This window comes from Mytilus californianus, unplaced genomic scaffold, assembly GCF_021869535.1.
Source record: "Mytilus californianus isolate M0D057914Y unplaced genomic scaffold, xbMytCali1.0.p SCAF_49, whole genome shotgun sequence".
Taxonomy (NCBI): Eukaryota; Metazoa; Mollusca; class Bivalvia; order Mytilida; family Mytilidae; genus Mytilus; species Mytilus californianus.
The window spans coordinates 903,177-1,179,276 of NW_026262700.1; the positions used below are offsets into that span (position 1 = coordinate 903,177).

Below are 276,100 nucleotides of genomic sequence, written 5' to 3' on the forward strand. Positions count from 1 at the left end.
AGGGACTCTGGTTAAGACAGATAACAAGTTTGGTCAGGTTTCACTGAATCATATTTCAAGGTAAAGTCATTGGTTTGTGGTTTTAAACTTTCAAGACATAAAATCAATGATAAACGTTGGGAAATGAAGATAAACCATCAACAGATATACCAAGAGATGAATAAAAGTAGTTTACACTATGTAATTAATTTTCACACCATCTAACCCACCCTGCTAGATATCATGATTACATTCAAGTATATTGAAATTACGACTGGGTGAGACCCTTAATGATAGTGTAGATTATAAAATCATCCCTAAAGTATATAGAATGTAAACATTCAAAAATACATATTTCAACATGGGAAAGTTCTTATATCTTTACACAGCAAAGGCTAGAGGTGTAAATAAAAAAGACCCTGTATCTCCAAAAGCATTTTAAGCATAACATAATGTGCACAGCAATGTAATCACTGAAGCAAAAAAATTATTCAAGCAAAAAAAAAAAAAAAATTAAAATTGATTAATATCAAAATTAAAATATCAAACAAATCTAATGTACTGTAGATTCATTTATGTTCGTGGATACCAATTTTAGTGGATTGAGGAAAGCTTGTATTTTCATGAATATCTAATTTAGTCGATTTGCCAAAGTCTTCTTTTAAAATTAATAAATCATTTTTAAACATTAAAATTTGTGGTTTATACCCACGAAATCCATGAAAATTGGTACCACACAAATTATAATAAATCTATAATAAAATACATAATAAACAAAGAGGTGTATAACCTGTATAACCTGTCTAACCTGTATAACCTGTATAACCTGTCTAACCTGTATAACCTGTGTAACCTGTGTAACCTGTATAACCTGTCTAACCTGTATAACCTGTCTAACCTGTATTACCTGTATAACCTGTATAACCTAAAATCAAACTTAAACAACGCCAATAACAGCATCCCTTATTAAACAAAAACTTTAACAAATGTTGACGCTACCATCAGCACCAATAATGGCACACCTTAGTCTGGCTATCGAAACCTTCCTTAGGGCTGTTCCAGAAACACATACATGGGCCGGGGGGAAGGCACTTGAAAATCGGGGTAACATCCCATAGAAGCGATATTTGTCCACTCCTACCCACCCATAGAGGTAAAAACCCAAGCTTTATTAGCACCAACAGAAGCAAATAAAATTTATATATATTCTTTAACAGTATTACTATGGTGATACTTTACTTTTTTATATATTTCAGCTGCATGTGACATATTTCATACAGATGATAGCAAGACAGTGCAAGATTTTATGAATGCTTCATTTTATTTATACTTTATAAAACATGTATATTCTGTAGTTTTGCCTATTAATTGCATGTTGCACATATTCATGCATAGACTAGTGCTTTTACCACTTGTGTGTTCATATATCTTTATATAAAAATCGTTTCATATATTACCATTCATTTTGTATGCACTCATATCCTGCTTTCAATGCACAGCTAAATTTTGATTTTTGTGTTTTCCGAGCAAAGTCGAAGAAGGCAAGATTTTTTAGTTCTGCGAGCAAAGTCGAAGAAGGCAAGATTTAGGAATTACATTTCTGGTATACTGAATTGTAAGAGTATTTGCCCATATCAAATTTTCAATAACCACTTTATATCACAGGTCAATGATATTTGGTATGTGAAGAGAAATAGAAGATAGCACAGAAGTTTTATTGATCCACACTGTACAACAATGACTGTATATGAAGTTGGGGTATTGCCATAAACTATTTTGTATCTCGTCTAACCAGTTGAAATTTCTATGTGTATCCATATGATTGCCTTTATAGTTGTGTGAAGTTTCCTGAAATCCATTGGTTTTAGCAGGGATCAATGATTTCAAGAAAACTTCTCTTCTTGTAAACCTAGCACTTTCAGCTCGAAATCTGCTGTATTTAAGCATCACCCAAATTTGCATGAACTCTGTGGCAGGTGGGGAACGAGAGAGTATAAAGTAACCTTGATGTTTATCAATATCAAGAATTCTGCTCATTTGCACACTAGGGGCTATCTTGTTTGAGGGTATGGAAAGTTTGTCCGTTGTTGAAGACTCTCTGACAGTTTCCAAGATGAAGAACAGAAATAAAAGCCCTGTTCCTTGGTAATTTGGAGTTTTTGTCACCTGCACATTCACTCCATAGTCCATATCCTTTCATTTTGAAGTTTTGGAATGGGTCATTCTTGATATAAATATGCAATGACTACATAGTGATTTAACCTGTTCAAATTCAGTTTCAAAAGAACCCATAAAGTTTAAATATGGAGGAGTTGCTTTGATGATAATTCAGACAAACTGAAATCTACAAATGCACAAAACTTTGTGGGTGGTATGAACAGACTGAAAAACTATGTCCTGCAAAATAATTGGTGTGAGAAAAAATGGTAAAAATATATTTATGAACAAGACAATTATCTCACAGACCCTGTGTTCTGTTTAGCACATATGAACGACAGAAACAATCTACTAGGAGATATATAGTGTATATCAAGTTGCATAAGTGTTATAAGTTTCATGAAAATCCAACTTCAGGAGTTAAAACTAAAAAGTGAACCGGTGGTATGAATGACACAGATGAATTTCCTCATAATTGTCAACAAAATATTTTATTCATATATATATAATCGATATTTTGGAGCCAGTCGACCACACGCGTGACATTCCAGGTGGAAGCTGACATCTTTTCTGATGTTAGGGCATCTCGGGACGCGCCCAGTGCTTCACCGCAAAACCCCGAGAATACCGGAAGAATAATATCAAAACAAACACGGGGCAATTTCCGGTAAAAATGGCTCGAACTTCCGGCAACAAAAGCGCGTAACTCAATTAAAAGGTTTATACAATGACAGGGATTTATTTCGGACCATTTCGAGAAAGTAAAAAACAACTTTCAACAGAATTTCCCTTCCATAGAAGCGAATTTCCAAGCCCAGTACCGGACCATAGATGCATTTTCCATCAACCTACAACCAAGTATATATTTTTTTTTAAATGCCGTCCCCGGGTATGTTTTGCTGGTACAGCCCTTACAGGCAAGACAGTTTTCCAATGGCACTGACCATAGACCTAACATCTACATGAATTACTGGTGAAATGCATAAAAAAAATTAAGATGAGATATGATTGTCAATGAGACAACTGTCAACCAGAGATCAAATGTTGTAAATTAAAGCAACATGTTTATAGTTTTATAGTGTAAACATAGTGCATTTCAAGATTCACACATTATACTATCTATATGCAGTTGTGCGGGGGACAAAAAGTTATACACATTAGAAATTTGTATTCCAAAGAAATTGATGGAGGTGGTGCTGCTATTCTTTTGTTTTGGGTATGTTTGAACATCTTATCTTCTATTTTTCCCAAACAAATCTCAATTCTGCTAAATAAAAATGTTTTGGTAATCCTAAAATAAATATGCAGAAATATATGCTGCAAAAATAAAGGTACACAAAGCAGCCGGTTATACTTAAAAATATATAAAATAATTTTCAACAAATATATCAAAAAGATGAAAATGAAAGATATAAAAAAGAGATTGAATTCCCTCAAGTTTTTGTGTATCTCAACCCACTAGTTATAATATTTTAAGTTTCCCATAATTCTTTGTTTCAGATTTTCTGTGACATAGTCACTTCCTGATTAGACTTCTGTTTTCACTGTCTATTGTAGATGTACTAGACATTTCTTTATTGACATTATTTACAGATGCTGTATTAGGGCCTGAGATAACATTCTCTGGTTGTGGTGGAGGATTCTAACAGTTTTCTGTAACACTCTGTCAAATAGATAAAATATTCATAAAGAATAAACATTTAAAATGAAAAAATCAATTTTAGATAAAATTCTATGAACTTTCAAGGACAATGATAAAACTAGTGGCTGATATAGTATGAAATCTATATGAAGAATACCTGATAATGTATACTGTATACTGTGGATTCATTTATTTGCGTTGGTACCAATTTTCGTGGATTGAGGAAAACTTGCTAAAGCCTATAGAAAATTTGTTATTTGTTGAACATTTGAATTCGTGGTTCGCCTGTACCCACTAAACCCACGAAAATTAGTATTCAACAATTAGTGGCTGATTTTGTATGATAGATATAAGAAGATGTAGTATGAGTGCCAATGAGACAACTCTCCATTCTAATCACAATTTGTAAAAGTAAACCATTATAGGTCAAATACGACCTTCAACACGGAGCCTTGGCTCACACCAAACAGCAAGCTATAAAGGGCCCCAAAAATGGATATCTATATGCAGAATACCTGATAATTTATACTGTAAATTCAGAAATTTTTTTATGCACTTATTTATTATTGTGATTGTTGAACAATGGACACAAGTTTTAGGAAAATCTGCATACAAATAAAGCTAATGAAATTTAACTAGAGGCTCTCAAGAGCTTGTGTTGCTCACCTTATTCTACTTTCGTTTTAGAAAATAATGTAAAAATAGATTAAAATCATAACAGATACCCTAATAATGATTGAGGCTAAATTTGGTTTAATATTGGCCCCATAATTTAATCAAAAGCAGAAGACTTTTTGAAAAGTTTACAGAAATTACCAATAAATTCATTGAAATTGTAGAAAATGACTTTATAAGGACAATGACAAATCAGCTACAAAGTAACAACACTTGGTCAGTACCTCATAACAAACATTCATGCCATGTTTTATTTCATTCCATTTAGTGATTCTCTAAAAAGAAGACTTTTGTATGTATTTCACATAGGGTCCTTTGTTAAACTAAGTACCCCGCTGGCAGCCATCTTGGATTATTGATTGGCTACAAAGTAACACAACTTGGCCAGCATCTCATTAGGAACATTCATGCCATGTTTGGTTTCATTCCATTCAGTGGTTCTCTAAAAGAAAACATTTGTATGTATTTCCCATAGGGTCCTATGTTAAACTAAGTTCCCACTGGCAGCCATCTTGGATGATGAATTGGCTTCAAAGTAACAATTCTTGGTCAGAACCTCACAAGGAACATTCATGCCATGTTTGGTTTCATTCCTTTCAGTGGTTCTCTAAAAGAAGACATTTGTATGTATTGTCCATAGGGTCCTCTGTTAAATGAAGTCCCCCGCTGACAGCCATCTTGGATAATGGATCGCCTACAAAGTTACAACACTTGGTCAGTACCTCATAACAAACATTAATGCCATGTTTTATTTCATTCTATTTAGTGGTTCTCTAAAAAGAAGACAGTTGTATGTATTTCCCGTAGGGTCCTATGTTAAACTAAGTCCCTCTCTGGTGGCCATCTTTGATGATGGATTGGCTTCAAAGTAACAGTTCTTGGTCAACACCTCAAAAGGAACATTCATGCCATGTTTGGTTTTATTCCTTTCAGTGGTTCTCTAAAAGAAGACATTTGTATGTATTGTCCCTAGGGTCCTATGTTTAACGAAGTCCCCGCTGGCGGCCATCTTGGACGATTGATCGCCTACAAAGTAACAACAACACTTGGTCAGCACCTCATAAGGAACATTCATGCCATGTTTGATTTCATTCTATTTAGTGGTTCTCTAAAAGAAGACATTTCTATGTATTTCCTATAGGGTCCTATGTTAAACTAAGTCCCCCTCTGGCGGCCATCTTGGATGATGGATCGGCTTCAAAGTAACAACACTTGGTCAGCACCTCATAAGGAACATTTATGCCATGTTTGGTTTCATTCCATTTTGTGGTTCTCTAGAAGAAGTTCAAAATGTAACTAGAGGCTCTCAAGAGCCTGAGTCGCTCACCTGATTCTACTTTGGTTTTGGAAATCATGTTAAAAAAGATTAAAATCATAACCTAAGATACCCTAATAATGAGTGAGGCCAAATTTGGTTTAATATTGGCCCTGTAATTTAATAAAAAAAATCCTGGTGGCCATCTTGAACAGTAAATCAGCAACAAAGTAGCAACACTTCATCAGCACCTCATAAGAAACATTTATGCCATGTTTGGTTTCATTCCATTCAGTGCACCTCTAAAAGAAGCATTTGTATGTATTTCCAATAGGGTCTTATGTTAAAGGAAGTCCCCCCGCTGGCGGCCCTCGTGGATGAAGGATTACCTTCAAAGTAACAACACGTAGTCAGCACCTCATAAGGAACAATCATGCCATGTTTGGTTTCAATCCATTCAGTGGTTCTCTAAAAGAAGACATTTGTATGTATTGTCCATATGGTCCTTTGTTAAACACTGTCCCCAGCTGGTGGCCATCTTGGATGATGGATCGGCTTCAAAGTAACAACACTTGGTCAGCACTTCCTTAGGAACATTAATGCTATGTTTGGTTTCATTTCATTCAGTGGTTCTCTAAAAGAAGACATTCGTATGTATTTCCCATAGGGTCCTTTGTTAAATTAGTCCTCCGCTAGCGGCCATCTTGGATGATGGATTGGCTTCAAAGTAACAACACTTAGTCAGCACCTCATAAGGAACATTCATGCCATGTTTGATTTTATTCCATTGCGTGGTTCTCTAAAAGAAGACATTTGTATGTATTTCCCATAGGGTCCTATGTTAAACTAAGTCCCCCACTTGCGGCCATCTTGGATGATGGATCAGCTTCAAAGTAACAACACTTGGTAAGCACCTCATAAGGAACATTCATGCCATGTTTGGTTACATTCAATTCAGTGGTTCTCTAAAAGAAGACATTTGTATGTATTTCCCATAGGGTCCTATGTTAAACTAAGTCCCCCGCTGGCGGTCATCTTGGATGATGGATCGGCTTCAAAGTTACAACACTTGATCAACACCTCATTAGAAACATTCATGCTTTGTTGGGTTCCATTCCATTCAGTGGTTCTCTAGAAGAAGTTCAAAATGTAAAAAGTTAATGAAGACGGACGACGACGACGATGACGGACGACGGACGCCAAGTGATGAGAAAAGCTCACTTGACCCTTCGGGCCAGGTGATCTAAAAAGTTAACAGCGACGACAACGACAGACGACGGACGCCAAGTGATGAGAAAATTTCATTTGGCCCTTCAGGCCAGGTGAGCTAAAAATAAGATGTACAATTTTTTGTGAAACCAATCATGTTGCAATTTTCGCAATAATAAAAACATCGCAAACATTTCTGAATCTAGATACCATAGGTTCCTTTAAATCATACATATCAATGAGTTATACTTTAGTCAATGTTATATATAAGTGCCATCTTGACTTTGCTCTTTTTTAGTAATCTTCACAATTAAGTACAGCATCTTAATGCTCTAAGTTTCAGAAAATGTTTTTTATGTACAAGCCCAAAAACAGTCTTTCATAAAATTTCTTTAAACTATAAATATGGCTAATGCTGCCTCCTTTCATGAACACTTTACTGGCCTAGCAACCTTTTTACTGGCCTGGGCCTAATTTCCAGTATATATTGCATTAGAAATTCTGAGTTATTCATCTTCTCAATATCCTTTTCCCTCACCTTATTTAAAATTAGTTTGAAAAGTATCATTTCTCTTAAGGCTTACAGTACTCCTTCCTTTCAAAAGGAGAATGTTTGCTGAGTAGAAAGTAATGTTTAATTTTTTTTCAGGAATAAGTTTTAAAACTACTACTGAAATTGTGTAAATTCAAGAACAAAAATAGACAGCTTTTTTGTATGTTCCCACATGAGTTACATACTTGAATTTTAAGGATAATTCTTTTTTGGAAGGATCAAGCAGGAAAACCATCAAAGGAACTAAAAAAACATACAGTTTGGTAATTTGAGCATATCAAAGCTGTCATGTTACTAATCACATTTATTTTTTCCTACTTCAAAAAGAGGGGCGAAAGATACCAAAGGGATATTCAAACTCATAAGTCGAAAATAAACTGACAACGCCATGGCTAAAAAAGAAAAAATACCAACAGACAAACAATAGTACACAAAACACAACATAGAAAACTAAAGACTGAGCAACACGAACCCCACCAAAAACTGGGGGTGATCTCAGGTGCTCCGGAAGGGTAAGCAGATCTTGCTCCACATGTGGCACCAGTCCTGTTGCTCATGTTAGTACAAACCTGGTAATAAGTCTAATTCGGTAGGTCACATTCGGGAAAAGGGGACATAACATCTTTTCATTTCTTTTAATTACATATAACACGTATCTCAATGTAAACCTGCATGAAAAAATATTTTACCACTTTTTTGATTCCATTCCACAATAGTTTAAATTCTCCTCTGATACAGCCAATCACATAAGTTGTTATAAGTGTACAAAGTACAAGGTACAATAAAGCTGGTTGGCCAGTCTGCATCAACTCAAAGGCAACAATGTGATGATCATTCCAATTCCATATGCTGTAAACACATACATACTTTTAAGGTACAATCATGACTATGTAAGTAATGCTTGCAATGAGGCTTTTCTTTAATTGTTCTCTTGTGATTCTTTGAAAACGTCCTAAGGTTTCATGCAAATTAACAGACCACAGGTAACACCACATAGCATTACACATAGGCCTTCTTAGTATTACCTTTCAGGTTTATGTATAGAGAACCAAACATCAAGTGGTAGAAGTCAATATTCTAATAGGTGTGATTTTTTATGGGAATAATTATTGCTTAAGCTAAGAAAAATTATTGGTATCTAATTATGAACAAGAAATTGGTAGCATCAGTGAGGGTAGAAATACCGTTTACCATCAGGTGTCAAATGGTCATTTTCAACTACCGTTATCGTCAAATTGGTTAAAATTTTAGCGCAATACGTCAAAATATCCTTATCGTGATTCATCAGCGGTCTCAAATAATTATCCTTTACCATTTTTTTGGAAATAATTTAACATGATTCGTCAAAATCAGTCGATTTTTGTTATTGTCTAAAGAAAATGTACATTTATCGTCATGCACCAAAAATTACCGTTAACGTCATTTGGCAAGATTTTTACCGTTATTCGTCATGAAGGTACCCCATTACGATCCTCATCAGTCTATTATTGTTTTAAAAGTTGAATTCACACATCAATGGTTTTGGGTAAATCTTGACTCGTCTCAAAAAGTTTGGATATCAGACTGTTATTTGTGCTAGTTATTTACAACCTATGGTTCTTTGACAGTTTTTTTTGCTATACTTTAATATCAATATGCAGTAAATCCTTACTCCAACCAACAAAGCATGGTGAAAATTATGAAAACATTATCCTTTAAAAATGAATATTTACAGAGTTTTTTTCCCTGATTGCAATATTGTAAATTAAGAAATTATTGCGATGTTTTTATTAATGTGAAAAATGAGACAGGATCATGTTTGAAATAATAAAAACTTGCATTCATAATTTTAGAAGTGATTTTCATTTATAAAATTTTTTCAATCACATTAATTAGCTATAGATTACGCTTTTTTGCCACTGGTCAAATTTTCGCAAAAATAAATACATGCATGAATTTCTGAATTACAGTATATAAGCTTTCCACATAGCGGTTAAATTTGTGTATCAACAATAATTTATTCTGCACATTATTATTGTTGATTTCTATAAACTATTGGATTTTTTCTAGCATTTTGTGTGATCGCAAAACAAGTCAAAATAATACTGGCATGAAAATTTTCATGTTTACAATGTTTAAACACAACTTACCTATTACTGTAGCTATGTAGTATATTTTTCTACTATTGACTTTTAAATCTATTCCATGATTATAGCCCACCAATAAACCTGCAATATATCAATAAAGATTGGGTAGATAGCAGTAATAAACAATATATCAACAAAGATTGGGTAGATAAAAATAGCAGCAATACACAATATATCTTTATGTAATACTTAATACATACACATTTGGCTAATCTATTTTCAATGTTTATGCACAGTGGTCTTGATCTTTGACCTAATAATAATAAAGTCAAAAGTTTGGCATTTTCTTTACAAGGGGTATGTTCCAGCAGTAAAGCAATTTCAAGCAAAATTTGGTGAAGGTTGAACATATGGTTCAAAAGATTTCATCCTGAAACCACAATTGTGACCTTATTTCTGCCTATAACTTGCTGTTGTGACCTTAAGTCTGACATAGTGACCTCAAAATCTTTAGCAGTCTTAATCAAACTTATCACAATAAGTTTAATAAAGACATTATTTTTAAAATGCTCAAAAGAATGTTCAAAGACCGAAATGTTGTTGTCAGTATATATCAATACATCTGTTAACCTATATCGGGTTGAAAAAATCTCTATACAAAGTCTGTAACTGTTTGAAAATTGAGTTCATATAGGAACCCTACAACACATACCTAAATTATCTTCTGTTTTCAATTGGAATGATTCAAAATCAATCAAAGTCTTATACATGTATAGGTGCACTTGCATAAGGTAGATTTCTAATCGACACAGTTCATATCTTATTATACCTTACATACATGATAAAATATGCTATTGGGTACACAATATCAAGTGACATGGAATAATTCCTTGTATCATTGATATTATTATACCTAACATATATTATAAACAATTCTATTGGTTAATACATTATCACGTGACATGGAATAATACAGGGTCAGACTTATAATCCGACAGTCCCATAATCCGACAGTCCTGTAGTCCGACAATCTTATAATCCGACAATCCTATAGTCCGACAGCCCTATAATCCGATAGTCCGATAGTCTAGGCGCGGTCACATGTCTCTGAAAAATATGCCAATATAGACATGTAACGTTTGTGAATTGGTATATTTTTCACACAGAAAATTATCAAATCAGTCAGTATGACGTCTTGTACAGGGCCGCACTAATCCCATACGAACCGGAAATGAACGCAGCGGGCTAAATTCAATCGGCAATCCTCGGATAAATCCGCTAATACACTTGTACAAGGGCAATCCCTACCTCAACACAAAGGCAGCCTCCCGTGAGAACATCGGGAAGTCTGTTATTATGGTGGAAGAAGCCGAAGTACTCGTAGAGAACCAAGGGCTGCTCGACGGGAACAGACAAACCGAAGAGTTCTCAGCAGATTTATTTCCAGGTTAAAGTTTGGGCCAACTTTGACCACCGAGGCCCCAAAGTTAAAGGGAGGGTGAAATTTACCCTTCTGATTAATGAAATGTATCGCGCCCAGAGTCAGAATAGAACCGGGACCTTCAACACTGCAGCCATCGGTGTTAACTACTATCTGCTTTGTATACTGTGTGTGCCCATCTTCGTTCCGTTCTTTTTCACATAATTGGTTTCATATCGTGATGATTCTATGACTAGGAATGCTTAAGTCCATATTATAATTTACATAGAAGTGTTATCATTTATCAGCAAAAAGATCAGGTTTTGGCAATTAAACCAGAAAAAGACGAGATAGTACAGCAGTTTATAATGCCATACAAAAGCAGTGATAAGGTGTCATTTTGATGACAGAAAAATAGACGCAATTTATTAAGATTTCACTTCAAATCCAAAACTATGAAACATCTTCTGAAAGTGGTACTGCATCTAGAAAATTTGAGATAATGACATCATTCATATTTCATCAAACCAAATTGCTCAAGAACAAGAAAAGAAAAGAAAATCCGATGTAGTCGTATCATATCTTCGAGGCTAACGCCCCTCAGATATGAGAAGCATACACCTAATACATGTCACATTTCACATTCAACCACATAATACTTTACATGCACACGCATGCATGTAAACAGACATTCTCGTTATCAACTTCGACATGATGAACAGGAATGGAATCTTAGATTAATTTTTCAAACAGTCTAGGATTTAATTTGGATTCCATTACACCGCATTCCACTTTTTCAATTTTAAACACTGCTCGCGTTTCGACAGTATACTAATAAGCTTATATGAAGACGAGATCCACATTCTTTGCAACAACACCGCTTCGTGTCGGACCAACAGACTGTCGGATTAACGGACTGTCGGATTATCGAACCATTTGACTATTGGACCGTCAGAATTTCGGGGTGTCGGATTATAGCTACGCTCCCGAATAATACAGTTAATTTTCATTTAAATGCAAGGAAGGACATATAACCCTAAAATGTTACACCTTGTGATGAATAACCCTATTATATACTTGTGAATAACCTTTTGAGCTTCTTGATTTGTACACTAACTAAATCCCACCGAAATGATGTCAAAGATGTAAGTAAACAAAATGGCCATAGTCGAGTTAGAAGCCCATAGAGTGACCAGGAAACAAGGCTTAGAAATTCATCTATTGCCAAGGATATCTCTCATAAATGGTATTTTTCAGGACCATCAATATTTTACAGAAAGAGTCTACCTTTGTTGTACATACGAGAAATTATAAGACACATTATAATTTTCTAAAGTGAGTGTTTTGACAATCTGTTACTACAGTAAGGTAAGTGTTTCTTCAATGGTTTAAAAGTCTCTTCCACTGTTAGTTTGATAATATTAAACAATTGCGGCCCCTTAGAAAAGATGAATATCCAAAATTGTCAACCCTAAAAAGTTATTTAATTTTGGTTAAGCTCTCAGTGAAATAATCTTTTCAGGTTTACAATTTTGGATATTCACCGTTTCTACAGGCCATAACTTTATAATACTGCAACAGCAAACAAAAATATAAGTGGTCTCTCATCATCAACACATACAAACTTATTCTTAAATGGAGTGAATCAGAAAATGTATTTTTTTTATGCAGAAAAAGGTAAACATATCTTCCCTGCCAGAACTTTGTCCAATGTGAGTCAAAAGTTGTTCAAACCAATATTGGTGCTTGTTAAGATAGTTAGATAGTATGATTACTCTTTGATCCTACCTGGAACTATCACATCTCCGAATTCCAACATGGAGGGCTTATTTAAACAGGAACTATACTAAAAATAATTCAGCTTTGGTACAACAAACACCATAGGTAGCTGAAAAATATATCAATATAAGTCATTGGATACTAATCTTAATTTTGTATGTACTTATCATCAGGTTTTCTGCATACTGAATTGCAAAAAAATATCAGCTGGCAGTCACAATTTGAAGATATTTGGTGAATGACTGCAGTTAACAAGTTTTGTGGATACTTTTGTACTTGTCAGTTACTAATTTTTGTGGCTTTCATCAATAAAGATGTCCCAATAATTTAAGTACTCCAAATGAAACAAATTTAGGCTTGTACGAAGAACTTGTCAAAACCATGATATCTTGCACAATTGAATTTTAAGCATTGCAGAATGCTAAAAGGTAAATAGATCAGAACAGTTTTGACAGACATCTCAACAGAAGATGAACATTTATGACCCATTGACATATATCTATCCATTGGTATATTACCTCCTTGAAATAGCACCCCCATGGATATATTTGACATTCCAAAAAAAGTGACCCATACCAGCAGCAAGTCTGTGTATACCTTTATAAAGGAAGAGAACCCCCCCCCCCCTTTCCCTCAAGGTAACAATATGCACTTAAACATGTTTTTTATTAGATTTATAATAAGAACCGTTCCACAAAAACATACATGGGACTTCCAAATCTCAGCTATGGGTGGGTGTCAACTATATATGTTTTTTTAAACTTAAAATGTAATTGTCATGATTGTATTGTTTTAAATTAGGCCAGTAGTTAGTTATCTTGTTTGAATTGTTTTACATTTGTCATTTTCAGGCATTTTATAGCTTGCTATGCGGTATGGGTTTTGCTCATTGTTGAAGGCCGTACAATGACCTATAGTTGCTAACCTTGTACGTCATTTGGTCTCTGGTGGAGAGTTGTATCTGCAAGCTTTGTTTTTCTTTCAGTTTCTAACGCTCATACAAAAATATTTTATATTTTCAGATAATGCACATTTATCGGCAATTTGTACATTTTCCCTCTAATCTTACTGCCTATTATTTTAAAGATCATGGACAGGACTTGATACTCAAAAATATTAGGCAATGACATCATGTATCAGTGTAGCAACGTTACATGTTCATGTCCATCAGTGTCAATTTATCAATGAAATACACGCGACTTCATTCATACAACCGCACAACTATCACAATGTTTTGTACGCGTATAAAACGTTTTACTAACTATTTTATTTTATTAAATACTCTCAACCAAAGAAACATACAGACATGAAAAAAGGCCGATAAAAAGAATAATGGGCTTGCTTGATATTCTTGATGATAAGTCAGTATCAAAAACAACAAGCATTCTTAGAGTATTGCATGGCAATACATAGTCCCCTACCGGTTAAAAATTCACTGTACTGGAACGAAATGCTAACTTGATCTGTAACTTGTCATGGTGTAAACTTCATATCAAATATCAAATCGATATCTTCATGCATGACGAAAAAAAGTGTAAAACTGGTTATTTGCGTGAATTGTCTAAGTCCAAGGACCATAATTAAACTCTGCACAAAATCATCAGACCAGGACAAAACTCGAACTTGATCTGTAACTTGTCATGGTTAAACTATATACCGAATATCAAATCAATATACTGAAGCATAACAAAAATAAAGTGTGGAAAACTGATTATTTGCGTGAATTTTCTAAGCCCAAGGACCATTACTCTGCACAAAATCATCAGACCGGAACAAAATTAGAACTTGATCTGTAACTTGTCATGGTAAAACTATATACCAAATATCAAATCAATATCTTCATGCACGAAGAAAAGAAGTGAGGAAAACTGATTTGCCGGACTGACGGATGGACAGACAGACAGACAGACAGACAGAGAGCAAACCTATAGTCCCCTTCGACTTAATCGGTAGGGGACTAATAAAAGAACAGAGTTCCAATGTCCACCGCGTTGCACATATTTTATATTTCCAAGGGCATAACTCTTTTAAAAAAGTCGATCGTCCACCATTATAGAACTTGTGAGAGATATTGCTGATATTAACCTATAATATAAGTTTTATAAAAATCAGGTAAGAATCTTACCCGTGAGAGCGCTAACGAGGCCATTCTCCATACATTTAATATTTCCAAGGGGCATAACTCTTTTTAAAAAAGTCGATCGGCCACCATTATAAAACTTGTCCGAGATATTGCTTATATTAACCTATAGTATAAGTTTTATAAAAATCAGGCAAGAATTGTACCCGTAAGAGCGCAAACGAGGCCATTTTCCATAAATTTAATTTTTTCAAGGGGCATAAATCTTTTTAAAAAAGTCGATCGGCCACCATTATAGAACTTGTCCCAGATATTGCTGATACTTACCTATAGTATAAGTTTTATAAAAATCTGGCAAGAATTGTACCTCTGAGAGCGCTAACAAGACTGGATGGACGGACGGACGGACGGACGGACAGACTGACGCCCGGTATTTCAATGTCCCCTGCAACGCGTTATGCAGGGGACAAAAATGCCATTATCTATATATATTGTATATGTATCTTATATGTGTCTGACCTTCTCCTTGGATTTTGAAGCTCCCCCAGTAGCAACTTTAACCATTAAACTTTCACCATTCTGTTTAAAATTTACATAAATTCAATATAAATGTGATTTATCCAGTCAAGAAGTAATATGAAATATCTGTCATCAGATGAACCAAATCTATTTGGTATTCACAATTCATTTATATTAGTTGATTTGCCATAACTTTAAGTACCAATGATTCAATAAGCCATAACTTTAAGTACCAATGATTCAATTAGCCATAACTTTAAGTACCAATGATTCAATAAGCCATAACATTAAGTACCAATGATTCAATAAGCCATAACTTTAAGTACCAATGATTCAATAATCCATAACTTTAAGTACCAATGATTCAATAAGCCATAACTTTAAGTACCAATGATTTAATAAGCCATAACTTTATGTACCAATGATTCAATAAGCCATAACTTCAAGTAAAAATGATTCGATAAGCCATAACTTTAAGTACAAATGATTCGATTAGCCATAACTTTAAGTACAAATGATTCGATAAGCCATAACTTTAAGTACAAATGATTCGATAAGCCATAATTTTAAGTACAAATGATTCGATTAGTCATAACTTTAAGCACCAATGATTCGACAAGCCATAACTTTAAGTACAAATGATTCGATTAGCCATAACTTTAAGTGCAAATGATTGGATAAGCCATAACTTTTAGTACAAATGATTCGATTAGCCATTACTATAAGTACAAATGATTCGATAAGCCATAACGTTTAGTACAAATGATTTGATAAGCCATAACTTTCAGTACAAATGATTCGATAAGCCATAACTTTAAGTACAAATGATTCGATAAGCCATAAATTTAAGCATCAATGATTCATTAATCACTCTTTAAACAGCTTGAACCAATAAAGATAATATAAATGTGGAAGTTTTTAATTATTTACTCATGACAAAATGAATATTAAAGAAAGCAACAAACATTATAAACAAAAGCCAATTTTGATTTTGTTCAATAAAAAAGACTTGCAGAGATAATTTGACTGGAACATCCTTTATTTATTTTACTAAAGAATTTGACCTATCTCACATACAATTCTTTGTAATGTAAAATTATTTTTCTTAAATGGTAAACAAGATCTGAAATCCAGTTTGAATCATATTCCATGTCTGTTACAAATGTATCATACGTCTAAAACTATTTTCATAGAATAACTTATGTATTAAAATTACAGGTCTGAGGTCTGAGTAATGTCACAAGTATATATTGAACATTCTATATATTAATGTTTTATCATGTACATTTTCAAGTAGCAAATTATAATATATGGTCATTGGACAATTCGGATATATTTAACATAATAAATACCCTGTGGAATATGATATTTATCCACTGGAGAAAAACAAGATTCTAGATTCGTTTAGAACTATAATTTGCATTGGACCTTTACCAAATTTTGAAGGGTTAGATTTCACGTTTTACCAGTCCAGAAGTAAGGAAAGCCACCATTTTGAATTCTGAATTTTTTTGGTATGTAATTTCTCAAACAATAAATTAAAAAGTCACATATTGTGCCTCAAAATCTTTTTGGCAATATTTAAACCATTCAGAATCATACGAAAAAGTATGAATACATCTAGTGTTCATGTTTTACATCAGGAGTATATATACCTATGACGTCATATTGTTTAGATGCCAAAGACGATGTAACAGATTAAAGGACTTTTTCATTTATGATATTTGTAAGCCAAAATATTTACTATGCATTGCTAGGTAAACTCAATTTGCGACAGTAAAATCTACGTTTTAAAAAGGTCAAGTTTAAAAAACAGTTCAGTTATCTCCTAATTTTCAAATTCAAAAAGTGTAAGTTTGCATTTAAGTGGATAAATATAATCATTTTCTCAATGTACTTCCCAAATGATGGAATAAATAATAATTCATGCTACTGACCAAACATCGTACCAGTTGATACGGTAGATTCATTAGTATTTTAGGGACACTTATTTTCCAGGAAGTGGTCTTCATAGTTAAACCACAAATTCAAGTATTCATCAAAACACAAATTACCAAATTGAATAGGCTTGTATACAGAATTTCTTATAACCAGAAAATAAGTATTAATGAAAATAAAATGAAATCCAGGAAAATAAAAGAATCCCCAATATTATAACATATGATCAGGTCACCGTAAACCAATTAAGATGGCCTGGGCATTAATTAACCTTTGAGGTTAAGCAAAAAATATGTAAATAAGACGCAAATGGAGGTTTAGAAAATAATGATTTGTCTCATTGGAAATCATACCACATCTATTTTTCATATCCAATCAAAAATTAAAAAAAAATGGTATTTTCATAAAATTAGCTATATGCACACTATATTTAAAATGTCAAGCAGATAGTCCATTTGATATACTTTAAGCCAACAATGCTTTACTTTAAAATATAGCAATTGACTACAGGCAGGTTTGAATCACAGTTAAGAGATAACTGTATTGTATTTGAAGCTTTGCGGACGTCCATCGGTAGTCTTACTGTCCCAAATTGAGTTTACCTTGCGACGCGTAGCGGAGACAGGTAAACGGATATTTGCGACAGTAAAACTACCGATGGACGTCCGCAAAGCACCATATACAATACAGTTATCTCTATTCTAATGCAAAATAAAGAAATCATTCAATTTTAGTCATTATTTTGTTGTAAAATTTTCATTAAACGAAAATTCCGTGAAATGATGTTATCTTCTTTGGTGCCTAAACTAGGTGACGTCATAGGTATGCTTCCGGCGTCAAACGTAAACACCGGGCGTTTTCTGGCTTCTTGTCCGCCTCAAAATGTAATAAAATTTGACAAAAAGAAGATTTCTAGGTGCAAAATGTGAGTTTTTTGCTTATTATTGGAGAAATTACATGTCAATACATTCCAGAATTCAAAATGTCGGCTTCCTTAGTTACAGACAGGGAGACAGAGAATTTTACGCTTATTGTCATCCAATCAAAACCATTGATACAAAATAATTGCATTAGAAATTAAATATGCATGCTAAAAAAAGCCAAATAATTATAATTAAAGATATTGCCATGAAAACTAAAGAAATTCTATAGAAATAAATTAAAATTTAATATCATATGACATAACAAAATAATAAAATATCATTTTAAAGGTATTTATTTTAAAGTTCACTACTTTCATTCTTAAAGATTTTGATATATTTAGAACCAAATATTAATTATTCTATGCTAGTTTCTAAATGGGTTCATTTTTTGCTGATTAAAAAGAACACAACCTTCTCTTATACAAATTTGATGATCTTCCTTTATGTTTGTAAGAAAAATTATTGTTTAAGAACACTAATCCAAAATATGTTTAGAAGGTCCATAAAAAATGAGAATAAAGTCACCAAATTAATATTGTAAGGTCCAACAACTCAAACTAAACCTTGTCTATTGTGTATTCCAAAAAAATGTCTTTAATTTTCAGACATGATTTTGGCATTTAAAAAAAAAATGAAAATTAAAAATTTTAAACACTGACTCACAAAGTGAGTCAATGCACCTCACGAAGCGTGGTGCCCTTACGGCGAGGGGCCGGTTAAGGCCCCCAAGAAGCTCTGGAGTAAAATGGTGCAAAATCCTGAATTCTGGCATCTCCTGGCACTAAATTTGAAAGCTGGAAAACATCATTTAAAGTGCATTGTTTAAATAAATTTCTAATTTATGCAAAAATTTTCAAAGAAAAGTAGAAAATAATATTATATCAATATTTAACATAAGCCAGGAAGTACCTGAATCATCTTTTTTTTCTATATATTTGTTCTGCTCTAGGTTTAAACTTCTCATTTAAAAAATAATAATGAATTGATGGTTACTTATAAAATATCAACATCCATAGTCTCACATACAATGTAGCCATATTTAATTTTTCATACAACACGGGGCAATCCATCAAAGACAAGGCAAAACTTCTTTAAAAAAGTATGTACACTCTCCATTTTTTATAAAAACAGTGTTAACATCATATATACAGATATATTTTCACATATGTACATTAATGTTCATCCTTTCAGCTTTTCTTTGCAATACTTGAGCCTCTTGCAATACGTTGCTGATGAGTTTTTCTTGCTTTCTTGGCTGCTTTAGCACACAGTTCTTTAGCTTTCCTTTTTGTAACCATTGATGTCTTCGTTGTTACATTTAACGTGTTCTTTTGCTCTTCTAGAGCACTTCTTTTCATCTCTAACTCAAGCTTAAACTGCTTGCATGATGATCCCATGTCTTTTATAAGTTTGGGATTTACACCTTGGAGAAAATCTTTCTTGTTGTGAAAAGCAATTGCACTCTTTTCACAGGCTTTAAGACTATACTAACATTTTGAATTGCATTATATGTCTCAATATTGATTCTCCCAGACTTATTGTCAATGATGTCATTCATGACTTTGAAAGAAAATTCAACTTGAGGCCCATGAAAACATGACAGTAAAGACCTCACCATTTAACAGAGACACGGATATCTTTTCCTTATGTCATCCCTATCCCCCCATTGGTCAATTCTGGTTCCATCTTCAAATTCAGGCAGGTCATCTGTTTGATATTTTCGGATTTCCAAATCATATGTGTTAATTTCTTCCTCTGTTAACACATTGGGGGCCAAATTAGGAAGTTTCTGTAAGAATGTTAGAGTGACTGAATGTCCACTAGCATCAGGATGAATGGCTGACACTGCTTTGAGGAAAGTGTTACTCAGAGCAATTTTTTCCTGTAATGTCTTTCCACATGCAGTATAAGCTTCCTCTACCTGAAATGGTAAACATTTTTTATAATTTCACATGATTTCAAAAAAAATATTTCTTCCAGCAACACAATGTCCAAATCATTAATTCTATTTAGTTACTTATGTATTTTAAAAATATGTATTTAAAAAATAAAATTGATAAAAAAATATAACTGATTCAGAAATGTTTCAAATATAACACATATCAGCATTTGATATAACAAATACTTCAAGCACCATAGTTAATCTTTATTATCCAAAAGCAGTCCATATGTGTGCTCATACAAATACATGTCAAAGGAACAGCTTCAAAAATAAAAATATATACCTGTTTTAGGAAAGTTTTCACAACATGGTCTCTAGCGGACAAGCTTTGGATCAGCTTAGTAGCTTTAGCTCCCAAAAACATCCTCTCTGGTTTTAACAAATTCCCTGTAGTCTTTATGTCTAGTTTTTTCAGTTTAAGAGAAGATGTCCCCAAGATGATTACTTCTGGTTTAACATAACAACCAAGAAATTCTTTAAATAATTTCACCTGTAAAGTAAAATTTGGAAATTGACTGCAATCAACATGTGTAAAAATTATGTATCAAATGCACAAAATTACTATAAAAACATACAAAATTCAGAAAACACCATCACAAATTACATTTTAAAATACCTTAAACCAGAAATCCAATGAAAATATTCATTTCTGGTGTAGAATTTGACAATTTATATCATACACATACCTGTTCTTCGTGGAGTTGGTGGATGAGAGGCTCCTTCATCTCAAACAGTAAGACAAAGTTCTTCAACAGAGGAAATACTGACGAGTAAAGTCCCATAACCATTTTTGATAATGTTCTCTCTGTAAAAATCTTATTAATTATTCTGTCTTTCCTGTCTATGCCCTTTTTTGTTAGCTGTTTCTGGGTAAGGTCCTGGAAAAAATATAGTCTGACCTCAAAATACATTTAAAGGGTTTCAAAATACATAAAATTTACAATAGATACACGTATCATTTCATCAAATGAAAATGAAAATAATCTAATTGATAAAATATATTTATTTTGGCCATACATCATTTTGGTCCATTTATAATTGTAGTTTATTGCTAAAATATAAATAATGAAATCAAAATATTAACTCTTCCAACTTTTGATAAAAGAATTCTAAGAAAAGATTGAAAAAACATCTCATAATAATCAAGTTTCGTGACTACCTTGGCATAGAAATGAAAGATTACTCACCAAAAGACTATGGATCAGAAGTTAGGGAAGGATCATGCTGAACTGAAAATAAAATTTTTAAATTAAACAACATGCTCAACTGAAAAAAATACTGTTAAAAACAACACCATGCTGCACTTCTAATCAAAACAATATGCATCACTGAAAATAAAATTGGTAAATCAATCATTACTTTATGCTGCATTTAAATTCAAATTGCTAAATTAAACATCATGCACATAAACAAACAATTTCCATTCTCAATTTTAAGTACTGTTAAAAGTTATCATGCGACTGATGCAGTTTTAATATAATTTGTAGTTAAAAAAAATTTAAAATGCTGAACAATTCAAACAAAAAACTTATGCATTAACTGCAATACCTTTCTTATTTCTGATATTCTTTCTCTAGAAGACTGTGATACTCCTAGCCTGTGGTACACTTCTACAATTGTTGGTAGAAACTTGACTCTTTCTGATTCTGTCAGCAGGGGGAAATAGAACACTGTCAGTGCATCAAAGAGCCGTGAAGTGTCTAAGGTTACATCATATACAGATAGCCAACATCTAACAAATGAGGTGCCTTTTCCGTCCTTATTCTGGTTTTCAAGTCTTGATTTGGACCCACGCATCACATTGCAGGAGTCCATCAAAACAGACATAAGATGTATCCATGGGATACTGTTTTCTTCCATGAGTGTTACCAATTTCAAAAACTTATTTTCTTCAAACCAACAATATCTGATCATGCTAATGAGTTCATCAAGATTTTGAACAAAGGAGTAGGTTTACTAATGGCTAAAATTTGCCCTAACATTTTGATGTTTTTAAATCAGGCCAAAAGACTACAAATTTCACATAGAATTAGTTGTGATAATACTATTTATACAAAAAAAAAACTTTTTTGGCATCTCACATTACAAATTACGCAGTTATGACCCCCAATTATTGCATGGTTTGTGTTGTAACATAAGGTTTGGGGCCAATTTTTCTATGATTTACTTTGATAGCAGGTTGGCAACTTCCCTTAACTATGTGATTCTGTACATTCCTTTTGGTATATATTTAATAATTTTTTATAATCATTTCAGACATATGCATATTTGGACCTATAAATTAGGTAAAAACATGCATGAAATACTTTCAATTAGACATTAAATAATCAATTATTTAAGCAATCGATTATCAAAAACAACTTAACCAATCTATTCTGAAACTGACTCACATTAAAAAAAAGGCTAACATCTTTTCAGAGGTTTGCAAAAGCCAAAATCAGTATTTCTATTCCAAAATTGAAACTAGTGAACTTCAAATAAACCCTTGTTTAAAGTCATTCCCACATGCAGATATAGAAAGCCTTACTCTTCTAGTCACATCAAGAATTTCTTCATCCTATTGAACACAAAAATCAATTTGATTAAAGGTTCCATAATGGACAAGTCCCTCTGTTCTTGTTAAGTTAATGTCTAAAAAAATAGCTTTAAGTTATGGTGTGATTGTGAACTTTTAGATATTGAAATTTTAAGTCTGTGACAAGGCTTGTATATTAACATGATTAAGTAAGAGATATTGTAAAATTTGACATTTAGGAAAAAAACAACTATTGATATGTTTTTGGTGCATTTTTCTTTAATATAATGTCCAAATATGCATATGGTTTTGAACATGTTTATATCGCATTTTTAAGTTCGATCTTTCAAAACAGACAATCCTTTGTCAATAGACTTTTTGAAGTGATAATCTTTTGTTAGAGAGTTTCTGAACATGATAATCCCCCTGCAAATTTGCCCTGACAACCCACTTTGGCAAAAAAATATCAATTATATCATTATAGCTTATTCTTTGCATTTCAAATAAATTTAATACTTTCCAATGATAGTGTTTAAGCTGAATTAATTAGCTTTATCTTAGCTTTGTAAAATAAGGTGTGATAAATACAAAGAAAATATCATACAGGAATAACAGTATCAGTAATATTGAGCAGATTTGTAAAATAATAGAATATACCTTTTATTCTAACTCATGATATTTATAGCACCAAAAACATTGAACAGATCTGATATATACTGTAAATTCAGTAATTATTGTGAGAATTTGTTATTGCCATTAGATGACCAACCTTAATTCGAGATTTACTATTGCCCTTTCGGGAATATAAGTATCAGATATCAGAATATCTGTAATTGTGTAGTTAATGATGGTTGCTGTCAGTCATAACTGCTTTTTCTTTATTGTTGTAGTATAATATATATATATATATAATTTAATTTTGAATGTAACAAATCTTCTGATTTGCTGAAAGTTTTTTGTCTATCAGCTCATAGACATAGTTTTGTCATGTGATTGTGACGTTGTCAATGTTTTTTCATGATTTACTCCTTAAAAATGGAATTTAGAATTAAATAATAAGTAATGACTGTAAAAAATTTTCTGTCTATTCGAAATAACCTAAAAAATGTGGTGCACACTTTTAAATAACCCACCAGCTGCATAAAAAATATTAGTTATTCCCTAAACTTCAGGTTATTGTTGTTCTTTCTTTTGAATTGTTTCAGATTTTGTCTTCCAGGGCGTTTTACTATTTACCAGGTGGTATGGGTTTTTCTCATTGTTGATTGATCTGTAATTGGTATATTTACATTTTGATCTGTATGGATAGTAGTCTGATAGGCAATCATACCACATCTCCTTATTTTAGTTATATCAAAAAGTCTTTGTTTTCTCATAGATTGTTTAAGGGTATTCACGAAGGGCTGAAGAACATTTTTTGAGGAATTCAGGATTGAGCTGTTTAATTCGTGGGAATCCTGGAATAGCCATTTAAGTTATAGGAAATTCAGGAATTCAGGATTTAATATCGTGATGCATAAATGGATGCATTATTTTCACAGGAATTCAGGATTTGGCATTTATTTTCTTGTGAATTCGGGATAAGACCCCCTTCTACCCCATTCATTCAACACTTCTGAAAATAGCACAATTTTCAACACTAATGTCTTTTTGTAATTGATAATGTATAACACATCAAAATAATGCAATGAATGTGTATTAGTTTTTTGTATATAATAAATGAACACCTTGTGTGGAGATGGTATATATTACTTATCCAAAACCAAGTGTTTCATATAAAACTCAGGGTAAAATATAAAGTACGATTTAACAAATTTCAAATGATGAAAATTTTGAAAAAATATAATGGATACCAGGTTTTGTATATATACTCACCTTTAAATTAGGTACTTGAATAGTTTTTAGCATATTGATACAGAAAGCCAAACCTAATATGCCTTGTACTACCCAGGCATAGCTGAAATGAAAAAACCTTAGTGAGCGCGTTCACATACCCCCACGTCCCCACATTGTCATTGGAGAAAATAAAATAAGTGTAAGAAAAAAAAATTGTATCAGAAAAAAAAATTGAATCATAATTTCCTGTCAATATGCACATCAACATAGTATGTCCTTATTATCTACACAGTTTCATAAAATTCTGTTGTGTGGTATGAGAGGAGTTGCGATGACAAAAGGTTGCAGTAGTATATTGGGCAAATAAATTCAAAGGGGCGTAACTCCTGGAAAAAAAACTAAATCGTAATTTCCTGTCGATATGCATATCTACGTAGTATGTCCTTATTATCTGAAAAGGTTTCATGAAATTCTGTTGTGTGTTTGAGAAGAGTTGCGATGACAAAAGGTTGCAGTAGTATATTGGGCAAATAAGTTCAAAGGGGCGTAACTCCTGGAAAAAAAATTGAATCGTAATTTCCTGTCGATATGCACATCTACGTAGTATGTCCTTATTATCTGAAAAGGTTTCATGAAATTCTGTTGTGTGTTTGAGAGGAGTTGCGATGACAAAAGGTTGCAGTAGTATATTGGGCAAATAAGTTCAAAGGGGCGTAACTCCTGGAAAAAAAATTGAATCGTAATTTCCTGTCGATATGCACATCTACGTAGTATGTCCTTATTATCTGGAGTTGCGATGACAAGAAACAGGACTGACGGACTGACGGACTGACTGACGGACAGACGGACAGACGGGTCACAAACATTATACCCTCCGCAACTCGTTGCGTGGGGTATAATAAACTTCAGTACATTAAATTCATACAAAATACAAAGGTACAAAAGTTTCTTATCATCATGCATTATTAAAAATACTATATAAAGTACATTTATTTGTACGTGTTGATAAAAATGTATGTTTTGGTTTGTTTTTTTGTGGTTTCACTTATTACAGAAAAAAATCAAGGTAAAAGCTCTTCCATTATTTCTGAAATTTTTTACAGCAGTGTTCAGAAAGAACTTTGAAAAAAAATAGTTTGGTCAAAGATGGTTTTTCAAAAACTGCATATGGAAACTTAGAAAATTAATGAAATTCAAATAATTCATACATGTAAGCCCCTTAACCAAATATATTTTTTTAATATGAACTTTTTATATGATCGGCTTATATCTATATTGAGGTAAGTCATTTGCAACTAATTTTTACAGTTCGTTTTTATGTTGTGCTGTTACCCCACTATTCCATGTTAGGGAAGTTGAGCTCTCTAAAACATGTTTAACCCCACCACATTCTTTATGGGCCTGTCCCAAGTCATGAGCCTGTAATTCTGTGGTTGTTGTTGGTTCATGTCTGTCATATTTGTTGTTTTTTTTAATTATATTGTTATAGACAGAGACAGTTAGTTTTCTCATTTGACTTGTTTCACATCATGTCTGGGCATTTTATAACTGACCATATGGTATGAGTTTTTCTCATTGTTCAAGGCCATATGGTGACCTATAGTTGCTTACTTCCATGTCATTTTAACTCTGGTGGATAGTTGTTTCATTCAAAATCATTCCACATCTCCTTATTTTATTTTGTTATTTTTATGTCTTTCTATCTTTGTGTCTTTCTATAGCCCAAATAATGGCGAAGGTTGCACATAAGGCATATAATATCAAATTCTTGACTTCTTGCTGACTCTTACAGCATGGTAACTTTGATATACTACAATATATAAATAAGAAACATATTGTATCTCTTTACTTGAGGCTGTTCAAGATTTTAACACATGGGATCAAGGGGATGGTAGGTACTTTTTTTTAGATCCCAACCACCCATTATATAAATTTTCATTTTACTTACAATTTTTACAAAATTCTAGCCAGAATACAACCACCCAAAATTTATTTATTTGAGTGCCTCCTATAAATCACCCATGCATTTAAATCTGGAACAGCCCCTTAAAAAATCTTGATATTATTGTATCAAACTGTTTTTTTTTTTTTTTTTTGATATGCATTAAAATAAACTTCATAATTTTTGTATTTTTTTGGGGCCCTTTATAGCTTGCTGTTCGGTGTGAGCCAATGCTCCGTGTTGAAGGCAGTACCTTGACCTATAATGGTTTACTTGTATAAATTGTAACTTGGATGGAGAGTTGTCTCATTGGCACTCATACCACATCTTCTTATATCTATTGTATGTGTGACTGTAAAATCTAAGATTTATATATGCAAGTACAAAAATACATTACGGTTATTTCTATTATATAAATGCAATTGCTAAATTGCATCGGTTAGATGAATTCTGAAATAAACAGATGGCACAGAGAATAATATCTGATAAACTGCAGATTTAACCCCTCAAAATATTATACTGTCCAATCAAAATCTATGAAATTAAAGTATGAATTGCATAACAATAATACGTATTTTAAACTATGTAAGTAATTAATCATTAGGCCTATACTTTCTTTGAAACTAGATAATTAGTTTACAAAAGTAGCAAAGATTGTTCCCAATTGCCTTTTTTTTTTGTTATTTGGTTGCTGTCTAATTGACATCTACCTCACATCTCCTTTTAAATATATGTATTGTTAACCTCCAGAAAAATCTTTTTCATTTGAATTTGTGTCCTTGGGTTGTTAAACTCATTTACCTATAACTCAAATATCCTTTTAATTATATACATGTATTACAAGAAGAAACTTTTGGCTCAGACGAATTTTGTGGACATACCTTGTTCTTATAGGAATATATTTCCAGGCTAGCTGTATACAATAATACAATCCCATACTTCCAGCTATACAGAACAAACTAATGATAACAAATACTGAAAAATATATATAATTTATAGAGCAAAGCCAATTGTTCACCTTAGGAAATACTTTTAAGAAATAGAAAAAAATATCTGTCCACAAGACCCCATATCCAGCAGACTCACATAATAACATTTATTTTTTTCAGTGTTCAAACCATAATATCTTGGTCAAAACCCTTCTTTGGAATATATTTTGAAGAGTTCACGTCATATTGAACATTTGTGTACTAAGATTAAAATCAATGTGACCACAACTTCATGATAAACAAATGCTGTTAACAAAAACTTTGATTGGTTTAATGAATCAACCCTTATAATGACTATTCTAACAATATCATCCTTATAAAATAAGAAGATGTGGTATGATTGCAAATTATACAACTCTCTACCAGAGACAAATGACTTTAGAAGTTAACAACTATAGGTCACTGTACAGCCTTCAACAATGATCAAAACCCATACCACATAGTAAGCTATAAAAGCCCCCTAAATAACAAATGTAAAACAATTCAAACCAGAAAATTATCGGTTTCATTTATGTACAAACCAATTAATGAAAGACAGATATGATATATAGCAACACACGACAACCACTCAAGTATAGGCTCCTAACGTTCACATACCCCACGTCCCCACATTGTCATTGGAGAAATAAAATAAGTGTAAGAAAAAAAAATTGTATCAGAAAAAAAAATTGAATCATAATTTCCTGTCGATATGCACATCTACATAGTATGTCCTTATTATCTACACAGTTTCATGAAATTCTGTTGTGTGGTTTGAGAGGAGTTGCGATGATAAAAGGTTGCAGTAGTATATTGGGCAAATAAGTTCAAAGGGGCTTAACTCCTGGAAAAAAATTGAATCCTAATTTCCTGTCGATATGCATATCTACGTAGTATGTCCTTATTATCTGAAAAGGTTTCATGAAATTCTGTTGTGTGGTTTGCGAGGAGTTGCGATGACAAAAGGTTGCAGTTGTATAATGGGCAAATAAGTTCAAAGGGGCGTAACTCCTGGAAAAAAATTGAATCGTTATTTCCTGTCGATATGCAAAACTACATAGTATGTCCTTATTATTTAAAAAGGTTTCGTGAAATTCTGTTGTGTGGTTTGAGAGGAGTTGCGATGACAAGAAACATGACTGACGGACTGACGGACTGACGGACGGACGGACGGACGGACAGACGGACAGACGGGTCAAAAACATTATACCCTCCACAACTCGTTGCGTGGGGTATAATAAACTTCAGTACATTAAATTCATACATAATACAAAGGTACAAAAGTTTCTTATCATCATGCATTATTAAAGATACTATATAAAGTACATTTATTTGTACGTGTTGATAAAAATGTATTTTTTGTTTCGTTTTTTTGTGGTTTCACTTATCACAGAAAAAAATCAAGGTAAAAGATCTTCCATTATTTCTGAAATTTTTTACAGCAGTGTTCAGAAAGAACTTTGAAAAAAAATAGTTTGGTCAAAGATGGTTTTTCAAAAACAAGACCCATACCACATAGTAAGCTATAAAAAGCCCCCTTAAAACCAAATGTAAAACAATTCAAACCAGAAAATTGTCGGCTTCATTTATGTACAAACCAATAAATGAAAAACAAATATGATATATAGCAACACACGACAACCACTCAAGTATAGGCTCCTAACGTGGGACACACATACAGAATGTTGCACGGTTAAACATGCTTGCTGGATCCAAACCATTCCCTTAACCTGGGACAGGTTTGTAACAGTAAAACTTAAGGACAAACTATAAAAATAAGTTGAAAAGGGCTTAACTCATCAGATAGAAACAAAGCACAAAAAAAGCCTTAAAAAAAACACAAAAGACACAGAGCACAGATCTGAAAGTGCTCACAGTTACTGAAAGCTAGTTCAAAGCCAATAACAACTAATAAAAAAGTCAAGTATCTTAGACTAAAATATCAATCTTACCCAGATAGTCATAAAAGAAGTACAGCAGCACTAAGAAAGCACAGACTAGGACAAAGAAGACAATAACAGCTGGTACAGTAATGTCTAGATGTTCTTCGTCGTCTTTTTCATCATCTGTTTCATCATCTGTTTCATCTTTTCCCTGATCAGATGATTGTACATATTTTTTCTCTTTTTTCTTCTTTTCTTTTTCTTCTTGTTTTTACTGCCTATTTATCGATAATAAATGCATTATTAAGTAACTTTATATACATAGCAATCAAGTAAAAAAGTCTGCTTAATTCACCTACAAAAATTATCTTCTTTTTGTATTAGAGTTGTCCTTCTTTGTTATGTATCTATATTGTGTCACTTGTTTGGTCTTTTGGAAAATGTTGCTTGCGCTGTATTTAGACCCCTTTACCAAGAAATTTGTTTTGCATGCACACGTATAAAAATTGCGGTTTTTATCCAACGCAATCATAGGTTAGAACGTTGTTTTCAATTTAGACTTGTTTATATTTTTTCGTTTGGGCTTGTATTATATTTGCCTTCGGGTTTATATGATCCGTTCATCCTATTTCGACTCTTCAAAATTCAAGAGTCTATCCTAAATTGAGGTAAATGATATGGCCTTCCAAATACCGTTTCGATTCCTAACATCACTGAAGAGTTATTAAATGTCGAAATCCTGATATGGTGTACTAATTTTTGCACCTTTTGTTTGCGGTATACCATCTTTTCCGCAAGTTCATTGTTTTCTGTTTGATATAAGTTTAATATTTAAGATCCATTTTGTTACATCTGGTGATCATTGTATTTGGCAATCGCCTATCTCAGTCAGCAGGGTTTAAGAACATCCGTTGTTCGACCTGCTAGTCAAATGCGTTTTGTTAAAATATATTTTGTCACTTTTTTAGTCTTTTGGAAAATGTTGTTTGTGCTGTATTTAGACCCCTTTACCAAGAAATTTGTTTTATATGCACACGTATAAAAATTGCGGTTTTTATCCAACGCAATCATAGGTTTGAACGTTGTTTTCAATTTAGACTTGTTTATATTTTTTCGTTTGGGCTTGCATTATATTTGCCTTCGGGTTTATATGATCCGTTCATCTTATTTCTACTCTTCAAAATTCAATAGTCTATCCTAAATTGAGGTAAATTATATGGCCTTCCAAATACCGTTTTGATTCCTAACATCACTGAAGAGACATTAATTGTCGAAATTCAGATATGGTGTACTAATTTTTGCACCTTTTGTTTGCGGTATATCATCTTTTCCGCAAGTTTATTGTTATCTGTTTGATATTAGATTAATATTTAAGATCCATTTTGTTTCATCTGGTGATCATTGTATTTGGCTATCGCCAATGGCAGTCAGCAGGGTTTAAGAACATCCGTTGTTCGACCTGCTAGTCAAATGCGTATTGTTAAAATATATTTTGTCACTTTTTTGGTCTTTTGGAAAATGTTGTTTGTGCTGTATTTAGACCCCTTTACCAAGAAATTTGTTTTGCATGCACACGTATAAAAATTGCGGTTTTTATCCAACGCAATCATAGGTTTGAACGTTGTTTTCAATTTAGACTTGTTTATATTTTTTCGTTTGGGCTTGCATTATATTTGCCTTCGGGTTTATATGATCCGTTCATCTTATTTCGACTCTTCAAAATTCAATAGTCTATCCTAAATTGAGGTAAATTATATGGCCTTCCAAATACCGTTTCGATTCCTAACATCACTGAAGAGACATTAATTGTCGAAATCCTGATATGGTGTACTAATTTTTGCACCTTTTGTTTGCGGTATACCATCTTTTCCGCAAGTTTATTGTTTTCTGTTTGATATTAGATTAATATTTAAGATCCATTTTGTTACATCTGGTGATCATTGTATTTGGCTATCGCCAATGGCAGTCAGCAGGGTTTAAGAACATCCGTTGTTCGACCTGCTAGTCAAATGCGTATTGTTAAAATATATTTTGTCACTTTTTTGGTCTTTTGGAAAATGTTGTTTGTGCTGTATTTAGACCCCTTTACCAAGAAATTTGTTTTGCATGCACACGTATAAAAATTGCGGTTTTTATCCAACGCAATCATAGGTTAGAACGTTGTTTTCAATTTAGACTTGTTTATATTTTTTCGTTTGGGCTTGTATTATATTTGCCTTCGGGTTTATATGATCCGTTCATCCTATTTCGACTCTTCAAAATTCAAGAGTCTATCCTAAATTGAGGTAAATTATATGGCCTTCCAAATACCGTCTCGATTCCAAACATCCCTGAAGAGACATTAATTGTCGAAATTCGGATATGGTGTACTAATTTTTGCACCTTTTGTTTGCGGTATACCATCTTTTCCGCAAGTTTGTTGTTATCTGTTTGATATTAGATTAATGTTTAAGATCCATTTTGTTACATCTGGTGATCTTGTATTTGGCTATCGCCAATGGCAATCAGCAGGGTTAAAGAACATCCGTTGTTCGACCTGCTAGTCAAATGCGTTTTGTTAAAATATATTTTGTCACTTTTTTGGTCTTTTGGAAAATGTTGTTTGTGCTGTATTTAGACCTCTCTACCAAGAAATTTGTTTTGCATGCACACGTATAAAAATTGCGGTTTTTATCCAATGCAATCATAGGTTTGAACGTTGTTTCAATTTAAACTTGTTTATATATCAGTTGTATATATCTACTATTGTTTGATTGATTGGTTGGTGTTTAACACCACTTTCACACTTTTGTGCCATTTGGTGGCGTTCAGTTTTTATTGGTGGAGGAAGACGGAGTGCCGGGAGAGAATCACTGACCTTATATATCTATGTTATAATTTGATGTATAACTGTAAACTGTATACATGTATTTTGTTGAGAGCTTCAATGAAAATTGAACTAATTCTAATTGAGTAATCCTCTTTAAGTAAAGAATTTATTATTGAATGTATTTGCAAGAGCATATAAGACCTGTTATGGTAATACACAATATATACACAATGTGACAAAAGATTGATAGCAGAGAATAATACAATAATAATATAACTAACCAATAATATCAGATCTAGTTATCCATGCATTCATCAAATAGTTACAGAGCTTAATTGTACGCAATCTGTAATTACTAGCTAGAAGTAGCTTTCAACAAACAAGATAATTTAAAAGTATAAGGCCATGAACAATAATAAAGTGGCAAAAAAATATTTCTAATTGCTCTATATGCAGGACATACCAATACATGTACAAAATGAAATTCGTTCTCAACACATTGCATTTTGCAACATACACATATATACGTACATAGACCCAGTTCTCTTGGTATATCAGAGAAATAACGAACTTCAACATATAGTTTTAATGTACCACTCAGTAGTTTTGTAAGAATGTTATTATTACTATTATGTTTATTAGGAAGTACTATATATATTCTTGTAGATTGAGCTCACTGTTACTTTGTGTTAAGATGGCACTTAAGAAGTTAATACATAATATCAGGTTAACAATGGTTAATCATATATGAATACTATTTTTTTTAATATTATAGGTCATATATATATATATATGTACTTAAAAACAAGTACTGCATCCTACTTTAATAGAAAGAATGCATATGTATGAGATGAAGAAATACAAAATAAAGAATTAAAAAAAGATATATATTTTGAACTTGTTCCCTTTTCTATGTATACATGTGTTTTTTTTTCTTTTTGTTAGTGTTTTTTTTTTTTTGTGAGTCAAGCCATTAGTCATATATAACACATAGCTGAGAGGCTGATAGAGCAGATTGTTACCCCAAGAAAACATTGTCAACCAAGTGAAGTTTTATCATCCTCTCAGATATGTGTTATTTAGTTGATTATACTGAATATTTGATTATTATTATCTTTTAATTTGAAAATTGAAATCAATAAACTATGACGTCTTGTGTATGACTACCATCCATATTTAGCAAAGCTCAGGACTGATCAAGCTTTATTAAAAAAATTTCATTAAAACAAAATATTATGTTCAGCTGCATTCAATCTTTAATACTGAATAAAAATGAAAAGAAAAACATTAAATATTTTTCATACAAGAATTGAAAGCTTTCTTTTGTAATTTTGTTTGGAAGATAAAGCATTGACTGAAGCACAACTTAATAATAATAAGATATGAAGCACAGAATCATGGTAACCAAATTTCAGGGTGCTCTAATTTCTAGTTCCTGCAAAAAAGTGACAAAAAAATGAATATGTGGCTTTGTGCATACGGTCATTATGTGTAAGACTATGTAAGTCGTCCATAAATAGGAAGTTGAGAATTTATTGTTTGGTGTTTTAAGCCACTATCAACATTATCGTGGTGCTTCGTGGCGGTCATTTTTTATTGGGGGAGGAAGATAAAGTGCCCGGAATGAACCACGGACCTTTGGTAGGAAAACTGACAATCCAATTCAATTAAGATTGAAGTCAAGTGTACCTGCGGTGTGAGGGATTCGAACTAACAACCTCAGTGTCGATAGGCTAGTAATCTCATTGGCAATCATACCACATCTCCTTATTTTTATAGTGATACAGTAGTTTGACTACTTAGACCACTCAGCCACCGAGGACCAAGTTGACAATTGAGGAAAGAGGAAATGCATAACATTATAATTAACAATGAAGCCTGAGAACAAATTTCAGGACGGTCAGATTTGTAGTTCCCCCCTAATTTGAAGGCATAGACAAACTGCTGAATACCTGAACCGAAACAAATCACCGGGCCGGATGGTATATAACCAAGAATCATCAAAGAATTACACAGTGAGACAGCACCTCTTCTACAGTGACTGTTTGCAAAATCCTTAGAAACTGGAACTGTTCCAAACAACTGGCGTTCAGTAAATGTATCTCTGGTCTTCAAAAAGGGGGAAAAATATTCTACTGCAAAATTCAGGCCCATCTTCCTGACGTCAAAAATAAAAATAATAAAAATACCGAACTCCAAGGAAAATTAAAAACTGAAAGTCATTTATCAAATGGCAAAATTAAAAGCTCAAACACATCAAACGACTGGAAAACAACTGTCATATTTCAATATGCTGTAAAGTCACACATAACTATATCATCAATTATGACCCATGGTGAAAACAACAATATTCTTTACAATTTACAACATGGCTTCAGGACAGGCAGATCCTGTAAAACTCAACTCATAGAATTCATTGATAATCTAGCTAACAACATGTACGTGGGACAGCATACAGATGTGCTGATAATGGACTCTGCAAAGGCTTTTGATAAGGTAGGTAAACCATAGCTTACTTGTGAACAAATTACATGCTTATGAATATTCCCGTTTGAATGGTTTTACACTAGTCATTTTTGGGGCCCTTTATAGCTTGCTGTTCGGTGTGAGCCAAGGCTCCGTGTTGAAGACCGTACTTTGACCTATAATGGTTTACTTTTATAAATTGCGACTTGGATGGAGAGCTGTCTCATTGGCACTCATACCACATCTTCTTATATCTAATCATGGAAGAACAGAGTCAATACATGAATTAAGAACTGACTGAGTGGAAGAACACAAATTGGTATAAGCGGGGAGAAAACTCTCATTAAATGTCAACGCACCCTTTGTTTTTCTTTGTTGACATGTTTGTTTGTTTTTATAGTGATTAAGATTATAACACACTGATGACTGCTGAACCCCTGTTTTTGACATATTTACCTATTATGTCTGTTTGGTTTGTTCACACATTATTGTCAATATAATGGAATTTTATGCGCTTGTCATACAAGTGAGAGGTTTAGCTAGCTATAAGACCAGGTTTAAGCCACTATTGTTTACATAAGGAAATGTCTGTACCAAGTCAGGAATATGACAGTTGTTTTCCATGCAATCGTTTGGTGTGTTTGAGCTTTTGATTTTGCCATTTGATAAGAAGCTTTCCGTTTTAAATTTTCCTTGGAGTTCGGTATTTTTGTTATTTTACTTTTTCTTCCAAAATGTATGTGTTATGAAATGTCGCAACTGTCAATTTTATAAAAATATGTTGTCGTTATCTTATACGGTTTTTGAAATAAGTTTTAATCAAAGTTTAAAATATGACCTTGACATCATTTTCTTTATGGCGGACCAAAGACCTTCAATCAAAAAACCCTAGGACTCTATAACTCAAGGTTTACCGGTTACAATTACACTTCACTTACATTAAATACAGAAGGGCAAATAAATCTCATATGGAGTCTCGGAAACGCTTTGGTCAAAATTAAACACAACCTTCTAATGATATAACGAGCGATTTTGGACAAATAGATTTGTCGCTTTCTTTTACGGTTGAGAAGGAAAAGTAATAACAAGAAAAACAGTGTTCACGGAGATAACTTACAAAGAAAAATGTTCGGTTAAGCAGTGTCAGTTTCAAAAGCTCATTAACTGTTCGATATCATTGATCAAATACCTAAGCAACATAATTTGAAACACCAATACAGCGCAACAACAAAAATAAGACGAAATTTTTTTTTTAAATTCTATAATCAGAACAAAAGCAAAAGGTCTTTCCTCTGAAAATTAAATTCAAACACGTGTAGGTTTGCAAATTATAGAGTTCACCTTAATTTACTTTTCATGTATAAATTCAAATTGAATTGTTTTGCTTCAATAGAGTCTAGGTGTGCGAAAACTCGGTTAATTGAAACTTTTGTGTCTACACGAAATATCATTTAAACGCCCATTTTGAGTAAATTTACCGTTAATGTTATGTTTAACTATCGGAAAAATTAAGATTTTTTTTCTACCTTCAGACAAAGATGGCCTTTTCTATTTCCAGGTATAGATAGCCTTTTCTATCTTAAAGCATATATTACCTTTTGTACCAGGCGTAGATTGCCTTTGACCCCCTTGCATAAATAACCTTGGAAAGATTTGGCACAACATATCAATGTATTTTAGTTGCTTAACTTCTGTTTTGGCCTTCAAACTGTTTGGAATTGAGCACCACTGGTGTTTGTCTTAAGTAGGAATGCACATCACACTATAAGACTTGTGTCTTTAACGAGTTTTCTTTAGACAACTTTTAATCATTCTAAATAGACGCTAGGAAAATACAAACAAATATCAATTCCTTGACGGTTATTATGTGTAATCAAAAATCACAATAAAAATAGTGTATCATATGTTAATTGTTTTACATACGTTTTATTGACATTATTTTATATTCATTGTATTGTAGAATAAAATGTTCATTATTGATTCGTGTTTCATTGTAAAACATTCACTTTTTTCTCAAGCGATTGTATGAGATGCCCAAGAGAATATACCATCAATCTGATATTTATCTACTCGTCAATCCAAGGATTACAATCTGCGAAACAGTAAAATTGACCAACACCATGTTGATACGGAATGTTTTACATGCTGTAGACAATTGGATTGTGTCCTGCGCTGATTAATTTACCTAGTTGAGAGCTCATACAACTTCAGGGTAGGCAAGTTAGACTAATAAAACATGATGTTTTTTCCAGTCCAAAGAGTTGACTGGGGTATAACCATATGGTAATTCACATACTTCTCTCATTCAACAGTAAAATCAGGAAAAAACGAAACCAATTTTACTGGTGTATAATGTACATTTACCAATAATACTACATTTATTCGCTCTATAAGACTATTTCTTCTTGTTTTTGCGTTTTTATGAAGCATTTATTTAGCAATGTTCAGGTGGTTGAAATTTATTCTAAAATGACGTCCTTCTTTCGCTTTGGAAACTAAGCCATGTTCTAATTACAATAAAACATGGGCTGCACGTAATTGATGTCACAATTTAAACGTCAGTTGTATTTTGAACAACGCCGGAGGTCGAAATGGACAGTTTTGTCTGTGTTGCTCACTGGGAAATTAAATAAAATCATTCTTAAAGTTTACGTACATATATAAATTTTTCAATCCTTCAACTCTTGATTTTCTATAACGTTTTTGGTTTTTTCATCAAATCAAAATAGCTGCCTTTTGAATTTGTATTATAGGTCCGCTTCGAATTACAAAATTTCTAAATATTCCTATCAGAATCGAAATAATTCTATCATGATATGCTAATTTTAACATGGTATTTATTATATTTGTCAATTTCGTACACATCGCTAACGCTCGGTATAAAGATATTGACAAATATAATATCTACCCATGTTAAAATGAGCATATCACAAACAATTATATATTAATTAGATACATATGTTTGATATGTGATTAATCAAGTTGAAGATGTAAGGGAAAGGACAAAATACTTCAGAAACACATTTTTTTCAAAATGTGATGATAAGCATTATCATTGATTTTGTTATCATTAAGACAGTACATGGTTTTATTTGTTTGAAAAAAAAATCCCAAGAAAATCAATATCACATCTGTTTCCATATGAAATATAACGAAAAAATACTTTTTATTAAATTGAAATCAATATAAAAGTGTTAACATGTACTTTTGTAATCTCTAAGTAAATAATTTCATGAATTTTTTATGATTGTTATGACTTTTGTTGAGATAACACATCAGTCGATGAATGAAAAGAATACCTTCAATGAGTCTAAATGGTCCATGAGTTACAAATTGCAAGGTCAATTTGATGTCTTTTCCCAATTTGTTCTTTTTCAAGCGACAGTCCCAATTTTCCGCTTCGTTTGTCTCCGATTCTAGTTCACCCGTTGCAGAACACAATAATTGATTCAATGACTAAATTTGTTCTCACCCTGAAAATGCATAAATAATATGCCACCTATCGTTAAGCAACAATATTCCACCTATCGTTAGGTAACAATATGCCACCTATCGTTAGGCAACAATAGGCCACATATCGTAAGGCAACAATATGCCACTTATCGTTAGGCAATAATGTGCTACTTATCGTTAGGCAACAATGGACCACTTATCGTTGAAAAACAATGTGCTACATATCGTAAGGCAACAATGTGCTACTTATCGTTAGGCAACAATGGACCACTTATCGTTAGGCAACAATGTGCCACATATCGTAAGGCAACACTATGCAAATTACCGTTTGGGCACAATGTGCTACTTAGCGTTAGGCAACAATGTGCTACTTATCGTTAGGCAGCAATGTACCACTTATCGTTAGGCACAGTATGCCACATATCGTAAGGTAACAATATGCCACTTATCGTTAGGCAACAATTTGCTACTTATCGTTTGGCAACAATGGACCACTTATGATCAGGCAACAATGTACCACATATTGTAAGGCAACAATGTGCTACTTATCGTTAGGCAACAATGGACCACTTATCGTTAGGCAACAATGTGCCACTTATCGTAAGGCAACACTGTGCAAATTACCGTTAGACCACAATGTGCTACTTATCGTTTGGCAACAATGATCCACTTATCGTTAGGCAACAATGTACCACATATCGTAAGGCACAATATGCCACTTATTAACAATAATAAATAAATTAACTATTCTGATAAAAGATGTTTTTGTGTACGTTAATGTAGTATAAAAAATTCTCAAAATATGTAAATTGGCTTATTGATATTACTCACAAATTTAATATGTATATACAAATACTGTTTCGATCCCTAACATCACTGAAGATACATTGATTATCGAAATCCGGATATGGTGTACTAATTTTTGCACCTTTTGTTTGCGGTATACCATCTTTTCTGCAAGTTTATTGTTTTCTGTTTGGTATTAAATTCATCCATTTTGTTACATCTTGTGATCCGTTTATTTGGCAATCGCCAATGTCAGTCAGCAGGGTTTAAGAACATCAGTTATTCGACCTGTTAGTCAAATGCGTTTTGTTAAAATATACTTTTTCACTCTTTTGGTCTTTTGGAAAATGTTGTTTGTGCTGTATTGACCCCTCTACCAAGGAATTTGTTTTGCTTGCACACGTATAAAAGTTGCGGTTTTTATCCAACGGAATCATAGGTTTGAACGTTGTTTTCAATTTAGACTTGTATAATTTAGACTTGTTTATATTTTTTCGTTTGGGCTTGTATTATATTTGCCTTTGGGTTTATATGATCCGTTCATCCTATTTTGACTCTTTAAAATTCAAGAGTCTATCCCAAATTGAGGTGAATTGTATGGCTTTCCAAATACCGTTTCGATTCCTAACATCACTGAAGAGACATTAATTGTCGAAATCCGGATATGGTGTACAATAACCTTTGCACCTTCTTTTTGCGGTATACCATCTTTTCCGCAAGTTTATTGTTTTCTGTTTAGGTTTAAATTTATAATTAAGATCCATTTATTACATCGGTGATCCGTTTGTTTGGCTATCGCCAATGGCAGTCAGCAGGGTTTAAGAACATTTGTTGTTCGACCTGTTAGTCAAATAAGTTTTGTTAAAATATACTTTTTCAATTTTTTGGTCTTTTGGAAAATGTTGTTTGTGCTGTATTTAGACCCCTCTTCCAAGAAATTTGTTTTGCATGCACACGTATAAAAATTGCGGTTTTTATCCAACGCAATCATAGGTTTGAACGTTGTTTTTAATTTAGTCTTGTTTATATATATATATAGTTATTCCCACATGTGGCCCATGTATAATTCATTTGGTAAATTGGAGAACCATGATCTTATTTATTTATTTATTTAGTTGTTTACATGCTGTTATACTGAAGAAAATAAATCCTGAAAGAACCTCAAGTAGTGATAAACCCCAGCATCATAAATTATCTCTCAAAGAATTTCCACTATTTTGGCGGGAACTGTTTACTTATGTGCATGTTTGTATAATATCATATTTCAGGGCAAGTGCAACCAACAAATAGGGATGAAGAATGTAATCCTATCCTATTATATTATTTGTTTGTGTCATTAGTGATTAATACTTAAAAAAAGAATTCTTATACATGTATCTTTGAAATAGAATATAAAAATAAGATAAAGACATAATCTTAAGATTAAAATTTTGTTTGGTCTGAATAAAAATAGTATCTACACCACTCCCTTTCACCCAATTAACAATAGACTCATCCATAATCTCATGTATTCTGTATGTGGAGTCAACTGCTTGGTAATTAGTATACAAATCTTTAAAGATAAAAGTATGGCTAGTCCATAAAAAAAAAGAAAAAGGTGTTTCAGAATAGAGTTTTCGGGAAGTGATGAAAAGAAGGCAGAAATTCTGTGGAAAATACTGGAAATTTCGCCATACATGCAAAACAAGAAGTACTTGGTGAATAATAGAGTCCAACATGGTGTGATCTGTAGTGGAATGTACCATCTCATTGTACCAAGTTTGTAGATGGTGCTGGAATCGGCAAAATTAATAAGGAAAAACGAAATAAGTTCTTCAAATCATATGAAAATCACATCCAAACAGAATACAACAAGTCCACAACAAAAGCCTTGCTTGAAGAATCAGCCTCAAATTATGATTACAAATTTGGAGAAAAAGATAGTTTAACTGACGCAAGGTATATATGGCTGGCGTAAAAACGCTAAAGATGTCAGTATTGTTGCGATTGGTGAGAAAACACACAAAGTTTTATCTTGTCAACATGTAACCAAAGCTGACGATGTTGTGTCTCAAAGACATGAACGTATCGGTACTGATAGGTTATATAAATATTTGGATGAAAAGTATGTTGCGGTAGCTGTCCATTACCATGACAGGAATTTATCTATTAACAAATACGTTCGTGAAGAAACTGATGCAATTAATCAAAACGATACATGGCATTGTGTTAAAGCAGTAAAAACAGCTCTGAAAAAAAATTGCATTTGGAACAGGCTTAATCTGAAAGAAAAACGTGGTCCTTTCCACTAAGTGATAAAGTGGAACTTGTCTCAACTCATATTCATTGGGCAATCAGAAATTTTAACAACGATCCAGAGAAATTTAAGTCATCAATTTTGAATGTAGTTGACCATTACAAAAACAGGCATTTATCTTGTGATCCTTCCTCTCGATGTAAATATGATAAAAATTATTAACCACCAAGAATTGTTTTGACTGATCCAGTGGCTGAAAAACTTGGAGTTCTTTTAAATTAAAACATTTTTAAATATTATCAGGATAATCATTATGTTTTAGGAAAAGACACATTTTTTGTTGAAAATTTCAACAACGTTATAAATATTTATCAGGATAAGCGTATTGAGTTTGGTGACGAACAGTACAATGCACGTTCAAACTTGGCAGTTTGTCAATGGAATGAAAATGTTGACAGGGACCTCACTTCTATTTCAAATCCACGAAATCCTAGAACCCCTAGAAGTGTAAGAGGCAAGAAAAATTATAAACAGAAAACATTTAAATTTCGATGAAATATATGGAAAACTTTTGTAAATGTTGTATATTCAAGGAAAAGAACCAGGAGGAATTAATTCTTAAATATTTATAAATATATCATCAAAATTGCACATTTAATGTTTATTTTCTACTTTTACTTTTAATAACTGGATGATTTTAAGTGTTTATTTTACACATATTGTCAGTCTGGATTTAACAAATAGTTCTGCATTAAATGAATGGTTAGTATGAATCTCTTTCCCACTTAATTGATAAGCCATGTGCTCTGCACATAAACAAACTATTTTTAACACAGATTATGATAAAACACTGGCAAGCTCCGCTTCATTTCTATATTGGCTTAATCACTTACCAACTGGTAAAAGTTTTAGGTCAGACCCGGTCTTTATGAAAGGAACGTGCACAAAATTAACAATACGAGTTTGAAAAACTTTTACACAATTGGTTTTTATAGTCTCGTCTACTTGAAAAAATGTGTGTTAATTTATAATCAAAATCAACATGAGGTTCTCGTATGTAGGTAAGCACTTGCAAAAGCCGCACATACGGAAACTGTAATTTCTTAACGTGTTTTGATTGTCTGACACTTAATTAAGTTCAACATTTTATCGACATACCCAACATTATGTATCTAGTGAGAAATATCAAACTGCTTATTTTGAATTCAAGATAAAAAATATTATGGCATGCTGTCAGTTTGTCATATATTTGTCTTGTGCCTAGTTACTTGAGTTTGTCTTGATATTTTTCAGGGTTATCAGTAGAAACCTTCTTTGAAAAGAGCTTTGTCATATTTGAATTTTTATTCGAGAAACGTTAGCATACCTTATCTTTCTCTTTTTTCCAATGTATCTTATTCTAATCGAGATTTAGAACTCTAAGGGACTTTACTATGGGTATTTTCATTGTCCGTAACCCAAAAAGGAAATAACATCAAATACACACTTTTAAACACTACATACATTTCGTGCTTTGAAACGCTTTTCTAGATTTACTTTCAACAGGAACTCCCACACCTAAATATTTGAAAACCAGACATGCAAAAATGCTTAAAATGTAAGAAGCTATCAAACAAAAAAGGACATAAACATATCAGTCACACTGCTCTAAGATAAGTTTTGCCTGAGGGATTAGGAACCTTATCTTTTTAAAACTATCCTAATATATGAACGGCACATTTAAAAAAGTATAAGTCATAAATCAGGTCAGTACCATAGTACTGACTACTGAGCTGATGAAACTTTCGGAACCAACAGTTCTCCAGTAGTTGTATAGACCCAGTATATGAAATAAAATGAAACACTTGATAATGTTTGTTCCTCCGAAGCGTTTTATTTTTGCTTATATTTACGAATATGCATTTTTTTTTTAATTTATTACTCCAATTCTCTACCATAAACTCATTCACAGGGCACTAAAGCCACAAAGAGGTATCTTAAATTATAACTTGTTTTGTAAAAATTTACAAGGCAGATGTAAAAGTTTCTGGTGTCGACCCTCCTTATCAGGATGTACATTTTCATTTATTAATATTTAGCAAATCAAAACGCAATTGATAGATGTACACAAGGAAGATATCTTTCTTAATATTGTTGATCTTAAAAAAACAATATAACTGGGAAAAAAATGAAACTGCAGATGTTGTTGTTTTTATCGGAAAACAATTTTCTTATCAGGAGTTTGACTCTAAATTACAAATATTATACTTAATACAATTTAGTTCTCTATCAAAAATGCCCATGAAGTCCAACTTTCCAACCGTCTTCCTATTAGACCTACTTTACTGAATCTTCATACTTGATTTATTGTTTCTATGTTTTTTTTCATTGAAAGCAAGCAAACAACAATTAAAAAAGCAAAACAAAATGTAAATTACACCTGTAACTAAGGACAGATGGCGTTGGATATTTGTTACTAAGGACACATTACATGGTCATTTGTAACTAAAGACATATGACATGGAACATTTGTAACTAAAGATGCATGACATATGCATGGAACGTGTGTTACTAAGGACACATGACATGGAACATGTTTTGATTATGTCTCCTCTTTTCCTTGCCAATTACTTCGAATAAATACATACTTGTTTTGTACATATGTACAATAAAGATGAAGTACCTCATTTTTTAAGTAACTATGTGAACATGTAAAGTCTGTATTCTTGGAGTTTCAAGGGAAGGTGCTTACAATTTCTTATTTAAATGTATAGAATATAGATTTATACATAGTTCAGTCATGATATATAAATATATTTCACTTATTGCTTTAAGATGTGATCACTTGTTTTACCTCTATATAGATATTTAAAGCTGATCATAATAATACAAAAATAAACAATGGTCTAGAAATAACTACATATAACAATAACATAAACGGTACCAATTTTTCTGCTACATATATATCATCAAACTTTTAATTTGTGAAAGAATAATTTAAATATTCGAATGCATTCAAACTTCTTATTTTGACGAATGCATATTTGTATAAAAATGTAAAAAGCCACTTCTGTTCGAGAACTACATGTTAAACGCTATACAAATTGTTATATTCAAACAAGACAGTGCTGCTTTATTTGTATTCAAATAATGTTTTTATTTAAAAATAGCATCATACATGTAACAATATATCGGTTGCACATTCCAGGGTTTGCCTTGTGTCTTTGAAAAATAACGATATGTATGTTAGTCGTTTTGTCATCTCTGGCTCATCAAACGAATCATAATATATTTAAAAGTTTAATAGTGATTTTGGACAAAGGAATAGGGAAATATTTACCGATCTCCAAACGGTAAAAAAATCTTGCCTTTAAATATTAAAAAATCGTATTGCATTTCTAAAATGATATGTATTTGAATTAATAGAAGAAGAAAAAAACATAGAATTGTAAAACTTCCCATCTTCCCATCTAAAAAAAAATGGAAACATGAGGGATGATCATTAATTTATTATAACATATACCTTTTGTTATTTTGTTAACGTTGAAAAAATGTATGAAAAACAAACAACACAGTAAATTTGATTGCACTGTAAATTCCTTTTGTTTTATGTGTTTGTTAAACGATCTAAATCAAAGCTGACACAATACTGTTCCACTTAAGTGAAGATTGAAGAAAAGTCTAGCTTTTTCTTGTATTAAGTAGCCAATCAGATCAATATGAAAATTTTTTAAATGCTCTCTTTTGGTTGCAGTGATAGAAATTTTGTGAACGTCATATGTTATTTGCACACATATATAAGGGCCTACGTGTAAAGTTTTCTTATAAAATATTCGGATAAAGCAGTTTTCATTTCGATTGAAAATGATGTTTAGATACTATATACTCACACTAGTGTTAGTAGCGTTAATTGTTCAATCAATTCAAAGTAAGTTGTATATTTTTATTTTTGAAGCAAAATTTTGGTATCATCAGACACAATGTATTTAAATTTTTGAGTGGAATGTATTTACGGACATTTTTGTTGAAATAAGACCAATTTCAAATCCTATTTTTTTCAAGTTACAAGATTTTACATCTACAAACATTTTTTTTTTCATACTTTAACAAAAATCTTCTCTAACAAAAAGTTAAATATGTGTTTTGTTTATTGAGTTGTCATTTCTTGTGTGAATAGTGAACCTATTATATTTTTTTACAAATTTGGAACATTCGTTTATCATCATATTAACATTAAATACTTCAACATAAAAACAAAGTATTCAATGTCTACTGATTACAAAAAATAAACAAACATAATCAAGTAATCAATGAATTCAACATAAAAATATTTTAAAAAATTATTGAAATACAGAATAATTGACGAACAAGCATAGTGCATCAGAAATTTTTCAGTGTTATGAGGTCAAGAATCAAATAATTTTCAAAATTTTGGATTACTTATTCTTTTTTATGACTTGTAAAGTAAAGTAATTAAAGTATTCATTGCAAGGACCTATATAATTCACACCGTCTTGATGCAACGTCTTTGACAATTATTGTTTGAGAGGAGTTAAATTTCAGATTTTATTTTAAATGCAAGTGAACAAATATTGCTTTTTATTCTAAAGTTTTTAATTCCATCAATGTAGTAACATGATTAATCTTTAAACTGGTTTACCGATTATCAATATGTACCTTTGAAGGAGACTATTTCATACTTATGCATCAGTGTACATTAAACTTGATAATGTCTTGACAAATATCATATTCATTTCAGGTAAAAAATGCAACAAAAGTAATTCAGACAAACCCAATGAAGGTAAGTTATTACTACCTTTTATCAAATGTTCAGGGTTTTTTGTAGATTTTATTGTAAAGACCTTGTACATCGCTTTGTCGAATAGTTCATTGGTTGTCGTTGTTTCATGTCTATTATATTTGTTTTTCGTAATTTGTTCTGTTATAAATTAAGCCGTTAGTTTTCTCAATCGAATTGTTTCAATGTTTTTCCTGTCGATGCCTTTGATAACCGAATATACGGTATGGATTTTTCTCATTGTTGAAGGCCGTACGGTTGCCTATAATTGCTTACATCCACTTCATTTGAATTTTGATGGATAGTTGGTTCATTGGCATACCAGATCTTCTTATTTTTATATAATAAGGTAATTTATCGCCCTTTTTTAAAATACATTGTCAATTTGTATTATTGCTTAGAAACAATCCTTAATAACAGTCGCTTGGTCAGAGTTTGTAGACTAGATATCTGATTTTGTAATCCTTGAATTGCAGCTAAAACTATTGTAGAACAGAAGAAATAGATACGGAAAAAAACCAGATAAGCTAGTTGATGATTTTTATTTAATTTACATGTATTCAAGATGTAATTATAATTATATTTACATCGACATCTTATTAGATAATAATTGATTACCTCGGAATTTTTAAAAAAATTTTGTTTTTGTTAACCAGAAACATTTGTTTAACAGAGCAAGTGGGATATAAGTCAATGAGACGCCAAATCCACAACACATACACAAACAAAAACATACATGGTGTTCAAACTATCTATACAACGAAAGCATAAATAATACAAAATTCATATAAGTATAACTGATCAGAATTATATTGAGCGTTTTTGTTCCTTTGAATTTCCTTGGTAACTAAAATGTGCTGTCCATTATTTCAGTATTTTTTAATATTGTGTTGCAGTTACATGTAACGATCCAGAGATTAGAGGTTGTGGTAATGCAAGTGTATGTATTGATGTAGGAGGCAATGCTGTAGGCACAGAGGCACATTTGTCCTGCTTGAATGGATACACCCTCTGGGGGAATGATTCCATTGTATGTTTAGACTCGGGGCAGTGGAGTCAAATAAATGCATATTGTAAGAAATTTATTTTATTTTTCTATACATATTTAACAAGTGTTTTGGCATACGACATTAATAGGTTTTATATGAAGCCCTAGAAGGCCACCAATGGGTCTTCAACACAGAGAGAAAATTTCGCAACCAGCTTCAGGTGGCCCCTAAACAAAAATGTGTACAAAAATACAAACTTCGTAACACCACATTTTCTAATGCGTTCAACTCGTTTCAACTACATATTTTCATAGTTTGCTATTATGATATTATTGTATACCACAGTCCCAGATAAGAGGAGAGTTGACGCCCGTAATTCAGTCGTTGTGTGTTGCTATAAATAATTTATTTTCCGTTTTTTATTATTTTGTACTTAAATCAATCGGTTATTTTTCTTATTTGAAATGTTCAGCATTTGTCATTTTTGGGCCATGTATAGTAAGCAATCACATATCAACGACAAATATTTTCCTTTAATTTACATAACTTGATACCCTCTAAAAACCAACGAATTTGATCCACACTTAGTTCGGATTTCCTATCCGAAATCAAGCAGAGATCTCGTGTTTTCATTTATGTGTGTATCACTATTACTCTGATTTTACTTTTTTAAGGTATTCCGGATGGCATCGGAGAGCCAAATATCCAGTCATTTGATGGGTCTTTATACTTATTTAACAATTTTACTAAGAGCAATTTTAGTCAAGCAAAGGTAATCATTGTTATTATATTGAAAGCGATAATTGTTATAAAACGTATCTGTTTCTATGAGTACATTTTACAAAACAAAGAAACATGTGTTACCATCCAATATTTCTCGGCAAAATAAAAGGTAAAGAGATAGTAATAAAATGGCCATTAAACCATAAATTTAAAAACATTTGTTTATCAAGAAATGTTTCAGTGTGAAGAAACGTCACTGGTTTTTTTATTTGCTCTTGGTGCGAAAAGTTTTTAAGTAACATGCTATCTTCAAATCGGGATTGCAAGATACTAATAAAAATGTTGGTTGTGTATTGCTGTCATTCGTGGTATGCTTCCTCAATATCTTGAATGGTTCGTTACTTTATTCATATGAAGCTGGCTTCATACAAATTACATATTTACACGATAATACTGATTAATTTCTGTTCTGAATAAATTATTGAAAGACAATTGTACTATATGTATTGTTTTTGTTTACGTGCTATAATTTATGTACAGTTTAATTAATTTTTGAAGGAATACTGTACCAACATTTGTTCAACACTCATCGAAATAAACAGCCAGGAGGAAGACCAATTCGTTTTAGAGACTATGAATAACTTAGAAATAGGTAAGCATATCTATTATTAGACCATGTTTATCGATAACCGAAAATATTATAACGTGCTTTTCGATTTTATTCAATTAATTATACTGTGGATTCATTTATTTTCGTGGGTACCAATTTTCGTGGATTAAGGAAAATTTGTATGTTCGTGGATATTTAATTTAGTGATTTTGCCCAATCCTGCATACCAGTTTGCAGAAAATTTGTCATTCTTTGAACATTTAATTTCGTGATTTACCTGTACCAACGAAATACACGAAAATTGGTACCCAACGAAAAATAATGAATCCACAGTAAATTAATTCGGTTATGATTTCTGACAGAAATATTGGGTAACACAATACTTTTTTTAGTAACTATATATAAAACCCTTATACCCAGTGAATTGGATCATCATCTTAAAATAAGACATTATGTTTAAGTAAGTTTGCAAATCATGTGTAGTAGTTTATTAATCCACAAATATCTATGTTGCTCAAATTTGTGTATTTTGTATAGCTTTAACCTTTACCTTGAATGTGGAGACCTTACAATAAATAGAGATCGTCCTTTTAATATGTGACCATATATCCAAGTATGGATGCAATGTGTGGTATTGGTTAAGCAGCTGGACTCAACTATGCTTCACCTTTGCAGGCTATTTATTGTACTTTTTACCTTGACCTTTTATGTAGTGACCTCAATATCAATAGGGATCTCCTTTTCTTCATGTGTGACAATGTATCGAAAAAAAAAGGTTAAATCACAAAAATACTGAACTCTGAGGAAAATCCAACATGGAAAGTCCCTAATCAAATGGCAAAATCAAAAGCACAAACGCATCAAACGAATGGACAACAACTGTCATATTCCTGACTTGGTACAGGCATTTTCTTATGTAGAAAATTGTGAATTGAACCTGGTTTTATAGCGCTCAACCTCTCACTTGTACGACAGTCGCATCAAATTCCAATACTGACAACGATGCGAAGTACAGTTGTAATCCGAAGTTTTTGAGGTAGCATCCGGATAAGAACATGTCTGACGGACTTACTAAAGGCCATATACTCTACGTTACTTTGTAGTACGTTTACGAAGTCAACATAATTTATAGCATAACTTAAATTTTCGTTTAATAAAATTAGAAATTGTTCAGACGCTTAGATTCCAAATCCCCCCGCTCAGTTAACTGTAGATGGATTTGGCTATTCTTTTATTGTCCCTTTTGGTCATATAAGCTCTTGACAAGTTTAAGTATTTGTATTACTTCATTCATGGTCTTTTTTTCTCTCTGCTAATATCAATATTACATTTTGATGTCAAAGTACCATATTTGACGCAGGTTATACACCAATACATGTGGTATCAAGTGACATATTTCTATACATCCGGGTAGTTTTTCACAGAGGCCAATTAAGCAAATAATTGATTTATCTTTTAATTTGTCCAACTCAACGTATTTACAATCTACCTAAAATTTCACATCACCCATAAGTTTGTGTGTTCGTGCAAACAACGTGGTATTGATCTAAACACTGCAAATCATTCTGACGTTATCATGTGACTTGCGTGTGTAAAATAAAATCGCAAACTAAAAAATTTGACTCGAAATTAAAGTATTCTAAGAGTGTTACAAATTGTCTATAGCCTTCATGTCCCAATCCTTTTCCTACAAAGATCGTTATAGTTATTAAAAGATTATTCTTCTAGGAAGTCTACTTTACAAGATTTACAATGTAGTACGCCAGAATAGTTCAACATTCTATGAACAGTTAATTTACAGAAATGACCGTATCAATTATATTTCATGTCGTAACCGAATGCTGGCTACAGGGCAGCTTATGATACCTAAGAGAAGTCAACGTAGCCCTGCAAGTGGTAATTCATTTGGTAATCCTGACTTTGCCACTCTTCTTTTTTAAGTGAAGAAACGGGAAATGATTAATTCATACAATATACTTAAAATAACTTGATTGGAAACGTTTGATAAAAAACAAATGAAAATGCGAAGATATCATACCTTATTTTGAAATATCCTACTATTTATTTATTATGAACTGTAATGTGCTAACTATATACCTAGTAAATAAATGATACTTTTATTCAATTTTTCTTTATAAAGATTCTTTGTGGATAGGATTAGAGTCGGTAAATGGTGGGAATTATAGTTGGCCCTCAGGTAATACAACACAGACAAACCAGTATGTGAACTGGGCTTCCGTTGTACCATTGGAGTTTATAAATAATCCCCCAGCAGGAATTTGTGTACAGGCATTCCCGTTTTATGAGTTTTGGTTACTAAACCTTGAAAATGATTGCAAAACAAAATTGGAAGACTTCGTCTGTGAATTGAGGTGAATATTTTACCTTTACTAACTTTATTTGATACTATTATTGCAAATTGTGCATATCAAGCAGATTATATAAACAAATGAATTTGAGAAGTAAATTAGACATTAAGGATGTATTCACGTTAAATTTTAAAGATCTGGAATTTTAAATTGATATCATAAGTCAGAAGAGCAATAGTGACGAAACAAATTAAGCTAAAATATTGAAAGGTTATGGATCTCCTTTTTGATATTTGATTTTGTATAAATGGCGGGAAAAGGCTGTCGTCTCATTGGTAATCATACGACACCTACTTTTTTATATATAATAATAATAATTATCAAATGTTTCGTTTCTATACTTATGATATAAGTAACACAACATTTCTTCTCATAGGTATCAATTTCACAATGTCTTGTTTGGTTAAAATATTTCTAACCTAAGCCTAAGTTAGAAATAATTCCACACTTTTAGACAAAATTTTTGTGTTTTTTTTTCTTTTTTTGGGGGGGGGGGGGGGGGAGGGGTTTAGGGGACGGATTTCATTCATAAAAATATAAAAAGTAAAAAATCAATATTCTGAGATAATTCAATATTAAATTGGTCATTTAATATAGATATAAAAAACGATTAAATTTCTGAACAACAAAGTAAACATGCGAATAAATACACACGACTTCAGGTTTGACAAATTCTGCTGCATTTTTCGTTGCTGGGAATAAGTGTGTTTTGTTCAGGTCAAAAAGGAAAAATTAAAAAAAAAAATCATGCTGACAAAATTTCTAATGGCTGTAAAAATATAAAAATTTTGACAGATTTCATTAACTATCAAAGTTATGAAAAATAATTATATAATCCCCATAAACGATTTTCTGTATTCCAGGATCAACTGATGGCAAGAATGAAGCGGAAAACAGTGTAGTGCATGCGCTAGTTGTAAAAAAAATATAATAAAATCAATTATGTTATTGTTTTGCTGATACATCTACATTCATGGATATCAAGTTACAGGACATGCCCTAAATATTTATGGCCAGCTTCTAAAGCATGCATTAAAGATGGCAAATTCGTTAATCCATCAACATGACGCAGATCGTGCTATATAATTGTCCTGTATATTAGGTACATAATAACAATATGAATAAAGAGTTGATGTAAATTCAAAGTAAAACATCATACAATTATTAACTTTTAATGAGGTTGATACACATGATACATGAGGTTGACAAAACCTTTTCTCATCATTTTTTTTTCAGACACCGATGACGTTCTACAAAGTCTGTGGAGCATCTGCAAGCTCTTGAATAACGTATGATTTGAGAAATGTATACTCCTTACGCGGATTAAGGTGTTATATTCATGCTAAGATGAGAAAAAAATTATTATTACAAAATTGAAATCGCTTCGTATGTCATTGACTCTATTTCAGAGATGACCGTTTGAGCTTAATTCGATGTATAAAGTGCAATAACAAACATATCGAACTCCAAGAAAAATTTAAAACGGAAAGTACCTATCATATTGCAAAACTAAAAGCTAAAACACATCAAACGAATAGAGAACAACTGTAATAATATTCCTGACTTGGTACAGGCATTTCCTTTTGAAGAAATTGCCGATTAAACCCGGGTTTTTTGCCAGCTTAACCTCTGACGTGTATGACAGTCGCATAAAATTCCATTGTATTGACAACAATGTGTTAACAAACCAAACAGCAATAATAGGTCAACATGTCTTATACGTAAAAGAAGATGTGGTATGATTGCCTATGAGACAATTCGCTTCAAGAGACCAAATCACACAGAAATTAACATTTTTAGGTCACAATAAGGCCTTCAACTATGAGCTCATACCACATAGTCAGCTATAAAAGACATCGAAATAACAAATGTAGAGCAATTCAAACGAGAAAAAACGAACGGCCTAATATTTGTAAAAAAAATAATGAACGAAAGACAAATATGTTACACAGCAACAAACGACAACCACTGGATTATAGGCTCCATACTTGGGACAGCCACATACATAATGTGGCGGGGTTGAACTAGTTAGATGGCGCAAAACCCTCTCATTAATCTGGGACAGTGGTGCAGCAGCACACAATAAGAACACAATAGACAATCAATAAACGAAAAACAAATATGATAAAGTGTAACAAACAATAACCACTCAATTACAGGCTTCTGACTTTGGACATGCATATATATAGAATGTGGCGGGGTTAAATTTATATGTCTGAAAATGAAGCAGAAGATGCTATATCTTTGATCGACAAATTAAACACAGACAAATGATCTCAATCAGCCATTCCATAGCATTTTGAACTATTTTTAGTTTCAATATGTTTTCCTTATTACTCTTATTCATTTTACATCTGTCATGTCTGTACGATCTCATTTAAGTGATTTCATAGAGATGTTAATCCAGCAGAAGTATAAAGAACATCTGTTAAAACTAAAGATTATAATTCGATAAATTTGTTGACCAAAAATGATGTGTCTCTGTTTTGTCGATTAAATAAACCACAGACATAGCTTCCTCTATCTCTTATTTAGACATATACCTCGAATAAGACTCTAATAGGCATCTCTGAACCTAAGTCTATGAGAAACGAAACGATTTCAATTCTGCAATTCTTAATGTGTCTCACCATTGCAGCAATGTTAAAACTTCACCAGCTTATGGATATATAAAAATCCAGCGTATGGATATACGAAAATAAGAAGTTGTGGTAGTATTGCAAATGAGAAAACTCTCCACAAGAGACCAAATGAGACCAAAACCCCGAAAAATGATAACTATAGGTCACCTTAGTATACATTACTCACCTCATACGATATTCAAAAACATGCAGCTGCTACACGTCATCGGTGTCTGAGTAAAAATTGATGAACAATGGTTTTCTCAAAGAACCTCTCGTCCTACTATTCTAAAAATTTATCGGAAAATACCAACAATAGATATGTATTCAGTGTCAAATTCACAATTGATACATGATGGTCTGGAGTTTAAGATTTCAGGTGATGACATTGTGTAGCATTCGTTTACTCTACAGTATTACCTTTTTTATCGGTTAACTGTTATGTTCCTTTTTGATTCCTGACGTCACACATCGTTGTCAATATAAAGGAAATTTTATGTGACTGTCATACAAGTGAGAGATTTAGCTAGCTATAAAACCAGGTTTAATCCACCATTTTCTACATAAGAAAATGGCTGTACCAAGGCAGGAATATGACAGTTGTTATCTATTCGTTTGATGTGTTTGAGCTTTTGATTTTGCCATTTGATTAGGGACTGTCAGTTTTGAATTTTCCTCGGAGTTCGGTATTTTTTTATTTTCCTTTTTTTTTGTACTTGTGCATCCAGCTTTGCTTTTTGTGTTTGTTTTTGTTTTTGGTAGCAATACACAGTTATAAGTTTAGTTTCGCATTTTGGTAATGGTGAATTTTGTAAATATAAACGTTTTTGAACAATAAAATTGATTTTTGAATTGATTTTTTGAAGAACAATATATAGTCTTCTAAGTGGGTTTATATGGACATCAAGATTGTTTTAGCATGCTTCGTAGGCCATTTATCTGTTTGACAGTCTGTATTTTCACATCCGTACCGCCCATAGGTCCAAAAATTATTGTAGTGTTTTAACAAAGGTTTGACTCTCGAACCTTTAATTCAATTTTATGGAAAAGTCAGCAGAAATGCATATTATGCTTTTTTTGGACCTCTTGATAGATAAATGTCTATGGTTTCAGGAAAGGTATCACTCTAATGGATTGAAATTTTCCTTTGGACCAAATTTTGGGGACTTTCGTGACATTTTCTCCCCCATTTTGAAATATTTTGTATCAAATAAATGCAGATTATTGCCATGATTACACCAAAAGAGGATTATATTTAATCATTATAACTATTGGAAAGCAAATCTATGGACGATGCTCTTTCCATAAATATTCACATGCATAACACTTTGTAACACAAATATAAAGCCTTATTTGTCAGAAAGGAAGGAAAAGAGGGTGGTTGAAAATTATGAATGTCAATTTTAAGTGTTTTCCTTACTGTGTTTTGCTACCTTTGACGTTACTGATGCGGGTTGATTTAGATGTGCAATTCGATTGCATTGTTACAAAATGGCCGATGTGACCATGAATACTGAGATACACGCTTATTGTATTTGTTGTTATTGATCTTGAACTAGCTGTCCGTTACTGCGATCTGTACTTTGTGTCTTTTTTTTTATAGGAATGTATAAATACACTGCCACGATCGGTCTGTCTTTTTGTATGATATTTTCTGCTTTATGTCGATCTGATGAGTAAAGCCCATTTCAACTGATATTCATAGTTCTTGTTATGTACTGTTCTACCACTGTACCAGATTAGAGAAGAGTTGGCGTCGTCAAACATGATTAACTCCGGCACATTCTATATGTGCCTGTCCTAAAAAATGAAAACAACACGTTGTATAAATGTCATACGCCCGAACGCTTTTCTTGATTTACCTTCATCCGGAACACTCAAAGCCAATATTTGAAAGCCAAGGATTTATAAAAACCGAAACAGTTGAAGAGTTTTATGACCAAAATGAACCTAAAAAACAGCCAAATCCATTTAAGGCTAACTTTGCCTGAGGGAGTTGAAACCTTAGTTTCTTTATAATTTCATTTTTTTAAACGGACAATTTTAGAAAGGATTGTAATAAATCATGTACCGAAGTACTGACTACTGAGATGATGATACCCTGCGGGACTGATTTTCCAACAGCAGAGGTATTGACTCAGCGCTGTATATAAAAAATTCAAAACAACACGTTTTATAAAGGAGTAAGCCAGGAACACTAATAAACGGCCCTGTAAAGGTGTTTTTCTCTGACTTCATTTATTAAAGCAAATTTATGGGTATTAATTGCTAAATGTATGATATTTAAAAGTATAAAATGAAAATTGAATATCTGCTTCATATTTATAAAAGAGGGGCGAAAGAAACCAGTGGGGCATTCAAACTCATAGATCGAAAATAAACTGACAACGCCATGGCTAAAAAAGAAAGAGACAAACAGACAAATAATAGTACACAAGACACAACATAGAAAACTAAAGACTAAGGAACACGAACCTCACCAAAAACTGGAGGTGATCTCGGGTGCTCCAGAACGGTAAGCAGACCTTGTACACATGTTGCACCCGTCGTGTTGCTCATGTTATTACAAACCCAGTAAATAGTCTAATTCGGTAGGTCACATTCATGAAAAGGGGATTGTACTTGCGACATAAGGAACATATCCGATATCATCTGTGAAACGGATATTCCATAACGGTCAACCAACTCGTGATGGCGTCCGTAAAATTTCGGAAGGGATGATTTCAACTTCACCATTTGGAACTCTTGGTTAAATAGCTTCCTTATAAGCAGCAAACCTCTATCAAGGAAATCATCATAAGAAAAACAAGCCCGGGAATATCGCATCAATTGGGAGATATATACGCCGTATGCAGGCGCTGCTGGAATGTTGCTACATTTAAATGAAAAGTTCACAATTGGGAAGCTAAAATCGTCTGTTTTGTCGTAAAGTTTTGTTTTCAACCGACCCTCATTGTCAATCTCTAGATTTAAGCCAAGATATGAGGCAGACTGATCTGTATCTTTTGTATCCTTTATCTCTAGTTGGATAGGATCGATGCGTTCAACATAGTCACCAAATTTTGAATTATTTAGTGAGAGAACATCATCTATATAGCGGAAAGTAAAGTTAAAGGATATTGCTAACTTCTTTTCTTTAAAAGAACACCTTGCTTAGTAAAATAATATAATGTTTTGTAATATAAACGCATTTTTAACCCAAAAAGATGTAAACAAGTTTTTGAAAATTGAAATGGTATGTACTTATTCACCTGAAATCAAAGAGTATGACTCTGATGTTCAGTTTTGTAATTAATCTTTTTCTATATATAATGGTAATTTGAAATTTACATATCTCAGGCTTTTTTTTTTTTTGCATTCATTTGAAATTACCATTGTGGCAAATGAAATAAATGTTTCTCCTCGAAAGCGTGGATTTTGTCTATATTTGGCTTTCCCCGGTGAAAACTATACAAAGCTGACAGTGAACATTGTAATAGGGTGGTTACGATTGTTTTACACGGGTAAACATACATATATACTCTACGCTACTTTGTAGTATGTATATGAACATTTTTATTAAAAACAAAAAATATTTCGTTCATCGGGATACAATTTTTAAATTTTCGTTTGATTAAATTAGAAATTGTTCAGAGACTTAGATTCCAAATCCCCCCGCTAAGTTAACTGTAGATGAATTTGGCTATTCTTTTATTGTCCCTTTTGGTCATATAAGCTCTTGACAAGTTTAAGTATTTGTATTACTTCATTCATGAAATCTTTTTTTCTCTCTGCTAATATCAATATTACATTTTGATGTCAAAGTACCATATTTGATGCAGGTTATACATTAATAGATGTCGTATCAAGTGACATTTTTCTATACATCCGGCTAGATTTTTACACAGGCGAATTAAGCAAATAAATGTCCCACACACCGTTTTCACAATCTACTTGTCATGTGACATCACCCATAAGTTGGTGTGTTCGTGCAGACAACGTGGTATTGATCTAAACACTGCAAAGAATTCTGGCGTTATCATGTGACTTTTGAGTGTACAATAAAATAAAAAATACTAAGAAAACGTAACTTAATTATTGTAATAGTGTTACAAATTGTCCATAGCCTTCGTGTCCCAATCCTTTTCCTGCAAAGATCGTAATTGTTTTTATAAAATCATTCCTCTAGGAATTCAATTTTGCCAGATTTATTATTTAGTACGCCAGAATAATTCAACATTCTATAAACAGTAAATTTACAGAAATGAACGTATCAATAACATTTCATGTCGTAACCGAATGCTGGCTACTGGGCGGCTTATGATACCTACGGGAACGCAACGTCGACCAGCAAGTGGTTATTCCTTTGGAAATACGGACTTTCCCACTTTTCTATTTTACTCTAAGTGAAGAAAAGGGAAATGAATCATTCATACAGTTTACTTAAAATAACTTGATTAGGAACGTTTGATAAAACAAAATGCAAATGCAAAGACTACTTGAGAGAGTTCATATCTTATTTTGAACCATCCTAGAATTTATTTACTATAAACTGTAATATGTTATCTATATACACAGTGAATAGATAATACTTTTATTGCATTTTTTCAATATACAGATTCTTTGTGGATTGGATTAGAGTCGGTAAATGGTGGGAATTTTAGTTGGCCCTCAGGTAATACAACACAGACCAACCAGTATGCGAACTGGGCTTCCATTTTACTAGAACCAGTTGTTCCTACAGCAGGATCTTGTATAGAAACAAGACCGTTTTATATGTTTTGGTTACCAACACTTGAAAATGCATGCGATACCGATCTGCAGGACTTCGTCTGTGATTTTAGGTGGATACCTCTTCTTTTTCTTGCTTTATTTGATACTTATTTTAAAAATCTGTAATTTTGAATTAATACAATAAATCAGAAGAGCAATAGTTAAGGAACAAAATAAGATAAAAATATTAATATGTTATGGGATTCCTTTTCGAGATATTCGATTTTTTTTTAAATAGCGGGAAAAGGCTGACTCGGACTGTTTTCTTATATTTAGCATTGGTATTATTTGGGTCTTCAATCGTATGAAAAGAAAGCTATAATCTGCTTAAACTTTGTTAATAACCTTTTAATGAGCTATTGGAGTCTTCTATGAAAATATTAGTGGGTGATATAGGACAACATATTTTACCCAGTATGGTAAGAAAACACTCAAGGAGTCCGAAGATCTGACGAAAATTCCTAATCCTGACATGACTACATCCTTAATTTTAAACATACCTCCAATTTACTAACAGTTCGGTACTTTAAAAAGGCCACTCTACGATACTAACACCTTTGTTTCTTTGAAAAGTTGTAAAGATTGTAGATAAAATAAAACTGACATCAGCTCTATGATATAACGTTTAGATCTTTAAATTGGCTTGCGTTCTCCGTGACCTCTGATTTTTTTTATTTTTTTTTGGGGGGGGGGGGGGGGGGGGGAGGTGGGGATTTCATTCAATAAAAGTAAAAAAAAATCAAAAGTCTTAGTTAAGCCAATTTGAAATGGGTCAGTATAAATAGATAAAAAAATCGATTAAGAAACTGAACATCAAAGTTATGCTTGTTGTTTTCATGCGAATAGATACACATGACTTTCGGTTTTGACAATTCTGCTGCTTTTTCGTTTCTGGGTTCAAATGTGTTTTTGAGAGGTCAAAAATCAAAAATAAAAAAAAAAATCATTTTCACAGAATTTATAAAATTTATGATATCAGAAAAATTATGAAAAATTTTGACTCATTTCATTAACTTTGAAAGTTATGAAAAAAAGATAGTTTTACTTCAAAGATATTGATTGAAGTGATGCGTTTATTTTCTTGTTGAATATCAAATTAATATAATCCTCATAAACGATTTTCTGTATTCCAGGATCAACTGATTTCAAGAACGAAGCAGAAAACAGTGTAGTACATGCACTAGTTGTTAAAATAAATTATAACAAAATCCATTATGTTATTGTTTTGCTGATACATCTACATTAATGTATATCTAGTTAAAAGAAATGCCCTCAAAATATATGGACATCTTCCAAAAAGTGAAATAACAAAACTACCGAACTCCAAAGAAAATTCAAAACGGAAAGTCCCTCATCGAATGGCAAAATCAAAATCTCAAACACATCAAACGAATGGAAAACAACTGTCATATTACTGACTTGGTACAAGCATTTCCTTATGTAGAAAATGGTGGATTAAACCTGGTTTTATAGCTAGCTAAACCTCTCACTTGTATGACAGTCGCATAAAATTCCATTATATTGACGACAATGTATGAACAAAACAAACAGACATAATAGGTAAAAATGTCAAAAATAGGAGTACAGCAGTCAACATAGTGTTATAATCTTAATCACTATAAAAACAAACAAATATGTCAACAAAGAAAAACAAAATGGCATATAGACAAAGTACAAAAGCAAAAATGAAATACAAGAATACAAAAAAAGACGATAGCACAATAACACAATGGCGAGGTGTTTAAGAAGGCAAATTCGTTTATACATCAAAATGACGCCGATCATGCTATATAACGTATCTTGTATTTTCATGCTATATAACGTATCTTGTATTTTCTTGCTATATAACGTATCTTGTATTTTCTTGCTATATAACGTATCTTGTATTTTCATGCTATATAACGTATCTTGTATTTTCATGCTATATAACGTATCTTGTATTTTCTTGCTATATAACGTATCTTGTATTTTCTTGCTATATAACGTATCTTGTATTTTCCCTTCCGGAGCACCTGAGATTACCCCCAGTTTTTGGTGGGGTTCGTGTTGCTCAATCTTTAGTTTTCTATGTTGTGTTTTGTGTACTATTGTTTCTCTGTTGGTCTTTTTCTTTTTTATCCATGGCGTTGTCAGTTTGATTTCGACATATGAGTTTAAATGTCCCTTTGGTATCTTTCGCCTCTTTTCCGAGGTGCATAATAACAACATGAATAATGAGAAATACAAAGTAAAAGATGACCTTTTAATTCCTATATGTCTAGTATTTTGAATTTAAATTCTGAAATACTTCAGAAAGTCACAAGCATGATAGCCTTATAAAAGCTACATAAATGCTATCAAACCATTCAGGTGGCACAAAAAATAACTAAAAAAAAAAAAGGTTGGTGAACCATGAATGTGAGGCAATAGTAGCTGCGAAACTGTAGGTCATATGTCCTTATGATATTTTTTGACAATTTACGGACCATAGAGCTACTGATTTGTCCTATAATTTCAAAACGTTCGGAATTGTGACCTAGGTTCAGGTCGCACTTATTTCCCAAATTTTTATTATCTATCTAACCCTTGCATAGCTCGTCAATGTATACAGTTCGTTTCGTTTGATATTTTTCTATGATATGACGTATATATTTATGTTTGAATATTCATTTCCTTGACACTATTAGTTAATTATTTCCTTTTGTATACGTCTCCGCTTATTTTGTTCAGCCATTTTGAATATCGTCGTGACGTTATTCAAATCAAGAAAAGATAACTCGGATATCCTCGATCTCCTATGTTGGAGGTTGAAGAACGCCTTCAAAATAGGAAAACACGTGGTGGTTTGTTTATTTATTACTAAGCGGGATTTGTGTGTTTTTCAGGCTTTGAAACACTAATTAACACGAATTTTTTACACTCCTGGGAAGAATTATTATTTCATTTTGTATTAATGCTTAATAAAAAGGTCTTTTATTCAAATAGTCAAGAAATAGAATAAAAGACAACGTAAACAAACCAACACGTTTTTTCCTATTAGAGTTATCTGTTCTTGTTTTTATGACGTCACGACGAGATTCCAAATGGCTGAACAAAATAGGAAATAATTAATTAATAGTGTCAAGGAAATGAATATTCAGAAACAAATAGGTACGTTATATCATAGAAAAATATCTAACGAAACTAACTGTATACATTGACAAGCTATGCAAGGGTGATAAATAATAAAAATTTGGGAAATAAGTGTGACCTGAATACGTAGCTCTATGGTCCGCAAATTATCAAAAAATATCATAAGGACCTATGAGCTACGGTTCCGCATCTAAGGCAATAGTAGATACCCGATCTCGTAAATCCATTAAGAATATACAAATCAAGATAAGCAAAAGGCTGTCAAAATGCCTGCAAACCAGGCTTTTCTTACATTTATTTTAAGTCATCAACGGCGGCCATAACACCTAAATAATCAACACCCAATCTTCACCTCCTTTTCTTCATGAGAAATAACAAATTAATATTTAAAAAAGATTGCAACAAGCGTTCTCAAGTTAACCTCTATTATGTCATGAGACACAAGACATTAAAATTTGCAAATATTTGAAGCAAGCTGTCATAGATAATTCCACGGAGACGACATGTACTGTCATTTCCCAATCAACCAGGGACTATAGTTCCCGAACGGTGAAACACATAATCATAAAAATACCGAACTTGACCACAACTTTGATATCATACAGACATATTTCAGTTTGAATGGCATAGGTTAAACGGTTTATAAATTACCACACGAAAACAGCTTGAGCCTCCAAATATCGTACTGGCCTTATCAATACCTGATTTTAGACGGAAAACAAGGTTAGCAAAAATGCAAATTATAGAATCATGTGAGTTCTAAAAGAGAGAGAGAGAGAGAGGTTGAGTCGACAAAGTAAGCGTCTCCTTATATGATTAAGTTGTGTTTGTCTAACGTCCAGTGGCAACTACTTCATTAAAAATTAGGGACAGCCAATTAACATTTATACATTAGGTACGTTATGGTAGGTATGAGCAACCGGAAGGAAGCAAATGGAATTTGGAATGTTACTGGAAAATATGGGTTTGATGTATAAGGATAAGAAATTTGCCTTGCAGCAGGTGACCTACGGCCCTATAGAGAGTTGTTTCAATGGATATTGCAGAGAGCTTAAGTCCCAATTGTGCGCGGAAATTGCTTTGCATATATACTTTCCGTACTGCTAAACGCCCCATTCATCAAGAGTTTCATGGCTTAAATTAGGTAGGTCCAGAGATGACCATATTTATATGCCGCAGTTGGGGTTTTGAGACAAAAAAAAAACATTAACAAAAATACCGACCTCCAAGATAGAGGAATTCAATAAAACCTGACAAAACAACACGCTTGACAACATCAACCAACTGTACGAACGGAAAACAAATGTCATATATTCCTTATTGACCATGGGTACAGACCTGATTTGATAGCTAGATAAACCTTCCACTTTTACGACAGTTGTTTATAGTTCCGTTATATTGATAAAATTATGATTATGTGAGCAACCCAAATATACATTATAGGTTAAGGTGACCATATCTGGGATCCAGCAATTGAAAGTGTGTAAACACACAGTATAGATAAACAACATAAAAATAAATCTGACAAAGACGCTAAAGCAAAAATGTTATGTCGTTGATAATACAGTATAGTAAAACATAGTGACATTTACATTTTCCCGATAAAGTACGAGTTAATTAAAATATGAATACAAAGGTCTACATTATACATAATGAAAACAATCCTTTAAAAACCTTATACTTTAAAACCTCTGAACCCATCCTCATCAAGAACGACAAAAGCAAAACAAAAACCCGAAAACTGGATGCACAAATACCAAGCCACGTCAAGAATCCAAAAGGAACATAATAGTTAACCGACCAATAAGGGAAACTGTAAAGTAAATGAATAAATACAACTTCAGCATCTATAACTCCAGGCCATCATGTATCATTGAGAGTTTGACAATGAATATCTATCTATTATTGGTACTTCCCGATCAACTTTTTGAGAATAGTACGAAAAGCTCTTTGACAAAACATGGCTCATTAGTTTTTGCTCATACACTGATAACGTTCTATTAAGTCTGTTTAACAGCTGCAAGCTCTTGAATGTCGTAATAGTTGCGGGTGAAGTTGTTATATTTCTGAAGGTGAAAAACATTTATGATTGCAAAATTAAAATCGCTTCGTTTGTCAAAAACTCTGGTTCCGAGATGACTGTTGGAGCTTTATTTGATGTATATGTCTGCAAATGAGCCAGAGGATGCTATGTCTTTGTCTTTGAGTTGTATAATTAATAAAACACAGACGCATTGTTTGGGTCAACTTTTGCATGGTATTATGAACTATTTTTTGTTTCAATAATTTTTCCTCATAACTCTGATTCATTTCAAACCTGCATGATCACATTTAAGGAACTTCATAAATTTGGTGACGTTAAAATATTGCTCTAGGATAGTTATGAAGAAAAACTATTGAAACTGAAAATAGTCCATAATACCATGAATTGGTTGACCGGAACGATGCGTCTGTGTTCTATCGATTAATAAGATTTATGTTTATTTACTTATTTTGACCGCGGATACTGAAAATGATTAGAATACATCAGGATAATATAAATATGTAATAAGTAACCAGTGACATACTTTATAACTTGAATGACCTTGGTATGATAACATAATGTTATGAGTATGTTTCAGGTATGATGCACACTATGTTTGGCTATTTAATGTAGTCTCAACGACATAAACTTTTTATGTTAGAGTCTTTGTCAGATTTATATGTATATAAAATATGGAGATGTGGTACGATTGCCAATGAGACAACTATCCACCAAAGTTCAAATGAAGTGGGTGTAAGCAACTGTACGGCCTTTAACAATGAGAAAACCCCATACCGTATGGTCGGCTATAAAGGCCCCAACATGACAAATATGAAACAATTCAATTGAGAAACTAAAATGTATGTTTGTTTGGATTTTTAAATAAGTTGTTTTGTTTATCTATACTGTGTGTTTACTTAATTTTGGTTGCTGGATCCCGATCATTGTCACGTTCACCAATAATATATGTTTGGGTTGCTCACATAATTTATCAATATAACGGAACTATAAACAACTGTCATACAGGTTGGAGGTTAGCTATTCAATCAGGTCTCATCATTTTCTTCGAAAAATGTCGGTACCCTTGATAAATGTTCTTTTTTGTTGTTTTTTTTTTTTGCACTACGGGAAGTATATATCAAAGCCATATCCGCGCAGAATTGAGACTAACACTCTCTGAAAAATTCATCGAAAAAAATCTCTATGGGGTCATAGATCGCCTGCTGCAAGGCGAAATTATTATCCTTATACATCACACCCACATTTTCAAGTGGTAGTCCAAATTCCCTTCCCGTCCTTCTGATTGTTCATACCTTGCATAACGTACTTTTGATATAATTTGTTAATTGTTTGTCCTTAATTTTAATGAAATAATTGCCACTGAACGTTAGACAAACAAAACTTAATCATAATCAGAAATTTTACTTTTGTCGACTCAACAGCTCTCTCTCTCTTTTTCAGATGTCACGTGATTCCCTCTGGGTTTGTATTTTTTGATAACCTTGTTCTCCGTCGAATATCAGGTTATTGACCAGGAGAGTACGATGTTGAGAGGCTCAAGCTGTTTCCTTGCAATAATTAAAGAACCGTTCAACCGATGCCATTCAAACTGAAATATGTTTTTTATGATATCAAAGTTGTGGTCACGTTCGGTATTTTGATGATAATTTGTTTTACCGTTCAGGAACTATAGTCCATGGTTGATTGGGAAATGACCAGGTTCAACCCACCATTTTTTCTTAAAATGTCCTGTACCAAGTCAGGAATATGACAGTTGTTATTAAATAGTCCGTTTCTATGTATGTTGGCGTTTTTTTTTTTGTAGCAGTTCAGTGTTTATGTTGTTCCGTTATTTTCCTCTTATATATGATGTGTTTCCATCGGTTTTGGTTTGTGACCAGGATTTGTTTCAGTTAAATCGATTTATGACTATTGAACAGCGGTAAACTACTGTTGCCTTTATGTCGTCTCCGTGCGATTATTTGATACCGCTTGATCCTAATATTTTTAAATTATAATGTGATGTTTCTCTTGACAAAATATAGGTCAAGTTCGATATTTACGATACTCATTCTTATCGTTCGAGAAGTATGGTGTCCGTTTAGAAAATACATTTTATTTTCTTCCATATGACATTTTTTGAACACTCGTTTCAATGTTTTTCAAATATCAATTTGTTATTTCTCATGCCAAATGGGAATGAGGATTGGGTGTTTACCATTTTAGTGTTTGGTCCTTTACTGACTTAACAATAAAACTAATAAGTGTAAGAAAAGCCGGGTTTGCTGTCATGTTTATCTTGTTTTGTATATAATAATAATAATAAATTCTTTTATTAAAGAAGGTAAACACAGTTAGTTACAACAAACTAATCTTCCCTGAGGCCCTCACATAGAAATTACAATGTAATCAAAAACAGATATTCACACATAGTTAATTTACAGTCAAGTAATTCAATGTATTATTATTATCATGATAAGATATAAAACTCTTCAAGAGGTACATGTAGTAAAAAAATCAAAAAATAAAATCTAAATAAAATAAAATATATACATTGTAGAAAACAGAATATTATCTGGATTGTCTTAAGTACTTCTTGATACTTTGTTTAAAAGTAAAAGTGTTTTGAGTTTTACGCATTTTGTGTGGAAGTCCATTCCATAACACTGATCCAGAATAAACAAAAGATTTCTTAAACAGCTCAGCTTTTGTCTTAGGAACTATCAGATTATCTTGAGTGACACATCTCAAGGAGTAAGGATTATTATCTGATTTCAGTTTAAACTTTTGAACTAGGTACATTGGTGCTTCACATTTATATAGAAGTAAATATTTTTGGTATTTTATTCTATTTTCAACTATCATCCACCCAAGTTCTTTAAATAAGGGGGCTGATGGGGATAAAGGATCTGTATCTAGAATTAATCTTGCTGCCCTTTTTTGAGATTTAATATTCTTGTTATCCCTTTATTTTTACATTCTCCCCAAATAATACAGCAGTAGTCAATTAGGGACAGAAAATACACATTGTAATATGTTTTCCTAGCACTTATATATAAAAATTTCTTTATTCTAGAAAGAAGGTATATTCTAGATGATATATTAGCACACACTTGGTCAGTTTGATTTCTCCAGCTAAGTGTGCTGTCAATTTTAACACCTAAAAATATTTCACATGAAGAATTTTGTAGTACTTTTGAATTTATTATTAAGTTTGGTTGATAAGTCTGAATTGATAGTTACTGCTTTGTTTAAGTAACCAAACATTTTGTTTTATTTGTATTGATGAACATGTTATTCATTTTGCAACACTCTTCAACCCTGTAGAAATCCTCTTGAACATCATCATGTATATTTTCTATGTGTTCCTTGATTGAAAAAGAGTGGTGTCATCATCATATAGGTCTGTTTCACAATTTTCAATACATAAGGGATGGTCGTTTATCAATAACACAAACAATTGAGGACCAAGTATAGAACCTTAGGGGTGGATTTACGAAATCGGTTATCTACTGTTAGTTTTATTGCACACTGAATGGATTGATAATATTCATGTAGCGTTTTATAAGGTTATCATGTTTTTGACTTCTTGAAGATTTTGAGTATCTAAATTCAAATTACTAGATAGACATTTATTACGTTTTACTTTGTATTTTCATCAACTCGTTATTCATGTTGTTATTATCCATCTTGGAAAATACAAGATATGTTGGATTGCTTTCGGGGCCTTTTATAACTGACTGTGCGGTATGAGGTGTGCTCATTGTTGAAGTTGGCTAGCCATAAAACCAGGTTCAACCAACCAATTTTTCTTAAAATGTCCTGTACCAAGTCAGGAATATGGCAGTTGTTATCAGATAGTCCGTTTCTTTGTATGTTGGCGTTTGCTTTTGTTGTAATTCAAGTTTCTGTTGTTCCGTTGTATTCCTCTTATAGTTCATGTGTTTCCCTCGGTTTGAGTTTGTTACCCGGATTTGTTTTTGCTTAATAGAATTATGGCTATTGGACAGCGGTATACTACTGTTGCTTTAATTGAAGACCGTACAGTGACCTTCAGTTGTTAATTTCTATGTCATTTGGTGTCTGGTGGAGAGTTGTCTCATTGGCAATTATACCACATCTTATTTTGATATAGATTGCACGATCAGCGTCAATTTTATGTATAAACGCATTTGGCAACTTAAACATCTTGCTTTGGAAGATGATATTATATTTTGAGGAAATTTCTTGCAACTAGATACACATAAATGTTGATGTATAAGCTTACAAATAACATATATAGATTTTGTTATATTTTATTTTAACAAAACATCCATGCACTACACTGTTTGTTTTCTTCGTACTTGAAATCAGTTGCTCCTGGAATATAGAAAATCGTAAATTAGGGTTATATATATAACCAAAAACAAAAGAAAGGCACTACTTGAACCAACTTCTTCGAAATAAAAATAACTGTTTTCTTATAACTTTCAGAGTTATTGGAATGAGTAAATGTTTATGTAATTATAATTTTTTTTTTTCATTGTTTACTTCTCAAAAACTTATTTTTAACCCAAAAACGAAAGATGTAAATAAGTTTGTGATAACTGAAATGGTATGTATTTTTTCACCTGAAAACAAAGAGAATGACTCTGATGTTCAGTTTCTTAATCGATCTTTTTCTATATATATAATGGCAAATTTTAAATTGACATATCTCAGACTTTTAATCTTTTACTTTTATTGGATGAAATTCCCATTATCGCCAATAAAACAACATTTTCTCCCGAAGCGTGGATTTTTTTTAATATTAGGCTCAAAATATAATAAAGTTTTGAAATCTTTTATAACAACAAATAATTGTGAAATTAATACATATGGGGAAAGGTGCGTTATTTATTGGGCTGAGTATATTAAGGTGTTCCTAATAAGACATTGCATAGACAATAACAAGATAACTTAATCAAATGTAAATGTATACCCGGTGAATAACTATATCAAGCTGACAGTGAACATTGAGGATAGGGTGGTTACCATTGTATTACACGGGTAAACATTATCAAAAGATATACACATATACTTCATTTAAATCATACACCATTGGTATACTAATAATTTTCAAAAATTCGCACTAGGCTAAATATGTGATAGAAATTAACCGATATAAGTTATACATTTACATTGCAGGGAAAACGGTTAATCATCCCCATCTTCTCGAATATCATAGAGAACGCAATTCAATGTAAAGATCTAAACGCAATATTACAGAGTTGATGTTAATTCATTCACAAACGTTACAAATTTCTTCCAGTATCGTAGTGAGGCCTTAAATAACATTATACTGTCAAATAAATGTATGATTGTTTAGAAATTGAGTCCATTTTACTTCCCGTGTTAAGTCCTTTAATTTTCTTTAAATACACAATATTAAATCTAAAATACGTATCAAGTAAAGTAAGAAAAAGATGAAGTATCTACCCGAATTCACAGACGAAGCCAGTTGGAAACTTGCAATCTTCTGTTACTGGTGCCCAAAACGAATACTGCGAAGTTGCTAAAACACAAGTTCCTGCCTCCGGATCAACTGGTTCTATAGAGTCCCAGTTCGCATACATGTTTGTCTGTGTTGTATTGCCTGACTGCCAACTAAAGTTTCCACCATTTACTGACTCTATTCCTATCCACAAACTATCTGAAGATAGAAAACTTGCAATAAAGGTATCAATTAACGTATAACAGTTCATAGTTAATAAGTTGTTGGGATGGTTCAAACTAAGACATGACCTTTCTTAAGTAGTTTTAGCATTTCCATTGTTTTATATTGAGCGTGCGTTCCTAATAAGTATATTTACTATGTGCATGGATAATTTCATATTTCTTCATTAAAGGTAAAAAAAAAAGTGGTAAAGAACCTTTTTGAATTGTATTATTGACGAATTGACCACTTGCTAAAGGAAGTTGAAAATATACTGTTTCGTAGAAAATGGAAACATAAGTTCTCATTAAATGAATCAATAATAATATCTGTAATTCTTCGGGTTTTTAATTTTCTGTCTTTTTTTTTTGGTGGGGGCTAAATTTCTACTATCATTTTAATTTTCTTGAATTCACGAATATTAAACACAATTAGAGATTAGAGAGGGTAGTAATATCATTTCATCCTACACTTTAGTTTCAATCTCACTTATATGTTTTTCTCGAAAATGGCTCACTTTTATTTACACGCATGGAGTTCATGCTATTATTTCTCTTTTGATTCCTTTGTTCGCGCATGCTTATATATATGAATAACTTTGAACATTATGGTGTCCAAATACATTGCCTGGTAGAAATTGCTAGTACAAAATGTATGAAGAAAGCGATGATAATCTTTAGGGATGCGCAATCCTGTTTTCTGAGTAAGGGGGGACATTGGTTTTTCAATTAAATAGTTTGATTCTTAAGACGAAGATAAAAAGTCTCCTAAAGTTTCAATACTTGGGACAAAATCAGAAAGGTGAATTGAGTAACAACTTGAATTCGTAATCTCTTTAACATACTTTAACTGTATTTAATTATTTTTCACATTTCCGTAAATATTCAGTGATATATTTCATGTATTTATTTTAACGAAAATATTGCAAATTTTGAAATTTGTATAGAAGGCACAATTAAAACAAAATAATTTAAGTTAAATCTTAAAGTCAGTTTATGTTATTATTACCAGTAGAGTTTTAGTTTTGGTTGCAAATATCATTGTTTGAATAATTTATCAAATGTTCCGAAATCTAGCAAAATGCAGTTTTGAGTCATTTTCAGGCATTTATGAATTTCAATTGAAATTTTCTAAAATACGCAAAAAATTGTTAAAATCTTACATATCACATATATATCGCATACTATGGGTTTCAGTGAAATTAAAAAAATATTTAATTTAAATGCACCTGGCGTGAAATGAATTCATGGAAAATTGACCCTCCCGATTGTTTAATGTTGTAGAAGTGATGTGATAAAAACAGTTTATTTCTAATCGTATCTAATGATTTTTAAAAATTGTGATCTCGTATTGTTAGGAATGTTAAAGGTATGTATGTCTCTGGGGGAGAACATGCACCTCCAACTAGCAACACCCATGAAAAATTAACTCAACCTTGAGATGAGATAAATCTATTTGATATATATACGATGATTTGGAACTTTTTTTCAGATAAGAATTTACTAACATATACCATTCTTAAGCTATATGATTTGCAACGAGATAATTTTGAGTAATCAACATTTCCTCATGTAGCGACATCCTCTGTGATTGAAGTTTAATCAGATTGCTATAAAAAAATTGATGTGGATAATTTCGATATATTTTCTTCTTTACATATACGTGTATATATTTTTTTCTTCCAATGCTCGTCCATCAAAACAAAATTGTCTACATCGGGCCAATTTGGCATTTGTTTGGATATTTTAGTGTTTTTTGTATTTTTTAAATTCAATTAAACAGCGCCATTTATTCATATGCATTGTTCAATCAATGTAAACAATTAAATCAACATAATTCACGGGTGAGTACATGCAAATAACTAGCAATTATCAAACTGTGATTAAAAAAAGGTTCCGATTTCAGTTTTCCTTAGTTAAGTGAAGACTTAAGTAATATTATGCATACGACTTGCACACTTTACGTAACTCATGAAATTCTTAGTGATTACTTATTCTTGGGAACATTTAAGTTTCGATGTTTTATGCATACTGGTCCAGACATTTAATAAAGATATCAATTATAAATAGGGTGCGTCCAGCGCTTTTCTTTATTTATTTCTATAAGGAACGATCAAGTCAATATATTTGAAAGCCAATACTGTAACAAATACTCAAACACTTCAAGCGTTTTTTTTACCAAAAGGGACATGAAAAGAATAGACACATCCATCTAAAGTCAACTTTGCCAAAAGGAGTTGGAACTTAAGTTTCTTAACAATTTCTAAATTTATCAACCAAATATTTCAAGGTCATGTTATAAAATTTATAATAATGTCTCTCCGTATGAAAGTTAATTTTCATGTTTTTAATTAAAAGTTTTTATTTACATACGCAAAATAATAATTAAAGTCAACGCTACGAAGTAGCGAGGGTGGGTATATATCTTTTGGTCCGACCGTCATTATTTTCCAGGTTCTATATCCAAAAATGTATATCGGATTGCAACTGTACTTGGATACATCGTCAAATACATACAATAACGAGAGGAATACATATTGATATTGAGGTCACTATGTAAAAGGTCAAGGTAACAGTTACTAAATATAATCTTAATTTTTGCAGCAAAGTTGTTCCAGGATGCTTAACTAATATCACACATTGCATCTATACTTGGATATATGATCGTGTAATGGGATGACGATCCCTATTGGTTTTGAGTTCACTACTTTCAAGTTAAAGGTTAAACCTTCAATAAAATAGACTAATTTGAGCAAATAACTAGTTTCCGGATAATAAATCAAACACTACATATGGGCTTGCTTGCGTATATGCTCAAATATTAAAAGGAAGATCCCTATTGATTTTACTTACTAGATATAAAAGAGAGGTGAAACATACCAAAGGGACATTCAAACTCATAAGTCGACAATAAACTGACAACACCATGACAATAAATAAGAATAAGACTAATAGACAAACAATAGTACACCAAACAAAACATAGAAAACTAAAGAATAAGCAACACGAACCCCAACAAAAACCGTGGGTGATCTCAGGGTGAAGTCACTTCAAATATATTTGTGCACCAAAATATTTCTGTCTTAAAACATAACCAAAAGAAATATTATTTTATCCATTGAATATACTGCAAAACACGTCATAATTCTGTCAGTTCTTGATTAACACACCAATAATAGTTATGCTTACATAGTCTGAGCTTACCTATTTCTAAGATTTGAAATGTCTCATAAAGGAATTGATCTTCCTCCTGGTTATTTATTTCGATGAGTGTTGAACAAATGTTGGTACAGTATTCCTTCAAAATTTTATTAAAAGTGTATAGAACCTGTAGTACTTAGATAAACAATACATATAATATTATCACCTTTCAACAATTTATTGCAAATGAAATTAATGAGTATTCGCAAGTAAATATATTAATCACAAGTGACAGTTTCTCAAAGAGGAAAGCAATACTCAACCAACATTTTTATTCGTATCTTTCAATCCCGCATTGACGATAGCCTGTTATTTCAAAACTTTTCGCATCATGAATGGCAAACGGTAAACCCGGGAACATTTTTTTACACTGAACAACGACATCTTGATATACAATATGGACTGCGAAGACTGTTTAACGTTTATGGTTTGATGGTTGTTGTATTACTGTTTCAATACCTTTGTGCCGAGAAATATTGGATAGTCACAAATGCCTCCTTGTTTTGTGAAATTAGCTCATAGAAACAGATATATTTTATCACAATTTATTACTTCCAATATACTAAGTAATAACAATGGTTACCTTTGCTTGACTATAATTACTCCCAGTGTTAAATAAGTATATTGACCCGTCGAATGACTGGATATTTGGATCTCCGATGTCATCCGGAATACCTTAAAAAAGTAAAATCAGAGTAATAGTAATACTGTAACAGTAAATAAAGTACTAGATCTTCTACCTCATTTCGGATGGGCTCTCCGAACAAAATCTAGTTCAACTCTAGCATCGTGGATTCATTGATTGTTAATGGGTACCAATCTTCGTGGATTAAGGGAAAATGTTTTTAATGGATTGCAATCTATACAAAGCCCAAAAATGACAATTTTAGAGCAATTCATACGACAAAACTAGCGGCCTAATTTATGTACAAAACAATAAACGAAATAAAATATAATATACAGCATCAACAACCACTGAGTTACAGGCTTCTGACTTTAGACATGCACATACAGAATGTGATGGGGTTAAACACGTCTACGGGCGCCAACCCTGCCCTTACCTGGGACAGTGGTATACCAGCACAACATAAGAACAAACAATAAAAATCAGTTGAAACGGGTTAAACGCATCAGATCAACGTGGTGTTACAAGAGTCTGCATACAGGCCTATAAAACATATGTACTTCGTTTATCATTTAAATTTGTGGTTTACCTGAACTCACGAAATTCACAAAAAAAATAGTATCTCATGAATAATAATGAATCCACAGTAACAAATAAAATGAAAAATCAATAAAACCAAATTAATCCATTCAGCGCTAGTCAGACTGCTCCAATTAATTGAATAAGGGGAATTTTGAAACGGTTTTTTTTTCAATACTTGAAATGACGTATTCTGAATTAGACCGGTCCAATATCGCCTATTTTGTTTATGTCAATGGACCGAAAAGTTGTATATGAATATAAACAATGCAATGTTATAAGGGACGAACTGTTCGAATAATTGTGTTACATAATATAATCAATATATGTGGGTATAGAAATTCGATACATATATTCCAGACTCTTCATATTTAAGTGATTTCAAAAATATTACATTTATATATAAACAGCAAGAGCAGATATACATTTTTGAAAAAGTATAATTAACTATTTTACTGTATTAAGGATAAATTCATATCAAGCAAACAAGGAAACATTTATTAACGATTATATCCCAACTTGTAACAGGGCATGTTTTATCGAAACATGCGACAAAGTTGTTTTTAATAAAATCCATTAGAATTGAAATGGGGCGCAGAGACTCAATCTCTATTTGAGCTAAACAGCTTTTAAACACACATTTTGTGGAACGATTACTGGCTACGAATTGGGGCTTGATATAGAACGGCACACATATCAATGTCGTAATTTTAAGAAGTTATCAAAGTACTAATATGTATATACCGCTTTTACTGAGAGTGTTACAAGTATGCCAAAACAATAGTTAAATATGTATAGAAAAAATATAGATAAATTTCTTACAATATGCATTTAGTTGACTCCACTGCCCTGAATCTAAACATACGATGGAATCACTCCCCCATAGGGTATATCCATTCAAGCAGGACAAATTTGCCTCTGTGCCTACAGTAGTGCCTCCTACTTCAATAAGTACACTCGCATTACCACAACTTCTAGTCTCTGGATCATTACATGTAACTACAATAAAATGTTTATAAAATTCTGAAATAAGAGACAGGATATTTTGGTGACCAGTTAAAGAAATTCTGCATATTAATCATAATAAATATTTCAATTATTATCAGACAGTTATTTCTTGTAAGATGTAGTATTTCCTTGTCTGCTCTCGTGTTTTTGAAATGTATAATTCTTTTTCTGTTTGCTTAAATTGTATCAATGTGTTCATGTGAAGCCAACCGTACATACATTTATTAGTATGGTAATTACATATTCAATATTTAAACTTATTGCATTAGCACCTCAATAGCATAACATCGGTTCTGTCAAGCTGGTCAATGAATAAATAAATGCCATGAGTATATAGACCTCTAATTGTATGTTGCGTTGTGTATGTGTTGTTGGGTTAGTGCCTCATTGACATATATTCCATATAATATGTTATTCATATACGACAATGTATCTGGAAAACGGATAACCTTATATATTGATTTATGATTCTGAATTCATCGATCTTTATATTATAAAATATTAATAGAAATAACATAACATAACATACAAGCATGAATAAATGTAAATTAAAAAAATAATCAACAATCTTGTCTACTTATCAGGGAATCCATTTCAAATTGATTAACAAAAGTTTTAACTGCAATGTGAGGATAAAGAACTCCAATGTAAACTTGCATCAAACGGCATTTTCTATATGAAATTTTTTTTGAAAAATTGCGATAAATTCCCTTATCTACTATTTGACAAAGCGTAGTAGAAAGTCTTCACAATAACAGAAAAATTAAGGTTTAAAATATGAACATTTGATATAAGCTAGTAATAACTAACCTTCGTAGGATCCGTCTGGGTGACTTTTGTTACACTTTTTACCTGAAATGAATATGATATGTGTCCAAACATCATCAAGTTAAACGTACACTGTTACATTGTGCTAATCGTTAAACCTATTTAAAGATAAATTATATTCTTACATTGGTTGCAATGAAATACTGTGGTTTTCCTTTAAAATAAAGACCATTTTGTCACTGCATTTAAAATAATTTTTCTAATTTAATTTCTTTGGGGTCAAACCATTGTTGCCAAAGACGTTGCACCAAGACGGTGTGAAATACACGGAAAAATATGAAGTTCCTTGAATTGAATACTTTATTTACGTTATCAGTCATAAAAACAATAATTCATCCAAAATTTATTTATAAATACAAATTTAGAAAATTATTCGAATTTGGCCTCACAACAGTGAACATTAATATACGCACTATGTTAGTTTGTGAGTTATTGTGTTTATCTGTGAAGTTTTCAGTGTCGAATTCATTGATTACATATACTTTTGTTTATTTTTCATCAGTAGACATTGATTACTTTGTGCTGATGTTGAAGTCTTTTCTGTTCATGGTAATAAGAGTTAAACAAATGTTCCATATTTGATAAAAAAAAATTATTAGGTTCACTATTCATTAAAAAAAGACACAAATTATCAAGAAAAATATTTTTAAAAATTGACAAACGACTGATGCAGAAGTATTTTCAACAATATATATTTCTAGATTTATGTAACTGAAAAACATTAGGGTTACTATTGATCGTATTTCAACAAAAAAGTCCGTATTTACATTACACTCAGAAAATATTGAAGACATTGTGTCTAAGGATACCAAAAATTAGTTTCACAAATAAAAGATATATATACTTTGAATTTATTGAACAATTAAACGCCACTAACACAAATGTTGATATAAATTGACAAATAAAAGATAAACAACTTACTTTGAATTGATTGAACAATTGACGCTACTAATACCAGGGTTATTATATCGTATCTGAACATCATTTGCAATCTCTGTGACAACTGCATTATCTAACTATTTGATCAGAAGTCTTTACATGTAGGCCTTATATATATATATATATATATATATATATATATATATATATATATACTTGTTTCCATCTTCACTTAACTGGAACAGTATTGCAACAGCTTTGATAAAGAACGTTGAGCAGACGCCTAAAGAAAAGAAATTTACAGTGCAATCAAATTTATAGTGTTGTATGTTTTAAAAAATTATCGTTCAATTTCAAAATAACAAAAGGTGTTTACTGAAAAAATGTTTTCTGTTGATAACTATACAATTAATCAATTGTCTTCCGTCATGTTTCAAGGAAAACGACGAACAGACAACATTTTTTTTCTGTATAATAAAACGGATATCTTACAGAGCTATCGAAGTCGAAATTTTGGGTCCTCAATGCTCTTCAACTTCGTACTTTATTTGGTCTTTTTGTTCCCTTTTTTTATTCGAGCGTCACTGATAAGTTATTTGTTGACAAAACGCCCGTCTGGCATACAAAATTTTAAACCTGGTATCTATGAAGAATTTATTCACGGGTTTTTGTAAATTATTCAATTATACATGTTCCATACTTTATAGTGACTGACCTTTGTTTTTATTTATAGAGAGACGATACATGCAAAAAATATGGAACTTGAATACAAAATCATAAATTGTCACATCGAGTAAAAGGCACACTGATCAAAATATTTAGCTTACACAATTCTCATACTGTATTTTATGCATTCAAAATGACACTCGACCTCAGATGAGTAGAACCTCGAATAAGTCGAATACTTTCGTCCTGTCTCTTCGACTTCGACTTAACGAGGTTCAATTGTATATCATTTTAGAAATACAATATGACTTTTATAATGTTTAAACGCAGGTTTTTTTTCAGTTTGAAAATCAGGAAATATTTACCAATACCTTTGTCCAAAGCCATTCTAAAACTTTGAAATATGTCTTTACTCATTTGTTTAGCCAAAGATGATGAAACAGATAACCATTCATTTCGTTATTTTACGACAACTCAGGACATACATTGTAATATGCAACCTTTATATTGATTTGATGCTAGTTTTGAATGATTTAATTTTGGATGTAACACGTCTTCTGATTGGCTAAAAGTTTTTTTGTCTATCAGCTCATAAACATAATTTTGTCATGTGACCGTGGCGTCATTGACGTTTTTTCAAGATGTATTCCTTAAAAATGGAATTTAAAATTATATTATAAGGAATGACTGTAATATTTTTTCTGTCTATTCGAAATAACCTCAAAAATGAGGTGCACACGCGGGCTATTCAGTGTGCATTACATTTTTTGATGGTATTTCTTTATAGACAGAAAAAAATATTACAGTCATTCCTTGAATAAAACATATCTTTAACCATCAAAGCAGTACTTAGATATAAGAAGATGTGGCATGAGTGCCAATGAGACAACTCTCCATCCAAGTCAAAATTTATAAAAGTAAACCGTTATAGGTCAAAGTACGGTCTTCAACACGGAGCCTTGGCTCACACCGAACGGCTCTGAAGTGTTTAAATGTAGTTGTTGAAGTGGCCTTTTAATTTTATATAAATCATGCATTAGCTAAATTTAGAAGTTTTAATGCATGCGAATGTTCATATTATTCTATCACAAATTTAAAGTTTACTGAGATTTTACAACTATATAGTTGACAATGATCGAGGATTGTCCACATTAGTACTGAAGTTTATGCGTAACACTGGTTTACTCCTGAAGCAAAACAATCTCATCGAGCAGAGTTACGATAAAGAACCGTACATATTACAAACTTCACGGTCAATATGTTAAATCTGGCCGATACGATATATCAGTGTATTACCTTAGGAGAGCAATGTCCTGTCAATCAAAGTGATAAATAATATGGCCGTTTAATCTGTCAACCTACCGACTTTGTCCTATTCAAAATTATTCCAAATTATTATATATCAAAGAGTTAATTGTTCTCCTTGTTCTTCTTCCTTGTTTGCTTTATGTTCTTGCAAGTGTCTTTGTTTTCTTTACTAATAAAGAATATTATCCCCGGCTTAGTATATTTTTAGGATTTTGATTGGTTAACGCACGTCGTTACAAAACCCATAGCCCCTGGGTGTTGCTAACCCATATCCCCGGACGTTGCTATCCATTTACCCGGGGGACGGCAAACGCGTTTATACGCTGACGGTGTCCATATTGAAAATGGCAAAGCGTTTTGCTTCCCACACGGAGAATGAAATTCTTGACAAAAGATCTAAAAACATTGCGTCATCAACAGAAAAAGCAAACAAAAGGGCTGGTAATTTACTACGAGAATATCTCTCTGAGAAAAATGAAGACACACACTTTGAACAGTATAGTCCTAGTCGGCTAAATGATGTTCTGAAACATTTTTATCTTGACGCCCGTAAACCTGATGGAGAAATGTATAAAGTCAATTCGCTTGATTCATTCCGGTACTCTCTGAATAGATATCTTAAGGCTCCCCCTTTTTTAAAGGAATTTGACATAATAAGGCATGAAGACTTTAATGAATCAAATCAAGTATTTACAACAGCCCTTACAGAATTAAAAGCCAACGGAAAAGGAGCCACATAGCATTTTCCAATAATATCAGAAATTGACAGGACAAAATTGTACTCTTCAACTTTCATGCAACCAAGCTCCCCTACTGGTTTATAAAATAAAGTACAATTTGACATAAGAATGTACTTCTTTAGACGAGGGGCTGAAAATATGGATAAGATGACAAAAGACACTTTTATCGTCAAAACAGATCCAAAAACAAAAACAAAGTACGTTACAAAAGAAATGGACGAACTTACCAAGAATCGCCGCTTCAATGACAAGGAAAATGTCACTGCAATTATGCCAGAGCAACCTGATAGTCCGTCTTGTCCAATGGCAGCTTTTCAGAAATACATTTCTAAATTGCATCCTAAATGCAACAGGTTATGGCAAAGACCACTGGGATTCTTTTATGAAGATTCTGCTACTTGGTATTTTAATTCTCCAGTTGGTCGTGACACTTTGGCTCAATTTATGAATAAGTTAAGTAAAATTTGTTCGTTATCACAAGTTTACACTAACTATTCAACCGGTGCAACTATTCTAACAGAAAGCAGGTACTTTGCTGATGTTCAAATCATGTCTGTCACTGGCCACAAAAGTGTCTCGAGTTTGGCAATATATCAAAGAACTTCCGACAAGGAAAAATTTCAAATTAGACAAATGATTGATGCTGCAATGAATGGAAGAGATCCTGATGCAAATGCCTTGCTTGCCCAAAATCAACAACTAACATTACCTTCACCTGTTCAACCGTTGGCACTTCCCACTCCGGCTAGATCCTCAACAATTGCGTCCACTTCACAAGTAACGCAAATGACAGAGTTTAGAAATCAACTCTCTGGTACAAACTTTAATGAGATGTTCAGCAATTATGACACTGTTCCACAAATGCCAGTATTCCATGGTTGTTACATTGGATCCATCAACATAAACATGAACAACAAATAAATACTTTCACGTCCGTATGTAATGAATATTGAGTTGATCCACGTTTTTTCAGCCATTCAGAACAATAACAGTCTATTTTCCTTAATTTCGTGTTGTTCCAGTAAAAAAAATTAAACTCTGTTGATTATCCATGAATATCTGTAATTAAATATGTAATCCTCTAACGATTTTATCCTATTATTCCGATCATTGACAATGATTTTAGTAAATGCATCACTTGACCACCACGTCGTCAATGAAAGGCACTATTGACCTAGTTATGCAAATGACCCACATTGACGTCACATCGTCTATGACGTAACTCTCGCGACATTAACCGCCAAATATGAATTTATTCAGTTTCTCTGTCTCTAGATTACAAACGTCTTATATTTGACTACCTGTAGGGTTCTACCAAAGGTAGTACCCTACACCCCGTAAGAATTATGTCAAATTTCCAAATTTCAATAAAACTTTTTTAGATAATGAAAAAAACGTTGTTTTCACGTTACACTTTGTACCTGAATTTCCCTTAAAATCGCCTGATTCGGACTTAGACCGGGGATAAATTCGTTATCTACGTTCATATCCGTAGATATGGGTATTTTAACACACTGTTAAAATACCCATATCTACGGATATAAACGTAGATAACTTATAAAGGGGACAGGATTGAAGTCTAAAAATAGATTATACCTTCCGCTTGCTCGTGTACCTGTCATAGTCGAGAATAAAATTGAGAATGGAAATGGGGAATGTGTCAAAGAGACAACAACCCGACCATAGAACAGACAACAGCAGAAGGTCACCAACAGGTCTTCAATGCAGCGAAAAATTCCCGCACCCGGAGGCGTCCTTCAGCTGGCCCCTAAACAAATATATATACTAGTTCAGTGATAATGAACGCCATACTAAACTCCAAATTGTACACAAGAAACTAAAATTTAAAATAATACAAGACTAACAAAGGCTAGAGGCTCCTGACTTGGGACAGGCGCAAAAATGCGGCGGGGTTAAACATGTTTATGAGATCTCAACCCTCCCCCTATACCTCTAGCCAATGTAGAAAAGTAAACGCATAACAATACGCACATTACAATTCAGTTCAAGAGAAGTCCGAGTCTGATGTCAGAAGATGTAACCAAAGAAAATAAAGAAAATGACAATAATACATAAATAACAACAGACTACTAGCAGTTAACTGACATGCCAGCTCCAGACTTCAATTAAACTGATTGAAAGATTATGTCTCCATCATATGAAGATCAGGCACAATCCTTCCCGTTAGGGGTTTAGTATCATATCATCATAACATATATGAGAAGAACATAACCCGTGTCATGCCAACAACTGGTTTTTAAATAAATGTGTTTAGTGCCGATGCAAAGACCCTATAAGAGAATCAATATTAACGCCAAAATATGCAATCTTTAATGACATGACAACAGTATCGTAACTATATCCCTTCTTAATAAGTCTATTTAAAGGTTTTGTTAGCTTCAGAGGTGAATACTGACATTTTTGTGCTTTATAAAGAATATTTCCATAAAAAATTGGATGTGAAATACCTGAACGTATAAGAAGTCTGCATGTTGAGCTATATTTACGAATGATGTCCTTATACCGATGATAAAATTTAGTAAATGTTTTGACTAGTTTGTGATATCGAAAACCCTGGTGTAATAATTTTTCAGTAATACATAAATATCTCTCGTTAAAATCTAAAACATTGTTACATACACGAGCGAATCGTACGAGTTGAGATATATAAACACCGTAAGATGGTGACAAGGGAACGTCACCATCTAAAAATGAATAATTAACGATAGGAAATGAAAAATCATCTCTTTTATCATATATTTTAGTATTAAGCTTTCCGTTAATGATATAGATATCAAGATCGAGGAAAGGACAGTGGTCATTGTTAGTATTAGCTTTATTTAAAGTAAGTTAAACAGGATAAATTTCTTTAGTATACATACTGAAGTCGTCATTATTGAGAGCCAAAATATCATCCCAATATCTAAAAGTATTATTAAATTTGTGTATCGAGAACTCTGTCAGAGGCATTTTGTTGCTGTTTTCTTTGAGCACCACAAATATAGACCTCAGACGTTAACAGTGTTACTAAATTTATATCGTTATAGACAAATGATGTACTTATTCATATTTGTGCATATGCACATATTCATAACAAAAATAATTAGCAAAGAAATGAGAAGACATATTCAAAATAGGTCCCATGTCATGTGTCATTGGTTACAATTGAAGTTTCCATTTTGCTTTAATACTTTTTATGCCCCCATAGGCAATGGGAGCATTAAGTCCCGCATTAAGTGTTACCATTGACCGTCATTCTGTCCGTATCATTTTCGTTTCCGCACTCTAACTTAAATTTTCCTCATCCAAATTGTATGAAACTTTTCCACAATGCTACGAAAAACATAAAATCGCATTTGGGCAGTGAGTCACTTACCGTTCTAGAGTTATGCCTTTTTTCAACTTGAAAAATTGCAAAGTATGAGTGGGGGCATTCGTGTCCTTAGACACATTCTTCTTTTATTTAATTGTTGTTTGCTTATTGTCAATCGAAAATACATAGAAATAATACATCAAGTATGAGATTCAGTAAAGTAGATCGAACGGGATGAGGGTTGGAAAATTGGATTTCAATTCTGAAAATGGGCATGTTTGATAGAGAAGGAAATTGTACTTTGAATAATATACGCAATTTAGAGTCAAAATCCTGATAAGAAAATTGTTTTCCGATAATAACAACAACATCTGCAGTTTCATTTTTGTTTTCAGTTATATTCTTATCTTAACATCATCAATATTACGAAAAACATCTTCCTTGTGTACATCTGTGGCTTGCAATTTGATTGGCTAAATGTAAATGAATAAAAATTTACACTCTGATGGTGAAGATCGATACCTGAAACCTTTACCACTGCCTCGTAAAATTTTATAAAACAATTTATGATTTAAGATAACTCTTTAGGTAGGAACAAGACAGTTTGGATGCGTTTATGGTGGGAAATTTGGTTAAAAAATATTCAAACACTGCTTATCGTAATTGATATAGCAAATATAAAAATAAAGCGCTCCGGACGCACACAAATTAAGTGTTTATTTCATGTAATAATACTGGGACGATACCACTTCTGATTGGCTGTTGGTCCTGGAGGGTTTCATCAGCTCATTAGTCAGTGTTTTTGGTACTGAAATTATTTATGAACAAATGTACAACAAAAATACCAAACTCTAAGGTAAATTCAAAAGGGGGAAGTCCATTAATGCTGAACAAATTAAACGTTATCAACCAATTGAACGGGTGGAAAACAACTATCATATATATGAGTTACTACAATTTTTAAAATTTCATTAACATTTCTTTTTAAAATCTATAGTTTTATAGTAATCTCTCATATATATGAGTTACTACAATTTTAAAATTTCATTAACATTTCTTATTAAAATCTATAGTTTTATGGTAATCTCCCCTGGAATTGTTAAGTTAAAACATTCATTTGAACAAAAACAAATATTTGGTATTTGTTAAAATAGAAGAAATAAGGCAATACAAGACTTACTCAATAATTGTCAATCTGTCGCAAAACTTGCAGATTTAAGCAAAGAGTTAGACCAATTAAGTACTGCTATTTCACAGTCAAAGATGGCGGTATACAGTTAATCTAACTTAAAATAAAGTACAGGATGCGTAAAAACATACATAAGAAGCTGTCGTATCTGTATTTGGTGTTACAACAAGATATGCAAAGGGAAGGTTTATATACAACACTGATATAGACAAGTAAGAATGAACTGAGGGTTAAGGTATTTAATTTACTAAAGAGCTTTAGGTGTTTATTGAATCATTTGTATTCTTTTACTATTATATGAATTTGTCTTTTACTCAGCTTTAACATATATTTTGAAAAGAAAAACCCAAGTTACTACACAATATACAATAACACAGTAAAGAAAAGGTTAAAATTTGCACCTTATGAAACATCAGCTTGCAATAATTCCACTGACAGTAATTCAGGTACTTTACAGTTAAAAACAAAATAAAATAAATGCAGTTTCGTATGAGAAATTTCTCAGCTCAAATTCAAAATGGTTTTACCAATATTTAAGTCATTTTAACAATATTTCAATATTTTTTTTCAATTCAGCAGAGCATTAAAAATGTCAATAATATGATACCTATATTGATATGCTATTGTTTTATTCCTAAATGAGAGCAAATTTTGATAATATATTTGGCAGCTGTTACGGCGTAAATATCTAATGAATGACAATCAATAAATTGGTAACTGTTTATTATAGTTTTATATGAAGTGTAGATTGTGACTTTGTCGTATCGCCCATTTTGTATTTTGTTAACGAGTTCTCAACACAAAGATAATATACTGGTGTTCAGATATATCTTATGATATTCGTTTGATGTGTTTGAGCTTTTGATTTTTCCATTTGATTCAGGACTTTCCGTTTTGAATTTTCCTTTGAGTTCGGTATTTTCGTTATTTTACTTTTTATTTCCCTTTGGTATTGTTCGCCTCTCATTTATGGTAATGGTTGCCAGTCTTTTTTTTTTGTCAAAATCCAATGTTTTGAGAGGATAAACAATTGCAAGGGAACCAGTATTAAAGTGACATCATAATAAATTAGCTACCAATCATAGTAGTTCAAATTTCCGGTTTATTGCGTGTGCCAATTTATGTTCAGTAAATTTAAATCGTGAATGAAACTTGCGTAAAAATGCAAAAGAAATGAAAAAATAGAATCATTTCACTTTATTGACACTGGTTTCCTTCAATGTCTTACAGACTGAAGGGATCTAGTACTCTTGGTACGTGTATTGTATGTACCAGTTAAATTTATATCGTGTTTCCTGATTTTAATGCAGAAAGGGAGAAGTCTAGGGATCAACATAAGGTTATACCCCCAGTCAACCTTTGGGACTGGAAAAACAATCGTGTTTTTAATATTTTAACTTGATTACCTTTAACACTGCACTATGTAAGCATCTGCACAGGACACAGATCAAATGAGTAAAACAGACCATAGATGCATGTTGTTGGTCTAAATACACTGTTTAGCAGATTGTAATCCTAGATTGACGAGTAAATGAATGTCATATTGATGGTCCATTCTCTTGGTCATCACATAGACTCAATTGAGAAAAGTGAACATTTACAATATAAACTCAAATCGATAATGAATGTTTATCCTACAACAATGAAATGCACATAATAGTTAATATAGATGAAACTTGTGTTTAATCGATCATGTAAGACAATATACATATAATACACGATGTGTATTGGGATTTTTCATTACACATAATAACCGTCAAAGTATGGATATTTCTAATTTTCCTATCTTCTATTTAAAATGATTAACAATAGTCTAAAAAACAACGTCAAAAAACAAAAAAAGTCTTGTGGGTGCGACGCGCTTTTTCTCTAGCCCTACTTAAGACATACATCAGTGGTGCTTAATTACAAACAGCTGGAAGGCCAAATCAGATACTAAGTTGATGAGTAATTTAAACAAAAATCCAAAACGTTGTGGAAAAGCTCGCAAATCCCATATACGTCCGGGGTAGAAAAAACATCTATATCTAGGGTTATAAAAGGACATCTGTGCTTGGGGGTCAAATGTCATCTATGTCTGAGGGATACATAAAACCTAATCATTACTACTATTAAACATAACATTAACAGTAAATTTACAGCAAATGGGCGTTAAAATGATCTTTCATGTCAACCCCGACTTACCCGGACTAACCCCGTTTAGTCACATATCTTTTATCTGAGCAAAACAAATCAGTTTGAATTTATGCATGGAAAGTAATTTAAGATGAATTCAAGAATTTGCTTACCTATTTGACATTTATTAAACTTTGTGTGTACATTATATTTGATAGAAACTAATAACCAGCTTCTGTAGTCTTCAAGTGGTGGATGTTTTAATAGGGTTGATCAATTTATCATTACTCAAGTGCCTTTCTTGAGCACTTCTTTAATAATGAGCTGAGCCTGCACTGCTGTTCTTAATAATGACATAAATACCACTTCATTTATTTGATATAAGTGATATATATATATATATATATATATATGTACTTGAAACAAGTAAACTGTAAGTGATAGAGACCTTAGGTCTTTTGATTTGAGGTCCGTCCTCGGTTCATAAAGAACAACATGAGGTCAATGTTAAATGTCAAGGTCATATTCTATTTTTTTTTTAATTTGACCAAGAATCCTAAGAAATCGTATAAGATATCGCCAAAATAGTTTTACCAAATTGCAACTTGCGACGTGTTGTTGCACATAAATTTGGTTGAAAGGGTACGATGACATTTATCATTGGGTTTCCGACATATGACCTTAAAGAAAGTCAACAGAAAGTTACCTTTTGTAAAACGCAAGTAGCCATTTTTGCATTAGTTCATGTAAAAGTTACAAGGACTTTATATTCTTGTACGAAGTTGAAGAACAAAGAGGACCTAAAATTCCGAAACGTTTTGACAAATTTAGCTAAAGTAATCTATTTCTGAAGTGGAAAATCTTATTTTTTCTAAAGTTTCAATGAAACCAATATTTAAAAAAGTTATGTCAAATCTGAAAGCTACTGTCTATAAAGTGTTGCATTATTTGAAACACTAAGGTCTTACAAGTTTTACCTAGGGTAGGAAAACTTTAATGTTTTGAATAATACAACTTTTTTTATAAAAAGTAACTTTTAGAGAAAATGGTTGTATCAAAGATATTTCATGATATTTACATGATATGTACTGAGTACTAGGTTGGTAATACCTTCAGGGTGCAACGTCTACAGACCCAGTGGTTATAGCACTCAACAAGGTACCAGTAGACAGTTTATTTCAGACTTTGTTGTCAATAAATCTTTTTTTGCTAAAATACAATATATACAAAGACATGCTATATTGACTTTATAACAAAAAGTAAAAGTTTAAACAATTGAAATATTTACGAAATCATAAGGATCCTACTTTTTTTTTCTCCATGTACATTGAAGATATTTTTCAGAAGAGATACCAATGGATATTCTGTGACATTATTTACCATTCCTTTGTTGACATGAAATATCATTGATTCAGTAACTTTCCTTAATTTTAGTGTTAAAGAATATTGAAATAATTTGTAACACTTACTGAAAGTTTTTCAATCCACGGACATAGATGCTCTTAGCAAACTTTGGCCAAGTTTCGGGGAATTTTGGTTTTCAATGCGCTACAGCTTCAAAAAAGATTTGGTTTAAAAAATGTTTGATTCTAGAGCCACTGATTAGTTATATGTAAGAGGGTCTGGATGGGAGAGACGGTCCTCCATTTCTGTATTCTTTAATTTTTTTGGCCATTTTTCTCTATTCTTTATACTTTTTGCCCATTATTCTCTATTCTTTATATTTTAGCACCTCATTTTTCTCAATTCTTTTTTTTTCCTTACCGACTTTGTCCTATTCAAAAATATTCTCAATTATTACATATCAAAGAGTTAATTGTTCTCCTTGTTCTTGTTCCTTGTTTACTTTATGTTCTTGCAAGTGTCGTTTGTTTTCTTTACTAATAAAGAATGAAGGGAACAGGATTGAAGTCTAAAAATAGATTATACCTTCCGCTTGCTCGTGTACCTGTCATAGTCGAGAACACTGTCAGAGGCATTTTATCGCTGTTTTCTTTGAGCACCACAAATATAGACCTCAGACGTTAACAGTGTGACTAAATACATATCATTATTGATAAGTGATGTACTTATTCATATTTGTGCATATACATGTATTCATAACAAAAATAATGAGCAAAGAAATGAGAAGACATATTCAAAAAAGGTCCCATGTCATGTGTCATTGGTTACAATTGAAGTTTCCATTTTGCTTTAATACTTTTTATGCCCCCATAGGCAATAGGGGCATTAAGTCCCGCATTAAGTGTTACCCTTGACCGTCTTTCTGTCCGTATCATTTTCGTTTCCGCACTCTAACTTAAATTTTCCTCATCCAAATTGTATGAAACTTTTACACAATGCTACGAAAAACCTAAAAACGCATTTGGGCAGTGAGTCACTTACCGTTCTAGAGTTATGCCTTTTTTCAACTTGAAAAATTGCAAAGTATGAGTGGGGGCATTCGTGTCCTTAGACACATTCTTCTTTTATTTAATTGTTGTTTGCTTATTGTCAATCGAAAATACATAGAAATAATACATATAGTATGAGATTCAGTAAAGTAGATCGAACGGGATGAGGGTTGGAAAATTGGATTTCAATTCTGAAAATGGGCATGTTTGATAGAGAAGGAAATTGTACTTTGAATAATATACGCAATTTAGAGTCAAAATCCTGATAAGAAAATTGTTTTCCGATAATAACAACAACATCTGCAGCTTCATTTTTGTTTTCAGTTATATTCTTATCTTAACATCATCAATATTACGAAAAACATCTTCCTTGTGTACATCTGTGGCTTGCAATTTGATTGGCTAAATGTTAATGAATAAAAATTTACATTCTGATGGTGAAGATCGATACCTGAAACCTTTACCACTGCCTCGTAAAATTTTATAAAACAATTTATGATTTAAGATAACTCTTTAGGTAGGAACAAGACAGTTTGGATGCGTTTATGGTGGAATTTGGTTAAAAAATATTCAAACACTGCTTATCGTGATTGATATAGCAAATATAAAAATAAAGCGCTCCGGACGCACACAAATTAAGTGTTATTTCATGTAATAATACTGGGACGATACCACTTCTGATTGGCTGTTTGTCCTGGAGGGTTTCATCAGCTCATTAGTCAGTGTTTTTGGTACTGAAATTATTTATGAACAAATGTACAACAAAAATACCAAACTCTAAGGTAAATTCAAAAGGGGGAAGTCCATTAATGCTGAACAAATTAAACGTTATCAACCAATTGAACGGGTGGAAAACAACTATCATATATATGAGTTACTACAATTTTTAAAATTTCATTAACATTTCTTTTTAAAATCTATAGTTTTATAGTAATCTCTCATATATATGAGTTACTACAATTTTAAAATTTCATTAACATTTCTTATTAAAATCTATAGTTTTATGGTAATCTCCCCTGGAATTGTTAAGTTAAAACATTCATTTGAACAAAAACAAATATTTGGTATTTGTTAAAATAGAAGAAATAAGGCAATACAAGACTTACTCAATAATTGTCAATCTGTCGCAAAACTTGCAGATTTAAGCAAAGAGTTAGACTAATTAAGTACTGCTATTTCACAGTCAAAGATGGCGGTATACAGTTAATCTAACTTAAAATAAAGTACAGGATGCGTAAAAACATACATAAGAAGCTGTCGTATCTGTATTTGGTGTTACAACAAGATATGCAAAGGGAAGGTTTATATACAACACTGATATAGACAAGTAAGAATGAACTGAGGGTTAAGGTATTTAATTTACTAAAGAGCTTTAGGTGTTTATTGAATCATTTGTATTCTTTTACTATTATATGAATTTGTCTTTTACTCAGCTTTAACATATATTTTGAAAAGAAAAACCCAAGTTACTACACAATATACAATAACACAGTAAAGAAAAGGTTAAAATTTGCACCTTATGAAACATCAGCTTGCAATAATTCCACTGACAGTAATTCAGGTACTTTACAGTTAAAAACAAAATAAAATAAATGCAGTTTCGTATGAGAAATTTCTCAGCTCAAATTCAAAATGGTTTTACCAATATTTAAGTCATTTTAACAATATTTCAATATTTTTTTTCAATTCAGCAGAGCATTAAAAATGTCAATAATATGATACCTATATTAATATGCTATTGTTTTATTCCTAAATGAGAGCAAATTTTGATAATATATTTGGCAGCTGTTACGGCGTAAATATCTAATGAATGACAATCAATAAATTGGTAACTGTTTATTATAGTTTTATATGAAGTGTAGATTGTGACTTTGTCGTATCGCCCATTTTGTATTTTGTTAACGAGTTCTCAACACAAAGATAATATACTGGTGTTCAGATATATCTTATGATATTCGTTTGATGTGTTTGAGCTTTTGATTTTTTCCATTTGATTCAGGACTTTCCGTTTTGAATTTTCCTTTGAGTTCGGTATTTTCGTTATTTTACTTTTTATTTCCCTTTGGTATTGTTCGCCTCTCATTTATGGTAATGGTTGCCAGTCTTTTTTTTTTTTGTCAAAATCCAATGTTTTGAGAGGATAAACAATTGCAAGGGAACCAGTATTAAAGTGACATCATAATAAATTAGCTACCAATCATAGTAGTTCAAATTTCCGGTTTATTGCGTGTGCCAATTTATGTTCAGTAAATTTAAATCGTGAATGAAACTTGCGTAAAAATGCAAAAGAAATGAAAAAATAGAATCATTTCACTTTATTGACACTGGTTTCCTTCAATGTCTTACAGACTGAAGGGATCTAGTACTCTTGGTACGTGTATTGTATGTACCAGTTAAATTTATATCGTGTTTCCTGATTTTAATGCAGAAAGGGAGAAGTCTAGGGATCAACATAAGGTTATACCCCCAGTCAACCTTTGGGACTGGAAAAACAATCGTGTTTTTAATATTTTAACTTGATTACCTTTAACACTGCACTATGTAAGCATCTGCACAGGACACAGATCAAATGAGTAAAACAGACCATAGATGCATGTTGTTGGTCTAAATACACTGTTTAGCAGATTGTAATCCTAGATTGACGAGTAAATGAATGTCATATTGATGGTCCATTCTCTTGGTCATCACATAGACTCAATTGAGAAAAGTGAACATTTACAATATAAACTCAAATCGATAATGAATGTTTATCCTACAACAATGAAATGCACATAATAGTTAATATAGATGAAACTTGTGTTTAATCGATCATGTAAGACAATATACATATAATACACGATGTGTATTGGGATTTTTCATTACACATAATAACCGTCAAAGTATGGATATTTCTAATTTTCCTATCTTCTATTTAAAATGATTAACAATAGTCTAAAAAAAAACGTCAAAAAACAAAAAAAGTCTTGTGGGTGCGACGCGCTTTTTCTCTAGCCCTACTTAAGACATACATCAGTGGTGCTTAATTACAAACAGCTGGAAGGCCAAATCAGATACTAAGTTGATGAGTAATTTAAACAAAAATCCAAAACGTTGTGGAAAAGCTCGCAAATCCCATATACGTCCGGGGTAGAAAAAACATCTATATCTAGGGTTATAAAAGGACATCTGTGCTTGGGGGTCAAATGCCATCTATGTCTGAGGGATACATAAAACCTAATCATTACTACTATTAAACATAACATTAACAGTAAATTTACAGCAAATGGGCGTTAAAATGATCTTTCATGTCAACCCCGACTTACCCGGACTAACCCCGTTTCGTCACATATCTTTTATCTGAGCAAAACAAATCAGTTTGAATTTATGCATGGAAAGTAATTTAAGATGAATTCAAGAATTTGCTTACCTATTTGACATTTATTAAACTTTGTGTGTACATTATATTTGATAGAAACTAATAACCAGCTTCTGTAGTCTTCAAGTGGTGGATGTTTTAATAGGGTTGATCAATTTATCATTACTCAAGTGCCTTTCTTGAGCACTTCTTTAATAATGAGCTGAGCCTGCACTGCTGTTCTTAATAATGACATAAATACCACTTCATTTATTTGATATAAGTGATATATATATATATATATATATATATGTACTTGAAACAAGTAAACTGTAAGTGATAGAGACCTTAGGTCTTTTGATTTGAGGTCCGTCCTCGGTTCATAAAGAACAACATGAGGTCAATGTTAAATGTCAAGGTCATATTCTATTTTTTTTTTAATTTGAGCAAGAATCCTAAGAAATCGTATAAGATATCGCCAAAATAGTTTTACCAAATTGCAACTTGCGACGTGTTGTTGCACATAAATTTGGTTGAAAGGGTACGATGACATTTATCATTGGGTTTCCGACATATGACCTTAAAGAAAGTCAACAGAAAGTTACCTTTTGTAAAACGCAAGTAGCCATTTTTGCATTAGTTCATGTAAAAGTTACAAGGACTTTATATTCTTGTACGAAGTTGAAGAACAAAGAGGACCTAAAATTCCGAAACGTTTTGACAAATTTAGCTAAAGTAATCTATTTCTGAAGTGGAAAATCTTATTTTTTCTAAAGTTTCAATGAAACCAATATTTAAAAAAGTTATGTCAAATCTGAAAGCTACTGTCTATAAAGTGTTGCATTATTTGAAACACTAAGGTCTTACAAGTTTTACCTAGGGTAGGAAAACTTTAATGTTTTGAATAATACAACTTTTTTTATAAAAAGTAACTTTTAGAGAAAATGGTTGTATCAAAGATATTTCATGATATTTACATGATATGTACTGAGTACTAGGTTGGTAATACCTTCAGGGTGCAACGTCTACAGACCCAGTGGTTATAGCACTCAACAAGGTACCAGTAGACAGTTTATTTCAGACTTTGTTGTCAATAAATCTTTTTTTGCTAAAATACAATATATACAAAGACATGCTATATTGACTTTATAACAAAAAGTAAAAGTTTAAACAATTGAAATATTTACGAAATCATAAGGATCCTACTTTTTTTTTCTCCATGTACATTGAAGATATTTTTCAGAAGAGATACCAATGGATATTCTGTGACATTATTTACCATTCCTTTGTTGACATGAAATATCATTGATTCAGTAACTTTCCTTAATTTTAGTGTTAAAGAATATTGAAATAATTTGTAACACTTACTGAAAGTTTTTCAATCCACGGACATAGATGCTCTTAGCAAACTTTGGCCAAGTTTCGGGGAATTTTGGTTTTCAATGCGCTACAGCTTCAAAAAAGATTTGGTTTAAAAAATGTTTGATTCTAGAGCCACTGATTAGTTATATGTAAGAGGGTCTGGATGGGAGAGACGGTCCTCCATTTCTGTATTCTTTAATTTTTTTGGCCATTTTTCTCTATTCTTTATACTTTTTGCCCATTATTCTCTATTCTTTATATTTTAGCACCTCATTTTTCTCAATTCTTTTTTTTTCCTTACCGACTTTGTCCTATTCAAAAATATTCTCAATTATTACATATCAAAGAGTTAATTGTTCTCTTTGTTCTTGTTCCTTGTTTACTTTATGTTCTTGCAAGTGTCGTTTGTTTTCTTTACTAATAAAGAATGAAGGGAACAGGATTGAAGTCTAAAAATAGATTATACCTTCCGCTTGCTCGTGTACCTGTCATAGTCGAGAACACTGTCAGAGGCATTTTATCGCTGTTTTCTTTGAGCACCACAAATATAGACCTCAGACGTTAACAGTGTGACTAAATACATATCATTATTGATAAGTGATGTACTTATTCATATTTGTGCATATACATGTATTCATAACAAAAATAATGAGCAAAGAAATGAGAAGACATATTCAAAAAAGGTCCCATGTCATGTGTCATTGGTTACAATTGAAGTTTCCATTTTGCTTTAATACTTTTTATGCCCCCATAGGCAATAGGGGCATTAAGTCCCGCATTAAGTGTTACCCTTGACCGTCTTTCTGTCCGTATCATTTTCGTTTCCGCACTCTAACTTAAATTTTCCTCATCCAAATTGTATGAAACTTTTACACAATGCTACGAAAAACCTAAAAACGCATTTGGGCAGTGAGTCACTTACCGTTCTAGAGTTATGCCTTTTTTCAACTTGAAAAATTGCAAAGTATGAGTGGGGGCATTCGTGTCCTTAGACACATTCTTCTTTTATTTAATTGTTGTTTGCTTATTGTCAATCGAAAATACATAGAAATAATACATATAGTATGAGATTCAGTAAAGTAGATCGAACGGGATGAGGGTTGGAAAATTGGATTTCAATTCTGAAAATGGGCATGTTTGATAGAGAAGGAAATTGTACTTTGAATAATATACGCAATTTAGAGTCAAAATCCTGATAAGAAAATTGTTTTCCGATAATAACAACAACATCTGCAGTTTCATTTTTGTTTTCAGTTATATTCTTATCTTAACATCATCAATATTACGAAAAACATCTTCCTTGTGTACATCTGTGGCTTGCAATTTGATTGGCTAAATGTTAATGAATAAAAATTTACATTCTGATGGTGAAGATCGATACCTGAAACCTTTACCACTGCCTCGTAAAATTTTATAAAACAATTTATGATTTAAGATAACTCTTTAGGTAGGAACAAGACAGTTTGGATGCGTTTATGGTGGAATTTGGTTAAAAAATATTCAAACACTGCTTATCGTGATTGATATAGCAAATATAAAAATAAAGCGCTCCGGACGCACACAAATTAAGTGTTATTTCATGTAATAATACTGGGACGATACCACTTCTGATTGGCTGTTTGTCCTGGAGGGTTTCATCAGCTCATTAGTCAGTGTTTTTGGTACTGAAATTATTTATGAACAAATGTACAACAAAAATACCAAACTCTAAGGTAAATTCAAAAGGGGGAAGTCCATTAATGCTGAACAAATTAAACGTTATCAACCAATTGAACGGGTGGAAAACAACTATCATATATATGAGTTACTACAATTTTTAAAATTTCATTAACATTTCTTTTTAAAATCTATAGTTTTATAGTAATCTCTCATATATATGAGTTACTACAATTTTAATATTTCATTAACATTTCTTATTAAAATCTATAGTTTTATGGTAATCTCCCCTGGAATTGTTAAGTTAAAACATTCATTTGAACAAAAACAAATATTTGGTATTTGTTAAAATAGAAGAAATAAGGCAATACATGACTTACTCAATAATTGTCAATCTGTCGCAAAACTTGCAGATTTAAGCAAAGAGTTAGACTAATTAAGTACTGCTATTTCACAGTCAAAGATGGCGGTATACAGTTAATCTAACTTAAAATAAAGTACAGGATGCGTTAAAACATACATAAGAAGCTGTCGTATCTGTATTTGGTGTTACAACAAGATATGCAAAGGGAAGGTTTATATACAACACTGATATAGACAAATAAGAATGAACTGAGGGTTAAGGTATTTAATTTACTAAAGAGCGTTAGGTGTTTATTGAATCATTTGTATTCTTTTACTATTATATGAATTTGTCTTTTACTCAGCTTTAACATATTTTTTTAAAAGAAAAACCCAAGTTACTACACAATATACAATAACACAGTAAAGAAAAGGTTACAATTTGCACCTTATGAAACATCAGCTTGCAATAATTCCACTGACAGTAATTCAGGTACTTTACAGTTAAAAACAAAATAAAATAAATGCAGTTTCGTATGAGAAATTTCTCAGCTCAAATTCAAGATGGTTTTACCAATATTTAAGTCATTTTAACAATATTTCAATATTTTTTTTCAATTCAGCAGAGCATTAAAATGTCAATAATATGATACCTATATTAATATGCTATTGTTTTATTCCTAAATGAGAGCAAATTTTGATAATATTTGGCAGCTCTTACGGCGTAAATATCTAATGAATGACAATCAATAAATTGGTAACTGTTTATTATAGTTTTATATGAAGTGTAGATTGTGACTTTGTCGTATCGCCCATTTTGTATTTTGTTAACGAGTTCTCAACACAAAGATAATATACTGGTGTTCAGATATATTTCATGACATTCGTTTGATGTGTTTGAGCTTTTGATTTTGCCATTTGATTCAGGACTTTCCGTTTTGAATTTTCCTTGGAGTTCGGTATTTTCGTTATTTTACTTTTTATTTCCCTTTGGTATTGTTCGCCTCTCATTTATGGTAATGGTTGCCATTTTTTTTTTTTTGGTCAAAATCCAATGTTTTTAGAGGATAAACAATTGCAAGGGAACCAGTATTAAAGTGACATCATAATAAATTAGCTACCAATCATAGTAGTTCAAATTTCCGGTTTATTGCGTGTGCCAATTTATGTTCAGTAAATTTAAATCGTGAATGAAACTTGCGTAAAAATGCAAAAGAAATGAAAAAATAGAATCATTTCACTTTATTGACACTGGTTTCCTTCAATGTCTTACAGACTGAAGGGATCTAGTACTCTTGGTACGTGTATTGTATGTACCAGTAAAATTTATATCGTGTTTCCTGATTTTAATGCAGAAAGGGAGAAGTCTAGGGATCAACATAAGGTTATACCCCCAGTCAACCCTTGGGACTGGAAAAACAATCGTGTGTTTAATATTTTAACTTGATTACCTTTAAGTTGTATGAACACTGCACTATGTAAGCATCTGCACAGGACACAGATCAAATGAGTAAAACAGACCATAGATGCATGTTGTTGGTCTAAATACACTGTTTAGCAGATTGTAATCCTAGATTGACGAGTAAATGAATGTCATATTGATGGTCCATTCTCTTGGTCATCACATAGACTCAATTGAGAAAAGTGAACATTTACAATATAAACTCAAATCGATAATAAATGTTTATCCTACAACAATGAAATGGACATAATAGTTAATATAGATGAAACTTGTGTTTAATCCATCATGTAAGACAATATACATATAATACACGATGTGTATTGGGATTTTTCATTACACATAATAACCGTCAAAGTATGGATGTTTCTAATTTTCCTATCTTCTATTTAAAATGATTAACAATAGTCTAAAAAAAACGTCAAAAAACAAAAAAAGTCTTGTGGGTGCGACGCGCTTTTCGTCTAGCCCTACTTAAGACATACATCACTGGCGCTTAATTACAAACAGCTGGAAGGCCAAATCAGAAACTAAGTTGATGAGTAATTAAAACAAAAATTCAAAACGTTGTGGAAAAGCTCGCAAATCCCATCTACGTCCGGGGTAGAAAAAAACATCTATATCTAGGGTTATAAAAGGACTTCTGTGCTTGGGGGTCAAATGCCATCTATGTCTGGGGGGTACATAAAACCTTATCATTACTACTATTAAACATAACATTTACAGTAAATGTACAGCAAATGGGCGTTAAAATGATCTTTCATGTCAACCCCGACTTACCCGGACTAACCCCGTTTCGTCACTTATATCTTTTATCTGAGCAAAACAAATCAGTTTGAATTTATGCATGGAAAGTAATTTAAGATGAATTCAAGAATTTGCTTACCTAATTGACATTTATTAAACTTTGTGTGTACATTATATTTGATAGAAACTAGATAACCAGCTTCTGTAGTCTTCAAGTGGTGGATGTTTTAATAGGATTGATCAATTTATCATTACTCAAGTGCCTTTCTTGAGCACTTCTTTAATAATGAGCTGAGCCTGCACTGCTGTTCTTAATAATGACATAAATACCACTTCATTTATTTGATATAAGTTATATATATATATATATATATATATAAGTCTGAAAATTACACCCAACAGTGTTAGAATTAGACTTTTATGCTGACAAATTTTTGTCCCTCAACGGGATTCGAACTCACACCTTTGATACATATATATATATGTACTTGTAACAGGTAAACTATAAGTGATAGAGACCTTAGGTCTTTTGATTTGAGGTCCTCGGTTCATAAAGAACAACATGAGGTCAAGGTTAAATGTCAAGGTCATATTCTATTTTTTTTTTTTTATTTTAGAATATCGCTTCTCCTAAGAAATCGTATAAGATATCGACAAAATTGTTTTACTAAATTGCTAATTGCGACATGTTGTTACACATAAATTTGGTTGAAAGGGTACGATGACATTTATCATTGGGTTTCCGACATATGACCTTAAAGAAAGTCAACAGAAAGTTACCTTTTGTAAAACGGAAGTAGCCATTTTTGCATTATTTCATGTAAAAGTTACAAGGACTTTATATTCTTGTACGAAGTTGAAGAACAAAGAGGACCTAAAATTCCGAAAGGTTTTCAAAAATACAGCTAAGGTAATCTATTTCTGAGGTAGAAAATCTTAATATTTCTAAAATTTCAATGAAACCAATATTTAAAAACGTTTTGTCAAATCTGAAAGCTACTGTCTATAAACTGTTACATTATTCGAAACACTAAGGTTTTACATGTTTTACCTGGGGTAGGAAAACCTTAATGTTTTGAATAATACAGCTTTTTTATAAACAGTAACTTTTAGAGAAAATGGTTGTATCAGATATATTTCATGATATTTACACTTAGGTACTAACTACTAGGTTTGTAATACCTTCGGGGCGCAACGGCTACATACCCAGTTGTTGTATCACTCAACAAGGTACCAGTAGACAGTTTATTTCAGACTTTGTCGTCAATAATTCTTTTTTGTTGCCAAAATTCAATATATACAAACACATGCTATATTAACTTTATAACAAAAAGTGAAAGTTAAAACTATTGAAATATATACGAAATCATAAGGATCCTACTTTTTTTTCTCCATGCACATTGAAGATATTTTTCAGAAGAGATACCAATGGATATTCTGTGACATTATTTACCATTCCTTTGTTGACATGAAATATCATTGATTCAGTAACTTTCCTTAATTTTAGTGTTAAAGAATATTGAAATTGTTTGAAACACTTACTGTAAGTTTTTCAATCCACAGACATAGATGCCCTTAGCAAACTTTGCCCAAGTTTCGGGGAATTTTGGTTTTCAATGCGCTACAGCTTCAAAAAAGATTTGGTTTAAAAAATGTTTGATTCTAGAGCCACTGATGAGTTATATGTAAGAGGGTCTGGATGAGGGGACGGTCCTCCATTTCTGTATTCTTTAATTTTTTAGGCCATTTTTCTCTATTCTTTATACTTTTTGCCCATTATTCTCTATCCTTATATATATTAGCACCTCAGTTTTCTCAATTCTTTATTTTTTTTTCCATTTTTCTCTATTCTTTATACTTTTTGCCCATTATTCTCCATTCTGTTAGCCTCCATTCACACCCTCATGTTAACAAAACGCACGTCTGGCGTACTTAATCATAAGATGGTGTCTTTGGCGAGTTTAAATAAAGCCGTGATTTGACCAGTGGTATTACAGTTTAATCTTAAGCTAAACGGTTATTGGCATACTGATGGATTGGTTTATTAAATGCTGCTTAGAGACCAGCGGTAAAATATAACATGCATATACAGGACAGTGAAATTTGAATTAAGGCTAAATATATCCTGTTTTGTACTGGCAGGTAGTGTCAGATTAAAAAAACGATCGACAGACCACAAGATAATGACTTAATGGCACAAACGAAAGCATAAATGTCTACTTAGACATACTTATTTGACTCTGACTACACCATTCTTTGTTCTTACTACAACAGACAACGTTCCTTAGGCTAGAACTGGCAAATTCCAATATATTAATCCATTGTTATCTATTCTTGAAAAAATATTTAAGCCTCATTGAAAATTAATTTTTTTGAGTTTAAGTATAGTAAAAGTAAAATAACAAAAATACCGACCTCAAAGTAAAATTCAAACGGAAAGTCCTTTTCAAATAACAAAATCAAAAGCTAAATCATCAAACGAATGAATTAATTGAACACATTTGGAAATATTTGTTCGTGTGTTATTTTTAAAGAAGGACCTTATTACAAATTTGAAATAGAGAATTTTTTTTGACGACTATACTACAAAAGTATTAAGGTATATCAAATTGAAAGTTAATTGACCCCATTCAATTGTTTTTTTTTATCAATTTTGGTGTTATAGGACCAATCCTTGTTATAGGATTCAGAATCATCAATGTCCCTTTTGAATATCATCTGCATACCTAAAAGTTTATTTCATTTTTACTGATAAAATATATTTGAAATCTATTTTTATGTCAGCCCAATTTTATTTTTATTTTCTCTTGGTGGCTTATTTGATTTTTGTTTATTTCAAATAATTGGGTTTATTCTATAGTTTAAACAAATTAAGTCTGCAAGACCTGATTTTATAGAGCTCTACATTTAAAAGGTTTTTTTTCACGATAAGGAGAACTGTTCAAAACATTAGAAAACGTGGCGGATCCAGGATTTTTAATAAGGTGGGTGGATACAAGGGCCCCAAGGAAAATAAAGAAGGGACTGTACCAAAAGATGCAAATTTCGGTCATAAGTGGTTCATACCTAATGTAACTTATTAAAACTATTTACTTGTGAGCAAAAAAGATGATGAAAACTTGCTAAAAGTAGAAAAATTGAGCAGAGATCACATACTCCCAGCTCTCCCGTTTATTTAGATAGAACAAATGTCCATGTGTAGCTATGAAACCTACAAAAGTAGTAATGAGAAAAGGTTCTATAAAAAGTGGTATATAAAGTTTTCTTGAAGGTTCTTTAAAATCAAAGTACTGGGTTATTGTAAAATTATTGTAAACTTGTTCTTTTATTGAGGTCTGGAAGAATAAAAAATCCCAAATTGATAAAAGGGCATAAACCCAAAACAGTAAATAGGAAACGCATCAAAATCTTATATTTTCACAACAGTTTGTCCCAGTTTCTGAAGATTTGAATAAAATAATTTTTAATGGTGAACATCTAGAAAATTCCTATTATTTTTTTTAATCTAACATAGGCGCATAGCTTGTGAGCAATCAATGAGACAATCGACCTTAATATAACTTGGTCATTCATTTCCATGACTGTTTTAGAATTAAAAACTAAATGATCAAGCAGTATTTTACTTATTGTGAAAGAAAAAAGACAAGTGGACAAAAGTATTATGAACCCACAGATTTTTATTCAATCAGAACCAGACTAAAACTGGTCTGTCTGGATACTTACGTAATAAAACATGTATTGAAAAAAAGGTTTCAATTTCTTTTCTGATTAAAAACAATTAAATATGGATCCTCACATAGTAAAATCTGACCTGTGACCTTGGGTAATGGGTTGGCTACCTTGATTATTTTAATTCTTTATTTGAAATAAGTAGGCAAAAGATCTGTGAAAAATATTCTATCATGACAAAAAAATAATATATATATGGTATTAACACTAAGTTATCAATATCTTATGTGGACCAGGAGTTATCCTCTTGTGTATACTGTATTAATAACTAACTCTCCCCCTTTTATTATTGAACAATTAAAGTCTGTTGTTTGCATCAAGTAACCTTTGTTTTTTCCCTGTTCATTTTGAAATGGCCACCTGATTTCATGTTCGTCCGTGCACATGCATACCCTATTATTACAACCCTCTTTTTTAGATCAATTTAAATCTTGTCATAATAAATATATAGACAGTATCTGTGTTTTGGTGAAGACTGCTTAATATCCTTTAGATGACTTTTGGTTATTTGTGTCATTTGGTTGGTGTCTCATGGAAATTTCCCCCATTAAAGATCAGATTTTGAAAAAAATGCAAAGGACCTCAAATGTTAGGACCAAAAAAACATGTTTAATATCGAACTTTTTCTAACAATATGTATACCCACAGCTCCTTTCTTCCCAAAAAAAGTATTTGAAAAAGATATTTGCTCTTGGTGACTAAATCTATAACTCAGTCTAACTAACCATTAAATAAGTAGCTTACCATAAATTTGTATAGTTTCCTATTTATTGGTAATAGAAAGATTAATGTAAATATTTAAGGTCGGAAATTCTAATGGGTGTATCAATGTGACAAAAACAAACTTATTGAAAATTATATTCTTGCCCAAAAAAATTCCAAGTTTAAAGGCCTGTGTTCTACTAAGATCTATTTTACCTGAGTGAAAATTATTGCAGAGAACAAATTGCATGACCCTCAAGATGGCTTTTGGTTATTTATATGATGTTGCTGTCTGGTTGACGTATACCTATTGTCCTTCACAAACAAATGGACTGACTGTCCGACACAGCCATTTAGTTTGGATCCCCTTCCCTGAAGTATTGGAAAATACTTGGAAATATGTTAAATATACAGAAGGCATAAGCTTGAATGCTCTGAAGATTGATTTATACTCTCTGAATACTCTAAGATTACCAATATATGAATAAGAAGATGTGGTATGAGGGCCAATGAGTCAACTACCCATCCAAATCACAATGTATAAAAAGTTAACAACTATAGACCAAAGTACGGCTTTCAACACGGAGCCTTGACTCACACCGAACAGCAAGCTATAAAGGGCCCCAAAAAGACTAGTGTAAAACAATTCAAACAGGAAAACCAATGGTCTAATCTATATAAGAAATGAGAAACGAGAAACACTTTTGAATATGTCTACAATTCCTGTCGTTTTCATACATAGGACATTGCTTATCCGATGTTCAAGTGATTTAAATCATACCCGGTACTTAGACTTTGTGTATCTGATCCTGACCACTTTGTCGGGTCTGATATTATGCTGATGTCCCCATCTTTTTATGGCTATGCATCTACATATATTCCTGCACAAAATTGTCCTTTGTTAACAAGCAGTTTAATGATGCCAGTTTATGTCACTTCAAACTAGTTTCTTTTTTGTTTCGGCTGACTTGTGACTTTTATTTCTATTGATTCACCATGTTTTCCACTTTTGTTTCTTTTTTGTTTCGATTTGTTTTCTTTTGTCCTTTTCTGATGACTTCTATTCTTAATCAAGAGTTCAGTGTTCTATACTGTACCACTCTATTTATTTGACCATAGAAAAATATAAAAAAAAAATATCCCTCTCTAGGAGTGGGGCTATATTGCAGTCCACTTTCTGTTTGTTTATTCAAAAAACCTTTGTCACATTTTCACAGAAACTACTAAACATTTGATTGATTGATTGGTGTTTAACACCACTTTCAACACTATTTTGCCATTTCGTGGCGGTCAGTTTTTTATTGGTGTAGGAAGCCGAAGTGCCCGGAGAGAACCATGCACCGACCTTCGGTAGATAAACTGACAATCCTAGTCAATTAAGATTGGAATCGAGTGCACATGCCCCGTGCGAGATTCGAACTCACAACCTCAGTGTTGAGTGATGGCTAGTGATACAGTAGTGGGACTACTCAGACCACTCGGCCACCTCCCACCCCCTCCCCCCCCCCCGAAACTAATAAACAGAATTACTTGATATTTGGTTAGCAGCTTAACAGTGATGAGTTGTAACATGTGACCGGATCTATTAGACAACTTCTTCCTGATTGTCGATACTTTGAATTTTTCCATATGTTGATATACTTAAAAGGCTTAAAATTTTCCATCACAAATATTTTATGTATAACTAAACAGAAACTTTATATTTGATCAGCAGCTAGACAGTGATGAGTTGTAAATGTGTGATCACTTTGGAAGATGTCTGACATCTACTTATTTAATCAGAAGTTTGTATCCAATGTCAATTCTGCAAAGATATTTTTAAAAATTCGAAATTTCTATATATTTGGTCTTTTTTTCGCATATTTTGGTTAACTTTTAAAAGGAAGATTTATCAACTTGAATAAAAGGAAATTAAATCTGATTAAAATTTTTCTTTATAATTAAAATTTAATTTCTTCAATTAAATTACCTATATGACTTATTTTTTAATAGACCGTCCAAAACCGGCTTATATTATGGTAATATTGGGCGGGCATGGAAAAGTTGGTACCTATTTTGTGTGATAAACTCCTACACTTTTTAACCAGGATCACTGAAACTGCACAAAAAGATTTCTCACATGTTGAAGTTGTGTACCTACTATTTTGTAATTGCTCCCACAGTTTTTAATTTCACCCCACATCCTTTATTAAAACTTTACAAAACTATTGCACATGTATTGCAGTCGTGTACCTGCTATTATGGAATTGTTTGGTAATTTTTTCCCATTTTACCACATTTGGGAACTTGTGATTCTTTGCAAACTTTTCAAAATATGGTCATTTTTTTTTTTATCCAGATCTATGGTTCTTCACATACAGTTTGCACCAGTTAAGTTCGGTTGTTGTTTAAGGATTTTTTCCCAATTTATATTTTATATTTTAAATGTTCAGTATATTGACTATTCTTCTTTGCTTAAGAGACATTGATGCGCAACCCATCCATTTTACTTTTTGTCCCATTTTTTTTTTAAATATTTCGGTTTGGAATGGACTCAAAACTACCTTTTGATATACTGGTATCGTGTTTTAATTAAATGTTTAAAAAATTGGATCTGTGAAAATGAACATTTTTATTTACAAATGATTTTGATTTGATTGTTTTTATGGAGTCGGAAAACATAAGTAACTTTAGGTTCAGAATAAACTGATGACACTGAGATATGTCTCGCCTGTCGGCATAAAATTCAGAAAAAGACAATCTGATGGACAGCAACATTGCTAATTAATTCAAAGTCGCAGGACCAACTAGTGTACAGGACCTCTAGATGGTTGACAAACTGAGATGTACAGACAGCAATGTAACTTTATAGAAAATATTGTTGTCTTTTGTAAGTAGTTATTATCAAACTAACTTATTCAGAAAACTTAAGATTGAAAATTGTTAATTAATTGGAAGACCATGGCCTAGGGGCAGGGCCTCAAGATAGTCGTCAAACTGAGATGTACTGATAGTAATGCAACTTCATACAAAATATCATTGATCTATCACAAGTATTTCCTATCAAACTAAATTAAGCAGAAAACTTAACATTTAAAATTGCTAATTAATTCAAAGTCACTGGATCATGACCAGGGGGCAGGGCCTCAAAATAGTCGTCAAACTGATATGCACTGATATCAATACAACTTCATACAAAACAAATGAAGGATTTTTTTTTAATCAATTTCGATTTTAAGATTAATATCTTAATTTCATGAAGTTTTCTGAAACATTAACTTCTATACTTTTAAGACGTGAAATTCTAAATTTATGTTTTTAAAAGGTGCTCACAAAACCTTGGATGCACAGAAACCATTATGACTTTTCCATTTAAATTTGAAAAATTCTGTGCTTGTAATGTTCGTTCAGATTGATCAATTTCGCGTTCTACAAGATAAAGCATTTGAAAAGGACAGTACTGGACTAACAAGAACGGCTGGCAGGTTGAGATTTTAGTGGTAAGGAGAGGACATACCCCTACTTATCTTTTCCTTCTGGTATATTCTCTTGGTAAAGGTTTTTTTTGCAAATATTGTTCATATCAGATGTATAGGTATTTAAGAGAGTTTATAAAGCTCTGTGAAAAAAGAAAGATAAAAAAAAGAAATTATAGCAGAAAAAAAAACCGTAAACAGAGTTCTAGATAATAACTTTATAGGAAAGTATGAATTGTGGGTTACTATTGTTACATAAATATTTTTCATCGAGATTTTTTTTTCCAAATGCATCTGATTTTGTTTTGTTTTTTGGGGGTGAATGTTTTGTTTCATACCAGCTTTTGTGGCTTTTGTAGCCATGTTGTCTTGTGATACAAGACATATCTTGGTCACTTATAAATACATGTACAAAAATTTATGTTATATTTCGATTTCATCACACAACATGTTGGATTCTACTCTACAATTTGAACCTCCCATTACATGAATATCAGTTGTGGTGAAATGAAGAGGCTGGCAGGCTGAGATTTAGGGGACCGCGGAGGGAATACCCAGTCTTATCTCTTCATACAGGTTAGTTCTTTCACTGGAAGGCCTTTAATTTCAAGCATATTAATTCTTTAATAGTATATTGTTTTTTTAAGTTGAATATCGGATGTATAGATGCAAGATGATTTGTGTTGTTTAGATTTGTGTAAAAAATATTGTATTGGGGGGGGGGGGGGGGGGGGGTGGTTATGGTTTTTTCCTAAAAAATATTCTGATCCCCAATTTGATGAAAAAAAATATTGTGGTCAAGCAGATGACAAAAAAAAATATTCTGAATCCAGATTTTCCCCATATCTTATAGTGTTTAATTTTGAAAAAAATATTTGATTGATAGCGTCGAAAAACTAAAAAAAAAATTCTGAATCAGACAAAAAACCATAACCCCCTTGAAGTTAAATGGTTGCTCCCTAAGTACTTTTTATACATCATTGAATGTGTAAGTTGTTGCATCAGCATCTATGCATCTCAATGCATATAATATGTGAGGCTCTACCACACCCATGATCCAGGGAATTCAAAACTTAAATGTTCAGTTTTCATTTTAAGTATTTATGAAGGAAATGCCATTGATGCATACAAATATTCGTGCACACAACATGAGTTATCTCCCATCTTTATAGGTACTTAGATTCAGATGAGAGGGTGGACAGGGGCGTACCCTTCTCCCACCTCCCGCCCCTATCTCCCACCTCCCACTTTTAGAATCTTTTTTCTCTCCCACCTATTTTTTGTCTCCCACCTCCCGCCCCCTTCTTCAACCTCTCGCCCCCCCCCTCCCACCTCCATCAAAGCTGTCAACTCCCTCTTAGATTAACATTTTTTCTGCAATAATTTATTTGAAATTCATGATTATTCTCATGCAAATGGAAAACAACTCATATTTTGATAAAAAAAAGAAGTGTGAATCAACTTTCACAAAAATCTGCATTTTATGTAGAAAAAAATCCTTCCTTTATCGCAAAAGTAATTGTTTGGGATTCAAACTATGAGGTTGTGGGTGGGTTTTACAGAATAGAGATAATGAGCAAAAAATATAAAGAATAGAGAAAAATGGACCAAAAAATAAAGAATAGAGAATAATGAGTTGCTAAAATATAAAGAATTCAAAACTGAATTTTACAATGAAAAGAAATTTATTTTATCCAAGCATGTTGGTTTCCATTTATATACACGGAACTTGAATTTGAAAATCTTTATAAACACTGAACTCGAATTTAAAAATCTTTATAAACACTGAACTTGAATTTAAAAATGAAAGTAAAAATATCAGAAGTAATATTGTACAATTGATAATATTTATTTTTGTGTTGAATACTTTTTTATTAAAATTGTTAAAGTCAATTAAAATGAATAGCATTTGCCGTCAGAATTCACTGACAGTCAATTCTTACTTTACATTTAGTTACAGCTGGGCGTTGGGTCAACAAATATTATCAAGCTGGGAGTGTGCTCTGAAAGCAGTGATTTAGACTTTGTATTACATATACATTAAAAATCAAACTATTAAAAACAAAATAATATTCAGTTATCGGTGTTCAGTTCTTTCCAGTTAAACAAATAAATGATTCATTCACGGTCAAAATTCAGTTAATCGGTTGAACAGCATAAACCAACACAATGTGTGAATAGGGTCATACCTTATTCTTATGTTCTTAGTTCATGATGTTCAAACGAACATAACATATTTATGTGCTAACTTGCTCTAATTTTTTTGTACGACTCTACCCCTAATATCTGTTCTAAACTGACTCATATTGTATATATCTATATAAATAAGACAAGACTATTTCTGATACTAACAGGCACGGTGACCATTTCGACGTACAAAGAAAGCAGGACGTGTAAATGCTATAAATCTAAATTCTTAGAAACTGATAATCGTTTTTCTAAACTATCTGATACGTAACCATCTTTAGCTAAAGCAGATTTCTATCTTCCATGTATTTTAAAAAGTCTATCTGGTATATCATATTTAGCGGCCGCAGTGGCACCGCCTGCTATGAAACTGTGTAAACCAAATTTGTTTACATTTAAACCAATTTGTGATAAAGCCTCTTTAACTAACTCTCTTGCTCGAGTATACGAAATTTTTACATTTTTACTTCTCAATATAAAAGAATTAGTTTTCTTTAAAAAAGACAATGCACGAAATATAAAAGATTCTGAATTATTCTCAATCTTTGCTAAATCTAGATAACTTTGCAAAAGCTTTACAGGACAGTAAGGACTATCTAATCTAGAAATGACAACGTTATGACCATGTCTATAACAATCTGTTTTGCTCTTATAAATAAAGATATTGACATGCAAAGTATGAAAAACTATGTCTTTAGCTGTAATGCTGCATAACTCATTGAAACGCAAAAACCTTGTATACATTAACGAACACATTAACAATAATCGCACTTCTTTCAATGAGTTACGATCTTGGTATTTATTAAACAGTTTAATCAGTGAGTTCGAGTCAACTGGTTCTTTTTTTCTTTTTTGGACGAGATAGTATTCTCGTAGCACCTTCTAGTATATTCTTGAATAGTTCAGATTCGCTTGGATGAGTTACGCCAGCAATACGATGAGCCAATTTTATGCTATAAAATGCTGTATCTACTGAACTAAATCACTTAGATGACTCAATCAAATGTTGCAAGTATAAACCCACATAAAGTTTATTACACGGAAGTACGGACGTTATCTCTTTGTATTTTTGTGTCCACCTTAGAAAACGTTTGAAACCTCCAATATATTTTGTAACGGTCGTCTTGGCCCTCGAATCTAAGACAGTTGCATTTGGATTTGAGTAAAGTAGTCGGAGTTCTGTGTGCTTAACCGAACTTAACTGTGACCAGAATCCAGTCGAAAAAATGTTCTAAAAATAGATATACAGTAATTATAATCTTTACTAACAATATTACTTTTATATACATAACATATTTACCTGAATCAATGTATATCATTCAGGTCCAGTGACCATACAGTATTATTAAAAGATTTAGTCCAGTGACCAAAGAGCATAACGTCCAGTGATCGACAAAAACGTCCAGTGACTTCCAACACACACATTACATCAATATTCATATAGTAAAAACAATTCTGTAAATAAAAAATAAATATTAACAATATAAAGCGTCTAACAAAACAGCCAATATAGTTCCTTTAAAATCTCCTCTCACAAATACAGAGTTCAAATTATTTCCAGATTCGAAAATTCTCTCTGGTTCATTAAACTGAAGCACATCATTTATGTACTTTCTATATTTTAGACCAGTGTCAAACATCAACGGCCAAAATGGCGAAGAAGGCCAATTCGAAACTGTCAAAGTTCCTTTAGCTTTGCATTTTACTAGATGGTTTATAACCCTGCTAGCCTCAGTTACTTGAGGTACTAGCCAGTTGTTCTCACCGTAACAGTCGCACGTGAAAGCGTCGACGCACAAAGAACCTGGGTTCCAATATAAAGAATTAAATTTTGGTAATTTCGTATTTTCAAAGCTAGCAAACCTATCCACTGAAAATGGACCCCATAAATCATTCAAGAATGTGAAAAATTCATCTGAAATACGCCAGTCGTCAATATCGAAACGTTTTTTGATTATCTGTATAAAACGAGACAGTGCAATGTTTTAGCAAACGTGCAAAACTTAATAGAGACAACTCTATTGCTTTGACTTCCCTCCAAGTGGAACTCTTCAATTTCTCGTCAACAGACCAAGATTTGTGCATAATCTGTTCCAGATTATCAATATATCCAGCAGCTCCTGTATTGCTTGCATCAGTAAATATGTAAAATTCAGAATCCAGTCCTAACAAAGAAACTGGTTCTAACTTACAAATGTTATCTCTCCAAAATATCAGATCTCTGATACATGCGTTACAATGATTTATATTAATAGATTGGTCTCAATCTTGTCTTAAATTTATAACTGTAAACAAACCTCTCGACATGATCTGTGTAATGTGCCCTAAAGCAGGCATAAAAGAAATAATTTTACCAGCTGTTTTTGCTAACAATCTTACTTTCACTTTACAGGAACTGTAAAGTATAATATTGACTAATTCAATTAAATCATTCTTTTTTCTATCTGGTATATTGAGTATACATATGCCTAAATTCCAGATAAAACCTAACCACTTTAATTTTTGTGTTGGTGTCCAGTGACATTCATCTCTGTTTGGTACGAACCCCGATGATATAAGATCTGACTTTATTAAATCAGAGTGCATTTTACATGTGCTTTCATTCTCGGCTAAACCGAACCCGTCATCTAAATAAACAACGACTTTGATTCCTTTCTTTCGCCAATATTTTACCAAAGGTCAGACGACTTTAGTAAAGATGTATCCACTAGATTTCAAACCAAAAGGAAGTACAGTAAAAACAAAAAACTTTGTTACACCTCCTAATTTCCAGGAGAAACCTCAATATTTCTGATGCTCATTAAAAATATCAATATGATGATATCCTGATTTCATATCAAAAACAAATCCGAAACAATTAGAAGATAAATACTGTTTAACTACTTTCCAATCTTCGAATTTAATCTTGTTATCGACTACCTGTTTGTTTACGTGTCGTAAATCTAAAATTAACCTGTGTTTATTTTTCGCAGTCGAGAGGGTCAAAGGATTAACCACGTGCGGTCTACTCGATACTTCACGTATCAAACCACCTTTCATTAAATCTAAAATAGCTGTTGAAACAAATTCACTATTATCAAATGCTGATTTATTATTTCGTAAGAATATTTCTTCAGGCTCGTGAAGCAACAGAATTTTGTAACCGTCTTTATAAATATTCAAAATGAAATCTGAAGCATTAATTTGTTTCCAAAAGTTAATAGAATTTTTCAAACGACCTTTAACATAAATATCAGAATTACAATTTTCATATTCATAAAATGTTTGAAAATATCATGATCTTGTACCTTGAAAATGTCACTGTTTTGATCTTAAAGAAGAAGATCCTCTGGGAGGTCCTGTCCTTGCCTTTCCCTTTCTGCAGTCTCTTGCCCAGTGTCCTTGCATGCCACAGTTGTAGCAGACGTCTGAGGTCTTGAAGTTATTTTGGTGGCCAACTCTTTGGCCGCTGGCGGCCAAGCTCCCTCGAAAGGGCTGCAGGCAAAATGTAGCTTCAGAACCACCTGAACCATTATGTGCCATTTGGGTTGCTGAACCAGATGCTTCTGCCGAACGCTTTCTACTGCTGCGTTTATCTGTTTTCTCTGCTTTTATCTTTTTAACTGCCCTGTTGTCTGCTGCGCGTATTCTTTTCTCATCTTCCGAGTCGCTTGCCACTTCATCTGAAAGGTATTCATTAACAGTTCTCCAACCGCCTTCGGACTTATCTGCAATTCTGATAAATTTATTTCTCTTCTTGAGCTGATTGGAGGAATCTTCTAATACCCGAACTGCCTTTTTAGGTCGATTCTTCTCAATGTAACTAATTGCCGTGCTGATACTGGTTAATATCAGAGTTAAGCTCAAATTGTACTTGATTCCCCTTAAATTCAAAGTATTCTTTGCGCTTTCTTTGCTCTCTTTACTAATGTCTCTGTAGTATCTGAAAAATTCTTCTCTATGCCGGAAAGTTTATTAGTAAAATACGTTGTCAGCAAAGAAAACAAATCTGCATTTGAAACTTCTGGTGACTTATCTTGTTCTGAATTACCTTTTCTTTTCATTGATTCTGCAGCAGAACGTAAGGCTTCAATTGACTTGTCAGGAGTCTCGGTTAATTCTCTATCGTCGAGGTCTAGTTCTGAATCGGACATCTTAATAAATTGTCCGCCCAGCCTTCGATAAACTTGAAACCCGTTTTCAATCTATTAAATACCCTACTAATTTGCATAACTCGTTTATTCTCTTGTTAAACAAGAAACTAAAATAGATCAAAAAATTCATACGCATACCACACATAAATTTATTTCTTCCGACCTACAGTATACACGGCAGGTATAGTGTCCGGCTAGGATCGTGGTTTTTCGAGTGATTTGATCGGGTTTTTTTCGAGTGTGACCACTTATTTTCGAGTGAATATGATCACAAATGTAAACAAAAAGACTTCCTTTCTGACCAGACGTGATATAGAAGCTTGAGCTTAATATACAAGGTTATACAAGGTTTGTTAGTATTTGAGATAAAAAGATACTATCAATCCGACATTATTTTTCGTTAAAAAAGTTAAATTTAGCCTTCCAATGCTTTTATTCCAAAATACAGAATAAAGCCATTTTTATACACATACCAATGCAAATGTCGAAGGAAATGCAAACATGGAATTTATATATCCTTAGATATACAGACACTTTACAAAAATTCTTGTTATTGCATTGAAAACGACATTTTGAGACTAAATTCATTTCTATATGTCCGGGTTTTTTTTAGAGCAAGCCGGGTTTTTTCGAGTGCGACCGTGTTTTATCGAGTGATTATACAAATTTCTTAAAGCTAAAAATGTTATGTGTAAGTGTATTTACGTTTAAAAACAATAAAAAAAGGTTCATGTTAAGTACTTTTCAAGGCACGAAACCAATGCATTTATCAGTTTGATAATGGTGTACTAACACATACATTTTATAAATAAGTATCGTTCATTTGTACATATTGTTGTTTGTCACATGTTATAAATTACATGTACAGTATATATTCGTGATGTCAACAATCTAATGTTAGCATAGACAATTTGGATTGAGACGTACATACATATAGTGTGTTAAGCTGATGAACTATTCATTTCAATGTTAATTATATATGAAATTTAATTCTAATTTTATTGTCAATTGGAATAACAACGGGTCGGATTAAGTGTGTGTGTGTTTTTTTTTATTAATGATTTTTTTGTGGGGGCGGGGGTAGGCCTCTTTTAGAAGAATATTTTTTATTACATAGCATTTTTCTGATTCTTCAGTAGGTTTCTTACTTCTTTTTTTATAATAAACAGCTGCGCCCTGAGGGCATGATACGCCCGTCGTGTTTTTAAGAATAAAGTTCAATAACTTCTCAATGTCATATCAGAAATTTATGAAAACTAAAGAGAGGTTATCTTAATCTTTATAAACCAGTCACCACAGTTTCATGAAAATGGCTCATATTGTCCGAAAACTGGAAAATCCCCCCTTTTTAATGAATAAAACCCCATAACTCGGAAACGTAAAATCTAAAATTTATAAAAAAACGAAAGGGAGCTCGCGTCCATAGATATAAAGCTATACGACCAAACAGCACCTAAAAAATAGCCATCAAAGATCAACTTTGTCTGAGTGAGTTGAAACCTTAGTTTCTTTATCATTTCAAAATTTATAAACAGACAATAATTAATAACGAGAAAAAAATTGTTAAGATGAAAAACGTTTCCGAATAAATTGCAATGTAGCTATCTTTGTTGATTTACCATATAAAATATTATACAAATTTAAATAATCCACTACAAAATTAGCATATAATTATAAAATGGCGTGTTGGATTATCTGGTATTAAGTAGGTCTCCATTAACATATAATTATAAAATGTTGTGTTGGATTTATTGGTATTAAGTAGGTCTTCTTTAACATATAATTATAAAATGTTGTGTCGGATTAACTGGTAATAAGTAGGTTTCCATTAACATATAATTATAAAATGTTGTGTGGATAAACTGGTATTAAGTAGGTCTCCATTAACATATAATTATAAAATGTTGTGTTGGATTATCCGGTATTAAGGAGGTCTCAATTAGCATGATTATAGAATAACACTGTACACTGTCTTGACGAAATAAACACTCCTTTCAGATGAAGACTTAGTAGATGTGGTTCATAAGTGTTTCTCGTTTCTCGTTTTTATATAGATTAGACCGTTGGTTTTCCTGTTTGAATGGTTTTACGCTAGTCATTTTTGGGGCCCTTTATAGCTTGCTGTTCGGTGTGAGCCATGGCTCCTTGTTGGAGGCCGTACTTTGACCTATAATGGTTTACTTTACAAATTGTGACTTGGATGGAGAGTTGTCTCGTTGGCACTCATACTACATCTTTTTATATATATTAGTAAGCTTTATTATATAATAACATTAACGGTACCAATTTTTTTTTCTGGACCAGATGTGCATTTCGACAATAAATGTCTCGTCAGTGATGCTTGAGGCCAAAACATTTGAAAATTAAAACCTTATTAAAAATATGAAGAGCTAATTTAACCAAAATTGGACAAAAACGAATAGCCAAAGTCGAGCAAGGACCAGAGCTTTGCATGAGGGAGATATATTGCTTAATCTAAAATAATTTCCAGCATTGTGAAATAGCAGAAAGTCCGTATCTTCATTCCAGTACCGAAGTCCTGGCTACATGGCTGGTGATACCTTATTAACCGTCCACCAGGAGAGGTATCAACCCTGGGATAGTAATAAAATTATTACATAACAAATCAACCGTGCCTTTCCAAACATATCAAAATTATAGCAAAGGGATTAGAAAACTTACACAAATCATCACGGTTTCTCTTTGATATGAGTAAATTCATATCAATTAGCCAACATCACTGCAATGATAAAGTATATATCATATGCCAAGAAATTTTTATTTTCCAAGTTTCGTTTTTGTGCATATACACAAATCGCAATGCAAACCTTTCTCGTAACACTTATACTATATTTCCTAATCAACTGATATATTATAACATACTCGAAGCTAGTGAAGGAATCAGATAATTCATTTACTGAAATAAAATATTCATTATCATTTGTTAGGTATTGCTAATGTATTTCTGCTGTTTGTTGTCAGTATAACTAAGTTAAGAGTTTTATAATTGATAAGAAGTCTGATATAAGAAAGCTCAATATTACACTACACAATCAAGTTTCATATTAGTTGCCATCCAGTTTTGATATCCTTTTTTCTGCTGAGAGACTAGAGAGCAAGTTATATTACGTTGCAAAGCTTCCCCGTAACACCGGTAGGCTCTGTCTTTATCACCAGATATCTCATAGCATACACCAAGTATGTTAAGGAAATAGATATATGTGAACGTGTAATTGAATAATTGTCTTTCACTATTAAATATAAATCACGTAAAGCCTGTTGTCTGTTAGATATCACCAAGACGATGAAAACATAGACATCTAAGGCAGTGAGACATTACATTAGGCGGTATGTTTATTGCTGCGTCTTCAACCTCCAACTTTAGTTCTAATGGAATTAATGATGAGTGCTTAATGTACCTGACATTAATATAGTAGATATTTTAATCCTGTCATTCAATGTCATTGTAGAATGTACATTTTTTCTGTAACAATTTTGGTGTACTTCACAGTCGTAATCAAAGTCCTTCAACATCATATCAGGTGAACATCTTGATAGATCATAATCCGTTAGTCTTAGTGTAACATCAAACTGTCCTGTTACATAATAAAACGACGCGTATAACAACCAACCAGACACAGCATCTGTTTTGGTGCCGTTTTGTAAATGTCTATGACAACGAGCAGGTATGTTGTACGTTTTACTTATTGATTTTGGTGGAGGTAGTAATTGTGCTACAATTTGACTGATTTTAGCTTAATTATATTTACATACATCAGTTATAAATGTAGACGATTCAGACATTAGTAAAGATTTGGTAAATGATAGATATTTATGGAAATCTGAAATGTCTGTTGGTACTGGTATCCTGTTAGCAATCTTGTAAAATAGACAGTCCAACATAACGAACGAATATTCACTCTTTGTACTTAATAAACGGCGGATTTCATTGTCAGGCGGAAATAAATTCATTAGCAATCCATCAATCCCTCCATGCTTTATACTGTCAAGAGCACGCAGTAATGTCTTACTGTTACTCTCATTGATCGTTCCTAGGAACATATTGTGTCCAGGTACAAAATAGTTCGGACAGTAGCAGATCTTTACCCATGATATTAATTTATCAAGACAGAGTGAAAAACAATAACACAATTTAGGTAATTGAAAAGTGTCAATATCCACCTCCTCCGAGACCCAGAATACAGGCGTCTTCAGAAAGTAAGAACACACTAAGTCCTTGACAGCATTGTCCGTGTTAACGATACGCTTAAATGTTAATTTGAGGAGACCGTAACATAAGAGTTGAGTGAAATTAAACGAATGTACAAGTATTTTTTTCTGCTACAGAGAAAGAAAATCTCCATAAGTAACTATCTGATATAGTCTTAGGACCAATAGGTACTATCAAGCATCCGTAACTTTTGATCCTGTCAATTACAAAATTAGGCGGCCATTGCCATCGATGACGGGTTGTCCATGGAATTGCATTGTAAGGTAGATATTTACTTCTTATGCAGTATGCATCGTCTACAGTCTTACTCAGGTTCGATATACATGGACCGTGTATACATACACGCTGGTCATGCCCGTAGAATTTCATATAGAAACCAAGAATGTCGTTTACTGATAAATATATAAATTTACCGTTACATGTATTTGGCGGACAGTCACATTGTACACGGAAGAAGGAATTTTGATCCGTTTGTGCTACCAATCTGATTCTAGTAAATCCAGGATGATCAATGTCTGTCTCCATAACCAATATATCACGGTTTATTGGGTGTTTGATATTCCTTACATTCTGTATTAAGTTTAACTTATTGATAACGTACATTGTATCTATGTCACTGTCTGGCAAAGCAATTCCTTTTGCCAAACTTCCACTTGTTATTTGTGTACGACCAGGATGCATGCTAAATGCATTGACGATTCTATCATGTATGATACATAGTCGTTGTTTGTTTCGTATATCCAATTCAGTACCAACTATTATTACTAGTTGTTCGTATAAGTATTTCTCCCTCGAGTTATTTCCAAGCAAAAGCAAAGCATCTATAAAAATATATGTATTTACTAATCATCTCAAAACCATAACATGACGTTCGTACATAGATTATTATCTCCCTTAGATTTATTTCAAGCTTTCTTTCTGGTCGGATCGTCAATATTAAGTGTTAAGTAGACGCAATTGACGTCTTGCATCGAATATGTTTAGCCAGGTATGGCAATTTACAACCTTATATACTTATCATATTGGCAATTCCGTCCTCGATGTATCATCGTCCCAAGTTTTCAAAACTATTACTTTAACATAACATAAAACAATCAATCGTTTGGCTGTTTTTAGTAAATTTTCTGTCGTCAAAAATGTTGACATGAAGTATCCTCAATACTTTCATATTTTGTTAATTTATTCTAAATCAACAGTTGAATTATTATAAACAATTTTTTTTTCAAAGCATTTGCTGTATTTTTACTTGAAATCTTGGATTCATAATGTTAAGCGCTTCTGATTGAGGTTGATTTAGAAAAGCGATTTAGACGCACTTAATGTATTAAGAGTTGTTTCATGACTCGTGTAGATTTTACTACAATCCTATTAATTGAGTGAATTTGCATTTCATGTTATTGTTGAAAATCGACCTTTACATTTTTTAACCTGATATACATCAATAGTCATGTTGAAATTAAGTATTGTACTATTAACAAATAGCATACCTGTTCTTGAAATGATTCTCAACCTTTAGCTTGTTTATTAATTGACATTTACACTGGGTCTGTCTCGTTCAAAGAATACTGATTTTGCTTCACAAACATAATGTATATTCATTTTGTTAATTCACTGGTCTACGATAAATAATAAAAAGCGACTGGTTACCAATTTGTGTTGTCATTATCTTGTGTTTTCTTTTGATGGTCATGGTGTTGCCTGTTTGTCATTTCCCTTTTTTTAGTCATTATGTGGGCTGTTTGTCATTTCCCTCTCTTAGTCATGGTGTCGGCTGTTTTTCTTTTCCCTTTTTTAGTCATTGTGTGGGCTTTTTGTCATTTCCCTCTCTTAGTCATGGTGTCGGCTGTTTGTCTTTCCCTTTCTTAGTCATGGTGTCCGCTGTTTGTCTTTTCCCTTTCTTAGTCATGGTGTTGCCTGTTTGTCATTTCCCTCTCTTAGTCATGGTGGTTTCTGTTTGTCATTTCCCTTTCTTAGTCATGGTGTCGCTTGTTTGTTATTTCCCTTTCTTAGTATTTGTGTTGTCTGTTTGTCATTTCACTTTCTTAGTTATCGTGTTGGCTGTTTGTTTTTTTTTCTTCTCTTAGTCATGGTATTGGCTGTTTGTCTATTTCCTTTCTTAGTCAAAGTGTTGCATGTTTGCAATTTTCTTTTCTTTGTCATAGTGTTGCCTGTTTGTTCTTTCCTTTTCTTAGTTTTGGTGTAGGCTGTTTGTCCGTTCCTTTTTTTAGTCATGGTGTCGCCTGTTTGTCATTTCCTTTTCTTAATTATCTTGCGAGCTTTTTTTCTTTTCCCTTTCTTAGTCATGATGTCGCCTAATGGTGATTTCCCTTTCTTAGTCATGGTGTTGCCTGTTTCTCATTATCTTTTCTTATTCTTGGATTGGGCTGTTTGTCATTTCAATTTCTTAATCATTGTGTCGCCTGTTTGTCATTTCCCTGTCTTATTCATGGTGTTGTCTGTTTGTCATTTCCCTTTCTTGGTCATGGTGTCGCTTGTTTGTCATTTTCCATTCTTAGTCATGGTGTTGTCTGTTTGTCATTTCCCTTTCTTAGTCATGGTGTCGCTTGTTTGTCATTTCCTCTCTTAGTCATGGTGTTGTATGTTTGTCTTTTCACTTTCGTAGTCATGGTGTCGCTTTTTTGCTATTTTTTTTCTCAGTCATAGTGTTGTATTTTTGTCATTTCTCTCCTTTAGTCGTTGTGTTGTCTGTTCGTCATTTCACTTTCTTAGTCATGGTGTCGCCTGTTTGTCATTTTGCTTTCCTAGTCATTGTGTTGTCTGTTAGTCAGTTTCCTTTCTTAGTCATACGGTTGTCTGTTTGTCGGTTCTTTGTTATGTCATGGTATTGCTTGTCTTTGACGTATGGTTTTCGATTTAAAGCATAGCATCGTTTCCTCTTATAACACTGTTTCTGGATTTGTATAACATCAAGACCTAGTTTACACTTTACATTTTCTAAAGTTTTAGAAATTAATGGTACAAATGTATTACCTTTATTACTGTCTGTACAGTTTTGTAAGTATTCCAGATATTCATTTGAAGATTTTTCAGGATATCTAAGGTTCAGTATCCACTGTTCTCTTGTTTCCCTTCTTTCTATACAAGCTCTATACATTCGTTCAAACTGTCTGATTGTTAGTCCAAAAACGTCATTTGTGATCATCATTCCACCATCTAAAGATTGGTATAGTAATGGTGTATACTTACGACTACCACGGTACGGAAAACGTTTTACACCGTATATTTCCCAGTACGTGGTTTTCTTTATGCAAAATAGATTTTCATCAACAGAGTTGTCTGGGTTTCTGGAATTTCCGTTCATGATGCCTGTAGGAAAGATACGAGTACATAGATTCAATTATGGATAAAAAATGTGTATGCAATGAATTTAAAGTTTAATATTAATGTTTAATATTTAAAATTATCTACCAATTATCAGGTTATATATAGGCAGTCCAGGTTTAAAATCTGGTTTATATATTTTAGTTTCATGTTACTATAGTTACGTTTTAAAATACGTTTCAACATATATATATATATATATAGTAACGTTTCGTGGCTTTAGTTGTATCCCCTCTCGACAGTTAAATTTTAAATATTTAAAACGCTCGGCGAGCCTCGCGTTTCAAATTTTAAAATTAGAATGGCTTTTTGTGGATAAATATCATATCACACTTGATGCAGAGGTATAATCTATATTTTTGTCATGTTTGGAGCAGTGCGTGTCCTGCTTTAAAGGGTCATTTATAATCTCTGTGAAGACATAATAATTGTGTCTTACTTTGAACCATGAAAATACAAAGCATTGAATGATTAAAAAGCATATAGTATACACCCTAGCATCAATAAAAAGTGACAAACTAAGAACAGGGACTTCAACAGCTGTTTTAGACAAGACAAAACCATGTTATGTCAAAATCAGTAACAGTAAAGTTATGTCAATTCAAACAAAGTCATATCGTTTAAAGTATTTAAAAAATCGCTGAATTTGTAAAAGAAATTAGAGGAAAAACAACAGATATCATTAAAAAGTATTTCTTAGTTAAAATTCTTGATAATTAGACATACATTTCATCAAAGTATTTCTTTAAAATCAGTAAAGTAGTTCTGATTAAAACATCATGAATTTTATTTTTTCCTGAAACTAAATTCATACTACACGTATTAACAGTTATTATTTTTAAAAAAAGGTTATCTCATTTTGAATTGTTTATTTTGTTGTAATCTTCTGATTTTTATTGTAATGTGTTTATATATTCCTGACATCTGACAACACCCACAATCTTAACTTAAATCATAACTTTAAGAGTATTATTGGTGAAACATATGTACAGCAATGTGCCTTGTCAACTCCTTTTATTTTCTATAAATTTTTACCACTTATACTTCAATATTCATTACAAATAATATACATAAAAATAGTACAAAAAACAAATATAAGATTTACTATTTTTGCGCAATACATCCTTACAATTATCTGATTATTGTGTTGTTACTATATAAATAATACTCAAAATAACCAAAGTAAACATGATATATCATATATAACATGTCCCAAAGCGGTCTGATCGGTGCAGTGAAACGTGCCAAAGATACTAGGCTAAGGAGTGAACCAGTCATATAAACAAATACATACTTGATAAGCAGACGAAATAGTTGAATTTCTAATAAAGCTACACTTTATTCAGACAAGAGTGCACACGCTGAAATGTCTCGCCTACCTTTACTAACCATTGATCGTATGTTGAAAATACATGTACACCTCACAATCATTCCATACACCAAATATGCTTTAAATATAGTTTACCAGGAAAACTTAACATTAATCAGTGAACCATGAAAATGAGGCCAAGATCAGATGAACCCTGCCAGACAGACATGTACACCTTACAATCATTACATGCTTTTAATATAGTTGAACTATTACATATAGTATCTAAGAAACATACTTAATAAAATAAGGTCATGGTCAGATGATAATTGCCAGACAGACATATGCACCTTACAATCATTTCATACACCAACTATAGTTGACCTATCGCTTATAGTATTAGAAAAACATAACATAAAGCATCTATATACAAAGAATGAAGGATCCAGGTCTTCTACCTTCTGAAATATTAAGCTTTTGAAGAAGTTTGTTAACGCCGCCATGGTCGTCGTGGCCGTCACCGGATCACTATCCCTATGTCGAGCTTTCTGCGACAGTAGTCGCAGGCTCGAAAAAAATTAAATAAGCATTTTTATTGCAGTTTTTTTCATTATAAAATCAAATATTGGAGGTATATGTCAATAGAAAGTCAACCCAATAGCAATAAAAACTCAGAAGATATCTGGAGTTTAACAACAGGTTTTTGTTCAAAGTTCAAGAGCTTATGTTAATCTAAATAAGACAGATTTGCACAAATGTATAACCATCTGCGCTAACTTTACTGAAGAAAAGACGTTAATAACACATATGTATGTCTCCAAATATGCTGTTTATGATAAGGAGTCATAACCGATTGATACGTTGATTAAGGAAGCAATAATTGTATTGTTAATTAATTAGAAATACGTTGTTGGTGTAGATTTTCTAATATTATTTAATAGTATCAATTAATGATAACAGAAACTATCTTTCTTGTCTGATAGATTAAGACAACAGTAGTTTATCAATGTTCAAATCTCGTTAATTGAGTAAGAATAGAAGAAAAAGGGTGCGTCGACATGATGAGCGACTGCTGCTGTGCATGCTTTGTATATCTTACCTTTTTTCATTGGGCCAATGGAGATATACTTGTTGCTTCACACTATTACTCGACTGATTAAAAGTAGGAGTTAAGGGAAGCTGAAACAAAGAGACAAAAACTTCCTGATGAAAACTTTGTAAATATTTGTACTGATGCTATCTGTTCGTATTAAAACAAGGATGGTCGGCCACTTAACAAAATTGTAAATAAGATTGCAAGGAAATCGAAACACAACGTAAGTGAATCTCACATAATCCGAAACCTCACTCTTCTCTTAATTCTTATACATACATTTCCCAGTGGTCATATGATAACGTGTCCAATGCATTTAAGTATTTCTTATCGATCGATATCAGATACGTTATTTGCGCATATAAATGATTGAAGCCAGACACGTTATGCAATAGTGGTTATTTTTACATTAAGCGTTAACTTATCAACCAAAGACCGAACATATAAAAATCTGGCAACATTCTATAGAGAAGTGGACAACAGAAGTAATATATGTCACCATATTGGCCTTGAAAATGAGCAAAACCTAAACCTGTACATGCTATAGCTGATAGTAACCCATAAAAGGCCCTGGAATAACAAAATATAAAACAATTCTAGAGAGAAACTAATGGCGTGTATGTGAAGTTAGCGGCCGGTTCGTTATTAATTATTCGATATTCGATATTCAATATCCAACCGGCTGCTAGAAACAACTATGGAGCTGATTTTTTTTTTTTAATTTTCGATTGACTTATAATATAAATATAGATTTTACCACTGCATCGAGTGTGATACGATATTTATCCACTCGAGACAGTTAAATTTTCAAATTTAAAACGCGAGGCTCGCCGTGCGTTTTAAATATTTAAAATTTAACTGTCGAGAGTGGATAAATATCGTATTACACGAGATTTGGTGGTGGAATCTGTTTCTCTAATGATTTTCAAACAATACGCAGGCAAATTTATTCCTTCTTTTCGAATGATCTGCAAAAAGATGTGTTCTTTCTATGTGACGTCATCAGGCATGGTCGCCTTTTTTCATGCCGTCACAATAGGAAATTCAGAGGAAAGCAAGAAAATTCGACGTCATAATCGGATTTTAACCAATGAAGAACTGAGATCAAACGAACCACACGTTGATTAAATTTTTTTTTATACAATGGGTGCAGAAAGGGATAAATTGACAAAGAATTAGAGAAAAATATATATACAGGTAAAAGGGCCCAGTGCGTTGGCTAGATCTCCCTAACCTCTCAATCTTCATAATAGTATGCATATAGCTATTACATAGATAAAAACTACATCAAAAGGAAATTGGGTTAACTTCTCTTCTTATATGTTTACAAAGGGCTCAAAGTCCCAGTTTGATATTTAAAATATAAAGTAAAAATCTACCGTTGAAAAAAACAGTGAGATCTCCTGGTCTTTTAATGTCCATGAAATGTATTATTCTTTTATACTACGTATATATACACATCATATCAAAAGGATTTCCCAAAAAATGGTCATCTTCGATATGCACGGAGGGCTTAAAGTGTCACTATTCAATCAAAAATCGTCGACATATCAGGTAAAAGGCCCCAGTGTGTTGGCTAGATCTTATTAATCTCTCAATGTTCATAATATTATACAAATGACGAAATTCGTAAGGGGTGTCGAGGGACCCAGTGTCTCGCATGCTATTGCTGCTGTCAGCGTAAAATTGTAATATTGACTTTAAAAAGTGAGTCCATTTATCAGTAAAATACAAAAATTTTGAAAAAAAAAATTGAAAAATTCTTTTTGAAGATTAGCTTTAGTCCAAGTTTCATAACAATCGATGAAGGTTTACAAATTTATCATGTAACAAGAATGTGTCCATAGTACACGGATGCCCCACTCGGACTTTAATTTTCTATGTTCAATGGACCGTGAAATTGGGGTCAAAATTCTTATTAGGCATTAAAAGTAGAAAGATCATATCATAGGAAACATGTGTACTAAGTTTCAAGTTGATTGGACTTCAATTTCATCAAAAACTACCTTGACCAAAAACTTTAACCTGAAACGGGACAGACGGACGAACGAACGAACGAACGGACGCACAGACCGAAAAACATAATGCCCGTAAATTGGGCATAACAGAAATGTAATCCCAGACTGTCTGTAAATGTTAATGGTTAAAAACTAAGTCTGTCTTATCAGAAAAAAACGGAAAATCAAAAATAATATATTTTCAAAAGTTTGCTTCAGACATTATCTCTTATTTATAAGAAAGCTTCTGCCAAAGTTTCATAAAATTCTATGAAGCTTTTACAAAGTAATTGACTTGTAACAAATTTTAACCCTAGACTGTATCAACTTGGTAACTATAAAAAAAATATATATAAAAAAGTACATTTATCAGTAAAATACGGGAAAATGAAAATAAATATTTCCAAATTTTGTTCTGGATACTCTATTTTGGTCATTATCAAACTGTTGTCCAAATGTCTTGAAGGTTTGACAAAGTTATTGATGACTGAAAAACTGTAACCTCAGACTGAATCTGAATGTTTATTTATATAAAAAAAAAACGAAGACCATTTATCAGTAAAATACGGGGAAAAAAAATATTTCCAACATTTTACTCTGGATACTGTATATTAGTCATAAACAAGCTTCTGTCCAAATTTCCTAAAATTCCATAAAGTTTTAACAAAGTTATAATTGTCTAAAAAACTTTAACCATCGACTGAATCTAAAGGTTGACGACGTCGACGGCGATGCCGACGCCGGAATCTAGGATCGTACGGATGTCAAGTTGGTTCAATAATCAACATTCAACATTCAAATTTTTTTTTTGGAGTGCCATTCATTTTCAACATTCAACATTCGATTTCAACAATTAACATTCAAAATTTTTTTTTTTTGTTAAACTTTTTTTTTAATTTTTTCTTTTTTTTTTTTTTTCAACATTCGTTTTCAACATTCAACATTCGTTTTCAACATTCGATTTTCAACATACAACATTCGATTTTCAACAATCAACATTCGTTTTCAACATTCAACATTCGATTTTTAACTTTCAACATTCGTTTTCAACATTCAACATTGTTTTTTTGTTAAACTTTTTTTCAATTCTTTTTTTTTTTTTTCAACATTCAACATTCGTTTTCAACATTAAACATTCGTTTTCAACATTCAACATTCGTTTTCAACATTCGGTTTTCAACTTTTAACATTCGTTTTATACATTCGATTTTCAACTTTCAATATTCGTTTTCAATATTCAACATTCGTTTTCAACATTTAACATTCGTTTTCAACATTCAACATTCGTTTTCAACTTTCAACATACGTTTTCAACATTCAACATTCGTTTTCAACATTCAACATTCGTTTTCAACATTCGATTTTCAACATTCAACATTCGTTTTTGATATTCAACATTCGCTTTCAAAATTCGATTTTCAACTTTCAACATTCGTTTTTAAACATTCAACATTCGTTTTCAACATTCAACATTCGTTTTCAACTTTCAACATTCGTTTTCAACATTCGATTTTCAACTTTCAACATTCGTTTTCAACAATCAACATTCGATTTTCAACTTTCAACATTCAACAATCGTTTTCAACATTCGATTTTCGACTTTCAACATTCAACATTCGTTTTCAACATTCGATTTTCGACTTTCAACATTCGTTTTCAACATTCAACATTCGTTTTCAACATTCGATTTTCAGCTTTCAACATTCGTTTTCAACATTCAACATTCGTTTTCAACATTCAACATTCGTTTTCAACATTCAACATTCGTTTTCAACATTCGATTTTGAACTTAACATTCGTTTTCAACATTCAACATTCGTTTTCAACATTCGATTTTCAACATTCAACATTTGTTTTCGACATTCAACATTGGTTTTCAACATTCCTTTTTCAGATTTCAACATTCGTTTTCAAAATTCGTTTTCAACATTCAACATTCGTTTTCAACATTCGATTTTCAACTTTCAACATTCGTTTTTAAACATCCAACATTCGTTTTCAACATTCAACATTCGTTTTCAACTTTCAACATTCGTTTTCAACATTCGATTTTCAACTTTCAATATTCGTTTTCAACATTCCACGTTCTACATTCATTTTCAACATTCAACATTCGTTTTCAACATTCATCATTCGTTTTCAACATTCAACATTCGTTTTCAACATTCGATTTTCAATTTTCAACATTCAACATTCGTTTTCAACATTCAACATTCGTTTTCAACTTTCAACATTCGTTTTCAACATTCAACATTCGTTTTCAACATTCGATTTTCATCTTTCATCATTCCTTTGCAACATTCAACATTCGTTTTCAACATTTACCATTCGTTTTCAACATTCAAAATTCGTTTTCAACATTCAACATTCGTTTTCAACATCCGTTTTCAACATTCAATATCGTTTTCAACATTCAACATTCGTTTTCAACATTCGATTTTCAACTTTCAACATTCGTTTTCAACATTCAACATTCGTTTTCAACATTCAACATTCGTTTTCAACATTCGATTTTTAACTTTCAACATTCGTTTTCAACATTCAACATTCGTTTTCAACATTCAAAATTCGTTTTCAACATTCAACATTCGTTTTCAACATCCGTTTTCAACATTCAATATCGTTTTCAACATTCAACATTCGTTTTCAACATTCGATTTCCAACTTTCAACATTCGTTTTCAACATTCAACATTCGTTTTCAACATTCAACATTCGTTTTCAACATTCAATTTTTAACTTTCAACATTCGTTTTCAACATTCAACATTCGTTTTCAACATTCGATTTTCAACTTTAAACATTCGTTTTCAACATTCAACATTCGTTTTCAACATTCAACTTTCGTTTTCAACATTCGATTTTAAACTTTCAACATTCGTTTTCAACATTCATTATTCTTTTTTAACATTCAACATTCGTTTTCAACATTCGTTTTCAACTTTTAACATTCGTTTTCAACATTCAATATCGTTCTCAACATTCGATTTTCAACTTTCAACATTCGTTTTCAATATTCAACATTCGTTTTCAACATTCAACATTCGTTTTCAACATTCAACTTTCGTTTTCAACATTCGATTTTAAACTTTCAACATTCGTTTTCAACATTCATTATTCTTTTTTAACATTCAACATTCGTTTTCAACATTCGTTTTCAACTTTCAACATTCGTTTTCAACTTTCAACATTCGTTTTCAACATTCGATTTTCAACTTTCAATATTCGTTTTCAACATTCAACGTTCTATATTCGTTTTCAACATTCAACATTCGTTTTCAACATTCGATTTTTAACCTTTCAACATTCAACATTCGTTTTCAACATTCAACATTCGTTTTCAACATTATTTTCATCTTTAAACATTCGTTTTCAACATTCAACATTCGTTTTCAACATTCGTTTTCAACTTTCAACATTCGTTTTCAACATTCAACATTCGTTTTCAACATTCGATTTTTAACTTTCAATATTCGTTTTCAACATTCAACGTTCTATATTCGTTTTCAACATTCAACATTCGTTTTCAACATTCGATTTTTAACCTTTCGACATTCAACATTCGTTTTCAACATTCAACATTCGTTTTCAACATTCAACATTCGTTTTCAACATTCGATTTTTAACCTTTCGACATTCAACATTCGTTTTCAACATTCAACATTCGTTTTCAACATTATTTTCATCTTTAAACATTCGTTTTCAACATTCAACATTCGTTTTCAACATTCGTTTTCAACTTTCAACATTCGTTTTCAACATTCAACATTCGTTTTCAACATTCGATTTTCATCTTTCATCATTCGTTTTCAACATTCAACATTCGTTTTCAACATTTAACATTCGTTTTCAACATTCAAAATTCGTTTTCAACATTCAACATTCGTTTTCAACATCCGTTTTCAACATTCAATATCGTTTTCAACATTCAACATTCGTTTTCAACATTCGATTTTCAACTTTCAACATTCGTTTTCAATATTCATCATTTGTTTTCACATTCGATTTTAAACTTTCAACATTCGTTTTCAACATTCATTATTCTTTTTTAACATTCAACATTCGTTTTCAACATTCGTTTTCAACATTCGTTTTCAACTCTTAACTTTCGATTTCAACATTCAATATCGTTCTCAACATTCAATTTTCAACTTTCAACATTCAATTTTCAACTTTCAACATTCGTTTTCAACTTTCAACATTCGTTTCCAACATTCAACATTCAACATTTGTTTTCAACATTCAACATTCGTTTTCAACACTCGATTTTCAACTTTCAACTTTCAACATTCGTTTTCAACATTCAACATTCGTTTTCAACATTCAACATTTGTTTTCAACATTCAACATTCGTTTTCAACATTCGATTTTAAATTTTCAACATTCGTTTTCAACATTCAACATTCGTTTTCAACATTCGATTTTGTACTTAACATTCGTTTTCAACATTCGATTTTGAACTTAACATTCGTTTTCAACATTCAATATTCGTTTTCAACATTCGATTTTTAATATTCAACATTCGTTTTCGACATTCAACATTGGTTTTCAACATTCGTTTTCTACATTCGTTTTCAACATTCAACATTCGTTTTCAACATTCGATTTTCAACTTTCAACATTCGTTTTCAACATTCAACATTCGTTTTCAACATTCAACATTCGTTTTCAACATTTAACATTTGTTTTCAACATTCAACATTCGTTTTCAACATTCGAATTACAACTTTTAACATTCGTTTTCAACATTCAACAGTCGTTTTTAAAACATTCAACATTCGTTTTTAACATTCGATTTTCAACTTTCAACATTCGTTTTTAACTTTCAACATTCGTTTTCAACTTTAGATTTTCAACTTTCAACATTCCTTTTCAACATTCAACATTAGTTTTCAACATTCGTTTTCAACATTCAACATTCGTTTTCAACATTCAACATTCGTTTTCAACATTCGAATTACAACTTTTAACATTCAACATTCGTTTTCAACATTCAACATTCGTTTTTAACTTTCAACATTCGTTTTTAACATTCAACATTCATTTTCAACATTCGATTTTCAACTTTTAACATTCCTTTTCAACATTCAACATTAGTTTTCAACATTCGTTTTCAACTGTAACGTGTAACGGGCGATCAATGGATCCGTATCTGAATAAATCAGGATTTCAAGTGTTCAACTCAATTTTTCACCACAACCAGCTGTCCTATTCAAAACAATCAACACATCCATAAATGGATTTACACACAGAACAATGCACATAAATCAAAATGCAAGGTGAAGTACCTCATTCACAATGCATAAACACACTGTATCATAACAGAAAGCAATCACTATGCAACATGTATCAGACCGATTTATTCACAATGTCACTAACAGATTACTATGCAACATGCATACGGCCCTTTATTACACAATGTCACTAACAGATTACTTTGCAACATGCATCAAGTAAGTATCACACAAAACGTATGAACACAAAATCACATATATACAACTTCTATTTACAACGTCCACCCATATGTAGTATCACCTTGTTAGTCTGCAACTAACCACAGTAACACAATGACACAATTACACATGCACAAATCTTTCAATGCACAAGGAATATATATATATAAACACAGCTGAACTCACGCACTAACTATCCCTTTGAATTCCCACACAATGAATATTATCCAAACTGGTAAGGTTTAACACAGTGCACTTTCACTAATACACTTCCACAATATTACAACACCAGCAAGTATACACCTTGTATTCTCACTAATACAAATCTATGAAGTATCCACACTTCCACATAGTACAGCTTGCAACACCAGCAAGTATACAAATAACTTATTATATAAGTTTCAATTTATATCACTCAGAGCTCCAGATAAGCTGCGTATTTGCGTGATCACGCAATACAAATAATTAAAAACCCATTGCAATTGCCCATTGCAGGGTTCAAAAACCCAATTCATTCAAAGGAAAACCCAATTATATGCCAAAACCATGAGTTCTTAACGCTTTTATTCGCTATCGTTTGCGTTATTTACCCTTATCTGATTACAGTCGTCGCGTAAATCTATTTTTATAATATTTATAATTGGAAATGTCCTTTCATTCTAAAAATAGAGCCCTGCATCAAGTAGCCGAATGGGTCCCTGTTGGAATTTTCCGTTCGTTGCTCAAAATGTACACGTGTTTATGAAAACATTTCGGTCTTCTCGGCGTTTATCCAATTAATGTTTGTCTTGTCATATTTTTTTCGAATTGCTCGGGATTTATCATACAATGTAACATACAATGAATTAAAACGAAAGTAAATATCCGATAAAAATATTGAATAGAAGCATGTTTTCAGCTTCTTTTTGATACGTTTGGGAAAGTTATTATGATGATAACAAGACCTGTTTGCGTACCTTAACGAGAACATTGCTAGAACGATAAACACGGGGTTTTGTCAAGAACGAAATCAGTTGGAAAAAGTGAAAGACCAAATCAATTATGACACGATATATATATGTAGTTGGAAAGCATCAGAAACCAAAAGTTCTAATCAGCTGGGACAACTTAACCCAGATTTATGTAAATCAAATTAAACAAAAACATTCAAGTATAATTTTAGTTTATATATTATTTTTTTCATTTTACTGAGTTGATGAGTGAATACACGTATCCGTTTTTTACATATCCAGAAATCAACGCCACTTTGCTTATTTGAATATTAAACTAAAGAAATCGGATACGGGTCACGGAAATTATATTGAAATGATAGGGAATTTAGAAAAAAATGTCTGTTTTAACTTTGATTTAAGTGAGAGACAGGTTGCCGGGGCAGAAAATAAATATACACAACAATATACACCATTTAAACGAAATATAATGACTGGTGTTGCAAAAATCAAGGTTCCTGAGCTATTTTAAAAATCGAAGCGAGAGGCTTTTAACATTGCAGTATAAAATACAGGCTAAAATGGCTGAAACGTCAAATTTGCAAACTTTGTGTTGAAAATTGACTAACAAGGTCATTAGAAATACAGGTTGCAGGGGTGGAACTTGAAACTTGAATGTCCAAAGAATAAGCAAGTCCAAACCTTGTATGTGTAGTCGTTGAACTCTAGATTCCCACGTAAAGTTAAAATGCCTCTATTTCAAGAAGAATATACTCACGAAAACACGAAAAATTCACTAAATTCGCGTTCATTGTTTTTTTATTTTGACCGCCTGACAACTTTACGGAAATATCAGAGTGATTATAAACAAGAACTCTGTGACGGGCAACTTATAATATCCGTGTTTTAAAGATTTTAATGATATCAAGCCAGTCCAGTTCAAACTATTATCACGTGGTACAATTCTCATTTACATATTATGAATATTAATTAGCAAAAGTACTACTAATTTCTGGCTTTGACGTCAATGCATCTTGACACTTTCTTTGTTTTGGTCTTATTGTTCTGTATGCGTATGATAGTTGTCTTATTGGCAAGTGCAGTTTAACATTGTCATTTATTTATTTGATGTTGCAGAATTATTTGTAAATTTAACTCTGTAAATTTAAGTTGAATGTGGTCTCTGTCATTAAACCTATAAACCTGGTCAAGGTTTTGGGGTATATCTTAAATCTGGGAACTACTTATTATTTTTATTAAAAAGTAGATCTGGCAAATAGGTGAAAGGACTGGCAAAACTTTCATACAGCACCTAAATTTCACATTTTTTTACATAAAAATCTAAACACTTAGCAACGCCTACCCCAACTAAACTGTAGTGTGATCATATGGGATCTAGAAAGGTAATTAGTAACTGTCCAACTAGTGACACCAGCTGCAGTTTATATAAGTTGTGAGAAAATACAAAACTGGCAGAACGTTTAAAATCGGACCCAAATTAAACGTACAATTGCTCGTCAATGAATAAACCAAATAAAACAACTAGCATATATACAAAGAAAGAAACACATTTAAGATGGAAAAACATCTGCATGGGGTTGATATAATGTGATTATAACATGCCTAAACATTCAATATTGTGTTGATGAAAAAACCCAATACATTAAGGAGCTTGGTGGTGAAAAACCCAATTTGATATTTGCTTTAGGGGTGAATTGGAATTGATAATGCAATTTAAAAACTTTATCACCCAATTACATAAAAAAATGGTGGGTAAAAACCCCAATTTGTGAATTCTTATCTGGAGCTCTGCGGGCCCCATTACTGCTTTGCATATACGAAACTAACGAGGTTAAATAAACAGTGTTACATAACTGTGCAAGCTGTAAATACTGTATATCAAAGGCAGTTCATTACACATCTATTGTTAAAATGATTATAAACTGTGTAGTATTGTTAGAAAGTTTATTTTAATCAAAGCGTAACAATGTACATTGTACATACAGGTCATAGAAACAAATCTTTTTTTAAAACAATTTGTTTTATTAATAATAATAATAATAATCTTTATTTCAAGAGGGTATGCTCAATTAGTACAAACACTATATTGCAATAGTGATTGTGATTATCACAATCACTATTGCAATATCCACATATAAATCCGAACACTATTCATATATATCCTTTGGAATCACTTAATTCACTCTACTTACCAGTTGGAAAATAATCCCTGATGTTATCACTTCAACGGTCCACATAAAACTGACAGAGTTTCAACAAATAGAAGTTTTTAACGACCTTGACTGGATATACATCCCTCGCACGGTCGGCTCGGTGCCCGAAGGCGTTTGGTGAGCGTTTAAATAATTTTGTGCCATCGGTCAGGAACAGGTGGTGGACGCCATTTTGGTAGGCCGCCATCTTAGTTTTGTGAGTTGTTTTGGTTTTTCTTTTGTTGACTATTTTGATGTTATGTCTTCACAACGGCTGCTTTCAGGGCCAGATTGGTCAGCTTGGCAGCCCGCTAACCTCGATGATGGAGTACTGGTGGATGAGTCTCGGACGTAGTATTAACGATGACAGGAAGCATTATCAGGACCAAAGTCGTGAGACAGTGAAATGGTGGTCCATCATCTAACACCTAGGATATAGCCCTCGGACGTCACTCGGCATACCACTCCCCCATCCATAATGGGTTTTGGAGTGTATGTTGACGCGGGAATTTGCCCTACGCGGATTATAGCCTAACGTAGTTTGTACAGCGTTGGATTGGTTTCTGTCATCGAAAGTAGTAAGTCGTTGATCCATCTAACTGTAAACCCTCATCGAAGATAGCGGGTAAAGGAGAGCTGACCCAGCACGTCCGTTCAGTTGTAATGACGTGACTGATGAATGAATCTCCAATGAATGATAATGGACAGAGTTTCTCTGTCTTGGGCTGGTTTATATACTACCATCTGGATCAGTCCATTATACTTAAAGGGGTGAAAATCAAGACTATACCAACTTTAGGGGTGTTTTAAGTAACAGATGGTGCTCCAACTATGGAGAAACTTGTATGCATATAGAAACACAATAAATAGGAAAAGACAACTGGTATTTCACATCAAAATAAATGAACTATGACCGATTTCCGTTACACTACCCACGCCTCAAAAATCATGCGTCCCGCATGACTCCTTGAATACATCTGACATGCTGAGAAATCATCTATCAAAGTGGTCATTTTTCATACCCAAACGCTACCATAGTGCAGGCACTATTTCCATTGGACATATATACATCAAGACAAAGCCTTTTCCCGCTTTGCCACTTCACAATACCAAACAACTTTGGTTAGATTCTGACCATATATATCTTCAATTATATATATATATCTTCTGACCACAACGTCAGGCACCATTACATCCGACAATAACGTCAGGCTACCCTTTTGTCCATCAGGTCTAAACTGATGACATCACAAGGCACAACCCGTAGATATAAAGTCTACCTATATGTCCAAATTCCAGTCAGTCATATCAAACATATTAAAATTTCTTCTTATGCACAAACACTATTCACAGGATTTTTAATTTTGTCCGAATAAAACTTTTTAAAACTTCCTACTTCAAAATATCCCTGTTTCTAACATTAACCTCTTTCCTATTAACGTCTGTAATTTTGAGCGTCACTGCCAAAGAATAAATTTAAAAGGTCCCTAACAAATTTTGCCTCTGCAGCGGCCCTAAGGAGCCTACTCTTAACGAAATCTGCAGGAGGGGTCTTTTACATGCACAGGGCGTGACATGTTCCTGTACATGGGGCCTCGGATTTAACGTCCCCATCCGACGGACTCACATTTAACTCTATGTACACTATATACAAATATGATATATTTTATCATCTACTCTACAATTTTCAATTTGCCTAGTTGTTTGTCTTAAAGGCAGTCTCTTTGTCAAAAATATTCACTTTGAACAGACATGTTTTCAGAAAAGTGCTCCTATGTCCCTAAACTAAACAGAATTTCTGGTTACTTCATTTTCATCCTTACTGAAATCAGCACAAGTGTATCTCTAGAATCATTTACACTTTTCAATGTAGATAAATTAATATGATCAATATTGAGCAGTGAATGCCTAAATCTTTGTTTTAAGCTGTATTCTAATTTTTCAATTTCACTTGTTAAAACTGCAATTTCCGAATCAAACAGATTATCTGCCATTTCAATATCAACTGACTTAATTTTCCTTTTTTACTTAAAAAATGTACTATACTTTGACTACAAACGCAACACACAAATAACTTTGAAATATTACAACAACTTTCAATCATATGCGAATTTACAGTAACGAAGTAAACACATGAAATCCCACCGCTTGCCACCAAATTTGTAACGTGTAACGGGCGATCAATGGATCCGTATCTGAATAAATCAGGATTTCAAGTGTTCAACTCAATTTTTCACCACAACCAGTTGTCCTATTTAAAACAATTATACTTAAAGGGGTGAAAATTAAGATTATACCAACTTTAGGGGTGTTTTAAGTAACAAATGGTGCTCCAACTATGGAGAAACTTGTATGCATATAGAAACACAATAAATAGGAAAAGACAACTGGTATTTCACATCAAAATAAATGAACTATGACCGATTTCCGTTACACAACATTCAACATTCGTTTTTAACATTCGATTTTCAACTTTCAACATTCGTTTTCAACATTCAACAATCGTTTTCAACATTCAATTTTCAACTTTCAACATTCGTTTTTAACATTCAACATTCGTTTTCAACATTCGATTTTCAACTTTCAACATTCGATTTTCAACATTCAACATTCGTTTTCGATATTCAACATTCGTTTTTCAACATTCGATTTTCAACTTTCAACATTCGTTTTTAAACATTCAACATTCGTTTTCAACTTTCAATATTCGTTTTCAACATTCAACGTTCAACATTCGTTTTCAACATTCAACATTCGTTTTCAACATTTGATTTTCAACTTTCAACATTCAACATTCGTTTTCAACATTCGATTTTTATCTTTCAACATTCGTTTTCAACATTCAACATTCGTTTTCAACATTCGTTTTCAACATTCGATTTTCATCTTTCATCATTCGTTTTCAACATTCAACATTCGATTTTCAACATTTAACATTCGTTTTCAACATTCAAAATTCGTTTTCAACATTCAACATTCGATTTCAACATCCGTTTTCAACATTCAATATCGTTTTCAACATTCAAAATTCGTTTTCAACATTCGATTTTCAACTTTCAACATTCGTTTTCAACATTCGTTTTCAACTTTCAACATTCGTTTTTAACATTAAACATTCGTTTTCAACTTTCAACATACGTTTTTAACATCAAACATTCGTTTTCAACATTCGATTTTCAACTTTCAACATTCGATTTTCAATATTCAACATTCGTTTTCGATATTCAACATTCGTTTTCAACATTCGATTTTCAACATTCAACATTCGTTTTCGATATTCAACATTCGTTTTCAACATTCGATTTTCAACTTTCAACATTCGTTTTTAAACATTCAACATTCGTTTTCAACATTCAACATTCGTTTTCAACTTTCAACATTCGTTTTCAACATTCGATTTTCAACTTTCAATATTCGTTTTCAACATTCAACGTTCAACATTCGTTTTCAACATTCAACATTCGTTTTCAACATTTGATTTTCAACTTTCAACATTCAACATTCGTTTTCAACATTCGATTTTTATCTTTCAACATTCGTTTTCAACATTCAACATTCGTTTTCAACATTCGATTTTCAACTTTCAACATTCGTTTTCAAAATTCAACATTCGTTTTCAACATTCGATTTTCATCTTTCATCATTCGTTTTCAACATTCGATTTTCATCTTTCATCATTCGTTTTCAAAATTCAACATTCGATTTTCAACATTTAACATTCGTTTTCAACATTCAAAATTCGTTTTCAACATTCAACTTTCGATTTCAACATCCGTTTTCAACATTCAATATCGTTTTCAACATTCAACATTCGTTTTCAACATTCGATTTTCAACTTTCAACATTCGTTTTCAACATTCGTTTTCAACATTCGTTTTGAACATTCGTTTTCAACATTCGATTTCAACATTCGTTTTCAACATTCGTTTTCAACATTCAACATTCGTTTTTAACATGAAACATTCGTTTTCAACTTTCAACATTCGTTTTTAACATTAAACATTCGTTTTCAACATTCGATTTTCAACTTTCAACATTCGATTTTCAATATTCAACATTGGTTTTCGATATTCAACATTCGTTTTCAACATTCGATTTTCAACTTTCAACATTCGTTTTTAAACATTCAACATTCGTTTTTAACATTCAACATTCCTTTTCAACTTTCAACATTCGTTTTCAACATTCGATTTTCAACTTTCAATATTCGTTTTCAACATTCAACATTCGATTTTCAACATTTAACATTCGTTTTCAACATTCAAAATTCGTTTTCAACATTTAACATTCGATTTCAACATCCGTTTTCAACATTCAACATTCGTTTTCAACATTCGATTTTCAACTTTCAACATTCGTTTTTAACATTCAACATTCGTTTTCAACATTCAACATTCGTTTTCAACATTCGATTTTTAACTTTCAACATTTGTTTGCAACATTCAACATTCGATTTTCAACTTTCAACATTCGTTTTCAATATTCAACATTCGTTTTCAACATTCAACATTCGTTTTCAACATTCAACTTTCGTTTCAACATTCGATTTTTAACTTTCAACATTCGTTTTCAACATTCAAGATTCTTTTTTAACATTCAACATTCGTTTTCAACTTTTAACATTCGTTTTCAACATTCAATATCGTTCTCAACATTCAATTTTCAACTTTCAACATTTGTTTTCAACTTTCAGCATTCGTTTTCAACATTCAACATTCGTTTGTAACATTCAATTTTCAACATTTAACATTCGTTTTCAACATTTAACATTCGTTTTTCAACATTCGATTTTCAATATTCAATATTCGTTTTCAACATTTTAACATTCGTTTTCAACATTTGACATGCGGTATGGGCTTTGCTCATTGTTGACCGATTTCCGTTACACAACATTCAACATTCGTTTTTAACATTCGATTTTCAACTTTCAACATTCGTTTTCAACATTCAACAATCGTTTTCAACATTCAATTTTCAACTTTCAACATTCGTTTTTAACATTCAACATTCGTTTTCAACATTCGATTTTCAACTTTCAACATTCGATTTTCAACATTTAACATTCGTTTTCGATATTCAACATTCGTTTTCAACATTCGATTTTCAACTTTCAACATTCGTTTTTAAACATTCAACATTCGTTTTCAACATTCAACATTCGTTTTCAACTTTCAACATTCGTTTTCAACATTCGATTTTCAACTTTCAATAATCGTTTTCAACATTCAACGTTCAACATTCGTTTTCAACATTCAACATTCGTTTTCAACATTTGATTTTCAACTTTCAACATTCAACATTCGTTTTCAACATTCGATTTTTATCTTTCAACATTCGTTTTCAACATTCAACATTCGTTTTCAACATTCGATTTTCATCTTTCATCATTCGTTTTCAACATTCAACATTCGATTTTCAACATTCAACATTCGTTTTCAACATTCAAAATTCGTTTTCAACATTCAACATTCGATTTGAACATCCGTTTTCAACATTCAATATCGTTTTCAACATTCAACATTCGTTTTCAACATTCGATTTTCAACTTTCAACATTCGTTTTCAACATTCGTTTTCAACTTTCAACATTCGTTTTTAACATTAAACATTCGTTTTCAACTTTCAACATTCGTTTTTAACATGAAACATTCGTTTTCAACATTCGATTTTCAACTTTCAACATTCGATTTTCAATATTCAACATTCGTTTTCGATATTCAACATTCGTTTTCAACATTCGATTTTCAACTTTCAACATTCGTTTTTAAACATTCAACATTCGTTTTTAACATTCAACATTCGTTTTCAACTTTCAACATTCGTTTTCAACATTCGATTTTCAACTTTCAATATTCGTTTTCAACATTCAACATTCGATTTTCAACATTTAACATTCGTTTTCACCATTCAAAATTCGTTTTCAACATTCAACATTCGATTTCAACATCCGGTTTCAACATTCAATATCGTTTTCAACATTCAACATTCGTTTTCAACATTCGATTTTCAACTTTCAACATTCGTTTTTAACATTCAACATTCGTTTTCAACGTTCAACATTCGTTTTCAACATTCGATTTTTAACTTTCAACATTTGTTTTCAACATTCAACATTCGTTTTCAACATTCGATTTTCAACTTTCAACATTCGTTTTCAATATTCAACATTCGTTTTCAACATTCAACTTTCGTTTTCAACATTCGATTTTTAACTTTCAACATTCGTTTTCAACATTCAACATTCTTTTTTAACATTCAACATTCGTTTTCAACTTTAAACATTCTTTTTCAACATTAAATATCGTTCTCAACATTCAATTTTCAACTTTCAACATTTGTTTTCAACTTTCAGCATTCGTTTTCAACATTCAACATTCGGTTGTAACATTCAATTTTCAACATTGAACATTCGTTTTCAACATTTAACATTCGTTTTTCAACATTCGATTTTCAATATTCAATATTCGTTTTCAACATTTTAACATTCGTTTTCAACATTTGACATGCGGTATGGGCTTTGCTCATTGTTGACCGATTTCCGTTACACAACATTCAACATTCGTTTTTAACATTCGATTTTCAACTTTCAACATTCGTTTTCAACATTCAACAATCGTTTTCAACATTCAATTTTCAACTTTCAACATTCGTTTTTAACATTCAACATTCGTTTTCAACATTCGATTTTCAACTTTCAACATTCGATTTTCAACATTCAACATTCGTTTTCGATATTCAACATTCGTTTTTCAACATTCGATTTTCAACTTTCAACATTCGTTTTTAAACATTCAACATTCGTTTTCAACTTTCAATATTCGTTTTCAACATTCAACGTTCAACATTCGTTTTCAACATTCAACATTCGTTTTCAACATTTGATTTTCAACTTTCAACATTCAACATTCGTTTTCAACATTCGATTTTTATCTTTCAACATTCGTTTTCAACATTCAACATTCGTTTTCAACATTCGATTTTCATCTTTCATCATTCGTTTTCAACATTCAACATTCGATTTTCAACATTTAACATTCGTTTTCAACATTCAAAATTCGTTTTCAACATTCAACATTCGATTTCAACATCCGTTTTCAACATTCAATATCGTTTTCAACATTCAAAATTCGTTTTCAACATTCGATTTTCAACTTTCAACATTCGTTTTCAACATTCGTTTTCAACTTTCAACATTCGTTTTTAACATTAAACATTCGTTTTCAACTTTCAACATCCGTTTTTAACATCAAACATTCGTTTTCAACATTCGATTTTCAACTTTCAACATTCGATTTTCAATATTCAACATTCGTTTTCGATATTCAACATTCGTTTTCAACATTCGATTTTCAACTTTCAACATTCGTTTTTAAACATTCAACGTTCGTTTTTAACATTCAACATTCGTTTTCAACTTTCAACATTCGTTTTCAACATTCGATTTTCAACTTTCAATATTCGTTTTCAACATTCAATATTCGATTTTCAACATTTAACATTCGTTTTCAACATTCAAAATTCGTTTTCAACATTCAACATTCGATTTCAACATCCGGTTTCAACATTCAATATCGTTTTCAACATTCAACATTCGTTTTCAACATTCGATTTTCAACTTTCAACATTCGTTTTTAACATTCAACATTCGTTTTCAACATTCAACATTCGTTTTCAACATTCGATTTTTAACTTTCAACATTTGTTTTCAACATTCAACATTCGTTTTCAACATTCGATTTTCAACTTTCAACATTCGTTTTCAATATTCAACATTCGTTTTCAACATTCAACATTCGTTTTCAACATTCAACTTTCGTTTTCAACATTCGATTTTCAACTTTCAACATTCGTTTTCAACATTCAACATTCTTTTTTAACATTCAACATTCGTTTTCAACTTTTAACATTCGTTTTCAACATTCAATATCGTTCTCAACATTCAATTTTCAACTTTCAACATTTGTTTTCAACTTTCAGCATTCGTTTTCAACATTCAACATTCGTTTGTAACATTCAATTTTCAACATTTAACATTCGTTTTCAACATTTAACATTCGTTTTTCAACATTCGATTTTCAATATTCAATATTCGTTTTCAACATTTTAACATTCGTTTTCAACATTTGACATGCGGTATGGGCTTTGCTCATTGTTGAAGGCCGTACCGTGACCTATAGTTGTTAATTTCTGTGTCATTTGGTCTCTTGTTGAGAGTTGTCTCATTGGCAGTCATACCAGATATTCTTTTTTATATATACTTACGGTGGTCAAGTATCGTGAAAGCTCTGGCATAGGATCGTGAAGGAAATCTTATCGAGAAGACATTTGCTAGGTCAATTACTAATATAATTTAATGAACAATACGGACAAATTTACAACAAAAATAAAACTGTCTGCCAAATGGTTTAACATTATGATCAGTATGTTAGAAAAATCAAGGTTTAAAATTAAACCGTTTTTACAAAACTACAAAAGGTAGATTGCTGCTCGACATTTCTATGACATTAAATATGTAAACATACAAGATTTTTTTCATAATTCGAATGACTTAACAACTTTTCTTTGAAAAATGTCATTCCATGTTAAACTTATTAATTTAAATGGTTTTAAAGTTATTTTATGTAAGCCTATTGAGTGATTTTGCAAAAAAATGAAATATTTACATAAAAATTATTTTGTAGATCGTTAAAGATCGCGAACCGCTTTTTGAAGATCGTGAAAATGATCGTGAACGATCTGATGCTACGAAAACATTTTACTCATTATCTAATCATATGATAATTTAAATTCTTAGTTTAATGACCCATTCAGGTTCTCTTTTTTTGGTGCATAGGGCTATAATCGTTCATTTAATCCATTGGATCTGATTATCTTATAGTACCACACCGACTAGGTTCTTTATAGCAATATCATAAAATTGAGAATGGAAATGGGGAATGTGTCAAAGAGACAACAACCCGACCATAGAGCAGACAACAGCCGAAGGCCACCAATGGGTCTTCAATGCAGCGAGAAACTCCCGCACCCGGAGGCGTCCTTCAGCTGGCCCCTAAACAAATATGTATACTAGTTCAGTGATAATGGACGTCATACCAAACTCCAAATCATACACAAGAAACTAAAATTAAAAATGATACAAGACTAACAAAGGCCAGAGGCTCCTGACATGGGACAGGCGCAAAAATACGGCGGGGTTAAACATGTTTTTTAATATCTCAACCATCCCCTATACCTCTAGCCAATGTAGAAAAAACAAACGTAGAACAGTACGCACAGTAAAACTCAGTTTAAGAGAAGTCCGAGTCCGATGTCAGAATAGGAAACAAAAGAAAATAAACAAAATGACAATAATACATAAATAACAACAGACAGCTAGCAGTTACTGACATGCCAGCTCCAGACCTCAATTAAACTGATTGAAAGATTATGTCTTCATCATATGAATATCAGGCACAATCCCTCCTGTTAGGGGTTTAGTATTATACCGTCATAAAATATATGAGAAGAACATAACCCGTGTCATGCCAACAACTGGTTTTAGAATAAATATTTTTAATTCCGATGCAAAGACCCTATAAGTGAATCTCAGTCTATTTGTCCGTCCTTCGTAAGTTTTGATTTCTTATACAAATTTAAGATTGAGAATAGAACCTAATGGGCTAAATTACAGTTCAAACTGGACATCATGCACATTCAATCGCGAGGCAGGGTATTGGATTGGTAATTTCCCCACTTAAGTTGGTACAATGAGATATAATAGCTAAGTTTTAACTGACTGAAGTGATCGAACAATCGGGTAAAAATAACGTCATCTTGGTACATTTTTAGTGTATGTCAGCGCAGTCACGAATTAGTCCAACATAGTCATACGATGTACACACGAACGACGCTTCTTTAAACTGAAGGTAGCAACCCTTTAATTATAAAAAAAATGTGGTATGATTGTCATGGAGGCAATCCTTCACAAGTGACCAAATGAGACTGAAATTAACAACTATACGTCACGGTACGGCCTTCAACAATGAGGAAAGTCCATACCGCATAGTCAGCTAGAAAAGACCCCGAAATGACAAATGTAAAACAATTCAAACGAGAAAACTAACAGCCTATAAATTTATGTAGAAAATAATGAACGAAAAACAAATATATAACACAGCAACACACGACAACCACTGAATTACAGGTTTCTGACTCTAAGTTTAAAAAAAAAAATGCGTACACATGCATATATATCCAGGGCGGATGCATTAAGCATTACAGATACATATATACTTTTACTTTCAAAAAGTTACGCTCCTGAAGGTCGGTTTATCTTGGAAATCTACTTATTTAGACACGTTTTTAGTTATTTTAATAAATTTGGAAAAAAAATGAAAGCATTAATGTCCGTTCGTATTAAACTGATAACATACTTCAACTAGTTGCAAGTATATCAATTGGTAAAAGAAATATTGTTTTCTAACTATAAAGTTTGGTCCGTCTTGGGACGTTTACGCTTTTTGATTTGAACTTTTTTAGTGGTTAAGTGCACTTAAAATTTTAGACATTTGCGCTTAAAAAAAGGGCATTTGCGCTTTATCAACATAACATATAAAAAATCATTTAATATAAAAGAAAAATACATTTATATACAGCTAAAATCATCAACATTTCCCCATCATGCTTGTATCAGACGGACGATAACACTCAAAGAGTATGGAGTAGAGCAAGTTCCTTATAACAACCACGACTATTTCTAAAAGTCAAAGGTACAGCAGGTGGTTTAAAAAGGAAATTTCGGTCTTCACAAATTGAAACTATCTTAGATAAACTATAATGGTACAGTTCCCTGGACTATTCGTTCAACAGAAAACCAAAAGAGAAATATAGTTTCCAATTTTTAACCCACTGATAAGAAAGCTAATTGAATAATTTCGGTCAAAATTAAAAATTTTCCATCCACAAAAGTTTCATTTTCCTCAGAAACGTATACTATATTTCTTATAATATTTCTGGTTTACCCGAATAATTTTTTCCTGATTTTGTCGTTTGTTCGGATGAACTTTCAAAGAAAATGTGAACATCTTACAATGATTTTGGTAAATTTTCTTAAGATTACAGGTATACAACTATTAAAGGTAAACAACACAAATGTCTTGTCAGTTTTGTTCAGGTGTATCAAAATGAACGGTTTCAAGGGGAAACAACTTTTATTTTACTGAACTATATAACACACCAAAGATTCAGTTTCAAATATATCATTATATATGTGAATGTGACCATTATAGGTACAAAACGTGTTTATTTTTTATTGAATGCCATACACTTGTATTGCGCCTTTTGTGTTTTCTACTGCCTAATTTCTAAATCGTAATGCACAGTATTATTGAGAAAGTTGAATCATTTTGACAGACATAATTTATTATTCGGATTTTTCCGCGTTTTGAAAATACAACAGATTTTGCCCAGATTGTGAAACAGAATTACAATTAATTACATTCACGATCCGATCGCAATGCTTGACCATCGTAAGGTATTCTTTCACGATCATTTTTCTCGATATACCGAATAACAGCCTTGTTCTAAAATATTTTTTGTAAAGATACACAAATGTTACTCGATATACTTGTACTAAGGTATGATATGTCAATACATATTTCATCATGAAAGCATTAATAATCTAAAAGTATTCATTTTCATTCGAAATGGGATGTTAAATTGGTAGATGACCCAATAAATTCTCTTCTTATCCAACATATCATCCTTTCCCAGTAGCAACTTCTATTTTCAGCCATTCATCTCAGATCTTTTAACTCGTATGACCTACTTAACAACAGATTGATTGTTTATTAGATCTCAGTCGTCTTTAATATTGCATGAAATACCTGCCACTGAACGTTGAGCAAACCACAATTAATCAATCAACAAATTTTGATAGATTTTCATATATGCCAATTACAATGTGTATTTCATCATAGAAAATGAATAATGATTGATTCAGGCTAGCTCACGTGTACACAAAAGAAATTAATTTTAGAATTCTTTCCGTCGTTTTTCTGTTTTTTGAAATTCATATTTCAAACATTTCTCTTACATTTTGTGAAATGAGTGGTCAACAAAATAATAATTAACTTGATTAAGAAAAAGACAAAATGAATATGGATTATAACGTTTAAAAATTCTTTCCTCGCCTACCGAAACAAGGCTTGGAATGAACCATTCAATATGGCACATATAATACAACACGAAGTAGTTCATAGAATCGGCTGCTCGGAGTTTTATGTATTTTTATTTGTCTACATGCATTGCTTTTAGTTTTATTTGTATTGAATACCGTTGTTTTCTTTATATAACTATCTGAGATATTCTGTACGGTATTTATCAATTATGATAAGGTTTATTAAGCTAATGAGATAAAAATAAATAAATATATTCTAGTATTTCAGAGATGATTAAGAAGATTCAGATTCAGATTTGATATTTTATCATACTAGTCTCACTTCGTGCAATACATACATATATATAGTACATACAGAGTATAATTATACACAATATAAAACATACAAATGTTGAATGTTTAAAACGAATGTTGAATGTTGAAAATCGAATGTTGATAACGAATGTTAAATGTTGAATGTTGAAAATCGAATATCGATAACGAATGTTGGATGTTAGAAACGAATGTTGAATGTTGAAAATCGAATGTTGAAAACGAATGTTGAAAACGAATGTTGAATGTTGAAAACGAATGTTGAATGTTGAACACAAATGTTGAATGTTGAAAACGAATGTTGAAAGTTGAAAATCGAATGTTGAAAACGAATGTTGAATATGGAAAACGAATGTTGAAAGATGAAAATCGAATGTTGAAAACGAATGTTGAATGTTGAAAACGAATGTTGAATGTTGAAAACGAATGTTGAATGTTGAAAACGAAATGTTGAATGTTGAAAACGAATGTTAGATGTTGAAAACGAATGTTGAAAATTGAAAATCGAATGTTCAAAACGAATGTTGAATGTTGAAAACGAATGTTGAAAGTTGAAAATCGAATGTTGAATGTTGAAAACGAATGTTGAATGTTGAAAACGAATGTTGAAAGTTGAAAATCGAATACTGAAAACGAATGTTGAATATTGAAAACGAATGTTGAATGTTGAAAGTTGAAAATCGAATGTTGAAAACGAATGTTGAAAAAAAAAAAAAAAATTGAAAAAAAAGTTTTAACAAAACAAAAATTTTGAATGTTGAATGTTGAAAACGAATGTTGAAAGTTAAAAACGAATTTTGAAAGATGTAAATCGAATGTTGAATGTTGAAAACGAATGTTGAATGCTGATAATCGAATGTTGAAAACGAATGTTGAATGCTGAAAACGAATGTTGAATGTTGAAAACGAATGTTGAATGTTGAAAATCGAATGTTGAAACGAATGTTGAAAACGAATGTTAAAATGTTGAAAATCGAGTGTTGAAATAAAAAAATGGAAAAAAAAGTTTAACAAAAAAAAAAAGTTTTGAATGTTGAATGTTGAAATTGAAAGTTATTGAATATTGAAAATAAAAAGTACAAAAAAAAAAAAAAAAAAAAAAAAATTGAATGTTGAATGTTGAATATTGAACCAACTTGATATTATATCTCGCTTTTGCGACATAAATGTTGTCTCTGATATGTACAGATGGCTTAGAGTATTATTTCTTGAAGTTTACATGAAGCTCAATTGTCTTTTGTAAATATAGATGCCGGTGAGTATTTCTGTGGAGTGAGTAAGCGAATTCGTTTCGGAGTGAGTCCCTTTTGCGGCGTGCACGTGTGCTTTGTAGGGGAAACTGGTGTAGAAATTTGATGAAGTTTATGCGTTGGTGACTTCAGGCAAGTCTTATACGGAGGCCTGCTCTGTGATTTTGCTCCATGTTTTGGTGCATTAAGCCATGTCTGTGACTTCTTCCTGACCATGATTGTAACTGGAAGGGATTAAGGTTCAAAACATGCACATTACTTAAAAAAACTAAAATATGGGCCAAATGAAATACCTTAAGTTTGTTATCAGTAATCATAACAAAGAAAGTGTGTTTGAATTACAAACTATCAGAAAGAAACTAAATTATAGGCAAATCTATCGTTGTTTTGATGTATGCCTCACCCCCTTGCAACGCAAAATCTGACACACCGAGCGACATATTAAATTTCAATAAAGAATTAACTTTAAAACCGATAAATATTGACTAAGAAGCTGGCATTTGGTTAACATCTATGAGAGAAATTCATTTCTATTTAAATCATACTGGAAAAAAAATCGTCGACAGTAGTTTTTCATCCTGAAACTTGCATATGAAGTCTCAAAATATGCAACACGGAAAACTGCGGAGAGCGGTATAAGAAAGCGGAGCACTGAAAACGTTTGCCTTAACCTGCTGGAAATAGATTATGACTCGGTTCCTTCCGTGCAATACATAATTTGGTGCTAAAAATTCTCAAAAAAGAAATATTGATATTTATACTTTCCTTGGTCGTTTTTTCAAACATATCCAACACACCGCATGTTGGGTTCTACACGGTGAAACTGGCCGCTGACTTTGAACCCTCAGTAAACATAGACGACGAAAGGTTTACCCAAATTCCTTTTGATGTCATTCGTATCTTTATTTTGATTAACTATATGCATAATATTATGTATGAAGATTGAGAGATTAGGAAGATATAACCAACGCACTGGGCCCTTTTACCTAAAATGTCGACGATTTTTAATTGATAGTGACACTTTAATCCCTCCGTACATAACGAAGATGCCATTTTTCTAGGAAATCCTTTTGATAGGATCTGTATACATACGTAGTCTAAAAGATTATAAAATTTTTGAATGGTTTTACACTAGTCATTTTGGGGGCCCTTTATAGCTTGCTGTTCGGTGTGAGCCAAGGCTCCGTGTTGAAGGCCGTACTTTGACCTACATGTATAATGGTTACTTTTACAAATTGTGACTTGGATGGAGAGTTGTCTCATTGACTTTCATACCACATCTTCTTATATCTATTGAACGACCAGGGGGTCTCACTGCTTTTTCAATGGTAGATTTCTATGATATATTTTGAATATCAGACTGGCACTTTGAGTCCTTTGTAAACATAGAATACGAGAAGTTGACCCAAATTCCTTTTGATGTCATTTTTATCTATGTATAAGTTAATTATATGCATAATATTAGGAAGATGTAGCTAACGCACTGGGCCCTTTTACCTGTATATATATTTTGTATATTAAGTGAATCGAAAAATTAAAAAAAATCGGCTTTCCATATGTGGGTTGGTGATCAAGTAGTTAAGACCGATGGGTACAGTGCTGAAGGTCCCGGGTTTGATCCCGACTCGGGGGCGCTGGAAATTTCAGTACATTAGATCACCCTCCCACAAACATCTCTGGTACCTAGACCGGAGTTTAAACTAGAATGGGTACTTTGGGGCCTCGATTGGTCAAAGTGGCCCCCGACTTTGACCAGGAGATCAATCTTCAGATATCTCATCGGTTTGTCTGTTCCCCGGTGGTTCTCTCCGAGTACTTCGGCTTCCACCAATAATTATAAGACCTCCCGGTGTCATAGCACTCTCGTGTTGTTGGGTTGGGGATATATGTCCTTGGTGGTGGGTTGTATACATGTATATGTTAGTGACACATCTCCATTAATCCTGTTAGGGAGTGTACATGGAACTCGGGAGCTCCGAATAACGGAGGTATCAACCAGTATATACATACATAGTTGTTTCTATTTAATAGTTGATCTTTCATTTGTTCAACGATACATATTTTCGAACATCCTGGCACTTAAAATCCTTGGAGGTGAGATTCTCAGGGTTTTACCCCAAACTCTATGGGAAAATACAATTTTCAATTCCAATTTCAAACCAAACGGTAAAAGATATCACAAAGATATTTTTAACCCATGTCTAATATGATCAGGATATTTGCAAAAACGATCTCAAATTAATGATTCAACAAAAAATAAATTGAGTTTTAAATTTGTGTTGTTATATATGGTAAAACCTGAGGATTTGTTTCTGCTTCAACTCCAATATTCAAATATTTAAACACAATCTAATTATCTGATTGGTCAATCTTCAGCTGTGATGCAAGCATGAAATTATGTATCGCAATAATAAATGCTTTTAAAAACAAGCGTTCTGAGAGTATTGCATGGCATTACATAGTCCCCTACCGGTTAAAAATTCATTATACTGGAACAAAATTCTAACTTGATCTATAACTTGTCATGGTGTTAACTTTATAACAAATATCAAGTCAATATCTTCAAGCATGATGAAAAAAGTGTGGAAAACTGATTTTTTGAGTGAATTTTCTAAGTCCAAGGACCATAACTCTGCACAAAATCATCAGACCGCAACAAAATTTGAACTTGGTCTGTAACTTGTCATGATAAAACAATACACCAAATGTCAAATCAATATCTTTTAGGACGAAGAAAAAAAAAGTGGAAAACTGAGTTGCCCAACTGACAGATGGACAGACATACAGACAGACACAGACAGACAGAGTGCAAACCTAAAGTCCTCTTCGACTTCGTCGGTAAGGGACCTTTTAAAGTACCTATTGTATGACATCAAGGGCAGTGAAAAACAAGAGGCTCTCAAGAGCCTGAATCGCTCACCTGTTATTTTTTTTGCTTAAATCTTTCATCAATGATTATTTTTGCTTTTTACCCATATGTTCCATTTTAGCCATAGTGTCTATGTTTCTTGACGTACAAGGAAATGAAATACAAAATTCATACTAGATTCATTTGAGAAGATTTTTAAAGTTAAAAAACATAAAACAACTTGTGTAAAATTGTCCTTAAAGGGCAATAACTCCTTAAGGGGTCAATAGACAATTTTGGTCATATTAAACTTTTTTGAAGATCTTACTTTGCTGAACATTTTTGCTGTTTACAGTTTATCTTTATCTTCAATAATATTCAAGATAATAACCAAAAACTGCAAAATTTCCTTAAAACAACTAATTTAGTGGCAGCAACCCAACAATGGGTTGTTCGGTGTGTCTGAAAATTTCAGGGCTGATAGATCTTGACCTTTTGAACATTTTAACCCCATGTCAGATTTGCTCTAAATGCTTTAGTTTCTGAGATATAAGCCAAAAACTGCATTACACCCCTATGTTCTATTTTTAGCCATGGCGGCCATGTTTGTTGATGGATCAAAATTTCGGATACAATTCATAAACTAGATTCCTAAAGGAACATTCATTCAAAGTTAAGAAGTATTAGGCACAATGGTTTCAGAAGAGAAGATTTTTAAATGTTAGCAAACTTGATGAACACATTTCGTAAAATTGTCTTTAGAGGGCAATAACTCCTTGAGGGGTCAATTGACAAACTTGGTCATTTAACTTTTTTGTAGATCTTACTTTGCTGAACATTATTGCTGTTTACAGTTTATATCTATCTATAATAATATTCAAGATAACAACAAAAAACTGCAAAATTTCCTTAAAACTACCGATTTAGTGGCAGCAACCCAACAATGGGTTGTTCGATTTGTCTGAAAATATGTTGACTGATAGATCTTGACCAATTGAACAATTTTACCCCATGTCAGATTTGCTCTAAAAGCTTTAGTTTTGGAGATATAAGCAAAAAACTGCATTTGACCCCTATGTTCTATTTTTAGCCATGGCGGCCATGTTTGTCGATGGATCAAAACTTCGGATACAATTTATAAACTAGATACCCTAAGGTACATTTAGTTAAAGTTTGAAGGTATTTGGCCCAGTAGTTTCAGAGGAGAAGATTTTTGAAATAGTTTACGACGACAGACGATGACGACAGACGACGGACGCCAAGTGATGGCATAAGCTCACATGGGGCCCTTCAGGCCCCGGTGAGCTAAAAAGATGAAGTATTGGTATTATATGAGTTGGAAATCATGGTATTTCATTGCAACCAATGTAAACATACACCATAACCTTCAATAGTTGTCAGTTATCATTCTCACACCAGTAAGGCATTGACAATCAAATATTGTAAAAATAAGAAATGTTTGAATAATTGCGAAAATTGATACCATACATGTCTTGCAAAAATAAAATCCGCAATTCTGAATACTGATGTCATTTTTTGTATGCAGCATTTCCGGAAATATCAATAACCCGGTAATAAATTTTTATTATTGTTCAACTTTTTCCATATTAAATGCACACAAAATTGTCTAAATTGACAGTAGTTTTATATCATCATTAGATTTTGTATAATTCTATAAGAGAAATAATATATTGTTATATATTTTATTTACCATAATATGTATGATACAAAATAATATTTATTGACAACAATGAAATATATTTATCATTAATACCATATAAAAATAAAATGTGGTATGACTACAAATAAAATAACTATCTACCTGCGACCAATAAGTGTGGATGTCAGCAGTTCTATGTCACTGTACGGCCTTCAATAATGAGCAAAACCCATGTACGCCCTTCAATAATAAGCAAAACCCATACGGTATAGCTATGAAAGACCCAGACATGACATGCAAAATATGAAACAATTCAATTAAGAAAACCAACAGCCAGATTAATTTACAAACTTATTAAAAAAAAATATGACAGCAACCAATGACAAACACTGAACTACAGGCTCCTGACTTGAAACAGGTACATATAGAATTTAACCATGTCAGTCTTGCTATGGAACTTTTTTAGTTAAACAATTTTATATATAGCACTTTCATGAATTCAAACTACAGTGATTCATGTACATGTCTAAATAGAACTCCTTAAAAGATCTGAAAAAAAAAAAATCAGTTTAGAGAAGGTGTTCAGTTTGTACAGGTTTAAAATGTGTTGATGTTGATATAAGGGGACTTTATAGAAGTGAGCTGTCTGGTTAAGACAGATAACAAGTTTGGTCAGGTTTCACTGAATCATATTTCAAGGTAAAGTCATTGGTTTGTGGTTTTAAACTTTCAAGACATAAAATTAATGATAAACGTTGGGAAATGAAGATAAACCATTAACAGATCTACCAAGACATGAATAAAAGTAGTTCACAGTATGTAATTAATTTTCACACCATCTAACCCACCCTGCTGGATATCATGATTACATTCAAGCATATTGAAATTACGACTGGGTGAAACCCTCAATGATAGTGTAGATTATAAAACCATCCCTAAAGTATATAGAATGTAAACATTCAAAAATACATATTTCTACATGGGAAAGTTCTTATATCTTTAAACAGCAAAGGCTTGAGGTGTAAATAAAAAAGGACCCTGTATCTCGAAAAGCATTTTAAGCATAACTCAACATAATGTGCACAGCAATGTAATCACTGAAGCAAAAAAAATATTCAAGCAAAAAAAACAATTTACAATTGATTAATATAAAAATTATAATATCAAACAACAAATCTAATGTACTGTTGATTCATTTATGTTCGTGGATACACATTTTAGTGGAATGAGGAAAGCTTGTATTTTCATGAATATTTAATTTGGTCGATTTGCCAAAGTCTTCTTTTAAAATTAATAAATCCTTAAACATTAAAAATTGTGGATTATACCCACGAAATCCATGTAAATTGGTACCACACAAATTATAATGAATCTATAATAGGAATGACTGTAATATTTTTTCTGTCTATGAAGAAATAACATCAAAAATGTGGTGCACACTGTATAACCCGCGTAGCGGGTTATTTTAAAGTGTGCACCACATTTTTTATGTTATTTCGAATAGACAGAAAAAATATTAGTCATTTCTTATAATTTAATTCTAAATTCCATTTTAAACCTGAGTAAACCATGAAAAAACGTTGATGACGTCACGGTCACATGACAAAATTATGTCTATGAGCTGATAAAAAAAACAATGTCAGCCAATCAGAAGACGTGTTACATCCAAAATTAAATAAAATACATAATAAACAAAGAGTTGTCTAACCTGTATAACCTGCATAACCTAAACAACGCCAATAACAGCACATCTTATTAAACAAAAACTTTAACAAATGTTGATGCTACCATCAGCACCAATCATGGCACACCTTAGTCTGGCTATCGAAACTTTCCTTACAGACAAGACAATTTTTCAATGGCACTGACCATAGACCTAACATCAACATGAATAACTGGTGAAATGCATAAAAAAAAATTAAGATGAGATATGATTGCCAATGAGACAACTGTCAACTAGAGATCAAATGTTGTAAATTAAAGCAACTTGTTTATAGTTTTATAGTGTGAACATAGTGCATTTCAAGATACACACATTATACTATTTATATGCAGTTGCGTGGGAGATAAAAAGTTATACACATTAGAAATTTGTGTTCCAAAGAAATTAATGGAGGTGGTGCTGCTATTCTTTTGTTTTGGGTATGTTTGAACATCTTATCTTCAATTTTTCCCAAAAAATCTCAATTCTGCTAAATACAAATGTTATGGTAATCCTAAAATAAATATGCAGAAATATCTGCTGCAAAAATAAAGGTACACAAAGCTTCAAAACAGCAGGTTACGTAGACAGCTGAGTTGACTAGTAAACATTTTTTTGTGTATACTTAAAAATATATAAAATAACTTTCAACAAATATATTAAAAACATGAAAATGAAAGACATGAAAAAAAGGATTAAATTCCCTCAAATTTTTGTGTATCTCAACCCACTAGTTATAATATTTTAAGTTTCCCATAATTCTTTGTTTCAGATTTTCTGCGACATAGTCACTTCCTGATTAGACTTCTGTTTTCACTGTCTATTGTAGATGTACTAGACATTTCTTCATTGACATTATTTACAGATGCTGTATTAGGGCCTGAGATAACATTCTCTGGTTGTGGTGGAGGATTCTCACTGTTCTCTGTTACACTCTGTCAAATAGATAAAATATTTCATAAATAATAAACATTCAAGGTTAATAAACTGTTATCACAGAGATATGTCTCGCCTTTTTGTAATTTTGATAATGCAAATGTTGAAATTAAAATAGCAATACTTTAACATGTAAGTTATGCAAATATTCAAAGTCGATGAACCATGACTGAAGGTACATGGCTAAACAATCTCTATGGAATGAGATGTGCCAATGCTAATACAACTGCATACCAAATACCATTGACTTATTATAAGTCGTTCCTTTTAAACAAACCTAAACACAAACATTAACTTGTAAACTATGTAAAAGTTTCAAAGTCAATGAACCATGATTAGAGGTGGGGCTATATAATCTCCATGGAAACGATACTTGCAAATGCCAATAAATTTGCATACCAAATATCATTGACTTAACATTAGCAGTTCATCTTAAACTGATCTAATCACAAACTAATACATGTAAACTAAGCAAAAGTTTCAAAGTAAATAGACCATGACTGAGGGGGCGGGGCCAAATATTCTCCATGGAAATGAGATGTGCTAATGCTTATGCAACTGAACACCTATTAACATTGGCCTACCACTAATGGTTCCCCTTGAACTGACCTAATCACAAACTAATACATGTTAACTTAGCAAAATTTTCAAAGTCTATAGACCATGACTTAGGGGGCGGAGCTAAATAATCTCCATGGAAATGAGATATGCCAATGCTTACACAACTGCATACCAAATATCATTGACCTACCGCTAGTGGTTACCCATAAATTTACCTAATCACAAACTAATACATGTAAACTATGAAAAGTTTAAAAGTCAATAAAACTTGACTGAGGGGGCGGGGCCAAATAATCTCCATGGTAATGAGATGTGCCAATGATAATACAACTGCATACCAAATATCATTGACCTACCACTAGTGGTTCACCATGACCTAGACCTAATCACAAACTAATACATTGTTGACGCCGACGACGCCGGAAACAGCATACCTATGTCTCGCTTTTTGACTCCGTCAAGGCAAGACAAAAACAAATAATGTGCCACAGTTGAACTATTCATGTCATACAACCATCACTTTTCTTTTTTGGCATCATACTTTTTCTCTTGTAACATCAAAATTTTGAGGAAACAGCTGTGATATATAGTAATGGCAAATAAACAGCAGGAAGGTCCATACTTCTCATATGTACTTTTAAGAGCATTTGGTAGCAATAAATTATGCATATCAAAGACATGTTTTTTATGCTAATTATATACACAACAGCCCCTGTGGATTTTTCTTTTTCCACCTGCCCACAGTGGACAGCCAACCTGTGTCCACTCTAGGTATCTTCTCTTTTTTTTTGTTTAAATATTGATTACAAATGCTTGTCTGCTTTTTTTCAATTGATTGTACTTGCAAGTCTTTTGATTCAACAAAAGAAATTGCATGCCCACTCCTATGGGTGGGCAGAGTGGACAAGCTAGAAATTTTGCCCACTCGGTGCCCACTCCCACTGTGGGTGGGTGAACAAAGCAAAATCCGCCTGAACTGTAGTGTATAAGTGCCATCTTGAACATTATTCTATCTTGAACATTATTCTACATCTTTTATCAATCTTTCAGATGAAGAACAGCAACTTAATGCTCTTCATTTCAGTCTTCACGAAAAAAACACCTTTTGACAATGAATAAGTGAAATTTGTACTAAAATAATAATTTTGGATTTGCAAAATAACAATTACTGCTCCTAAAAATATCAACATCAGTAAAATACTTCAATTTCAGGGATAATTTTCTTTTCAAGGAAGCAAGCAGAAATACCATGTAAGTAAATAGACATTTGCTACAACAAAATCAAGAAACATGTATTTTGATGATTTGTTCTTGTAAAAGCTGTCATGTTGATATTTACTATATCTGAGCTTGCATAATATACACTTGTTTACCCAACATATAGAGTTGGTATAGGGGATGCTTATTATACACACTGTAGCTGGTTTTTAATTTTCTCTGTATGTTTATTTCTTCTGAATATTCAAGATGTTTATTTTTAAAAAAAACAAACTTTTTCTATCAAGAAAGTTTTTTTCTTCATTATTGTACATGTATATTCAAATAGAGGTACCTGATAATTAATAACTTTATTTGATAAAATGAATATATATTTTTTACAGGTTAAAAAGTCTACAATTGCATTGTTTATGACTTTTAAATTAATGGATTAAACAAAAAGATTTAAAAAAAAAGATTTAAATGAACAAACAAACTTATATATTATTTTTATCTTTTAATAGACTTTAAAGACGATTAAGTACATGATTTAAAAGTTCCCTTTAAAAGGTTTTACAGTGAGCTTGACTTTTTTTAATGATTTTGGAGTGATGAAAAGGGGTGCGTATTATACACAAATGTGTACTATGCACAGTCCATTAGGGTAACTCTAAACATGTTGTGCAGGGCTTCCATCGAAACCCTGTGTCTCTCCTGCTATTGCTGCTGTCAAGGTAAAAGTGTAATGTTGACTGACAAAACATTAGTTCATTTATCAATGAAATACAACAATGTACAATAAAAATCAAATAAAATCGAGAAGTTTTCTTCCAGTGCTATTACTTGATTAAATCTTGAAGAAGCTTCTCTCAAATTTTTATAATATTCCACGAAGGTTTGACAAAGATATTGATGTCTAAAAAAATTTAAGCACAGACTGAACAAAAATGTGACATTGCCATCAAAGGAATTTAGCACTGCTATTTTTTCTTATCAGCTTATGCTGATCTACTATTAAGTATTACTTCTAATAGTTAAGACCTGTCTCCTTATTATTGAAAAGCAAGAGATTATTCATGTCTGCTTAATATTGATTCAATTTTCCAACTTCCAAGTAAAATCTTTTAATTTCTTCTGTAGAGCAGAATACCTTTTTTCTTTAAAATTACATATTACACTCATATTAATGTACACAAGAAAAGAATATTTTACCACTTTTTTAGTTCCATTCCACAACAGTTTAAATTCTCCTCTGATACAGCCAATCACAAAAGTCGTTATAAGTGTACAAGGCACAAGGTACAATAAAGCTGGTTGGCCAGTCTGCATCAACTCCAAGGCAATAAATGTTATGATCATGCCAATTCCATATGCTAAAATATATGCTTATATTTAAGGTGTATGTCAATAGAAGTAAAGTCTGCAAGTGATATAAAAAAAAAATGGTATGAATGCCAATGAGAAAACTCTCCACCAGAGACAAAATGACGTTAAAGTTAGCAACTAAAAATAAGTCTGTTTATTTCTAGTGGGGCAGGAACTGTTGACCCTTTCAGAGCACCACAGTTCACTTGACCTTATTTTTATCTCTAGATGTCTTTTAAGAATGGATTGTAAATTCAAAAATTAATGTGAGCATTTATTGCATATCTTTGACCACCAACAGAAAAAGGCAATCAAATTAATGTGATTGTTTTATTGGGCGTTATTGTCTTATTGACTTACATCCATAATCTTTTATTTTTGTGAAGTCAAGAAAAGGTACCAGAAGAAACTTTCCTGCATACCTAGAAGTTTATGTTTTATGTATTCTAATAAAAAATCAAAGCACTGTAAGCGCTGTAGGCAGTTAACAAAAAACCAAGGCAAACGTAATTATGAAAACTGTGGCAGTGTTGCTTCAATCTTTTTTTAAGATTTGAAAGAACAAGAACTTAACATTCGTATATATGTATATTGTACATTTATGTTCATTAAATAAATTGATTATTAAGGCAAATTAATTAATATTTCATCAAGGTTTTCAAAAGCAACTCATATATCAATGTAAATGACCCCCATCTTCACCCCCAAGTGCATGATGTTACTCCATACCAAGTTTGGAATAAAATGACAGGTGATAATAAAACAGTTGGTCAAACATTCTCGGGCTTTACACTGCTTGAAAGATTTAAATGTTTTCTTTAAAATGAGCCATAAATGAAAATTATTATAGGACCAGAAATAATTTAATAAATAATTAAAGTAAATTCAATTAACCTAGACTCATTTTTTGCATCCATTAAATTTTATAATAAACAATAAATAATTGTAACAGGATGCCGTTACGAAGTATCCCAAACAAAGCCCCCATAATTCGTCATTCCCATGGTCTCCTGACATTGGGCAAAGTCCAGTTCATATTGGTTTGGTCTGGTAAAGTGATATGCATATGTGACACCTAGGAGATTGACCCTGTATGTCATTCAAATCTTTTTGAAATGATGAACAGGAATAAATATGGTTTAGGTATGGGTTCTCGACCGTTTACAAGTTCTCAAACAGGAGGGGGTGGGGTGATCCCAGGGCCTATATTTCATTTGATTTGTTATATTGTCCCATACATGAATACATATGGTTTAGGGGTGGGGATCTCGACCATTTCCAAGTTTTCAAACAGGAGGGGGTGGGGTGACCCCAGGGACTCCCCAAATATTTCATTTGATTTGTTATATTGTCCCATACATGAATATATATGGTTAAGGGGTGGGGATCTTAACTGTTTACAAGTTCTCAAACAAGAGGGGTGGGGTGTCCCCATGGACTCCCCCTATATTTCATTTGATTTGTTTTATTGTCCCATACATGAATATATATGGTTTAGGGGTGGGGATCTCGACCATTTCCAAGTTCTAAAACAGGAGGGGGTGGGGTGACCCAAGGAACTCCCCATATATTTCATTTGATTTGTTATATTGTCCTATACATGAATATATATATGGTTTAGGGGTAGGGATCTTGACTGTTTACAAGTTCTCAAACAGGAGAGGGTGGGGTGTCCCCAGGGACTCCCCCTATATTTCATTTGATTTGTTTTATTGTCCCATACATGAATGTATATGGTTTAGGGGTGGGGATCTCAACCATTTCCAAGTTCTCAAACAGGAGGGGTTGTGGTGACCCCAGTGACTCCCCATATATTTCATTTGATTTGTTATATTGTCCAATACATGAATATATATGGTTTAGGGGTGGGGATCTCTACTGTTTACAAGTTCTCAAACAGGAGGGGGTGGGGTGACCCCAGGGACTCCCCCATATTTAATTTAATTTCTTTTATTGTCCCGTACAAGTATATATTTATTGTTTAGGGGTGGGGATCGCGACGGTTTACAAGATAAAAGTACCTTTTCAAATTGAAGGGGGTTGGGATGACCCCCAGGGACTCACCCTATATTTTGGTTGATTTCTTTTATTGTCCTGTTCTCATTACTGAAGACTGTATGTGTCTATCACTTACTGTTTTCGAGAAATAGTCATTTGAAAATTTAAAAAAATAAAATCCAATAGGGTTCTATAGTAAACCCCTCCCTTCTTCAGGCCCCTCCAAATACCCCTAAATAGACCCCAATGCACAACAAAAGATTAATGGCCCCACTAGACATGTTAGTCTAATATTTTATGAAACCCAAAGTAAGTCTGACAAATGGTCAAAGTTGTCTTCTTAGACGTTTGAGTGGATTCGGTCCGACTTGTCTCGGGGACGAGTTGTCCACATTACTTAAAACATCCCATCAATGTCGATTTCCGCATCTGTTTCATGACCTCGTTTCATTCATAAAATAACAACAACCTTATTTGGCAAGATAAGTTAAAAATTACCACCCACTTATATAACTTTATTTCCTCTATCACAGAGATTTGTTGTACATGAACAATATTTCTGCGCATTTTGCCATTTGGGAAATATAAACGACTTGTAATTACCAATTTTCGGCGTTGAAATATCTCATACAATTGTTCTTTGACATCGTAGCCAAAAGCACAGGGGATAATAAACTACATACGGATTTCTATTGAGCACTACTTCCTATGTGAAACTTCAAAAGTTTTGGGTAGTTCGACGATCATTTAAGTTTTTTCTGGTCATATTTTTTGTATTCCAGAAATAAAAGTATTAAAAAAATGTCCAATTAGTTATACATAACATAATAGCCAGCTTGATAATAACAATGGCATGTATTTCAGCATTTATTGGGTAGAACACAAATCTAGGGTGCTCGCATAAGGCAGCTTAACTGCCTAAAAAATTGGTTGTATACATTATAAATAGCCTCCAAGGTTCATGGACATTGAATTTAACAATGGATAACACATGAAAATAGGAAGGACTCTGGCAACCTTGTAAACCTGGTTCACTGAAATTTATCTCTAAAATTATCTTTTCCAAAGAGTCAAGGAACAATTAATGGGATGGTATAGTTGGACAGGTCTTTTATATACCCCACCACCCATAATTTTCACTTTCATTATATAACTGAATTGTATAATTTTGCTCCCATCCCTATCACCACAAAAAAATATCATGTGGTGTCCACTCCTCCCATACCTTTTCCCTGGAAATAGCCCTTATTAGCAAAACAATTTGTAACATAAAAAAACAACCTCAAACTGTCCTATCAAAGGCAGTTAGAATAGTAAAATATCTTGACACATTTCAAAAAGTTTGGATATCCAACTGTTAAATGTGCTAGCAATTTACAATCTATGGTTCTTGCCATCCATCCAACAACATTATACTTTAATAAAATGCTCCGCAGGGCGCAGCTTGATACGACCGCAGAGGTCGAACCATGAACAGTTGGGGCAAGTATGGACACAACATTCAAGCTTGATACAGCTCTGAATTTGGATTGTGATTAAATATTTGACACAGCATAGGTTTCTGACACAGAATGAATGTGGTCTAAGAACTTAAAAATTTTAAATTGGACATTCACCTATTATGGTCCAATATCCAAAATCTAAATACATGGTTAGATTCAGCATATCAAAGAACCCAAAGAATTCAATTTTTGATGAAATCAAACAAAGTTTAATTTTGGACCCTTTTGACCTCAATGTGGACAAAGTTGATAACGGGGCCCAAAAATCAAAAATCTAAATACATGGTTAGATTCAGCATATCAAAGAACCCCATATATTCAATTTTTGTTGAAATCAAACAAAGTTTAATTTTGGACCCCGATTTGGACCAACTTGAAAACTGGGCCCATAATCAAAAATCTAAATACATGTTTAGATTCAGCATATCAAAGAACCCTAAAAATTCAATTTTTGTTAAAATCAAACTAAGTTTAATTTTGGACCCTTTGGACCTTAATGTAGACCAATTTGAAAACGGAACCAAAAATTAAGAATCTAAATACATGGTTAGATTCGGCATATCAAAGAACCCCAATAATTCAATTTTTGATGAAATCAAACAAAGTTAAATTTTGGACCCTTTGGACCTCAATGTGGACCAATTTAAAAACGGGGCCCAAAATCCAAAAAACTTAATACACGGTTAGATTCAGCATATTAAAGAACCCCAAGAATTCAAGAATAAAACCCCATTGAAATTGATCAAGAAATAAGCAATTTATAGGAAGTATCTTCTTTTGCACAATACTGTGCAATTGAATATTTCTTGCTATTGAGCAATACTGTACAATTGACAATTTCTTGCTATTGCGCAATATTGTGCTATTGGATATTTCTTGCTATTGCGCAATACTGTGCAATTGAAGATTTCTTGCTATTGCGCAATACTGTGCAATTGAAGATTTCTTGCTATTGTGCAATACTGTGCAATTGAAAATTTCTTGCTATTGCACAATACTTATTATATAATAATTTACACATCCTGTTTGGTGTGTATCTCCTACCATATCATTATTACTTGCTTTTAAATATAAATCAGAAATAACCAACTTAAAATGGAAAATTTTAAAAGAAAAAAAAAAGGAAAAATAGAAAAAAAAAGAAAAAAAAAAATCCCCCCCCCCAAATTTTTTGAACCCCCTTATGATTCATCACCCCCAAACTCAATCCCAGCCTTCCCTTTGTGGTATGGTACCTTGCAGTACAATTTCAGAGAGATCCATACACTTGAACACAAGTTATTGTCTGGAAACTAGAAAAATGTGATTTTTGGCCCCTTTTTGGCCCCCAATTCCTAAACGTTTCGGCAATTACCCCCAAACTCAATTCCAGCTTTCCCTTTGTGATATGGAACCTTGTAGTACAATTTCAGAAACATCAAAACACTTACACACAAGTTATTGTCATGAAACTAGAAAAATGCTTGTTTTTTGCCCCTTTTTTGGCCCCTTATTCCTAAAATTTTGAGGCAATTACCCCCAAAATCAATTACAGCCTTCCCTTTGTGATATGGAACCTTGTGGTACAATGTCAGAGAGATCCATACACTTACACACAAGTTATTGTCTGGAAGTTACAAAAATGCTTATTTTTGGCCCCTTTTTGGCCCCTAATTCCTTAACTGTTGGTACCATAACCCCCAAAATCAATCCCAACCTTCCTTTCGTGGTATTGAACCTTATGGTAAAATTTCATGGAGATCCATTCACTTAAACTAAAGTTAGAGTGCGAAAACCAATGTGTCTTCGGACGACGCCGGGCGACGACGACGACGCCAACGTCCTACCAATATACGACCAAAAAATTTTTAATTTTTGCGGTCGTATAAAAATCTAAATACATGTTTAGATTCAGCATATCAAAGAACCCTAAGAATTCAATTTTTTTTAAAATCAAACTAAGTTTAATTTTGGACCCTTTGGACCTTAATGTAGACCAATTTGAAAATGGAACCAAAAATTAAGAATCTAAAAACACGGTTAGATTCGGCATATCAAAGAACCCCAATAATTCAATTTTTGATGAAATCAAACAAAGTTTAATTTTGGACCCTTTGGACCTCAATGTGGACCAATTTAAAAACGGGGCCCAAAATCCAAAAACTAAATACACGGTTAGATTCAGCATATTTAAGAACCCCAAGAATTCAAGAATAAAACCCCATTGAAATTGGTCAAGAAATAAGCAATTTATACGAAGTATCTTCTTTTGCACAATACTGTGCAATTAAATATTTCTTGCTATTGCGCAATACTGTACAATTGACAATTTCTTGCTATTGCGCAATATTGTGCTATTGGATATTTCTTGCTATTGCGCAATACTGTGCAATTGAAGATTTCTTGCTATTGCGCAATACTGTGCAATTAAAGATTTCTTGCTATTGTGCAATACTGTGCAATTGAAAATTTCTTGCTATTGCACAATACTTATTATATAATAATTTACATATCCTGTTTGGTGTGTATCTCCTACCATATCATTATTATTTGCTTTTAAAAATAAATCAGAAATAACCGACTTAAAATGGAAAATTTTAAAAGAAAAAAAAAAGGAAAAAAAAAAAAATCCCCCCCCAAATTTTTTGAACCCCCTTATGATTCATCACCCCCAAACTCAATCCCAGCCTTCCCTTTGTGGAATGGTACCTTGCAGTACAATTTCAGAGAGATCCATACACTTGAACACAAGTTATTGTCTGGAAACTATAAAAATGTGTTTTTTGGCCCCTTTTTGGCCCCAAATTCCTAAACATTTAGGGCAATTACCCCCAAACTCAAACCCAGCTTTCCCTTTGTGATATGGAACCTTGTAGTACAATTTCAGAAAGATCCATACACTTACACACAAGTTATTGTCCTGAAACTAGAAAAATGCTTGTTTTTTGCCCCTTTTTGGCCCCTAATTCCTAAAATATTGAGGCAATTACCCCCATCATTAATCCCAGCCTTCCCTTTGTGGTATGGTACCTTGCAGTACAATTTCAGAGAGATTCATACACTTGAACACAAGTTATTGTCTGGAAACTAGAAAAAATGCTTATTTTTGGCCCCTTTTTGGCCCCCAATTCCTCAACGTGTCGGCAATTACCCCCAAACTCAAACCCAGCTTTCCCTTTGTGATATGGAACCTTGTAGTACAATTTCAGAAAGATCCATACACTTACACACAAGTTATTGTCATGAAACTAGAAAAATGCTTTTTTTGCCCCTTTTTTGGCCCCTAATTCCTAAAATTTTGAGGCAATTACCCCCAAAATCAATCCCAGCATTCCTTTTGTGATATGGAACCTTGTGGTACAATGTCAGAGAGATCCATACACTAACACACAAGTTATGTCTGGAAGTTACAAAAATGCTTATTTTTGGCCCCTTTTTGGCCCCTAATTCCTTTACTGTTGGTACCATAACCCCCAAAATCAATCCCAACCTTCCTTTTGTGGTATTGAACCTTGTGGTAAAATTTCATAGAGATCCATTCACTTAAACTAAAGTTAGAGTGCGAAAACCAATGTGTCTTCGGACGACGCCGGACGACGCCAGACGACGACGACGATGACGCCAACGTCATACCAATATACGACCACAAAAATTTTTTTGCGGTCGTATAAAAATGAATATTTCTATGGGTTTTTTCATGATTGGAATAATAAATTTTTTGCATCATCAATAATTTTACTCTGCACTTTATCATAGTTGCTTTCTACAAACTAATCGAGAGATGATTTTGCACATTTTGTTTGATCAAGAAATCAGTGAAAATAACCCCTGTGCCAAATTTTCCATGTTTCAGATAAGATATAAGCATACAACTTACCTATTACTGTAGCTATGTAGTATATTTTTTTACTATTGACTTTTAAATCTATTCCATGATTATAGCCAACCAATAAACCTGCAATATATCAACAAAGATTTGGTAGATAAATATAGCAGTACTAAACACTATAGCTAAATGTATTACACAATAAATACACATTTAGCTATTCAATTCTCTATACATACATGTATACATTGGGACCTTACAATTTGAACTAATGATTAGCTAGAGGCTCTAAAGAGCCTGTGTTGCTCACTATGGTCTATCTTCAACAATGGACACTCGCCAACACTGTAGACTAGAATAAAATTCATGACAAAAATCTCTTTTTTGTTGATCTTATTTCGCTGATCATTTTTCTGCGTACAGTTTCTCTCTATCTTCTCTACTTTTTGCCCAAAACACAAAAAAGGGTAAAAATAAATCATTTAAGGGCACACACTCCTGTAAAGAGTCTTATAACGAGTTGCCTGGTTTGTAGATCTTGTCTTGCTGATCATTTTTGCTATTTAAAGAGTCTATCTATCTATTATAGTTTTCAAGATAATAGACAATAACCATGATAACACTAAACATTGGTAAAACTCTTCATTAAAGAGCAATAACTCAAATAAAGAGTCGACTGATGATTTCAGCCATTGAAACTATTTGGAAATAATGTCTTACTGATCATTTTGGCCTTTTAAAATTTCTAATTATCTATTATAGTTTTTCAGATATTAGACAAAAATGCAAAAATGGCAAAAAAGTCATCATTAAAGAGCAATAACTCTAACAAGGAGTCCTCTGAAGATTTCTGCCAGTTGACTAACTTGTAGATCTTGCCTTGCTGAACAATCTTGCTGTTTAAAGTTTCTCTCTACCTATTATAGTAAGGTAATAGGCAAAAAAGGTAAAATTCATCATATAAGGGCAATAACTCCTAAAAGAAGTCATTTGACAGTTTGTATGTCAATAGACAGTAAGTAGAGCTTTACATTCTGTACATTTCTGCCCAGTCAGATCTTCTCTATTTAAAGCTGTTTTTTTTTCAAATAATAGACAAACCTTACATTTTCCCCCTATGTTCTATTTTTAGCCCCGTTGGTTGACATCTGACACATTTCTTACTCTAGATGACCCAAAGATGACTGTGGCCAATTTTGGTTTAAGTAGTTTCAGAGCAGAACATTTTCGTAAAATTTGACGGACAACAACAACTTTTGACTTTGACCTAGTTATCTCAAAAACTTTAGCAGTCATCTTCACCAAAATGGGCATCATCCTGTTAAGTAAAATGAAGACATAATGTATGACTCAAAAGATTGCTTAGAAACCTAAATGTGGATGTAAGGATGTCCAGGCAGTAGCCATCATATTGTATCCCCAGTTCAACTATGTCACAGGTAAGGATGCCCAGACAGTAACCATCAAATTGCATGCCCAGTTTGACTATGTCACAGGTAAGGATGCCCAGACAGTAACCATCATATTGTATGCCCAGTTCAACTATGTCACAGTTAAGGAGGCCCAGACAGTAACCATCATATTGTATGCCCAGTTCAACTATGTCTCAGGTAAGGATGCCCAGACAGTAACCATCATATTGTATGCCCAGTTTGACTATGTCACAGGTAAGGATGCCCAGACAGTAACCATCATATTGTATGCCCAGTTTGACTATGTCACAGGTAAGGATGCCCAGACAGTAACCATCATATTGTATGGCCAGTTCAACTATGTCACATGTAAGGATGCCCAGACAGTAACCATCATATTATATGCCCAGTTTGACTATGTCACAGGTAAGGATGCCCAGACAGTAACCATCATATTGTATGCCCAGTTTGACTATGTCACATGTAAGGATGCCCAGACAGTAACCATCTTATTGTATCCCCTATTTGACTATATCACATGTAGGATGCCCTGACAGTAGCCATCATATTGTATGCCCAGTTTGACTATGTCACATGTAAGGCTGTCCAGACAGTAACTATCTTATTGTATCCATAGTTTGACTATGTCACAGGTAAAGATGCCCAGACAGTAGCAATCATATTGTATGCCCAGTTTGACTATGTCACATGTTAGGATGTCCAGACAGTAACCATCATATTGTATGGCCTGTTTGACTATGTCATAGGTAAGGATGCCCAGACAGTAACCATCATATTGTATGCCCTGTTTAACTATGTCACAGGTAAGGATGTGCAGACAGTAGCCATCATATTGTATGCCCTGTTTGTCTATGTCACAAGTAAGGATGCCCAGACAGTAACCATCATATTGTAAGACCAGTTTGACTATGTCACATGTAAGGATGCCCAGACAGTAGCCATCATATTGTAAGCCCAGTTTGACTATGTCACAGGTAAGTATGCCCAGACAGTAACCATCATATTGTAAGCCCAGTTTGACTATGTCACATGAAAGGATGCCCAGACAGTAGCCATCATATTGTATGCCCAGTTTGACTTTGTCACATGTAGGATTCCCAGACATTAGCCATCATATTGTATGCCCAGTTTGACTATGTAACATGTAAGGATGCCCAGACAGTTATCATCTTATTGTATCCCAAGTTTGACTATGTCACAGGTAAAGGATGCCCAGACAGTAGCCATCATATTGCATGCCCTGTTTGACTATGTCACATGTAAGGATGCCTAGCCAGTAGCCATCATATTGTAAGCCAAGTTTGACTATGTCACATGTAAGGATGCCCAGACAGTTACCACAGTAGCAATCATATTTTATGCCCAGTTTGACTATGTCACAGGTAAGGATGTGCAGACAGTAGCCATCATATTGTATGCCCTGTTTGTCTATGTCACAGGTAAGGATGCCCAGACAGTAACCATCATATTGTAAGCCAAGTTTGACTATGTCACATGTAAGAATGCCCCTTACAGTAGCCATCATATTATAAGCCCAGTTTGACTATGTCACAGGTAAGGATGCCCAGACAGTAACCATCATATTGTAAGCCCAGTTTGACTATGTCACATAAAAGGATGCCCAGACAGTAGCCATCATATTGTATGCCCAGTTTGACTATGTCACATGTAGGATGCCCAGACAGTAGCCATCATATTGTATGCCCTATTTTCTATGTCACAGATAAGGATGCCTAGACAGTAACCATCATATTGTAAGCCCAGTTTGACTATGTCACAGGTAAGGATGCCCAGACAGTAACCATCATATAGTTAGCCCAGTGTGACTATGTCACATGAAAGGATGCCCAGACAGTAGCCATCATATTGTATGCCCAGTTTGACTATGTCACAGGTAAGGATGCCCAGACAGTAACCATCATATTGTATGGCCAGTTCAACTATGTCACATGTAAGGATGCCCAGACAGTAACCATCATATTATATGCCCAGTTTGACTATGTCACAGGTAAGGATGCCCAGACAGTAACCATCATATTGTATGCCCAGTTTGACTATGTCACATGTAAGGATGCCCAGACAGTAACTATCTTATTGTATCCATAGTTTGACTATGTCACAGGTAAAGATGCCCAGACAGTAGCAATCATATTGTATGCCCAGTTTGACTATGTCACATGTTAGGATGCCAAGACAGTAACCATCATATTGTATGGCCTGTTTGACTATGTCATAGGTAAGGATGCCCAGACAGTAACCATCATATTGTATGCCCTGTTTAACTATGTCACAGGTAAGGATGTGCAGACAGTAGCCATCATATTGTATGCCCTGTTTGTCTATGTCACAAGTAAGGATGCCCAGACAGTAACCATCATATTGTAAGACCAGTTTGACTATGTCACATGTAAGGATGCCCAGACAGTAGCCATCATATTGTAAGCCCAGTTTGACTATGTCACAAGTGAGTATGCCCAGACAGTAACCATCATATTGTAAGCCCAGTTTGACTATGTCACATGAAAGGATGCCCAGACAGTAGCCATCATATTGTATGCCAAGTTTGACTTTGTCACATGTAGGATGCTCAGACATTAGCCATCATATTGTATGCCCAGTTTGACTATGTAACATGTAAGGATGCCCAGACAGTTATCATCTTATTGTATCCCAAGTTTGACTATGTCACAGGTAAAGGATGCCCAGACAGTAGCAATCATATTGCATGCCCAGTTTGACTATGTCACAGGTAAATATGCCCAGACAGTAGCCATCATATTGTAAGCCAAGTTTGACTATGTCACGTTAGGATGCCCAGACAGTTACCACAGTAGCAATCATATTGTATGCCCAGTTTGACTATGTCACATGTTAGAATGCCCAGACAGTAACCATCATATTGTATGGCCTGTTTGACTATGTCATAGGTAAGGTACACAGACAGTAACCATCATATTGTATGCCCTGTTTAACTATGTCACAGGTAAGGATGTGCAGACAGTAGCCATCATATTGTATGCCCTGTTTGTCTATGTCACAGGTAAGGATGCCCAGACAGTAACCATCATATTGTAAGCCAAGTTTGACTATGTCACATGTAAGGATGCCCAGACAGTAGCCAACATATTGTAAGCCCAGTTTGACTATGTCACAGGTAGTGATGCCCAGACAGTAACCATCATATTGTAAGCCAAGTTTGACTATGTCATATGTAAGGATGCCCAGACAGTAGCCAACATATTGTAAGCCCAGTTTGACTATGTCACAGGTAGTGATGCCCAGACAGTAACCATCATATTGTAAGCCCAGTTTGACTATGTCACATAAAAGGATGCCCAGACGGTAGCCATCATATTGTATGCCCAGTTTGACTATGTCACATGTAAGATGCCCAGACAGTAGCCATCATATTGTATGCCCTATTTGTCTATGTCACAGGTAAGGATGCCCAGACAGTAACCTTCATATTGTAAGCCCAGTGTGACTATGTCACATGAAAGGATGCCCAGACGGTAGCCATCATATTGTATGCCCAGTTTGACTATGTCACAGGTAAAGATGCCCAGACAGTAGCCATCATATTGTATGCCCTGTTTGACTATGTCACATGTAAGGATGCCCAGACAGTAGCCATCATATTGTAAGCCTAGTTTGACTATGTCAGATGTAAGGATGCCCAGACAGTAGCCATCATATTGTATGCCCAGTTTGACTATGTCACAGGTAAAGATACCCAGACAGTAACCATCACATTGTATGCCCTGGTTGACTATGTCACAGGTAAGGATACCCAGACAGTAGCCATCATATTGTAAGCCCAGTTTGACTATGTCACATGTAGGATGCCCAGACAGTAGCCATCATATTGTATGCCCAGTTTGACCATGTCACATGTAAGGATGCCCAGACATTAGCCATCATATGGTATGCCCAGTTTGACTATGTCACATGTAGGATGCCCAGACAGTAGCCATCAAATTGTATGCCCAGTTTGACTATGTCACATGTAAGGATGCCCAGACAGTATCAACCTTATTATATCCCAAGTTTGACTATGTCACAAGTAAAGATGCTCAGACAGTAGCAATCATATTGTATGCCCAGTTTGACTATGTCACATGTTAGGATACCTAGACAGTAACCATCATATTGTATGCCCAGTTTGATTATGTCACAGGTAAGGATGCCCAGACAGTAACCATCATATTGTATGCCCTGTTTGACTATGTCACAGGTAAGGATGCCCAGACAGTAGCCATCATATTGTATGCTCTGTTTGACTATGTCACAGGTAAGGATGCCCAGACAGTAGCCATCATATTGTAAGCCCAGTTTGACTATGTCACATGTAAGGATGCCTAGACAGTAGCCATCATATTGTATGCCCAGTTTGACTATGTCACAGGTAAGGATGCCCAGACAGTAGCCATCATATTGTATGCCCTGTTTGACTATGTCACAGGTAAGGATGCCCAGACAGTAACCATCATATTGTATCCCAAATTTGACTATGTCACAGCTAGGGATACTCAGACAGTAACCATCATAGTGTATGCCCAGTTTAACTATGTCACATGTTAGGATGCCCAAACAGTAGCCATCATTTGATTATGTCATGTGTAATGATGCCAGACAGTAACAATCATATTGGATGCCCTGTTTGACTATGTCACATGTTGGCTAAAAAATCATTGATGATACTGTAAGAGCAAATAAACTATAAATAGTCTATCATCATCAACACATACAAACTATAAATAGTCTATCATTATCAACACATACAAACTATAAATAGTCTATCATCATCAACACGTACAAACTATAAATAGTCTATCATTATCAACACATACAAACTATAAATAGTCTATCATCATCAACACATACAAACTATAAATAGTCTATCATCATCAACACATACAAACTATAAATAGTCTATCATCATCAACACATACAAACTATAAATAGTCTATCATCATCAACACATACAAACTTATTATAAAATGGACTGAATCAGAAAATGGTTCTTTTTATGCAGATGAGGCAAATGTGAGCCAAAGTTGTTAAAATTAATATTGGTATTTGTTCAGATAATAACTACATTTGATAACTTTAAATTCAGAAATAATTGCGAGGTTTTAATTAATGTGAATAATGCAACCGGGTGAGCATCGCAATGATAAGAACTCGTATTCTGATATCTGATCCATATATATATTTCTGAAATTGCAATAATTAATCTCGCATTTTTGGCCATTCTTCAAAGAACAATAATTTCTGAATTTACAGTACTAATTTTTCCTACCTGGAACTATAACATCTCCGAATCCCAGCATGGAAGGCTGATTCAAACAGGAACTGTATGGAGAATAATTCAACTTTGGTACTACAAACACCATAGGTAGCTGGAAAAAAATATCAATAAAAGTCACTGGATATTGATCTTAATTTTGTATGTACAATGTACATGATTTATTTATTATCAGTTTTTTTGCATGCTGACTTGTGTAAAATTTCATCTGCCAATCACAATAGAGATATTTGGTGAGTGACTGCAGGGAACAATACCAAAAAGCTTCATATTGTGCCATAGAGCTGATATGTTACAATATAATATATATACCCTTGTTATGCATGCTAATTAAAAGATGACCTTATAAGTTTTGGTAGGACATAATGACATCACTGATAAGCTTAATTCTGGTTCTAAATTGTTCAGCCAGGTCAAACTTGATTGATGTCACAAAACCTTAATATGGGATTTTGGGAAGAACTGAGCGAGGTGATACATCACGAGTAAGACTGGTAATAATATTTAGTAAAACCATGTTGACTCTGTAGACATAAGAAATAATATCAGAGTTCTGTGGATTTCTTCTTACTTGTCAGGACTATTTTTTGAGGATTTCATGATTAAAGGTGACCCAGAGATTTAAGTGTTTCACATACATGTAATACAAAGGAGTAAGGGCATTAAGGCCATGTTTTGGCCCAAGAAAATAAAAGTTTTGTGAACTATTTCAAATTTGCACATAATGTTTGGAAATACATAAGATTTAGAAATATGTATAATGTACATAAAATTTCCTTGTCATGACATCACAATTATGTCATAATATGCATCATTTTCATGAAGATGAAGAAAACTATATAATTTATGCAGTTTTCCATCGTAATTTCCAATGTGGAAACATTGTGTGCATCCATTATAACTAATCACATAATCTCGCCAAATATAAGGTTGTTTCTTGGGTGCACACATACTTTTCCAATCTTAATTTATACTACAAAGTTGATATAAAACAAGAAAAATCAAGAAATGTAACAAAATATACAAATTTTGTCATTGTTTGTTGCCATGGTTACTTGTTAAAAGTGAAATTTGCTTTTATTTTCAGAACACCTTGTACCTTTGTGTAGTTATGACAAATTTAAGAATATGTATAGTTCCTTTTCAATTTACCATTATATTTAGGTCAAATTAGGGCCTTACTGCCCCTTCACCTTTCCTTTAGAACTTGTCAAAACCCTGATATCTTAAACAAGAAAATCTTGTCAAAACCCTGATATCTTAAACAAGAAGAACTTGTCTAAACCATGTTATCTTTAACAAGAAGAACTTGTCGAAATCATGATATTTCAAACAAGAAGAACTTGTCAAAATTATGATATCTTAAACAAGAAGAACATGTCAAAATCCTGATACCTTAAACAAGAACTTGTCAAAACCCTGATATCTTAAATAAGAACTTGTCAAATCCCTGATATCTTAAAAAAGAACTTGTCGAAATCATGATATCTTAAAGAAGAAAAAGTTGGCAAAACCATGATATCTTAAACAAGAAAAAGTTGACAAAACCATGATATCTTAAACAAGAAGAACTTGTCGAAACCATGATATCTTAGACAAGAAGAACTTGTCAAAACCATGAAATTTCAAACAAGAAATGCTATCGGAAATCAAAACATGAAAATTAAATGAATAGCTTGAACCCCTACTTCTAATGCAGGGATTGCATAATTTTTGGTGTACATAATCATAAAACTGTAGGTTTGCAACAGTACTATTTTAATAGATTTATAATAAGAACTGTTCCATATAAAACATATATGCCACTTCCAAATATCAATTATGGGTTGGTGTCAACTATAGATGTTTTTGTAAAGTTAAAACATAATTGTATTGTTATAAAATAGGCCATTAGTTAGTAATATCTTGTTTGAATTGTTTTACATTTGTCATTTTGGGGCCTTTTATAGCTTGTTATAAAGTATAGGTTTTGCTCATTGTTGAAGGCTGTACAGTGACCTATAGTTGCTAACCTTGTACGTCATTTGGTCTCTGGTTGAGAGTTGTCTCCGGTGGAGAGTTGTCTCTGCAAGATTTGTTTTTCTTCCAGTTTCTAAAGCTTGTACAAATACATTTTATATTTTCAGATAATGCACATATATTGTATATATGTATCTTATATAAACATATTTTTTTACCTTCTCTTTGGATTTTGAAGCTCCCCCAGTGGCAACTTTAACCATTATACTTTCACCATTCTGTTTAAAATTAACATAAATTCAATATACATAAAATTAACATAAATTCAATTAACATGTGATTTATACAGTCAAGAAGTAATATGACATATCTGTCATCAGATGAACAAAATCTATTTGGTATTCACAATTTATTCATATTAGTTGTATGCCATAACTTTAAGTACCAATGATTCATTAAGCCATAACTTTAAGTACAAATGATTCGATAAGCCATAACTTTAAGTATAAATGCTCCGATAAGCCATAACTTTAAGTACAAATGATTCGATAAGCCATAACTTTTAGTACAAATGATTCAATAAGCCATAACTTTAAGTACAAATGATTCGACAAGCCATAACTTTAAGTACGAATGATTCAATAAGCCATAACTTTAAGTACAAATGATTGGACAAGCCATAACTTTAAGTACAAATGATTAGATGAGCCAGATTTGACTTATTTGACAATATTGAACAAAAACTGAAAAACAAAAACAAAAAAGGTCATTAGACATTCATTTCTTTATTTGATACATTGCTTAATGTTTCATCACTGTCAAAAATTTGAAAGATAGTAATATGATTTAAAACAATCTGGGCTGTGCATGATTATCATTTATTTATTTATAAAGACTCTCTCTGAATTTGATTTGAATAGTTTGAATAAATATTTGATTTAAAGTACTTTTTTGTATAATTATTGTTATTCTGTTTGTGTGAAACCCTCCTTAATTTGAAGATAACTGTATATTTATTAAAGGGAGATATTTCAAAATATTTTACAAATCAAAGGGAGATAACAAAAATCTTTTATTCTGTTTACATGTCATGAATCTCTCTACTAAATACTAGTATATCAATTTAATTCATTGTCTTTAGAATACAACTATTTTTCATATTGTAAATAATAAAAATGCCATACTGTAAATGAAATTTTGTTGTACAAAAATGACTTTACAGGTATCTATGCCAAAGTGTCATCTTATTGTTGGATGTGTGTATGATTGTATAAACTATGATAGTGTATTTGTTTTTATGTTAGAATTTATCTGCTCAAGTTTGAAATGTTGTTTTGTTTTATATGATAATGGATAATATTGTAACAGTGTTGTCTATGAATGTAAGGGGTCTTTTTCCTAATTCAAAAAAGAGAACAGATGTTTTTGATTGGGCAAAGGGCAAACATGCATCAGTTATTTGCTTTCAAGAAACCCATAGTAATAAAGATATTGAAAAAAAATGGGAAGAGGAATGGAGAAATACATGTTTCTTCAGTCATCATAGTAACAAAAGTGCAGGTGTCAGTATTATCTTTAAAAAAAGGTCTAGATTTTGAAGTGCATAATTCTATTATTGATATAGATGGTCGTTATATTATTTTAGATTTATCTTTGTTAAGTCAACGTATTACTTTCGTTTGTTTGTATGGATTTAATACTGATGAACCTTCATTTTTTAATTACATATATAAGAAAATGGCAACATTTTCAAATACTAGCTTTTTATTATGTTGGGACTGGAATGTTGTACAAGATATAAACATAGACACTTACAATATTATTCATAATAGAAACCTGAATTCACGAAAAAAGATTGAAGAAATAGTAGAAAGTCTTGAGTTATTGGATCCTTGGCGGACCTGTTATCCAAATGAAAGAAACTCTCATGGCTTCAATGCTTACCCATAAAACAAAGTCGGCTTGATTTTTTTCTAGTCACAGAGGATCTGTTTTCACTCATGAAAAATACTAACATTATTCCTGGGTATAAGACAGATCATTCTGCTATAATTTTCACCTTTTCTGCCAGTTTAGCAAAGCGGGGAAAGGGATATTGGAAATTTAACTCCAAACTGTTACGAGATTTAGACTATATCAAAAAAGTTAAAACATGTATAAATGAGAGTATTTTAGAATATTATGAATCAGGCAACATAGATGAACAGTTAAATGTTAAACTCTCATGCAATGATCAAGTATTTTTTGAGGTGTTAACTAGAGGCTCTCAAGAGCCTGTGTCGCTCACCTGATTCTACTTTGGTTTTGGAAATCATGTAAAAATAGATTAAAATCATAACAGATACCCTAATAATGAGTGAGGCCAAATTTGCTTAAATATTGGTCCTGTAATTTAATAAAAAATCCTGATGGCCATCTTGAACAGTAAATCGGCAACAAAGTAGCAACACTTAATCAGCACCTCATAAGAAACATTTATGCAATGTTTTGGTTTCTTTCCATTCAGTGCACCACTAGAAGAAGCATTTGTATGTATTTCCCATAGAGTCTTATGTTAAAGGAAGTCCCCCCATTGGCGGCCATCATGGATGAAGGATCAGCTTCAAAGTAACAAAACTTAGTCAGCACCTCATAAGGAACATTCATACCATGTTTGGTTTCAATCCATTCAGTATGTGGTTCTCTAAAAGAAGACATTTGTATGTATTGTCCATAGGGTCCTTTGTTAAACATTGTCCCCATCTGGCAGCCATCATGGATGAAGGATCAGCTTCAAAGTAACAACACTTGGTCAGCACCTCAAAAGGAACATGCATGCCATGTTTGGTTTCATTCCATTCAATGGTTCTCTAAAAGAAAACATTTGTACATATTTCTCATAGGGTCCTATGTTAAACTAAGTCCTCCGCTGGCGGCCATCTTAGATTATGGATCGGCTTCATAGTAACAACACTTGGTCAGCACCTCATAGGGAACATTCATGCCATGTTTGGTTTCATTGCATTCAGTGGTTCTCTAAAAGAAGACATTTGTATGTATTTCCCATAGGGTCCAATGTTAAACTAAGTCCCCCGCTGGCTGCAATCTTGGATGATGGATCAGCTTCAAAGTAACAACACTTGGTCAGCACCTCATAAGGAACATTCTTGCCATGTTTGGTTTCATTCCATTCAGTGGTTCTCTAAAAGAAGACGTTTGTATGTATTTCCCATAGGGTCCCATGTTAAACTAAGTGCCCCGCTGGAGGCCATCTTGGATTATGGATCGGCTTCAAAGTAACAACACTCGGTCAGCACCTCATAAGAAACATTCATGCTATGTTTGGTTTCATTCCATTCAGGGGTTCTCTAAAAGAAGACATTTGTATGTATTTCTCATAGGGTCCCATGTTAAACTAAGTCCCCTGCAGGCGGCCATATTGGATTATCGATCGGCTTCAAAGTAACAACACTTGGTCAGCACCTCATAAGAAACATTCATGCCATGTTTGGTTTCATTCCATTCAGTGGTTCTCTAAAAGAAGACATTTGTATGTATTTCCCATAGGGTCCAATGTTAAACTAAGTCCCCTGCTGGCGGCCATCTTGGATTATGGATCAGCTTCATAGTAACAACACTTGGTCAGTACCTCATTAGGAACATTCATGCCATGTTTGGTTTCATTCCATTCAGTGGTTCTCTAAAAGAAGACATTTGTATGTATTTCCCATAGGGTCCCATGTTAAACTAAGTCCCCCGCTGGCGGCCATCTTGGATTATGGATCAGCTTCAAAGTAACAACACTCAGTCAGCACCTCATAAGGAACATTCATACCATGTTTGGTTTCATTCCATTCAGTGGTTCTCTAAAAGAAGACATTTGTATGTATTTCCCATAGGGTCCTATGTTAAACTAAGTCCCCCGCTGGCGGCCATCTTGGATTATGGATCGGCTTCAAAGTAACAACACTTGGTCAGCACCTCATAAGAAACATTCATGCCATGTTTGGTTTTATTCCATTCAGTGGTTCTCTAAAAGAAGACTTTTGTATGTATTTCCCATAGGGTCCTATGTTAAACTAAGTCCCCCGCTGGCGGCCATCTTGGATGATGGATCCGCAACAAAGTAACAACACTTGGTCAGCACCTCATAAGGAACATTCATGCCATGTTTGGTTTCATTCCATTCAGTGGTTCTCTAGAAGAAGTTCAAAATGTAAAAAGTTAACGCCGACGTCGGACGACGGTGGACGCCAGACGACGGACACAAGTGATGAGAAAAGCTAACTTGGCCCTTCGGGCCAGGTGAGCTAAAAATGAACATTAGATCTTTGTCTATTGGTTATAGTATTCAAAAAGCGAGAGAGGAAAAAGCTGCAACACTTTTACTTGAAAATCACATTCAAAATTTGGAAAATCGTATGAACATTTCCTGGTGGTCAATTTCATGCAGCTTTAAACCAGAAAAAGTTAGAATTAGAAAACATAAGGGAAAGAAAAATTGAAGGTGTTTTTTTAAGATCCCACGCTAACTGGCAAGAGAACGGGGAAAAGTGTTCAGAGTTCTTTTGTAAATTGGAAAAGAAAAATTTTATTAAAAAAACAATAACTGAGCTCATAGACATAAAAGGGAAACATATATCAGATCAATCTAGAGTTTTACAAGAAGAAATGAATTTTTTTAAAACATTATACTCAAGTAAAAATCTGGAATGTGATGATGAATCCTTTTTCTAGCACAATGTTAAACTCACAGAAGAACAGAAGGATTTGTGTGAGGGTAATATTTCTTTTAAAGAATGTGCAAAATCACTAAAATCTATGTCAAATGGAAAGAGTCCAGGCTCAGATGGGTATACTGTAGAATTTTACAAAGTCTTTTGGAGAGATATTGGACCTTTTCTTTTTAGATCGTTATATTTTGGCTATGAAAAGGGGGAATTTTCAAAATTTCAGTATCAAAGTGTCATTACATGTATTCCAAAAGAAGATAAAGATAGACGTCATTTAGCTAATTGGCGCCCAATTAGCCTTATGAATACTGACACGAAGATTGCTTCTGCTGTCATTGCTAATAGAATAAAACCTGTTTTACCATCTATTATCAGTGACTGTCAGAAAGGCTTTATAAAGGATAGATTTATGGGTGAGAATACGCGTCTATTGTATGATTTGATGCACAATTTAGAAAAACATAACAAAACTGGTCTTTTACTATTAGTAGATTTTGAAAAGGCTTTTGACTCTATCGAATGGTCTTTTTTGAAAAAAGCATTGAAGAGTTTCAATTTTGGACCATCTATATGCAGATGGTTTAAAGTATTTTATTTAAAAGCATCAAGTTGTGTTATAAATAATGGTCATCTTTCAAGCTTCTTTAATTTGAAGAGAGGCTGTAGACATGGAGACCCCCTCTCCCCTTACCTTTTTATTATAGGTGTTGAGTTACTTTCTATGAAAATAAGGTCAAACCCCAAAATAAAGGGAACTTTTGTTCATGAAAATGAATCCCTTTTGAGTCAATATGCTGATGACACTTTCCTTGTTTTAGATGGAACTGAAACATCATTGAGGGAGACTTTGAATTGTTTTGACTCTTTCCAAAAATTATCTGGGTTAAAAATTAATTCTTCTAAAACTAAAGCTGTGTGGGTTTGGAACAAAAAGTATTCAGATCTGATTCTCTGTCCTGATTCAAAACTTCAGTGGTGCTATTCAAATTTTAAACTTTTGGGAACTGATTTCTCTTTAGATCTTGAGAGTATGCCAGAAATTAACTTCTCCAAAAAGATAAAGGAAGTGTCAGGCATTCTTAAGAGTTGGCAACATAGAAAATTAACCTTAATGGAAAAGATTACTGTTATCAAGACTTTGGCACTTCCAAAATTGATTCACCTGTTGACTGCACTACCCAACTTGCCAGAGTCAAAATTAAATGAATTGAATACTTTATTCTTTCAATTCATATGGAGTGGAAAACCTGATCGAATTAAATGAAGTACTTTAATCGGAGATATTCCACAAGGAGGTTTAAATATGATTAATATACATTATTTTAATATATACCTTAAGATTGGTTGGATAAAGAGGTTTTCATCCAATTTATCTGGTAGTTGGCAATCAATGTTATTAAAAAGCCTTGAACAGTATGGAGGAGAAAGAGTATTGTATTTTCAAAACGAGAAACTCAGAGAAATCTCTGATAGTCTTGGCAATCCTTTTTGGAAAGATGTATTTTTTAGCTTTCATGTAGCAAGGCCTACTACCAATATTTCTGTTCAAGATATTTTGTCATTAGATATTTTAAATTTCGCATCTCTAGTAGATTTTCCGTACTTTATTCAGTGGCAGAGAAGGGGAGTGCAGTCTTTGTTTGACCTTGTAAACGTAGAGACTAAGAATTTTTGTAATTTTGATCAGATAGGACCAAGACTTCAAACAAATAATTTCTTAAAGTATTATGGTCTCATTGCAAACATTCCAAAGTATATGAGAGAACATATTAAAGAAAACATTGCTCATGTAAATTTTGAAACTTTTAACTGTATTGATAATTTTTTGGAAAGATTATTGTGTAACAAAAAGGCAAAGTTTGTATACAAAGATCTTGTTGACAGAAATGTGCAACTGCCAACATAAAAGTTCTTACAATGGGAGAAATTATTAGGTATTGAAATTGCAGATTGGTCAGAATATTATATTATTTTAAGAAAATCATGTAAAGACACTTTATTTAAGAACTTTTCCGTACAAATTTTTACATAGAATAATTGCAACTAATACTTTCTTGTATAAAGTTAAACTTAAAGATTCAAAGCTTTGTACTTTGTGTAAGGTTTCTGATGAAACCATGGAGCATTTATTCTATGAATGTCCAATAACACATTTTATATGGCAATCTTTTTCACAAAAATTGAAACAATATTTTGTGAACTTTACATTATCTAAGAAACACATTTTTCTTGGCCTTCAAAATGAGAGTTTACTGTTGAATTTGATGATTATCATTGCAAAGAACTATATATACAAATGTAAATTGTATGAAGAGAAGCCAAGTATTATAGGGCTTTTAGCAAAAATAAGAAAATATCAGGAAAATGAACATTATATAGCAAAGAAAAATGGTACCACACCTTTTTTTCAAAAATTCTGGGCCCCAGTAGATTACATTTTTTATGATTAGTAACAATTACTTTTGATTCAAATCATATAAAGTAAAAAATGAAACTTACAGTTTATAAAGAGCAGATCTTTACAAAGATAACATTTTTCTTTGCAATACACAAGTTGATATATGTTATGTTAAAGCAAGTGCAAGAGTGGGTGTATGTGTGTGTGATTGTTTTCTTTTCCCCTTTTTATTATAATGTTGATATTCATATGATATATATTCTCAGTAGAAAAAAAATGTAGTCAATTATTATATTTTTTGTTTCCTATATCAAACCCCTTAACACCATAGTCAGGTGGTGATGTACAGGAATTGTAAAAGCCTGACTACTGAAAAAAAAAAAAAAAAAAAAAAAATTATAACTTTAAGGCCAATTAAAATTAATTGATAGATTTTCATCCCCGCCCGCCCCTCTGCAATCGTCCCGCCCCGATTTTTTTTATTAATAAAAATTTACGATTTCCGGATTTTGTTCATTTCCGTTACCGGTAAACGCCGATAATTTCGTTTCATTCAAAACTTCCTGTTTCAAATTTCGGTTTTCGTATTTCTTAGAGTAATATAAGTCGACATATTTTTCTGCTCAATGATGACAACATTATATTCTGAGAATATAGATTGATTACTAACTAGAAGGGCATGAAATATTCCGGTTACGAGTAATAGGCGGTGTCCAAGAACGCTAATCACGGCCCACTTATGTCACAACATGACAAAGTTCAGTGATTAGAAAACCGTGGATTTTTTTTTATTTATACAATGACTTTGTGACAGGAAATTTGGACTGTGAATGATATCCAAAGCGCAAGATCATAGAACACATTGGTACAAAAAAATGACTAATGAAGTAATTGACACAAGCACGAACTAGTGCTATTTATGACCGTATATTGAGTACAAAGAGTCAGCCAACGTACAAAATGTATTACAGCAAGCCTTTAGATATACCCCAAGGCTGTCGTTTTTGTTTTTGTTGACAAACAGCAAACACCCTCTGTCCCCAACACCTCAACAGAGTCATTAAACAACTTCTTCTTTTTGGTTCAAGATATATATATATATATATATAGTTCATGTTTTACATTGTAATAATATATTTGCACTTTGAATAAGAATCTTGAAGGCATCAAACCTAGGATTTTCAACACAGTTTGAGTTTTCATTTCACTCTGTACCCATAATATTTGTGTTGCATACCAATGCATATGCTTCATTTTATGGGCACTACAAATCATAGCTTAGAAAGCAAAATAAATTTGATCTAGGTAGTCTAAACGAGAACATTTCTCCACGTTTTCATGGGTCTTGCTATTATATAGTTCCTTATATATACATGATATCAGCTTATTATTATCTGTATATGAACAACACGTCACAAAAGGGTTTAGGAGGAAATAAAAATAAAAAAATAAAATCCTCCCACCCGCCCCATTTTTTTCAAAAATCTGGATGAAAATCTACTAATTAATTTTAGTTGGCCTAAGTACAAATGATTCGATAAGCCATAACTTTAAGTACAAATGATTTGATAAGCCATAACTTTAAGCATCAATGATTCATTAATCACTCTTTAAACAGCTGGAACCAATAAAGATAATATAAATGTGGAATTTTTTAATTATTTACTCATGGCAAACATTATAAACAAAAGACAATTTTGATCTTGTTCAATGAAAAAGAACTTGCAGACATGATTTGACTGGAACATATCTTATATATTTTACTAAAGAATTTGATCTATCTCACACACAATTCTTTGTAATGTAAAATTATTTTTTAAATGGTAAACAAGATCTGAAATCCAATTTGAATCATGTTCCATGGTCTGCTACAAATGTATCATACGTCGTAAAACTATTTTCAAAGAATAACTTATGTATTAAAACTACATGTCTGAGGTAAGTCACAAGTCTGGACATCTCTTATATGGATTTGTATGTAATTATTGTGGTGTATCTTCATTTGAAAGCAGATATATATTGAACATTCTATATATATTAATGTTTTATCATGTACATTTTCAAGTAGCAAATTATAATCTATGGTCATTGGACAAGAATTCCGATATATTCAACATAATAAATACCCTGTGGCATATGATATTCATCTACTGGAAAAAGCAAGATTTTCAAATTCAATAAATGGAGAATGTGTCCCCGTTTGCATATAACGTTATAAAGGGGCATAACTCGAGAACAGTAAAAGTGATGCCACCGAAACTTGAACTTGATCTGAATTTTGTGGTAAAATGCATTGTATTTCATAACGTTTGGCTGAGGCAAAAACAAGTTAGAGAACGGAAACCGATTTTAGGATGGACGTACGAACAGACATGAGTAACACTTAATGCCCCCTTCTGGTGACAGCAGGGGGATATAAAGTGTAAGTTTGCATTTAAATTTTTTTTAAATTTAATTACTTTTGAGTGGATAAACATAATCATATTCTCAATATACTTCCCAAATGATTGAATACATTATAATTCATGCTACTGACCAAACATGGTTCCTGTTGATACTGTGGATTCAATAGTATTTTAGGGACACTAATTTTCCAGGAAGCGGTCATTATAGGTAAACCACTAATTTAAGTATCCTTCAAAACACAAATTACCAATATGTTTGTGTACAGAATTTGTCATAACCAGAAAATAGTTATTAATGAAAAAAAATTGGAATCAAGGTAAAAAAACGAATCCCCAGTATTATATCATGTGATCATGTGATATGTACATTAGACTAAAATGGAGGTTTAAAAAATAATGTTTTTTTGCAATTTTAAGCAAAAATCAAATAGATAAAAAAAATTGAGTTTTAATGGTGCTTGAATGAAAAAGTTGATTAAAAATTATGTAATTATATGAAATATAAGTGATAACTAGGGAAAGTGACAAGAAATACCCAAAACATACCAGTACAACTTTGTATTAGTTTTCTCTTTTAACATTTGTCATTTAGGGAACTTTTATTGCTTCCATGCAGTATGGGTTTGTTCATTGTTCAAGGCTTCTACGTCATTTGGTCTCTGGGGGAGAGTTGTCTCATTGGAAATCATACCACATCTATTTTTTATATCCATCCAAAAACAAGAGGCTCTTAAGAGCCTGAATTGCTCACCTGTATTTCAGAGGAGAAGATTTTTAAATGTTAGCAAACTTGATGAACAAATTGTGTAATATTGTCTTTAAAGGGCAATAACTCCTTAAGGGGTCAATTGACAATTTTGGTCATATTAACTTTTTTGTAGATCTTACTTTGCTGAACATTATTGCTGCTTACAGTTTATATATATCTAAAATAATATTCAAAATAATAACAAAAAACTGCAAAATTTTGTTAAAACTACCAATTTGGTGGCAGCAACCCAACAATGGGTTGTTCGATTCGTCTGATAATTTCAAGGCCGATAGATCTTGACCAATTAAACAATTTAACCCGAAGTCACATTTGCTCTAAAACATTTAGTTAATGAGATATAAGCCAAAAACTGCATTTGACCCTTATGTTCTATTTTTAGCCATGGCGGCCATGTTTGTCGATGGATACAAACTTCAGATACAATTTATAAACAAGATACCCTAAGGAACATTTAATTAAAGTTTGAAGGTAATTGGCCCAGTAGTTTCAGAGGAGAAGATTTTTAAATGTTAGCAAACTTGATGGATAAATTGTGTAAAATTGTCTTTAAAGGGCAATAGCTCCTTAAGGGGTCAATTGACAATTATGGTCAAATTAACTTTTTTGTAGATCTTACTTTGCTGAACATTATTGCTGCTTACAGTTTATATATGTCTATAATAATATTCAAAATAAAAACAAAAAACTGCAAAATTTTGTTAAAACTACCAATTCGGTGGCAGCAACACAACAATGGGTTGTTCGATTTGTCTGAAAATTTCAGGGCCGATAGATCTTGACCAATTAAACAATTTTACCCAATGTCACATTTGCTCTAAAAGATTTAGTTTTTGAGATATAAGCCAACTAGAGGCTCTAAAGAGCCTGTGTCGCTCACCTTGGTCTATGTGCATATTAAACAAAGGACACAGATGGATTCATGACAAAATTGTGTTTTGGTGATGGTGATGTGTTTGTAGATCTTACTTTACTGAACATTCTTGCTGCTTACAATTATCTCTATCTATAATGATCTTGGCCCAGTAGTTACAGTGGAAAATATTTTGTAAAAATTTACAAAAATTTATGAAAATTATAAAAAATTGACTATAAAGGGCAATAACTCCTTAAGGGGTCAATTGACAATTTTGGTCATGTTGACTTATTTGTAGATCTTACTTTGCTGTACATTATTGCTGTTTACAGTTTATCTCTATCTATAATAATATTCAAGATAATAACCAAAAGCTGCAAAATTTTCCTAAAATTACCAATTCAGGGGCATCAACCCAACAACGTGTTGCCTGATTGGTCTGAAAATTTCAGGGCAGATAGATCTTGACCTAATGAACAATTTTATTCTGTCAGATTTGCTCTAAATGCTTTGGTTTCAGAGATATGAGCCAAAAACTGCATTTTACCCTATGAACTATTTTTTAGCCATGTCGGCCATCTTGGTTAGCGGGCGGGTCATTGGACACATTTTTTAAACTAGATACCCTAATGATGATTGTGGACAAGTTTGGTTAAATTTGTCTTAGTAGTTTCAGAGGAGAAGATTTTTGTAAAAGATTACAAAAATTTACGAAAAATGGTTAAAAATTGACTATAAAGGACAATAACTCCTTAAGGGGTCAACTGACCATTTTGGTCATGTTGACTTATTTGTAGATCTTACTTTGCTGAACATTATTGCTGTTTACAGTTTATCTCTTTCTATAATAATATTCAAGACAATAACCAAAAACAGCAAAATTTCCTTAAAATTACCAATTCAGGGGCAGCAACCCAACAACGAGTTTTCAGATTCATCTGAAAATTTCAGGGCAGATAGATCTTGACCTGATAAACAATTTTACCCCTGTCAGATTTGCTCTAAATGCTTTGGTTTCAGAGATATAAGCCAAAATCTACATTTTACCCCTATGTTCTATTTTTAGCCATGGCGGCCACCTTGGTTAGTTGGCCGGGTCACCGGACACATTTTTTAAACTAGATACCCTATTGATGATTGTGGACAAGTTTGGTCAAATTTGGCCCAGTAGTTTCAGAGGAGAAGATTTTTGTAAAAGTTTACGGACGACGGACGACGGATGCCAAGTGATGAGAAAAGCTCACTTGGCCCTTTGGGCCAGGTGAGCTAAAAACTGCATTTGACCCTTATATTCTATTTTTAGCCATGGCGGCCATGTCTGTCGATGGATACAAACTTTGGATACAGTTTATAAACAAAATACCATAAGGAACATTTAGTTAAAGTTTGAAGGTAATTGGCCCAGTAGTTTCAGAGGAGAAGATTTTTAAATGTTAGCAAACTTGATGGATAAATTGTGTAAAATTGTCTTTAAAGGGCAATAACTCCTTAAGGGGTCAATTGACAATTATGGTCATATTAACTTTTTTGTAGATCTTACTTTGCTGAACATTATTGCTGCTTACAGTTTATATATATCTATAATAATATTCAAAATAATAACAAAAAACTGCAAAATTTTGTTAAAACTACCAATTCGGTGGCAGCAACACAACAATGGGTTGTTCGATTCGTCTGAAAATTTCAGGGCCGATAGATCTTGACCAATTAAACAATTTTACCCTATGTCACATTTGCTCTAAAAGATTTAGTTTTTGAGATATAAGCCAAAAACTGCATTTGACCCTTATGTTCTATTTTTAGCCATGGCAGCCATGTTTGTCGATGGATCAAAACTTCGGATACAATTTATAAACTAGATACCCTAAGGAACATTTAGTTAAAGTTTGAAGGTATTTGGCCCAGTAGTTTCAGAGGAGAAGATTTTTTAAATAGTTTACGACGACAGACGACGATAGAAACGACGACGACGACGACAGACGACAGACGAAGAGGGACGCCAAGTGATGGCATAAGCTCACATGGGACCCTTCGGGCCACGGTGAGCTAATAAAAAAAAACACAAAAACACAAAAAACAGTCAGAATCCACTGCGGATGAACATGTTTTTTCATAAAACTAGCCATATGCACACTATATTTAAAGTCAAGCAGATAGTTCATTTGATATACTTTAAGCCAACAATGCCTTGCTTTAAAATATAGCACTTGACTACAGACAGTTTTGAATCACAGTTTAATATACATGCTAAAAAAAGCCAAATAATTATAATTAAAAATATTGCCATGAAAACTAAAAAATTCCACAGAAATAAATCAAAATTCAATATCATATGACATTACTAAATAATAAAAATACCATTTTGAAGGTGTTTATTTTAATGTTCACTAACTTTCATTCTTGAAGGTTTTTGCTATATTTAGAACTAATTCTCCTATGCTTGTTTCTAAATGGGTTCATTTTTTGCTGGTTAGAGAACTCAATCTTACTAAACAAAAATGATGATCTTCCTTTATGTTTGTAAAGAAAAATCATTGTTAACAACAGCAAATCCTTTAAATGTCTGGAAGGTCAATAAAAAATGAGAATAAAGTTACCAAATGTCTTAAATTAATATTGTATGATCCAACAACTTAATGCTTCCTATTGTGTATTAACAAAAATATTGATAAATTTCTTAAAACGGACAATATCTGATCATGCTGATGGGTTCATCAAGACTTGGAACAAAGGAGTAGGTTCAAGATTAGCTAAAATTTGCACTAACATTTTTATGTTTTTTTTTAAATCAGGCCAAAAGACTACAAATTTTGCATAGAATTAGTTGTGATATTACTATTTATATAAAAAAAAACTTCTTTTCGACATCTCACATTATTAATGACGCAGTTATGACCCCCAATTATTGCATGGTTTGTGTTGAAACATAAGGTTTGGGCCAATTTTACCATAATTTACTTTGGTAGCCATCCCTGATAAAAGGTTGGCAACTTCGCTTAACTAGCAAATTCTGTACATTCTTTTCGGTATAAATTTAGTTGGGTTTTATTTTTTAAAATTTATTTCAGACATATGCATATTTGGACCTATAAATCAGGTACAAACATGCATGAAATACTTGCCATTAGACATTAAATAATAAATTATTTCAGCAATCAATTATCAATTACCGCTGACTGACCTAAGGGGGGCCCGCTCTAGTCATGCTTCAGTGATTCCCTATATAATCAACCAAATTTTTCCCAAGAAAGGGGGGGCCCGGGCCCCCCAGGCCACCCCACCCCTGGATCCGCCTATGATTCTGAAACTGACTCATATTAACTAGAGGCTCTCAAGAGCCTGTGTCGCTCACCTTGGTCTATATGCATATTCAACAGGGGACACTCTCCAACATTGTAAACGAGAATAGAATTAATGACAAAAATCTTTGTTTTTTTTTTTTGTATCTTATATTGCTGATCATTGAAGTCTGTTTAGTTTCTCTCTATCTTCATGATCTTATTTAGCTTTTGCTCTAAACACAAAAGAGGGTAAAAAAACTCCTATAAAGAGTAACAGTCTACTTATTATATCAGCAAAATTTGACTTGTTAGTAGGTCTCGTCTTGCTTATCATTTTTGATTATTGAAGTTTCTATCTATCTATTATAATTAATATCATACAAGGAAAAATGCCAAAAAAAGGGTAAAAATCATAATAAAAGGGCAATAACTCCAATAAGGAGTTGTTGGACAATTTCTGCCATTTGTCTTAATTGTAGATCTTGTCTTGCTGATCATTTTTGTATATTTAAACTTCTTTCTATCTATTATAAGTTTTAAGATATAAGACAAAAACGCAAAAAAAATTGTACAAATCGGCATCAAAGGGAAATAACTCTAATAAGGAGTGAACTGATGATTTCCACCATAAGACTTATTTGTAGAACTTGTCCTTCAGATCATTTTTGCAATTTAAAGTTTCTCTCTATCTTTTATAGTTTTATAGATATGATAATAGGCAAAAATTGAAAAAAGTGGTAAAATTTGTCATTTAAGGGCAATAACTCCTACAGGAAATTGTCTTACAGTTTTGACGTATATGGATAATTGGAAGAGCTCAACATTCTGAACAATTTTACCCTCTTCAGATTTCCTCTTTTTATTACGGTTATCAGAATAATAGACAAAACTTGCATTTTACCCCATATGTTCTATTTTTTGCCATGTAGGCCATCTTTAGTTGGCAGGCGGGGTCATCGGACATATTTTTTAAACTGAATACCCTAATGATGATTGTGGCTAAGTTTGATTCTATTTGGCCCAGTAGTTTCAGAGGAGAAGATTTTTGTAAAAGATTACAAAAATTTACGAAAAATTGTTAAAAATTGACTATATGGGCAATAACTCCTTAAGGGGTCAATTGACCATTTTGGTCATGTCGACATATTTGTAGATCTTACTTTGCTGTACATTATTGCTGTTTACAGTTTATCTATATCGATAATAATATTGAAGATAATCACCAAAAACTGCAAAATTTTCTTAAAATTACCAACTCAGGGGCAGCAACCCAACAACGGGTTGTCTGATTTGTCTGAAAATTTCAGGGCAGATAGATCTTGACCTGATGAACAATTTTACCCATGTCAGATTTGCTCTAAATGCTTTAGTTTCAGAGATATAAGCCAAAATCGACATTTTACCCCTATGTTCTATTTTTAGCCATGGCGGCCATCTTGGTTGGCGGGCCGGGTCGTCGGACACATTTTTCTAAACTAGATACCACAATGATGATTGTGGCCAAGTTTGGTTAACTTTGGCCCAGTAGTTTCAGAGGAGAAGATTTTTGTAAAAGTTAAGGGACGACGGACGACTGACGACAAGTGATGAGAAAAGCTCACTTGGCCCTGTGGGCCAGGTGAGCAAAAAAGTAATCTAACATCTTTTCAGAGGTTTGCAGTTTTTTCTATTCCACAATGAAAACTAGTGAACTTCAAATAAACCCTTTTTAAAGTAATTCCCACATGCAGATATAGAAAGCCTTACTCTTCTAGTCACATCAAGAATTTCTTCATCCTAATTAACACAAAAATCAATTTGATTAAAGGTTCCATATAAATGGAAAAGTCTATCTCTTCTTGTTATGTAAATGTCATGGAGCAGCTTATAAGGTGTGATTGTGAACTTTCAGATATTGAGATTGAAGTCTGTGACATGGCTTGTATACCAAGTTAGAGATGTTGTAAAATTTAACATTAAGGAAAAAACAGCTATTAATATTATTTTTGTGCCTGTTTCTTGAATATGAGTTCCAAATATGCATATGGTCTAAATCATGTGTATATCACATTTTTAGGTTCTCTCTTTCAAAACAAACAACCAATTATCAACAGACATTTTGAAGTGATAATATTTGTTAGAGAGTTTCTGATCATGATAATTCCCTTGCAAATTTCCACTGACAACCCATGTTTGGCAAACAAATATCAATAGCTTATTCTTTGCATTCCAAATAAATTTAAAACAATCCAATGATGACTATCAAAAGAGTAATGTTCTGGACAAGTGTTTAAGCTGACTTAATTGTCTATATCTTACCTTTGTAAAATAAGGTGTGATAAATACAAAGAAAATATCATACAGGAACAAAAGTATCAGTAATATTGAGCAGATCTGTAATATAATAAAATATACCTTTAATTCTAATTCATTATATTATATAGCACCAAAAAATTTGAACAGATCCGATATATACTGTAAATTCATAAATTATTGGGAGAATTTGTTATTGTGATTAAGAGATGACCAACCTTAATTCGAAATTTTTTATTGCTCTTTCAGGAAAAGCAGCATACAAATATATGTGTCAGATATCAGAATGTGATATCTGTAATTGTGTAGTTAATGATGGTTGAGGTCAGCCATAACTGCTTTTCCTTTATTGTTATAGTATATATATATTTATCTTACCTCCTATACATTTCTAGGAATATAACTGGTTAAAAGCAACTGCGTGGAAACCGTGTATATTCCATATTGGTTAGAAGGCGGGGCTTATTTCAATACACGGCAAGTAGTAGTGTTATGTCCCTTTATAAAAACAACACAGTGTTGAGGAAAAATCTTTAAGGTTTCAACAGACGAAGAAATTGATGATGAACGATTGAAATAAATTCATAAAACACATTTAAAACTAACAAGTTGTAATTGTTGGCATTTGTTTTTGTATAGACCAATGGAAGTAGGTTCTTAATACTAACGGTATTGAAGACTTAATCACTTTTTTGTATTGTTAGGCTGCTGTCTCATTGATTTTTACCTTTATCTCTTTTTATTAATCTTGAAAAAAATGTAAATTCCAGTTTATACATGTACAGATTACGCAAGTTTGTCAAAAAAAGAAAACAGTTTATATTTGTAGTTTCATTTACACCACAGTATCAAATTAATATGTATAGTCATGAATTGCTTAATGAAATAGTTTATTTTTTTCCCCATAAATGAACGTGGTATAAGCTAGTTCAATACTGAGTGTTTGATACAAAACTCAATATAAAGTACAACTTCACAAATTTTAACAGATGGAAGTATAATGGATACAAACTTCCATTCTCAATTTTATTTGATAGACTCACCTTTAAATTAGGAACTTGAATGGTTTTTAGCATGTTGATACAGAAAGCCAAACCTAATATGTCTTGTAATACCCAAGCATAGCTGAAATAAACTTCAGTATATTAAATTCATATACAATACATCAGTAAAGTTTGTTTGTATCGTCCATTCAAATACTATGAAAGTAACTTTATTTTTTATATGTTGAAAAAAATGTTTTGTGATTTATGATTTTGTGGTTTCACTTATCACAGAAAAAATCAAGGTAAAATATTTTCCATTATATCAGAAATTTTGTAAAGCATTGTTCAGAAAGAACTTTAAAATAATAGTTTGGTGAAAGATTTCGTTTTCACAAAAACTGCATATGGATACTTAGGAAATGAATGAAATTAAAACAATTCATACATCCTGACCTCCTGACCTAATATATCTTTTTAATATGAACTTTTTATATAATTGGCTTTCTACCAATATATTGAATGAAAGAACCTTAGTGAGCGCTCACATAACCCACGTCCCCACATTGTCATTGGAGAAATAAAATAAGTGTAAGAAAAAAAAATTTTATCAGAAAAAAAAATTGAATCATAATTTCCTGTCAATATGCACATCTACATAGTATGTCCTTATTATCTACACAGTTTCATGAAATTCTGTTGTGTGGTTTGAGAGGAGTTGCCATGACAAAAGGTTGCAGTAGTATATTGGGCAAATAAGTTCAAAGGGGCGTAACTCCTGGAAAAAAATTGAATTGTAATTTCCTGTCGATATGCACATCTACTTAGTATGTCCTTATTATCTGAAAAGGTTTCATGAAATTCTGTTGTGTGGTTTGAGAGGAGTTGCGATGACAAACTGTTGCAGTAGTACATTAAAGTAAATAAGTTCAAAGGGGTGTAACTCCTAGAAAAAGAATTGAAATGTAATTTCCTGTCGATATGCACAACTACATAGTATGTCCTTATTATCTAAAAAGGTTTCGTGAAATTCTGTTGTGTGGTTTGAGAGGAGTTGTGATGACAAGAAACAGGACTGACAGACTGACGGACTGACGGACGGACTGACGGACGGACGGACAGACGGACGGACGGGTCAAAAACATTATACCCTCCGCAACTCGTTGCGTGGGGGTATAATAAAGCTATTTTCAATTGATTTTTACACTTTGTTTTTATATTGTGCTATTACACCACTGTCCCATGCTATGGAAGCTGAGATCTCATTAAATGTATTTCTGCTTAGTTCTATCTGATGAATTATGCCCTTTTCAACTGATTTTTATAGTTTGTTCTTATGTCGTACTGTTACACCACTGTCCCAGGTTAGGGAAGTTGAATGCCCACAAACATGTTTAACCCCACCACATTCTTTATGAGCTTGTCCCAAGTCCTGAGCCTGTAATTCTGTGGTTGTCGTTGGTTCATGTGTGTCTTGTATGTTTTTTTGTTATTGTATTGTTAGGCTGTTAGTTTTCTTGTTTAAATTGTTTAACAATTTTCATGTCTGGGCCTTTTATAGCTGACCATATGGTATGAGTTTTTCCTCATTGTTGAAGACCATACAGTGACCTATAATTGCTTACATCTACATCATTTGAATTATGGTGGATAGTTGTCTCATTGGCAATCATACCACATCTCCTCATTTTTATACAGTTATTTTTATGTCTTTCTACCTTTCATGTCTTTCTATAGCCCAAACAATGGCAAAGGTTGCACATAAGGCATATAATATCAAATTCTTGACTTCTGGCTGACTCTTACAGCATGGTAACTTTGGTATACTACAATATATAAATAAGAAACATAAATTGTATCTCTTTACTTGAGGCTGTTCAAGATTTTAACACGTGGAATCGAGGGGATGGTAGGCACTTTTTTTAAAACCCTAACCACCCATAATATAAAATTTTCATTTTACTTAAAATTCTTACAAATATCTAGCCAGAATACAACCACCCAAAATTTATACATTTGAGTGCCTCCTATAACCCCCACCCATGCATTTAAATATAGAACTGCCCTTAAAAAAATCTTGATATTATTGTATCAAATTGTGTTTTATTTTGGATATGCATTTAAAAAAAACTTAAATTTGTGACTGTAAAATCTAAGATTTATGTATGCAAGTTTTAAAATACATTATGGTTATTTCTATTCTAGAAAATGCAATTGCTAAATTGCATTTGTTAAATGTATTCTCAGATAAACAGATTGTACAGAACATAACATCAGATAAATTATGGATTTTACCCCCTCCAAACATATTATACTGTCCAATCAAAATCTGTAATTAACAAATGCATTCCATAACAATAATATTTATTTTAAACTATGCAAGTACAGTCAACACCACTTAATTGCATACCGCTTAATAGCATAATTCAGTTAATTGCATAGTTTTCTCCTGCACAAAACCATTTCCCATTCATTTAATGTTAAATTGTCCGGTTATATGCATAGCTTACAAGTGGCCTTTCGGTTTATTGCATAGAAAATAATCACCATCTAGATATGCTTAGTTAAAACTGACGAGATTTTTGACCGGAAACGGCAATTTGGTGAGTATATTTTTCTTGAATGCATCATTATTTTCGTTATTATTTCATATTTACTTTTGTGTTATTTAAATAAAGTTTTAAAACAGTTTCTTTCGTGTTTATATGATGGAATTTGATTTAAAAATAAACCTCGAAGTCTACACAGGTAAAGTTTCCCATGTTCTATTTTAAGCCTTGAGGTCATAAAAATGTCAAACAGGTAATTGTTGTAAAAACACTGACCATTCTATCTCAAAAGGTGTTAATAATTGATTGGATTTCAAACATTGTCGAAAGATTACATTTGGGGTGAATTTTAAAAACAATAACGCCTGCTAATTATCGATCATTATCCAATGTGAACTCTCGAAATTTGGCTTGGGGTGATCTGCATTTATGTTAAATATTACAGGGTATTTATATACATGTATAAGGTTAAAGAATGTTATACACCAATCATTTATTTTTAATATTTTATGAAAAGAGCATTTACTTCTAATTATTATATTTTCTCACTTTAAACACTCATGTCCATCAAATTACCCGTACAGGGCCCCATTACTGCTTTGCATATACGAAACTAACGAGGTTAAATAAACAGTGTAACATAACTGTGCAAGCTGTAAATACTGCATATCAAAGGCAGTTCATTACACATCTATTGTTAAAATGATTATAAACTGTGTAGTATTGTTAAACAGTTTATTTTAATCAAAGCGTAACAATGTACATTGTACATACGGGTCATAGAAACAAATCTATTTTTAAAACAATTTGTTTTATTAATAATAATAATAATAATCTTTATTTCAAGAGGGTATGCTCAATTAGTACAAACACTATTCTCCCTTGAGGCCCTCATATTATTATTCTCGTATCCCAGGCAAAGGAAACATCGGTACGCAAATAAACTAAAAAATGTGTTTATAATCTTTATTGAAACTATACAAAATAAAATAACATGTATGACACTAGACATATAACTTTTATTAGAATAAATCAACATTTAATATGTTGTGATTATAGACTTTCATCTTTCTTCAGGGATTTCCTTTACTCATCTGTTCTATCGATGTTTTTTGACTCCGTTATTTGGCATTTCGGATATAATATATATGCAAGTAACCAGAATCGACTGTATTCAATCAGTATACTTTCTTTGAAATTAGATAATTAGTTTACTAATTAGGGTTAGGGTTAGGGTTAGGGTTAGACAACAAAGATTGTTCCCAATTGCTTTTTGTGTTGTTGGGTTACTGTCTTGTTGACATCAACCTCACATCTCCTTTTAATCATACATGTTGTTGACCTGGAGAGATGTTTTTTTCATTTGAAATTATGTCCTTGGGTTGTTAAATCATTGATGTATACCTCAAATCTCCTTTTATTCATATTGTAACAAAAAGAAACTTTTAGCTAAAAAGATTTTTGTAGACTTACCTTGTTCTTATAGGGATATATTTCCAGACTGGCTGTATACAATAATATAGACCCATACTTCCAGCTATACAGAATAAACTGATGATAACAAATACTGAAAAATAAAATATATTTTTATATTTTATAGAGAAACGCCAATTGTCCACCTTAAGTAACACTTTTAATAAACAGAAATAAAAGAAGAAAGTGTCCATGGAACACAGATGCCCCCATTTGTAAATATGCAAGAGTCAATGAAAGATAAAAGTGAAGCCTCCCAAATTCGAACTTGATCTGTGTTTTGTGGTAACAAGCATTGTGTATAATTTCATAACATTTGGATGAGGCAAAGTAAAGTTAGAGAACAGAAACCACTTTCGAGATTGACAGAAAGACAGAAAAGGGTAAAGTCCATAAGATACCATAACCCACTGACTCACACTATTACAATCTATTTTTAGTGAACAACAATATCTTGTCAAAACCCTTATTTGGAATATATTTTGAAGACTTCACATTATAATGAACATGGGTTCTAAGTTTAAAATCAATTTGACCACATTCGTGGTCAACAAAAGCTTTAAACAAAAACCTTCACTTGATAGAGGTTGGATGAACAAATAGATGAATAGACCGACTAATGGACAGATGAACAAACTGGAAAACAAAATGCCCCTAACTGTCACAGGCAGGGCATAAACAAAACTCTAGATATACTGTGAATTCAAAAATTATTGCATACATTTATCATTGCGATTTCTGAAGAGTAAACATAAATGTGAGATTTATTATTGCGATTTCTGAAGAGTAAACATAAATGTGAGATTTATCATTGCGATTTCTGAAGAGTAAACATATATGTGAGATTTATTATTGCCATTTCTGAAGAGTAAACATAAATGTGAGATTTATCATTGCCATTTTCGAAGAGTAAACATAAATGTGAGATTTATCATTGCCATTTCCGAAGAGTAAACATAAATGTGAGATTTATCATTGCGATTTCTGAAGAGTAAACATAAATGTGAGATTTATCATTGCGATTTCTGAAGAGTAAACAAAAATGTGAGATTTATCATTGCCATTTCTGAAGAGTAAACATAAATGTGAGATTTATCATTGCGATTTCTGAAGAGTAAACATAAATGTGAGATTTATTATTGCCATTTCAGGAAAAGCTGCATCCAGATATGTGTATCAAATATCGGAATGCAAGTTCTTATTATTGCAATACTTACTCAGTTGTTCTATTTGCATTAATAAAAGCCCACAACAATTTCTGTATTCACAGTTGTTGCATGTCAATCTTCACTCATTTTACAGTTATCCCACAATCAAATCCCTTTTAATGTGTATTAAGTCTTTTTTTACATTTATTTTTCAAGTCTATATGCTTAAGGAGGGAGACAGTTGCTTACATCCAATGTGCTATTTTGCCTTTGTTTGTTTTTGAGTTCAGAAAAGCATGGTGTTGGTGGTAGGTGTGAGCTGTCCATTATTTTAGTAATTCCTGTTATCCTTGTAAGCTTTTGTTGCCAGTCTAATGGACCTTAGGGCTGTTCCATGAATCATACATTTGTACTTAAGGAAGGTCCTTTCAAAATGGGGTTTCCACCCATAAAGGCAAATTCAGAATTTCACTTATATTTTCATAGTAACTTAAGGGGTCCCTATATTTTAAGGTAAGGGTTCAATGATTTTCAAACATTTGTATGGTATACTGTAAGGAAAGGGTTAGGGTTAGGTTTTAGGGTTTAGGGATAGTGTTATGGTTAGGTATGAGTTAGGGTTAGGTTTTTGGGTTAAGGATAGTGCTATGGTTAGGTATGGGTTAAGGTTAGGTTTTTGGGTTGAGGATAGTGCTATGGTTAGGTATGGGTTAGGGTTAGGTTTTTGGGTTGAGGATAGTGCTATGGTTAGGTATGGGTTAGGGTTAGGTTTTTGGGTTAAGGATAGTGCTATGGTTAGGTATGGGTTAAGGTTAGGTTTTTGGGTTGAGGATAGTGCTATGGTTAGGTATGGGTTAGGGTTAGGTTTTTGGGTTGAGGATAGTGCTATGGTTAGGTATGGGTTAGGGTTAGGTTTTTGGGTTAAGGATAGTGCTATGGTTAAGTATTGGTTAGGGTTAAGTTTTTGGGTTAAGAATAGTGCTATGGTTAGGTATGGGTTAGGGATAGGTTTTTGGGTTAAGGAAAGTTAAGTATTATAGTTCTATATGGTTTTGGACCCATAAGTAAATTAGGCTGTTATATAGACTTCTCAAATCCTATTGTCCTTACCCAGATAATCATAGAAAAAGTAAAGCAGCACTAAGAATGCACAGACTAAAACAAAGAAGACAATAACAGCTGGTACTGTAATGTCTAGATGTTCTTCATTGTCTTTTTCATCCTCGCTTTCATCTTTGCCCTGATCAGATGATTGAACATATTTCTTCTCTTTTTTCTTCTTTTCTTTTTCTTCTTGTTTTTTCTGCCTATTTATCAATTATAAATGCATTATTTAGTAACTTTATATACATAGCAATCAAGTAAAAAATTTTTACTAAAAAAGTCTGCTTAAGTTCACCTACAAAAATTATCTTCTATTTTCTTCTATTTTCATTAGAGTTGTCCATCTTTGGTATGTATCTATATTGTATAATGTAAATCATATACCTATATGGAGTTATGTTAATTTTCCATCTATGATAGGTTTTCGACAGAAACAATCCTTTCCCCCTTTTTGTTAGACTGAAATATCAAAAATCATTGTTGACACACATTTTAACTTTCAAAACAAATAATGTGAAGTTTTGTTAATTTATCGATACAATAAATGGAAATTATGTGAGATGAATTTAATAATGCAAAACTTTTCATAACACTTTTAAAACAAGCCAGATTTAACACATTCGTGTGTAGGGTTTTGAAAATCTTATTGATTCATGTGTTGGAAATCATACTTTGACCTATGGATATTCTTTTCGTGCTCTCTTCGTGACAGTTCTTAACTTTTTTCATCTATATATACCTTTTATTCTATCAAATGACCAAATATTCTTATTTTCTATAGAATAACAGCCACGTACTTTATAATGGGGTGGGGAGGGGGAGTATAATATTTAATCCAGATTCTCAGTTTAAAAAAGAATTGTGTTGCTAGACAAAAGAGAGAAAACAATTATTCTGAATAGTTAGTTAAAAATTGTTGAAAAAATAATCTGCTTTTCGGCGATAAAAATGTCATGAAAAAAAAGGAAAAAAACAGCATCCCCCTTTCATAAATTAAGTTGATACAACAAATTACTTACAAAGTGACTTGTATTTTTCATACACCGTAACAATTCATTTGAGTCTTGCATCAAGGAGTTACAGTTATGTTTTTATTGTAACTGGATAATGATTTCTAAAAGTTTATATTTATAGAATAACTAATCGAAGAATTCAAATAGAGAAAAATAATCAACAAGTGACCGAACAACACATTAATTCACGAATGCGCGTAGCGCATGAGTTAATTATCAATGTTGTTCGGTCACGAGTTGAATATTTTTCGATATTTGAATTCTTTGATTAGTTATTCTTTTTATTACATTGGCAAATGGCTTTTTTTAATGAAATTAATGTAGAAAATGTAAGGAACTATATCTTTTTTCTACGCATTCATAATTTGTTTTGATCCGACGTTATCGACGTCCTGACAACGCCTATTGTTGTATGACGTCAGAGAGTGAAATAACCACGTTTATTTCACATGTGAAATTATCGGTTTTTATTTGACTGGGAAATCAATATAATTCATTGCTACCAATGTAATAACTATTAATAATTAATGAGTTTTATTTCACATTATAAATGAGCCATATGGCGTAGTAAAAAGTGAACGCATCAGAAAAGAATATCCCACTTTAGTTTGATAAGTAAAATATGATGCAAATCCTGCAAACCTTTGCAGAAAATAATATTTTTTGACAGTATATAAGTCAGATAATGTATATTTTAAGGTTTTTATTGTAGTATTACACACCTCGGTGTGGGTTATACAACAAGAAAAACCTTAAAATATGCATTATCTATAACTTATTTTATGTTTATTGATTGAGAAAGAACTTTTTTTTCTTTCATGGGGGGATGTTTGTTGTTGTTTATGTTGTTGCTTTTTGTAAAGTTTTTTTAAGCAATTCCTGGAAATAATGTATAGCAATGTTGAAAGGCTTTAAAAATTTACAATGCATGTGTAGTGTAGGTTCACTGGAGTTTCAACATGGGATTTCTGGTACAGACATGCGGCTGGGATTTCAAAAAAACTCCCCAGTTTATATATTGAAGTCTTTTAAAACTCCCCCCCCCCCCCCCCCATATATCAAATGGCTGTCCCTTTATACTGCATGATGTACATATACATGTTTGGCAGTAAGGACTATTCCATTAAAATGAATATTGCCAGATAAAACGAGAAGTTTTAACTATGGACGTGGGTTGTTCAAATTGGTCATTTTATTTGTATGTCTATCATTTAAAGATAGTATGTCAGTCATTTGGAGATTTTAGAAGTCCTTTTCTATCTCTCCCTCTTTTGTTTTAATGGTATAGCCCTATGTCTCATTTTTTTATTTTACCTATCAATAAATGTTAGCCCCGACCAGAATCCTCCAACAGCAACACATACAACAGCCAGCAGAAATATAACCACCATACAGGGATCAAATTTGTCTGAGACTTCTGGAGCATAAATCATCAATTCCACGGACTTTCCTAGTTTCTTAAAAAGAAAAACCAAGGACTAATCATTTACAAATCAGTAAAAAGGTCAGTATTTCAACATTTACAGTTTTGACATATAGAATAAATGAAAGTTGCATATTTTATAATAAAACAACTCACCTGAACATTTAAGATTTAGTTCATTACTCTTTCATATCTTATTCATAAAGGAACTAATGCTGACAACTTTGTCACAGGAAAGAGTAGATATACGTAACTCTTTCACATCTGATTGATAAAAAGACTTTAAAAATGCTGGGTTTTATCACATGAAAGAAAAGAGACTATGGAAGTCTATAATGTGCATCTCACCCTAAAAGACACATTACGGAGACCCATATACTGTAAATTCAGAAATTATTGCATGGTTGCCAACTCACATGATATTCGCGCGTAATACCAATTTTTCAACGGTTTACACACGAAAATTTTGTCACATGGCGTGTACAGGCCATTACACGCTTTTTCGTTATTTTGAGTTTTTCGGTCGTAAAGTGATATCACAATTCTCAGTTTTTTTCATAATTAGACAATAAATACCAAAAATTTCAAAGCATTCGTTGGTTCGGGATTGTTTATTTTTCAATATGGACGAACAACAAACGCCCTTCAGGTAAGTTTGTGAGTAGTTTTTAAGGTTTTGTGACTTTCTTTCTTTCAAATTCACTTTGGGGAAATGTCCAGCAGAAAGAGGTCGCTTTCTGGACCTGTACCGTTGTCTAAAGAGCCTAGTGCTAAGCGAAATGATACATGTGTTGCATGAACTTACTACAGGTTTACTAGTAATGACATAATAAGTCATATCAAATATGTTTATTTTCCTAATCAAAGGGCCATAAAGGGCATATTAATTACAAAGTATTAGGCATCTTAAACATTATCAATCATTTGCAATCATAACAACATATGTGAGAGGAGAATTAGCTATTTCAGTATTTGATAAAGCATTCAATGGTATTCAAATTATAAAATTATTTTTCTTTTTCAGTTTCAAATCTAGTGTACATATTTCCACAGGCCATAGGGGATGGGAATATCACAGAACTGTTGGATCAGTATCAGCTGTCTTCCCCTGATGAACTACCAAGCTTTGACTAGGAAATAGCAACATTCTGTGGAGCAATAGCAGACATAGATGACATTTTTAATGACAAAAAACGTCATGACATTCTTTCAAAGCTTGTTAAAGCTATTTTAGTTCTGCCAAATAGCAATTCTGACTATGAGAGAGCATTTTCAATCATAAAGATGATTTACACTGAATTCAGATCAGAACTCAACATTTTTTTTTTTTTTTTGTGTGCATTGTTATCATGTAAATTTAACCAAACTGGCAGTTGTGTTGTTTTGAAAGCTGCAAAACAGGCCACTGTTGAATACAAAAAAATTTTACACTAGAATATTGTTTTTTTATATTAACAAATTTGTATTATGTTCATATTAAAAAGTCTGCATCTACGTCACGCGTTTTCACACGCTTTTTGACATGTCATTTCATGATTTGTCATTGTCAGAGGTTGGCAACTATGATTATTGAGATGTTTTTATTATTTGCAAAAATTGCAACAGTATCAGGTTTGAATAATAAATACATGCATTCATAATTTCAGAAGTGATTACCATTCTTAAAATTTTTGCAATCGCATTAATTAGATTTCACATTTTTGCCAGAGATCAAGGATTTGCAATAATAAATGCATGCATTAATTTCTGAAATACAGCATACAAATTTTAGTGCAAACAATTTGTTTTCTCAAATAGATTCTAATGAAGTACTATTAAATTTTAGCATGTTCTTTTTTGCCTTTCTATATCCTTTTATAACTAACCTGTATTTTGATGAAATCTGACTTTAGCATTGTTCCAGTTGGAATGGTAAATCTATGTATATCTGATGTCTGGTTAATTCCTGGAGAAACCTACAGTAGCATAGAGCAAAATTATCATTGATCATTAACACTAATCCACAATTCCACAAATATGTTGTACTGCTGATTCATTATTGGTCGTTGGATTCCAATATTCCAATTTTTTGTTGATTTCTTGGAAACAGGTGAACAATGATTTTAACTGTTCAACGAATGACAAATGTTCTTTTACAATATGTAGGTTGTATGTAGATAACTTTAAGGTATTGGTTTGCTCACTGTTGAAGGCAGTATCATGACCTATAGTTGCTTAAATCCACTTCATTTGGAATTTGGGTGGATAGTTGTGGTATTGGCAATAAAAAAAATTTACCACATCTCCTTATTTTATATTAAGCATGTTCAGGGTGTACAGTGACTAGTTTTTTCTCTAAACATGCAATCTTTTATCATGACATTATATATACCAGTGCATATCCAAAATACAATTTATCACAAAGTTAAAGCTTAATTTAGATAGAAATTGATGTATCAAATTGCTAAGAAATTAATTAATAAACTTATCTGAATCCATCTAATAAACAACAAAATCCCCAAAACAATAAAACTTTAAATGAGTACATACATATGTACTTGATACAACTATGACAGCTTTAGCCTGGTGTTGCTGTGCCATGTCTGTTTTCTCTACAAAAGTACAGTTGCCCCTAGCAACAGCCACAATTTTGTTGAGTGCACTTCCACCATCATACACACTGCTGTCACCACAACCATAATCTGGTGTGAAATCTTTAAATAATCCTCGAATCTGGAATAAAGATTTGAAATTTGCATAAAAATTTCTGATTTCATGAATTATTTTGGTTACTGGGATGATACGTCACTAGATTTCAAGGTCTTATATCTTTAGATACCAGAAAAGTCGTTTGATCTGTTGTTTTACCAATTGTGTCATATTCCCAATTTTGACATTTTGACTTAGTGTGGATTCGCATGGTTGGGAATGCATGTTAGGATGAGCGGTTTACCCTGATAACACACCTGGTTGTGCTACTTTTGGTGTTCATGCATTCCCTCAGTTTTTGTTTGTTTCCTTGTTTTCTATCTTCTTAATAGTTTTATAAGATCTGACCATCGGCAAACCACTGTTACCTTTATTTATAATCCAGATATATTTTGTTCTTATTCTTAACTGATATCGAAAATTAACATGTGGCACATGTACAAATTTATCTTCACTCTGAGTCTGAAACTGCTTTGAAGCATATATTCTTGAGGATATCAGAGGGGATCAGATATTATAGATAATTTTGGAAATTTGTTCATTGTTCTCAGTAAGGCTTTTGATCTTATTAACCATGCCATACTTTTAGAAAAGCTAAAATTTTATCATATCAGTGAATATATGATAAATTGGATAAAATCATATTTGTCTGAAAGACAACAAGAAGTTCAACATGCAAATATTAAATCTGATAAAACGTTTGTAAAATATGGAGTGCCTCAAGGTTCTATATTAGGTCCTCTATTATTTTTAATTTAAATCAATGATTTACCACTTCATGTTAAACAATACATTGAACATTGATTTATATACTGATGATTCAACATTGCATTTTCATGATAAGAAAATTGAAAAATTAACAGCATATTGCAAAATGATTTAAATGCTGTACAATCTTGGTGTAACAATACATGTATCAGTATGAAAATCAATGCACAAAAAAACAAAGTGTATGAAATTAAGTTCAAAACAAAAACTTACCCAACTATCATATTTATGTATTACCATAAACGAAACCTGTATTAAGAATGTCCATTCTTTCAAATAACTTGAAATTGACATTGATGAAAATTTAAGCTGGGAAGAACATGTTAGTTGTATATGTAAGATTATCTCATTTAAAATATCACTTTTGTATAAACTTAAAAATTATTTGCCTATACACATAAGACAAATATCTTATAATATTTATATATATATATTCTACCATACATAGACTATTGTAGTTCAGTTTGGGGAAATTTATTACAAAAAGATTTAGATAGAATCATTAAACTTCAAAAAAGAGTAGCAAGAGTCATACAATTTTTTTTTTCTTTAACATGGCTATCCTTTTCCAAAAAGAGTAAAATACCAACAATCAATTCTAATGTATAAAATTGTAAATGGATTAACACCTGATTACTTATAAAATGCTAATTAATAATGGTGTTAAACTGTACAACTTATGATCTATCTCTAATAACGATCTATTTGTTCCAAGACCAAATACCTATTTTTATAAAAAATCTTATTATTATTCTGCAATCAAGGTATGGAATGATTTACCATTCACAATAAAAAATTGTCTTTAATACATTATGTGGAATTATTCAAGAAACATTGTTACAATAATTTTCTTGAAAATTCTATGCAAGTTAAATAATTTTTCTTATATGGTTAGAATATGAAAACTTTATTAATTGTTGCCATTTAAATGTACATGTATGAATGATTGATATATATATCTATGTTATATGTGTGAATGTAAACTGTATACATGTATTTTGTTTGAAGGCCTCAATGAAAATTGGACTAGTTCTAATTGAGTAGTCCTCTTTAAATAAAGAATTTATTATTATCATTATTATTATTATATCTATTCTTGTAGATTGATCTCACTGTTACTTTGTGTTAAGATAGCACTTAAGAAGTTAACAAATCATAATATCATGTTAATTATATATGATTATTAGTTTCTTAATAGAACATTAGTGCTGACACTGACAGGTCATAATTATAAAACATGTATTGTATCCTACTTTAATAGATTTGATTTTGAATTTTGGTGTTTTAACGCCACTTTTAAGCACCGCTTTTGGGCTATTTCGTGGCCAGTTTTTATTGGTGGAGGAAGCCAGAGTGCCTGGAGAAAACCACGACCTTCGATAGGAAGACTGACAATCCTAGTCAATTAAGATTGGAGTTGAGTGGAGCGGGGTTCGAACTCACAACCTCAGTGTTGACTGGCTAGTGATTACAGTAGTAACTACTTAGACTACTCGGCCACCGAGGCCCCTACTTTAATAGAAAGAATGCATATATGTATGAGATGAAGAAATACAAAATAAAGAATTATAATAAAATATATTCTTGACTTGTTCCCTTTTCTATGTATAAATGTTGTTTTTTTCTTTTTGTTACTCGTTTTTGTTTTAGCGAGTCAAGCCATTGCATGAATAACACACATAGCCAGTGATAGCTGAGAGGGTCAAAGAGTAGATTGTTACCCTGAGAAAACATTGTCAACCAAGGCAAAGTTCTATCACCCTCTCAGATAAGTGTACTTTAATCTATTATACTGAATGTTCGATCATTATTCATCTTTTAAATTGAAAATGAAATCAATAAACTTTGACATCTTGTGTATAACAACAATCCATATTTATTAAAGCACAGGACTGATCAAGCGTCTTTGTGAAGGCTATTAGAATATAAGCCATGACTTGATGTGATAGAGTAAATAACCAGCCTCGTATTAACCAATCAAAATCTGGCATTTTGACATGAAGTACATGTATAATAATTCAAAATGTTCAATATCCATGTACATAGACCTAATTAGTGTTGAATATATAATGCATCATCATGATCATGGAAATACTAGTGTGTATTAAATAAGTAACACATGTTCACAAAATAGCTGGTCTTTCAAAAACACTTATAATAAGCCTATTCACACTTATAAATATTTAATCATGTTAATTATAAAAGTTGAACTGTTTCTGTTGTAAACAAATTTCATTAAAACAAAATATTATGTCCAGCTGTATTCAATATTTAATACTGAATAAAATTGAAATGAAAAACACTTAAGAAGAAATATTTTTCATTTAAGAACTGAAAGCTTCTTTTCGTAATTTTATTGGGATGTTAAAGCGTTGACCAAAGCACAACTTAATAATAATAATACATGAAGCACGGAAGCATTGTTACCAAATTTCACATTGCTCTAATTCCTAGTTCCAGAAAACTAGAGGCTCTACAGAGCCTGTGTCGCTCACCTTGGTCTATGTGCATATTAAACAAAGGACACAGATGGATTCATGACAAAATTGTGTTTTGGTGATGATGATGTGTTTGTAGATCTTACTTTACTGAACATTCTTGCTCCTTACTATTATCTCTATCTATAATGAACTTGGCCCAGTAGTTACAGTGGAAAATATTTTGTAAAAATTTACAAAAATTTACAAAATTTATGAAAATTGTAAAAAATTGACTATAAAGGGCAATAACTCCTTAAGGGGTCAATTGAAAATTTTGGTCATGTTGACTTATTTGTAGATCTTACTTTGCTGTACATTATTGCTGTTTACAGTTTATCTCTATCTATAATAATATTCAAGATAATAACCAATAACTGCAAAATTTCCTTAAAATTACCAATTCAGGGGCAGCAACCCAACAACAGGTTGTCAGATTTGTCTGAAAATTTCAGGGCAGATAGATCTTGACCTGATAATCAGTTTTACCCCATGTCAGATTTACTCTAAATGCTTTGGTTTCAGAGATATAAGCCAAAATCTACATTTTACCCCTATGTTCTATTTTTAGCCATGGCGGCCATCTTGGTTGGTTGGTGGGGTCATCGGACACATTTTTTAAACTAGATACCCTAATGATGATTGTGGCCAATTTTGGTTAAATTTGCCCCAATGGTTTCAGAGGAGAAGATTTTTGTAAAAAGCTAACAACGATGGACGACGTCGACGACGATGACGGACGACGGACCAGGGGTTAAAAAAATTTGTTACAGCTCACTAGCCCAGGACTTATTGGTAGCAGGATTTTACTAGCCCTGTTGAAAGAGCTGCTAGCCCATCAAAACTGACCTGCTAGCCCGAGTATACCTTTCAAATTTAGAGTGGGTGTCCCTTGTTTTGAATGCGGCATTATACACGGTATTTGATAAAATAAATCAAATAATTTTTTGTTTTATTAATTATAACAAGGATCTCAAGACATCTTTTTGGATATCCCTTGTACTATGGGTTGTTAAATATTTTCGGGCACAGAAAACATGTTCATTGATATTGTCATGTTAAACCAGTGGTTCAATTCGTATATTTGTTGTTCCCACATACAAAGCAGACTTTTTATCAGCGAGATCGGGAAAATAACGGCAATATTCACAAAACATCATCTCTTGTTTATCATCAGTAACAGTCGACCTTGCCCATGGGGAATCTTTCTGTCCATGACACTATAAATGTTTTTTTCCGCTTTTCCTGGTCGTATTTGGCATTTTTTGGGATAAATTTTCAGCCTCATTACCCCTTCATCTACCGTTTTTCGTTTAAAAACTGACAAAGTTCCTGTGGTGGCCGTACTAAAATGTTTAGAAATAATTTGTGCATGGTTTCAAGCTCAAATTAACAGCTGTCCGACAAGACAGGTCAATATCGATCATTACATCATACACCCAAGTACCATTAATTGAAAATCTCGGCATAAGCAATGTACAATACCCCCTGTACTGAGAAATTGATATTGAAAGTACGTGAATTGCGATCAATACATGATACCGGTCCACCCAGAGTTAGTTGTTCTATTTTTAAAACATGTACAAAATCGGTTCAAATTCTTGGAATCCCGGATGACGTACGTAATTGAATCTGATTGGCTAAGATAGAATAGTGATGAGGGGATTTTCCACTTACTATTTTGGAAATGCCAAGAATTATTTGTTACTAGTCTGTCGGGCATATTTGGTTACAAGTTTTAATTGCCCGAAGTGTAAAAGTCTAGTCCCGGGCGTCGGGCTAGTGGATTTTTTAACCCCTGCGGACGCCAAGTGATGAGAAAAGCTAACTTGGCCCTTCAGGCCAGGTGAGCTAAAAACGGCAAAATTTCCTTAAAATTACCAATTCAGGGGCAGCAACCCAACAACGGGTTGTCCAATTCATCTGAAAATTTCAGGGCAGATAGATCTTGACCTGATAAACAATTTTACCCCAATGTCAGATTTGCTCTAACTGCTTTGGTTTCAGAGATATAAGCCAAAATCTACATTTTACCCCTATGTTCTATTTTTAGCCATGGCGGCCATCTTGGTTGGTTTCAGAGGAGAAGATTTTTGTAAAAGTTTACGGACGATGGACGCAGGACAACGGATGCCAAGTGATGAGAAAAGCTCACTTGGCCCTTTGGGCCAGGTGAGCTAAAAATGTGACAAAAAAAATGAATATGTGGTCATTATGTGTAAGTCTTCCATAAACATGAAGTTGACCAAATGAGGATGTGTATCATATTATTTACAATGAAGCCCGAGAACTAATTTCAGGAAGGTCAGATTCGTAGTTCCCTCCTAATTTTTTGTAGTACATTTGTAGATGATGATAATGAATGGCTGTTAAACTTCCAGTGGGCAAATTAAATGCATATTCAAAACGAGAACATGTTCATGTAATATGAATATTAACCCTGCTTTGTACTAGACCGACATGCTGAGTCGGATTTTTAACTTGCTAGTTCACAAGATAACAGTCTGCAGAAAGACATGTCACCACAGCAGCCCACATTATTCTGACTCTGAGCCGACCAGTTTTTGCTCTATGTCCTTAATACCACATACTTAGCGGAGAAGCAGTAAATACCAATTTTAAAGTCTTTGGTTTGAACCGGACGGGTTTCAAACCCATGACCTCCTGAACTCAAGGTGAACACTCTACCAAAAGACCACCTAGTAAATTTTTTGTAGAAGAAAAAAATTCAAAAATCTGTTTGATGTGGCCTAACTTACAGCATTTTTTTCCTGTGATGGAAGAGGATTCTGTATACTTAAGTACTGAGGATTATACGTCAGACAGACAGGATCTGACCATTCTGTTTTTCCTTCCTGTCTTCCATATACCAAACCAATGTTGTTTGTTGATGCAGCTGCCTGAAAAATGTTTAAAAAAGGACAAAAATATTATGATTTAATATAAAGTATGTACGGTGTATATAAACAAGAATGTGTCCATAGTACACGGATGCCCCACTCACACTTTCATTTTCTATGTTCAGCAGACCGTGAAATTGGGATCAAAACTCTAATTTGGCATTAAAATTAGAAAGATCATATCATAGGGAACATGTATACTAAGTTTCAAGTTGATTGGACTTCTACTTCATCAAAAACTACCTAGACCAAAAACTTTAACGTTAACCTGAAGCGGGACAGACGGACGGACAGACGGACAGACGGACCAACGGATGAACGAATGGACACACAGACCGAAAAACATAATGCCCCTAGGTGGGGCATACAAACTAATGTGGATTCATTTATTTTCGTGGATACTAATTTTTCGTGGATTGAGGAAGAATTGTGTTTTGGTTTCTAATTCTGATATAAGTCCATATATATATATAGTACATTGACACATCGTCAGTGACAGAATGAATCTATTTCATAAATCATACTGATGACTTATTTATATAATTATATCATGTATATGCTACTTAGAAATAACCAATAACTGTTTAATTATTTTAAAAAAATAAAATGGAAGAGAGGTGATTACATGACATTACCAGGATTACTGTAAAATTTATTCATATTTACCATAGATGTGTACTCACATGAATTAATGAATGTCATATTAATAAAATTCAAGCCACCATGAAATATTTCTAAATTCTAAAATCATATTAGAATTAAGAAATAATTCATGGTGGCTTGAATTTTAAAATATTAAGCAAAAAGGGCCACCCTGTGGTAAAATCAATATGAATTCAAGCCCCATGAATTATTTCTATTTAAATAGGACAAAGTCTGCAATTCCTTTGGATCAAAACGCTCTAGATGATGGCAAATATTTGCTGTTCCCGAAATTTAACACAATGTTAATATTGATGTCAAAGATGAGGAAAATTGAATTAGTAAAATACTTGTACAGGTTTGGACGTATTTAAGTGATAAGGCCAAGAAAAAAAATATGTGAGTTTACTGTCACAAGCTGAAAAAAATAGGGTTGGTAGGTCGGTAATTTTTTAGGGGGGAGGGGAGGAGTTCAATTGTAGTTTCTTGACACAATTAACTACATACAGAGAAACAGAAGACACTGTAATGGTGTCTATCAGCTAGTTTTCTTCAATGGAGGACGCCATTGTTGTTTAAAACGGTAAATATGGTCAGTCAGGGGACTTATTGAAATAAGTGATTTTCAAATCACTTATTTAAGTAGCAAATTCGAAGTTTTGTCACAAATTGTGATTTTGTAGTTTTACCAAAATTTTAAACACATAGGTTTAGATAATATATTTTCATTGGTAAAATTGAAAAAAATAAACTTTTTGCTTCTTTTAAGCAGCAAGGTTTATGCCTTTGATGCAATCATTTAGCTGCAAATTCTATTTTAGTTGAAAAAATGCTATAAAAATGGCTTTACATAATGAATTGATACTTTCTTAACAGATTTTTCCCAGCAGTGGGAGTATTTTTCCTGTAAAATTCAAGGTTTCATCTTATAGATTATGTAATAAAATTCTACTGTTCGCGATCAAAATTTCACTGTTCGGGGGGGGGTGTTGAAATTAGTGGGGGTTATTAAAATAATGATACTTAAACAAGTGATTTTTATGTCATTATCCTAGATTTAGTACAAGGTCATCACCTGACATGACCCAGTCATCCTATCAACACAGATGTTGGTTCTGATAATTTTAGCAACATAATTAGTCCCTGGATCATTAGTATTCTATATTTAAAGCTACAATAAAATTAAATCACTTAGTCTAGTGATTAATTTGTACTACTTAAATAGGTGATTATCAAAGAAATACAACTCTTACTTCCAACCTTTATGGACATAAAGTTACTTTAATCAGTGATTTAGAAAATCACTCATTTAAGTAAGTCCCCTGACTGATGGTACCGGTGACAGAAAAGGCGGAAATTTCCAGGAAATTCAGAAAATTGGCAATAAAATAAGTTAGGGTCACGGCAATAAAATGAGGGTCATTCGGGTGACCGTAATCACACATATTTTTTTTTTTTTGCCTTATCCTACTTTTATTTAAGAAAATAGGCTTTTTACAAATTCTTATCATACATGTCATATTTTGTTTACGCTTCCATTTTTTGACGGCTTTCATGCATTTTCCCATAGAATGCTTATATGATTACATCATAGTTTATCGATGTCATTTACACCTATTGGCATCTGGTAACTCATTAATGAAAGCATACAACATGTGAGTATGATTAGAACAGCCTATCTAGTTGTTGCCAATCAGCTGACATATAATATACATGTATAGTTATTCAAATTTTACCACAGATGTGTACTTAAATGGGTTTGAAGAATGTTATATTAGAATGTGAATATTTACAAAGACACAGTTTTCAGAACAGTTACATTATAAATGAAATATATTTTCAATTTTGACTAGGCTAATTTAATATGTCTAATATATTTGGTATGCAACAGTTGTTTGCCGACAGACTAGCCTGGGGACCTGGCTCACTGCTGGACAGTAGAGCCAGCGGAATACAACGACATGGTTTCCTCAATTGGATGTTAGAATGATGCATTATGGGATAGCATCATTTCGTGACACATGGCGGGAAATATTCATATTGCCACGAATTTATTGAAAATTATTTTTAGTTTCATATGATATGCAATTTTCAAAAAATTAGGAAATATAATCCAAAAGTTATTGATTAACATCGTGAATCAGTTAATTAATGATTCAATCGATATATTCCTTGATTATAGAACATGCACATGCGCAGTAATTCAGTCCGGATGCCAGGCTACCAACAAACGTCAAATTTCATACAAGAGTGCACACGCTGAAATGTCTAGACTTCTTTACTAACCATTGATATCATGTTGATAGTTCTAAATATAAAGCTTTACTACAACTATCACATAAACTTAACATGATCCAAGAAAATGAGGTCAAAGTCAGATAAAGCAAACGAGAAATACATGTACACCTGACAATCATTCAATACACTAAATATAGTTGACCTATAGCTATTTGCCAAAGTTTCAAAGATACAGACCTAACAGAGAAAACTAAACATTGACCAATGAACAATGAAAATGGGGTCAAGGTCAGATGAACCATGCCAGGCAGACATGTACACCTTACATACACAAATGTATAATCTATGCATTAAATATAGTTGACCTTTTGCTTATCATGCTTATAGAATCTAAGAAACAAACTTAACCATGAAAACTTAACATTGACCAATGAACCACCAAAATGAGGTCAAGTTCAGATGATACCTGCCAGACAGACATATGCAGCTTACAATCCTTCCATACAACAAATAAAGTTGACCTATTGCTTATAGTTTAAGAAAAAAGAACAAAACACAAAAACTTAACACTGAGCAATGAACCGTGAAAATGAGGTCATGGTCAAATAAATCCTGCGAGACTGACATGCACATTATAAAATATTTCCATACACCAAATACAGTTTTAATAACCTATTTCATATAGTATTAGAAAAAAAGCCCAAAACTCAAAAACTTAACTTAAACCACTGAACCATGAAAATCAGGTCAAGGTCAGATTACACCTGCCAGTTGGACATGTACACCTTACAATAATTCCATATACCAAATATAGTAGACCTATTGCATACAGTATAAGAAAAACAGACCAAAACACAAAAACTTAACTATAACCACTGAACCATAAAAATGAGGTCACGGTCAGATGACACCTGCCAGTTGGACATGTACACCTTACAATCCTTCCATACACCAAATATACTAGACCTATTGCTTATAGTATCTGAGATATGGACTTAACCACCATAAACTTAACCTTGTTCACTGATCCATGAAATGAGGCTGAGGTCAAGTGAAAACTGTCTGACGGGCATAAGGACCTTGCAAGGTACGCACATACAAAATATAGTTACCCTCTTACTCATAATAAGAGAGAAATTAACATTACAAAAAATCTTTACTTTTTTTTCAAGTAGTCACTGAAACATGAATATGAGGTCAAGGACAATGGACATGTGACAGACTGAAACTTCGTAACATAAGGCATCTATATACAAAGTCTAAAATATAAAGCTTTGAAGAAGTTAGTTAACGCCACCGCCGCTGCCGGATGACTATCCCTATGTCGAGCTTTCTGCGACAAAAGTCCCAGGCTCGACAAAAAAGTGCTGACTTCTTGAAAAGAGGAATGATAGTGGAACCAAATCATGCCCACTGACCCGAAGGAAAGTAAACATTTCATTAATAAAGCTTGGGATTCATCGTAGAATTCACGTGGGTAAAATAGGTGATAAGGTACAAAATTCTTAAGGGTTCCGCGGAACCCAGTGTCTCGCCTACATTTGCTGTTAATCGCAGGCACAACAAAAATGAGGAAAAAATTTAATAAAAATATTCCTCTTTATACTATCTTTTGATTTTAAGTAGCTTCGGTCCAAGTTTGGTAAAAATCCAGGATAGTTTATGAATCTAATAAATGTTTTAAAAACTTAAACTGCAGACTATGTAATGTTAACTGGAAGAAAAATTAAGTCCATTTATAAGTAAAATACAGCAAAAATGGAACAAAATTTAAACAAAATTTCCTTCTAGTTACTAGCTTTTAATCATAAACAAGCTTCTGTCCAAGTTTGGTACAAATCCAAGATAGTTTAAGAAAGTTGTTAAAATTTTAAAAACTTTAACCACAGATTGAATGTAACGTTAACTGGCAGAAAAACTAAGTCTATTTATAAGTAAAATACAGAAAAAAAGGAATATTTTTTTTACAAAATTTACTTCTGGATACTATCTTATGATCATAAACAAGCTTCTTTCCAAGTTTGGTACAAATCCAAGATAGTTTAAGAAAGTTGTTAAAATTTTAAAACCTTTAACCACAGAGTGAATGTAATGTTAACTGGCAGAAAAACTAAGTCCATTTATAAGTAAAATACGGAAAAAATAGAATTTTTTTTTTTTAAATTTACTTCTGCATACTATCTTATGATCATAAACAAGCTTCTTTCCAAGTTTGGTACAAATCCAGGATAGTTTAAGAAAGTTATTAAAATTTCAAAAACTTTAACCACAGAGTGAATGTAATGTTAACTGGCAGAAAAACTAAGTCCATTTAAAAGTAAAATACGGAAAAAATGGAATTTTTTTTTTACAAAATTTACTTTTGAATATTATCTTATGATCATAAACAAGCTTCTGTCCAAGTTTGGTAGAAATCCAGGATAGTTTAAGAAAGTTATTAAAATTTCAAAAACTTTAACCACAGAGTGAATATTTGTGGACGCCGCCGACGGAATGTAGGATCGCTATGTCTCGCTTTTTCGACAAAAGTCGAAGGCTCGACAAAAATGAGATATATTTTATGATGGTATGATACTAAACCCCTAACGGGAGGGATTGTACTTGATTTTCATATGATGAAGACATAATCTTTCAATCAGTTTAATTGAGGTCTGGAGCTGGCATGTCAGTAATTGCTAGTAGTCCTTTGTTCATTTATGTATCATTGTCATTTTGCTTAGTTTCTTTTGTTACCTATTCTGACATCAGACTCGGACTTCTTTTAAACTGAGTTTTACTGTGAGTATTGCTATGTGTTTCTTTATTCTACATTGGCTATAGGTATAGGGGGAGGGTTGAGATCTCACAAAACATGTTTAACCCTGACGCATTTTTGCACCTGTCCCAAGTCAGGAGCCTCTGGCCTTTGTTAATCTTGTATGTTTTTTAATTTTAATTCATTTATATGTTTTGGAGTTTAGTGTGACGTCCATTTTCACTTAACTAGTACACAATTCTATTTAGGGGCCAGCTGAGGACCACCTCCAGGTGCTGGATTTTCTCGATGCTTGAAGACCCATTGGTGGCCTTCGGCTGTTGTCTGCTTTTTGGTCGGGTTGTTGTCTCTTTGACATATTCCCCATTTCCATTCTCAATTTTATCTCTATACATGCTATATATTATCAGTGAACCCTGTGGATAATAAACTAGGAATTGATAGTAAATAGTAAATACATGTAATTTCTAGTATATTTGTGTTATTATATATCACAGAAAAATGCAAAAATAATTGAAATTAAGAAAAAAAAATTTAAATAAGATTTTAGAAAAAAGACAGAAAGAGGCAGGGCTAAAAAGTCATGAAAATTGTCCTGTCGCCAAGTATCTATGACTTGAAAAGACTTGTACAGACTCTGTTCAGAATAACCTGACCAACAGGTCAAGGACAGAACATTCAGTGTGTCAGATTTTTCCACATTTTATATAATAATCATGAATATATATGTTTTTATGAATATTGATATAAACCATCAAGCAGATCAATTTCTTATATTCAATACATTAGAAGGGTGGTTTTCACCCACATACATGACATATACACATCAGACCAGAGTTTTATAGAATAGGTACATCTAATTTGGAACCTCGTTTGGTCAAAGTTGCCCCTGCTTTGACCTGGAGATTAATCTTAAGATCTTTCTTCTATTGTCTTTTCCTGGGTACAACGATTATCTCGAGAACTCCCAAAAGTACAAAATGAACCTGAGAACCAATAATGTTATGCATATATATGTATTGTCTTTTTATAGTAACGTCGTGAAAGTTGTGTCCCTTTCTGTGATGATGCATATTTGTTATGTGATGTAATCTGTCTTTCTTCTAAATAAATGTGCCATGGCAGTAGATGTGTTTTTGTTGCTATCAAGCGAATATTAGTTTAGCGGCATGGGGAGGCAAATATATATCCCTCCATGTACGTAGATATTAACCCAAAACACAATTTTATAAGATGCAATACTGCTTTTATTGACAGTTATGACTATAAATGTGAGATATTTGTCATTTCTACTTATCAAAAGTACAATTTAACTTCAGAAATTCAATGTGTGTGTCTTGTATGCAAGTTCCTTGTATAACAATATGGATAATGTAGTTATTCAAAAGGTAGACAACTATTATCTATATATATCATGTATATGTTATAAATTTCAAACAATAAAGTTATTATAAAAATTTTAAACTACAAAGGTTCCATGCACAAGGCACAGGCATACCTTAAGTAGTCCAGAATCAATTTGAATAATCATGTCCACCCGAGTCCAGATAGAAACTTGCATAAAAGACACACAAACACAAAATGTAAATAAGTCAGGAGCCTGTTGTTCAGTGGTTGTTGTTTGTTGGTGTGGTTCATAAGTGTTTCTCGTTTCTCGTTTTTTATATAGATTAGACCGTTGGTTTTCCTGTTTGAATTGTTTTACACTAGTCTTTTTGGGCCTTTATAGCTTGCTGTTCGGTGTGTGCCAAGGCTCCTTGTTGAAGGCAGTACTTTGACCTATAATTGTTTACTTCTTACACATTGTGACTTGGATGAATAGTTGTCTCATTGGCACTCATACCACATCTTCTTATTTATATGACATACATAAATCATATATGATGTTGTACTTTTATTGAGTAAAAATTCATAAGGGGCACCGCAGAACCCTGCGTCTCGCCTGCGATTGCTGCTGTCAGTGTAAAAGTGTAATGTTGACTTAAAAAGTGAGTCCAATTATTGGTCAAATACAGAATTTAAAAAAAAATTCAAACATTTTCTTTAAATGCTATTTCTTGGACTTGAAGATCAGTGTCTCATGAATGCTTCTGTCCAAGTTTCATAACAGTCCATGAAGGTTTACAAATTTATCATGTCAAAAAAATTTCATCCCAGACTGTGTAAATTTATGTTAACCATGTTGTTAACTGTTAAAAAACAAAGTCCATCTATCAGAAAAATACTAAAAATGAAAAATAAAATACATTTTCAAAGGTTTGCTTCACACATTATCTCTTAATCATTAACAAGAGTGGACACACTGAAATGTCTCGCCTGTTTTAGTGTTCATAATTGAATTTATGTTGAAAGTAAAAAAAATAAGTTTATATAAGCTTTACATTAAATTAACATTTTAATGATGAATGAACATGAAGTCAAGGTGAGATAAACCAATCTGTACATATTCAGCCAATTAATCTTTATGAAGGGACTGTCCAGAGTGAACTGTATTCTATGTTAGGTAAACATTCATGCATGAGTGACCTTATTTTAACATTTTCACACCTTCCAATGTTTTTGTTAATCACGGTTTAGTAATGATCCCTTAAAAGTTTTTATTATTTATTATCATTATTAATGTTATTTAAAGATTTTTATAAAATAATCTATTTCAATGTAAGTAATCAGCAGTTAAATAATAAAATACATTCCATACACCAAATATAGTTGACCTATTACTTATAGCATCTGAGAAGAAGACCAAACAACAGAAACTTAACATTGACCAATGAACCATGAAAATAAGCTCAAGGTCAGATGAAACCTGTCAGACAGACGTGCACACCTTACAATCATTCCATACACCACATATAGTTGACCTATAACTTATAGTATCTGAGAAGAGGACCAAACAAGAGCAACTTAACATTGACCAATGAACCATGAAAATGAGGTCAAGGACAAATGACACCTGCCAGACAGACATGTACACCTTACAATCATTCCATACACCAAATATAGTTGACCTATTGCTTATAGTATTAGAAACACAGACCAAAACACAAAAACTTAACATTGACCAATGAACCATGAAAATGAGGTCAAGGACAAATGACACCTGCCAGTCAGACATGTACACCTTACAATCATTCCATACACCAAATATAGTTGACCTATTGCTTATAGTATTAGAAAACAGACCAAAACACAGAAACTTAACATTGACCAATGAACCATGAAAATAGGTCAAGGACAAATGACACCTGCCAGACAGACATGTACACCTTACAATCATTCCATACACCAAATATAGTTGACCAATGGCTTATAGTATTAGAAAACCAGACCAAAACACAAAAACTTAACATTGACCAATGAACCGTGAAAATGAGGTCAAGGTCAGATGAAACCTGCCAGACTGACATGTATCCCTTATAATCATTCTATACACCACATATAGCTGACCTACTGCTTGTAGTATCTGAGAGACGGACCTAATCACGTAACTTTAACCTTGATCACTGATCCTTGAAATGAGGCTGAGGTCAGGTGAACCCTGTCTGATGGACATGTTGACGTTGCAAGGAACCCATATACCAAATATAGTTATCCTTTTACTCATAATAAGTGAGAAATTTACATAACAAAAAAACTAAACTTTTTTTTCAAGCAGTCGCTGAACCATGAAAATAAGGTCAAGGACATTGGACATATGACAGACGGAAAGTTCGTAACATAAGGTATCTGCATACAAAGTATGAAGCATCCAGGTCTTCTACCTTCTGGAATATAAAGCTTTATACAAATAGTTTACGCCGCCGTCGCCGGATAGTAATACCTATGTCTCACTTTCTGCGACTTTCGTCGCAGGCGAGACAAAAACCTCCTGCCAAAGTTTCATAAAACTCTATGAAAGATTGACAAAGTAACTGATGTGTAATAAACTATAACCCCAGAATGTATCTACTTGTTAACTGTAAAAAAACTAAGTCCATTTATCAGTAAAATACGGTTAAATAAAAATAAATAATTTCAACTTTTTTCATGTTTTTCTCTGAATACTGTTTTTGGGTAATGGTTGTAAGCAACCTTCTGTCAAAATTTCATAAATTTACCTGAAGATTTGACTACCAGTAAGTTATTGATGACTGAAAAACTTTAACCTCAGACTGAGTAAAAAACCAAAGTCCATTTATCAGTAAAATATGGAAATATAAAAATAAATATTTTCAAAATTTTGCTCTGGATACTGTCATAAACACCTTCTGTTTAAGTTTCATAAAATTCCATATAGGTTTGACAAAGTTATTGATGTCTAAAAAAACTTTAACCTCAGACTGAATCTGAATGTTAACTGTAAAAAAAACTAAGTCCATTTATCAGTAAAATACGGGAAAATGTAAATAAATATTTTTTAAATTTTGCTCTGGATACTGTATTTTGGTCATAAACAAGCTTCTGTCCAAATTTCATAAAATTCCATGTAGGATTGACAAATTTATTGATGTCTTAAAAAAACTTTAACCATAGACTGAACCTAAATGTTGACGACACCGATGCCGACGACGGAATCTAAGATGGCTATGTCTCACTTTAGCAAAATATATTTTGCAGGCTCAACAAAAATGATATATCCATCTCACTCATTAGCGACAACAAGTCATTGCAAGTGTCAAGATGCAACAAGAAGATGAATTTAACGACAAGAAGGTTTAACTATCAAAACAATAAGTTTATAAAAAAAGTCAATTAATTACAAGGTATTATAACTGTTTTATAAACTTTCAAATGTTGTTGCATTTAGTAGCGCTGCGTCTTGTAGTGAAATTTTAGTAAAAAAAATAATTAAAGTATTTATGAATCTGAACATGGTGTCACAACAGTAAAGTTATCTTGATAAATAAATAATGTAAATATGAGAGCATACAGAATAAGCTAATCCCTCAATCATCTGATTATACTAAGTGTCCATACAGAATGGCTTAAAAATCAGAGAACAAAGAAATTATCTCCCCCTCCCCCCCTTTTTCATTCCTTCAATCACTTAAATATGTATATCCTGTAAACTGTAAATATATTATCTTTGTCACAGAATATATGTATGCTATATATTTTGCTCCATTTATTTATAATTTTTACAGAGTTTTTTCCACATTCCGTTATGTCAGGGGCTTTTATGGCTTACTATTTGTTCACATCCTTGTCATTTGGTCTTTTGAATAGCTGTTCATTAAAAAAAAATGTTTTATGTTATTTGTGTTTTCAGTGTTATATGTTTCACATTCATATCATATTCATATTTCATATTTATATTCTACTTGACGATTGACGGCAAATTGTTTTGCGCTGTGTATTTAGAAACAGACTATAGCTTTGTACGCTATGTTTGGCTATAGGGACTGAATATTTAAATCACAACACACATATTTAAATTGAGTACTATAGAAAGTGAATGCGATACTATAATTTAATATTTAAATGATATATATTTATATTCAAATGGCATGAGCTATGCATGAACTCAAAGCGCGGGAATATTAACCATATATATATATACTAATAAGCACTTTTTGAAGTTAGTCACTGATCAATATATATCAGGAAGGGCGGATGCTGAGAGTCGCCGCTACAGGTACTTGTAAATTTATTTATTCTTTTGGTCATGTTTAAATATTCCTATTAAAGCAAAGATATTTTAGTATTTCAAATATAGTATTCAGTTTGGCTTGACTGAGGCCGCATTTTGGTATATCAGTAAATGTCAGATTATAGCTCCCCTGCAAGTGAATATTTCAGTTATGCATATTGTTCATATTTATCTGAACACATTGTAAATTTGGTTTACAATTTTGTATAAACAGATGCTAATTATAATAAAGTTATTTGGACGACTCATTTTATGCAGAAAATGGCCCACATTTAAATCCACTCCTATTTAGTCTTTGTGGTTTGGTGACTATATCTTCACCCAGTTGGCGATTGATTTGGTGTCCCATTTTTCCTACGACATCTTAAACATATCCTCGATAATAAAAACCTCTAGATCTTTTCTTGAACAAATGTTCTATCAGTATGATAAAGTAATTAAAATACATGTATATCAAAAAACAAACTTATATGTCATGTATGAATACATGTTTCTATATATTAATGATCTTTATTTATTTGAAATAATTATATCTAAATTTCTTGACGCTAATTTGTTTTCTTGTCGCTAAAATAGTCTTTTTGTTGCTAAATTACTCTTCTTGTCAGTAAATTATTCTTAGTGTCGCTTCTTGTTGCTAATTATTGAATATGTCTAGTGAGACCCTGACTTATATATAATAAGATATATATCTCAAAATCATAGAATTTTGTTATCTATAAAAGGAGTATTACTACATAAACAGTAAAGTTTTCGGGTTATATCTATTGGTTCTTGGGTTCATATTGAGTGTTTTGGAGTTCTCACAAAATCATTCTACCGTCTTTTCCTACGGAGGGCCAATGGTTCTCTCCTAGTACACAGTCAGAGCTCAGACATAAACAAGTCATTTTTTGTTTTTGACTTACAGAAGTCAAAAAATGTATTTATCATGAAAATGTCTTTTCATTTTCAGACTTATTTAAGTCAGAAAATGACAGACTTGTTTAGGTCTATTTATGTTCATCATGTTCATGAGAAGAAATATTTTTTTCTGTGGCCAAAGTGCACCACCTATGACATCATAAACCTGTCTGAGAGTTCACAAGGACCTGAGCTATCTATATTTAATTTATTATCTAATTGAACATTTTTCCTTAACATAAGATTATTTTCCTCATTTTGTGTGGTTATATATGGTTGCATTGTAAAGTAAATAAACATTATTTCTGTTTTTTTAGGCTCTCATGCATATTTTCTTTAGAAGACAAAGCATTTTCTTTCAATGTTGTCATAATTTCACGTAGATTCTTGACCTTTTATTAAATATGCTTGGGTCTTGAAGTTGACCAATTTTGGTAACTTATCGACTTGTAGGAGTCAATATTTGCAACTTTTTAATTCAGGTCAAATATTTCTTGCTTAACACTAACTGACTTATTGAAGTCATAATTTGTCTTAAATTAAAGGAAGACAAATCTTGAAACCTACAAATTTAGACCACTATGAGTATGAGTCAAAAGCAGATTTAGACTTATTTATGTCTGAGCTCGGACTGGTACATGTAGTACTTCGGCTTCCCCAACCATAATATTATAACAGACTATCTGGTGTCCTTACACTCCCTAGGTGTTGGGTTAGGGATTGTCCGTGGTGGTGGGTTGTATATTAGTTAGTGACACATCTCCATAAAGTGTACGAGGTTCCACTGTGTCATCGCAGCTCTCGGGGATCTCGAGTGCTTCGAATAACGGAGGAATTTACGTACATACACTCATAGTCATAGAAATAACAAAGTATTATAACTGTAATCTTAAGTGTTCTAACTTTACCTCTGTCAAAGAAATGAAACAAAAAAGTATGAGTATTTTCTTCATATTGTCATCATAATTCATTTCTTTTCGTTTCCCAGAATGTTTATACTGGGAAGCACTAATGACAGGACGATTGCCCGGATAGTGACAGGACGATTGACCGGATGAGATATAAATAGTCATAACTTTTTTGTTATTCGGTAGATTTTTTTAATATTTGTAGACCTTAGAGATATTAAACTATATTTTATGAAAATAAAACAAGTTAAATGAAAAAAAATATTTTTGAGCAAATAAAGTTGACCGGACGGTTTTCACACTCGCCGATATACGCTATACATATATTCAACTGGTCGACAACAGGTGTTAATATCTCTTTTGTTTTACAATATTTGTCGATGAAATTAAGGAATCTGTGAGAATAATAAATATATAATACGAAAATATAAACTTTATAGTAAACAAAAATGTTTTTCTGCAAAAAAAAATTGACCGGACGGTATTGACATTCGCCGATGTACGCGTTGATTATATTGAACTGATCAAACAAAGTGTTTATATTTTTTTTGTTTTACAATATTTTTACATGAAACTAAGAAATATGTGAGATCAATAAATATATGATATGAAAATATAAATTTTATAGTAAAAACAATTGTTTTTCTTCAAAATAATTTGACCGGACAGAATTAACATTCGCCGATAAATGCTTTAAATATATTCAACTGATCGACAAAAAGTGTTAATATTTTTTTTGTTTTATAATATTTTTTCATGAAATTAAGGAATCTTGGAGATCAATAAATATATGATATGAAAATACAAACTTTATAGTAAAAAAAAATGTTTTTCTTCAAAAAAAAAGTTGGCCGAACGGATTTCACATTCGACCGATATTTGCTTTAAATATATTGAACTGATCGACACAAGTGTTAATATCTCTTCTTTTTTTGCAATATTTTTAATAAATATATTATATGAAAATATTAACTTTAGAGTAAATAGTTTATATTACTTTAGAACAAATGGAATTGTATATTTGTTCAAATAGTAAAAATTGCGGCAACAAATTATTAGCCGATCCCTTCCGTCTGCCAGAATTATTCTGCCCCCTGCTCACCAACGGGGAGGTGGAAGTGGAAATTTCGAGCAGGATATACCTTTTATTTCAAAATTACATCGTTATTACAAACAAAAAATTCTAATTGCCAACTGATTATATAAGGTAATTCAATTAAATGTATTTGATGTCTCAGGTGTGAAAACTTTAATGACATGTTATTTGGCTTGATTGGTGATTACGACAAGTGTCTAAATTAGATTAATCTAATTAAATATAAGTACTTCTAGTGAACTCACTCAAATCAACATTTTGGGCTCAAAGTTTTTACTATAAAGTTTTTATTTTCGTATAATATATTTATTAATCTCACAGATTCATTTATTTCATGGACAGATATTATAAAAAAAAAGAAGAGATATTAACACTTGTGTCGATCAGTTCAATATATTTAAAGCATATATCGGCGAATGTTAATTCCGTCCGGTCAACTTTTTTTGCAGAAAACATTTTTTTTTTTACTATAAAGATTAAATTTTCGTATAATATATTTATTAATCTCCAAGATTCCTTAATTTCATGGACAGATATTGTAAAAAAAGAAGAGATATTAAAACTTGTGTCGATCAGTTCAATATATTTAAAGCATATATCGGCGAATGTTAGTTCCGTCCGGTCAACTTTTTTTGAAGAAAAACAATGTTTTTTACTATAAAGTTTATATTTTCATATCATATATTTATTGATCTCGTAGATTTCTTAGTTTCATGTAAAAATATTGTAAAACAAAAAAAATATAAACACTTTTTGTTGATCAGTTCAATATAATCAACGCGTACATCGGCGAATGTCAATACCGTCCGGTCAATTTTTTTGCAGAAAAACATTTTTGTTTACTATAAAGTTTATATTTTCGTATTATATATTTATTATTCTCACAGATTCCTTAATTTCATCGACAAATATTGTAAAACAAAAGAGATATTAACACCTGTTGTCGACAAGTTGAATATATGTATAGCGTATATCGGCGAGTGTGAAATCCGTCCGGTCAACTTTATTTGCTCAAAAAAAAATTTTTCATTTATTTTGTTTTATTTTCATAAAATATATTTTTATATCTCTAAGGTCTACAAATATTAAAAAAATCTACCGAATAACAAAAAAGTTATGACTATTTATATCTCATCCGGTCAATCGTCCTGTCACTATCCGGGCAATCGTCCTGTCATTAGTGCAACCCGTTTATACTGTACAAATCAAAATCGGGAACGGAGACAGTAGATATCCGTTCGGCGTTGGTTATCAAACTAAATTTAATCACACGGGAACCGCCTCTACGAAATATCCCTTGGTGTTCCCTGTGTACTATGATTTCCATTTTGGAACACCGACGGTAACAGAAATTCTACAAGGCACAAAATATTATTATATTCGTTTATTATAATCTCATTCCAAGTTAACCTACTGAAGCAGAGACATACTATGAACCATGTATGTAGTATATATGCCTCTGCCTAAAGTCATAATCAAATTAAATTAACAATCAGAAATATAAATCTAATGATTATTCCAATCTTCAACAATGGATAAGATGCATATCTACACAAAATGTCAGGCCCGAAATTGTCTTCATATACGGTCCCGACTCCGAGTTGTCCTTTTCGTAGACACTCATTAAATCATTTATATTGTCAAAGCTCTCCCATCACTGCTAGGTTAGTTGATCCTCTAAGTACCTCAGTAGAGAATATTTACAAAATTTAACATGTAATTTTTACATAACTTAATCTTTACACATTTGGAAAAATATAGTTCTCCCCGTTTGATGGTAACTTATTTAGTGAGAATTGGCCCCAAATTTCTGAGCCATATAATACAACATATAATACAATTGGCTTCAGTATGTGGTCAAAAATATGTAAAAGAGTTTTAATATTAGGTTTAAAATGAGTAAAATATCTTTTAATTTAAAAAAGGCTTTCAATGCTACCATACGAAGAGGGTTTGGCGCCAACAAACTAGTTTATTAACCCTGGCACATTCTGTTAGTGCCTGTCTCAAGCCAGAAGCCTGTAATTCAGTGGTTGTCGTTTGTTGCTGTATATCATATTTGTTTTTCGTTCATTGTTTTACATTTGTCATTTCGGGGCCTTTTATAGATGACTATGCGATATGGGGTTTGCTCATTGTTGAATGCCGTACGGTGACCTATATATATAGTTGTAAACTTCTATCTCATTTGGTCTCTGATGGAAAGTTGTCTCATTGGCACTCATACCTCATCTTCTTAGAGATAGTGAATATAATGCCGAGATATTTATATTTTTTCTTAATAAGTTGGCCATTAACTGTGTATTGTTCCTTTGATATCTTTCTGTGTTATTAAAAATAACACTTTGGTTTCTTCATGTAAATTTCCAGTCCCCATTTATTACAATAATCCATTAAATTGTCCAAACAATTTTGTAACCCAGATGAAGTTTCAGAAATCATAATGATGTCATCTGCATACATTAAACAGTTAAGGGTATTGTTGTTTAACAAAACTGGGCAACAGTTAGAATCAAAATTCTGTGGTAAATCATTTATAAAAACAATGTAGGTAACTAAAATAAACCCCTTGAAGAACACCAATATCTGATGAGAAGTTTTCAGTTAGTGTGTTATTGGGGCAGTGTCGTGATTACGGAGCTACCATTTGATTTTTATGGGAGGGGAGAGGGGCGCTAGGATGAAATTTGAAAAAAGGCAGGACAGGAGTTTTGAGTAATAAAAAAGGCAGGATGAGCAGCTTGGCAAAAAAAAAAGACAGGATGACAATTTATGTAAAAAATAGTCAGGATAGACTAATAAAAGGCAGGACCGGATATAGTGAAAAATAAAAAGGCAGGACAGAAATTACAACTAAAAAAAAAATGCAGGACAACATTTTTCATCCTAGTAGTCCGACAGTCGGTTAGTCGACGGTCCAATAGTCCGACGGTCCGATAATCCGACAGTCCGTTAATCCGACAGTCTGTTGGTCCGACACGAAGCCGTGCTGCTGCAAAGGATGTGGATCTCGTCTTCATATAAACTTATTAGTATACTGTCGAAACGCGAGCACTGTTTAAAATTGAAAAAGTGGAATGCGTTGTAATGGGATCCAAATTAAATCCTATACTGTTTGAACAATTAATCTAAGATTCCATTCCTGTTCATCATGTCGAAGTTGATAACGAGAATGTCTGTTTACATGCATGCATGCGTGTGCATGTAAAGTATTATGTGGTTGAATGTGAAATGTGACATGTATTAGGTGTATGCTTCTCATATCTGAGGGGCGTTAGCCTCGAAGATATGAGACGACTATATACATAGGATTTTTGTTTTTCTTTTCTAGATCTCTTGTTCTTAAAAGAGCAATTTGTTTTGATAAAATAGGAATGATGTCATTATCTCAAATTTTCTAGATGCAGTACCCCGTGCACTTTCAGAAGATGTTTCATAGTTTTGGATTTGGAGTGAAATCTTAATAAATTGCGTCTATGTTTCTATCATCAAAATGACACTTTATCACTGCTTTTGTATGGCAATATATATAGGATGAAATTTGAAAAAATAGGCAGGACAGGAGTTTTGAGTTAAAAAAAAAAGGCAGGATGAGACACTTGCAAAAAAAAAAGTCAGGACGACAATTTAGGTAAAAAAAAGTCAGGATAAATTTAAAAAAAAAGACAGGACGAATAGAGTGAAAAATAAAAAGGCAGGACACAGATTACAACTAAAAAAAAATGCAGGACACAATTTTTCATCCTAGCCCCCCCCCCCCCCCCATAAAAATCAAATGGTAGCTCCCTTAAAAAAACCACTCGGAAATGTAAAAGCGTACGACACCTTTGTTATCATAGGTGCTATTAAATAAGGGCACCTAAGATCACAATGTGACTGACTTTATACGTGGGTTGTATATATTCAGATTTTTACAACAATATATTGGTCCATTAGAATTACATGACGCAATGGGTTAGAATTCCAATGTTTGAAATGTAAAAATGAATCCAAATATATTTATTGTAAGCAGAATGTAATTTAAAACTTTTAACTACTTTTAATTGAATACCAGAAGAATCCGGAATGCATAGATATCTTTTCTTTCAAAACACAAGATGATCTCACAGTTCTGCGAAGATTAAAATATGTAACGGTGTTGAAGAAATCAAAGTTTATTTGAAAAGAGATGCGATAAAGTTGTAACGCTGCAAACCTTCTAATTGTCCTTCACACACGTTATCCTACTTGTAGTATTGTGAAGAAAAGCATAATTATTAAACTATGACTTTCAAAAGCTCTTTCTGTAAAAACAAATGAGAAGATATGGTGTGTATGATTATTAAGAGCAGAAATGCAGGCCCAGCTCAATATTTAAGATGTCCTTAAGGATGTTCGCTCCTCTTGTTTTTTTAATTTTTGCCAGTTATTCAGAATCCTCTAGTTTTATCCATGTAGTACCATTAAATTTTTTTACCTGATAACCCCTACTTTTCTTTTCATTATTTTATTAAATATATTTTAAAAAGCTATATTTGAAAATCTTAAAAAATCCTTGTTATTTTTTCATAGCTTTTGAAAGAAAACAAGATCCAATGTTAAATGTATGAAAAATCTAGAGAAAATTGTTTCCCGCCAAATTTTCAATGGCTTATATCTCGAAAAAAAGCACACGGACCCTTCATTTTTTTCTGCTTTTTTAGTCCCTTTATTTATATACTATCAATTGATAACAGTCTTTTAAAAAGCTTGTTATTTTGAAACAGAGTAGCAAACATCCTTAAGATAGGTACGTCAGTAACAATGAATTGATCAACTGCAGTAAAACCACTGTGTATCATCACCACTGGATATAGGTCTGGTTCTCTGTTCATTGTCTAAGATAAACTACTGTATATATACCAACATATAGGTACCCAGGTAGCTATACGCTGGTATTTGTACAGTAATGTTTTCTTAGACAATGAACAGAGAACCAGACCAAGGTTACCTATATCCGGTGGTGATGATACACAGTGAAAACTACCACCAATTTCAGACTACACTGGTTATCTAGTTTCTATCAAATATAACAAACAAAACAAAGTTTGATTAAATGTCAAATTCATTAAGGTAAGCAAAATCTCAAATTCACCTTAAGTTACTTTTCATGTATAAATTCATACTGAATTGTTTTGCTCCGTTAGAGCCTATATGTGCGAAAACGGGGTTATTCGAAACTTCGGTGTTGACATGAAATATCATTTAAACGCCCATTTTCAGTAAATTTATCGTCAATGTTAAAAAGTATGTTTGATTGGTTTTCTACCCCCAGGCATAGATGGTCTTTGTCGGAAATGATAAGAATTGTTTTCTACCCCAGGCATAGATTGTCTTTTCTACTCCCAGATATAGATGACCTGTTCTACCCCAAGCGCATATATGGCATTTTCTACCCCAGGCGTACCGCGTAGATGGCCTTTGACCCCAAGGCATAGACGGCCTTGGCAAGATTTGGCACCACCTACAAAAGATTTTATTGTTTTAATTGCTCTTCAACTTCGTATCCGATTTGGCCTTCCAGCTGTTTGGAATTGAGCGCCACTGATGTATATCTAAAGTAGGGAGAGAAGAAATGCGCATCACTGGCACCTATGATACGTGTGTCGTTGGCGATTTTTTTTAGACAACTGTTAATCATTCTAAATAGGCCGTTTCAGAATCTAAAGGACTGAAATGAAAATAACGTCATGTCATTGGTTGAATTTCAATTGTTTAGGACGTTTTAAATCAATCACCACGGTTTGGTGTACACGTTTGAAAATATTACCCAGAATGCATTAGATTCTGTAACGGCGAATAGAAGATAGGAAAATCAGAAATATCAATACATTTGAGTTATTATGTGTAAGGAAAAATCACAATAAAAATCATGTATTATATGTATATTGTCTTAAAAGCATGTATCTAATCAATCTCAGTATCCATGGTCACAACGGCCATCTTGTAACAATGCAATCGAATCGCACATCTGAATCCACCCGCATCAGGAACGCCAATTAAAGCAAACAAAAAAAACTAAAGCTGGATGCACAAATACCAAAAAAAAAGTAAAATAACAAAAATACCGAACTCAGAGGAAAATTCAAAACGGAAAGTTCCTAATTAAATGGCAAAATAAAAAAACTCAAACATATCCAACGAATGGATAACAACTGTCATATTCCTGACTTGGTACAGGTATTTTCTTATGTAGAAAATTGTGGATTAAGCCTGGTTTTATAGCTTGCTAAACCTCTCACTTGTATGACATTCGCATAGAATTCCATTATATTGACAACGATGTGTGAGCAAGCCACGTCAGGAATCCAAAAGGAACATAATAGTTAACCGATAAATAAAGGAAAACCGCAGAGTAAACGAATGGTACACAATGTCATCACTTGAAATCTTGAACTCCAGACCATCGTGTATCAATTTTGAAGTTGACACTGAATATTTATCTATTGTTGATATTTCCGATGGATTTAAAAAAAAAAACGGACGAGAAGTTCTTTGAGAAAACCATTGCTCATCAATTTTTGCTCAAACACAGATGACGTTTTACAAGTCTGTGTAGCAGCTGCAAGCTTTTGAATATCGTATGAGTTTAGTAATATATACTAATGTGACCTATAGTTATTAATTTCTGTGTAATTTGGTCTCTTGTAGAGAGTTGTCTCATTGGCAATCATACCACATCTTCTTACTTTTATATACCCATACACGGGTGAAGATGTTTAAATTGATGCTAAGTTGAGACAGACTTACAGAATTGAAATCGTTTCGCTTCTCATAGACTTTGGTTCAGAGATGCCTGTTGGAGCCAAATTCGATGTATATGTCTAAATATGAGACAGAGGAAGCTATGTCTGTGGTTTATTTAATCGACAAAACATAGACGAATCGATTTGGTCAACCAATTCATGGTATTATAAACTTCAGTTTCAATAGTTTTTCTTCATAACTCTGCTGGATTAACGTCACCGAACCTATGAAATATCTTAAATGTGATCGTACAGGTGTGAAATTATTCTGAGTTATAAGGAAAAAATATTGAAACTAAAAATAGTTCAAAATGCTATGAAATGGCTAATCAAAATCATTTGTCTGTGTTTAATTTGTCGATAAAAAAAAAAAGACAAACATAGCTTCAGATCTTCTGCCTCATTTTCATACATAAGAATTTAACCCGCCACATTCTATATGTGCCTGTCCCAAGTCAGGATCCTGTAATTGAGTGGTTGTTGTTTGTTACTCTCTATCATATTTGTATGTTTGGGTTGTTCTCATTATTTTATCAATATAACGGAACCATAAATAGCTATACTACATCCAGGCGGTTTATCTAGCTATACAATCAGGTTTAACAGTTACTCTCCTTTTTCAGAAATTGTCTGAACCAAGTCCGAAATATGACAGTTGTTTTCCATGCGATCTGTTGGTTGATAAAGTCTATCGTTTTGTTTTATCAGGTTTTTTATGGACTTCCACTGTTTTAATTTACCTTAGAGTTTGGTGTTTTGTTAATACTTTTCTGTCTTTAACCCTACACTGGGACATAAAAATATTTTCATTTCTAGACTTATCTCATTTAAGCAGTAAAACCCTTGATAAATAAGGAGTTTTGTAGTACGGGAAGTTTATATGCAAAGTCATATCCGCACAGAGTTAGGACTTGAACACTCTGAAAAGTCCCATCAAACAACTTCGTTTCTTTTTGGTCGCTCAAACCTTGCATAATGTACCTATTGTATAATTTGTTGATTGGTCGTCCTCAATTTTCATGAAATATATTCCATTGGACGTTAGACAAATCCAACTAAATGACATAAAGAGACGCTTACTTTGTCGATTCAACAGCTTCTCTCTCTCTCTCTCTCTCTCTCTCTCTCTCTCTCTCTCTCTCTCTCTCTCTCAGAAGTCACGTGATTCCTTCTGGGTTTGTATTTTATGATAACCAGGTTTTCAGTCGTAAATCAGGTTATTGACTAGGGGCAGTACGATGTTTGGAGGCTCCATCTGTTTCCGTGCAATAATTTAAGAACTGTTCAACCGATGCCATTGAAATTGAAATATTTTTTTTATGAAGTCAAAGTTGTTGTCAAGTTCGGTATTTTGATGATTTTTTGGTTTTACCGTTCAAGAGGTAACTTCCCTTGTTGATCGGGAAATGACAGTTTATGTCGTCTCAATGCGATAATTTGAGATCGCTTGATCCTAATATTTTCTAATTATAATATGATGTTTCTTTTGACAAAATAGAGGTCAAAGTTCGATATTTACGATACTCATTCTTATCGTTCGAGAATATTTACTTTGATTATTTGACAAAAATATAAAAATTTAAAAAAACTTGAACCACACACTTTATCGGAAAAATTTCATTGGATATATAGCAGTTTGACAAACACTAAATTTGGACATCGAGAAGCTCAATATTTCCTTACCAATAGAACATGAAGTTCTTGAGTATCTAAGGTGGTACATAACATTACAGGGAGGTAACTTTGTAAAATTCAGCTGAACGTTTTAATCACTTTCTAGTGTTTATGAAATATTAAGCTTCTCAATGATAAAACATAGTGTTTGTCAAACTGCTGTATATCCAATGAAATGTTTCCGATAGTGTGTGTGGTTCAAGTTTTTTTGAAATTTTTGTCAAAGGGTCAAATTAAATATTTTGTCAAAATTTCATGAAAATTAAACGAGCCAAATCAATTTTAGTGTTTAGTACCACCTTAAATTCAAAATTATTAATAGGTATTTATTACGTTTTACTTTGTATTTAATCAACTCGTTATTCATGTTGTTACGTGTATTATCCATCTTGGATACAAGATAGATTAGATTGCTTTCGAGGCCATTTATTGGTGACTGTGCGGTATGGGTTTTGCTCATTGTCGAAGACCGTACTGTGACCTATAGTTGTAAAATTTTATGTCATTTGGTCTCTGGTGGCAAGTTGTCTCATTGACAATTATAACACATCTTCTTATCTATATATAGATTACACAATCTGCGTCAATTTTAGTTGTAAACGCATTTGGCAACTATTTTGAGGACCTTTCTTGCAACTAGATACACATAAATGTAGATGTATCAGGTAACCAATAACATATATAGATTTTGTTACATTTTATTTTAACAGAACGTCTACGCACTACACTGTTTCTTTCTTCGTACTTGAAATCAGTTCCTGCAATATAGAAAATCGTACAATAGGGTGATGTATATAACCAAAAGATTGAGGTTAGGGTGGTGATGATTGTATTACACGGGTAAACATTATCAACAGACTGATGAGGATAGGGTTGTGACGATTTATTACACGAGTAAACATTATCAAAAGATTGAGGATAGGGTTGTGAAGATGTATTACACGGGTAAACATTATCAAAAGATATACACATATATACTTCATTTAAATCATATACAATTGGCATACTAATAATTTTTCAAAAGTACCAAACATTTGATAGAAATTAACCAATATAATTCATACATGTATATTGCAGGGAACACGGTTAATTATCCCCATCTTCTGGAAGGTCATTGAGAACGCAAGCCCATGTTAAGATCTTAAAGCAATAATACCAGTGTTGATGTTAATTCATTCACAAACGTTACAATTTTTTTTTCCGGTTACATAGTGAGGACTTTATTAAATTATATTGTTAAATAAATGTGTGATTGTATAGAAATTATGTCCAATTTTACCTCCCATGTTATTTCTTTAAATTTTCTTTAAATAAATAATACTAGTATCTAATTTAAAATGCTATCAAATAAAGTAAGAAAAAGAAGAAGTATCTACCTGAATTCACAGACGAAGGCAAATAAACTATTGCAGTCTGTTTGATATGGAAACCAAGACCTAAATTCCGTATTTGCGGCAGCACAAGATCCTGTTTCTGGATCAAGATTGTCTAAAGAACCATCCTCCCAGTTCGCGTACATGTTTGTCTGTGTTGTATTGCCTGAATACCAACTAAAGTTTCGCCCATTTATTGACTCTATTCCTATCCACAAATCATCTGTATAAAGAAAAATTGAATAAAAGTATCACATATTTACTGTGAATATAGCTAACATATTACAGTTCATAGTAAATAAATAGTGGGATGGTTCAAAATAAGGTATGAACTCTCTCAAGGTGTTTTTACATTTCCATTTTTTAAAATTAAACGTTTCCAATCAAGTTATTTTAAGTAAATTGTATGAATCAATCATTTCCCTTTGATAGAAAACTTAGAAAGTATTTATTAACGTATTAGAGTTCATGGTTAATGAATTATTGGATGGTTGAGACTAAGATATGGACTATCTTAAGTTGTCTTCGCATTTCCATGTATTCTATTGAGCGTGCGTTCCTAATATTACTGTTTTAAGTATATTTACAATGTGAATGGATAATTTCCTGTTTTTCATTAAAAGTGAAAAAGTCGTAAAGTCCCTTTTTGAATTGTATTATCGACGAATTGACCACTTGCTGGTGGAAGTTGAAATTATACTGTTTCATAGAAAGTGCAAAGATAAGGTATCATTTAAAAAATCAATCATAATATGTGTAATTTTTCATTTTTATTTTTAACTTTCGAGCTAAATATCAACAATCATTTTAATTTTCTTGAATTCGCGAATAATAAGCACAATTACAGATTAGAGAAGGTAGTAATATCATTTCATACCACACTTTAGTCTCAATCTAATTTATATTTTTTATCGAAATGGCTCACTACTTCTGCACGCATTGAGTTCGTGCTATTCTTTCTCTTTTTATTCTTTTGGTCGCACATGCTTATGTGAATAACTTTGAATTTTTAGGCATAATCAATCCTGTTTTCTGGGTAAGGGGGCTTTGGTTTTTCAAATGAATAGTTTGATTCTTAAGAAGAAGATAAAAAGTCTCCTAAATACTTGGGACAAAATCAGAAAGGTGTATTAAGTAACAACTCCTTGAATGCAAAGTATCTATAACATACTTTCACCGTATCTTATTATTTTTCACATTTCCGTAAATATTAAGTGTTATATTTCATGAATTTCTTTCTCGAAAATATTGCAAGTTTTTAAATTTGTATAGAAGGAACACTTCAAGCAAAAAAACTTAAGTTGAATCTTAAAATCAGTTTATGTAATTACTTCCTGTAGAATTTTAGTTTTTGTTTCAAATGTCAGTATTTGAATAATTGTTCAAGATGTTCCGAAATCTAGCAAAATTGCAGTTTTGAGTCACCTTTAGGCATTTATGAATTACAACTGAAATATTCTATAATACACAAATAAGAATTTAAACCTTACATTACACATTTATTGCATACTGTGCATTTCAGTGAAAATTGAAAAAAAATCAAATTTAAATGCACCTGGCGTGAAATGAATTCATGAAATATTGACCCTACCAGATTTTTGAAATGTTGTATCAAAGATGTGATAAAAAAAGTTCATTTTTAATTGTATCTAATAATTTTTAAAAATCGTGATCTCGTATTGTTAAAAAAAAAAATATGTTTGTCTCTGGTGAGGATGGGGGAAAACATGCACCTCCACCTATCAAAACCCATTAAAAATGAATGGTCAGTGCCAAAACCTTGATATGAAACAAATTTGACAAATTTATTTGCAGGTAAGAGTTTACTAACATATACCAATCTTAAGCTGTGATATGCAACGAGATGTTTTAAGTATATCACACTTCGTCATTAAACGACTCCTCCTGTGATTGAAGTTTAATCAGATTAATACTATAAAATTGAAATGGATAATTTCGATATATTTTCATCTTTACATGAACGTGTATATATTTTTTTCTTCCAATGCTTGTCCATCAAAACAAAATTTTCTTAAAGGATGTTCGCGTTTCAAAATAACAATTTTTTTAAAATACTGTTATAGATTGATAGTATATAAATAAAGGAACTAAACAAGCAGAAACAAATGAAGGGTCCGTGTGCTTGTTTTCGAGATATAAGCCATTGAAAATTTGGCGGGAAATAATTCTCTCTTGATTTTTCATACATTCAACATTGGTACCTTTTTTCATTCAAAAACTATGAAAAAATAACAAGGATTTTATAATATTTTCAAAAATGACATTTTAAACTATATGTAATCATATTATGGAGAGAAAAGTAGGGGTTAGTGGACAACAATTTTTAATGGCACTACATGGATAAAACCCGAGGATTCCGAATATCTGGCAAAAATTCAAAACCAAGAGGAGCGAACATCCTTAAGGGGCCAATTTAGCATTTGTTTGGATATTTTAGTGTTTGGTTTGTGTATTTCTCAAATTCAATTTAACACCGCCATCAATTCAAACCCCAAATATTTATAACAGTATGCATCGTTCAATCAATGTAAACAGTCAATTCAACATAATTCACGGGTGAGTACATGCAAATAGCTAGACTTTATCAAACTGTGATTAAAGAAATGTTCCAATTTCAGTTTTCCTTAGTGAAGTAATATATGCATACGACTTGGATAATTCACGTTACTAGTGATAACTAATTTAAAGGAACATTTAATTAAGTTCAGATGTTTAATGCATACGGGTACATACATTTAATAAAAAAATCAAATCATAAATAGTATGCGTCAAGAGCGCTTTCCTTTATTTATTTTTTTTATCAGGAAAGGTCAAGTCAACAAATTTGAAAGCCAAGAATGTAACAAATAATCGATTTATGGACTTTATGATCAAAAGGGACATGAAAAGATTAGACATATCAATCTACGGTCAACTTTGCCAAAAGAAGTTGGAACCTAAGTTTCTTAACAATTTCTTAATTTATTAACCGAAAATTTCAGAGTTATGTTATAAATCATGTCCGTTTGAAAGATAATTTTTATATATGTTTTTAATTAAGAGTTTTCATACCGCAAAATGATAATTAAAGCCAACGCTACAAAGTAGCGATGGTAGGTATATTGATTTCGGTTCGTCCGTCAGACAGTTATTTTCCAGTAGCTTAATCCAAAAATGTATATCGGATTGCATCTGCACTTAGATACATTGTCAGCAAAGTTGTTCCTGGATGCTTAACCAATTCCACATATTGCATCTATACTTGGATATATGGTCGCGTAATGAGATGACTATCCCCAGATGCGGATTAAGAGGGTTTTTCAGGGCCTCCCCCCCCCCCCCCCACCATTTTTGGGAAAAAATTGGTTGATTATATAGGAAATCACTGAAGCATGACGGGAGCGGGCCCCCTCTTAGGCAGTCAATGGGCCCCCACTTATGAAAATTTCTGGATCCGCCACTGATCCCTATTGACTTTGAGGTCACTATACTCAAGGTAAAGACTAAAACTTCAAAAATATAATAATTTGAGCAGATAACTGGTTTCCAGATTCTAAATCAAAAACTGCATATTGACTTGATTGAATTTATGCTCAAATATTAAAAGAAAGATACCTATAGATTTTAGTCACTATGTCAAAAAGAGAGGCGAAACATATAAAAAGGGATATTCAAACTCATAAGTCGAATATAAACTGACAACACCATGGAAAAAAAAGAATAAGACTAAAAGACAAACAAACGTACACCAAACACAACATAGAAAACAAAGACTAAGCAACAGGAACTCCACCAAAAACCGGGTGTGATCTCAGGGTGTAGTTACCTTGAAATATATTTGTGTACCAACATATTTCTGTCAGAAATCAGAATAAAAAAAAACATACCAGAGGGACATTCAAACTTGTAAGTCGAAAATAAACTGACTACGCCATGACTAAAAATGAAAAATGACCAACAGACAAATAATAGTACACAAAACAAAGACTGAGCAACACAAACCCCACCAAAAACTGGGGGTGATATCAGGTGCTCCGGAAGGGTAGGCAGATCCTGCTCCACATGTGGCACCCGTCGTGATGATCATGTTAGTAATGGCACCCGGTAATAAGTCGAATTCGGTAGGTCACATTCGTGAAAAAGTGACAGGATTGTAGTTACGACAATATGAACATATCCGCTATCATCTGTGAAACGGATATTCCATAATTCTTTCAGTTGTTAAGAAACACAACACTTATAGATATGCTTACATATTTCTGAGCTTACCAGCTTGTAAAGCTATAAAGATACCAAAAACGAATTGGTCTTCCTCCTGGTTATTTATTTCGATGAGAGTTGAACAAATGTTGGTACAGTATTCCTTCAAAAAAATTATTAAAAGTGTATAGCATCTGTAGTACTTAGATTAACAACACATATAATATTATCACCTTTTAACAATTTATTGCAAATGAAATTAATGAGTATTCTCAAGTAAATATATTAATCACAAATGACAGTTTCTCATAGAGAAAAGCAATACTCAACCAACATTTTTATTCGTATCTTTCAATCCCGCATTGACGGTAGCCTGTTATTTCAAAACTTTTTGTATCAGGAATGGCAAACGGTAAACCCAGGAACGTTTTTACACTGAACGACGTCATCTTGATATACAATATGGACTGCAAAGACTGTTTAAGTCACAAATGTCTCTTTGTTTTGTAAAATTAGCTCATAGAAACAGATACATTTTATCACAATATATATCACTTTCAATATAATAACAATGGTTACCTTTGCTTGACTAATATTACTCTTAGTAAAATCGTTAAATAAGTATATACCCCCGTCGAATGACTGGATATTTGGTTCTCCGATGTCATCCGGAATACCTTAAAAAAGTAAAATCAGAGTAATAGTAATACTGTAACAGTAAATAAAGTACTAGATCTTCTACCTCATTTCGGATGGGCTATCCGAACAAAATCTAGTTCATCTCTAGCATTGTGGATTCATTGATTCTTAATGGGTATCAATCTTCGTGGATTTGAGGGAAATTTTTTTTAATGGATATTTGATTGCAATCTATACAAAGCCCCAAAATGACAATTTCAAAACAAAACAAGCAGCCTAATTTATGCACAAAACAATAAACGGAATACAAGTAGAATATACAGCACCAACAACCAATGAATTACAGGCTTCTGACTTTAGACATGGACATACAGAATGTGATGGGGTTAAACATGTTCACGGGCGCCAACCTTCCCCTTACCTTGGACAATGGTATACCAGCACAACATAAGAACAAACTATAAAAATCAGTTGAAACGGGTTTAACGCATTAGATCAACGTGGTGTTACAAAAGTCTGCATACCAGCCTATAAAAAATGTGTACTTCGTTTCTCATTTAAATTTGTGGTTTACCTGAACCCACGAAATTCACAAGAAAATAGTATCTCACGAATAATAAGGAATCCTCAATAACAATAAAAAAATGTAAACTCAATAAAACAAAATTAATTTTTATAACATAAATATATGTTCATTATATCAAATAAACTGTAAACCACTTTTGCAATCCATTAAGCGCTAATCAGACTGCTCCAATTGATTGAATAAGGGGAATATTGAAACGTGTTTTCTTCAAAACTTGAAATGACGTGTTCTGAATTAGACCGGCCTATTTTGTTTATGTCAATGGACCGAAAAGTTGTATATGAATATAACAATACTCTGTTATAAGGGACGAACTGTTCGAATAATTGTCTTACATAATATAATTAATATATATGAGTATAGAAATTCGATACATGTATTCCAGACCATTCACATTTTAGTGATTTCAAAAACATAACATTTATATATAAACAGCGAGAACAGATATACATTTTTGAAAAAGTATTATTAACTATTTTACTGTATGAAAGGTAAATTCATATAAAACAAGCAAGGACACTTTTATTAACGATTATATCTCAACTTGTAAAAGGGCATGTATTATCAAAACATGCGACCAAGTTTTTTTAATAAAATCCATTGGAATTGAAATGGGGCGCAGAAACTCAATCTCTCTTTGAGCAAAACAGCTTTTGAACATACATTTTGTGGAACGATTACAGTCTACGAATTGGGGCTTGATATAGAACGGCACACATATCAATGTCGTAATTTTAAAAAGTTATCAAAATACTAATATGGATATACCGCTTTTATTGAGGGAGTTACAAGTATGCCAAAACACTACTTAAATATGTATAGAAAAAATATAGATAAATTTCTTACAATATGCATTTAGTTGACTCCACTGCCCTGAATCTAAACATACGATGGAATCATTCCCCCATAGGGTATATCCATTCAAGCAGGACAAATTTGCTTCTGCGCCTACAGTAGTGCCTCCTACATCAATAAGTACACTCGCATTACCACAACTTCTAGTCTCTGGATCGTTACATGTAACTACAATAAAATGTTTATAAAATTCTGAAATAAGAGACAGGACATTTTGGTGACCATGCAGGGAAATCTAAAGGAACATAAACGCTTAATATAATTCCGATAAGTTATTCTGCATATGAATCATAATAAATATTTCGTTTATTATCAGATATTTATTCCTTGTAAGATGGAGGATTTCTTTGTCTGCTCTCGTGTTTTTGAAATGCTTAATTCTTCTCCTGTTTGTTTTGTATCAATGTGTTTTTGTGAAGCAAACCGTACATACATTTATTACCATAGTAATGACATATTCAACATTTAAACTTATTGCAGTAGCACCTCAAAAGCATAACATCGGTTCTTTCAAGCTGGTCAATGAATAAATACATGCCAAGAGTATATGGACCTCTTGTTGTATTTTTTGTTCATATACGACAATGTATCTGGATAACGGATAACCTTATATATTGATATATATTTCTGGTTTCGTCGATCTTTATATTATAAAATATCAATAGAAATAACATAACATACCAGCATGAATAAATGTAAATTAAAACAAATAATCAACAACCTAGTCTTCTTATCTGGGAATCCATTTCAAATTGTTTAACAAAAGTTTTAACTGCAATGTAAGGATAAAGATCTCCAATGTAAACTTGCATCAAACGGCATTTTGTATATGAAAAAAAAACTCATCAAAGAATTGACAACATATTTGAAAAATTGCGATAAATTCCCTTATTCACTATTTGACAAAGGGGGACGAAAGATACCAGAGGGACAGTCAAACTCATAGATCGAAAACAAACTGACAACGCCATGGTCAAAAATAAAAAGACAAACAGACAAATAATAGTACAGATGACACAACATAGAAAACCAAAGACTAAGCAACACGAACCCCACCAAAAACTGGGGGTAAGACAAAGCGTGGTAAAACGTCTTCACAATAACAGAAAATTAAGGATTAAAATACGAATATTTGATATGAGCTAATAATAACTTACCTTCGGAGGATCCTTCTGTGTGACTTTTGTTGCATATTTTACCTGAAATGCATATGATATGTGTCCAAACATCATCAAGTTAAACGTACACTGTTACATTATGCTAATCGTTTAACCTGTTTTAAGATAAATTATGTTCTTACATTGGTTGCAATGAAATACCGTGGTTTTCCTTTAAAATAAAGACCATTTTGTCACTGCATTTAAAATTATTTTTCTAAATGAATTTCTTTGGGGTCAAACCATTGTTGCCAAAGACATTGCAATAAGACGGTGTGAAATTCACGGAAAAATATATAGTTCTTTGCATTGAAAAATTTATTTAGTATACGTTATAAGTCATCAAAAGAATAATTCATCCATAAATACAAATTTTAAAAATTATTCGAACCTTGACCTCACATCTGTGAAAATTAACTCATGCACTATGATAGTTTGCGAATTATTGTGTTTATCTGTCATTTGTTGAAAAGTTTTCGATGTTGAATTCATTGATTGCTTATATATTTGTTTATTTTTCTATCAGTAGACAATGGATAATTTGTATTTATGTTGAAGTATTTTTTTTCTCATTTTAATAAGAGATAAACAAATGTTCAAAGTTTAGTCAAAACATGTATAAGTTCACTATTCATAAAAGAAATGAAAACATAATTGACATAAAAAAATTCAAAAATTACAAAATACTGATATAGAAGTATTTTAAAAATATTGAAAGATATATATACTTTGAATTTATTAAACGCCACTAACACATGTGTTGATATGACTTGACAAATAAAAGATAAAAACACTTACTTTGAATTGATTGAACAACTAAAGCTACTAATACCAGGGTTATTATATCGTATCTGAACATCATTTGCAATCTCTAGGACAACTGCCCTATCCAAATATTTGCATAGAAATCTTTACATTTAGGCGCTTATATATATACATATATTACATATGATGTAGCATTCTCCTGTTTTCATTGGATATTACGATCACGTGTTTCAAATAAAAGTTCATGTATCTGAAGCCTTGATTCTATTTTTAAGTATATTGACGCTATGTTTCTATTTATACGTATATTGACGGTTAATGTTAAAAATCTGTGACGTCACACATAACAATCATGGCGGAAGCGCCGCAGAGTACGAAAAGAAAATTTGCAAGTAAATTGAAATGAGTTCCATTTGAATTCTTATTTGTTCTAAACAGGAAAACAAATGTTGTGATTTTGTCTACAATAAAACAAGTTAATCTTATTTATTAATATTTTCAATAGCATGTTAAAAATCTTGCAAAATGAAATTAAAAAAAAACACATAAAGAACATTGAAGTCCATTTTTCTAATACATTATTTATATATGTAATATATAAATTAAGGACTTTCACTCAGTCAATATTCTATATATGGACTGTTAGATTATATTGACACTCGGACTTCGTCCTCGGTCAATATAATCTGAACAGGTCCATATATAACGTATTGACCTCTTCAAAAGTCCATAATTGGTAAGTATATATAGTGCACAACATATGTTGTTTTCAAGGTGAAACTATGTTGATATTTTCTATCACTGCCACCAAAGAGAGACCTTTCTTATATTGATCCGATTTGTTCATCGATACATGAAAACAATAGACTTTTTTCCCATCTTAACCTAACTGAAACATTATTTCAACAGGTTTGATTATTACCGTTCAACCGACACCGAAAGAAAAGAAATTTACAGTGCAATCAAATTTACGGTTTTGTATGTTTCCTGTACTTTGTTTTCAAAAATAATCGTTCAACGTTCATAATAATAAAAGGTATTTAGGAAAAAAATGTTTTCTGTTTAAAACTATACAATTTATCAATTGTCTTCCCTCATGGTTCAAGGAAAACGACGAACAGACTCTGTCGTTTTCCACTGTTTTGTTTGAATACAACATTTTGTAAAGTGTTTAAATGTAGTTGTTGAAGTGGCCTTTTACAATTTTATACAAATCATTCATTGGTCAAGTTGAGAAGTTTTAATGCATGCGAATGTTTATATTATTCTATCACAAATTCAATCTTTACTGATAATTCAAAACTATATATTTGACAATTGTTCGAGGATAGTCCACATTCGTACTGAATGTTATGCGTTTACACATTATGCGGACTTCAGAAACATTGGTTTGCTCCTGAAACAAATAAATCTCATCGAACAGAGTTACGATAAAGAACCGTACAAATTACAAACTTCACTGTCAATATGTTACATCTGGCCGATACGAGATATCAGAGTATTACCTTAGGAGAGCAATGTCCTGTCAATCAAAGTGATAAATAAGATGGCCGTTAAATCTCTCAACCTACCGACTTTGTCCTATTCAAAAATATTCCCAATTATTATATATCAAAGAGTTAATTGTTCTCCTTGTTCTTCTTCCTTGTTTACTTTACGTTCTTGCAAGTGTCTTTGCTTTTTTGACTAATAAAGAATAAAGGGGACAGGATTGAAGTCTAAAACTAGATTATACCTTACGCTTGCTCGTGTACCTATTATAGTCGAGAACACTGTCAGAGGCATTTTATCGCTGTTTTCTTTGAGCACCACAAATATAGACCTCAGACGTTAACAGTGTTACTAAATACATATCGTTATTGACAAGTGATGTACTTATTCATATTTGTGCATATACATGTATTCATAACAAAAATAATTAGCAAAGAAATGAGAAGACATATTCAAAAAAGGTCCCATGTCATGTGTCATTGGTTACAATTGAAGTTTCCATTTTGCTTTAATACTTTTTATGCCCCCCATAGGCAATTGGGGCATTAAGTGTTACCCTTGACCGTCTTTCCGTCCGTATCATTTTCGTTCCCGCACTGTAACTTAAATTTTCCTCATCCAAATTGTATGAAACTCATACACAATGCTACGAAAAACCAAAAATCGCATTTGGGCTTTGCGTCACTTACCGTTCTAGAGTTATGCCTCTTTTCAACTTGAAAAATTGCAAAGTATGAGCTGGGGCATACGTGTCCTCAGACACATTCTTCTTTTATGTTATTGTTGTTTGCTAATTGTCAATGGAAAATACATAGAAATAATAAATCAAGTATGAGATTCAGTAAAGTAGATCGAATTGGATGAGGGTGAGAAAATTGGATTTCAATTCTGAAAATGGGCATGTTTGATAGAGAAGGAAATTGTACTTTAAATAATATACGCAATTTAGAGTCAAAATCCTGATAAGAAAATTATTTTCCAATAATAACAACAACATCTGCAGTTTCATTTTTTTTCAGTTATATTCTTATCTTAACATCATCAATATTAAGAAAGACATCTTCCTTGTGTACATCTGTGGCTTGCAATTTGATTGGCTAAATGTTAATGAATGACAATTTACATTCTGATGATGAAGATCGATATCTGGAACCTTTACCACTGCCTCGTAAAATTTTATAAAACAATTTATTATTTAAGATAACTCTTTAGGTAGGAACAAGAAATTTTGGATGAGTTTATGGTGGGAAATTTGGTTAAAAAATATTCAAACACTGCTTATCGTAATTGATAAAGCAAATATAAAAATAAAGCACTCCTGACGCACACAAATTAAGTGTTTATTTCGTGCAATAATACTGAGACGATACCACTTCTGATTGACTGTTGGTCCTGGAGGGTTTCATCAACTCATTAGTTAGTGTTTTGGTACTGAAATTATTTATGAAAAAATGTACAACAAAAATACCGAACTCAAAGGTTAATTCAAAAACGGGAATAGATATAAGAAGATGTGGTATGAGTGCCAATGAGACAAATCTCCATCCAAGTCAAAATTTATAAAAGTAAACCATTATAGGTCATTAATGCTGAACACATTAAACGTTATCAACCAATGGAATGGATGGAAAACAACTATCATATATATGAGTTACTACAATTGTTAAAATTTCATTAACATTTCTTTTTAAAATCTTTTGTTTTATTGTAATCTCCCCTGAAATTGTTAAGTTAAAACATTGATTCGAACAAAAACAAATATTTGGTATTTGTTAAAATAGTCGAAATAAGGCAATTCAAGACTTACTCAATAATTGTCAATCTGTCGCAAAACTTGCAGATTTAAGCAAAGAGTTAGACCAATTAAGTACTGCTATTTCTCAGTCAAAGATGGCGGTATACAGTTAATCTAACTTGAAAACACTGATATAGACAAGTAAGAATGAATTGAGGGTTAACGTATTTAATTTACTAAAGAGCTTTAGGTGTTTATTGAATCATTTGTATTCTTTTTCTATTATATAAATTTGGTTTTTACTCAGCGTTAACATATTTTTGAAAAGAAAAACCCGAGTTACTAGACAATATACAATAACACAGACAAAGAAAAGGTTAAAATTTGCACCTTATGAAACATCAGCTTGCAATAATTCCACTGACAGTAATTCAGGTACTTTACAGTTAAACATAAAATAAAATAAGTGCAGTTTCGTATGAGAAATTTCTCAGCTCAAATTCAAAATGGCTTTACCAATATTTAAGTCATTTTAACAATATTTCAGTATGTTTTTTTCAATTCAAAAGAGCATTAAAAATGTCAATAATATGATATCTATATTAATATGCTATTGTTGTATTCCTAAATGAGAGCAAATTTTGATAATATTAAGCAGTTGGTACGGTGTGAATATCTAATTAATGACAATCAATAAATTGGTAAATGTTTATTATAGTTTTATATGAAGTGTAGATTGTGACTTTGTCGTATCGGCCTTTTTGTATTTTGTTAACGAGTTCTCAACACAAAGATAATATACTGGTGTTCAGATATATCTTATGATATTCGTTTGATGTGTTTGAGCTTTTGATTTTGCCATTTGATTCAGGACTTTCCGTTTTGAATTTTCCTTGGAGTTCGATATTTTTGTTATTTAACTTTTTATTTCCCTTTGGTATTCTTCGCCTCTCTTTTATGGTAATGATTGCCAGTCTTTTTCTGAGAGGACAAACAATTGCAAGGGAACCAGTATTAAAGTGACGTCATAATAAATTAGCTAACAATCATAGTAGTTCAAATTTCCGGTTTATTGCGTGTGTCAATTTATGTTCAGTAAATTTAAATCGTGAATGAAACTTGCGTAAAAATGCAAAACAAATGAAGAAATAGAATCATTTCACTTTATTTACACTGGTTTCTTTCAATCTCTTACAGACTGAAGGGATCTAGTACTCTTGGTACGTGCTTGTATGTACCAGTTAAATTTATATTGTGTTTCCTGATTTTAATGCAGAAAGGGAGAAGTCTACACTACAAACTGCTCAGAGTCTTGGTAATATATTGATCTTACTGAATCACAGGTCGTTATGTAGTTTGGTGTATTGCTGTCAAATTTAAGAATTAAATTAATCTAGGTAAAAAAACTAGAATTGCAGTTAGGACTATATTCAGATAGTACACTTTAATTCTTTTAATAACTTTTTCAAATCAACTTGGATTTTCATCAAACTATACAACTATCTTAGTAATATATTGATCTTACTGAATCCCAGGTTGTTATGTAGTTTGGTGTATTGCTGTTGAATTTAGGATTCAAATCAATCTAGGTAAAAAAAGCAAGGATTTGCAATTTCGGACAAAATTCAGATAGTACACTTTATTTTTTTTTATAACTTTTTCAAATCAACTTGTTTTTTCATCAAACTATACAGCTATCTTAGTAATATATTGATCTTACTGAAACCCAGGTCATTGTGTAGTTTGGTGTATTGCTGTCAAATTTAAGAATTTAAATAATCTAGATAAAAAAAGCTAGGATATTTGAAATATATCTTTTATTATAATTTGGGATAAAGTATATATGATATAGTTATATAATTTCTTAAATGTTTTATCCCTTTTTTATATATATAATATGAATATATCAAAAAGGGATCAAACTTTAAAGAAATTATTAAAATATTTCTTCTGATTAGTGGTGATGTATAAAGCAATACCTCCTGCTTGATAAACTTATTAAAAAGATCACACCTACCAGAGAGTAATCAGTTCTAAATAACATTCATTTCAAAATTGCAACATCCTGTTAAACTTAAATTGCAGGGCTTTTTGAATTCACTAGATAAGTAATACACGAGTTTAAGAAAAGTAGGGCTTTCTTTTTACCTGTAAAACTCACTTGTACTGATGTAATTAAACCATATTAAAGTGGCTCTTGTATGCCATGTCTTTAAATTTGACAAAAATTATTTTTAGATATGATTAAAATACATGTTTACTGTAACTTTGGAACACATTTCCTTTTTTAAAAGGTTATCAAGGATTGTTTTGAAAGTTCATGATATTAAATTCTTGTTTTAACAAAAAAAGGTGTCTTCTTTTTAAATTTCATAACCTTTTTCAAATCAGCTTGGTTTTTTATCAAACTTTTCAGCTATCTTTATTATATATTTATCATGTGAAAAAAACAGGTTGTTTTGTATATTGGTGTATTACTGTCAAATTTAATGACCTAGTTAATAGGTAAAAAAAGGCTAAAATTTTCAGTTTTGACAAAATTCAGATAGATACCTATAATTTAGATATTTAAATTTATCAGCAATAAACCAAATTACCAAATAACCTGTTTTTTGTAAGAATAATATATAATAAAGATAGCTATAGATTTGGATGAAAATCCAAGTTGCTTTGAAATAATCTAAAGTGTACTATCTGAATATAGTCCGAATTGCAAATTCTAGCTTTTTTGACCTAGATTAATTTAATCCTTAAATTTGACAGCAATACACCAAACAACATAATGACCTATGATTCAGTAAGATCAATATATTACTAAGATAGCTGTATAGTTTGATGAAAATCCTAGTTGATTTGAAAAAGTTATAAAAAAAATTAAAGTGTACTATCTCTATTTTGTCTGAACTGCAAATCCTAGCTTTTTGGACCTAGATTAATTTAATTCTTAAATTTGACAGGAATACACCAAACTTCTTAACAACCTGGGATTCAGTAAGATTAATATATTACCAAGGTAGCTGTATAGTTAGATGAAAATCTAAGTTGATTTGAAAAAGTTATAAAAAGAGTTAAAGTGTACTATCTGAATATAGTTCGAACTGCAAATTCAAGCTTTTTTGACCTAGATTATTTTTTCCTTAAATTTGACAGCAATACACCAAACTACATAATGACCTATGATTCAGTAAGATCAATATATTACTAAGATAGCTGTATAGTTTGATGAAAATCCTAGTTGATTTGAAAAAGTTATAAAAAAAATTAAAGTGTACTATCTCTATTTTGTCTGAACTGCAAATCCTACCTTTTTGGACCTAGATTAATTTAATTCTTAAATTTGACAGGAATACACCAAACTTCTTAACAACCTGGGATTCAGTAAGATTAATATATTACCAAGGTAGCTGTATAGTTAGATGAAAATCTAAGTTGATTTGAAAAAGTTATAAAAAGAATTAAAGTGTACTATCTGAATATAGTCCGAACTGCAAATTCAAGCTTTTTTGACCTAGATTATTTTTTCCTTACATTTGACAGCAATACACCAAACTACATAATGATCTATGATTCAGTAAGATCAATATATTACTAAGATAGCTGTATAGTTTGATGAAAATCCTAGTTGATTTGAAAAAGTTATAAAAAAAATTAAAGTGTACTATCTCTATTTTGTCTGAACTACAAATCCTAGCTTTTTGGACCTAGATTAATTTAATTCTCAAATTTGACAGCAATACACCAAACTTCTTAACAACCTGGGATTCAGTAAGATTAATATTTTACCAAGGTAGCTGTATAGTTTGATGAAAATCCTAGTTGATTTGAAAAAGTTATAAAAAGAATAAAAGTGTACTATCTGAATATAGTCCGAACTGCAAATTCAATATTTTTTTACCTAGATTAATTTAATTCTTAAATTTGACAGCAATACACCAAACTACATAATGACCTGTGATTCAGAAAGATCAATATATTACTAATGTAGCTGCATAGTTTGATGAAAATCCAAGTTGATTTGAAAAAAGTTATAAAAAAAATTAAAGTATAGTATCTGAATTTTGTCCAAAATTGCAAATCCTAGCTTTTTTTACCTAGATTAAATTTGACAGCAATACACCAAACTACATAATGACCTTTGATTCAGTAAGATCAATATATTACCAAGGTAGCTGTATAGTTTGATGAAAATCCAAGTTGATTTGAAAAAGTTATAAAAAGATTTAAAGTGTACTATCTGAATATAGTCCGAACTGCAAATTCAAGCTTTTTTTACCTAGATTAATTTAATCCTTAAATTTGACAGCAATACACAAAACTACATAATAACCTATGATTCAGTAAGATCAATATATTACTAAGATAGCTGTATAGTTTGATGAAAATCCTAGTTGATTTGAAAAAGTTAAAAAAAAAATTAAAGTGTACTATCTGAATATAGTCCGGACTGCAAATTCAATATTTTTTTACCTAGATTAATTTAATTCTAAAATTTGACAGCAATACACCAAACTACATAATGACCTGTGATTCAGAAAGATCAATATATTACTAAGATAGCTGTATAGTTTGATGAAAATGCTAGTTGATTTGAAAAAGTTATAAAAAAAATTAAAGTATACTATCTGAATTTTGTCCAAAATTGCAAATCCTAGCTTTTTTGACCTATATTAAATTTGACAGCAATACACCAAACTACATAATGACCTATGATTCAGTAAGATCAATATATTACTGAGATAGCTGTATAGTTTGATGAAAATCCTAGTTGATTTGAAAAAGTTATAAAAAAAATTAAAGTGTACTATCTCTATTTTGTCCGAACTGCAAATCCTACCTTTTTTTACCTAGATTAATTTAATTCTTAAATTTGACAGCAATACACCAAACTTCTTAACAACCTGGGATTCAGTAAGATTAATATATTACCAAGGTAGCTGTATAGTTAGATGAAAATCCAAGTTGTTTTGAAAAAATTATAAAAAAAATTAAAGATGCCTATCTGAATTTAATCATTTTTTTTTTTACCTATTAATTAAATTCTTTCATTTCACAGCAATGAATCAAACTTACAAATAAACTGGAATTTTGTAAGATTTTTATTTAATTTAGTAAGATGGACTGATTTATACCAGTGAAGACTAAATTTGAAGGTCCAGACTAGTCGAGACAGGTCGAGACTGGTTAAGACTGAGTCGAGACTAGTCAAGACAGGTCGAGACCGGTCGAGCCTTGGTCCAGACCATTTCAGACTACACCAAGATCATCAAGTACTGAATCAGACTAATTAAGTAAAGTCGAGACCTAGTCGAGTACAATTAAGTACAGTTAAGTACTGTCGAGACAATCTCGAGACTAGTCGAGTAAAATGTGTCCTCGACTTTACTGGTCGAGCACAAAAACTGGTCTTTTCAGACTCGGAGCAGTTTGTAGTGCTAGGGATCAACATAAGGTTATACCCCCAGTCAATCCGTGGAAATTGAAAAACAATCGTGTTTTTAATAGTTTGAACTTGATTACCTTTAAGTTTTATGAACACTGCACTATGTAAGCATCTGCACAGGACACAGATCAAATGAGTAAAACAGACCATAGATGCATGTTGTTGGTCTAAATACACTGTTTAGCAGATTGTAATCCTAGATTGACGAGTAAATGAATGTCATATTGATGGTCCATTCTCTTGGTCATCACATAGACTCAATTGAGAAAAGTGAACATTTACAATATAAACTCAAATCGATAATAAATGTTTATCCTACAACAATGAAATGCACATAATTGTTAATATAGATGAAACTTGTGTTTAATCGATCATGTAAGACGATATACATATAATACACGATGTGTATTGGGATTTTTCATTACACATAATAACCGTCAAAGTATGGATATCTCTAATTTTCCTATCTTCTATTTAAAATGATTAACAGTAATCTAAAAAAACGTCAAAAACAAAAAAAAGTCCTGTGGGTGCGACGCGCTTTTCGTCTAGTCCTACTTAAGATATACATCAGTGGTGCTCAATTACAAACAACTGGAAGGCCAAATCAGATACTAAGTTGATGAGTAATTAAAACAAAAATCCAAAACGTTGTGGCAAAGCTCGCAAATCCCATCTACGCCCGGGGGTAGAAAAAAAATCGATATCTAGGGGTATAAAAGGACTTCTATGATTGGGGGTCCAAGGCCATGTATGTCTGGGGGATACATAAAACCTAATCATTTCCGACTATTAAACATAACATTAACAGTAAATTTACAGCAAATGGGCGTTAATATGATCTTTCATGTCAACCCCGACTTACCCAGACTAACCCAGTTTCGTCACTTATATCTTTTATCTGAGCAAAACAAATCAGTTTGAATTTATGCAAGGAAAGTAATTTAAGATGAATTCAAGAATTTGCTTACCTACTTGACATTTATTAAACTTTGTGTGTACATTATATTTGATAGAAACTAGATAACAAGTAATAGCTTTTCTAAAAAAAAAGCTAGCCGTCTCTTAGCTGATGAAAGTGGAAAGTGTTCTCGCTTTGTAGATTAATTCATTCAGAATAGCCTTGCAAATCAATCAACAAATTTTACCAAACACGTTATGAAGCAGTATGTCGTTTAATGTTGTTTGTTAAATAAGGTCCTTATCGTACTAATCCTTCAAAGCTTAACATACCGGATTGACATAATATTTTGTGAGACACCGTTCTTTTAAGATGACAACAGTATTTTCGTATTTAAAATTTATAATTTTCCATATATATATATAATTAATATTAAGATCCAATTTGTTAGATCTGGTGATCAATTTATTTGGCAATCGCCAATGGCAGTCAGCAGGGTTTAAGAACATCAGTTGTTCGACCTGTTAGTCAAATGCGTTTTGTTAAAATAGACTTTTTCACTTTTTTTTGGGTCTTTTGGAAATTGTTGTTTGTGCTGTATTTAGACCCCTCTACCAAGAAATTTGTTTTACATTCACACGTATAAAAATTGCGGTTTTTATCCAACGCAATCATAGGTTTGAACGTTGTTTTCAATTTAAACTTTTATATATTTTTTTCGTTTGGGCTTGTATTATATTTTCCTGCGGGTTTATTATGTTCCGTTCATCCTATTTCGACTCTTTAAAATTCAAGAGTCTATCCTAAATTAAGGGTAAATTATATGGCCTTCCAAATACCGTTTCGATCCCTAATATCACTGAAGAGACATTAATTGTCGAAATCCGGATATGGTGTACAAATTTTTGCACCTCATGTTTGTGGTATACCATCTTTTCCACAAGTTAATTGTTTTCTGTTTGGTATTTAATTAATATTAAGATCCATTTTGTTAGATCTGGTGATCAACTTATTTGGCAATCGCCAATGGCAGTCGTCAGCAGGGTTTAAGAACATCAGTTGTTCGACCTGTTACTCAAATGCGTTTTGTTAAAATAGACTTTTTCCCTTTTTTTTTGTCTTTTGGAAATTGTTGTTTGTGCTGTATTTAGACCCCTCTACCAAGAAATTTGTTTTACATGCACACGTATAAAAATTGCGGTTTCTATCCAACGCATTCATAGGTTTGAACGTTGTTTTCAATTTAGACTTTTATATATATATATAGTATAAATGGTCAATAAACATCAAAACAATTACTAGAAGTTTGTTCTTGACCCTGCTCATTGTTTTAAGTAATATTCATTTTTTTTGCTACTATCAAGATATTTTTTTTACATGTATTCACAACTATTTTATATATCATTGCTAGATTTTGGAGGATTAAAAACTTAAAATATTGTAATGATATGTCCATTGTAGAAGACCGTAGGTTAATTTTTAGAAGTAAATTGTTTTGTTTGTTGTTTAATTGGGTTAATGTCTAAATTAATTACGTATACTTCATATCTACTTTCAAATCATTCATAGAAATTAAGCGATGCCAGTGGCGGATCCAGAACTTTTTCTAAGGGGGGCCCGCTGACTGACCTAAAGGGGGTGGGCGTACCAGTCATACTTCAGTGATTCCCTATATAATCAACCAAATTTTTCCCACAAAAGGAGGGGCGCCCCCACCCTGGATTCGCCTATGACTGCTGAAATATGATAGTATACATGTATAATTACTTTCATCGTCTGAGAGTAGTTTTTTTTAATTCTTCTTATATCCCTCTTTGGATATTTTTGGATCTTCTGTTCTTCATCATCTGCTATGAGCTATAGACAACGTTCAACCCAACCCCATCTTCGCTAGCCAAGGGTTACGATCCACTTTCCTCCTCTCCACCCTTGGGAGATTGAGATAGAATTTCGGAGACACAAGGTAATGATTTTCATTAGTTGCAGTCGAAACTCGCCTCATCCAATCAAAAAGCGCCTATAACATGATCACGTGTAAATGTAGAAAGTGTATGTAAACAATTGCCACGTGCTTATTGTGCAACAAGTCTTTACATCCCTAAAAATACGACTATATTTAGTGACAATTTGAATGTTTTTAATCAACTAATAGCAGTTCCTGTGTATGTTTCTTGCACAAATGCATGAATGTCAACGTATATTTTCGTTTCTTGCTTTACCAAGTGTGTAGAATCTAGACGCCATCGTGTTTTTACCTCCAAATTAAAGAGTTCAAGTGCTACCATTGGTCAATAATAATGTATTCGGAATGGGCGCGACTTTAATCTACCGATAGATGGCGCACATTGTTATCACGAATGTTGGCTTAATCTTCCAAGGGTTGAGAGGAGGGACGTGGATCGTAACCCTTGGCTAGCGAAGATGACCCAAACCCAAACCCTGTCCTAAAGATCGGGGAGTGCATTTATCATACTTATCATTTGAACTGAGAGGTAGAATAGGTCTTTATCTAATTGCTAAAATAGAGAGTACAAATCCGATACTCTACGGGATTGAAAGACATTTACTAGGTTTGGATTGTCCCAACCAATCAACGAACTTTAATCATTAACGTCTCAGTAATATCTTCCAATCAGGTAATAAGAAGCATTCAGCCCGCAGACTGTCTATCGTTCAATTCTTAATAATGTCTCCTCGTAGACGTTAACCAGCTTCTGTAGTCTTCATGTTGTGGATGTTTAAATAGGGTTGATCAATTTATCATTACTCAAGTGCCTTTCTTGGCCACTTCTTTAATAATGAGCTGAGCCTGCACTGCTGCTCTTAATAATGACAGAAATACCACTTTATTTATTTGATATAAGTGATATATATATATATATGTACTTGTAACAGGTAAACTTTAGGTGATAGAGACCTTAGGTCTTTTGATTTGAGGTCCTCGGTTCATAAAGAACAACAGGAGGTCAAGGTTAAAGATCAAGGTCATATTCTATTTTTTTTTTTTTTTTTTTTAATTTTAGCTTATCGCTTCTCCTAAGAAATCGTATAAGATATCGACAAAATAGTTATCATTGGGTTTCAGACATATGACCTTAAAGAAAGTCAACAGAAAGTTACCTTTTGTAAAACGGAAGTAGCCATTTTTGCATTATTTCATGTAAAAGTTACAAGGATTTTATATTCTTGTACGAAGTTGAAAAACAAAGAGGACCTAAAATTCCGAAAGGTTTTGACAAATACAGCTAAAGTAATCTATTTCTGAAGAAGCAAATCTTCTTATTTCTAAAGTTTCTGAAAGCTACTGTCTATAAAGTGTTGCATTATTCGAAACACTAAGGTTTAACATGTAATTGGGGTAGGAAAACCTTACTGTTTTGAATAATTCAACTTTTTTTTATAAATATATATAGTTACTTTTAGAGAAAATGGTTGTGTCAAAGATATTTCATGATATTAACATGATATGTACTGACTACTAGGTTGGTAATACCTTCGGGGTGCAACGTCTACAGACCCAGTGGTTGTAGCACTCAACAAGGTACCAGTGACAGTTTATTTCAGACTTTTTCGTCAATAAATCTTTTTTTGCTAAAATACAATATCTACAAAGACATGCTATATTGACTTTAACAAAAAGTAAAAGTTTAAACAATTGAAATATAAACGAAATCATAGGGATCCTACTTTTTTTTCTCCATGCACATTGAAGATATTTGTCAGAAGAGATACCAATGGATATTCTGTGACATTATTTACCATTCCTTTGTTGACATGGCATATCAATGGTTCAGTAACTTTCCTTAATTTTAGTGTTAAAGAATATTGAAATTATTTGAAACACTTACTGAAAATGTTTCAATCCACAGACATAGATGCCCTTAGCAAACTTTGGCCAAGTTTCTGGTAATTTTTGTTTTCAATGCGCTACAGCTTCGAAAAAGATTTGGTTTAAAAAATGTTTGATTCTAGAGTCATTGATGAGTTATATGTAAGAGGGTCTGGATAGGGGGGACGGTCCTCCATTTCTGTATTCTTTAATTTTTTAGGCCATTTTTCTCTATTCTTTATACTTTTTGCCCATTATTCTCTATTTTTTAATATTTTAGCACCTCATTTTTCTCTATTCTTTATTTTTTTGGTCCATTTTTCTCTATTCTTTACTTTTTTGGTCCATTTTTCTCTATTCTTTATAATTATTCTCTATTCTGTAAACCTCCATCCACAATCTCATGTAAACGAAACGCACGTCTTGCGTACTTAATCATAAGATGGTGCATTTGGCGAGTTTAAATAAAGTCGTGTTTGGCCAGTGCACGTGGTATTACAGTTTAATCTAAAGCTAAACGGTTGTTTGCATACTGACGGATTGGTTTGTCAAAGGCTGCGTAGAGACCAGCGGTAAAATATAACATGCATATAAAGGACGATAAAATTTGAATTAAGGTTAAATATATCCTGTTTTGTACTAACAGGTAGTGTCAGATTAAAAATACGATCAACAAACCACAAGATAATGACGTAATGGCACAAATGAAAGCATAAATGTCTACTTAGTAGAAAATGAAAGGATATGGAGTAAATGTACATGGGACAAAATCGCACACAATACATAGAAAACATAGAAAATTATCAATGAACAGGGCTTTTATTCCTGTTCTTCATCTTGACAGTTGATGTTAGACATACTTATTTGACTCTGACCACACCGTTCTTTGTTCTTACTACAACAGACAACGTTCTTTAGGCTAGAACTGACTAATACCAATATATTAATCCATTGTTATCTATTCTTGAAAAAATATTAAAGCCTAATTGAAAATTTATTTTTGAGTCAAGTAAAATAGTAAAATAACAAAAATACCGAACTCAAAGAAAAATTCAAACGGAAAGTCCTTTTCAAATAACAAAATCAAAAGCTAAAACATCAAACGAATGAATTAATTGAACACATTTGGAGATGTCTTTTTTTGTGTTATCTTTAAAGAAGGACCTTATTATCAAAAAATACAAATTTGAAATAGAGAATTTTTTTACGACTATGCTACAAAAGTATTAAGGTATATCAAATTGCAAGTTAATTGACCCAATTCAATTCTTTTTTTTTTTTGATCAATTTTGGTGTTATAGGACCAATCCTTGTTATAGGGTACAGAATCATCAATGTCCCTTTTGAATATCATCTGCATACATAAAAGTGTATTTCCTGTTTACTGATAAAATATGTTTGGAATCTATTTTCTTTTATTTTTATTTTCTCTTGGTGGCTAATTTGATTTTTTTTATAGTACATTTAAAAGGTTTTTTCACGATAAGGAGAACTGTTCAAAATATTAGAAAACGTTTCGGATCCAGGGTTTTTCAAAAAGGGGGGTGGATAAAAGGGCCCCAAGGAAATTAAAGGAGGGACTGTACCAAAAGATGCAATTTTCGGTCATAAGTGGTTCATATCCAATGTAACTTATTAAGGATGTTCGCTACTCTGTTTCAAAATAACTATATGTAATAAAATTATGAAAAGAAAAGTATGGCTTAGTGGGCAAAATTTGTAATGGCACTATATGGATAAAACCAGAGGATTCCGAATATCTGGCAAAAAATCTAAAACAAAAGGAGCGAACATCGCTAAAACTATTTACTTGTGAACAAAAAAGATGATGAAAACTTGCTAAAAGTAGAACAATTTAGCAGAGATCACATTCTCCCAGCTCTCCCGTTTGTTTAGATAGAACAAATGTCCATGTTGCTATGAAACCTGCAAAAGTGTAAATGAGAAAAATTTCTATAAAAAATGGATTTGAATTGGTATATAAAGTTTTCTGGAAGTTTCTTTAAAATCCAAGTACTGGTTTATTGTTTTACAATTATTGTAAAATGGTTCTTTTATTGAGGTCTGGAAGAATAAAAAATCCCAAATTGATAAAAGGGCATAAACCCAAAACAGTAAATAGGAAACGCATCAAAATCTTATATTTTCACAACAGTTTGTCCCAATTTCTGAAAATTTGAATCAAATAATTTTTAATGGTGATCATCTGGAAAATTCCTATTTTTTTTTCATCTAACATAGGAGCATAGCTTGTGAGCAATCAATGAAACAATTGACCTTAATAACTTGATAATTTATTTTCATGACTGTTTTAGAATTAAAAACTAAATGATCCTGCAGTATTTTACTTATTGTGAAAGAAAAAAGACAAGTGGACAAAAGTATTATGAACCCACAGATCTTTATTCAATCAGAACCAGACTAAAACTGGTCTATTTTGGATACTCACATAATAAAACATGTAATGAAAAAAAGGTTTCAATTTCTTTTCTGATTAAAAACAATTAAATATGGATCCTCACATAGTAAAATCTGACCTGCGACCTTGGGTGATGGGTTGGCGACCGTGATTATCTTAATTCTTTATTTGAAATAAGAAGAGCAAAAGATCTGTGAAAAATATTCTATCTTGACACAAAATAATATATAATATGGTATCAACACTGAGCCATCTTATGTGAACCAGGAGTTATCCTCCTGTGCATACTGTATTAATAACTAACTCTCCCCCTTTTATTATTGAACAATTATAGTCTGTTATTTGTATAATAATCATAATTATATTGTATTATCTGTATTTGTAATTTAATTATATGCTTGTAATGAGCCCTATGATTAGGAAAATAAAAATATTATATTCTATTCTATTCTATTTTGACCAGACATCTCATTTATGTATCAAGCAAAATGGTAAAAAGGTATCAAGTAACCTTTTTTTTTTAACCTGTTCATTTTTAATTGGACACTTTATTTCCTGTTCGTCCGTGCACATGCATAGTATTTACCCTATTTTTACAACCCTCTTTTTTTTAGATCAATTTATATCTTGCCATATTAAATATATAAACAGTATCTGTGTTTTGGTGAAGGTTGCATAATATCCTTTAGATGGCTTTTGGTTATTTGTGTCATTGGGTTGATGTCTCATGGAAATTTCCCCCATTAGAGATCAGTTTTTAGAAAAATGCAAAGGACCTTAAATTTTAGCACTAAAAAAAACATGTTTAATATCGAACTTTTTCTAACAATATGCATACCCACAGCTCTTTTTTTCCCAAAATAAGTATTGGAAACAGATATTTGATCTTGGTGACTAAATCTATAACTCAGTCCTACTAACCATAACATGAGTAGCTTACCATAAATTTGTATAGTTTCCTATTTATTGGTAATAGAAAGATTAATGTAAATATTTAAGGTCAGAAATTCTAATGAGTGTATAAATGTGACAAAAACAAACTTATTGAAAATTATATTCTTGCCCAAAAAAAAATCCAAGTTTAAAGGCATGTGCTCTACTAAAATCTTTTTACCTGCAGAGAACAAACTGACCCTCAAAATGGCTTTTGGTTATTTATATCATGTTGCTGTCTGGTTGACGTATACCTATTGTCCTTTTATTCAAAATGATAACAAATGGACTGACTGTCCGACACAGCCATTTTGTTTGGATCCCCTTCCCTGAAGTATTGGAAAATACTTGGAAATATGTTAAATATACAGAAGGCATAAGCTTGAATGCTCTGAAGATTGATTTATACTCTCCCAATACTTTTAAGATTACCAATATATGAATAAGAAGATGTGGTATGAGTGCCAATGAGACAACTATCCATCCAAGTCACAATGTATACAAAGTTAACAATTATAGGTCAAAGTACGGCTTTCAATGCGGAGCTTTGGCTCACACGTACCGAACAGCATGCTGTAAAGGGTCCAAAAAGACTAGTGTATCACAATTCAAACAGGAAATTTAAAACCAATGGTCTAATCTATATAAAAAATGAAAAACAAGATACACTTTTGAATATGTCTACAATTCCTGTCGTTTTCATACAACAGACATTGCTTATCTGATGTCCAATTGTTCAAGTGATTTAAATCATACCCGGTACTTAGACTTTGTGTATCTGATATTGACCACTTTGGCGGTTCTGATATTATGCTGATGTCCCCATCTTTTTATGACTATGCATCTACATCTATTCCTGCACAAAATTGTCCTTTGTTAACAAGCAGTTGAATGATGCAACTTTATGTTACTTCAAACTAGTTTTTTTTTTCGGCTGACTTGTGACTTTTATTTCTTTTAATTCACCAGGTGTTTTCCACTTTTGTTTCTTTTTTGCCTCGATTTGTTTTCTTTTGTCCTTTTCTGATGACTTCTATTCTTAATCAAGAGTTCCGTATTCTTTACTGTACCATAAATGTATTTATTTGACCATAGAAAAATATAAAAAAAATATCCCTCTCTAGGAGTGAGGCTATATTGCAGTCCACTTTCTGTTTGTTTATCCAAAAAAACATTTGTCACATTTTTCTCAGAAAATACTAAACATTTGATTGATTGATTGGTGTTTAACACCACTTTCAACACTATTTTGCCATTTCGTGGCGGTCAGTTTTTTATTGGTGGCGGAAGTGCCCGGAGAGAACCATGCACCGACCTTCGGTAGGTAAACTGACAATCCTAGTCAATTAAGATTGGAGTCGAGTGCACATGCCCCGTGCGAGATTCGAACTCACAACCTCAGTGTTGACTGGCTACACTACAAACCAGTAAAAGTCTGAAATGGCCTATATCTGTACTCGACTGTACTGATTTTTACTCGACCAGTCTGAATTGGTCTGAAATTTACTTGATAATACTCGACTGTAGTCTGAACCATACTTAACAGTCTGAACTTGTACTCGACCCTTACTCGACCAGTACTTAACCATTTTATACGCGTCTGAACCATGCTCAACCTAGTCTGAACCATGCTCGACCTAGTCTGAACCATACTCGACCTAGTCTGAACCATACTCGACCTAGTCTGAACCATACTCGACCAAGTCTTAACCAACCTGGACCTATTTTTTGTATCTATCTATTGTATTTCATCAATTTAGGAACTGTTTTTTACAACAGCTATTTCCCCTTGCTAGAAATTTGAACAATAATTTGAAATTAAAAATGTATTCAATATAGCATTGAAACCAAAATTTCACAATAAACATAATATAACTTCATCACCATATTCATCAACACTAATCTTATATACATACATATATATCACCTTTAAAATAAAAATAAAACAAGCTGATCAAATAATCCCAAAACTGAATTGTGACTAATATTTTCAATGTTATTCAAAATTTTTTGAATGTTTCAGATATATTTTATGGTTACTGGACACTTTTCACCATTAACTTAAGCCTCGTATAGATTTATGGTGTCACTTGAGTTTAGTTAATAATGCAGTGAACATTTTTTTTATTAAAATATATATAAAATAGCATATAAAGCAACTTAATAAATTTAAAAAATGACACCTTTGTTTTGTTAAACCAAGAATTTAATATAATCATGATAATAGAACTTCCATAGTAGTCCTGTGATAAACTTTTAAAAAAGGAAATGTGTTCCAAAGTTACAGAAAATTTATTTCAATTAAATTTAAATAATTTTTGTCAAAATTAAAGACATGGCATACAAGAAGCACTTTAATAAGGTTTAATTACCTCAGTACATGTGTGTTTTACAGGTAAAAAGAAAGCCCTATTTTTCTTAAACTCGTGTATTACTTATCTAGTGAATTCAAAAGGTCTTGCGATTTAAGTTTCACAGGATGTTGCAATTTTGAAAGAATGTTATTTAGAATTTAATCCTCTCTGACCAGGTGTGATCTTTTTCATGAGTTTGCCCCAAGCAGGAGGTATTACTTTATACATGTACTTCACCACTAATCAGAAGAACAATTTTATTAATTTCTTTAATTTTTATCCCTTTTTGATTTTTATTGTATATAATATATCCCAAATTATAATAATAGATATATTTCTAAAATAAGGTTAAACAATTTCAGTGATTTTGTTGGCTGTTGTTACCTCATTAAAAAGATAATTATATAACTATTGTACATTTTTTGTATGTAACCATGAAACCTATGTAGTTTTTATTTAGGAATTAAGGAAAATTAATTTTAAAAAAAAAACACATGCCAAACAAGAAGCACCTTAATAAGGTTTAATTACTCTCAGTATAGGTGTGGTTTTTAGGTAAAAGAAAATCTTTTTAACAAAACTCTAAAACTTTAAAATTAATTTAATTAAATTATTAAAGATAATTTGATTTAACTATCTCTATTCGATAAATCTGAGAATCATGTAAGAATGTAAAAATCTGTTTTTATAATATATCTTTATTTTATTGTGGCTGTTGTCATGTCAGTTAAAAAGAAATTTATTTTAACAGTTAAAATTTAGAAAAGTAGAGGTTATTTGGTCAAGTATGGTTCAGACTGGTCGAGTATTGTTCAGACCTTTGGTCGAGTATGGTTTAGACTGAAAAAAATAGGTCGAGTACAGGTCGAGAATGGGTTAAGACTGTTTCAGACTGGTCGAGTAATAGTTCAGACTATTTTCAATGGCAAAGATAAGGGTCAAGTACAAATCAGTACAGTCGAGTATGGTTAAGACTGGGGTCGAGTAATGTCGAGTAAAATTCAGACCAATTCAGACTGGTCGAGTAAAAATCAGTACAGTCGAGTACAGATATAGGCCATTTCAGACTTTTACTGGTTTGTAGTGCTAGTGATACAGTCGGCCACCGAGCCACCCTTTTCCTCCTCCCACCGAAACTACTAAACAGAATGACTTGATATTTGGTTAGCAGCTTAACAGTGATGAGTTGTAACATGTGACAGGATCTGTTAGAACTGTTTTTGCTACATTTGTTTGTTTTATAGTGATTAAGATGATAACACAGTGTTGACTGCTGTACCCCTATTTTTGACATTTTTACCTATTGTGTCTGTTTGTTTTGTTCACGCATCGTTGTCAATATAATGGAATTTGATGCGACTGTCATACAAGTGAGAGGTTTAGCTAGCTATAAAAGCAGGTCCAATCCACCATTTTCTACATAAGAAAATGCCTGTACCAAGTCAGGAATATGACAGTTGTTATCCATTCGTTTGATGTGTTTGAGCTTTTGATTTTGCCATTTGATTAGGGACATTCTTTTTGTATTTTCCTCGGAGTTCAGTATTTTTGTGATTTTACTTTTTAGACAACTTCTTCCTGATTGTCGATACTTTGATTTTTTCCATATGTTGATATTCTTAAAAGGCTTAAAATTTCCCATCACACATTTTTGATGTATAACTAAACAGAAACTTTATATTTGGTCAGCAGCTTGACAGTGATGAGTTGTAAATGTGTAATCACTTTGGAAGATATCTGACATCTACTTATTTAATCAGAAGTTTGTATCCAATGTGAATTCTGCAAAGATATTTTTACAAAATATCATTGATCTATCACAAGTATTTCCTATCAAACTAACTTAAGCAGAAAACTTAACATTTAAAATTGCTAATTAATTCAGAGTAACTAGACCATGACCAGGGGACAGGGCCTCAAAATAGTCGTCAAACTGATTTGTACTGATAGTAATGAAACTTCATACAAAAACATGAAGGATTTTTTTTTTAATTAATTTCGATTTTAAGATTAATATCTTAATTTCATGAAGTTTTCTGAAACATTAACTTCTATACTTTTAAGACGTGAAATTCTCAATTTATATTTTTAAAAGGTGCTCACAAAACCTTGGATGCACAGAAACCGTTATGACTTTTCTATTTTAATTTGAAAAATTCTGTGCTTGTAATGTTGGTTCAGATTGATCAATTTCGCGTTCTCCAAGATAAAGCAATTGAAAAGGACAGTAGTGGACTAACAAGAACGGCTGGCAGGCTGAGATTTTAGGCGTAAGGAGAGGACATACCCCTACTCATCTTTTCATTCTGGTATATTCTCTTGGTTAAGGTTTTTTTTTTTGCAAATATTGTTCATATCAGATGTATGGGTATTTAAGGAAGTTTTTAAAGCTCTATGAAAAAAGAAAGATAAAAAAGAAATTATAGGAGAAAAAAAAAAACGAAATAAAATACAAAGAAAAAAATTGTAAACAGAGTTCTAGATAATAACATTATTGGAAAGTATTAATTGTGGGTTACTCTTGTTACATAAATATTTTTCATCAAGATTTTTTTTTTCCAAATGCATCTGATTTTGTTTTGTTTTTTGGGGGTGAACGTTTTGTTTCATACCAGCTTTTGTGGCTTTTGTAGCCATGTTGTCTTGTATACAAGACAGATTTTGGTCACTTATAAATACGTGTACAAAATTTAAGTTATATTTTGATTTCATCACACAACATGTTGGATTCTACATGTATATGACAATTTGAACCTCCCATTACATGAATATCAGTTGTGGTGAAATGAAGAGGCTGGCAGGCTGAGATTAAGGGGAACGCGGAGGAAATACCCAGTTTTATCTCTTCATACAGGTTAGTTCTTTCACTGGAAGGCCTTTAATTTCAAGCATATTAATTCTTTAATAGTGTATTGTTTTTTTAAGTTGAATATCGGATGTATAGATGCAAGATGATTTGTGTTGTTTAGAGCTCTGTAAAAAATATTGTAAACAGATTTCTCGATAATACAATTGGAAGTTCGATCAATTGTCTTAAATAGAGTTTTCAAATTATATTAACAAGTCATCTTTTAAAAGAGAGGCGAAACATACCAAAAGGACATTCAGACTCATAAGTCGAAAATAAACTGACAACGCCATGGCTAAAAAAGAAAAAGACCAACAGACAAACAATAGTACACAAAACACAACATAGAAAACTACAGACTGAGCAACACGAACCCCACCAAAACCTGGGGGTGATCTCAGGTGCTCCGGAGGGGGTAAACAGATATTGCTCCACATGTGGCACCCGTCATGTTGCTCATGTTAGAACATGCACCTGATATTATTCAAGGGGGGTTATGGTTTTTTCCTAAATAATTATTCTGATCCCCAATTGGATGAAAAAATATTGTGGTCAAGCAGATGACAAAAAAATATTCTGAATCCAGATTCTCCCCATACCTTATAGTGTTTAATTTTGAAAAAAATATTTGATTGATAGCGTCGAAAAACTAAAAAAAAAATTCTGAATCAGACAAAAAACCATAACCCCCTTGAAGTTAAATGGTTGCTCCCTAAGTACTTTTGATACATCATTGAATGTGTATGTTGTTGCATCAGCATCTATGCATCTCAATGCATATAATCTGTGAGGCTCTACCACACCCATGATGCAGGGAATTCAAAACTTAAATGTTCAGTTTTCTTTTTAAGTATTTATGAAGGAAATGCCATTGATGCATACATATATTCGTGCACACAACATGAGTTATCTCCCATCTTTATAGGTACTTAGATTTAGATGAGGGGGTGGACAGGGGGGTACCCTTCTCCCACCTCCCGTCCCCTATCTCCCACCTCCCACTTTTAGAATCTTTTTTGTCTCCCACCCATTTTTTGTCTCCCACCTCTCGCCCCTCACTTCTCCAATCTGCCCCCCCCCCACCTCCCACCTCCCTCAAAAGCTGTCCACCCCCTCTTAGATAAACATTTTTTCTTCAATAATTTAATTGAAAATCATGAATATTCTCATGGAAATGGAAAACAACTCATATTTTGGTTAAAAAAAAAGTGTGAATCAGCTTTCACAAAAATCTGCAAAAGTAATTGTTTGAGATTCAAACTATGAGGTTGTGGGTGGGGTTTACAGAATAGAGAATAATGGGCAAAAAATATAAAGAACAGAGAAAAATGGACCAAAAAAATAAAGAATAGAGAATAATGAGGTGCTAAAATATAAAGAATTCAAAACTGAAAAATTTCGTTTACAATGAAAAGAAATTTATTTTATCCAAGCATGTTGGTTTCCATTTATATACACGGAACTTGAATTTGAAAATCTTTAAAAACACTGAACTCGAATTTAAAAATCTTTATAAACACTGAACTTGAATTTAAAAATGAAAGTAAAAATATCGGAAGTAATATTGTACAGTTGATAATCTTTATTTTTGTGTTGAATACTTTTTTAATAAAATTGTTAAAGTCAATTAAAATGGATAGCATTTGCCATCAGAATGGACTGACAGTCAATTCTTACTTTACATTTAGTTACAGCTGGGCGTTAGGTAAAAAAATATTATCAAGCTGGGAGTGTGCTCGGAAAGCAGTGATTTAGACTTTATATTACATATACATTAAAAATCAAACTATTAAAAACAAAATAATACTCAGTTATCGGTGTTCAGTTCTTTCCAGTTAAACAAATAAATGATTCATTCACGGTCAGTTTATCGGTTGAACAGCATAAACAAACACAATGTGTGAAATAAGGTCATACCTTAGTCTTCTTCCGACCGACAATATACACGGTAGGTATAGTGTCCGGCTAGGGTCGTAGTTTTTCGAGTGATTTGATCGGGTTTTTTCGAGTGTGACCACTTTTTTTTCGAGTGAATATGATCAAAAATGTAAACAAACAGACTTCCTTTCGACAAGACGTGATATAGAAGCTCGAGCTTAATATACAAGGTTATACAAGGTTTGTTAGTATTTGAGATAAAAAGATATTATCAATCCGACATTATTTTTCGTCCAAAAAGTTAAATTTAGCCTTCTAATGCTTTTATTCCAAAATACAGAATAAAGCCATTTTTATACACATACCAATGCAAATGTCGAAGGAAATGCATACATGAAATCTATATATCCTTAGATATACAGACACTTTACAAAAATTCTTGTTATTGCATTGAAAACGACATTTTGAGACTAAATTCATTTCTATATGTCCGGGTTTTTTTCGAGAGCAGTCCGGGTTTTTTGAGTGCGTTCGTGTTTTATCGAGTGATTATACAAATTTCCTAAAGATTAAAATGTTATGTGTCAGTGTATTTACGTTTAAAAACAATAAAAAAGGTTTAAATTAAGTACTTTTCAAGGCACGAAACCAATGCATTTATCAGTTTGATAATGGTGTACTAACATTTACATTTTATAAACAAGTATCGTTCATTTGTACATATTGTTGTTTGTCACATCTTATAAATTACATGCACAGTATATATTCGTGATGTCAACAATCTAATGTAAGCATAGACAATTTGGATTTAGACGTACATACATATAGTGTGTTAAGCTGATGAACTATTCAAAATTCAAATTTTATTGTCAATGGGAATAACAACGGGTCTAGCTGCATAGTTTGATGAAAATCCAAGTTGATTTGAAAAAGTTATAAAAAAAATTAAAATGTATACTATCTCTATTTTGTCTGAACTGCAAATCCTAGCTTTTTGGACCTAGATAAATTTAATTCTTAAATTTGACAGCAATACACCAAACTTCTTAACAACCTGGGATTCAGTAAGATTCATATATTACCAAGGTAGCTGTATAGTAAGATGAAAATCTAAGTTGATTTGAAAAAGTTATAAAAAGAATTAAAGTGTACTATCTGAATATAGTCCGAACTGCAAATTAAAGCTTTTTTGACCTATATTAATTTAATCCTTAAATTTGACATCAATACACCAAACTACATAATGACCTGTGATTAAGTAAGATCAATATATTACTAATATAGCTGCATAGTTTGATGAAAATCCAAATTGATTTGAAAAAGTTATAAAAAAAATTAAAGTGTACTATCTGAAGTTTGTCCAAAATTGCAAATCCTATCTTTTTTGACCTATATTAAATTTGACAGCAATACACAAAACTACATAATGACCTTAGATTCAGTAAGATCAGTATATTACCAAGGTAGCTGTATAGTTTGATGAAAATCCTAGTTGATTTGAAAAAGTTATAAAAAAAATTAAAGTGTACTATCTGAATATAGTCCGAACTGCAAGTTCAATCTTTTTTTACCTAGATTAATTTAATTCTTAAATTTGACAGCAATACACCAAACAACATAATGACCTGTGATTCAGTAAGATCAATATATTACTAATATAGCTGCATAGTTTGATGAAAATCCAAGTTGATTTGAAAAAGTTATAAAAAAAATTAAAGTGTACTGTCTCTATTTTGTCTGAACTGCAAATCCTAGCTTTTTGGACCTAGATTAATTTAATTCTTAAATTTGACAGCAATACACCAAACTTCTTAACAACCTTGGATTCAGTAAGATTAATATATTACCAAGTTAGCTGTATAGTTAGATGAAAATCTAAGTTGATTTGAAAAAGTTATAAAAGAATTAAAGTGTACTATCTGAATATAGTCCGAAGTGCAAATTCAAGCTTTTTTTACCTATATTAATTTAATCCTTTAACTTAACAGCAATACACCAAACTACATAATGACCTATGATTCAGTAAGATCAATATATTACTAAGATAGCTGTATAGTTTGATGAAAATCCTAGTTGATTTGAAAAAGTTATAAAAAAAATTAAAGTGTACTATCTGAATTTTGTCCAAAATTGCAAATCTTAGCTTTTTTGACCTAGATGAAATTTGACAGCAATACACCAAACTACATAACAACCTGGGATTCAGTAAGAACAATATATTACCAAGGTAGCTGTATAGTTTGATGAAAATCCAAGTTGATTTGAGAAAGTTATAAAAAGATTCAAAGTGTACTATCTGTCATCATCGTCTGTCGTCGTCTGTCGTCGTAAACTATTTCAAAAATCTTCTCCTCTGAAACTACTGGGCCAAATACCTTAAAACTTTAACTAAATGTTCCTTAGGGTATCTTGTTTATAATTTGTATCCGAAGTATTGATCCATCGACAAACATGGCCGCCATGGCTAAAAATAGAACATAGGGGTCAAATGCAGTTTTTGGCTTATATCTCAAAAACTAAAGCTTTTAGAGCAAATGTGACAGGATAAAATTGTTCAATTGGTCAAGATCTATCAGCTCTCAAATTTTCGCACGAATCGAACAACCCATTGTTGGGTTGCTGCCACCAAATTGGTAGTTTTAACAAAATTTTGCAGTTTTTTGTTATTATTTTGAATATTATTATAGATATATATAAACTGTAAGCAGCAATAATGTTCAGCAAATTAAGATCTACAAAAAAGTTAATATGATCATAATTGTCAATTGACCTCTTAAGGAGTTATTGCCCTTTAAAGACAATTTTACACAATTTGTTCATCAAGTTTGCTAACATTTAAAAATCTTCTCCTCTGAAACTACTGGGCCAATTACCTTCAAACTTTAACTAATTGTTCCTTAGGGTATTTTGTTTATAAATTGTATCTGAAGTTTGTATCCATTGACAAACATGGCCGCCATGGCTAAAAATATAACATAAGGGTCAAATGCAGTTTTTGGCTTATATTTTTTAAAAAACTAAATCTTTTAGAGCAAATGTGACATGGGTAAAATTGTTTAATTGGTCAAGATCTATCAGCCCTGAAATTATCAGACGAATCTAACAACCCATTGTTGGGTTGCTGCCACCGAATTGGTAGTTTTAACAAAATTTTGCAGTTTTTTGTTATTATTTTGAATATTATTATAGATATATATAAACTGTAAGCAGCAATACTGTTCAGCAAAGTAAGATCTACAAAAAAGTTAATATGACCAAAATTGTCAATTGACCCCTTAAGGAGTTATTGTCCTTTAAAGACAATTTTACACAATTTGTTCATCAAGTTTGCTAACATTTAAAAATCTTCTCCTCTGAAATACAGGTGAGCGATTCAGGCTCTTGAGAGCCTCTTGTTTTTTTACCTATTAATTAAATTCTTTCAATTCACAGCAATGAATCAAACTAACAAATAAACTGGAATTTTGTAAGATCTTTATTTAATTTAGTTTGATGGGCTGATTTATACCAGTGAAGACTAAATTTGAAGGTCCAGACTAGTTGAGACAGGTCGAGACTGGTAAAGACTGAGTCGAGACTGGTTGACACAGGTCGAGACTGGTCGAGCCTTGGTCGAGACCATTTCAGACTACACCAAGATCATTAAGTACTGAATCAGACTAATTAAGTAAAGTCGAGACCTAGTCGAGTACAATTAAGTACAGTTAAGTACTGTCGAGACAATGTCGAGACTAGTGGAGTAAAATGTGTGCTCGACTTTATTGGTCGAGCACAAAAACTGGTCTTTTCAGACTCTGAGCAGTTTGTAGTGTATAATATTAGCAGCAATATGTTAAATTGAGTATTTCTACTTAAAGTATGATATTAATAATCAATGACATTATCACATGATTATCATGATTATAACAGATCTACAATAAATGAGCAACAGCTGAATATATGTTCCTTAAAGACAACATATAGTTATTTTGTCTTTAGAATTTTAATTCAAGAGTTATGCAGGTAGACCCTTGTGTAATTTTGAAAGGTACACACATTATCACCAATTTCGACTTGATCAATTCGATATTTCAAAAACAAAGACAGTCATGACATTTGATATTATACAGGATCCTTATTATAAGTGCAGTATATATCATACACAAAATCTTTCACAGCTATTTCCATTTTTTTAATGAATGATAGGATAATCCACAGCCCTTGGCTAATCATAGTTAAACATCCCCCTTTTTTCTCAACACTAGATAATATTTTAATCTCCAAGCAGAGAACTTGGTTTGAAAAAAAAATAAATTTACTTTCCGACTTATTAGAGTCCAAAATAACCATATGAACAAAAATTCAAAATAAAAATATAGGAATGAAAGCTTTTGGTAATTATCAAAAAATATCTGATAAATCTTGTAAAAGTTTGTACTTAAATGTAATTCTGCTCCAAGCAGAGTACTTAGTTACAAGAAAAAAATTCATTTTCAGACTTATTCAAGTCCAAGATAAGTTATTTATAACCATATGAACAAAAGGACAAAATAGAAAATAGGAACTAAAGGTTTTGGTATTATCACGGATGATCTGATAAATCTTGTTCAAATTCGTACTTCAATGTAACCTTGATCCTATCAGAGTCAATGTACTTACATGTACAAAAAAAAATGAAATTCACTTTTGTACTTATTCAAGTCCAAAATAACCATATAAACAAAAAAGACACACAAAAAAAAAAGAATAAAAGCTTTTGCAATTTTTAGAAATATCACAGTAAATCAGATTAATCTTATAAAAATTTTGACTTCAATTTAACCTTGCTCCAAGCAGAGTTAATGTACTTACTAAAAGAATAAAATTCATTCTCAGACTTATTCAAGTCCATATAGGACAGACTTGTTATGATATTATTTTTCATAACACAGAATTTCACAGGCCTCAAATCCTGTCTTTGAAATCTCAATCTCTTGCGTAAATATGTATGTATTACCCATAATTTGGACTTTAAAGATTTTTTGCAAGTCTATATAATATTGGTAGCAATATGTTAAATTGAGTATTTCTACTTAAAGTATGATACAATAATCAATGACATTATCACATGATTATCATGATTATAGCAGATCTACAATAAATGAGTAACAGCTGAATATATGTTCCTTAAAGACAACATGTAGTTATTTTGTCTTGTCTCTAGAATTTCAATTCAAGAGTTATGCAGGTAGACCCTTGTGTAATTTTGAAAGGTACACACAATATCACTAATTTCGACTTGTACAAGTCGATATTTCAAAAACAAAGACAGTCATGACATTTGATACTATACAGGATCCTTATTATAAATGTAGTATATATCATACAAATAATCTCACACAGCTATTTCCAGTTTTTCTGAATGAATGATAGGATAATCCACATCACTTGGCTAATCATAGTTAAACATCCCCTTTTTTTCTCAACACTAGATAATATTTTATTCTACAAGCAGAGAACTTGGTTTAAAAAAATTTAAATTCATTTTCCAACTTATTCGAGTCCAAAATAACCATATAAACAAAAAGACAAAAATAGAAAAAAACTTTTTTTTTTGTAACCAAGTTCTCTGCTTGGAGAATAAAATATTATCTGGTGTCAAGAAAAAAGGGGGATGTTTATGAATAACCAAATGAATAAAAGTATAATACCATAATCAATGACATTAATCACATGATCATAGCAGATCTACGATAAATGAGCAACCGCTGAATATATATGTTCTTTAATGACAACATGCAGTTATTTTGTCTTTAGAATTTAATTCAAGAGTTAAGCAGGTGGAAACTTGTGTAATTTTGAAAGGTACACACAAAATCACTAATTTCGACTTGTACATGTCAATATTTCAAAAACAAAGACAGTCATGACATTTAATATTTTACAGGATCCTTATTATAAATGTAGTTTATATCAGTCAAATAATCTCACACAGCTATTTCCAGTTTTTCTGAATGAATGATAGGATTACCCTCTTCCCATGGCTAATCATCGATAAACATCCCCCTTTTTTCTCAACACTAGATAATATTTTATTCTATAAGCAGAGAACTTGGTTTAACAAATGTTTAAAAAAAAATTAAATTCACTTTCCGACATATTTGAGTCCAAAATAACCATATGAACCTTTTTTTGTAACTAAGTTCTCTGCTTGGAGAATAAAATATTATCTTGTGTCGAGAAAAAAGGGGGATGTTTATGAAAAATCAAATGAATAAAAAAGACAAAATCTGTTTGTATTATAAAAGAATATCTGATAAATCTTGTAAAAATTTGTATTTATATGCAACTTTTCTCCAAGCAGAGAACTTTGTTACAAAATAAATAAAATTCATTTTCAGACTTATTCAAGTCCACAATAACCATATGAACAAAAAGACAAAACAAAAATTAGGAACAAAGCTTCTGGTATTATCAAAGAAAATCTGATAAATCTTAACAAAAATTGTAATTAAATGCAACCTTGCTCCAAGCAGAGTACTTAGTTACAAAAAAAAAATGAAATTCATTTTTAGACTTATTCAAGTCCAAAATAACCATGTGAACAAAAAGACAAAATAAAAAATATTTTTGGAATAATCACAGAAAATCCGATAAATGATCATCTTATAAAAATTTGAACTTCAATGCAACATGCAACTGCTCCAAGCAGAGTACTCAAAAACAAAAAAAAATCATTTTCAGACTTATTCAAATCCAAAATAACCATATGGAAAAAAAAATTGGAAACGAAAGCTTTGGACGCATGAAATTTATAACGTGTTGTTTTCAATTTTTTGATATTATCATAGAAGATCTTATTAATATTTGTACTTCAATACAACCTTGCAAATTTGCTCCAAGTAGAGTACTCACTAGGTGTGGAACCTTAGCTCTAAGGTCCTTATGATATTTTTTGACAGTTTGCGTTTTGCAAATTGTCGAAAAATATTAATATCATAGGGACCAAATTGTCAAAAAATATCATAAGGACCTAAGAGCTATGATTCCACAGCTAAGAACTCACAAAAAGAATAAAATTCATTTTCAGACTTATTCAAGTCTACATAAGACATATTCAACTTGTTATAGTCACAGTCCTCAAATCCTGTCTATTAAATCTCAATCATTTGCGTAAATATGCATATATATTACCATAAATTTGGACTTAACTTTTTGCAGGTCGGTCTATATAATATTGGCGATATATAATTATTTTTTTTATTTCGACTTGTGCAGTTGGATTAAAGTATTAGACAAATATCTAGTATATTACCATTATTATAGCTGTCTATATATAATAATAACATTTTGTGTTCCACTGTTTATTGTCCTTGAAATAATCAAAAGTCAGGGCTGATATGCATAAAACCACTAAGTTAAGATATCCAATCGTAGTACTAATTTATCGTAGGACATGAGAAAAATCCGTCCGTTCGGAACAAATCTTAACTTAAGTAGCTGTATGCATACGGGCACCGGAGTTAAAAAAAATGCCTTGAAAATCTTATGATGTTTAGAAAGGGAACACACAATATCACTTATTTTGACTTGTACAAGTCGCAATCTAAACACAAGGACATTCAAAAAATCACAAAATGTAGTAAAACAAACAACAAAATTATGCTATCTTGGGCAATAACTTATCAGTTATTTCCATAATTTATTACTGAATATAAATATATAACAGATTTATTAAACGAGTCTTTCTTTAAAATTTGTATCTATCTTTTGCAATATTTTTTTCTTCTCAGCTGCATGTTTTGTGAAATTCTTACACCAATGTTGAAATGATCCGTGCCCCAACTTGCCTTGAAATCATGAAAAAAAATACACACCTTCTCTCCTTTCCCCTTAAATATAACAGCAGTTTTAATCTGTTGAAAAATCCATTGGGAAACATACAATCTTTAATGCATCCTTTCTTCGATCAGAAGTTGTGAAAAATTTATTTTTACTTGTTACGACAGATAAAATGTATTTATTATTATCAAGGATTTGTATAGTAAGATAAATCCTTGTTATTATCAGTATCGTTGTCGAATTTCTTTCAGAACTTTACGGCAAACGAAACACACAGTTGTCTCCCTAAATTACGGATAAATAACACTCAAAACATTTATTGACCTATAGAAGTCGAAAGTTGTCTGCGGGTAGGTGACTTCAAACGTCACGCGTATCAATTTGGAAGTCACGTTTACTTAATACCCCTTCATCTGCAAAAAATATGTATAACAACCTAAAAAATCGGAGAAGAACTGTGCAGCAGTTTCAAAACGTACTGAAATCACCCTAGTTTTACCGTTAAATCGATAAAAATCAATACCGTAATCAATGACTTTTCCGTTACAGTTCGTTTTTAATAATAGAGTCAGTCACTGTGAAGTCTTGTTAAAAATCGCGGGATCATAGATAGCGTCATAAAGCCGCAAATTCAAAAAACCTCTGTATCTGAACATGTAGGGCAAAACAGAAACCGACGCAAACAAGTCAAAATTTGATTTCTTGATATTTACATTTTTTGAGTTGTAGGAGTCAAAACATGTTTAGACTTGTATGTGTCTGAGCTCTGACTGATTAAATTCTTTCATTTCACAGCAATGAATCAAACAAACAAATAAACTGGAATTTTTTAAGATCTTTATTTAATTTAGTTAGATGGGCTGATTTATACCAGTGAAGACTAAATTTGAAGGTTCAGACTAGTCGAGACAGGTCGGGACTGGTTAAGACTGAGTCGAGACTAGTCAAGACAGGTCGAAACTGGTTGAGACAGGTCGAGACTGGTCGAGCCTTGGTCGAGACCATTTCAGATTACACCAAGATCATCAAGTACTGAATCAGACTAATTAAGTAAAGTCGAGACCTAGTCGAGTACAATTAAGTACAGTTAAGTACTGTCGAGACAATGTCGAGACTAGTCGAGTAAAATGTGTTCTCGACTTTACTGGTCGAGCACAAAAACGGGTCTTTTCAGACTCTGAGCAGTTGTGGTGTGCTCAAAGCACAATATTGTCCGAAAATTGGAAAATCACCCCTTTTTTGTTTAATAAAATCCCATAAGTCGGAAACGTAAAATCTAAAATTTATAAAAATCTGAAGGGAGGATACCTCAATAGATATAAACAATTCACCAAAGTTTCATGAAAACTGCTGAAAGCATTTTTGAGTTATTGTTCCAAAACTGGAAAATCACCCCTTTTTAATGAATAAAACCCAATAACTCGGAAACGTAAAATCTAAAATTTAAAAAAAAATGAAAGGGAGCTCGCGTCCATAGATATAAAGCTATACGACCAAACAGGACCTAAAAAATAGCCATCAAAGGTCAACTTTGCCTGAGTGAGTTGAAACCTTAGTTTCATTATCATTTCAAAATTTATAAACAGACAATAATTAATTACGAGGAAAAATTGTTGAGATGATAAACGTTTCCGAATAAATTGCAATGTAGCTATCTTTGTTTATTTACCATATAAAATATTATACGAATTTGAATAATTCACTACAAAATTAGCATATAATTATAAAATGGCGTGTTGGATTATCTGGTATTAAGTAGGTCTCCATTAAAATATAATTATAAAATGTTGTGTTGGATTTACTGGTATTAAGTAGGTCTCCTTTAACATATATTTATAAAATGTTGTGTCGGATTAACTGGTAATAAGTAGGTTTCCATTAACATATAATTATAAAATGTTGTGTGGATGAACTGGTATTAAGTAGGTCTCCATTAACATATAATTATAAAATGTTGTGTTGGATTATCCGGTATTAAGGAGGTCTCAATTAGCATGATTATAGAATAACACTGTACACTGTCTTGACGAAATAAACACTCCTTTCAGATGAAGACTTAGTAGATGTGGTTCATAATTGTTTCTCGTTTCTCGTTTTTATATAGATTAGACCTTTAGTTTTCCTGTTTGAATGGTTTTACACTAGCTTGCTGTTCGGTGTGAGCCAAGGCTCCGTGTTGAAGACCGTACTTTGACCTATAGTGGTTTACTTAACAAATTGTTACTTGGATGGAGAGTTGTCTCATTGGCACTCTTACCACATCTTTTTATATCTATAAGTAAGCTTTATTATATAATAACATTAACGGTACCAATTTTTTTTCTGCACCAGATGTGCATTTCGACAATAAATGTCTCGTCAGTGATGCTCGAGGCCAAAACATTTGAAAATTAAAACCTTATTAAAAATATGAAGGGCTAATTTAACCAAAGTGGACAAAAAAGAATAGTCAAAGTCGAGCAAGGACTAGAGCTTTGCATGAGGGAGATATATTCCTTAATCTAAAATAATTTCCAGCATTGTGAAATAGCAGAAAGTCCGTATTTTCATTCCTGTACCGAAGTACTGGCTACATGGCTGGTGATACCTTATTAACCGTCCACCAGGAGAGATATCAACCCTGGGATAGTAATAAAATTATTACATCACAAATCAATCGTGCCTTTCCAAATATATCAAAATTATAGCAAATGGATGAGAAAACTTACACAAATCATCACGGTTTCTCTTTGCTATGAGTAAATGCATATCAATTACCCAACATCACTGCAATGATAAAGTATATATCATATGCCAAGAAATTTTTATTTTCCAAGTTTCGTTTTTGTACATATACACAAATCGCAATGCAAACTTTTCTCGTAACACTTATACTATATTTCCTAATCAACTGATATAACATAACACACTCAAAGCTAGTCAAGGAATCAGATAATTCATTTACTGAAATAAAATATTCATTATCATTTGATAGGTATTGCTAATGTATTTCTGCTGTTTGTTGTCAGTATAACCAAGTTATGAGTTTTATAATTGATACAAAGTCTGATATAAGAAAGCTCAATATGGCACTATACAATCAAGTTTCATATTAGTTGTCATCCAGTTTTGATATCCTTTTTTCTGCTGAGAGACTAGAGAGCAAGTTATTACGTTGCAAAGCTTCCCCGTAACACTGGTAGGCTCCGTCTTTATTACCAGATATCTCATAGCATACACCAAGAATGTTAAGGAAATAGATATATGTGAACGTGTAATTGAATAATTGTCTATCACTATTAAACATAAATAACGTAAAGCCTGTTGTCTGTTAAATATATCACCAAGACGATGAAAACATAGACATCTAAGGCAGTGAGACATTACATTAGGCGGTATGTTTATTGCTGCGTCTTCAACCTCCAACTTTAGTTCTAATGGAATTAATGATGTGTGCTTAATGTACCTGACATTAAATATAGTAGATATTTTCATCCTGTCATTCAATGTCATTGTAGAATGTACATTTTTTCTGTCACAATTTTGGTGTACTTCACAGTCGTAATCAAAGTCCTTCAACATCATATCAGGTGAACATCTTGATAGAACATAATCCGTTAGTCTTAGTGTAACATTAAACTGTCCTGTTACATAGTTAAACGACGCGTATAACAACCAACCAGACACAGCATCTGTTTTGGTGCCGTTTTGTGAATGTCTATGATAACGAGCAGGTATGTTGTACGTTTTACTTACTGATTTTGGTGGAGGTAGTAATTGTGCTACAATTTGACTGATTTTAGCATAATTATATTTACATTCATCAGTTATACATGTTATAAATGTAGACGATTCAGACATTAGTAAAGATTCGGTAAATGATAGATATATATGGCAGTCTGAAATGTCTGTTGGTACTGGTATCCTGTTAGCAATCTTGTAAAATAGACAGTCCAACATAACGAATGAAGATTCACTCTTTGTACTTAATAAACGGCGGATTTCATTGTCAGGCGGAAATAAATTCATTAGCAATCCATCAATCCCTCCATGCTTTATACTTTCAAGGGCACGCAGTAATGTCTTACTGTTACTCTCATTGATCGTTCCTAGGAACATATTGTGTCCAGGTATAAAATAGTTCGGACAGTAGCAGATCTTTACCCATGATATTAATTTATCAAGACAGAGTGAAAAACAATAACACAATTTAGGTAATTGAAAAGTGTCAATATCCACCTCCTCCGAGACCCAGAATAAAGCCGTCTTCAGAAAGTAAGAACACACTAGTCCTTGACATCATTGTCTGTGTTAAGCGATACGCTTAAATGTTAGTTTGAGGAGACCGTAACAACAAGAGTTGAGTGAAATTAAACGAATGTACAAGTATGTTTTCTGCTACAGAGAAAGAAAATCTCCATAAGTAACTATCTGATATAGTCTTAGGACCAATAGGTACTATCAAGCATCCGTAACTTTTGATCCTGTTAATTACGAAATTAGGCGGCCATTGTCATCGATGACGGGTTGTCCATGGAATTACATTGTGAGGTAGATATTTACTTCTTATGCAGTATGCATCGTCTACAGTCTTACTCAGGTTCGATATACATGGATCGTGTATACATACACTCTGGTCATGCCCGTAGAATTGCATATAGAAACCAAGAATGTCGTTTACTGATAAATATATAAATTTACCGTTACATGTATTTGACGGACAGTCACATTGTACACGGAAGAAGGAATTTTGATCCGTATGTGCTACCATTCTGATTCTAGTAAATCCAGGATGATCAATGTCTGTCTCCATAACCAATATATCACGGTTTATTGGGTGTTTGATATTCCTTACATTATAATTAAGTTTAACTTATTGATAACGTACATTGTATCTATGTCACTGTCTGGCAAAGCAATTCCTTCTGCCAAACTTCCACTTGTTATTTGTGTACGACCAGGATGCATGCCAAATGCATTGACGATTCTATCATGTATGATACATAGTCGTTGTTTGTTTCGTATATCCAATTCAGTACCAACTATTATTACTAGCTGTTCGTATAAGTATTTCTCCCTCGAGTCATTTCCAAGCGAAAGCAAAGCATCTATAAAAATATATGTATTTACTAATCATCTTAAAACCATAACATGACGTTCGTACATTGACTATTATCTCCCTTAGATTGATTTCAAGCTTTCTTTCTGGTCGGATCGTCAATATTAAGTATTAAGTAGACGCAATTGACGTCTCGCATCGAATATGTTTAGCCAGGTATGGCAATTTAAAACCTTATATACTTATCATATTGGCAATTCCGTCCTCGATGTATCATCGTCCCAAGTTTTCAAAACTATTACTTTAACATAACATAAAACAATCAATCGTTTGGCTGTTTGTAGTAAATTTTCTGTCGTCAAAAATGTTGACATGAAGTATCCTCAATACTTTCATATTTTGTTAATTTATTCTTAATCAACAGTTGAATTATTATAAACAATTTTTTTTTCAAAGCATTTGTTGTATTTTTACTTGAAATTTTGGATTCATAATGTTAAGCGCTTCTGATTGCGGTTGATTTAGAAAAGCGATTTAGACGCACTTAATGTATAAAGAGTTATTTCATGACTCGTGTAGATTTTACTACAATCCTATTAATTGAGTGAATTTGCATTTCATGTTATTGTTGAAAATCGACCTTTACATTTTTTAATCTTATATACATCAATAGTCATGTTGGAATTAAGTATTGTACTATTAACAAATAGCATACCTGTTCTTGAAATGATTCTCAACCTTTAGCTTGTTTTTTTAATTGACATTTACATTGGGTCTGTCTCGTTCAAAGAATACTGATTTTGCTTCACAAACATAATGTATATT

The 276,100-nt window shown here is 32.3% G+C and overlaps 2 protein-coding genes and 1 long non-coding RNA gene across 4 annotated transcripts; 1 reads left to right on the forward strand and 2 right to left on the reverse strand.

Annotated features, from left to right (window-relative positions):
- Window positions 1-7,342: 7,342 nt before the first annotated feature.
- LOC127700167 (signal peptide peptidase-like 2B) lies at window positions 7,343-238,706 on the reverse strand. The gene is given in 16 exon segments (XM_052203588.1): window positions 7,343-7,387; window positions 8,160-8,290; window positions 8,293-8,319; window positions 9,600-9,677; window positions 12,745-12,844; window positions 15,335-15,398; window positions 23,218-23,309; window positions 24,528-24,609; window positions 27,312-27,405; window positions 29,351-29,492; window positions 68,478-68,677; window positions 71,884-71,977; window positions 72,464-72,555; window positions 236,679-236,855; window positions 237,845-237,886; window positions 238,643-238,706. Coding segments are annotated over 16 exon segments (1,524 nt in total).
- On the reverse strand, window positions 149,450-219,587 carry LOC127700156 (signal peptide peptidase-like 2B). Of its 2 annotated transcripts, XM_052203574.1 has the most exons (16): window positions 219,501-219,587; window positions 206,285-206,425; window positions 200,122-200,304; window positions 199,458-199,547; window positions 197,484-197,626; window positions 195,163-195,359; window positions 192,905-192,998; window positions 190,601-190,708; window positions 188,943-189,024; window positions 187,906-187,980; window positions 187,354-187,383; window positions 171,405-171,464; window positions 169,222-169,321; window positions 162,538-162,615; window positions 155,029-155,189; window positions 149,450-152,057 (listed from the first exon to the last, which is right to left on the reverse strand). In XM_052203574.1, the coding sequence occupies exons 1-16, from the start codon at window positions 219,561-219,563 to the stop codon at window positions 151,911-151,913; spliced, it is 1,752 nt and encodes a 583-aa protein (XP_052059534.1). In that variant the 5' UTR covers window positions 219,564-219,587; the 3' UTR covers window positions 149,450-151,910. The 2 variants fall into 2 exon arrangements, with proteins under 2 accessions (XP_052059534.1, XP_052059535.1); XM_052203575.1 differs by lacking the exon at window positions 187,354-187,383.
- On the forward strand, window positions 194,341-195,152 carry LOC127700157 (uncharacterized). The gene is made up of 3 exons (XR_007981476.1): window positions 194,341-194,707; window positions 194,756-194,851; window positions 194,900-195,152. It is a non-coding gene; the product is annotated as an uncharacterized LOC127700157 (long non-coding RNA).
- Window positions 238,707-276,100: the final 37,394 nt, after the last annotated feature.

Bases quoted from the DNA above. Each gene is read 5' to 3' on its own strand.
- LOC127700156 (XM_052203574.1), bottom strand. From the start codon at position 219,563: ATGAATTATGATGACAATATGAAGAAAATACTCATACTTTTTTGTTTC. The intron at 192,999-195,162 runs GTAAGGACAATA...TTTATTTTTCAG, and splicing joins CTTTTTCTATGATTATCTGG to TATTTGTTATCATCAGTTTA. The intron at 187,981-188,942 runs GTGAGTCTATCA...ATTATATTACAG, and splicing joins TTCAAGTTCCTAATTTAAAG to ATCTGCTCAATATTACTGAT.